This window comes from Chelonia mydas, chromosome 7, assembly GCF_015237465.2.
Source record: "Chelonia mydas isolate rCheMyd1 chromosome 7, rCheMyd1.pri.v2, whole genome shotgun sequence".
NCBI lineage: Eukaryota > Metazoa > Chordata > Testudines > Cheloniidae > Chelonia > Chelonia mydas.
In genome coordinates this window covers 94058172-94268465 of record NC_057853.1, presented here as the reverse complement: position 1 = coordinate 94268465, position 210294 = coordinate 94058172, and the positions used below count along the sequence as shown (strand labels likewise).

General features: G+C 42.2%; 1 protein-coding gene across 3 annotated transcripts; it reads left to right on the top strand.

Annotated features, from left to right (window-relative positions):
* Window positions 1-55843: 55843 nt before the first annotated feature.
* Window positions 55844-180223, top strand: KNDC1 (kinase non-catalytic C-lobe domain containing 1). 3 transcript variants are annotated; one of them, XM_037905471.2, is made up of 30 exons: window positions 55844-56128; window positions 60075-60273; window positions 67466-67524; window positions 94479-94625; window positions 97189-97306; window positions 97737-98749; window positions 107815-107929; window positions 114299-114370; window positions 114470-114531; window positions 126478-126636; window positions 126981-127058; window positions 130209-130302; window positions 130500-130662; window positions 130755-131632; window positions 131719-131863; window positions 134520-134611; window positions 137234-137628; window positions 159816-159909; window positions 160021-160118; window positions 160423-160634; window positions 163475-163588; window positions 164312-164459; window positions 164740-164919; window positions 172224-172436; window positions 172740-172822; window positions 173984-174134; window positions 176391-176513; window positions 176634-176693; window positions 178219-178376; window positions 178592-180223. In XM_037905471.2, the coding sequence occupies exons 1-30, from the start codon at window positions 56030-56032 to the stop codon at window positions 178821-178823; spliced, it is 5754 nt and encodes a 1917-aa protein (XP_037761399.1). In that variant the 5' UTR covers window positions 55844-56029; the 3' UTR covers window positions 178824-180223. The 3 variants fall into 3 exon arrangements, with proteins under 3 accessions (XP_037761399.1, XP_043407566.1, XP_043407565.1); XM_043551630.1 differs by lacking the exon at window positions 55844-56128 and adding an exon at window positions 56198-56597; XM_043551631.1 differs by lacking the exon at window positions 178219-178376 and having other exon boundaries at window positions 55854-56128; window positions 178592-178837.
* Window positions 180224-210294: the final 30071 nt, after the last annotated feature.

Here is a 210294-nt window from a genome sequence, read left to right as displayed (position 1 = left end):
AAAAACATTGATTTGATTTCTGTTAAAATGAATCTATTCTCACAATGTTAAGTTAAGAATTTCATTTTAGTCATTTTGTACAGTAATATTTGGTATATAATAGCAACAGCAATACCCTTCAGGCAAGAGTGAGGAATTGGCTTTCAGATGACTTATTTCAGAGAGAGACAATGAGATTACTAAATTGAGGTGTAGCTGATATCAGCGCCCAAAGCCACTCCTAAGCTGCTTTGCAGTCTATGTGATGAAAGGTCTACTTGCTTCATTTTTGTTTTGTTTTGTTTTTGTAAATGATGGAAAAACAGAGGCAAAATTCAATAGTGTAATAGACCTCATAAAAGTATCTGTCAATGAGACATTTTGATGCCAGTCCGTTATTAAAGAGGTCTTTAGAACATATTCTATCTAATTTTCCATTCAATGCTAATGAATATGGTACACATTGTCTGGACATGTGATTTTTCTACAGATTAGAGCTAAATATGAGACTCAATAATACAATAAAAACATCCATGTGAATGCTGAACTTAAAAACATTACAGAAATAAAAGTGGTCAGAGTAGTTCTAAATGCAGAGATTATACTGGTGTGGTTGAGTTGGCATAGCTATTTTCTGTCAGTGTAGTTAAGTTGGTGGAAGCCCTCTTCTGTCGATGAAGAGAGGGAAGAGCATCTTCACAAGCAGACTGGCTAACCTAGTGAGAAGGGCTTTAAACTAGGTTCACCAGGGGAAGGAGACCAAAGCCCTGAGGTAAGTGGGGAAGTGGGATACCGGGAGGAGGCACGAGCAGGAGCGTGTGAGAGGGGAGGGCTCCTGCCTCATACTGAGAAAGAGGGGAGATCAGCAGGTTACCTCAAGTGCCTATATACAAATGCACGAAGCCCGGGAAACAAGCAGGGAGAACTGGAAGTCCTGGCACAGTCAAGGAATTATGATGTGATTGGAATAACAGAGACTTAGTGGGATAACTCACATGACTGGATTACTGTCATGGATGGATATAAGCTGTTCAGGAAGGACAGGAAGGGCAGAAAAGGTGGGGGAGTTGCACTGTATGTAAGAGAGCAGTATGACTGCTCAGAGCTCAAGTATGAAACTGCAGAAAAACCTGAGAGTCTCTGGATTAAGTTTAGAAGTGTGAGCAACAAGGGTGATGTCGTGGTGGGAGTCTACTATAGACCACCAGACTAGGGGGATGAGGTGGACGAGGCTTTCTTCCGGCAACTCGCAGAAGTTACTAGATTGCATGCCCTGGTTCTCATGGGAGACTTCAATCACCCTGATATCTGCTGGAAGAGCAATACAGCAGTGCACAGGCAATCCAGGAAGTTTTTGGAAAATGTAGGGGACAATTTCCTGGTGCAAGTGCTGGAGGAACCAACTAGGGGCAGAGCTCTTCTTGACCTGCTGCTCACAAACCGGGAAGAATTAGTAGGGGAAGCAAAAGTGGATGGGAACCTGGGAGGCAGTGACCATGAAATGGTCGAGTTCAGGATCCTAACACAAGGAAGAATGGAGAGCAGCAGAATACAGACCCTGGACTTCAGAAAAGCAGACTTTGACTCCCTCAGGGAACTGATGGGCAAGATTCCCTGGGAGAATAACATGAGGGGGAAAGGAGTCCAGGAGAGCTGGCTGTATTTTAAAGAATCCTTATTGAGGTTACAGGGACAAACCATCCCGATGTGTAGAAAGAATAATAAATATGGCAGGCGACCAGCTTGGCTTAACGGTGAAATCCTCGCTGCTGTTAAATACAAAAAAGAAGCTTACAAGAAGTGGAAGATTGCACAAATGACCAGGGATGAGTATAAAAATATTGCTCGGGCTTGCAGGAGTGAAATCAGGAAAGCCAAACCACACCTGGAGTTGCAGCTAGCAAGAGATGTTAAGAGTAACAAGAAGGGTTTCTTCAGGTACGTTAGCAACAAGAAGAAAGTCAAGGAAAGTGTGGGCCCCTTACTGAATGAGGGAGGCAACCTAGTGACAGAGGATGTGGAAAAAACTAATGTACTCAATGCTTTTTTTGCCTCTGTCTTCACGAACAAGGTCAGCTCCCAGACTACTGCACTGGGCAACACAGCATGGGGAGAAGGTGACCAGCCCTCTGTGGAGAAAGAAGTGGTTCGGGACTATTTAGAAAAGCTGGACGAGCACAAGTCCACGGGGCCGGATGCGTTGCATCCAAGAGTGCTAAAGGAGTTGGCGGATGTGATTGCAGAGCCATTGGCCATTATCTTTGAAAACTCATGTGGCGATCGGGGGAGGTCCCAGATGACTGGAAAAGGCTAATGTAGTGCCCATCTTTAAAAAAGGGAAGAAGGAGGATCCTGGGAACTACAGGCGAGTCAGCCTCACCTCAGTCCCTGGAAAAATCATGGAGCAGGTCCTCAAGGAATCAATTCTGAAGTACTTAGAGGAGAGGAAAGTGATCAGGAACAGTCAGCATGGATTCACCAAGGGCAAGTCATGCCTGACTAATCTAATTGCCTTCTATGACAAAATAACTGGCTCTGTGGATGAAGGGAAAGCAGTGGATGTGTTGTTCCTTGACTTTAGCAAAGCTTTTGACACGGTCTCCCACGGTATTCTTGCCAGCAAGTTAGAGAACTATGGGCTGGATGAATGGACTATAAGGTGGATAGAAAGCTGACTAGATTGTCGGGCTCAACGGGTAGTGATCAATGGCTCCATGTCTAGTTGGCAGCCGGTATCAAGTGGAGCGCCCCAGGGGTCGGTCCTGGGGCCAGTTTTGTTCAATATCTTCATAAATGATCTGGAGGATGGTGTGGATTGCACCCTCAGCAAGTTTGCAGATGACACTAAACTGGGAAGAGTGGTAGATATGCTGGAGGGTAGGGATAGGATACAGAGGGACCTAGACAAATTGGAGGATTGGGCCAGAAGAAATCTGATGAGGTTCAACAAGGACAAGTGCAGAGTCCTGCACTTAGGACGGAAGAATCCAATGCACCGCTACAGACTAGGGACCGAATGGCTCGGCAGCAGTTCTGCAGAAAAGGACCTAGGGGTTACAGTGGACGAGAAGTTGGATATGAGTCAACAGTGTGCCCTTGTTGCCAAGAAGGCCAAAGGCATTTTGGGATGTATAAGTAGGGGCATTGCCAGCAGATCGAGGGACGTGATCGTTCCCCTCTATTCGACATTGGTGAGGCCTCATCTGGAGTACTGTGTCCAGTTTTGGGCCTCACACTACAAGAAGGATGTGGAAAAATTGAAGAGAGTCCAGCAGAGGGCAACAAAAATGATTAGGGGACTGGAACACATGACTTATGAGGAGAGGCTGAGGGAACTGGAGATGTTTAGTCTTCAGAAGAGAAGAATGAGGGGGGATTTGATAGCTGCTTTCAACTACCTGAAAGGGGGTTCCAAAGAGGATGGCTCTAGACTGTTCTCAGTGGTAGCAGATGACAGAACAAGGTCAAGTTGCAGTGCGGGAGATTTAGGTTGGATATTAGGAAAAACTTTTTCACTAGAAGGGTGGTGAAACACTGGAATGCGTTACCTAGTGAGGTGGTGGAATCTCCTTCCTTAGAAGTTTTTAAGGTCAGGCTTGACACAGCCCTGGCTGGGATGATTTAGTCGGGGATCGGTCCTGCTTTGAGCAGGGGGTTGGACTAGATGACTTCCTGAGGTCCCTTCCAACCCTGATATTCTGTGATTCTATGATTCTATGATGTAGCTGTGTCTACACTTGGGGTGATATAACTACATTGGTCAGGGGTATATTTTTTTCGCACCTTTGACCAATGTAGCTCAGCCAATAGAACTTTTCAGTGGAAACCAGGCCCCAGTCTACTGGGTGAGCAGCTTGAGAAAGAAAAATAACTTCTATGCTCAGCTCTGAAGTGAGCTGCAGCTCACGAAAGCTTATGCTCAAATAAATTTGTTAGTTTCTAAAGTGCCACAAGTACTCCTTTTCTTTTATCAGAGTACTGTTATCCTAGGAAAGTTAGCAAGTGCATTCAGCATTATCCCAATTACCAGGCAATGTCTAAGCATTCTACTCAATAAGAAATTATTTATTAAAGTGAGTCTTTTCAGACTCATTTAAACAAAACTCTGTATTTAAGAGATTATATTCTACCTCACTGTTTGAAATTACAGAAACTATCATATGAATGGGGCTCATTTGGTCCTTTTGGTACAAATGTGAGTTCTTTGTAACTGAGAATTGCTGAAATTAATGTAAAGGGGACTCATTTATTAGAAGATTTCTTCATCGCCATCATCAATTTCTATTTCTAGGGATTGTTGAAAATTGATTGGTATTCACTGCTGTCAGCTGAAAGGTGCATTTAATGGAATTTTCCAGGGCTCTCAGCTAGGAAGAAGAATGGATTGCTTTATTTCTCTGGAACAACAGAGACTTTAGAAATCTAATAATATAATTCCTAAAATTTCAGTAATTGTACCACAATATCCCTCCCCCGCTTCCCCCCCACACACACACACCAGTCCTGCAGTAGGTACAGTTGGACTACAGTTTCCTGTTACACAATGAGCACCAGTTAGTGGTTGAAATGCAGCAAAATCTGGTAAGTAATTTCTGAAACAAGAACTAGACTCTATTAGACTTGTTTTGTTAGTGCCTTGGGGAACTCAGAGAGGGTTCTCAAAATCCAGTTCTGAAGAAAATACTGGCTGCTGGCTTTCTCAGTAAAGGCAAATAATGGCAGGCCAAGGTACCTGCCCCACATAAAACAAAGGCATGGACATCACTTCCTGCCTTTCTCTTAGACTTAGACTCCAGCGGGCACACGTGCGGCCTGGTAAGTAATTTTTGTTTTTACCACTGCCTTGTGCAAGGCTGTGTTACCATGAGCTTGCCCCGTACTCCAAGCCCTTCCTGAATGGGCTGACAGAGAAGCCGGTGACGGTGAAGCTGAAGTGGGGGATGGAGTACAAGGGCTATCTGGTGTCTGTTGACAGCTACATGAATATGCAGCTTGCAAACACAGAAGAATACATAGATGGTGCATTGTCAGGACACCTTGGTGAAGTTTTGATAAGATGTAACAACGTCCTGTACATTAGAGGAGTAGGAGAAGAAGACGGAGAAATGAGAGAATAAGTATGTATATTTCTAGAAAATAAAGATTTGTTTTTCACAACTTCAAAAAATAAAAATAAAAAAGGACAGCAGCTCATTGAATTCAATGGGAGCTGACGTTGCGTTGCACCTCACAGGAAGTGTTCAGACCTTTGCAGAACGAGTACCTATGTTTTGACAGAATAAATCCAACAGAGCCCAAGGTCAAGTCTGAGAAGAAAGGGTGCTGTCATGCTGCCTGGAGTTGCTTTCCCTCTTCCAGCATTCAAACTGATGGGACAAGGCCTTCTGCATATTTTCCCCATGGGTGGATAGTGCAATTAACAAAGCTGTTGTCCTATGATGGCCCACTTAATTTTGATAAGTGACCAGATAGCAAATGTGACCAGATGGGTGACCAGATAGCAAATGTGAAAAATCGGGACAGGGTAGGGGGTAATAGGTGCCTATATAAGAAAAAGTCCCATATATCGGGATTGTCCCTATAAAATCAGGACATCTGGTCACCCTACCTCCCAGGTAGGCAAGGGGGAGCCACCCTTCCTGTCTGAGTTCACAAGTTCAGAGCAGGCATTTTTACAATTATAAAACAAACTCATATTTTACCGTGTAGCATGTAATACAGACATTACATGAGGTTAATGCATGCAGCAACTTACAAGCATTTTATAGAGTCTAAGTATTAAACACATCCTTACAAATCTAACACCTATTTTGAACAATGTTAGCATATAGGTGAGCTGGTCTGGTTTCCAGCTATGAATTTGTCAGCTCAGCTGATGCCTACAGGCTTGGCAAGGCCTGGCACCTGATTTACCAGAGTCAAAAGTACATAACTCTAACTGCTTGGCAATATTGTGCACCTTCAAATGGAGCTAAAATGAAAGGAAGCCCTTCCCCTGTGCAAAGAGGGGTAAATTCTAAAATAGATCTAAACTATGCTAAAGTCAAAGGTAAAACAGTACCAATGAGGTTTCCCTGACTCTTCTTTTTCTGTCATGACTAGAAGTAAGTCAACATAGCAGATTTTAATCATTAAGAACCAAAGCCAGATCTGTCTGTTGAACAAAATATTGCCAGCCATAACAGTATCTCTCTCTTTTTAATCCCATAAGCCCAGTTCAGGAATACACTGAACAGGTTCTTAAATCCATCCCCTATTCAGGAAAGCACTTAAAACCCCTTCAAATGCCACAAAAGTAACTTCAGTTAGATTTCAGCGCATGCTTAAAGTTAAACATTAAGCAGCGCATGCTTAAGTACTTTCCTGACTATGAATACTGTCTTGAATCAGACCTTAATTTTGAAAAGCTAGTAACATGACGCATTTTTCCTAAGGTTGCCAATGATTAAGGCATGGCAGGGAGATGGGCTGTGGATTGGGAAGGTTATTTTTGAGTTATGTTCTGTGTGTTATTATGAGTGTGTACTTTGATCATTCAGAGATGAGTCAGCAAGTCATCATCACTGAGAGTCTAGATGTAAGGTGGGTATGATATCCAGCCCCTTGCTAGTCACGACTCTGAAGCTAAAGTCCTTTATCAGAGTAGTGAGAAAACACATTCAGCTTAGGAATCAGATTTGGGCTCTAAGGCAATCAAACGAGCAGCTCAGCCAAGGCTCTGGGGAAGGAAAGTAAATGCTGGCCTGAAAAATTATGAAATATAAATAACAAAAACACTTCATGTTGGATAAACATCCCATATGAGCATATGCTGAATGGCATGTGAAAAATACACCCTATAAAAGCAAAAGGATATATTTCCCTAAGGCAAAGCCATTTATGACTGTTTGAGACCTATCTTGTCTTTCACAAGACTCTGAAATACTTGTAAATGCTATCTTTGCTGACAAACATTCATTGCATTAGTGCTGTCAGGACAGAGGGACATGGTTGTCCAGCCTATTTGTTTAGTCGGCAACCTTTAGTTTTATTTTTCAGTAAATATCAACCTACATTACCATCACTAGGGATGATAGTAATGCAAATTTTATAACTGAACTGAGATATCAGCTAAAGACTGACTTGTTTACAGTTCTTCTAGGTTCTGCAGAGCCATCATTTCACTGTAAAGGAGCTTTCCACAGCAATCTGCGGACTTTGCAAACATACCCTGCAAGATGTTTTGTGGGGGAAATCATGTTTTAGCTGCTGGGATCGTAAGGGAATCCCTGCAGTGTTACCTAACCTACAATCATTGGTCCGGTTAATATTTCAGAGGCAGAAGTTTTTTCTCAGTGAAAACAATAGGATTGTGACAAACTGTCATGAGTGCCATGACTGAGGCATTGCAGAGAAGAACAGGAGTACTTGTGGCACCTTAGAGACTAACAAAATTTATTTGAGCATAAGCTTTCATGAGCTACAGCTCACTTCATCGGATGCTGTAGCTCACGAAAGCTTATGCTCAAACAAATTTGTTAGTCTCTAAGGTACCACAAGTACTCCTTTTCTTTTTGTGAATACAGACTAACACGGCTGCTACTCTGAAACATTGCAGAGAAGGAATCCCACTGAAGCCAGAGCAGCTGTAGCTGAGTAAGGATTACAAGACTATAGGATATTATACACAGAGTGAAAATATTGTATTTTACGAAAACCAGAAGAATACTTTTAAATACTGTAAACTTGAAAGGGGTCCAGTTATAGAAATTATAAATTTACAGATAGTTTTATTTTAATTATATTCGAGGGGTGTGAGGAAGACTTCTGTGACTGATATGAGATATTGTACATGGAAAACCTACAAATCTCATTTGCTTACAAAAGGTCTGACACTGCAAGAAAAACTCCCATGGACTTCTCTGTCTGTGAAAAGTCCTCCAGGTTGACTTCAGTGAGAGACTTGCCTGTATGAAGATTCCAGGAGCTGCATCTTGAAATTTTTAGGTTGTATATATGCATATACAGATGACCTTTTTGCAAGATTGGGATCCTATTCTGTATTATTTAAATGTGTAAAAGGTACCTTCACTCTGATTACAGCATATTAAAACAAATGGCAGTATGGTAAAACAGTGTTGAGGGTCTGATGCAAATCTTCACACCCGTGGAAAGTCACAGTTAAGGATAAAATCTGTGCTGATGCTCAATCCTTAACCCTGGCCAAGACAGTACATGAGATAGTATTTAAACAAAATAAATCAGTTTGAGTAAATGACAGTGTCCCATGAATTTTTCTGGTTTCTTTGTCAAGGTAGTTGGAGTAACACCAAGCACAAACAGCCACAAATGTACATGCACAATTATTGGGATCCAAGCAGCAGTAATGATCATTCTTTCAACACAGCATAAATCTGCCAAGTCAAAATCTAAATAAATCTAAAAAGTAAGCATGGATTTTTAAACAAATATTTGACTGTTTTTGCTTTGGGAAGTAGTGGGAGATTATAAATATTACTTTAGCCTAATTTTTATTTGGTTTAATGTGCTTTGTTCCATGAGGTTCTTTAAAAATTTCTGTTTATGCAGGAAAAAAATGGAAAATTGGTTTTACAACTACATGACAGTTGATAATAACTGATTTGGAATTTCTAAAGCATAGATTATTTACTCTGTAGTATAAATCAAACAATTCTGATTCTCATGCATAGTAAATATATAATAATAGCCATTTTAATTAATAGTTTCTTAGGGCTAGATCTTGGTCCTTGCTAAGGCTGCTTTGTTCCACTCCAGTGGCACAGAGTAGCCTTAGTACTTATTCTAATTCTAGCCCTGGCAAAACTCTCTGAATAAGAAGCAGAGAAGCCTGAATAAGGATGGTCAGATTTGGCCAATTCATTCTCTACCAAAACAGCATTTCTTGTTTCCCTGTCTGCACAGGGAAATCCTCCCAGGGTTATTCTCACCATCATTTACAGCTTCACTTTACTTGACTTCCAATTCTTCTCTTTTGCCTGTTTAATTAAACAAAATAAAATAAAAATTCTACTCCCATGTCAATCTTCCAGTTCTCCTATGCACAATTATCAACCTAGCAACTTGTCTTCAGCACAGCACTTAATGCCTACTCTTTCTCCCATTGATATCATAAAGAGGTTTGTCATTGACTTCTGTCAGATCAAGAGGAACTCCCTGACCCTAGCACACCTTCAGGGCATATATAGATGTATCTCACAACCTACTTGTAGTACATAGAAATCTAGAAGCTGTGTATGAAAAAGACCTGTTTACTCATCTAGCCCAGCACCCTGCCACTGCAGGATTGTGTCCTAAGGCCAAAGAGCTGGGTCCTAAAGTGGCACATTAGACCTAAATTATGAGGTAGGGACCCTGGAACTATATAGTATTATCCTTCCTCAACCCTCCCACTTCCTTCCCTACCTTCAGTTCTATCCAGTACAATCAGAACACTATCCCTTGAGTTAATTCATTTGCTATTAAATTCAGTTTATTTTACTCTTTCCCCAAATGATCAGTGCGCCACAAACAGTTGTACAACACTACATAAGTGCAGTATAGAAGCTGTTGAAGGAAAGCTGTAGGTTTTGGCAGCTGGGATAGCTGATATTTAAGGCTTTTGGCATCCAGGAAGCATGGGATGGTAATGAAAGCTGCGATTCTGGAGCACAGTTATCTGGTAATTTCCAAAAAATGGGGAATTAAGTATGTATGTAGCCACATAACTGCATTTTAGACGTTATTGAGTGCAGATGCCAGTGATCCTTGAGGCACTAAAGTGTCCTAGGATTCATTAGTATAAACAATGCAATACAAAAAATAACTTCTACTATGTTATATGGCAAGGGCTATAAATGGTGATAAACCTTTAATGGCCTGTACCTGGATTAGCTCTGCTATTAGAGTCTGTCAGGTTAGTGGTAGAGATGGGCAAACCAATTTAAGCAAAATAATAATCTAACCACTCTTTCCATGTACAAGCTTGGTACTTATTTATCCCAGTGCAAGTTCTTTGGTATGCAACCTGGTGACCTTATAACCTCCTTTCTTGAAAAATCATGTAGGTATAGGAAAGGTTTCTGGTTTCCTCCACCCCTTTTCGCAGGTCTTCCCCAATCCAGGATCGGGACCCATAACCCTTCTGCCATGGCTTCATTCACTCTCTCTGCACCATTGGGGTTTTCCAGTATTTATACCACGAGAGTGCACCACACTTCTCAAACCCCAGAGCTAACTGTGCCAGCTCCCAACTGGGCTGCCCTGCTTTGAGAGCCCACCTTCATCTTCCAAAAGCCAGGCATTCAGAATTCATTGGGAAAGTTTCAAAACTAAGAAATTGATGGCCGGAGAGAAAAGTTATATTTCTTGGACACCCACCAGTAAATCATCAGCGAAAGCTGCCCTCCGCCAACAGAACCTACTGTGCTGTGTTTTGGAAGATTGTTTTCTGCTATGCACATAAAGTAGATTCAGTATTTGTGACCTTAAGGGATCATCTATTACAGCATATGCAGTACGGGCTCTGCATTGCTGTGGCATGCTACACGGAAGACAAAATATTTTTTTCAAATTTGGGGATCTTACTCTGTCATTTCGTAGGGATTTATTTGCCAAGAAATTCTAATCCAGGTTGTGTTGATAGCGAAACTAAAAAGAGATGCCTTTTCTAAATTGCCCCAGCTGAATAGTAAGATATAATTTAATATGCAGAAACATCTGTTTCATGAAACTACAGGGAGGGTTGTATGTGTGCTTTTATTGATGCCTTAGTAGTGATGTGATCAATGGTATTTTGTTAAGTGCAAAGTGGTAGAGAATAATTAACATTATGTGTTCAACTTCTCTCTCTCTCTCCCCTCTCCTTCCCACTTTAAATCTAATTTAATAGTCTGGCTACTAAAGGAAAAAAGAGAGATCCCTTTTCTGGTGCCCTGGATGTGCAGATTTTTTTTTCTTTGTTTCCTGGATGTGAATTTGGATGTGCAGAAACAATGTTTTGGCAGAACCATTTTCAATCTTTGGTTTAAACTACAAACACCAGAAGGGGAATGTAATAACAACATGCCTCACAAGACTGCAGCTGAGAGGCAATGGAACTTTATGTCCTGGTTTCAGTTACCTGATCTGGGTCAGGATTACTAAGGCCAATGGCCCTGTAATATGACAGAGGTCCGTATCCACTAGCACCACTGGTTACTGTTACAGGGAATAATGCACGAGGGTGTGGAGTGTGATAAGTAAAATACCTAACAACATTGTATATTAATTTGTTCCTACTTAATCATTTTGTAAAATGGCTGGCATTGGCCAATTTTTGGCTGTCTTTCATCTACTAGGATCGTCTCTGTAAGTCACCCAAACCCTATCTTGCTGCTTGTCTACACAAGTACTCAGGGGGATTTTTCACACCCCTGACTGATGTAGTTAAACCAATCTTATTTTCTAGTGTAGACCAAGCCTCAGTAAGAAAAATCCAGGAAGTGGTTAATAATAAAGGAGACCAGTGCTGCAACGCTAATGCAGGCAAAACTACGATTGTCTGCAATAGGGACGTGTCTTTGCAAGGATTGAAGTATTGGGTTCATTGGTGAAAAGTTAACCCTATCATAAATGATCTGGAAAAAGGGTAAACAGTGAGGTGGCAAAATTTGCAGATGATACAAAACTACTCAAGATAGTTAAGTCCCAGGCAGACTGCAAAGAGCTACAAAAGGATCTCTCAAAACTGGGTGACTGGGCAACAAAATGGCAGATGAAATTCACTGTTGATAAATGCAAAGTGATGCACATTGGAAAACATAATCCCAACTATACAGGTAAAACGATAGGGTCTAAATTAGCTGTTACCACTCAAGAAAGAGATCTTGGAGTCATTGTGGATAGTTGTCTGAAAACATCCACTCAATGTGCAGCGGCAGTCAAAAAAGTGAACAGAATGTTGGGAATCATTAAGAAAGAGATACATAATAAGACAGAAAATATTATATTGTCTCTATATAAATCCATGGTACGCCCATATCTTGAGTACTGCGTGCAGATGTGGTCGCCCCATCTCAAAAACAATATGTTGGAATTGGAAAAGGTTCAGAAAAGGGCAACAAAAATAACTGGGGTATGGAACAGCTGCCATATGAGGAGAGATTAATAAGACTTGGACTTTTCAGCTTGGAAAAGAGACGACTAAGGGGGCATATGATAGAGATCTATAAAATTATCACTGGTGTAGAGAAAGTAAATAAGGACATGTTATTTACTCCTTCTCATAACACAAGAACTAAGGGTCACCAAATGAAATTAATAGGCAGCAGGTTTAAAACAAAGAAAAGGAAGTATTTTTTCACACAATGCACAGTTAACCTGTGTAACTTCTTGCCAGAGGATGTTGTGAAGGTGAAGACTATAATGGGGTTCAAAAAAGAACTAGATAAATTCATGGAGGATAGATCCATCAATGACTATTAGCCAGGATGGGCAGGGATGGTGGCCCTAGCCTGTTTGCCAGAAGCTGGGAATGAGCAACAAGGAATGGATTACATGATTACATGTTCTGTTCATTCCCTCTGGGGCACCTGGCATTGGCCACTATTGGAAGACAAGATACTGGGCTAGATGGACCTTAGATCTGACCCAGTATGGCCATTCTTATGTTCTGCAGTAGAGAGATGAAGGACTATTAGTCATTTGTAACACATTGGAAGCTCACATCCATGGCAATGCACAAAAAGTTCAAACTTTTGAAAGGAGGCTTCAGAACATGGTGGGCAGAGTTTAGAAAAAAAGTGGCTTTCTGGGGTTGGCTGAAAGGTTCTAGTGTAGCAGCCAGGAGGCTGGATCATTTAGAAAGTGGAGTGAATTTCAAGAAGGACACTGCGCTGCTGGCTCACAGAGACTTGGTTACATGTGTGGAAGATCTTGTTCCTAAAGCTGCTATAGTTACCCCAAGTTCCTCTTGCACTTATCTTTTCTAGATCTCAGTTTAGAGAAACAGGGTGAACAAGTTTGATTCAAATGAGACAGTTATGTAACTAATGTCTGGGACCTCCCATATTAAGGACTCTATGTAAGAAAAAAGAGAGAATTTTCTTATGACAATAGCAGATATTTCTCCCACTTTCCCCAACATGCTCACACCTGACAACTCAGAGGCAAAAACAGGATGAAGAAAGTTTTTGGAAGGACAGGCTAATGATTTGCATATTTCAGCCAAAAGAAGACTTTAAGTAATGGCACAACTTTAATCCTTCAGCACTGTAAATAATTTCCCCAAGAATGTCAAGTGAGATAAATTGTACAGGGAATCAGATACAATATGGACAGAAATATGGACACCAGAAGGAGAGATATTTTCTAACTTGTTTACACTTTAAACTTGATCCATACCATTAAGTGGGAGATTTATTCTGTAGTTTTCCTACTGATATAATAAATAGAGCTGGTCAAAACTTTTCATAAAAAAAATTCTGAATAAAAAGTAATTTTTTGACAAAATGGAAATTTTTGCCCCAAAAAGGGGAATGTGTTTTGGTACTAAGGTTTTCAATGAAAACTCAATGAGTTTAGAAGAAAAAATTTCATTTTCACTGAAATTTTTCACAGAAAAAATATCATTTCCATGCAGCTCTACTTCTGAAAGATATGGGGCACTCCTCTCCCACTGAAGTTTGTAATTATTGTAAGATCATTTTTCTAGAGCATAAAAGAGGTTTTGCATCAAGAAAGACATTGTTCTATGAATAATTAAATCTCTGGTTGATTGAAGGTAAATGTGGGCCACTGTGTCGGTACAATGGTGCCCCCTTTTAGCCAGGCAGAACGTAGCACCTGAGTCCACTCAGTCTGGTGGGCCTGTCCATCAATTCCTGATGCCAAGGGAGATCTGAAATCCCCCTCTGTTCTTAAGTCCCTCAGTGGGTTGGTAGGCAAAGCCAGGTCCACCCACTCCACTGAGTTCCAGTTCAGTTCATTATTGTTCCTCATATTTTCAAAGATCCTAGGAAGGCCCTAAATTTAGCTTATTATGGGCCTAATATTCAGAGATTCTGAGCAAAACCAACTCCAGATGAAGTCAATAGGCATTGTATCTGCTGAACCCTTCTGAAAATCAAGCCCTCTGTTTTCCAGCATTAAAAGAGGCCTCCATTCTGTTGGTCCATGTTTCTTAAAGGTGGGCAGAATCCTTGCTGGAGTGGCACATAATATAAATGCTATGGTCCAATTATCTTGACTGACATAGAAAGGTACAAATTGTCCTTATTGCTTCCTTAAATTACAAACCCAGGATGTTTTTTTAATCAGAGGAGCAAAAGAAATAATGTAAAACAAATTTTGGAAATCAAATATAGAAACTTTCACTAAATGGCACCTGCCCCCCCCCAAAAGCGTAACCACGTTCTGCTTACTCTTCGTTTAACACTATATGTGCTGTACAATTAAAAAATAGTCATCAGGCTTTTCCAAATATCTTGTGGATAACAGCATTTACTCTGAGGCTCAGAGCATTTTATGATCAATCTTAGCAAACTGTGAACTACTTGTACAGACCAATTGTTACTTCCTGAGAACAAAAATTTATAATGGCATGTGATCTCATTGCAATCTAAATCCCAGTTTCTCCATCGTCCAAACAATCAAATGGCTTGATAAAGACTTGATTTGTAGAACTTCCAGACAGTTTCTTTTAGGCATTTCGGCTGTTTTGGGCAGTTCTGTCAACTCTAGTTGCAGAATACAAAACCAGGACATCTGTTATAATTTGAACACACAGTCTGAAAGAACATATTTCTTGGGGAGCAAATTACAGCTTGGATTTTCTTACTTGCAATTTGTCTTCATTTTTCAATGAGATAGGGAGACGCTTTTGATACTAGGGTGGGGACTCAGAAAAAGACTGATGGTGGATAAACAGCTGAACATAAGCTCCCAATGCAATGCTGTGGCCCAAAAGGCTAATAAGATCTTTGGCTGTATAAACAGGGATATATCAAATAGGAAAGAGAGGGAGGGCTATTGTTGCTTCCTTTTGCCCAAGAGGCTAGTCCAGGGGTGACCAATCTATGGCTCTGGAGCCACATGCGGTTCTTCAGAAGTTAATATGTGGCTCCTTGTATAGGCACCAACTCCAGGGCTGGAGCTATAGGTGCCAACTTTCCAGTGTGCCAGAGGGTGCTCACTGCTCAACCCCTGGCTCTGCTACAGGCCCTGCCCCCACTCCACCCCTTCCCGCGCCCTCCCCTGAGCCTGCTGTGCCCTCGCTCCTCCTCCTGCCCCCCCCCCCCCCGAGCCTCCTGCACACCATGAAAAAGCTGATCGGGAGGTGTGGGGAGGCAGGAGGAGGCGCTGATCATTAGGGCTGCCGGTGTGGGGAGGCGCTGGGAGCTGATGGGGGGCTGCTGACGTATTACTGTGACTCTTTGACAATGTACATTGGTAAATTCTGGCTCCTTCTCAGGCTCAGGTTGGCCACCCCTGGGCTAGTCAAAGTTCGAGGGCCTGGGATGTGCCAGTTGCAAGTAGAGATGGATAGCGTCTGGGTTTTTTTAATGCAGTTTTGTTTATTTACAAAGAAAGTACGAAGTCCTGCTCCTTCGAAAGCAGAAGGAACCAAGGATAAAAGGAACAGTTTCCTAGGGTACAATACTAGAGCAGCACAACTGCAGTGCTGCAGCTGTGCTGCTGTAGCACTTCTATGTAGATACTCACTATAGCGACAGGAAGGGCTCTCCCATCACTGTCGTTAATCCACCCCTGTGAGAGGTGGTAGCTTCGTCAACGGAAGAATTCTTCCATCAAACTAGCACAGTCTACACTGGGGGTTAGGTTGGCATGGCTTCGTCTCTCAGGCATGTGGATTTTTCGTATGCCCGAGACACACAGTTTTGCCGAGGTACATTCCCAGTGTAGACCACCCCTTAGCTTACACACCCAAGCCTCTTTAGTCTACGGAACAAAAGCTTTCTCTCAAACTTTTTCCAGGGTAACACTGGGCTCACTGCCTACCACCATCTTTCTTGCTTTTTGCCTCTGCCTCTGTTCTGGCGACACACACACACACACCCCTATCCAAAACAATTCTCAGCAAAAACTCTTGAATGGCATAACAGAGCTCCCTTCTCCACTCTTTGAACTCCACAAACAGGTTGAATGCTTCTGAATTTATAAACACCAGTGTGTTATTTATGGGGCTCCCCCCCCAGTTCAGCAGTACAGCCTTGTGCAGTCATATACAATTGGAGGTAAACTTCCCCCTGAGCCTATTCTCTGGGAAGGCAGAGGGCAAGCTCTCTTTGTGATATTGCACTGCATATGATTTTATGAAAATATGCTAATGAGTGTGAATATAATGTAACTGGAATATGCTTCATGCAAAAGGTCTCTTGTAAGGTATCATTACAAAGCTTATAATCTACTGAGTGTGATCATCCTATTTGTATATGTGTATCATTCTTGTATTTGAAACTAGAAATATGAAATATAGCTCTGAGGTCCTATTGTAATTATGCAAAGTGTGGGCCATTAATGGTGGTTTGGAATCTTGATGACTCCAATCAACTAGGACAATTGCTTGTAAATGGCTCTGTTTACTTGGAAGCCTTCCTGTGAGTCAGGCCAGGAAGAATGAAGGCTTGGGGTGTCACAGGACATGTGACCATGTCACCTGGAACTGGAATCCATCTTAAACCTGGTGCTTTTCCATGTAGAAGGAGGGGTGGGGACCCAGAGAGACAAAAGATTCCCGCCTTGTGCCAAAGCTATATAAGGGGGTGGAACAGAACAAAAGATGTTCCAGTCATGAGAAATCCCCTACTTGCCACCTGAGCTGGAGCGAACAAGAACTGTACCAGGCGAAAGAATTGGAGCCAGACTAGGAAGGAGCCCAGTTTGTAAAAGAAGCTTACCATCTCTGAGGGTGAGATTTTATCTGTAATCAGTTTCTTAATTTATTAGTCTTAGAGTTGCTTGTTTTGTTTTATTTTGCTTGGTAACTTACTTTGTTCTGTCTGTTATTACTTGGAACCACTTAAATCCTACCTTTTATACTTAATAAAATTACTTTTGTTTATTAATTAACCCAGAGTAAGTAATTAATACCTGGGGGAGCAAACAGCTGTGCATATCTCTCTATCAGTGTTATAGAGGGTGGACAATTTATGAGTTTACCCTGTATAAGCTTTATACATAATAAAACAGATTCATTTGTGGTTTGGATCCCACTGGGAGCTGGGTGTCTGGGTGCTGGAGACAGGAGCACTTCTTAAGCTGTTTTCAGTTAAGTTTGCAGCTTTGGGGCACGTGGTTCAGATCCTGGGTCTGTGCTGGAGCAAACTGGCATGTCTGGCTCTACAAGGCGGGGTTCTGAAGACCCAAACTGGCAGAAAAAATGGGCTCAGAGGTAGTCTCAGCAAATCAGGTGATGGTCCCAAGGGGGTTTCTGTGATCGAACCCGTCACACTCTTCATCTTGAGACTCCGTATCCCCTGGTCCCTGCTAGCCTCCCCTGTGTATCTCCTTCCTGTCCTTTAACTGTTCCCAGAAGATGGATTGATTGCTTTCATTAGCTCATCAGCCTGCTGCCTAATTAAGGCATTAAGAACCATCCCCCAGTTATGTCCACTCTAGGGTGGAAATAGTTTAGTACGTTATTGACCATGACCTCAGTACTGGGTGAGCTCTAGGCTCCTAGCACTCTGTCACAGATGGGATCACTTACTCTTTTTTCACTTAGATGGGGGCTTATCTTTAAAATTATGTTCATTAAGGTGAGTTCACATGGCTCAGTCTCAATGAGGTTTTACCATAATCCATAACAAGGTTTCACCTAGCTCATCGCACTATATTACCTCTGCATTTGGTATTTGAATACCTGTATCCAGTTCTGGTGTCCACAATTCAAAATGGATGTTGACAAATTGGAGAGGGTTCTGAGAATAGCCAAAAAAATGATTAGAGGATTGTAAAACATGCCTCATAGTGAAAAATTCAAAGAACTCAATCTATTTCGCTTATCAAAGAAAAGGTGACGGGGTGACTTGATCACAATCTATAAAGATCTACATGGAAAACAGGTATTTGATAAATAGAGGGCTCTTCAATCTAGCAGACAATGCTGTAACAAGATCCAAGGATTGGAAGTTGAAGCTAAACAATTTAGAATAGAAATTAGATATTATTTTTTAACAGTGAGGGTAAATAACCATTGGAACAACTTACCAAGTATTGAGGTTGATTCTTCATCAGTGGAAATTTTTAAATCTAGACTGGATGTTTTTCTAAAATATATGTTCTTGTTCAAACAGGAATTAATTCAGGGAAATCTTATGGCCTCTGTTATACTGGAGATCAGACTTGATGATCACAGTGGTCTTTTCTGGCTTTTTAATCTATGCACCTTCTCCTTTCCTCCCCTTTTGAGTAAAGGTGGAGATAACGTCACATTTGGAGGGGAGTGGGGTTGAATTCTTCATTCCATACCCTTATTATAACTCAGATCAACTAGCTACCCCATTGCACCTCACCCCTATATCTGCCCCATGAAACAACAGTATATGGGCATATTCAAATGATACTTCTGCTAAAATTATTACTAGTGAAATGGTTAACGATGCTAATATTTGCATTTCATTTTCATGTTTCACAGTTAACACTCCATTTCAATGAATTGGAGCAAGTCACTCCTCTCTCAGAGCTGTTTTTCCAATCTGCCTGCATGCTCAGCAGCTATAAGTGCATCAGTTATGTTTTGGATCAATTCCATTTGCAAGGTTATCTTCACAACAATAAAGACTTGAGACTTTTTTAAATGAAAGCTTAGATACCGGAGCGTAATTAAGCAGCAGTTTCCAAATATCAGGAATTACATTGACGATTATATGGCCATATAATTATGTCGCATAAGGCCATGATGATTTATTACTACTTGTTACATAGAATTATATTTCTAAATGTTAAATATACAAAGACACTAGTGGCCAGATTTTCAGAAGGGCAGATTCTCAGAGTCCTGTACAAAAACGAGGGTGCATTTCTGTGCCCAATTTGCGCACTCCAGTCATTCCGTGTGCAGACTGGATACTTCAGTATGCAAGTGGGCATGCAGACACCTAACTGGGCACTTGCATGCATTAAATGCATGCATTAAATACTTGTATTGTATGCACAGTTGTTATCCCTGAACAAATTAGACACTTATTTTACATGAGGCCCAGATCCTCTCTTCTTTTTAAAATCTGGACCTTCAAAAGTTATTGTATATATGGCAATAATTAACACTAATAACACTTGCACATGCTTGAATATTGAGCATTTTTCTTTTTCATACACATTACATCCCTCCCCACTATATCTTTATATATAGATACACACATTCACTGTATTTTTTTTAAAAAATAAACATTCTGAGCTCCACTGTGTCAAGTATTTTTGCTCTTATATCTATTTCTGACCTTCATGGTAGTCAATGGGATTGGTTTTTTTTTTTTTGCTAATTTTATGGTGTTCAGAGAAAAGAAAAAAAATCTAAATTATTGCACTTCATACTTTTCAAAGGCAAAAATTCTGTCCTCGGTTAAAGCCTTTGGCTCTTGGTGTATTTTGTCAACATAATTGCCTTTTAACTTTTACTCTTTTCAGAGGGGATCTGGAACAAATACATGCTGATACACATTTGAAATTCTTCTAATCAAAATAAACACATCTAATATTTGATCTTGAACTTCAGACATTACATTTTTTAAGTTTGCAAACTTATTTTGCCGAAATTAAATGTTTCAGCCTATTAGGTGCTCACTTCAGTTTGACCCACCTTTAACTGGATTGAAAATTATGCTAATGAGCTGGATGGGAAATGGCCTTCAGTAGAATGAGCAATTTGATGATCTCCACTAATTTACTATCGGACAATGGACACATTAGGGAGATTTATTTATTTTGCCTGAGAAAAGACTCGAGGCTAGCTGGTAATCATTTTTTTTAAAATGGAACTGACTGTTGTTCCTACTTGAGATCTTTCATCCAACTATGTTGCTAAAACATGTGAGGGAAGTTCTTCATGGGCACAAAGGTTACTCACCATATTGATTTATATCACATACACATATCTCTGATCTCTCGGTCTCCAGCTTTCTAGCTACTTATTGCTGTAGGACAGAGGTGGGCAAACTTTTTGGCCTGAGGGCCACATCTGGGAATAGAAATTGTATGGCACGCCATGAATGCTCACAAAATTGGGGTTGGGGTGAGGGCTCTGGTTGGAGGTGCGGGCTCCAAGGTGGGGCCAGAAATGAGGAGTTCAGAGTGTGGGAGGAGGCTCTGGGCTGGGGCGGGGGAGTACGGTGTGTGGGCAGGTGAGGGCTCCGTCTGGGGATGCAGGCTCTGGGAAGGGGCTGGGGATGAGAGGTTTGGGGTGCTGGGATTGACGGATTCTGAGGGAGGGAGGGGGATCAGGGCTGGGGCAGGGAGTTGGGGCACGGGGAAAGGCTCAGGGGTGCAAACTCTGGGCAGTGCTTACCCTAAGCAGCTACGGAAAGTAGTGGCCATGTCCCCACTCCGATGCCCACTTGGAGCTGCGGCCAGGTGGCTCTGTGCGCTGCCCCCTCTGCAGGCGCCGCCCCTGCAGCTCCTGGCCAATTGGAGCTGAGGGGGCAATGCTTGGCACAGGGGCAGCATGCAGACTGGAGCCCCCTGGCTGCCCCTACACATAGGAGCCAGAGTGGGACCATGCCAATGCTTCCGGGAGCAGCGTAAAGTGGCCCCGACCCTGGTCCCTGGCTGGAGCACCGGAGCGCTGGAGCAGGGCAAGTGCCAGACCCTGCCCCGTAGCGGGAGCTTGAGGGCCAGCTTAAAACAGTTGATGGGTTGGATCCGGCCTGTGGGCCACAGTTTGCCCACCCCTGCCATAGGACAACCTGCACATTAGATTTTCATTTCAAAATCTCCTTTGGAAAATTAAATTTTAGAACCATCTCTCTAATATTCTGACCCTGCCAGAGCTGCATATGTGTCTGTGCAACAACAGTACTTGGCCAGGAACGCTCCGGCTGCCTCACAGTAGTATAGGCTCCTTAGGCTTCCAGCCTGCTCGTGATCCAGTTCTTCCCCAAACCTTGTTCCAGCCTTGCCTGAGCCCTACTCTGACCATGCTCCAGCCCAGCACTCGCTTCCTGACACCCCAGAGCCTTGGACTGACTCCCACCAACTTTGACCTGCATCTGGACTCCAGCTATGATCCTGATTTGGCTTGTCTATGAACACAGACCCACAGCTTGTCACCGACCTCAGTTTGTGCTGCCCTTGGCCTGGTCCTGACTCTACAGCCAGCTTTGACCCTTGTACCTGTTTTTGACTATGGCTCAAACCACCAGGCCTTACATCAACTGTCACAAAGCAGAACTAGACAGCACAGTGATTAAAATGCTGCTGCCCTAGGCAGCTCCCCTATCACTGATGAAGCCACACCAGTTGATAGCAACAGTAGGAAATGTTAGGAGGAAAGTCTAGTGTGGACAATGCTCCAAGTGACTTTACCCCAAAATACTCCCAACAGGCTCCTAGTAACAATCATAGAATCATAGAATATCAGGGTTGGAAGGGACCTCAGGAGGTCATCTAATCCAACCCCCTGCTCAAAGCAGGACCAATCCCCAACTAAATCATCCCAGCCAGGGCTTTGTCAAGCCTGACCTTAAAAACTTCTAGGGAAGGAGATTCCACCACCTCCCTAGGTAACGCATTCCAGTGTTTCACCACCCTCCTAGTGAAAAAGTTTTTCCTAATATCCAACCTAAACCTCCCCCACTGCAACTTGAGACCATCACTCCTTGTTCTGTCATCAGCTACCTCTAAGAACAGCCTAGATCCATCCTCTTTGGAACCCCCTTTCAGGTAGTTGAAAGCAGCTATCAAATCCCCCCTCATTCTTCTCTTCCACAGACTAAACAATCCCAGTTCCCTCAGCCTCTCCTCATAAGTCATGTGTTCCAGTCCCCTAATCATTTTTGTTGCCCTCCGCTGGACTCTTTCCAATTTTTCCACATCCTTCTTGTAGTGTGGGGCCCAAAACTGGACACAGTACTCCAGATGAGGCCTCACCAATGTCGAATAGAGGGGAACGATCACGTCCCCCAATCTGCTGGTAATGCCTCTACGTATACATCCCAAAATGCCATTGGCCTTCTTGACAATAAGGTCACACTGTTGACTCATCCAGCTTCTCGTCCACTGTAACCCCTAGGTCCTTTTCTGCAGAACTGCTGCCTAGCAATTCAGTCCCTAACAAACAGATTTTCAGTAACACCCTCCCTACACAGAAAGCTCCTAGTAACTGAATACGCCTCCCTGTCCCTGTCCTCCACTAACATGCTCAGCACAACTCCCCATGACACTCAAAGACCCCTTACATTTGGGATTTATTTGTGGAGATTAGCATCAATGTCAGCAAGATTGCTCCTGAATTAAAGTGTAATGCATCTGAAGGCATCCCTTGATGGAATGCTTTGCAATTCTGGACCCATAAGCGTTCTAGTCATTGGCATTCATACCCAGCAGAGTGTCTGACATTGCCATCAACAAATAATTGGGGATGATGGGGAGTGGAGGAAAGGGACTCTTGAGAGGGGCACTACTACACTTACCCAGATTCATCTGGACCATTACAAAAAGTTTGGTTCAGCTTAGATCAGGGTTGAACTGATAGGGAAGAAAGGGGAATGCAGTTCTACTTAAATAAAATCAATACATTAGTGTAATCTGGTGATAGGATAGAAGATATGGGATATTCCCCTTATTTGAGCACTGGGATTGAGCAGGTGCCTGAACTGGTTCTTATCTGGTTCATGCTGCCATTGCTTGTAGTTATAAGATTATGGAATAATCTTCTAAGAAAAGTGGTAGAAGCCCCATCCCTGGAGATATTTGTAAAGGAGAATGGATAAAGCATTCAAAAATGTTTGATAGGGACAATCCTGCACTGGCAAGGTGATGGACTAGAGGACCCCATAACAGGTCTTTTCCTCCATCTCTAATGTCTATGAGTCTATATAAACCAAGAACTTTTGAAATCTTTATTGTTAAATTGTCTTTATTTGTTTTTTTCTTAACTACATTTCACATGTGAATCACAATGTAGTGCTTTGGTGAATGCAACCAGAGCAATTAGGGCTAATTTGTCCCTCTCATATGGGCTCATAAATCCACACATAAATAGGATTCATGAATTGGTGAAGGAAAATCAAGTCACTCCTTATTGTGTCTTGGTTAACTTAACAATTCAAGAATCTAACAACACATTTCTAACTTGCCTATAGCCTAGTTTTATAGGCACAGTATCACTTTTTTCAGGAATGAACTCTTCTTTTTCTAATTTAGATTTTTTAAAAAATTCTGGAATGTTTGGGGGTCAGATTTTCATTTTTGAAAAATTGAAGCTCTAGCTGCTGATATTTTGGTAGAAAATATTTCAAATGAACTTTAAAAAAATAACCAAGTGGAAGTTACAAAATATCTGAGCACATTTTCCTTAGATTCCATATTTTTATTCAGCAAACCATAAATGTGACTAGGATATTTTTTAATCACAGTTGCTTTCACTCTTCCTAATTCCAGCTGATGTTTAGACCAGTGTTTCTTCATTCTCAGGACCACATCACACCAAAGAGATCCTCCCACAGACATACCTTCTACCATTTTATAGAAACAACAGTTGTAAACTTCTGTGGCTTTTCCTCTGAGCCATGTTGTCCCACAATGCTGCCTTAGAGATTTAATTGTGAAAGTGCATTTCTTTTCTGGGTGCTCTACTCTCACTGTGACACTGCTGTATTCAGGAGGCAGCCGTGTTGCAGCTTTCTATGTTATGTAGCATTTCAAGTTACACAGCTGTTCGATATTTAGCAAAGCACTTGAGTGGAGTCAGATTGGTTGGAGAGAAGGCCCTCCACTTGATTAATGGCATGACTACCAGGAGCAATCTTACTCTGCTCAAGCTTCGAGAAATGTCTAATTTACAGAAGATAATGCTCAGAGGCATGATGCAGGTATTAGCATAGTTATCGCCACAGAAACATGCCATTATTTGCATTGCCACTTCCATGCTAATGGTAACATTATACCCATCTTTACGACAAGTAAATCAGCATTGTCACCACTAGCATGAGCCTTTGTTTTAAAACATCAGACAATTGATTTATATCACTGATATATCATTAACTAGACTAATGGACATACTGTATTTGAACTCTATTTCCCTAATTGGCTTACCCATTTTTAAAATGTTTTCCTCATCATTCTCAGTAATGATGTTGATTCCTATTTGTGACTAAAAAGGTCACTTTTAGAATTCCCTGTGCTGTTAACCAAAGTCTTTTAGCCTATTGGATGCCATGTTTGTCTTATATTTCAAAGCCATTTTCTTATCCCTTTGGAGCTGTGCTTGGAGTTGACATTTAAGCTTTGCAAAGTCCCAGAGGTTGCACATTGGAACTGCCAGGAATGGGATCACCTCTTAGCTCTTCTCCCTATTTCAATAAGAAATTGAGGTTGCACATGTTTAAACTGGAGCTCATGGTCTTCCTCATCTGTTCTATTTATTTATTGTTGCACTGCTGCACTAACACCTATGGGACGGGCTCCATTTGTTGTGTGTTTTCTGGCATTTTTGTGGAGCGGCTTTCCTCTCTCACAGATGCTAATGTAAATTTTCTGCATTACCGGTAAAGTATTTAGACACACAGTTCTTCATAGCTTTTTTCCCCCTCTCTGCCAACTGCATCATAATATTTCAACAACAGCTTGTTTGCTCCTGTAAACAGTTTTAGTTAGTCTGTGTCTTTGTCAAAGCAACTGTTGCCACTGAGCAGTTTGGATCAAATGAGAGCTTTTTGGGTGCCTAATTTCAACTTTATAATGTCTCATCACTTTTGCTCATGTTGTGTCTTCATTTTAAAAAGTTCTGTTAACTTTTTCCCCTCATTGTTGCTGTTATCGATTATCACTTTTCTGGGGCAAAAGCAAATCTCTGATTTTTTTTTTTAAATTCAAGTATAAAAGTCATGACCCCTAATGCTTCCCTCTCCTGGTGTTAGCTGAGCTGCAAATGATGGGAATGGGGAAGACAAAAGAGGGAATGGTGCTTCCATACCATGCTTACCACTTCCCAAACCCCATGGAACTTCTCCTGTGGGTGCTCCCCGGTGGGTGCAGCAGGTGTGAAAGGTACGGGGAGGAGCAGGCTGGCAGATGTCCACTGTGCTCTTTCCTCCTCTCAAGCCTGCAAGGATATATGCACTGCTTCCCCTTCCATGTCATGAACTTCAGTCCATGGGTTCCTATAGTAGCTATATTAGGGAATCCTGGCACTGTGGCTCTGTGATGGGGTATACAAACTCCACCCTGGAAAGGAAGGGCCCTACTCCGGGCCCTAGTGGTCTCGTCCCACTGCACCAGAAAAGCCTGCACAAGCTGGAGGAGAGTCTTAAAAATGGGACCAGAGTAGCTCAGTGGAAGGCAGACAGTGGAGGTGAGCTGACCTACACTCTAAGCTCCTGAGGAGGAACGCAACAGTAGCTCTTGATGCCTGAAGCCTGGCTACAGTGACCTGACCAAGCCTAACCTATGACTTTCTGAAGGTTAGAGACTTTACCTTATGTTTTAGTTGTTTATTTCACCAGGTGGGAGGAGAGGGGATTGGTATGAAGTGATCCAGGGAAGCAGCTGTATAGTACCCCAGGATGCAGGACACTGGGCCCTGGACTGGACCTAGTGGAGTGGCGGGGACAGGCTTCCTTATCAACCCCTAAACATGGACAGCTATAGAGGCCTATCCCTGATGCAGAGAATGTAGTTGAGGAGAGAAGATAAAAAGGTCTGGGCTGTGAGATCTTGACCCAAAGGGAGAGTGGTGCCCTGTAGCCTCCTGCTTAATCCCAAAGGCTCCCCCATTTGTTGAACTCTTGATACATCCCCTGAAAGGGATAGACTTGAACATGTGACCTGGCTGGAGGGCAGAAGCATTGGAAAGACAGACCATTGTAAGGCAGAGTGACAGTAAGAAAAGGGTGATGCTTCAGAAGACAACCTGCCACACCCTCACTGCCACTAGGTGGTGCCAGTGGTGAGCATCGCCCTTCACAGGCTCCTATAGCAGTTGTGCTGTCAACAGGCTGCAGGGAGGGAAGTGGCCAGGGAGCATCTGTGAAGGATGGGCAGGGTGTTGGACCTCGCACCCGGTTGGAAGAATCAGAAGGGAACTCTGCGAGTTGATATTTGCACTACACCATCTCTTCCTCCCATGTTTGGCAGTTGGGAGAGCTTGCATGGTAAGTTTCACCTTTTTGTGATGTCACCCTCACGATCTCCCAAAGACCATGCCAGGGACTCTGAGAAAAGGGGTGGGGAAAGGTGAAAAACCTGCAGCCCTCTTACTACGTCTTGTAGAAGCATGGAAGGGTGAAAACAATGTTTTTGCTTTCCATTTCACCTTTAATGCAATGTGTGAGTGATGTGGTACCTAGATTAGCTCCAAAGTGAACATCATAGAGCCTGCATTGATGACAATGGGGTAATGGCCAATATGGGAGCATGTCCTGCTGAGTATCTCCCCTTCAGCCTGGACCCTGGCATTCAACACATGCCCTTTTCCTGGTGTCCACAATGTAGACCGAACAGGGGTTGAACAAATCATATAGCACCTTGAATTGCTCTTGTTCCACTGGATGGCCACTGGACTGCCAGAAGCAGTGAGCAAGGAATCTGTTGCTGGGAACTTGCATATGGTACCACTGCATATACCAGATGAGGCCTTAAGGGACAGTGATCATTTTCCCTTAGTAAATGGGTTCAGAGAATCCACATGTTTGGATCAAGGCCCAGCCCTTAAGTACTATGTGAAATAAAGTATTTTAACTTTGCTTAAGAAATCAATGTCAGAACATCATGATACTTGTGTGGTCATCTAGTTTATCTTTATCTTCCCTACACTACACTGACCAGTGAATGCCTTGTATAGTCTATCTGAAATGCTCAGGAAATGTTTGGAGAGAATTCTGAATGGAGAGTTTCGACAGGAGAAGACCTCTTAGGGTAGGAGGGAAAGAAATGGAGACTGAAGTATCACACAGGAGTATGTATGCTTCCTATGTCTGCATAAAATGACATAGATTCAGGTAGAGAGACCCAAAATGTGTTTGTCTGTTTCTATGTATTTGAGGTGGCAGGCAATGTTAAAGGGAGCATAGCTGATCTCTGGGTACGACTGTGAAAAAGCTAAGTACTATATATTTCTGCATCCTCTGTCTTGCAAGATTTCCTGCCTTAGGTTTTAGACCAAATTGAATATAATAGTGTGTGTTAAACATTCTTTACTTTATTGAAATATTTCTCTTTGCATCTTATTGCTGTGGTTCTTTGACAATCTTTGTAAATGTTCAAATATTGCATTTGAAAAGCTAGTTCATGATTTTGACCATGTGCTCCAAATTGAGACCTGACCCCTTATTCACCTCTAAAGAGCTAGACACAAATGTCCAAGGGCTAAGAGTTAGCATTTCACTCTTCCATGAAATAAAAGACATTTTGAATTCTGGTACTTGAAAGTTAAGAAACTAGAGTGTGAAGGGACACACCCTCATTCTGGTGGAGAGACTAACAAGCTCTTCTGGGCCTGTTCACCTCTAACATGGCACACGTAGCTTGTTCTGTTGGGATGGGGGAGGAGCTTAAAAGGGGAAAATCTGCCACAGGAATGTGTGGTAAACAGGAGAGTTACTCCACCTCAGAGGCTGCTGCCAACAGATGGGTCAGCTGAGAAGGACACAATTGCAGGCCTCACTGCCAGTGCTTAATTTGTAATGAGAGGTGTGCTGGGGATCGAGCAATTTTTTTACTTTCATAACTGATGTGATAAGACCAGAGGTGCTGGGGCCATAAACTGCCAAGCTTAAAAGTTCCAGTGCTCAGCCTCGGCAAATCCTGGCACAAATTAAACACTGCTCCCAAGCTGCATGGCCCATCAGCAAAGAGCTATTTCTCCAAGAGGAGGGTAGACCCCACTCAGGGGCAATAGACCTTGATTGACCAAGCTCAAAGAACTGAATGCAGAAAGAGTTCCTGAGAGACAAGCCACCTTTGCCTTTCTTTGTTTTCATTCAGATTCCCCTCTCATAAAAAAAGAAAGGTTCTCTCCGCTCTCTTGGAGAACCCCTCATGTGCTAAGAACTGGGGGAAAGGACAGTATAAAGGACTAGCAGTGAGGTCTGGAGGGGGTTTGAGGGAGCCCCTGTCCCCCACAAAGTGTGAAATTCATCCTTGTGCAGTGGGCTAGCTCAAGGCACAACTTAAATCTACTTACACACTATTCTGAAGTTTTAGGTAAGACTTAAGTGCTGCATAGATCTTGAGCTGGATTTTCCCCTCAGAGAGGAATTCTATATTCAGAGAGGAGAGTAGTGGGTTGCTTATTTATTTAAAATAAAGCTTGAGTGAGAAATATTTTCCTTTATATTTTGTGACTTGAACCACCTATAATGCAATCAGAAACAGGGTAGATTGATTTAAATCGATTTAATCATCATTTAAATTGGCAAGCAGGAAATCTTGATTTAAATCATTGTGGGTTTTTTTTCCTAAAAAAAGATTGATTCTCATTGGTTTGGTAACTATTGAAACATGTTGAGTTGCATCTAAATATAGCCTTTGTGCTAAATTGGTGCCTCTTTTTTTCCAACCGGAAGGATATATGAGATCTTTAAACTTATTTAAGCAATTATATAGCTTAACTTACATTTATTCTTATTCTTAATTTTCATATTTTTATGTTAGAAAATGGTGATTGATGCATTTCTTTTTTAATAGATGATTAATTTTTTACTTGTAACTTATCTCAAGCTCCATTTAGATGTATATTAAGTTAAGAAGGTAGAAACAACATTTCAAAGAAATTAAATAAAACTATGTTAGATGTGCTGGACACATAAGGGGAAAAGAAATCAAAATGTGCATATAAAACTAACTGATTTATTGAACAAAGGAAGTATTATCTGTAGGCATAGGCGGTGAGTCCTATGGGCCCATGGTGCCGGGGCACCAGGAATATTCCTGGCCCGGGACCTGGCTCCAGCAATGTTTGGGGCTGGATCTCCCCCTCAGCCCCACCTTCCGCTCCCGGGCCCCACGTGTCCCCCAGGCCATTTAAAACAGCCCAGGGCCCCCACTCACCACTGGCAGCGGAGCTGAGCGACTTCCTCCCTGCTCACTCCACATGGCTGCTGCCCCCTCCCTGCAGCCCCTGGGCTGGGTGGGTCTGTGTCCCTCCCCAAGTGCCCCTGCAGCCAATGGGAAGCTGGGGGGGGGGCAGTGCCTGGGGGGTAGCAGCACATGGAGACTCCCAGCCTGCCCTGCCTAGGAGCCCCAGGTAAGCGCTGCACCCCCCCTTTGGACCCAAACTCCCTCCCAGAGCCTGCACCCCCTCCCTCTGCCCCCCTCTGACCCCCAAACTCCTTCCTAGAGCCTGCACCCCCACCCTCAGCCTGCACCCAAACTCAATCCCAGCACCTGCACTCCTTATTCCATCTTGCACCCCAGGCCCTGTCCCAGCCCGGAGCCTGCACACAGCACACAAACTCCATCCCAGAGCCTGCATCCCCATCCCCTTCCCACACATCCCCTTCTGCCCCCAAACTCCCTCCCAGAGCCTGCACCCCTCACTCTCTCCTACACACCCACCCCTTGCCCAAGCCTAGAGCCTACACCCTAACTCCCTCCCAGAACCTGCACCCCCACCCCCAGCCCAGAGCCGGCACCCAAACTCTGTCCCAGAGCCTGCACCCCTCACCCCCTCCTGCACACCCACCCCCTGCCCTAGCCAGGAGCCTACGCCCAGCATCCAAACTCCATCCCAGAGCCTGCCTCCCAACCCCCTTCCCACACATCCTCTCCTGCCCTCAAACTCCCTCCCAGAGCCTACACCCCACCTCTCCACACTCCCTCCCAGAGTCTGCACCCCCATCCCCAGCTCAGAGCCAGCGCCCAAACTCTATCCCAGAGCCTGCACCCCTCACCCCCTCCTACACCCTTGCCCAAGCCCAGAGCCTACACCCAAACTCCATCCCAGAGCCTGCACCCCTCCCTCCTCCCCAGAGTCCATATACTCCCTCCCAGAGTCCAACCTCTCCTGCATCCTGCACCCCAATCCCCTGCCCCAGCCCAGGGCCTGCACTCCAGACCTCCTTCCCTGATCCAAACTCCCTCCCAGAGCCTTAGGTGGGGGGAGGGCAAGTTTGGGAGGGGTGAGTTTGAGGGGGGGCGGGTTCTGGGCAGCACCAACATTTCTACAAACCTGCCACCCCTGTCTGTAAGTGGTGGATTGAACTGGTTGTTTCCAGTTGCCATGTCTTTCCAGATTTTAGAGCTAGTAGACTTCATCCTCAGTTACCTAGTTTTTATTCATAGATTAGAAGAACACAAGCTTTCCTGCTTTTCAGCTCCCAATAGGCATACTTAACTTTGAATAAACTAGCCATCGAAGTGAACTAGCTGAATAAAGTGAAATGAAGAAACTACTACATCAAAAGCTGGTTTAACACTTCAACAAATTCTGGGTCCAGGTGCTTAGCCAGTGATTTCCACCAGTTCAGTGGTCTGATTACAGTTAAAATTTGGCAGCAAACACGTACTGCTTAATGTTATTTTTATATTTAATTTTAAAGATTTTTATAGACTATATCAAGTTTAGGCCTTAATGTAGATTGTCAATTTCAAAATTAATTTTAAATACATTTTTAAAAATAAATCTGAATTAAATTAAATTTTTTTTAAAAATCAGACTTTTTAAAAATCAGCTTTTTAAGTTTTCTTTTTAAACTTTTTTCTCCACCTGATCAGAAACCACAGTCAGTAATTGAGGGTGCCATCTCCACTCCTGCGGATGAAGGTAATGCTCTGTGACACTAATGCATCTGCTTTTTTAGACAATCACTCTCCAAAGTTGTTCCTTTCAGAATTCATTCATTTTGTATGTTTATACTTTTCATGGAAAATATATAGATATTCTAACTTGTTTCTCTAGGATAACATCAAGGAAAGTATATATTTTCATTTACAAACAAGCTTAGATTCATTTTTTAATAACGATCAATGAGGTCAAAGCATTATATCCAAATGGAGATGTTTTAGTTTTGCAGAATAATTTTTAAGGAGACTTTTGCACATTATAAGTTATTCCTGATATATACAAATCCTTTTTTTCTCTTTTTTTAAGGTATTACATTATTCAATATGTTTTTCTGGTAACATTTTGACAAGAGGTTAGAAAGTGCTCAATGTTCCTATTTCTGGGAATTTCATAATGAAGTAAAAGAGCAGGATGGGCTGACAAAGATAATCAAAGCAGTCTCTTTTTTTTTTTTTTAGGTCTGGAATATTGACATCTGAACTGTAACCTAATGTTGAAAGAGCTATTCTGATAAGAGCCCATGTAGTTGGAGAGGACTAAAGAGTTATTCACGGAGCTGTTGACTTTTCAGTTATACAACATTAGAACGCCTAAGTTTTGTGTCACCTGCCAATTGTCTTTTGAAACAAAAACAAGCACCAAGTCCTTTTTAAATGTATTAACATAATCTTATATTAGCAGGGGCCATGGAAGATTGCTTTCTTCCTCCACCTGTTCCTGACAGGAAGAGTGTGCAGTCTTTTCTCACCAAGGCGGGTCTTGCCAGTTATCCTTTTGTCACATGAGGTTATGCTAATGTAAAGTGCTCCACGTGATGCTATGCATTGAAACCACTCCGAAACTGAAGCCAGTGCAGAATGCTGCAGCCCTGTGTAAGTGGATTTTCATGTTGGAACTCTATTAAGATAGTTATTATGAATAGTAAATTATGTAGGTGCTCCCAGAACATTGGTGCAGGCACTTATTTATGAATCTCAATGAATAAATAACTACTGGAACATCTAGTAACTGTTTATACATCTGCACATATGTTTAATCTATGCCACTGCAACACTGAGCCTTGGGAAATGTCCTGTGTACAGATCTGAATGTATCCGAGGGAATGCATTTTGCATGGTAAAGTTTAAGAAAGACACCAGAGGAGCTACTGTGTAATGTAAACAGACAGAGCAAAAAGGCTACATGATAGTCCAGGGAGAGAGATTTCAGAGTAGCAGCCATGTTAGTCTGTATCCGCAAAAAGAAAAGGCGTACTTATGCTCAAATAAATTTGTTAGTCTCTAAGGTTCCACAAGTACTCCTTTTCTTTTTTCAGGGGGAGAGAGAGAAAGAGAGACCTGTCAGACAAGATGTAAAGGTGGAGCAGTCACAGAATTTTGGATTGTTTAACTCTATTGGTGCCATAGCCGGTGAAGCTCGAGGGCTTACACCTGGTTTACTGCAGTGTGCAACCACGGTTATGATATTATACTAACTTTTGTTAATAAAAGTACTGCTCACAGGACCACAGAGGTAGCCTTTCTAGGAGTATATACTTTATATACATATGCAATCGGCATTAAAGTAGAGAGACAAAAAAAAAACTATGGAGAGGGAGGAAATAGGATGTGTATTGTGTCTTTATATCAACCATCTTTTCCAGAAGACAGAGATTAAAAATTCATTAAAAGGGTGTGTTATAAATTGCACTCTGTTTCTGTGCTGGCCTCTATTTCACAAGCTACATTTAAAGCTTTTCCTGCTGAGAAATACTCATGAAGAGGGCATGTTAATGAAATATGTTTTGGAATTCTTGATCTCGTGTGTAGCTAACACCCTTGCTGATCTTTATCAAACTATGATAGGAAACTGGCAAGTGGACTGCCCAAAGGGAGATGAAAAAGCACTACAGAGATTGCAGAGTATGGTAGCTGCAATCTAAACCCAGCCACAATTATATTGTTGTTTAATTATTATTTGTTACACGCTGAGGTGTGCCTAGCACTTTGCAAGACAAAACAGAAGATACTATCTGTATCCTGAATGCATTTTGCTATGAAGCACACACACACTGCAGCTGTGCCTTTTGGAAAAACAGAAAGAGGCTGTCTCTTGTTTCTGTGTTCCAGAATTGCAGGGATGTTACCTGGAAGACAGATGATTTACTTTCTAGGGCTGGGTGAAGATTTTCTGTCAGTACTGTTTGACAGAGAACTGGATTTTCAATAAAACAATTTTTTGCAAAAAGTGTCTGCTTTCCATGGAAAATTTCGACTTGTTGTAGCAGGGGCTATGGGTGAGCGTGCTTCCCCCAGTGCTCTGGAGATTAATTTCTGCTGCTGCTCTATGCAACTAGAGACTACCTCAGCTCTAGCGCTGCATTTTTTCTTCCTCTTCTTCACTATCTGTAATTCCTGGAGCCATAATTAGCGCCCTACCAAATTCACAGTCCATTGTGGTCAATTTCACAGTCATGAGATTTTAAAAAATCGTAAACTTCATGATTCCACCGATTGGAATCTGAAATTTCACGGTGTTGTAATTTTAGGGGTCCTGACCAATAAAGGGGTGTGTGTATGGGGGGGTTGGGTTTGCAAGATTATTGTAGGGGGGATTGCGGTACTGCTACCCTTACTTCTGTGTTGCTGCTGGCAGTGGCACTGTCTTCAGAGCTGGGCAGCTGGAGAGCAGTGTCTGCTGGCCGGGAGCCCAGCTCTGAAGGCAGAGCCATCTCCAGCAACAGTGCAGAAGCAAGGATGGCATGGTATGGTATTGCCACCCTTACTTCTGCGCTGCTGCCTGCAGAACTGGGCTCTCAGTCAGCAGCTGCCACTTTCCAGCCGCCCAGCTCTGAAGTCAGCAGTGCAGAAGTAAGGGTGGCATGGTATGGTGTTGCCACCCTTACTTCTGCGCTGTTGCAAGGAGGGTGCTGCCTTCAGAGCTGGGTGCCCAACCAACAGCCACCACTCTCTAGCCACTGAACTCTGAAGGCAGCGGAGAAGTAAAGGTGGCAATACCATGACCCCCTTAAAATAACCTTGTGACCCCTGTGCAACTCCTTTTTGGGTCCGGCCCCTCAATTTGAGAAATGCTAGTCTCCCCTGTGAAATCTATATGGTATAGGGTAAAAGCACACAAAAGACCAGATTTTAGGGGGGAAGACCAGATTTTATGATCCGTGACGCATTTTTCATGGCTGTAAATTTGGTAGGGTCCTAGCCATGACAGAGTTTTTAAAGTCCTGATTTTCACCCTCTATCCAGACTTGTTTTATTTAAGTAACCTTCCCACTAATTAACAAAGATGGGCCAAATAGAGTAGGCCTTAAAAGAAGGACATTTTATTACTCTGATGCCAGGAACAGGTCCTAAATGGAGAGCACTTTATGACTCTAAAGAGTACCAGACTCTAATCCAGGGTATTTTATGGCCCTCTGTTGTGCCTGCCCTATCTGATGAGTGACTATTTTTCAAAAGCTGCGATTACTCCACAGTCCAGGTGAGAGTATATTAGTATTTATTTAGTATGCAAACAGGGCTCTGGTGAATCAGCTGTTCACAAAACGATTATAACACTGGACTCAGGAGTGCCAGAAGCTCCATAGAGGTGGGGGGGAGGGCGCATTGGTGCTCAAATCATGGCCCTGCCCTCTCTCTGCCCTTTCCATGAGGCCCCGCCCTCTCTCCATCCCTTCCCCCACCTACCACTCGCACCTCTCCTCCCCCTTCCCCCAATTGCTCACCCTTAAGGCAGGTAAAAAGTGATGGGGCCATGGCCCCGCAGACCTCCTTGTTCTGGTGCCCCTGACTGGACTCTTCCTAAATACTGAAATACCTCCATACACCATCTTTCTGCTAGAATAGAAATCAATAGAATCATATTGATTCCCCTCTGTTTTGAGGTTTTGCACAAATTAAGGTACTGGAGTAATAAGAAAGCTATATGATATATGCCATCTTAAATTCTCCTCTGACATGTCTCAATAGAATATTTACATTAATACAGTACTTTTAGTATTAGTAATCCATTTACAGGGCTAATTGATAAAAGCTGATAAGCTCATCAGCCTAACAGTTTCTCCAGTCAAGTGCCTCATTCATATGTCCCACTGGTTATTTCCCAACTGGAACTACTCTTGTACTCGATTGTCTTGTTTCTGTTTCTTCTTGAAATTAAGCCAGGCTGAAATGCTACATATCTCTCCAGAACTTTAAACTTTCTTTCAGAATGGAATTATTAGGAACAGTATCCTGCTCAAGGATACTCAGAATACTGACATCCATCTGAACTTGTCCCGATATTTGTTCCTAAATGGAATTTCACCTTGAGAACATGCTTTAGTTTTGCTTTACAGTCAAGGAAACACTTGACGTTGTGGGGCCTGGCTGCTAAATCTCTCTGTGATGAGGTGTATTAGCCCCACACTGGAAATGAAGGGGTTAAGGAGCAACTCTGAACCCAGATGACCCCACCCATCCTGACCTCCAGAGCATGTTCCTGCTGGAGATGGTGCTTAAAAAGGAGCCAGAAGCTCCGAAGGGGCCTGGCCAGGCAATGAAAGAGACCCATTCTGAGAGCTCCTGAAGAAGAGTGTTGTAGAAGCCTTTCCTAGGGGAGAAAGAGCCTGGTAGCTGAGTCCAGAGGGGCTGAAAGTTCAGTTACTTTTTTTTTCTTTAATACCTTGTGTCAATCTGTGAAACTTTGGATGGGTAGGAAGTGGCCCAGGGAGAAAGCCTTAAGGCACTCCTGGGTCCTGGACATTGTTGCCTCTTACAGGGCCCTGGGCTGGAGCATAGTGGAGTGGGAGAAGTCAGACACCCCTACTAAGCACCCTTGTTATGAAGAGCATGAAAATCCTCATTCCCCCCCCCCCCCCCCCCCCCACACACACACACACCCTTTGCAGAAGCAATGTGAGGGTAGACTTTGGAAACTCTGTGCCAGGGATTAGACACCCTCAGCATTGATAGATGGATGGAGGGCCCCCCAAATCATGACAGTGGGGGACCCAATATCTTCCTTGAGCCTCTGTTACCCCAGAGAGGGATAAGGCTAATTGATGACTTAACCGGAAGGTTGAGTTAACACCTACCAAAAGGCAGACCACCATGGTTGGTAGGGCAGTAACCCAGGAGACATTGGAGGTGGGATGATTGGAGACCTAGGGTCCTAACCACTAGCTGATACCACTAGTAAACATCACACTTTCCAAGGGGATGAAAGAAGACCAATCTGTATTATTTCCTAAATTACATATATCTTTCCTTTTGATGTTTCTAAATACTTGGAAAAATGCTTTCTGGAGTACAACAAAAGTGTGTGGACAAAAATACTCACAATTTCACCAACTTGTGTAGGCTGACACTAAAAATTCTCTTTGAAGTGAACAGATGTTTCATAAAGGGTATGTGTATGCAGAAGGAACCTGAGAACTATTCATAATCCACCCACCGTCAACTGATAATTTCAGCACAGGAAATCACATAAAGCCAGTAAGATTAACAGTGAGGTATGAATAATGGCCTGGAATTAATCTTCTGTTAGCCCTTGAAAATGCTTTTGGGACAAGTCTGCTTCCTTTTTCATTTAAAGGAATTATGAACCTTTCACCCCTTTCATGAAAATTGCATTTTTTTCCCCATCACTGCTACTTATTTTTGCTTTGTACATCACTCACCAGACTTCTGGGTTAGCTGCAGCCTTTCTCTAAAGTTTGCAAACAAATCCTTGTCAGATCACACCACCAATCAAATTTTCCCCATACTTCCTTATTTAGCTATGCCACAGACATTGCTCATTGTTCTGAAAACCCCAACTGCCTTGAAAACAGGTTGTGTTGCTGAACCTAATCCTGGGTGTAAACCAGGTCCAATTAAAATAAATGGAAAGATTTCCATTTATGACTTCAGTTGGAGTTGGCCTGGGATATCTTACGGATCCAGAGCTCAACAGACTAGCTAACTGACGAGCACTTTACCCCTCATAGCTTCATTGATTTCAACGTGAGTGACAGTGTCATGTTAGGACCCTGCACAAATTATGTACATTCAAAGGGTTAATAAGAGGATGGTGCCCTGATAGGTATGAGAACCAAAGTGTTCTTTAAAACATCATCTTTCTCCCAAGAACATCTTACTGAGTCTTTAAAACATCCAGTGATGGAAAATCCACCACAACCCTTGGTAAATTGTTCCAGTGGTTAATTACCCTTGCTGTTAAAAATGTGCTCCTTATTTCTAGTCTGAATTTGTCTAGGTAACTTCTTTTGGAGCAAAATTAATCTGAATTGCAATAAAATGACAAAATAAGTCACCTAAAGTGAGATAAATTTACTTACATTGTAATCTTTTCAGTTCAGGATTGTCTTTTTGTTGCTTTTACAGTACCTTGCACAATGAAACCCTGATTCTTGGCTGGGGCCCTACCTGCTACTGCAATACAAATAAATAAGGTAACTTATGGCAGTGACACTTATTAATGGTTTTTGAGTGATGAAATAAAATCATGAGCCACACAGGCTATGATTAATGTGCCTTTGAAACCCATTAACATTAAATATCACATGAAAAGCAAAATGGACCCTGTTGAGAAAACACTTAAGTAGGTAAATTAGTAAGTAGGCCCAGGCAGGGAAGGAAGCACCAGACACAGCGAAAGAAGCACCTGTAGCATGACCCTCAGAGGGAACCTAAAGTGTGCGTTTTGGGGCACAGAGTTGGCTGAAAGAGGCTTGGAACTGTGAACAAAGAAAATGCTTCCTGCTTGATTCTTACTGTATTCAGGAAAACATGATTTTGTTTATTTTTTGTAAATAAACAGTATTACAGCAAAGAAATACCTGAATCCATCATCAATTTTTTTATCCTTTTGGAAACAACCCACAAGACCCCAAAATATTGGCTAACTGCTTGGGTCAAAAAGGAGTGACAAGGCATTAAGACAAGTGAAAAATTTGAAAGGAAACTTAGTGAGTAGTGAACCTTGAAAAAAGCCTTCATGAGTTTTTTCAAAGATCATTTTTAAGTGATGGCTAAACCTCTCACTTAGAGGCAGACTGACTAATGGTATGTATTTATATTAACGCCTCAGATGAGACTATTGCTATGATTCCCCAATCCTGCTGTTACATGCTAATATTTGGGATTGTTCAAAGAAAGGCTCTGTTAAATAGATGCACTAAGTTAAGCACTGAACAGCTAGCATCACATTGTTAAATGATCTATCTTTATAAATATGTCTTTTAAGATAGATGTGAGGATTTAAAGTTTTGTTGATATTAAGAGTCATCAGATTACATTCTAGGGAATCACAGCCAAACAGCTTGTATTCCGCATATCCAGATAAGAATTAGCTGAATCCTGAGGTTTAGTGGGAAGAAATGAAAGAGTGGCAACTTATTTATCTTCCCAGGTTCCAGTTATGATATTTGAACCATCACTTTCTCTCAGAGCGAGATATCTTTAACTTGCAGCCGTGACTCCATAGCAGATTTGCTGGTGGAGGGTGCCGACTGGATGTGCTGAGTCATTGCATCCCAAGGAGCCCTGGCCAGGACCTCTTCTTGGCAAGTACTACCCCTCCTCACTTTTTTTAATTGCAATGGGGGGAAATGCACCCAAAGGCCTTTCTTGATTCAGTTTTACCCTGCTCCACCTCCTTCATCAAGATGGTTTCAGTGATAGTAAAACCTGACATAAAGATAATACTTTCTTGTTCCTATTTGCGAAGATGAGCCTCTTATCATTATTAATGTTGCTTGTTTGTCTCTTTCATAAAGATAAGAGGGGTTGTTAATCTTAGAGATTGTATGCAGTAAACAGTGTACTTTGGAGACACCACCGTGTTCATTCCACTCTTTAAAAAACATTTGAAGGCTAATTCATAAGGTCCAATTTGGCCCTCAGTTACACCAGTGTAAATAAAAAGAAGCCAATAGTTTAGGTTTTCACCTGGTATAAATCAGCTTAGTTTCACTGGTTTCAGTGGAGCTACAAGAAGTTACAAGAACTGAAGATCTGGCCCATGAAAATGAGTTAATTTTGGTGTTAATGAGAGCAGAGGTTGTCCATCAGACATGGTGTAGGCAGGCACCATAGAGATGTCCTGACCTGCAATGTTCTAGTCCACTCCTGGATCCCTTCTGTGCAGACTGATAATCATGTAGTGATTTTGTGACATATGAAAGGGGATGAGAATGAGACCTCCAAACTTATTTATAATGCAGCTTGGTACTTTGATGGCTTTTCTATATTTGCAGACCTTAAGGTGCTATAAAGAAGGTAGGTAAACATTATTCGTTTTACAGATGGGGTAACTGATAATCATGGTCTTTTGACTACCAGCTCCATGCTTGATGCACTACATCCTAGCTGCCTAATGTGCACTGGGGACTTAGGATCTGGTCCTACTCCCATTGAAATCAATGACAAAACTCCTATTGACTTCAGTAGGGCAGGATCAAGCCCATAGTGAACATGTAAAATCAAGTTTCTAGAAAAGAATGTGGTTGCTCTGCTCCACTATTTATGTGAATTTTGCCAGGAGACTGCTAGACAACCACTCTGAAATTGAGACTGCTGTACCGTATGCCTTCTTGTTCTAGTCTTCTGGATCTTATCTGATTCTACTTATGCTTAAATTTTCTCTTCTGTATCTCAGTTTTTATTGATTGTTGCTTATGATTGCCCAAGTCATAATTTGGCTCTCAGAAAATTTGTTGATATATTAGGATACTGACCTTTTCTATGTGTTAAATGTGGCTTGTCTGGATTTTTGATATTCACGAGAATTTAATGTTATACTGAGAGGTACTAGTGACCGCATCAATCACAAGACTCTTTGAGATTGGCTATGAACACACATTTCAATTAACATAACTGTCTGGATAAGTTAATCACAAGCCCCTCACTTATGACAAAAGGGGTTGTGAACTGACCCAAGAGTTTTGGACTGAATGAGTGGAGGGTGGGTTTTGCTGCTGGGTGGGGTGTAGAGGCGCAGAACACACAGAACAAAGGAGACTCAGGACCGGAGTGAGAGAGCCAAGCCACAACCTGTACACATGGTGTGACCCCAGATAAGCCTAGAGAGAGGTGAGTCAGGAGTGCAGTCTGAACAAAGCTTGGGGCTGTAAACTAAGAAACTGCACTTTTTGGTTTTGGTCCCTCCTGCATTCAGAGGAACAGGACTGTGGTGTGGCGGTGCCCCACCCCCCGAGAAGGGCTGAACCAGGCCAGAGAGGCTATGCAGACCTGCAGCATCCAATCAGAGAAGGCCTGGGGAGAGCCAATTGGGGCTGGCCTACACCCTATATAAAGGCTCCCTGGTGGTCAAGGGAGGAGGAATGGGTCCTGAGCTGAAAGGTAGCACCTTGGACAGAGCAGTGCTGGGGAAGGGCAAAAGGAGATGGGGAGCTCCGGCCAAGGAAAACCCCAGGCTGCTGGCCTAGCTACCAAGGGCTGGGCAGGTGCATAGGGCTGAAGGGGAAGTGGCCCAGGGACAATAACAGGGCAAGGGGAGAGAATGAGGGCAGAGAGGCTGCCGCTAGAGGGTCCCTGGGTCAGGACCCAGAGTAGCAGGTGGGCCTGGGTCCCCTTCCCCCTTGTACTACACCTGGCTGAAGAGCAGTGTGGTCTGGTCCAGGCTGTGGCTGGCCCCTGTGACGAAGGGGCTAGACTCTGAGGCTACAGCTGGCCACTACAGCAGGTGCAGATGGTGAACTGCTGATAACACCAAACCCCCGAAAGGGGGCTAGACCGGAGCAGAGGGCAGCGTCCTGAAGAGGACACTGCCGAGCGAGGAGCAACGAGGGTCCAGATGCCAGCAGGGCGAGAGATGGATGGGACACCACTAGCAGAGGGCGCCCTGCAGAGGACAGAGCTAATTCCCAGATGTGCCAGCGGGAGGCGCTGCAGTGGTGAGTCCCAACCCTGTCACAAGGACCTTGTATATTCCTTATAAATAAAGAAGGTTGCAGGGAGGTATAGCTTATTTTGCAATAGCTGTTCAGGTCAATTTGCCCTTGTAGACAAGCCAAGGTTTACAGGAATTTTTGCCCTACATTAATATTCTTATTTCAGTAAGAAGTTATTTTCCCTCACACTTCTCAAGCAATGTTTTTTTGCATAGAACCCTGCTGTATGGCTTTGATTATATGTCAAGGGCCTTTGCTCCTTTTTTAAAGAGAAAATTTGTACTAAGTGCTGTAGTTTATGAATAAAAATTATTTCACAGTCTCTGAAACAACTGATGTAAACTCTGTAACTTTTTGAAGAGCAGAAAGAAAGTAATAGAATACACATGTATTAAGGCTGATGTGGCAAATTTATAACTAGATAAAATGTAGTTTTGTAAGTAATAAAACACACATTTTTCATAACCTTGAAGATGCCAGAAGGTTTTTAGAAGCAAATTTATCACCATATCAAGCAGCAGCCAGTACAGAAGAGGACAGCCTATTAGGTGATAAAGCAAAAAAAGAACTCCATTATATGAGATGTCTAAAATCTTTGCAAAAGATTTGACATGGCGGGGAGTCTGATTGGAATTTCTGATTAATATTTTTTTCTTATTTTAAGCTTTAAAACTTTAAATACAAAAAGAACATTTGATTAAATTCATGGAAAGTTGCCAACTCCCTATTTCATATTCCACATCAGTGAATAAAATTATTGATGGATAATATATAATTTGTTGGTATATATCAAGAAACTCATGCATGTTTTCTCTACTTATATACATGATTCATTGAATAAATTAATTTTCTTTATTTAATAATGCAATGAAGAGGAAAAATGGAGGACTGAATACAAATAGACAAAAAGGAGCTATAGTATTTGCAGGGTAATATTTATATTTTCTAGCTTTTGAACAGCAGTGATTGATGTAATTATGTAAAATTGATATAAAAATGTGATAGAAGACTACAATGAAACAAGAGAGCATGCTAACTGATTCAAAATAACTTCTCCAGAATAGAAGGATGATGAATAATGTGTCCAAAACATAAGCATGGAATACCTTAGAGGTTACTGAAATCAATTTGCAAATAAAGAACAACTCATCCATCTTTTCACCTTAGTAAGAAGAAACAGAATGTACACTGTACCTTTATTAGATGCTATAGAGCAGTTTTAGAAGTAACAAACTTTAAGAAAAGTTTTGTGTCTCAAATCAATTCTAAATTACCAGCACTGCAGTCTGTACTGTAAACATTATGGTTTGGGAGGCTGTATTAACAATAATTTTTCACTGGGCATTTTGGTTGTTCACTATTGCAGTAATCAACTTTAATTTACTTTGATTAAAACATAAACTGGAGAGAATGACCTTAAACTAAGATAACACCTAAACTATTAAGTATCCTTGCAATTCCTATTCTATATAAACGTCTGTGGATAATATATTTCAAACCTCAATAATTGTAAGTTGTAGCTGAGATACTTCAGGCAGCTCTAAGCTGCTTTTCATAGAACATATTTTTCTTATTGGTGATGCCAAGGTTTCATGGGTAATGGGTGATGCTTTGACTCAGCTGAATGTATAACAAACGAGTTGGAGCTGAGCTGTTAAGTTTGAAATTGTTCAGATTCAAGGGTTTGGTTCTGAAGAGGGGGGACTGCTGTAAAGTTTGGATGCCAGGCTGAATCCAGTTCCAACATCTCCAAAGTTTGGGGTTGGTAAAAATCTGAGGGTTTAGCTCATATTTTTAAAAATACAATATTCTAACAAGTGAGAAGGTGACGCATTATGCTATCAGCCCATCCTAAAAAAAAACCCCACAATAATAACATATAATCCATAATGATACTTTGCCTTGCTTTAGCATATTTACAGCCATAGATCTTTAGTGCTGTGAAAAGATTGGAGCATTTTCATACCATTTTACAACTGAGGCACAGAGTGCATGACTTGCCCAAGATTACATCGCAATTCAAAGATACAGTCCCTAATAGAATCACTCTGGTCAGTTCACAAGACAACAATGAGGGGTAGGGTGACCATACATCCCATTTTGGCCAGGACAGTCCCTTTTTTAAGCCCCGTCCCGGCCATCCCAACTGTTTTTGCAAAAGCGGGCATTTGTCCCATTTGCTTTTGCCAACCGAATCAGTTGGCAAGAGCAAATGGGTCAAATATCCACTTTTACCAAAAAAGTGGTGTGCAGTGCAGAGGAACGCTGTGGAGTGCGGGGGCCGGCATGGTTCGAGCGACAGCCTCGAGTAGAGGGCTTGCAGGGCTTGGGCGGGCGGCTGGGGCCAGCCCTGCTGGGTGTGGGGGATGACTGCAGGTGGCTGGAAGGAGGGGCTTGGGCCAGCCCCACGCGGTGTCCTGTTTTTCCTTTGGGAAATATGGTCACCCTAAAAGGGGGTCTTTTGTAACCACACTTAAAAGTGAGACAGGTGAAGTGAGACCCAATAAAACTAGGTGGGAAATGGCTTTTCCCTCCCACAAACATTTAAAAAATTCTGTTCCACAACAGGATGAAACTGATGTGCTCTTTTTTGGATGGAAGAGGGAGAGAGGGGGTTGGATGAAAGTGTCCACCTCAAAATAGTCAATAGCCTGCTGGTGAGGGTACTCACCTGGGCAGTAGAAGATCCAGGTTCAAGTCCCTGTTCTAGCTGAATCAGGTCTTCTGTATCCCAGGTTACTACCCTCATCACCAGACTATTCTGGGGTAGGAGTCTCTCTCTCTGGTTTGGTGGGTTTTTTAACCAGAAATTCCATCCTGGACATGAGAAACATTCTTATTTGAAACTGACCCTTTTCTGGGGGGGGGGGGGGGGGGGGAAAGTCAGTTTCAATCACCACTTTTTGATTTAAAAAGAATGTGTGGGGGGGAACCTTTGTCAACAAATTCTTGACTCTTTCTAATCCTCAGCCTACTCCACACAGTAGTAAAGATAAAATAATGTTCTGCACTGAATAGCAACGTTCACAGGAGGTATATTGAGAATCCACCCTTTCCACCAAGCCACAAGACTATTTTAAGCCAGGGTTGCAGTTGTGGAAACTGCCATCCCAAAAGTTCATCACAGATATGGGGGTAAAGTGAGTTGTGGCCTACGCTATCTGAAAAATGCCCAAGACCAGGTACCAACCTTTCTGTTGCAGTCCTGCACCTACTCCTGCCCTTCAAGGGGTTTACACAGATATAATTTAAATTTGATTGGAACTGAGTAAACAACTCGGTCAATGATACATAAGGAATAGAATCCAGCTCTTTCCCTCATAATTTATTTGGCTCTGCAGAACTAAAAGGAGTAAAAAGCAGTAAACCTATTTTAATTACCAAAATAAGCATAAATGGTTCATTATTAGATAACCACTCTTCAGGGCTGATCAATGCTTTTTGAAAGCCTAATGGGGAAAAAAACAAATGACAAAGGATTCCTTTTAAAAACCCTGGACATTCTAGTGGCAGCCTTTTCAGCTGTTCTTGTGTCTTAGTATCTTGTGTGACTCTGTGCTGCAATAACCTAAAATTGCATCACTGAAAGCACAGACTCATTTCATATGCAGATGCAGATGTAGACTAGGCAGAGTGTATCATTACTGAAGTACAGGTTAGGGCCCTATGACTCCAGTCACTGCAGATCCAATGTCTCTTGGGATACTGTCCCACCTCATGGTAGTCTGCCATTTGGTAGGTGTTGACTCAACCTTCCGGTTAGGTCACCAATTAGCCTTGTACCTCTCAGCAGAGTTTTAAGGAAGATATTGGGTTCCCCACCCACAGATTGTGTGGGACCTGCCATCCATCCATCAACCCTGAGGGTGTCTAATCCCAGCCGCAGAGTTTCCAAAATCTATCCTCATGTTGCTTGCCCACGGGGGGGTTGAAATGAGGGTTTTCATGCACTTCATAACAAGGGTGCGTGATAGGGGAGTCTGGGCTCTCCCACTGTTGTTTTGTAATATACAAAGCAATAAATGGCTACTGAGAATGATTAATAGCCAAAGCAAAGCTAAGACATTTCATTGATTGCAAAAGCCATTTGTTGCAAGTATATGAAAGCAATAGAGATTATTGCTATTGTAAAACAAATGAGAAAACAAGAAAAAGGCATCTTTTACTTCTCTTTGGAGGGTGGCAAAGTGCTTTGTACTCTTTCTTAGACTTCCCAGTGACATACACCTTGGAGGTGTAACTAGGATCAATGACTCATCAGACGCAGCTTTAAATACTGATTAAGTGATGAAAGGCAGATACTAGTCAATGGTGAGACTTTAAGGTGAATTGCTGGTGTGGAATAGGAGTGATATGACTGGACAATGACTGTTTCATGTGCTGATACAGTTTAATTTTCCTGGCTGAAATTCTTTGCTTGTTGCATACTCCATATTGATTAAGTGAATTTATTTGCTATGTCTATGTCTGCAGCTCAGATACGCTTGGCAGAGCTGAGGAGGATTAGGATACCAAGCTGGCTTGAGGCATCAATACCCCAGTCCTAGACCAGTCTGCTCCGCGGGCCAAGTTAATGGGCTTCTCCAACTGTGGCCACTGCCCAAATTATTGCAGCCAGGGATCACTAGGGAACAGAGATGCCTCTGCCATACTTTCTTACCCACTATGTTTGCCCCAGGAAGGGATGATTTAGGCATCACTAAGTGGCTCTGTGACACCTGAAGTTCTCCTTATACCAGGGGAATCCTCCCAGTGGGCAGCCTTGCATTGATAGAGCCCCCTAGAAGTTACTCCCATCTGACAAAGGCTACTCCAGCAGTCAGGAGTTAGGAGCATGTAGCAGTTCCTTGGTTGTGCCCCCTTTTTTTCCCCCCTTCGGCTGCCCTCCTACACAAAGGGGGCATATGTATAGGACCCACTTCACTGACCCTGTGCCACTCAGATTCTCTCATGTCAGGGGAATCCCCAGGTAAGCTGGTGTAATAGCACTACAGGAGCAACACAACACAGAACTAATGGCCCAGTGAATGTGGTCATATATTTTTGGATCTTCATGTGGCTGGCCTTACATGGATGCGAAAGGGGAAGAAATGGTAAAAGGAGCCTTCCCCCGTCATGTGAAAATAGTGATTTCCTATGATTAATGCTTTGGTGAACTACATGGGAGGTATCTGTATTAAATTTATGGCTGTTATAGAGATGAAACCCACAGAGAGAGGCTGTGGGTTTGATTGTTGTGTTGCTGGCTAAGATTAGCTAAGGGTTAAATCAGTTAAATTAGACTTGGTTAGCCATGTATCTGCAGGAACCAAAGTCAATGGCTGTAGGCCTCTCCAATGGCCAGTATTAAAACAGACAATGTATGTGTGTGGAATCAGAAGTCTGGTTGATCCCATCAGGGCTGGGGACAAATCTGAGTTTGAAACTTCGGGGGCCTTTAGGCAGGAAATCTTAGAGCTTGAAAGTGGTTAAAAGCTAACCATCTGTGACACAAGACACAGTCTGCAAAAAGTAGCAGGCTGTAAGGTCCCCAGGAATACAGGGTAGGGGCTATTGAAATAAGTTGGGCATACCTAAAGTTGTGTGGGGAGTGCTAGCTTAAGTAAGACAATATACATATAGACTCTTGTTTTAACTTTTTTTCTTTGCTATGCTCCTTTGTATAAATAACATTTTGTTTTGATGGAGCTGTGCTGAGTCACTGCATTTACCTATTGGCACTGTAGCCTGGGGATCCTGCCTGAAAGTGGGGTGAATCTCTGGATTCCACTCTTAGAGAAGTGCAGATGTGGGCTTGTTACCTGAAGAAGGTGCCCCCGGAGAAACTGCTTGAGGGGGTCAAAGGCACAGCTCACCCTAGAACCATGACCACTTCCTTCAAATGCTAAACAAGGAACTGAATTAGACTGAGGAAAGCATGGTTTGGTGTTCCTAAGTTTATTTTGGCTTTTTCTTTCTATGTAGGCTCCTGCCTAGGACATTCCCCAGTCCTCATTTTTCCCACCTGCCTGCTACAGATTTAAAGAAACAATATATCTTTTCTCCCTTTTTTTCCATGATATAAAACAAACTTAGCAAGAATTAATATTTAACACCACATTATAGGTCCAGATGAGTCCCTGGCTTCTACAGATCTGGGCAACTTCTAGCTTTAAGGAGGCTTTTATTCAGCTGACTCATTTGGATTATCAAATTCCTAAGGCACAGGCTGTGATTCAGTAGGTTTTATGGGGTCTGGAATGGCTGTAGTTTTATCCAAGAGATAATTTTGCCATTGCCTAATTAATGACCTATCTGAAACACAATGTCTCTTCTGTGCAGTTGATAACCTCCCCTGCCAGAAGGGAGAACTGCACATTTCCCTCCTGCTGCACGGATAAGAGTTTAGTCTCTTCTCTGTATTTGCTTGTTTTATTTATATGGTGTACATGGCTAAATTCTCTTCTTTGCTTTTTTCCCTGTGATGTGTCACTCTAGCAGCACAGTGGGGTCAGCACTGATCTCATCTCCTCGCTGGAGGGGAGTCCCCAGTGGCATAGAGCATAGGCATATAACTGATGCATCCATTACCAAATTATCAGTGTGTCAATACAAAATGAAGTCTTGCATTCAGTTTATAAAAGACCCTACTCTTCACCACTTGCAAGGCCGACTGATTTTTTTGGGGGGGGGAGGAAGGCCGGGGGACGGGACTGTTGACCCTCTGTCGCTTCTTTGTTGACTAAAGGTCTCTGCAGAAAGGTCGTTTTGGTATCATACCCTGAAAATGATCAGACTCATTCTAATCAACTCTGGAAAAGAGTCCCACAGTCTAGGATCTTCTACTGAGAACATTCTGACACCTGCTTCTGAGAATTTCTCACTGGGCTTCAGCAGCCATTGAGCTTTCACTGATAGCAGCGGCATTGACAGAGCACAGATGGAGAACCAATCTCTGAAATAGCCATGTACTTATGGGGCCTTAAAGATTAGAGCCAGGCATTGCATTGTTATCAGTAACAAATGGAGAGGCAATGGAATGTGGAGAGCACCCATTTGGCATGAACTCGACATTTTTTCCTTACTTAAGAGGTGAGCTGTTGCATATTACACAAGCTGGAATTTCTCTACACCTTTCGGCTTTAGTTTCAGATAGGGGGAGTTACATGAAGCACAGTAGGTAAGTTCTCCCTGGAAAGAAATGAGGAAGCTGAAGGTGTGAGACAAGATACGTGCTACCTGTCTCCTAGTTGCCTATCTCCAGGTTTCACTAGGCATAGTTTTCTAGTCGTCATCTTAACATATGCACATTAGCTTCCCCAGCCCGGGCCAGGTACTGGTGAGGAGTGCGATGTGAATGCTGATGCCCCCCAGTTTGCTAATGAACTATGGACATCTGTGCTCTTGAGAAGGGGATTAGAAGAGGGTGTGGGGATTTATATCAATTGTGGAGGACACCAGATTATTGCATAGTTCCACCAGACTATCTATTCCTTGGCCTTGTAGCAGAAGGGCATTCTAGCAGATCACCAACTTCGTGAGCCTTAGATAAACCAATGTGATTGGTTTCATTCTCACATGGGTGGGGGAAGCCTTTGGTTTACCAGTCTTTATGTGATTGTACTCTAATTGTAGTGACACCATAAATCTCCATAGAAAGTATTTTAAGGAAATAGTTAAATGTGTGAGATATATAAGTGTTTTCAAAATAACTACTGTGCCTGCACATCAGTTACTTTTGCTTTTTAAAATTGAGCTTTAAGATGCAGAACAATTACTGTGAGATGCCATTTTGACAGCAGGCAGCTTCTGAGGCAGCACCGATGTCAAGAGGGATTTTGCCTTCAATTTTAATGGTTACTTGATCAGATCCATGCTGCTGTACTACTTCACTGTAGAGTCTTCAACACCTCGCCCCCCAGGTGGGGGCATGTTTGTGGAATAGTCTTCTTCATACTGTGTGGGGAAGGTAATCATGAACAGAATTTTCCAATGCTTTTCAGAAAAGCCCAGTCCATTGAGGCTTGCACAGCCTCAGTTCACCAACCCTTTCAGACCAACAAATAGATGGTTCTATACAATTAGTAACCATAATGGGGTAGATTTAAAAATTCTAGTGTCCTTAACTCTAATGCTAATGTACAGCAACACACTATTTACCTTTTTCTATAATGCATTTTCATTGCTGCCATAAAGGCAGCTGCAGTCAGCTATTAGCAGAATGCTTTCCCTTGTCTTAAAGGCTATAATTGCTATAAAGGAGCAGTAGTTTCATCAACAGCAACTGTATTGGAGCACATGGAATTAGAAAAAGCTCTGTTTAATAAAAGCAAACAGTGTGAATAGGGTATAAATAGTACAAACACATGCAATGGCTAGTTGTTTACACTGACCCCCCCACCCTTGGATCCTGTGGTATCACCCAAACTAAATTAAAATGAGAACTTTCAGACAAACTGCCAGTAAACAAAGCTTTTAAAAATAGAATGCATCATCTAATGCTGTAACAAATGTGTGCTTTTATCTACTATGCTGATGCTCCTAAATTTTAATACAGTCAATTATAATTATGTAATCTATAAAGAATAACAACCAAACAGCTGTAATGAAAAGAAAAAAGTTAGTAATTTACATGAAATACATAACTAGTGACACAATGTGCCATAAAAGTGATATATCAGATTTCCCCCCTCCAGCTATTTGTGTTCAGATTATATTTTGGAGATAATTTGTCGGCTTCCACCAGTGCATTCTGAATGGCTAGGGCATAGTCTCTTAACTTTTGACAGTGCTCTGCAAGTCCAGGCATTTGAAAGGATGAAGATGTGAGCCCCATGATGACTAAATCAAAAAGGCTTAATGAAGTAATGGTAAACAGAATGGCTTCTTTTTGAATTTGCAGATCATTAAGAACACCCGTGGGGGGGGTGGGGGGAGGAGTTTGAAAATCAGTTTCTCCATTTATGACTAGCTTAGTTCATGGTCCTGGTGGGGTTTTGGGGGATTTTTTGGGGGGCAAGAAAGTATGGGGTTCCCTACACTACTTAATGGTGCAATCACTAATGCCTAAAACACTGCAGAGGATTCCTGTGTCAGCATGGAGGGGTATACAACACATGTGGCTTTATGGTTCTTCTTTTGATCCTACTTGCTACTAAGGGCTATTTTCCCCTGGGAAAACATGATGTGCTCTTAACCCATTTAGCTAACTCTAGGTAAAATCCTCATGAAGACAAGGCATTTTGTAGTTTTCACAGGAGTTGGCAGGTTGAGTTAAAGACTGTGGAGGAGCCAAGCTTACTCTTTAACCTGGACTATATGAGATAACTCCCTCAAGGGAGTTCTCTCTATAAAAACACACTACAACCTGCCTTGTCTTCACTAGGATTTCACCTTCAGTGGGTTAATTCAAATTGAGAATGCACCTTTTTTCCTAGGGAAGACACACCCTAAGGGCCATATGACACACTTTCACAGGTGAAACGGTGGGAGGTGCCAAAAATCCCCCTCCCCCCCACCAAAAAAAGTGCAACTAATACGTGTGGTAACTTGTGCTGCAGCATGTCACCAAACCAGTTTGTTGCAGATTGAAGTATGTGTGTGTGTCATTTTCTAAGACCAAAATCAAGATAATCTGCATCAGTGACATGCATCCAAGGAAGCATGTCTTAAAGACTTTGGTCCAGTTCCTTAGCTTTGGAGCAGAGCAAAGGAGACTTAAAGTTGCCTCAAGCAAGGAATGGGGCGTGGAAGACCAAGACATAAAGCTGCATATCTGGGGCTTTGTCACCCACTCCCCACCTAGGACATAAAGCCCAGAAGCTGCAGGGTAGGGATAGTAGGGCCATCTTCCCAGTTCCCCATTCTCAGCTGCACATGTCTGTGTACCTACTGAGTTCCTGCAGGGGGTGGAAGCCCACAAACATCTAATGGCCACTCCCCCAGCCTAAGGGGAGGAGCCACTGAGCCCAGGGCTCAAATAAGGTTGGGGGACAACTAATAAAAAACAGACAGGAGTGAGGTCATAGGGTTAAAATCAAGGCGCTAAAGGGGGACGCTGAGCAGAGAATGCCAAACAGCACCCATTGTTCCTCAAAGGCATCCAGGGAGCCAGTGGACACATCCCAGAGGAACTCTACCCGGATATGTAACCTGAGGGAGGAGCGGAAATAGGCCCCACAGTCACAGAGCTCCTCCCCCTCCAGCATCCTCCTCCTGGTATGACGGATGGCTGCCTTAGCCAACATCAGGATGCGGTGACTGTAGATCAGGAGGTGCAGGGAAAAATGCAGCCAGAACCTAAGGAGAAGGTTCTGGAGAAGCTGGAAAAGGGGCTGCAACCTGGTGCACTCAATGTAAATTTGCACCAGAGTCTCCCTCATGCTGCAAAAGGGGTGAGTGTTGGGGGAGGGAGGGTGAACTGCTCTAGGTACATGCCCGTGCTCATGGGTCCATGAAGGAGCCACCAACTAAGATCCTTGGAGGGCCATTGGAGTAGGGTAGAATACAGACTGGCCCAGCAGGGTGCAAATTGTGTAGCTGAGGAGGCAGCCCACCATCTAAAGAGAGCATTTAGAATTTTCCGGTGACAGGGTGGTTTGTTCTTTTAAGGGAAGTAGGGCCTTTGGGGCATCCCACCCCCTGTCCAGTGGTGTCCCTTTTAAGATTTGGTAACCCAGCAGTCTAGAAAAATGAAAGGAAGATATTAGAAGAGAGGAAACAGTCCTGGAAGAATAGTCTGTGCTCTCCTCGCCATTACCTCTGTTTGGTGTAGCGCTCTCTCTCTCTCTTCTGACTGGGATAGCTTCAGCCTGAACAGTTCCCTGCCTTCACTGTGTTATTCCCAGCAAAGGACGGGGTCCCTAAGCAAGCTTCTCTTCAGAACTTCAAAATAGAATAATTGCCCACCATTATAAGGTACAACACAGCACTTCCTATGCAAGCCTATTTTATTATTAAAGTAAAAGTGCTACAGAGAAAACATTAAAAACAATAGAAGAAGCTACATGTATGCTAATAAGCTTACCAGAGATCAACCCACCCCTAACATGGGCTCTGGCAGGTGCAGTCCTTCAAAACCCCTCCTGGAGTTTCCTTGTGGTTTCAAATTCATCACTGCTTCAGCTCAGACCAAGAACACAGTCTTATGGGGCCTCAGTAAGCCAAGTCCTTCTAACCCTTCCCTAAGGGTGGGGGCCCTCCATGGACCAGAGGTCCTGTCCATTTGCTGGATCAGGAGGAAGGCAAGGAACTGTTCAGCCTGGTGATGCTCAGCTCAGAAGGGAGAGAGATGTGGGTCTCCACCCCAGAGAGATGGCAACCAGGGGAAGACAGAGAGTGGGTGCCCTTGCTGTATCATAGAGGGACAGTACAGATACAGTTGCCCTGAACTGTGACATGAGTCTTCAATCGATGTGTCTCATTAAAGTACCGAGCTACTCTAAAAAGAGACTAACAATGACACCTTGACTCCCAATTACTTTGGAACAGAGTGAGCATGTGGAATAAATATTTCCACTTCATGAGGTTGAATGCTTTCTCAGCAGTTGAAGATAGTGTCACTACTGGATTATGTTATCCATTTGACATGTAAGTAATATTATGTTGGCAGTATCAGTACCAAACTGGTTCTTAATAAATCCAGCCCAGTGCTCAGACCCTACATACAGAAGAACTAACTTATTCCCTACATACAGAACAACTAACTTATTCCAAATGGACAGCCAGAACCTTTGGCAAGCCTTCTGAGGCAGCATTGGTCAGTGAAATTAAAATTTGTTGAACTGGTCTGAGCCTGGATTTTCTAATGAACCTATCCAAAGAAATTGTATCTACTTTCATCAGAGCTGAAATTGGATATTAAATTTAGTGGGACTACTCCCAGGATTAAGGGCTGCAGGATCAGATTTCTGTGTCTTGACTTTTCCCCCCTTTTCTGTAAAATGAGGATAACAACACTTCATGGAAGTGTGAGGATTCATTAGTTAATATTAGAACAGCACTTTACAAAATGTAAACTGTCCACCTTTACCTGTAAGGGTAGTTAAACATTGAAATAATCCTAATTATCTGTGATTTTCTAACTGTTCCAAATTGAATGAGGGAAATTTGTGTAAGTTTTTAAATCATCGAATTCAAATAAATCACAAATGATTTGTGTCGGGAGTGTAAAAACTGCCTTAATATTGATCCAAAGTGAGGAATTCTTCCTCCAAATGAGAACTGGTACAACTTACAATTGGTTGGGTTATTTGCTTAGCAATCACTTTAGACAATCGAAATAATGTAAGTGGAGGATTCCACACATATAAGAAACTTGTTGCATGACAACAGGAGTAACCTATTTTGGAATGCGATCTTCTATGCTCCTGACTTTCTCACGGTTCCTGATTTTTATCTTACTGCTGCACTCCACTAGCTGCTTGTTTGGATTGTCCAACACTTCTCTTCTTTGGCTCTGTTTTTTCAACCTGTGCAAGTCCAAGCAAGGGAATCAAGAGGCAGCACAGGCAAACAAAGGCGCCTGCCCTTCCACACAGCAACTTTAAGTCAGGAAGATTTCCCCAGTCCTTACTGTAGTACTGAGGGTGTAGAACTGTAGTAGTGTGGTGAGGAGAGGAGTGAAATCACAGCAGAAAGCCGGCTTCCAATAATCATGTGAAGGGGAAGTGAGAGAAAACACAGAACCCCTAAGAAAGCATCCTTCTTTCCACCTTTTAAAGCTTAAATGGACACTATGAGGTCAATGTATATGTTATGTAGAAAGATTTACTAACATTTCTATGATTCCCCATTACCGCTGTCTTAGGGCACTTCTACATAAGCACTTACTGCCCACCAAAGTGGGGTGTAAACCCAAGTGCTTGTGTAGACATGCCCAAAGCTATTGAGGTAGCCACCATTACTATAGTACTGTGATGCTTCCTGGGTTGTGAGGCACCTTGCAGTGCCCGCCCTTAGTGTGAGGAAGCCTTGTCCTGTCTGCCATGAATCAGCTCCCTCCCTCCACAGGCAACATAAGCACTCCCCTCTCAACCTACCTGGGTCTGACATCCCTCTGCACGCTAGCAATAGGCACACTCCCACCACTAAGGCCCCCAAAGCATCCCTCTCAAGTGTCCATCCCCTGCCCTGTTCCACTGAACACTCTCTCACTATTCACAGATTCACTGCTCCCAAAGGGATAATACACCCCAGCTTATCAGTTACACCTCAGATCACTGCTCCTCATAACATGCAGCACTTAGAGATAAATGTATAGTGGTAAAAAAGTAAAAGTTTTTTTAACAGAGTTTCAAGTGATGGCACCTAAAATATTGGAAACAAATGGTTATTTATAAAATCATAACATGCATTCTGGAGCCTAGACTTGTTAGTTACTGTCATGCCTTATAGGACAAAGCTCACCCCAAATCCTTCCAGCATATTACAGTCAGTCTTGGCTGTGATCTTCCATTCATGAGACAAGCCATGCTAGCAGCTTGCCTCTTCAGTGGCAAAAATTCAGGGTGTTTCCCTGCACCCCTATTTATACTCCCCAAATCTATTGTCTTTACCATAAACAGGAGCCCCTGGCTGCTTGTTTTTTTCCTATGTACTTTCTTGTCAATTTCACAATCTCTTGATTAGTATTTGGCACAGTCTGTACAGTGGCCTCCATTGTGAAGAAGACACTTCACAATAAACCCATGACCACACAGATGGAGAAAAGCATCTCTTCCCTCTTGCTTGCCAGGAGCATGTTTATCACATTCTGCTGACCTGCCATAACTCACATACTTTCAGAACACAATTTTCAGTTCAGATACATAATTCCTTAAACATTATCCAAACATACATTTCACAATTATCATGGTAAGTGGGATGTTGACTCTTGGGAGAGATCTCACAAGCTACCCTTTAATGAATTATTATGCACATATCTGTCCCAAGGGATCCCTCTAAGCACCCAATCTGCCAGTTGGCATCAAGAGGTCCCTGGGTCATAAGTACCTGGACACCACAATCTGTAATGTATTTAGCCTCACAACACCTGTGAGGTTGGGCACTTCTCTTATGCCTATTTTACAGCCCGGGAACTGAGGCACAAAGAGGCTAAGTCACACAGGAAGTCTGTAGCAAAACAGGGACTTGAACCCAGCTGTCCTAACTTGTAGTCCAGTGTCCCAGCCACTTTCTCTCAAGGTGAGGGGTCCCTGGTGGTAGATCAAATTGCAGCAGAGTGTGTGCATTTGGGGGGATGGGACAAAATTAAACTAAGTTTAATTTAATGTCCAAGGGGAGTGAAAGCAAACAGAAAATGTTATCACTGGTAAGGCCGTGATCCCGCAATCCTTTCCCAGATTCAGATCCCTGCACTTGCCTGGAGCCCCACTGAAGTCACTAGTGCTCCAGGGTCCACTTCCATGAAGCCCACTGCAGGACTGGAGCGTGAGGTTTGAGGATTGATAACATTCAGTTTCCAACATCAATATCTGGGCTGACGGTTTTGGAAAGCCCTGGCAAAGGGCCAGTCTGCCAGTGCATGCCGCAGGCTTCGCTCTCCGAGCCCGGCAGACCAGACACAAACCACCCCGCGAGCATCAATCAGCCTGCGCGCTGACAACCACCCCGAGCTCCGGCGGGCGCAGAGGGAGCACTGCGGCAGCGGCGCGGCCGGCGGGGTCCAGCAGGGGCGGCAAGTTGCTGCCTGAAGTTTGCTCCGCGTTAGTTCGGAGTGGAAGGGGGCTGGGAACGGGGGATTAAAAGGGGGGGAGGGGCGGTGATTCTCAGGGCAGGCACCTGGCTGCACCGGGAGGGCGCAAGGGCGCAGTAACCCAGGCCGGAGCCAGCGGGCCGAGGCCCCCTGCCGCGGAGGAGCTGGGGAAGGAGGCGGCTGCTGCTGCCTGGGGGAGCTGCAGTCCGGCCCGCGTTGCTCAGGCAAGGCGCGGCGGCGGCCGTGCCCGTTACTATGGGATCGCTGCCTTAGCGAAGCGGCGGGGGGCGGAGGCACGGCGTGCCCCGGGCGGGGATCGCAGGGCGCGGCACTCCGGGGAGAGGGAGCGGGAAGCGAGCGGCGTGGGTGGGGCGGAGGGCTCGAGGTGCCTGTGTGCCGCGCTGCGGGCCAAGGGCAGGGCTACAGCCCGGGGCCGCCCCGCGGGGCACGAGCAGGCGCTGGGAATGAGCCGCAGAGGGCTGGGCTTGGAGCCCGCAGCCAGGCTGCTGGGGTGAAGACTTCGCCTGCCACTTCCTCCCCAGGCGGCATGGAGGCTGTGGAAGCCGCAGTGGCTGGGTTTCCGGAGGAGGAGGAGGAGGTGGGTTGCTATGACTTCGAGCCGCTGCCGACGCTGCTGGAGGATGAGGTGAGTGTGCCAAAGTGCAGCCTCCCACCCCCCTTGGCAAGAGCACGCCCTCGTCCCTGAAGAGCTCTGGCTACTGCGCGCACCTGTGGGCGAGACCGACCCTTCCCAGCAGCAAACTGTGGCCCCAGCGCTGCACTTGCTGGAGTAGCTTCTCGGGATGAACTTGTTTGTGTCAGCAACTCCGCTGCTAGTTCTCCGGTCGCGGTGCTGCTGGCCTGCGCTTCCCGGCCTGCCCTTCCCTGCCGTCGGTTGTTTACAGCGGGGCGCTGCGCTGTGCGAGCTAGGCGAGAGCGGAAAGTGTGGACTTAATGGGGGAGCTAACCCTGTGGTAAACGCGGACTGGCCAGTCAAAGGGATATAAACCAGCTTCCACAGGGACCCGATCATCTTAGCTCAGTTGTAGGGAAAGAGCCGGATTCTCCTACCTTTTAAAAGTTGCGAGGGCAAATTGCTTTTACTCTTCAAAGCAGTAAGTTATAAAGGAAATGTTCTGAACTATCTTTTTTCTGCAAAACTGTAGCATGCAAACATCTCTGGGCAAGGATTTATGATTAGCAGTTATCAAAAGTCTGGGAAGTCTTATTACATAGGAACTAGAGAAATATATTTAGGGGCCATACAAAGAGACATGTTTCATGTCAATAAGATTATCTTGCTCCCCTCTTCCTAATAATCCCAGAAACCTGTGTTCCTAATGGATTTACTCCCTCACACCCTGCTTCTTGATACCCCATATTGGTCAATATGATTTAACTGTTGTATCATAATTATTGTCAAGTCTGCAGACTAATGTCACAAATGTTGGACTATGACTTCATTGTAGCATTTAATAACAATGACTCTTAATCAGACAAAATCACATAAATCCCCTTCAGTAAGCAGCAAACCATTTTTTCTTCTGTGAAAGCTTCACTGTTGCCATGTTAACGGCCTTTAACAGGCAGTCGGAAAGGCTGCTAAGTCTGTTTATACTGTTGTGCTAAACAAACATGTAAAGATGGAAGTGACTCTAGTTCTGAGTTGTTGTGTCATACATAGTTCTACTCCTTCATAACTCAAGGAATGATTTGGAGAGTGTTGCTTGCCTGATTGGCTAGCATTTGGATAACATGGACCAGAAATAGTTTAACTAGTAGTTTAGTGATGGATACATTTCGCGCATTGGGTTCAGTTGTTAAATAGCACTTTTCTCTTTCTTCTTACATCTCTGTCAATTTCAAGGGTAGAATCCATCAAGTGGTAACTGTGAAGAGGGAGTAGCCTAAACCATAGAGAAAGCTCTTAGCAATGCAAATAATAAATAATTTGGAGGAGGGACTGGCTGCAGTTCTTTTCACAAACTCAAGTAGGATCAGGTAGTCCATTTTTGGACATTGTCCGGTGACTTCTGTTTCCTTGAGCCTGTCACATGGTGGAGAAGATTTAGGACAATCGTTTTTGCTCTCAAGAGAGTTGAGTGTGAATCCACATCCTTTAGCAAATTGGAAACGAATCAGGGATACCTTTTTATTCCTCAGACTGAACAAGATTATTGTCTTCTGCAGGTGTATAAGTCATGATTCAATAAGTTTTCCATGACTACCCTTTGGAAGATCTCCCAGACTGCTCTCAGGATATTAAGGGTGCTCACTAACACAATTATTGCATTCTTAGGAATATTCAAGAAGAGTGATTAAAAGTTGAAGACCTAAAAGTGTGGGTAGTGGAGGGGAAAACAACTTCTTAATCTCTTAAAGCTCTATAGAAGAGTTAGGCATTTATTAAATGGAGCTTGACTGCCATTCCTGGCAAGCTCTTAAAAGTCCCCATTTGAATAGATACTCTATATTCTTGTTTTGAGAAATGTCTTTTTTGCTGTCTGGTTTGTCTAGGAATATTCTATTAATTCTTCTCTGCTCACTCTGTCAGATGACTCTTTATATTTAAAATGTTGTCTTTCACATTTAAGTATGTCTTATGGCATAGTTTACTGGTGGCAAACATCCAGGTTGCCTCTGGACCACAAAGCATGTGCAGAATCTGCAGAATCTAAGCTTTCATTTGTCTCCCTCAAAGGGTTTCTAACCTCATGATAAAGATCTTCCAAATATGATCTGTGTGATAACACAAGCTATGAGTCTACAGATGACTATAAGAAATGGCTCTAAGAGTCTGGGCTCTCCTTGACCCTTTTATTTCATTGAGATGTTAACTTGAAAGCCTGATGAGCCTTGAACTTGAAAGAAACATTTTTCAAAAATGCCTAAGAGATCTAGGAACCCAAATCCCACTAAAATCAATGTGCTCCTAAATCCCTTAAACGTTTAGAAAATCTCCTCAAGATTTAGCATTATTTATTTTATTTCTGATCCTTTTAAGAGAAGGGAGTGTGGGGGTGGAAGAGGAGCCCAATAATATGGAATTGGGAGGTGTTACAGAGAGGGAGATGCTGAAGGAGGAAGTGGAAGAGACAGACTGGGAAAGAGAAGAGAAAGGAGAATCAGAAGACCAAAATGGTGGTGCTTCTAACGTTGGGAATACTTTTCCCTTTAAGTGATGCTGAATGCAATGATACGGAAGTAACAAATATTAATGACTACGTTAATAAATTTGCCTTTACTCCATCCCAAAAGAAAAACAAACAAAAATCAATTGTTAGATATTTGTAAAATATATATTCTGTAACCCGAAACCCTTCACTAACTTCTTATATCTAAATTCAGTTCTAAATATCTGGAATTTTGGAGGTCTGAGAAATGTCAACTACTTATTAGAGCTTTGAGAAAATTGCTACTATGGTCTTTTCCTGACTAAATTGTAATGAGTATGTATCTAGCTTGAAATTTTGCCCAAATTGTTTCATTTTTTTAAAGTTGCTTGGGAAAGGCAAATACGTTTCTGTGGTTACTGCCCTTATCTTGGGGTCCTTATGTTGTGTAGGATTGTCGGTTTTGATTGGACATATTCCTGGAGGTTTCATCACATGACACAATCTTTAATAAAAAAAAAATCTTTAATTCCTGGAGATTCCAGGACGATCCTGGGGGGTTGGCAATAGTAATTGTTGTGTGATAATACAGCTATTAGGCATGGCACTTCTAGCCATAAGCTTTTTATCCAAGCAGCTTCCTAAAGCATACAGTCATAGAAGTTAAAAATTGAAAGAGCCTGTCAGATCTTCCAGTGCATCGTCCTGCCAATGTAAAGTTATTCTCTACTCTAAACTAGACTGAACAAAGCAATACAAACTTCTAAATGTCTCCAACAGAGCTTTCGCCACGTTTCTTGGAATTCCCACACACAGCCTAATAAATAGCACAGCTGTGAAGACCGCCTTATATGTTACCTTGACCATTAGGTAGCGCTGGATAAACAAAAACCTGGGGCAACCATCAGGCACCTGGAAGCTGTTTATTTAAAATTTTGACTTACGCCCATCCCACAAAAAATATCCAACCCAAAACATGTGTTGCACTACCTGAGGCTCACAAAAGAATTACAAACACTAATTAAACCTTGCAATGGCCCCATTCAGGAGACAGGTGGGGGAAACTCAGGGAAAAAGAGCTTGAAGTGACTCCCCCAAGGTCACACAGGAAACTTGTGGCAGAGTTGGAAAATTAATCCAAATCTCCTATGACCCTGTGCCTTTACCTCAAGACTATCCTTTCATTTTAGTGTGGTGCAGGAGTGTCTCAATTTAAATATATTGCAAAAATACCTGGTTTCTGAAGTTAATGTGAGATCTTCGCACAGGTTGACTGTTTCCCCAAGACACTTTTTGTGCTGAATATGCTTTATATTAAATACTTGGGGGGTAGGAGTGGGAGGTTAAATTCTTTGTCCTAGGAAGTCTGAGAACTTGCTAGAATCACATCAGGTTGTGTACTGTAGATGACATTTGACACAATTGGCTACAAGTAATGTCATCAAATGCAGAGTAATTTCTGAATTCATGTCTTGGCAGGAGAATGTGTCCCTTGCTGATATTCTGTCACTGCGGGATAGCTGTCTTACCGAGCAAGATATCTGGGCAATTTGCCTGGAGTGTAGCCATTCTATGAAGAGCATCTCCCATTCAGCAATCTTCCAGACACTTTGCATTACTCCTGACACTTTGGCTTTTAACACCAATGGCAATGTGTGCTTCATGGAACAGCTCAGTGGTAAGTATTTATGCCTCTAGCCAATTTGTTAAAAAATATGCAAAGTCATGCTGAGAGCATGTAATAAAACATTATACACTTCAAACTTTTATGTAGAATTAATTAGACTGCAAAGCAGAATTTCTTGATAAATGGATGAATGGCGGTCCATATAAGCACTCTACATTTACTAGTTATGCTAATATTGAATAAAGGTTTCTGATTGAATTTAGTAAGATCTTGGATCCACTTGTTTTCACAGATTTTTTTTTTTCCCACATGAATTTATTGCACTTACATTTTAAACATAGTAAATTATGGACTTGTGCAGACATAAGTTTGCATGTCTGAAAGTATGGGCAAAGCATAATCGGGGTGCTGCTTCTCTCACCACTTAAAATATGTCCATGAAATTACAAGTATGGCTAAACAAGGTGGGTATTTGGCTGTAGATCTAGCAGTAGAATAGATGTGACCTGATAAAGCTTTCACAGAATGGAGGATTGAGTGGTGTCTGCATGTGGCGGAATGTAAGATCTTTATGTGTCATTGGAAACATGAGGATGCTGCCATTCAGAAAAGGACTTATGATTTCATTGTGAATGAAAGTCTATTATTGGATAAGATGAAATCAGCAAAAATCTCAAGAGCCTTAGTCTCTCGCATTGCAAGAAATACTTGTGGCACCTTAGAGACTAACAGATTTATTCAAGCATAAGCTTCCATGGGCTAAAACCCACTTGATCGGATGCATGCAGTGGAAAATACAGTAGGAAGATATATATATATAATACACACAGAGAACATGAAAAATGGGTGTTGCCATACCCACTATAACAGTGATCAGTTAAGGTGAGCTATTATCAGCCGGGGGGGAACCAACTCCCCCCCCACCTTTTGTAGTGATAATCAGGATGGACCATTTTCAACATTTGACAAGAAGGTGTGAGTAATAGTGTGTGTGGGGGGGAATAAACATGGGGAAATAGTAGGTAGATCGTGCCAAACCAACCTGATCTCCTTCTTTGAGAAAGTAACAGATTTTTTAGATAAAGGAAACACAGTGGATCTAATTTACCTAGATTTCAGTAAGGCGTTTGATACCGTGCCACATGGGGAATTATTAGTTAAATTGGAAAAGATGGGGATCAATATGAAAATTGAAAGGTGGATAAGGAATTGGTTAACAGGGACACTACAGCGGGGCCTACTGAAAGATGAATTGTCAGGCTGGAGGGAGGTTACCAGTGGACTTCCTCAAGGATCAGTTTTGGGACCAATGTTATTTAATCTTTTTATTACTGACCTCGGCACAAAAAGTGGGAGTGTGCTAATGAAGTCTGCGGATGATACAAAGCTGGGAGGTATTGCCAATTTAGAGAAGGAACGGGATATCATACAGGAGGATCTGGATGACCTTGTAAACTGGAGTAATAGTAATAGGATGAAATTTAATAGTGAGAAGTGTACGGTTATGCATTTAGGGATTAACAACAAGAATTTCAGTTATAAGCTGGGGACGCATCAATTAGAAGTAACAGAGGAGGAGAAGGACCTCAGAGTATTGGTTGATCATAGGATGACTATGAGCCGCCAATCTGATATGGCTGTGAAAAAAGCTAATGCGGTCTTCGGATGCGTCAGGAGAGGTATTTCCAGTAGAAATAAGAAGGTTTTAGTACTGTTATACAAGGCACTGGTGAGACCTCACCTGGAATACTGTGTGCAGTTCTGGTTTCCCATGTTTAAGAAGGATGAATTCAAACTGGAACGGGTACAGAGAAGGGCTACTAGGATGATCCGAGGAATGGAAAACCTGTCTTATGAAAGGAGATTCATAGATACTAAGGTCAGAAGGGACCATTATGATCATCTAGTCTGACTCCTGCACAACGCAGGCCACAGAATCTCACCCACCCACTCCTGTGAAAAACCTCTCACCGATGTCTGAGCTATTGAAGTCCTCAAATCATGGTTTAGAGACTTCAAGGAGCAGAGAATCCTCCAGCAAGTGACCCATGCCCCATGCTACAGAGGAAGGCGAAAAACCTCCAGGGCTTCTTCCAATCTGCCCTGGAGGAAAATTCCTTCCCGACCCCAAATATGGCGATCAGCTAAACCCTGAGCATGTGGGCAAGATTCACCAGCCAGATACCCAGGAAAGAATTTTCTGTAGTAACTCAGATCGCACCCCATCTAACATCCCATCACAGGCCATTAGGCCTATTTACCATGAATATTTAAAGATCAGTTAATTACCAAAATCATGTTATCCCATCATACCATCTCCTCCATGAATTTATCGAGTTTAATCTTAAAGCCAGATAGATCTTTTGCCCCCACTGCTTCCCTTGGAAGGCTATTCCAAAACTTCACTCCTCTGATAGTTAGAAACCTTGCTCTAATTTCAAGTCTAAACTTCCTGATGGCCACTTTATATCTATGTGTTCTTGTGTCCACATTGGTACTGAGATTAAATAATTCCTCTCCCTCTCCAGTATTTATCCCTCTGATGTATTTATAGAGAGCAATCATATCTCCCCTCAACCTTCTTTTAGTTAGGCTAAATAAGCCAAGCTCCTTGAGTCTCCTTTCATAAGACAAGTTTTCCATTCCTTGGATCATCTTAGTAGCCCTTCTCTGTACCCGTTCCAGTTTGAATTCATCCTTCTTAAACATGGGAAACCAGAACTGCACACAGTATTCCAGGTGAGGTCTCACCAGTGCCTTGTATAACAGTACTAAAACCTTCTTATCTCTACTGGAAATACCTCTCCTGACGCATCCGAAGACCGCATTAGCTTTTTTCACAGCCATATCAGATTGGCGGCTCATAGTCATCCTATGATCAACCAATACTCTGAGGTCCTTCTCCTCCTCTGTTACTTCTAACTGATGCGTCCCCAGTTTATAACTAAAATTCTTGTTGTTAATCCCTAAATGCATAACCGTACACTTCTCACTATTAAATTTCATCCTATTACTCCAGTTTATAAGGTCATCTAGATCCTCCTGTATGATATCCCGTTCCTTCTCTAAATTGGCAATAACTCCCAGCTTTGTATCATCTGCAAACTTTATTAGCACACTCCCACTTTTTGTGCCGAGGTCAGTAATAAAAAGATTGGTCCCAAAACCGATCCCTGAGGAACTCCACTGGTAACCTCCCTCCAGCCTGACAGTTCACCTTTCAATATGACCCGCTGTAATCTTCCCTTTAACCAATTCCTCTTCCACCTTTCCATGTTCATATTGATCCCCATCTTTTCCAATTTAACTAATACCCCATGTGGCACGGTATCAAATGCCTTACTGAAATCTAGGTAAATTAGATCCACTGTGTTTCCTTTATCTAAAAAATCTGTTACTTTCTCGAAGGAGATCAGGTTGGTTTGGCACAATCTACCTTTTATAAAACCATGTTGTATTTTATTCCATTCACTATTGACCTCAATGTCCTTAACTACTTTCTCCTTCAACATTTTTTCCAAGACCTTGCATACTACAGATGTCAAACTAACAGGCCTGTAGTTACCTGGATCACTTTTCCCCCCTTTCTTAAAAATAGGAACTATGTTAGAAATTCTCCAGTCATATGGTACAACTCCTGAGTTTACAGATTCATTAAAAATTCTTGCTAATGGGCTTGCAATCTTATGTGCCAATTCCTTTAATATTCTTGGATGAAGATTATCTGGGCCCCCTGATTTAGTCCCATTAAACTGTTCGAGTTTCGCTTCTACCTCAGATATGATAATCTCTACCTCCATATCCTCATTCCCATTTGTCATGCTACCATTATCCCTAAACTCCTCATTAGCCTCATTAAAGACTGAGGCAAAGTATTTGTTTAGATATTGGGCCATGCCTAGATTATCCTTGACCTCCACGCCATCCTCAATGTTTAGCGGTCCTACTTCTTCTTCGTTCTTTGTTGTCTTCTTATTTAATGGCTTTAGAACCTTTTTACTGTTGGTTTTAATTCCCTTTGCAAGGTCCAACTCTACTTGACTTTTAGCCTTTCTCACTTTATCCCTACATTTTCTGACTTCGATAATCATAGAATCATAGAATATCAGGGTTGGAAGGGACCCCAGAAGGTCATCTAGTCCAACCCCCTGCTCGAAGCAGGACCAAGTCCCAGTTAAATCATCCCAGCCAGGGCTTTGTCAAGCCTGACCTTAAAAACCTCTAAGGAAGGAGATTCTACCACCTCCCTAGGTAACGCATTCCAGTGTTTCACCACCCTCTTAGTGAAAAAGTTTTTCCTAATATCCAATCTAAACCTCCCCCATTGCAACTTGAGACCATTACTCCTCGTTCTGTCATCTGCTACCATTGAGAACAGTCTAGAGCCATCCTCTTTGGAACCCCCTTTCAGGTAGTTGAAAGCAGCTATCAAATCCCCCCTCGTTCTTCTCTTCTGCAGACTAAACAATCCCAGCTCCCTCAGCCTCTCCTCATAAGTCATGTGCTCTAGACCCCTAATCATTTTTGTTGCCCTTCGCTGGACTCTCTCCAATTTATCCACATCCTTCTTGTAGTGTGGGGCCCAAAACTGGACACAGTACTCCAGATGAGGCCTCACCAGTGTCGAATAGAGGGGAACGATCACGTCCCTCGATCTGCTCGCTATGCCCCTACTTATACATCCCAAAATGCCATTGGCCTTCTTGGCAACAAGGGCACACTGCTGACTCATATCCAGCTTCTCGTCCACTGTCACCCCTAGGTCCTTTTCCGCAGAACTGCTGCCTAGCCATTCGGTCCCTAGTCTGTAGCGGTGCATTGGATTCTTCCATCCTAAGTGCAGGACCCTGCACTTATCCTTATTGAACCTCATCAGATTTCTTTTGGCCCAAACCTCCAATTTGTCTAGGTCCTTCTGTATCCTATCCCTCCCCTCCAGCGTATCTACCACTCCTCCCAGTTTAGTATCATCCGCAAATTTGCTGAGAGTGCAATCCACACCATCCTCCAGATCATTTATGAAGATATTGAACAAAACCGGCCGCAGGACCGACCCCTGGGGCACTCCACTTGACACCGGCTGCCAACTAGACATGGAGCCGTTGATCACTACCCGTTGAGCCCGACAATCTAGCCAGCTTTCTACCCACCCTACCCAGGAAAGGTAGCTTTCCTTCATGATCTTCACTGATGAATACAGTACAGCTACTAGATGCATATTAATTTTCTGGTGCAATTAAAGGTGATGGTTGCTGTGTTCCCCAGCAGCTTAGATCAGCTGAGGTGCCCAGGTTATCACCTAGATCTAAACAGCTGGAGGCAGGAAGAGCTCTTAAAATTCTTAGGCTCTGGAATTTGTTTTCCCCTGCCTCCCACTGCTCTGATAGAACTTCAGCTTGACATATTGGACTCCTGTTCACCCAGACTTTTACCTGAAAGGACGGGTTGGAGAAAGATCTTTGGGGTGAGGATTTGTAGCTTTTAACATCTGTCTGATTTGGAGCCTTCCTTTGACATTGAGTCTTGGGTGATAAATTTGTTATACATGTGATCAATTCTAAGAGCATTTTGTAAGTCTAAAAATTAACATTTCTCCCCTTCTGAGGGAAATAACCCAGCCTTTGGAGCCAAATCCCTCAGGCAAATGGGGCAACACCACCATAGTTATACCCCCAATGACTGAGTTGCCAAATAGGCATTAATGCAGCATCATTGCTGCAATAATCTACTTACAAGCTGTGGTCCAGGCCCAACTCCTCTAATGAAGAGCTTCGCTCCTGGTCTTTCTGTATGGATTTGGCTTGGAAAGTGAAGTGAGCAGCTATGTCGGCGTGCTGGCTGGAGAGGCCCACAAGGGCATCAGTCATATTTGTGGCGTGAGGAGGTCAGCAATCAACTGGGTTGCGTACTTTGAGATGGAGATTTGGTTCTTCCTCATCTCAGAAGATGTTAGTTACAGGTGATGGCTGGGAAGACTTATCTACATATGCTTGTTCTGTAACTTCTAAGAAGTAACAGACAGAAGGCAAACTCCTATAAGCTTTTATTAGCTGGCCTTGGGAAATCTTTCTCCTTTGGTTACTGGCTTGGATTTTTGATTCAGAGATTCCAAGGCCAGAAGGGACCGTTGTGATCATGTAGTCTGACCTCCTGTATAACACGAGCCATGGAACTTCCTCAAAATAATTCCTAGAGCACATCTTTTAGAAAAATATCCAATCTTGATTTTAAAATTGTTGGTGTTTGGAGAAACCCCACTACAACCCTTGGCAAATTGTTCTAATGGTTGTATCCTCGCTGTCAAAAATTTGCACCTTATTGTCCGTTTGAATTTGTCTAACTTCAGCTTCCAGCCATAGGTTTGTGTTGCACCTTCAGTCTAGCAGAGAAAGGTATATTATTAAATATTTGTTTCCCATGCAGGTACTTAGTGTCGTCAAGTTATTTCTTATCTTTCTCCTTTATTAAGCTAAATAGATTGCGCTCTTTGAGTCTTTCACTATAAGGCAGTGGTCTCCAAACTGTGAGGCGCCCCCCGCTAGTGGGGCATGGAGGAATCTTTGGGGGAATGCAGCGGGGCCCGGGTCAGCCCCCATTGCAGTGGGGAGGGAGCGCCGCCCTGCCCCACCCCACCGCCAACCACACTCCATCACTGCCTCCAACCACAGCTTTTGGCCTTGGTTCCTGGCCCTGGCCCCAGCTCCTGACTCTGCTCCCTGCTCCACTTCTAGCCACAGCCCTCGGTGCAGCCCCATTCCCAGCCACAACCCCAGCCTTGTCCTCCGGCTCTGTTCCTGGCCCCAGCTGCAGCCCTAACGTCCGTTCCCGACCCCAGCTGCAGCCGCGGTCTGAGAATTTTCAGGTTCCCAGAAAGAAGGGGATTAAAAATATTAAGTTGGTAGTTTGGTGTCTCAAATAGTGGTTATCTCTTTCTCTGATTTTAATCTTTTTGCTCCTTAGTGGGGAGAGTGATAGTTTGCTGCTTCAGGATGGTTAGAAATAAGGTACAGAAAGGCATACTTCCCTATGTAATCATTAAAGGGTCCTTTTGGTTAGAATTAATAATTCCCCTACAGCACTGGAACCATCAGCTCTGTACAGAGTTGTGTTTGTAGCTTGGAGGTGTGAGAACCAACAGGCTTGTCAATTATGTAGATGTTTCATTTTGTGACATCAAACTGTCAAGATGTGCTATATGCATATATCATTGTCAATTTCTTAATCTGGTGTTCTTTTTTTATAGATGATCCAGAAGGTGCCTTTGTCCCACCAGAATTTGATATCACTGGTAACACGTTTGAGGCAAGTAACAGATAAAGATATAGATCTTGTTGGTATTCTTGGTATTTTTACAATACTGAATGCTTATAGTTTTTCTTCAACATACGGTTTTAATGTTTGTATTTAATGCTCATGAATGGGTATACTATTTTGGGAACGCAGACTATGTATATGTGTATTAAATGGAAATTTCTAGGGAAGTAAAATGGTATGTTAAACAATTCTATATTAAACAATTTTTCACTAACTGAAAATATGAAAATCCTTTTTTGCAAGAACAGTATATTGGTCTGCCTTAAACCACAGCTGGTCTGAATTGTTTTATTTATCCTTCATTGGTTACATTTGTTTGTTCAGAGACTAGCCATGAATTTTTATGACTAAATATAACATTTGTTTGCTATCTTCTTCAATAAAATAATTCATGGTGGGGCAATCAACAATTTTATCTTTGGCTTAATGAAGAAACAAATGGATGTCTGTTGCCTTGCAATCCACAAATGCTCTACATTGTTAAATTAAATTAGTGTTAAATTGTTTACACTAATTCATTAGTCTCCCAAATCAGCCATCCCATTGCAGTATTACAAGAATGTTTGTTTTTGTTACTTTCTATTGAAATTCCTGGATATACTATTTAATGTTTTTTGGCTTGTATTTTAGATAATACCTAAATTGGTTTAATGAGCAGCATGTTTTGTTGTCAGTCAAGATACAAGTAAATCTATTTTGTTTCCACATAATCTAATACTAATAACTTTATTTTGATGCTTGCCTATCTTTTGTATAATTAGGTTTATAATTCTCTCTTGCTCAGCAAATGTGGGTTTTTTTTTTTTTTTTTTTTTTTAAATGTGTCTGCCAATTAAGCTCTACAAATATGAGGATGAAAGAGAAATAGAAAAATTATAGACTATGGTATAATACAGTTCTGGAAGCTTTAGAGACATGAGTTCCTCTTCATCTCTACCCACTACCATGAACACTTGGCCATCATTACAATTACATAGGCAATCAGAGCTCAAATTGCTTGACAGTCTGTACTTCCAGGTTTTTGCACACTGGATGTTCTTTATATTCTGACTTGTTTTGGGAGAGAAAGATATAGTTGGTGGCTATTTCTTCCTGAGAGGCACTGAAACTTGTAGTTTTCTCTTTTAGATTGATGTCCCTGCGGCTCCTTCAGGTCAGGAGGGATAAATATTTTCTCTACTCCTTATGCCCAGATAGGCCTCCTACATCTGATCAAGTCTTGCTCAAGTCTCATTCCAGCTCGTTGAGGTCTTTTTTTTCCTGTGCAAGCCTGTCTTCTCTCTGAGTCCAAAGGCCTTTACCTCTGAGCTTGGTCTTGTGTGCCATGTGTAAGCCTCTGGCTGGCCAGTAGTTTGGATGTCAAAGATTTTGAGCTTTTCTGACCCAGCAGCGCTCCAGAATGCATTGCTCCTTCCCTGCTGCCAACTCTAGGAAGTCACTGAACCCTTGAGATGTGAGACTCATCGCAGCTAGAGGTATTGGGAGAGTTTCTAAGTTCTGAAACTCAAATGTTGGAGGCAACTTTGGGATTTGAGAATTGGAGGAGGAGTACTTGTCTTAAAAGTCCTCAATTCTTAGTTTGTTTTAGATGAGGTACAAGCCATTTTTTTTTCCAGATCAGTTTATCCATGTCTACTAAAAATCCCATAATGTCTGTTGTGGCAGTGCTTAGATATTTCTGTTATATTGAACCCACTGGAGGGAAGGAGAGGGAGAACAGTTAAATGTACAAGACGTCTCTTTCTTTGTTACAAAGTTAGAAACTTAAGCAGAGCTCTTATCATCCTGAGCCTGCAGAGGGACAAACTGATGCTCAGTTCTCTGTACTGTACATTCAGAATCATGTTGCTTTTAGTGAAACTGAACACTTTCACTCTGTATATGTACCTCGTGTATATACAGCTGTATACTATAGATGCTCTCTTTCAAGGGTCATCACTGCGGTGCAATGGTATTTGAGAGAACCCCATTTTCCCCAGGGTACTTGGATTAGGAGAGGGATCTGTATTTAATTTATGCAAATGTTGACTTCTTAATTGTTTTGGCTATATCTGACATCAATAAATAAATTATGGATATTTAACAGGTACCCCAGGCCTAAAGACCTACCCCCAAAACGTCGAACCTATTTTACAAGGACACTGCTCTGGTTCCAGTGGACAGTGGCATTTCTAGAAAACAAAGTATCAAATGCACACTATTATAAAAGAGGCTGAGAAATAAACTAATTTTAAGGCACTTATTGCTTATAAGTATTGTTTATATTCCTGATCTGGTCTTTTGCTGTCTTTCAATATTTGCTTGCTTTTATATTAAAAAAATGAAGGTTTACTCAGCACAGTAACAAAGACCGTTTAGATTCTATATGAACTAATATTGAGACACATTTCTCTTCTCTAAATCAAAAGTTTGACCAACTGTACATTTTCCCAGCTCCCTCTCTTTCCCGCCTCCCCCCCTTCCCTTGTATCACAGTTTGCTAGCATGGTGATCAGTGAATTTTGACCGATAAGAGAGGCACAACAGAAATAGTTGTGTTACTGAGAGTTCTTCAATAGATTTGTTTCCATCACCAACTCAGTACAGTAGGAGTTTGCCTTGGGTTAAAAGTGTTGCTAGTTTCAAACGAGTGTCAAATGGCTGTTTGTCCATATCACAAAACTACCCTTCAGTCTGGGACAGTGGGTCGCTGAAGCACAGCCCCACGGTTCTAGAATGTGATCTTGCATTTAGATGCAAGACTTAGATGTCTGCCATCTGTGAATGTGGTTTATAAAATTTTTTAATAGCACAGCTGTTCATTTCACCTATGTTCCAACTAACTGATCTGTTTAATCCAAATCTGCATGTGCATTCAGCACTTCTTGATTTTTTTTTTTTCTGCCTATAGCAAGTTTAACATTTAGCACAAGTATTGATGATAACTCCGTGATCTCTTCCTTTTTAAGAGATGGAAACAAAGTGTAGTAGTTTTTTTTTTTTATTTATATATATATTTTTTACCCTATCACACTTCTTTTAACTATAGTGAAGTCTTGAGAATAAAATCCCCAATAGGGTATGAGGGCACAGTGTAATGGCAGGGGTAGGGAAGTGTGTAGCGGGGGAGTTCAGGGTCTCTGTGATGGGTCTGCCAGTGTGGTCTCAGGCAATATCCTGATGATGCTGTAACTTCTACCAGGCTGCTCTCCCTAGACCTTGCTTGAGGCTCTAGCTTTTGTGTCAGCCTGACTGTAGGTGTGTGTCTAAATTTGAAATTCCACACTGTGGCACTTTGGGGTTTAACCCAGACCAGTAAGGGGTTGCATCACCACCTTCCCTGCAACTCTGAGTGCCTTAAATGCTATGATGCTGTGGCTCACAGCCTTGACACCTACATCCAGAATACAAGCATGCAAGTCACACCCTGGCTTTCACTGCCCACTTACTTTTTGCAAGGTGATCCCAACACCTCCTCTGTCCTAAAATTTCCCCAAAACTATCTGCTCTGTAGTGTTCAGCTCACTTGCTGAAGTTAAGTTTGCTACTCCTTTAAAGAGACAGTATTAACTTAACTGGCATTGACAAACCCTCCACTTCAGTCAGAGCACTTGGCTTATGATAAAAATATAACAAGTTTATTAACAAAAGGATATAGGTTTAAGTGATGCGAAGTATAAGGAATAAGGATAGAAATAACTACAAACAAATAAAAGTAAAATATGCTTCTAAGACTAAAACTTAATTTAGCAAGCTAGAGTCTTTTGTTCAAAGACGTTTTTCTCACCTATATTCAGTTTTCCAGAGACTTTCAACCCCCTTGGTTGAAAGGTTCCATTTTTCTCAGGTATAAAAGAGCCCTGGCCTCTTGAATCTGCCCTGTAATGGATGCCAAAATGGCTTTCTGTCCTTGCTTATATCTTCCAAAGTTCAATGACCTTGCTTCAGGAGGCAGGAAGGTTTTCGGCAGCTGTGACTTCCATCCCCTGCCAAGAGTGTTCAGTGGCCATCCTCCATTCTAGTTTGCCTGATGGCTTAGTCTGCCTTACATGTAACTGGACCTTCATTGTCTCTGCCTGACAACTAGGCAGGTCAGATAAGCAAATACATACTCCTTTGTCTAGGGCAGATTGGGCTTATACATTGCTTGCCAAATGCATTTTAAGAACAGAATTCTAGCACATATTTGCAACTCATCGTATACACCCTGTATATACACCATGCAATGATTTTTGGAACCAGAGTGTTTCCAGTTTGCATATGATACAGATTATGACAACAGTGAGTTGGGTGTAGTGAGTATGTCAGGCCTGACAAAAGTTGCTGATGAAGTAATGAACCATCAGTGGGCCACTGTCACATCCACCCTCCAACCCCTATAACTGTTGAAAGTGTGAAGAAGCTTTGTCTTGTTACTTTCCTGTCCTCTCCAAAGCCACCTCCTGGGGTCTGCTGTGAAATGGAGGATATCTGTTTTCTCCTAAGCTGTGTGTGCATGGTGGGGGCACTGGGAGGAAGAGGGAGAAATTACTTTGCTCGTTCTGTGGAACACTTTTTCTGATAGGATACTTTTCTGATACTCTACCCTCCTACCGTTCCTTGTGGTTCCTCTTCCACAGTGGTTAAATGCAGTATGCTTCCTGGTGAGGCTCCTCCAGCAGTAACAGGAAATTCACATGATCCTTGGTAGTTGACTGCTGACAAGAAAATCTTGAATAATATAAGTGAAACTGATCAGTCTTGTTAAATTGATTCTGCTGCTTGGCAAAGAGGTATTGTAGCTGTCTGTCTCCATTCTCCACAGTTCAGTTTCCTGTATTTTATTCAGAGTTGTGTCTGCTTCCCTCCGTGACAAAAATAACTTGCAACTTTTATTTTGGTTCATTATAATGACTCTGCAATGCTATGGAAGAGGGAGTTAGATTCTGTTCAAGCATAAGATTATTAACAAAGTTCCAGTAACCAACTCTTCTTACTAACATATTCTGTCACTGTTTTGTATTGGTTTTTCACAGATGTACCTGAGGTCAGAATACAAGGCCAGCAAAATAACAGATTTGTAATAAAGTACATCTTGGTCTTTCAGTTCCCAAATTCAGATTGTATGGCTGAATTTGGATTTTCAAACTGGCCTTTTAAGCATATTACATAGTAGTTTAGTGTATATGTCTAAATGTGAGATTTGGCTGTTAAGTGACTCATGTTCAAATATTAGGCTATTCACGTTGATCAGTCTGTATCTTTTTTTCTTTTTGCAAAGAAATGCCATCAAAAGGCAGAAAACTGCATGATCAGATTTTCATAATCCTTTTTGACAGCCTCTTAATCTATTGGGAGAGCTCTTTCTGTGCAGAAGTAGTTCTGTTTGTGCAGAGAGGTCTAGAAGAAATTAAGTATCAGAGGGGTAGCCGTGTTAGTCTGGATCTGTAAAAGTGGCAAAGAATCCTGTGGCACCTTATAGACTAACAGACGTATTGGAGCATAAGCTTTCATGGGTGAATACCCACTTCGTCGGATGCATGTAGTGGAAATTTTCTCTTGAGAAAATTAGTTTCTCTTGGTTCTCTATTGACTGGAAGAGACTGAGCCTTGTCCTGGGTCTGAGAAGTCCTCAAACTCTGTTCTAATGGGCAACTTCCATCTGTGTGCTGAACCATATATGAGGGTAACACCTTAGTGCTTGAGTCGGTGGACATGTTAGGAAATGTAGTTGGAGCTTTAAAATAAAATTTTCATAGAAAAGGACAAATATATTATGTATCTGGGATGAGAGACATTGTATTGCTATCTTTCTCTTCATATCCAATGATGAAATGTAAGGTTGCAAACCTTGATGCTGGATTTTAGCTACTGGGATCCCTTAAAAATGCACTATTTAATACTATGGCTAGGTCAAATTTGAAACCTTTATTTTCCTTAAGATTCAGAAAATCTCTCTTCACATTCCCCCCCACATTATAAATAAAACCCTGAAGTAAGAGATATATAATGTCTATATATGTTAGAACATACACAGACTATCTATATCTTACTTCAGGGTTTTATTTATAGTGTGGAGGGGAATGTGAGGGGATAGGTGGGGAGGATTTATTAATACACTTGCTTAATATAGAACACTAATCTTAATGTAGCGTTCCACAAAGAAACTTGTCCATATTAATCATTTTTCTTTTATCATTTTAGTGGTGTGTGTGTGTTCTACCCAAAAGAATTCAGGTTTTATTAAATCAAGCTTGAAATAGGCAACTTGTCAGCACAGATAAATTTAACCTTTCCCTGTTTCAGGGTTGTCTTTGCACCACATGGACCTTGGTGGGATTTTTTTTTTATTGATAAATATGTGTGTTGTGTTTTGGGTTTTCTTAGTTTTGTTTTTTTTTTTTGTAAATAGCTCTAATTTTAACTTTTTCCTTGCACAACAAAAAATCTAATTCAGGTATGAATTTGAGAGGTAACATAAATATTCTCTGCTCAACAGCTGTATAACTACTTTCTAGGTCCCATTCCTACTATGTCGATTGGGAACAAATTGTGTTAGTTAATTAAGAGATAAGAGTTTCACACTATAAGAGTCACCTTGAAAGTAGAGAGGAAGTATTCTGGGTAATTATTGGTATATCTAAAGAAGTAGATGTGAAACTCACAATTTCAGAATGAGTTTAAAATTTTAATGTAAGAAGCTTCTAAAATTAGTTTTCTATTTTTTTCCTGTCTGGTCTTTCAGGCATCCAGATGTTTTATTGTAATGCTATTCCCAGCAGTGTCTTAATTACTTCTTGGATTACTCTTTCAAATCCTTAGCAGAGAAATCAATGGGGACCTTATTCATCAAAATTTGAGGTATATGCACAATTCTTGCTGTCTAGAAGGGTACTATCAGAATGGTGGCATAGGTAGCTTTTTCTACACTTTGGCCCCAAATGTGCAAATACATGAGTGAGTAACTTTACATATCTCACAAAGAAAAGGAGTACTTGTGGCACCTTAGAGACTAACCAATTGGGTGCCACAAGTACTCCTTTTTCTTTTTGCGAATACAGACTAACACGGCTGTTACTCTGAAACCTTACATATCTCAGTAGTCCCATTAAGTCAGTGCATCTAGTTAGTAGCATATGTAAAGTTATTCAAGCTTAAGTATTTGCAGGCTGAGGACCTCTTTTGTGTGTGTGTGTATACCCTTCACAAGAGGGTTTTTAAGTGAAGTGAATGCCTTGGAAAGTGACTAATAGGAGTGCCCTGAGCCTGTGGGGAGCTATGCACAAATTTTGACCTGTAACAGTTGGGGGGGGTTTCACTCCTCTGTCTCTCCTAAGCAAAAACTGTCAAACACACTGAATTGTGTGGTGGCTTTTATGTGCGCTAATGGCAATTGTAGAATGGCATCAAACTAATATTCATTTTGACTTGAGGTAGGATTAGAACTCTAGTTACTGGAGATAAAAGGCTGGCAGATTTACCTTAAACTAAGCTAAGACTGTTTAGTGGATATGCCCCTCCAGTAAACCAAAATACATGAGTTATACTTTTTGTGTGTGTGTGAGTAGTAAGACATGTCCGTCTCCCAATAAATGAAAAAAGTGAACTGACCTTTATGGGTTTTACCTTTCAGCCAGCTGTCAATGTGGCTTCCATTTTTATGGGTGCAGTTTTGAGCCCATAGTAGCTGTTTTACTAATTCACTACTGGCACTATATTAGTGGTTAGTTTGGGCCTGAAGTAGACTATGAAGAGATCCATGTGGTATGTAGCGTTATAACTTTTAGTGACATTTTTAGTGTACCACACCTTTTAGTCTTTAGGAGTTTGCCCATCAGTGAGGTCAGCTGCCATTTTGTGAGGCAGAGTTGATTCAGTACATTAGAGGAGACACACACTGTGCTCTGAAATGGAGGTTTATTTTTGTTCTTTGTTTTATTTCCATAATGTAAAGTAAATCGCTAAAATTGAAGATACATAGTGGCTCTTTGTGCCTGGAAAGCATAAGTCTGTCTATTAATATTTTTTGTCAAGAATTCATTGAGTGCACCAAAATGCAAGTACAATTACTGCTGGTTTTTTAAAAAAAAAAAAGTACATCTCTGAAAATCTGGCAGTAGTTCTCAAAATAACTCCTGTGTGCCCTCAGTGGGAGGAAGAGGTCAGGGAGACCAGGGGACCCAGTGGTGACAGTTCCAACATCCTTGGTCTGTCCATGATCCTCTTCCCTCCCTCTTCCCCCACTCCATGTTCTGCTATGTGGGGTGCTCCCTGTGAAGCTTCAGTCCATACTGCAGGTGAACGAGCTATAAAGAGGTCCTTCTTGAAATATTTATTGCCTTTCTCCCTCATTGATTCTGCTACCAAGAGGTCCTTTGTACCCCATTTGCCCCTGAGAGAATGTGGCAGTCTGTGTGATTATTGTAGGAACTTAGTGGGATAATGATGGGCACCCACAGTTGTTCATGTTTGCAAAACTTTTTTTCTTTTTAAATCCTATTGCTATTGTTCATGCGTGACTCCTAATGTTAATGGGGAAAGATCTGCCTCACTGAACAGAGTAGCCTTCTGAAATGTAACAACCATTTTGTATAACTGAGTTGGCTTAAAATGAAAGTGTGTATAGACTAGCCTGGATCTTTATAAATCAAGACACAAATGTCTACCAGTTTATTGTACTCCAGGTGGAAAAATCTGAATAAGGTGTCTTGGAAAAGAGTTGGCACACTGAAATATCTTAGTTTTCAATTGTAGATACCACTGTCTGTCCTTCCATATCAATCTACCCACTGCATCCAATCTTGTTCTTCTTCCCCTGCCCAGGGTTGCCAACTTTGTCATATTTAAAAACCAGACACTCCAGCAGTGCTGCCTCTGAGGTCCCTGAACCCTGTTTGCTCCTTTTCCCCTCCTTTCTCCCCCCAGGTCTGGAGGGACTCATCTGTGGAGCCAGGGCTTTGAGCCTCAGCTGCCTGACGCAGGTAGGAGGTGGCCCTGGCTGAGTAGGGGCTGGTGCAGGTGATGACCCGGCGCCTCCACCACTTGCAGTAACCAGACTTTGGGCGTCTGATCAGTACATCTGACTGGACGCAGTGAGGTCAGACTTTTCAACCAGACTTTTCAGCTGAAAACCGGGTACCTGGCCACCCTGCCCCTGCCTCCAGACTTATTCAGATTTTTTTGTTTTTCTCTTGGCTTTCAGATAAAGCTACTGAAATTAGAGAAATCTTTAAAAATAGAAAGCTTTGTAAATGCATGTGACAATAGAAGTATTAATAGTGAAAAGTGTCAGAACCTTTTATAAGGCCTTAAAACCAAAGGAGCTTGACTCATCAGCTGTGATATTAAGTGAATAAGTAGGGACTACTTAGTTTAGGGGCAATTGAAACACAATAGTATTGTGTGCCTAGAGATCATGGTACGCGCTATGTAATTCAGAAATATATGCAATATGTATTCTATAACTTGTTAGTTAAACAACGTTGTCTCATTTCTCCTTATTTTGTTCCAGCTTGGTTTTTAGACTGCAATGTCTGCAAAGAGTTACTAATGTTGTGCAATGCAAATTGATTGCTTGACATTTCACACAAGAACAAGTTAAGACTTGCAAGCTTTCATTTAGATGTTAGGCCAATAAAAAAGTCAATCTGAGTAGTGAAATAAATTGCCTGTAAATTTCAACCACAAGTGGATTATTTGATTACTCCTGGGTCGTAATTCCTTTCTTTTCCCCTACAGAAATATTTTTTTAGTAAATAGCTTTCAAATACTTTTTGGGCACCTCTTCAGCTTTTTGCAAACAAATTACATCTGAATGATTACCAGAGTAAGTTTTTTTTTTTTTTTTTTTTTTTAAAACAACAAACAAACCAAACACAACCCTGAATATAGGTATACAATTATCCTACAGTTTGTTTCAGCAATTCAATAACTAGAAAGTAGTTTGAGTATTCTACTGTTTAGCATTTTTATTTGCAGACTAATTTTCTATCACATCTAAGGTGCAAAATATATGCATTTTTTATTCATAATACAATATTTCAAAGTAATTACATTTTGCTCATGCAGGAAACTATTTGTTCTCTCTGTTATGAAACAAGACTTAAAAATAATGGGCCTATTACATTATGTATGATGCTGAGGGACTCTCCTGCAAGAAAATATGCTGGGGCATTATGCCTTCCATACTAGTTCTGGGTTTTATTTCTGATCTCAGTTACACCAGTAAATTTCCCAAATGGATGGAATTTGTCTGGATTATGCTGGCACAATTGAGAATAGTATCTGAAATCTGACCTTCTGTATGTTTAACTGTTGCATAATCCTTCAATAGTCCATAATCTAGTTCCATTGCAATAATATTGGGAGGAAGTGTGGTTTTGTGATTAGAGGAAGGGAGTGGTATCAGGACTCTGGAGTTCTTGATGCAAGTTATTGGGTTCAATAAAGGGGAAACTTGGTTAATTCTAAGGCCTATGCTTATACAAAAGGTCAGACTAGGTGATCTAATGGTCTCTGTTGGCATTAAAAATCTATGAATTTTTTTCTGAGCATGATCACAGGTATTTCAGCTTTATTTTAGAAAGCCTTGTAAGTCACATGACAGATGAAATGTGCATAGAGTTCTTTGGGTATTCATTGCCATCTTACCTTGGTTTGCATAAAGATCCTACGTTTATAACTAAGGCTACGTTTTAGTCACAGGTATTTTTAGTAAAAGTCATGAACAGGTCATGGGCAGCAAACAAAAATTCACGGCCCGTGATCTGTCCATGACTTTTACTATATACCCCTGACTAAAACTTGGTGGGGGCTGCCCAGGGCGTGGTGGGGGCATGCGGCCTGGGAGGACCCCCATTGGTGCTGGGGGGGCCTGATGGTGTGCAGCCCGGGAGGACCGCCGCTGGTGCTGGGGGGTGTTGACAGGGCTGGCAGGCTCCCTACCTGGCTCTGTGCCTCCCCCTTCCCTCCAGCAGCAGAGGATGGATGTGTGTGTGTGTGTGTGTGTGTGTGTTTGGGGGGGGGGGGGAGGGTTGGGGCATAGGATGGGGTGAGGCAGGCTCTGGGCAGTGCTTATCTAGGGGCTTCCCGAAGCGGTGACATCCCCCTCGCTCAGCTGCTAGACGGAGGCATGGCCAGGCAACTCTGCTCTCTGCCTCTGCCTGGAGGCACTGCTCCCGCAGCTTCCATTGACCGCAGTTGCCGGCCAACAGGATCTGTGAAGCCAGTGCTCTGGGCGGAGGCAGCGCATGGAGCTTCCTGGCTACGCCTCCACCTAGCAGCTGAGTCAGGGGGATGTTGACACTTCTGGGGAGCCCCTCAGGTAAGCGCCGCCCAGAGCCCGCCTCACCCCGTCATGTGCCCCAAACCCCTGTCATACCCAAATTCCGCTACTGTGTGGGGAGGGGAGGGCAAGACTGCCCCACCAGCGGCCAGTGCTACTGGCACAGCGGCTGTCTGAACTGCCCTCGGGCCAGGTGCTTCGTCCTCTGCAGAAGTCAAGGAGGTAACGGATTCTGTGACAAACTCGCAGCCTTCTTTATAACCTGTTTTTTCAATTTGTTGGACTGGTGTGTGGGTGTGTATATATATATATATTGAACATCTCTCCTAATCCTTTCATTTCAAGCATTAGTTTGCTGGATTTATTTAGAAGGATAATAACCATGTTCAGGCCCTCGTTCACAGAATTTAAATGCTTTGCACCATGAAAGTACGGAAATCTCTATGAAACACCAAGCTACTTCAATAATGTAAGGGAACCAGAGAGAGCCAAAATAAGGTTGGATGCAAGTTCCAAAACAAAACAACTTCTGATCCACTTCCTGTATCTTATTATTCATGGCTAGCCGAAAACCTTTGCTTATGCACTGTTAATTTCTATATGGCCCATTCTTTAAATTTGGTGTCTGAAACACAGTTGAACTTCATTCTGTACTGAGATTTCATTGTAAATAGCTAATTCATAATTGGAATACTTGAATAAAGATACTGAATGCTTCTGCCGTCACCATCCAGAGCTTCCTTGTTGGCTTTTCCCATATTGTCTCTTAAATCTGCAAATAAGAGTGTCTACAGAAGCCTATTTATTTATCTCTGTAAAGGAGTAACACAACAGATTCTTTGTCATGCTCTGTATTTACACATAGTAACTCCAAGGATTGCTTCCTCTCTTGCTCTTCAATTCATACGTTCTAAGCCCAGAAGGGACTATTATGATCCTCTGGTCTAACTCCCTACATAACACAGGCCATAGAATTTCAGCCACTAATTCCTGAATCAAAGGCAGTAACTTGTGGTTGAACAGGGGCATATCTTTGGGTGTATTTCTAAATCTTGATATGAAGACTTGAAATGATGGCGAATCAACCAGGTCTTTTGGTGAGTTGTTCCAATAGTTAATTACCCTAACAGTTAAAAAAAATTGCACCTTATTTGACATTTGAATTTTTCTAAATTCAATTTCCAGCCTTTGGATCTTGTCATGCTGTTTTTCTATTTGTCTTCTAGTATCCAAAATCTTCTCGTTAGGTGGCTACTTAGATTATGATTGTCACCTCATAAACTTTTTGCTGATAAGCTAAGTAGATTGAACCCATTAAGTCTCTCACTATAAGGCATGTTTTCCAGACCCAAATCATTTTATGTCCTCTCCTCTGAACATGCTCCAATTTCTTCTTATTTATTTATTTATTTATTTTTTTAATAAAAAGGGGATACCAGAACAGGATGCGGTACAGTATTTCGATAATGGTCTTAACAGTGTTGTGCTCAGAAGTAATATCACCTCCGTTTTCGAATTTCCCTTGTTTATACATCTGCCTGAGGCTCATGTTAGCCCTTCTAGTCAGAGCATTGCATTGGGAGCTGATGTTCATTTAGTTATCTACTGTGGCCCTAAGTTCTTCTCAAGTTTGCTTGTTTCCAGAATACAGTCTACCATCGTGTAGGTATGGCCTGTGCTCTTTGTTCCTAGGTGTGCAAACTTGTCTTTGGCTGTATTATACCACATTTGATTTGTGCCTAGCTTGCTAAAGGATCCAGATCACTCAATATATGTGAATTGCCCTCTTCATTTTTCTCCTCCTCCAGGCTGTTTTATTTTTAAAATAAGATGTCTGCCCCAAGCTCTGGGTACCATAACACAATTAATTGATACAACATAATGAAGTTTCAGAAGAATTAAAATCGTTCCACCATGAATTCAGACAGATACGCACCTACAGATACTTCATTCCATGCCTTCGCTGTTATGGGACTTTCAGCTCTCTCCAAAAACCCTGTTGAATGGATCTTTTTTGTGTGCCCAGAAAATCACCAGGCTATTGGGACTCAAGGTCTCAGAGGCCCTGCAGAGAACTTCCTATCAGCTGCCCCTTCCTTTTACAGTGAGGGGGATGCATATCGGGCACCCCTTCTGGGTGCAGCTGTGGCAGGGAAAAAACATGGTCCTTTAGGAAGGCTGGTTGAAGGCCACGTAGAGCTTTATAGGTCATGACCAACATCTTAAACTCCAGCTGGAGACCAACAGGCAGCCAATGCAGATCCCAGAGCACTGGTGTCACATGCCCCCCTCAATAATCAAGCTGCTACTTTCTGCCCCAGGCTCAGTGTCTGATTTTTAAAGTACAGCCCCATGGAGAGTGAATTGCAGTAGTCAAATATTAGTAGTGATAAATACCTGTCAGACTGCAGCTGCAGATCTAAAATAACCCCTAAATTGTAAACCATAGTAACTAATGGCAGATGTACTTCCACAGTTGAAGGGACTGATACTACCTCCATCCTCTCCTCGGGCAGCTTCCCTCAAGCCACCATTGTCACCTCAGTCTCGACTCAGTTGACCTTCAGCTAGCTCTCTCATCCATCCCTCAGTCTCAACTAGTTGAGGCTCTCAACTGTATTGTCCAAGTCAGAGACCTACAGATGAGTGTCATTAGCATACTGATAACACTGTACTCCTCCTTTTATCACTTGCAAATGTGACAGGGTCAGGCCAGATGGCTACAGGAGAGTGATAGATGGCAGATATATTAGCTCCAGGTTAAGTAGGTCCCTTTTCCCTGGGTAAGGTAACAGGGAAGGTTCCAGAACAATCAGGAACTTTCTGGAAACAATTAAGGCAGACGGGCTGATTAGAATGGCTGCAGGCAATCAGGAAGCTGCTAGAATCAATAACACAGGCAGGCTAATCAGGGCACCTGGGTTTTAAAAAGGAGCTCACTTCAGTTTGTGGTGTGCATGCAAGGAGCTGGGAGCAAGAGGCGCAAGAAGCTGAGAGTGAGAAGGCATACTTTTGGAAGACTGAGAAGTACAAGCATTATCAGACATCAGGAGGAAGGTCCTGTGGTGAGAATAAAGAAGGTGTTGGGAGGAGGCCATGGGGAAGTAGCCCACGGAGTTGTAGCTGTCCCGCAGCTGTTACAGGAGCCACTGTAGACAGCTGCAATCCACAGGGCCCTGGGCTGGAACCCGGAGTTGAGGGTGCGCCTGGGTTCCGCCCATCCCTTCATCCCCCGCCCGCCCCCCCAACTCCTCACTTGATACTGGAGGAGTTGAACTGGACTGTGGATTCCACCAGAGGGGAAGGTCTCTGGCCTGTAACCCCGATCCACTAGGTGGATCAGCAGAGACTGCGGGGAATTGTTCTTCCTCCTTTTCCACATGATGGCCAGTGATGAGGCTAACTGGGTGAATGGCAGATTTGAGCCATGAAAGTGGCCAAACTGTGGGCTGCCGTGAACCTCTGAGGTGAGCAAATCCACCAATAAGTGCAGGACCCACCAAGGCAGAGGAGGAACTTTGTCACACAAAATTTATCAGAAATAATTTAAATTTCTTGCAGATCACTGATAAAATATTGGGCTGAGAATAGATTCTCACTAGAATCCCTCCACAAACCTTCCCCTCTCTCCTCTGCATCTTCCCTTCCACACACATGGTCAGTGGCATGGTACTATAAGCCATTTTGTCTTTCATTATGATGATCGAAATATTTTTTTCTAAGCTAAGGTTAAACCTGAAACTGTCCCCACCTCGGGATTTCCTAGTTAGTCCCATCTTCTGTGTATCTTATTTGCCTTTTAAGAATAAAATTGTCTGGGTCAGAGGCTGTCTTTTTTTTTGTCTGTACAGCCCATTGTACACCATATTGAAGGCATAAATATCCTTTAATATTCTGTGTAGGTTTATTTCCATATATCAATGTGACACAGAGCTGAGAATGAAGAGTGGAGAGAGACGACATGGAGATAAATGAGCCATCTAACTTCCCTCGTGTGGTTGCCTGGGGGTGGAAATAATTTGCTGTGTTTTACCTAACTGATTACTTGACAGTGATTGTCTAGTGTTGGACCAAATTTCCCACCATCGAAAGCCTTATATCCCATGGAGGAGAGCTTGTCACAGCTTCTTTAAAGAGTCCATCAGTACTTCTCTGTATATCTAAGGTAGGGTAGCTATAGGGACACCAGCTTCAAGGCAGCTTCTGTTGACATAAATACGGTGTGATACTTTTCCAGCAAGTATATTTTCAGTCTTGAGTACACCTCATTCCCTAGAGGAAAAACTTTAAAGGGTGAAAACTTGCTTCTAGGTTTACATGCTGTTCGAACTCCCTGTATTTTCTCAAACTGTGACGAGGCTTGCATTTGGCCAGGCTTTTATCTCAATCACTTTAAAATGGAACTACCAGTATTTCACAGATGTTGGACACTGTGAAGTCTTGAAGAGGAAAAACCTAAGCGTGGCACTGACGATTCAGAGTGGGGTTGGGGAGAGAGATGTCTTCATTTAGAGAAGGGAGGGCTTGTTTTTTTTTGACAGTGCACTTAGAATGTTTCTTTTTACGGCACTGTGAATACCTACCCCACACCAGTTGAGGAGGGGGTTAACCAAAATCTGTGGGCTGAGGAAGCCAGCCCCCAACTCCTCTGCTGGGCGTGCTCCAACTGGGACCAGAATATAAAAGGGAGTAACTCAGCACAAGAGCAGACATGTGTTGCAGGCTTCCATCAGGAGAATGCCAGAGCTCCAGGACACAGCAGCCAGCTGAGTTGAGACTCCAGCAGCCCGCTGACAGAGGAAAGACAGTGGAGGCCACAAGACCACCATCGCTGGAAGGAAGAGTAGGAAGCAGTGACCACCAGGGTGACCAAGACTGATTATAGAAGCACCAGAAGTGATGGGTTCAGCCCAAGAGACCCCCTTGGGACTGTCCCCTGATGTGCTGAAGTTACCTCTGAGCCCGTTTTCCCTGCCGCTTGGGCCTCCAGAACCTTGCTTTGTTGAGCCACACATGTTAGTCTGCTGCAACAAAGACCCAGGTCTAGTCCACGCCCCTAAAGCTGCAGCCTTTAACCAAAAACTGCTCAGCAGGTCACCTGTCTCCTATGCCCAGACACCCAGTTCCCAATGGGATCCAAACCCCAAATAAATCAGTTTTCCTCTGTATAAAGCTTGTACAGGGTAAACTCTCATAAATTGTCTGCCCTCTATAACACTGATCGAGAGAGATGCACAGCTGTTTGCTCCACCAGGTATTAATCACTTATTCTGGGTTTACTAATAAAAGTGATTTTATTAAGTATAAAAAGTAGGATTTAAGTGGTTTTAAGTAATAACAGACAGAACAAAGTAAGTCACCAAGCAAAATAAAGCGAAAACACGCAAGTCTAAGCCTAATACATTAAGAAACTGATTACTGGTAAAATCTCACTCTCAGATGTTCCAATAAACTTCTTTCACAGACTAGACTCCTTCCTAGTCTGGGCCCAATCCTTTCCCCTGGTACAGTCCTTGTTAGTTCCAGCAGGCATATCAGGTGAAAAGCAGGGGCTTTCTCATGACTGGGACCCCACTTTGTTCTGTTTCACTCCCTTTTATAGCTTTGGCACAAGGCGGGAATCTTTTGTTTCTCTGGGTCCCCACTCCTTCTCCTAAATGGAAAAGCACCAGGTTTAAGATGATTCCAGTTCAGGTGACATGATCACATGTCACTGTAAGACCTCCTTCATTACCTAGGAGCTGGCCAACACCTACACAGGAAGGCTTGCAGGTAAACAAACCCATTCACAGTTCGTTGATTCTGAAACACCCTCAATGGCTTCCACTTAATGTGTTTACATCAGTAATACAAGTTTGTCTTATTCTCCTAACTCCAGACAAAGAAATGATACATGCAAACAAATAGGATGAATACACTCAGTAGATTATAACCTTTGTACTGGTTTCAGAGTAACAGCCGTGTTAGTCTGTATTCGTAAAAAGAAAAGGAGTACTTGTGGCACCTTAGAGACTAACCAGTTTATTTGAGCATGAGCTTTCGTGAGCTACAGCTCACTTCATCGGATGCATAGCATATCGTGGAAACTGCAGAAGACATTATATACGCACAGAGACCATGAAACAAAACTTCCTCCCACCCCACTCCCCCGCTGGCAACAGCTTATCTAAAGTGATCATCAAGTAGAGCCATTTCCAGCACAAATCCAGGTTTTCTCACCCTTCCCCCCCCCCCCCCCACACACATACAAACTCACTCTCCTGCTGGCAACAGCCCATCCCCCTTTGAAACCCCTCTTTATAATGCGCATGATAATCAAGGTGGGTCACCTCCAGCAGTAATCCAGGTTTTCTCACCCCCCCCACACACCCCCCTCCAAAAACCACACACACAAACTCATTCTCCTGCTGGCAACAGCTCATCTTACAATGTGCACAGCAATAATCCAAGTTTAACCTTTGTACTGATACCTTACAAGAGCCCTTTAGTGTAAAACCTATTCCAGTTACATTATATTCACACTCATATTAGCATATTTCCATAAAACATATGGAATACGGTGTCACATCAGGACCCTAGGGCCCTGGACTGGGACCTAGTGGAGAAGGGTGGACCTGGTTCCCCCTACCCTGGCTGCCCCACCACTGGGACAGCTGATGCCTGGAGGGGAGAAGTTAGCAGTTACGTGGACTTGGGCAATGCTGTGCTGCCCGGAACCACAGGACAGCCCCACTGATGCTGGCCGTTGGACCATACTGCCCTGAGCTGCAGGGCTACCACCTAGATCCAGTCACTTGGGCCACCAAATAGCCATTTTGATAACCTCCACAATCCAACACCCTGTATCGGGTTGTACCTACCCTGTGACATCCACTAGTGTATGGAGATTCCATTGAGTCTGATTAGATTGTACTCAAGGTTGGAGGCCATTGGTAAGATGGTGCACTGTAGGCTTTAGCTCCCTAAATATCTGTGCAGTTTGCATTTCTTCTCTTCTAAATTTGTTGTGGGTGACCATATTTCTAAGTTCCTTTTCTTGTAGAATTTGTTGCAGTTCTAAGGAAAGTATGTATGCGGGAAGGAGCAGGGTGGTGGAGACAACTGATGGAGCAACGAGCAGGACCTCCTAAAAGTGACCCAATAAGGCAGGCTAACTGGCAAAACAGACCCCCTGCCCGATAGATGTGGAGATGTAGATGATTTTGAAATGGCTGTTGGAGAGCCAGCAACACTAGACCCAGCTGCTATAACAGGTCGTCTCACAGTTTCAGCTCCAGATGGCGTAACAGCAGGAGCAGCCGCAGCAAATGGTATGGGAACTGGCCACCTAAACTGATGCGCAGCAAAAGCAGTTGGTCCAGTAGATGGCGGCACTGCTGCGGCCAACTCCATTGCCTTTCCTCACCCTGACGGGGCCAGAGGTGGGGAACATTTTGGCAGGGCTCCTCATGTGTCTCACTAAGATGAGACCCAGTGACAATCCTGAAGAGTTCCTTATGACATTCGAATGGGTTGCCATGGCTGCCCAGTGGCTGCCAGACACTGGGCTACCCTCTTGGCACCATATTTAACTGCTTGGTCCAGACCATCTACCGGAATCATGAGGAATTGGAATACAGCAATGTGAAGGCTAGCATTCTGGACCAGGCTGGCATCAGTCATCTGCTGTGAACAGTACCTGCCCTGGGCTAGGCCAGCGTCTCTGGGACTACTGCTGGCGATGGCTGGAACCTAAAAAGCTGTCCAGGATCCAAGTGGTGGAGATGGTGGCATAGGAGCAGTCTACCCAGATCCTACCTGGTGTGGGAAAAGAATGGATGCAAGCCGTGCATCCCTGAGCAGAAGAATAGCCTTACTGACTCTGGCCAGTGCCCTGAGCTGCAAGCAGCCACCTAAATCCAGGCCACCTGGGCCACCAAATAATCATTTTGATAACCCCCACAGTCCGATAACCTGTGATAGTGTACCTACCCCATGACATGCATTAATATACAGCTATTCCATTGAGTCTGATTAGATGGTACTCATGGTTGGAGGCGATACATAAGATGGTGCCCCATAGGCTTTAGCTCCCTAAATATCACCATGCAGTTTGCATTTCTTCTCTTCTAAATTTGTTGTGGGTGGCCATGTTTCTAAGCTCCCTTTCTTGTAGAATTTGTTGCGGTTCTAAGGAAAGTATGTATGCGAGGAGGGGCAAGGTAGACTTTTGTTGTTGTTCACAGCTGGTGTGGAAACAGTGTTCATATATTGGGCATTTTTAATGCTGTCTCATATCCTTCCTTTTCCCTTATTCCCACCCTATTTATTTATTTGTATTTCAATAGTGCATAAAGCCCCAATAGTGATTTGGGGCCCTATTGTATTAGATGCCACACAAACACATAGTAAAAGATGGTCCCTGTCTTAAAGAGCTTACACACAAACTTCAGACAAGCTGCAACAACATGCAAAAGGATCTAATAGGTCTCTTCCAACTCTAGGTTTCATGAATCCTATTACAGAAATTTTCTTTTTGAGACTGGGATTTTTTTTCTCACCTTCCTAGAAGAGCTGAAGTGTCTGAGTGAGTGGCTTCTAATCTGTTTTCGGTACCAAGAGTCATTGTTCAAAGCTGAAGCAGTGACCGAAGTGTGGTATGCCTAATTGCCATTCCTTAGTGATTATACTGTACCATGTTGCCACCGCTGGCTGAGCACAATTTAATACAGGGTTTTGAGACTTGCAATGAAACTTGCAAAGCAATTCCTATTGCAGGCAGTCTATATTGAGGTTTTTGTTAAAATAATGAATGCATGATGACTAGTAGATTAAGATTTCTCAGTGTCCTATGATGAAGGATATGTGATCAATGTTTCACATACCTATGGTGATGTGAATCTGATGTCACTTCGCTTACTTGCATTCACAAATATTTTTTCATGAACAGCTTCAAAAAGCTGTTGAATGGTAATTTTTCAAGAAATGTGTCACAGAAGAGCTGAAACTCCATGGATCAACTGGAATTTGATTTAATTTGATTAAAAGTTTGCTGGACATCTCATTAAACTCAAAGTCCACATCCTGACTATTTTAATCTTCTAGAACTATGCCATTGGATAATATGTAGCGTGCGTAGTCCATATAAGTCTATATTTCCAAATGACATGTTGCACACCTACTTTGTTTTTGTTTGTTAATTCAACCTCAAATGTAATCTCTCCCTAAGACAACAGGCTGTCTTTCACCATGTGTAACTGAACAGGATTACGTTATGTCCCGAAAAGGAAACAGTGCACAGATTTTTGGTTATCATGACAATGCTGTTATGGTACTCCTCATTTCATGTCATCTTAAGCAGGTAGTGAGTTTACTAAATGCTAATGTCCATACTTATTCTGGGTAGAAGTTACTGACATACCCTTTTGTATGTATTTTAATCTCTGAACCAAATAGCTAGTCTTCAGGAAAGAGTAAGAAATGTACCGTATTCATATCCTATAATAATTGTTTCAGTGTTCATAAATCGGTCTCTGCATTTACCTATACAATTTTTGTTAAGAAAAATCTTCAGTGAAAGTTCTTAAAGCCAGTAAACTCCCGAAGTATAAACTAGGGGCCTAAATTTGCCCAAAAAGCACCAAATCTGCTGTCCATATCCTTTATAAGAGTGGTTCTTATAAACTTGGAGAAAACGCCATCAAGTGGATGGTTGCAAAAATGCATTCTATTACCATTTTACCCCAGATCTATTTCCAGAAAGAAGTGGTACACTTAATATGTGTAAGTGGCAGACTGCCATATGTAGTCTAACAAAGTAGACACTAGGTTTTAGATCCTTCCTTTGCAAACCAAGTAGGATCTTTAAAGATATTTTATAAATACAAATGGAACATACCAAAATTTCAGAGAGCTACTAATATCTCAGACTTATGAAAAAAACTTTACAATGGTGTTCTGTGAAAGGGGGTGTGATGCACAATACATATAATTCATTTAAACTAAATACCAAATGTCAGTAAAACCGTAATACTACACTACTCTGTATCTGGAACAATGGATGCCTTGTTAAGGATCCAGCAACCCCCTACTCTTCAATTAAAGTTCACAATAAACATTTGAAGTCCCCAGTAATGCCTTCACCAAAATCAGGGAAAACCAAACTTGATGCTTCTAAGGTGAAACATGAGATTGTTTATAAAGAATTAAGGAGGGTAGGAGGACAGTTCTAATTGGTGGATTTTTAAATCCTATGCAGATCACCTCTTAAACCTGCAGCTTAGTGCTTGAGTGATGATTGCTTACTCCAACCTGTGGCCCAGGGTAACTTATTTCTGGGGGCAGAGGGGAAAGGGTGGTCTCGCACTTGTGGGTCAACACTTTTGTGGATAAAAACAATGAGGAGTCCGGTGGCACCTTAAAGACTAACAGATTTATTTGGGCATAAGCTTTTGTGGGTAAAAAACCCACTTCTTCAGATGCATGGAAGCAGGGGGCTTTTTTACCCATAAAAGCTTATGCCCAAATAAATCTGTTAGTCTTTAAGGTGCCACCGGACTCCTCATTGTTTTTGTGGATACAGACTAACACGGCTACCCCTCTGATACTTTTGTGGATGGTTGTTCTTAAACCAATCTCAGTCCTGGAGTATGGGCAGAGTACAGGTGATATGGCTGAAGATGCAAGGTAAGTTGCACTTAATTCCTGGATGATATCACTTCTACAGGTGTGGTACAATACATGTGTTTACTTCTGCTGCAATTTTCTTATGAAGGTCATTTTTATAGACTGTATATTAAGTATTCGTCAGATATAACTGCCTATTCCTTGTTCGGTGTTCGAATTCTATGAATGCAGACACATAGACACAGCAGGATGGGTTAAATGTAGTGTCTGCAACTTCATTTAACTAACTAGTAACTTAATTTACAGTGTCAGCACTCCAGTGCATAACCGCCTAGCTGGACGCTTCCAGTATAAATTTCAAACAGAGGTATCAAGAAACCCAAATTTGGAGAAAGGTCTTATTCCCTCCTTATCATCTTTACCTCTGTATAGCTAAAGTGTCTGCTCTGTGTGAGATAGGAATTTTAAGATGAGAAGAGCCTCAAACTGCACAAGAGAGAGAGTGGCACCCACACAGTTCTAAATTAATGCCCAAACAAATGTTTTTGAAAAATCCCTACCTGGAGTTAAATGCCCCAGATTGACTCATGTTAACTTACAATTGGCGCAGGAAACTCACCACAATTTGCAACAATTAAAACGGATGTTTTGAAAACCAGACTCCTGGGGGTGCGAGGGGAGCAGCACAGCTGTGCCAATTGTAATATGGGGGGGTGGAATCCCTTTCTGACCCCCTGAAAGGGTGATTGGCCCAGCCCTGCCACTAGAGGACACCTATCTAAAGGGAGGAAGAGGGAAAACCGTATAAAGGGATGGAGCCAAAAGGGTGCCAAACACTGGCCATCCACATCCAGAAGGTGCCCTATCTGCCCTTTAAAGCGGACAGGGGAAGCCAATGGATCTCCTCTGTGAACCCAGCAATGATGAGTTGGTGGAGGTGAGGCTGATGGCCTACCCCTACACACACCTTATGCTTCCCCATCTTTCCCATTCCCACCACAACCCCACCAGAAACAGGGGAGGTTCAGGTGGGGAAAAAAAGCCATAAGAATATCTTCTCTTTGTACCTACTACAGCATACTTGAAAGGAAACACTGTAATTGAAAAGTAATGTCCTTGACCAGTTTTTTTTAGTGTTCAGTTTACTACTGAAAATATTTGCTTTATTAAGGGCAGATCTTTTACACAGTCAATCTCTTCCTCATTCTTGATCCTAAAATGGAATCTTGTGAATATGTCAGTCTGCTTCTATGGACACTGTTATGGTATAACACTTGTGGTTTTTTTGTTTTTTTTTTACTTGAATGTAACGTGTGCATTCATTTCTCTACAAAAGACATGCTTGATCACTCCCCCAAGGACTTTATGTTCTAAATTAGACAGACAATCTAGTGCATTGTGCATTTAAATTTCATTAATAGGGAATGATCTAGGCTCCTCTCCATGGCCAAGTAACTTGGTTGCTGTGCTGAAAGTCACTGTAGTTTAAATGTTGGGGGAGCGGGTTCTCGGAGCTTTCCGAGACGGCTTTGCTTATGTGTTTATTGTGCTGAACAGCTAATCCAAAGAAGCAAACCTTTCGGGCAGTGTGGGTTGAGGACTTGTAGTAAATAATTTGTCCTTCCATAGTTGTAGCTCTGAAATAAGCTTTTTTTAAAGAACATACTAAGTGCTACAGATTCAGGTAACTTTCAGAATATTGTTATTCTTGTATCTTATTCATTATTTACAGGATGAGTAAGTAGGTGCCCAAGTTATTCCCACAAGTGCTCTCCATATCAAGCTTTTCCCTAACCACTGCTGTATTACTGAGCCTTAAAACTTTATTATATAAATTGTTAGAACCGTACTAAATTAATTCCATTCCAGAATCTCTTGAAATGTGTTGAGCAAAATATGTTGTCTTGTTAAAATTGATGTACACCAGGTAGAGGAAGTAAAAATGCCATTTGGGGTTTTTGTTTTAAATCTTGCTTCATAGAATTTTTTCATTGCTTCCTGAATGATAGGGCTTCCTGCCCCGCACACACTGGTATAAAGTTTCTCTAATATTCTGACACTGTCACTCTAAAGTGAGTGTAACTTGCTTTTATTGAGATTCAGTAATTACACAATTAAATATGGTTTCAGAGTAGCAGCCGTGTTAGTCTGTATTCGCAAAAAGAAAAGGAGTACTTGTGGCACCTTAGAGACTAACCAATTTATTTGAGCATAAGCTTTCGTGAGCTCACTTCATCGGATGCATAAAGTGGAAAACCAATTTATTTGAGCATAAGCTTTCGTGAGCTACAGCTCACTTCATCGGATGCATAAAGTGGAAAATACAGTATTTTCCACTTTATGCATCCGATGAAGTGAGCTGTAGCTCACGAAAGCTTATGCTCAAATAAATTGGTTAGTCTCTAAGGTGCCACAAGTACTCCTTTTCTTTTTACAATTAAATATATTGTCAAAGTCTATTGAATGTAAATACGCTTATGTTAAAGACTTTCCAAATTTTAGAGCATAACTAAGCTGTTCTTGTAAAAATGCTAATTTTGAGGAGGGCCATACTGAGACATGCTTTATTGAACATAATGGTGCAGTGTGTTACCAATTATTTGGTATTCGTGCATACAGAAATGTATAGAATTACTTTTTTATACTTGTGATTATTTACTGGGTATTAATCTGCCATTTTATATTGAATGTTCAGCATAGCCCCAAACCCCAGTCTATTGCTATGTTCCAAACATAACAATATAAAAAGGGTGAAGGATTTGCCTCCGTATTTTCTTGTTCCTTTTTGGTGGTGGTTGTTCAGTTTCAGGTGTTCTGTTTTCCAAAGAGAAACATAAAATCATTTTTTTACTTTCAGAAATGAAGTATCCAACCTCAAAGTAAAGGAATAAGTTTTGATAAATCTTATGCTTGATATAACTTATGCTGGTCACTGGTTTGTAATTCAGTCTACAAAACTGGCTATAAAACTAAATTCTAGGCTAGTAGGAAAAAAACTTTCTTCAGTGTAAAAACATGTGCTTTACAGCTGAAAGTTCTAGTACACAAACAACAAGTACATGGCTACAAGTTCAGCAGAGTTAGTGACCTAGACTGTGCTTCAGAAGACTGTTGTTCCTTGTTTCTTTTACAGCTATTTTGCCTTCTAAGAATGCTACTATCAGCCTGATCCTATAAACATTTACTAAAGGGCATAGCACTTATACCGGGGGTAGTCCAATCAGTGTTAGTGTGGGCTTCATCCCCCTGTTTGGAAGTGTAGTAGTGGTATGGCTAGGAGACTAGTGAGAGTTCAGAAATGATTGCTTCCATCATCTTGCTATTCATGTTTTAGGCACCCAGACTCCTTGTTTGTGTAGCTTTTTACCAGTGATGTCAGCGTTTCTCATCTTGTCACAGGGATTCTACCAGACTATCAATGATCCTTAGTATACATTGTGCATTTTCTTAGTTACCGAGCACTAACCTTAGTCTGTGCCAACTTTAGTTAAGTGTCTGAAGGAGAGTGAATAGAGCCAGTCCTTTGTGTTTAGCTGCAGTTTCTCCCTCCATGCAAAACTGTAAATATTTTTGAATATTCTTATCTAGACTTATGTCTGAGACTTTCAAAACATGTTGTTTTAGGATGACATTCTCATCCACTTAATAGTGCAGTGCTGGATTCAGAAAAAAAAGTGTACTGTTTCTAGGTGTGATGGAAAAGATAGCTAATTGAGACAATCTTCTGCAAAACAGTTGAGTAAATTCTAAGGAATGTTCAGTTCTCTTAGATCAGATCACATGCAATTCACTGACCTAACTTTGTCACAACTATGATGTTTGCTTACTAAAAGGGATGGTACCTCTCAGTTAAGCAAACAGGTCAAGCCCTGTCTATGTAAGTCTGCAGCCCTTATGCAAAGTCAGGCAAGCAGTCCTCTGGCTTGTACGTCCATGAGTGTGGCTGGAGGAACCTTTCCTAGCTGAACTAGAGGTTCAGGTTTGACTCAGCCTCCTGTTAGAGTAGCTCCTTCCTCCCTTGCCTAAAATCAAGGCAATTCTGCCATTTAGAAAGAGCAGAAAAATGGCTTGGCCTAGAGGACTGGATGAATTATAAAACATGGCGAACTCAGTCAAAACAAGGCAGTTAGACTGACAAGCTCCTATCTATAGCTTCACTGTGTAGTGTACAATTGGTCATGCTTTTTAATCCATGAGGGCATATTCACATATTCAGCACCAGCAAATGCCTGTCTACATAACTTCCTCCTCCAAAGTTACACTCACATTCAATTGTATACTTGGTTAGAAATGTTACTATATGATAATAGTGTGCTCTAAACAGAATTTGAAAATACAGTCTAAACCAAATCTGAAAGTGCTGGCTTACTGTTTTGGTTCTTTTTATTTTTTTCTTTTTTTTTTTTTTTGCCCCATTTTAACTAGAAAAATTAAAATGTTTCTCTTATCTGGATTATATGACAAATTTAATACTTTCAAGTCAGATTTTCAAAAGTACTCAGCATTGGCCTAACTCTACTGTTACTGAAATCAGTGGGATTTTACCATTGACTGAAGTAGGAGCAGAGTTAGGCCAACACTGAGCACGTTTCAAAATTCTACTCTAAAATTCTCATGAGACCATAAAATGAGGCTATCACATGGATGTTGTATGGCCTGTGTCCGTTTATCTGAGGTGAATTACACCTTTTACCACATTACCAAGGTCTGTGTCAGAAATCAGACTTGGGCACCATAAAATCTTCCCATAGTCTTCTGTCTTGCTAGGTTTCATACACCTAGGAGGGTAGAAAGCTTTTGTATGCAAAATGTATCTGATATAAACTTGAATCAACCATCAGAGGTCATAAAAGAAAAGCTTATAAGCATGCAACCTGGTATTTCTTTTTATTTATGTTATAAACATGCTCTTCCATAAAATTGTTAAAAATAGTTCAACTTTTGGACACTGTAAAAATAACACTAAAGTATGTTTTTCACTTTCAGCTTCTGCTAGGATAAAAGTTATCCGTGTAAAATAAATAGGGATATGGCTTGTTTTCTTTATGGTGAATTGATAAGATATTAAATAACTTTTACTTTAAACTTCATGCAGGCACATATCTATTCTTTGGGTGCGACACTGAAAGCAGCAATTGAATATGTGACAGAGTCTGAGATGGAATCAGAGTTTGGGCAGGATCTACAGACTCTGCTGGAACAAATGCAAGAAGAGAATCCTGAAGATAGGCCAGATATTGAGGTAAAGTATCTAGCTATGATTTTTTTTTTAAACTTTAGTAAGCTAACATTTTCCTTACATGTGTATAAGACATAGAAGATATTTTTAAATTTCATATATCCAGGTTGTATAATTGACCTGAAGCATCTTCCGAGTTAGAAGAATTCTTTCATTTCCTTCATCTCCAAAGTCTTGGATATAAATGTAGAGAAGAGAGGAGAAATTCCTTGATGGTAATTGTAGTTCCCAGAAGGTTGTGTAAGATGTGGATCCAAAGTCTCCCATATGCACTATAGCTTGAGACTTATGATTAGTTTCTTGAGAGATCTACTTCTGAAAACTTTAGAAATAAGTAAGAAAAGAGGATATTATACTACAAAGGAAGCCATGTTGTGGCTCTCAAATGTTACTTTGAGTGAAAACAAGAGTAGGGATCAGAGAATCAGGCTTATGGTCATTCTACTTCTGGGCATTTCTGGAACATTCTTTACTGATAGGTACTATACCTGTGTTTTATTACTGATGAGTTTTTCTGTAATTGTACAGCTGTTTTGGCAAACTGTCTCTGATTAGATGCCTTTTTAACATTCTAAATGTTTGTTTTACCATATTTATTCTTATTTTATCTGTTTCTAATTGTTTACCAAAGCAATTCATAGATGTGGCTCTCAACCTTTCCAGACAACTGTACTTTCAGGAGTCTGATTTGTCTTGTGTAGCCCCAAGTTTCACCTCACTTAAAAACTACTTGCTTACAAAATCAGACATAAAAATACAAAAGTGTCACAGCACACTATTATTGAAAAATTGCTTACTTTCTCATTTATACCATATAATTATAAAATAAATCACTTGGAATATAAATATTGTACTTACATTTCAGTGTATAGTTTATAGAGCAGTATAAACAAGTCACTGTCTGTCTGTAATTTTAGTTTGTACTGACTTTTTTCTAGCACTTTTTATGTATGCTGTTGTAAAACTACAGAAATATCTAGATGAGCAGATGTACCTCCTGGAAGACCTCTGTTTACCTCTAGGGGTAAATGTACCCCTGGTGTATAGGATTTTGCAAAGTTATGTATTCAAAGAATGTGTATATTAAGTATTGGTTCCCTTACCCTTTACTATTTGACTTTCATGCATAGTTTTGCTTTAAGAAAAGGAGTACTTGTGGCACCTTAGAGACTAACCAATTTATTTGAGCATGAGCTTTCGTGAGCTACAGCTCACTTCATCGGATGCACACAGTATGCATCCGATGAAGTGAGCTGTAGCTCACAAAAGCTCATGCTCAAATAAATTGGTTAGTCTCTAAGGTGCCACAAGTACTCCTTTTCTTTTTGCGAATACAGACTAACACGGCTGTTACTCTGAAATCTGTCAGTTTTGCTTTAATTTGTGTTTACATTAATTTTCCATTATATAGTCCAAGAATACTAGGAGGTTTTTAACTTGATTTTTCTTTGTCAGTGGGTTTCAGTTTGTTCAGTATGAAAAGGCTTTACCTTTTCCACCTGCGGTCAAGAGACTGCTATCAGTCCTTTGGACAGATTCTTTCTCTCATTCTGCTCCCTTTATTATGTTCACTTGCCATGAAGATAGTGGAAAGCACCTGCAATTCCCCTGCTGGGGATTATCCAGTCATGGGACAGTCCCCATGGGCAAAAAACTGGCATGGCCAGCTCCTACATCTTTTTCCCCATACCTCCAATGCAGGCAGGGAAGTGATGGGAGCATATATTGTGCTCACAGCTATCCCCAGATGACATATGGCCCCTAGGAGACTGTTGTCAACTGGTATAACATAGACCATTCCCCATACTGCTCAATGATGGACTGGTGCAGAGAATCAAAGAGCTGTTACTGATTGGTTGTTCTCAGTTTCTCCTCTTTCTGTCCTCTCTTCTGGGCTGTTCTGAATGGCTCTGTGGGGTATGGAATCCAGTCCTTTGCAGGTACTCCCCTAGGTTCAGGCTATCCGGTTGAAGCCTTAGCTACTTGTCCTGTCCAGTCTGGCATATAAGCAAACAATGGGTCAACCAGAGCCACTTTCCGTAACGCAGCAGGTGATCAGAAGGCGCATCAAAGCAGCTGCTCAAAGCCCTCCTGGCACACATCATCACTGTTCCTGGGACTGAGCAGTGGGATGCAGTTGGGAAGGTAGTGCTCCCCACCTCCTCCCCTTAGTGACAGCCAATTTGTAATTAAATAAAAAACTTTCATATGAACATAGGCCACAGTTTAGAGCCATTATACTTATTTTCATTTTGAGCATGCAGAGTAAATTATTTATAGAAAATAAATTTTAAAATAGTTATCTTTACCAGTCATTTCTAATATTTCCTATATCTAAAACTGTGATATGTGACATTAAGTAATGCTGTAGTAGCCCATGCTAGAAATAAATTAATGTATAGTTAATAATGTAATGCACATACAATATATTGCAAAATGTAGGTCCTATATACTAGTATCTTGTTAGAAAATTACAATGTGCTATGTATGATAACATGATCATATTAAGCCGAAAATTTATTTACCTTAAATAACCAGTAAATGTTTTAACTTTAATTGTCTACAGAGTATCATATCATTATGTGAAGAAAAACTGAAGTTTGCTTCCTCAAGTAATATTTGTCGAAGTCTATCTGCTGTTGGAAGAAGGGTGCTTTCAATAGAATCATTTGGTACTTTTCAAGGTAAACTTAATGTATTTCAGATTAAAATAATATATTTCAGGAAGTCCAACAAGTGAATAGTGAAATCAAAGAACGTTATCTGGAAGTGTTATGTTCTGTCGCTGTACTCATTTTCTGTTGTTTAGAAAGAAAATATAACCTATTTAATAACACTTGGATCAAAATATATGTGGATTCTCTTTTATTAGGAAAAAGCCAAACATTCAGTGACAATAATAAACTTACACTGAACAACTTTCCATTCTGACTTGTGATGACTCTCTCTAAAATTTTGTCCTTTCTGATAAAAATGACATGCTCAGAGAATTTTGTTTTTATAATGTATTTTAAAATGTGCTATGGGGGCAAAAAAGCTGAAAAGCATAAAAGAAAAGTCTTAGATGAAAGGTTTAAACACGTTTTTAATGTGAACATCTGTTTTTGCATCTAGACAGCTGTGATAACATATGGAAAGGAAAAGTGTGTCAGAAAAGTGCAGGATTTAAATTATACACAAATGAAAAAAACAACATAGAAGGTGATTCCTCTACAGTGGAAGACATGACAGCAAGCTATCACAGAGACTCTTCTGTAGCCAATGTGGCCTTGAATGCAATAGAATGTGGTTTAAAGGAAATGCGAATTGATCTGGATAATGAAAGATCTCAACATTCACAACTTGCAACTGAAGTTAGAAAGAGGAAAGAAGAGGACAAGCATGTAATATATAATGAACAATGTGCTAACGTTGTTTTGGAGACCAAGTCATTTACTAATGACATAGAGAGAGATATTTTTAAGAAAAGTTTGAGAAAAATGAAAACTTTTCCAAAGCTACCACTTGAAGTTACAGACACAAATAATGTTTTCACATCTCTAACAAACAGTGGACTACTGGCTCATAAAAAACTATCACTAACACATGAATCAGTACCTCTAGACAATAATCAGGTTGCTGCTTCAGAGGGAAAACTTAGTCCATTCAATGTTAATAATCCACCAAGAATAAAACCAAAGATTTACCAGGTCTCTGATCTTCATTTAGATGCATCTTGTATGTGTACGCAGGTCTCTGGCATGTATCCAGAGGAATATATGCCACCCTTTAATGGTAAAAAGAAAGCTTCTCTTTCATGTAATCATATAGAAGAATGTTCCCATGCTACCTCCAAAACTCGACATATCACTAATACATTAAAAACCCAAGATCAGTCAGCTGCTGGAGCAGAAGTGGTAAACAACTATATGGCACTGGAGGACTGTATTGAAACTTCTCAAGGATCAAATGAAAATTGTTTATCACAGTTTAATAAGATGGCTTCAGTGTTATCAACAAAAAACAATAAGAATGGATATGGGTCAAGCCTAATTAGTTCTCCAGAATTACTCACTGGTGTGATGAGTACAAACAATAACGAAAATCACTGTGGAAGCAGAGAATCAGAAGTCAAAAGTAATGAGCAGGTAGTAAAAACAAAATCTTCATTATATAGTTGCTGTAGTCATTTATGTGGAGAGGAAATGACTTGAATACCATGTGTTATCCACGTCTTTCCCCAAATTAACATAGCTATATAGAGTAGAACCTCACTAATCTGCATGTTTTACAATTCACATCATGAATTTGGTCTGTCCCCTTTTCTCACCAAAGATTTTTAAGTAAGGCCTGAAGTAAGGTGTCCTGATTGCTAAGCCTTCCTCATTTTAACATGTTTCCAGGCTGTACTTGTGTATGCTCACTAGTACATTACAAAGTGTCAGCATATAATTTAAATTAAACTCCATTTGTCGGGATAAAGCACAAAGTGTATTTTGAAGAATTATCTTTGGGTGTTTGTTTTGGAGGGGAGGGTCTTTTTGTTTTTTAGGGGGTGCATATGTTTTGCTGACTCACAAAATTCACTAAGTTGTAGTGGACCTTCCAGGCATTAATGAGAATTAGAGTACTTGGGTGAGCTCCTGGCTTTATTGAAATCTCTGACAAACATGCCAATGTCTTCAGTAAGGCCAACATTTCACTCTTTTTTTGTCTTTTAAAGCCACATACATATTTAAGTTTATTTCAGAAATGTATAAAAATATTCATCTTCCATTCTAAAAGGCCCTTCTTTATATGTGCTACATTACATTTCATAATATGCATGTATTGTATGTGTACATAATTGCATTCTGATACATTGACCAAAAATGTTTTGCTTCTATGAACAGCCAAATAAAGGGGGTGTGTGGGGGGAAGAGTTGATTCCATCAATGTACTCTATTAGACAGTTGAGGCAACATTGCCTCCTCCCCCTCAAAGTTCTCAGGGTGGACAAGTTTGGTCTCTGACTAGATGGTTTTCTCTTGTGTCACACTTAAACAGTCATGAGCAATCAATGGAATAGGAGAATTTGTGAATACCTACTCCGGTTGTTTAAGCTTCTCAAGTTATGCTGTGACTTGTACAGAGTGAGCATCATGAATGTTCAGTTCTCATGCTTGATTTGCATAATTTTGCCTAGGCTCGGGGGGGTGTGTGTATTTTAAAAATAAATAAATAAAATTCTTCTCTAAAGGAAAGATTGATCAACCTGCCTTCCGTAACAGAGTGTCTGCCGCAAATCAGGTCTCAACTCTGAGGTATCTACCCCCTCAGCCTGAATAATAGCAAATAACTAACAGATATCTAACTGAAGAGCTTGTGATGCAGGTAGGCTCCTGAATTATCAAAAAGGAACTCCATCTTGGAGATTTTATACCCTCACTCCCACCCCTACCCCCACATTGTTACTGCCTATCAGGATCACAGTGCAAGCTCCATAGGGTTCAGTTTGCAGGGAATTCTGACTATAAACACGGTGTCCCCTGTGTTCTATTCCCCCAATGGATTTTCATTTTCTTGGACTCTTGGATAAGATCTGTTTGTTGCAGGTAACTATTTCAGTTTCTTCTGATTTTCTGTTATCACCCATTTAATCTACACACTTTTTGGGGGATGGAGAAAGTCGGATCGAAAATCAATCTTGTATCTTTTTTCCATGATGAAGTGATTATCAGTTCCTCTGAGTTCCCATGTGCCTACTTTATTTCATAGTCGTGTGTGTGAATATACAGCGTGCTCATTCTGGACACACATTTAATAAGTGTTCATTACTTTTTACCTCCTCTCTTCTGGGTGATGAGTAGAATCCTTCCCCCCTTGAATTCAGTGACAAAACTCTCATTAACTCTCATGGGGTAAGGATTTCACCTGGATGTTACTCCCGTTATTCTAATTCTCAAAGGAATAGTAAATATGATCTGATCAGACATGACAGACATCAAGCTTGTGACAAAGAAGGCCACAGATCATAGACATGTACTGTCAGTAGAAGGAAGGGTTTTACTGATTCAGGTTCTCAACTTCCTGTCTCAGTGAACAGTTCTACGTAAAACTTCAGGCTCTGACACACAAACACTTAATGCTCAAGAGACCCTGTTAAAATCCAGAAGCTCTCCTAGGTCTTTGCCTAACATAGGGTCTAGAAGAAATCCTACTATTTAAGGAGAGGGCCATTTAAACCTACCAAATTATCTCTCTGCAAGTTTTTTACAAACAAGATATTGACAAAGACCTTGCCATCTGTTCTGTAAGGCACTGTGGCACTGCTCTGGTGACCCTTAAAGGGAATCATTGAGAACAACCTGTGTCCAAACAGTTCCTTAAAGTTCTATAATTAAGCTGTCTTCTTAAGCAGATGTTTTCCCACCTACAGACTAAACACCGAGTTGAGGGCTCTTTGTAAATCCTCCTTTTGAAGGAAGTTATTTTGAAGCTTCTAGCAACTGTCTCTTTGTTTTTAGTAGCAAATGATTTTTCTCCTCTGGTTTCTGGCACATGGTAGTCTTTGCCTACAGGCGCTCCTCCCCATTTTTAAAAAACTCTATTCTTACAGAGTTGACCGAAGTTCTGTGACATCCTTTGTGCACAAGTGCCACACCCAATTTCCCCAGTGTCAGAATTCTTATGTCCTTTTTCCAGTGGGGCCAAAAAAAACTTCCAGATTTTTTATATAACATTTTTTTTTCTTGGCAATGAACACAAAATTTGAGTCTGAAAGTTTTTTCATTTACTGCAAGGGAACAAAGAGAGGGTATGACTCCAATAAGAATGTACTTTGCCACCTTTTCTCCTGAATGGGTAATGCTTATGTGAACAGATCTGAAATGCTACTGTGTACCAGGCATTATATAATAGATATGCATATGTCTTCAAGTGCAATTTTCAACAGAACTGTTCTAGCATCTTCAAGTATTCTCTAATTAGAAAAAATGCTATATAAGTCCCATCTAGTTAGTGATTAACCTTGTCCACTCTGGAGAATAGACAGGATTTTTTTTTCTTATCTGTCAATAGTATTTCTCCAGAGGACAACATCTGTCTGTCTAATATCCTAACCCTGCTTCCTATGTGCTTTACGGCCAATTGGCAGTACTAAAAATGCTTACTTGGTATTGTCCTGTTTCTCCAATGTATCTTGTCAGGGCACTTAGTGATAGCTTGCCGTTCCATAAATAAACATTTATTACTTCAAGCTTGAGTGGGGATCCTTTATTTCTCTAACCAATTTCATTCCAATCAGGTGTGTCTCGTATCTGTAAAAAAAAATATTTAAAAGCATAAATATGGCTTTCACACCAGAAAGCCACTAACAGGAACCTGGAGGTAGATTATTTTGGTGCTCAAACATTTGTGTTTTCTTGGTCATTCATATCTAGTCAAGTGTGACAGAAGTGAAAACCCACCTAGGTAGAGAATGACATTGACTATTGGTGAAATATCATTTAAAGGTAAGAAAATTGTATATTCCCAGAATGGTGCTCCCTAAGAGAGGGCTAATGTGTTACTTATTGCCTCATTATGGCTGTTTATAAGATGCCAGCATATGTTTGCATAATATACTACTATTCTTGGCATAAAAGACAAGCATAGTTCAGATATGTATTATTCCCAGATGTTTGGGTGTGTAAAACTGGTATCAACAGTGAATTATAAGAATATCACTAAACAATTTTACTTTAGTTCTTTACCAACATCATTCTCATTAGTAGCCAGACGGGGCATACAATACATATTAACGAATTTTCACGTTAAAGTGAAAAGTCATTAATGCCTACAATATATATTAATCTATAATATACAGTAATATACAGATAAAATGTTTTATCTGGCACATCACCAACCGGAAAGCTCTATAAACTGGCATTTCTGATCTTCATTGAAATGCTGATTTATAGTCTGGTTGGCACAGGTCCAGCAGGGAGTTGGGGCGCGGAAGTGAGTGTGGACCGCGGGCTCTGGAAGGGAGTTTGTGTGCAGAAAGGGGCTTGGGGTGCAGGAGGGCATGCTGGATCTGGGGGCCACTCACCTTGGGCAGCTCACCGCAAGTGGTGACCTGTCCCGGCTGCTCCTAGGCAGAGGCATGGCAGGCGGCTCGGCATGCTCTCCCTCCCCACCCCTGCCCCGAGTGCTGGCTGCGCAGGTCCCATTGGCTGGGAGCTGTGGCCAATGGGAGTTGTGAGGGCTGCGCCTGTGTACAGAACTGCCTGCTGTGCCTCCGCCTGGGAGCAGCTGGGACAGGTCGCCACTTGCAGGGAGCCACCGGAAGTAAGCGCCCCCTTGATCCGGCACCCTATACCCCATCTCACACCCCAGCCCGCTGCCCCGAGCCCCCTCTCACACCCAAAATCTCTCCCAGAACCCATGTTTTGCACCTGCTCCTGAGCCCCAGCTCTGCCCCCCCTCTGCCCCTACACCCAAACTCCCTACCTCTTAGTTAACTGGCATTTTTTACTTAGTGGCACCCTCCCTTCCCCCAACATGCCAGATAAAACAACTTCTACTGTACCTTCATATTTCTCATCAAAGCTACTCTGATTAAGAAAATGTTTTCTTAAAAACTGGGCTTGTAAACCATTTCTAATATGAAAAGGATACATTTCCAAAAAATTGATACAATTTGAGAATTTCAGAAATAAGTAGAGAAAATAAGGATTTTGCACAGACTTATGCATATAAGAATATTGCTAATGGTGTAGTACTAAAGAAGTGGGGATGTTGGATGAAGTTGATATCAACAGCCTAGAGGATTCATAGAATCATAGAATATCAGGGTTGGAAGGGACCTCAGGAGGTCATCTAGTCCAACCCCCTGCTCAAAGCAGGACCGATCCCCAATTAAATCTTCCCAGCCAGGGCTTTGTCAAGCCTGACCTTAAAAACTTCTAAAGAAGGAGATTCCACCACCTCCCTAGGTAACGCATTCCAGTGTTTCACCACCCTCCTAGTGAAAAAGTTTTTCCTAATATCCAACCTAAATCTCCCCCACTGCAACTTGCGACCATTACTCCTTGTTCTGTCATCTGCTACCACTGAGAACAGTCTAGAGCCATCCTCTTTGGAACCCCCTTTCAGGTGGTTGAAAGCAGCTATCAAATCCCCCCTCATTCTTCTCTTCCGTAGACTAAACATCCCCAGTTCCCTCAGCCTCTCCTCATAAGTCATGTGTTCCAGTCCCCTAATCATTTTTGTTGCCCTCTGCTGGACTCTCTTCAATTTTTCCACATCCTTCTTGTAGTGTGGGGCCCAAAGCTGGACACAGTACTCCAGATGAGGCCTCACCAATGTCAAATAGAGGGGAACGATCACGTCCCTCGATCTGCTGGCAATGCCCCTACTTATACATCCCAAAAACGCCACTGGTCTTCTTGGCAACAAGGGCACACTGTTGACTCATATCCAGCTTCTCGTCCACTGTAAGCCCTAGGTCCTTTTCTGCAGAACTGCTGCCTAGCCATTCGGTCCCTAGTCTGTAGCGGTGCATTGGATTCTTCTGTCCTAAGTGCAGGACTCTGCACTTGTCCTTGTTGAACCTCATCAGATTTCCTTTGGCCCAATCCTCCAATTTGTCTAGGTCCCTCTGTATCCTATCCCTACCCTCCAGCGTATCTACCTCTCCTCCCAGTTTAGTGTCATCTGCAAACTTGCTGAGGGTGCAATCCATACCATCCTCCAGATCATTTATGAAGATATTGAACAAAATTGGCCCCAGGACCGACCCTTGGGGCACTCCACTTGATACCGGCTGCTAACTAGACATGGAGCCATTGATCACTACCCGTTGAGCCCGACAATCTAGCCAGCTTTCTATCCACCTTATAGTCCATTTGTCCAGCCCATACTTCTTTAACTTGCTGTCAAGAATACTGTGGGAGACAGTGTCAAAAGCTTTGCTAAAGTCAAGGAAGAACACGTCCACTGCTTTCCCTTCATCCACAGAACCAGATTCAATGGTCTGCATTCTCTGAATACAGCCTTCTGAAACTTGCATTGCTGGAAGTCTCTAGTGCTATTTCTGAGAAGCTTAAATAAGCTTTTAAACTTTTTTTAAAATGTCCCACTGCATTCAATGGAACATAAGCATGAGTGTAAACTTAAACACATGCTTAAATTATTTGGGGAATTGGGGCTTTAAGTAAAAAAAGTTGCCTCACAGCCATAAATAAGGAAAGCAACACTGCTTACCAAGTAAACTTTATTTCATTGGATTCGGTGCAATTATTTTGCTCAAACAAGAGTATTGAGTATTTTCTGATAATATACATAGTGCTCAGACTTCATAATTTGCACAAGGAGTAGGGAGAATAAAGCCCTTATAGTGGACTCTAGAAGGGCCTTCCTTTTCTTTCCTGTTTCCCCTCTCTCCATAATGACAACATTTAGGCATTGCATACCATCTGGAATAAAAGTAATCTTTGCCTAGGAGTATCTGGATAACAACCACCCAGAAGAAGTAATAGCAATATAGGTAGAAACCAAGATAACCTCATTATGGAACTACAGGATCCTCTATAGCCAGTAAAACTCATACTTCTAAATAACTACAGTACTTATTTCATCCCCCTCTCCAAAACTGAGATCTAGGACACTTGCCAGGGAAGTGTCACTCAAAAGAATACCAATTAAATAAAATTAAGTAACCTGTAACTTGCCTGCATCTTTTCTTGTCTTTCCCCATCCCTCCCACTTCTGTTTTTTTCTTCTTCTCCCCCTGTGCTTATCTGATTCACTCAGTCACAGATAATTGTGGTATTTCTCTTGTCTGGTATTTACTTTGTTACATCCTTTTCTTTGCTGCTTTTCTCTGAAACAGCATTTCCATTCCTATGATTCTTGTCACCTCTTCATCCATTCTGTTGCCCCCATTGCTTGCGCTCTCTCTCCTGTGGTAAGCCTTTCCCCTTTGCTACCCTTCTTAAATTCTCTCAACTTTCCTGCTCCAGTCAATGTTCTTTCTTTCCTTCCTCCCTCTCCTTCTCCCTGCAAGTAATGAGAAAGTACAGGATGTCTTTCTGCTCCCCTACTAACTTTTATGTTTCATATTTACTCTCCACGTCACTGGAGCCTTAAGGGTGGATGCTATTGCTGAAGATGAATATGGGGGACTGGGCCATCTTCTTCCTTCCCTTGCCAGCTATTCATTAGCTCCTCGCTGTGGTCAGAACCACTTGATATATGGAGCAGAGGAAGCAGTCAGATGAACAAAAGGAGGAGAGGTAGCATCAGCTTTCTGTGCAGCAACTTCGAGTTCCTTTAGGGGCAGCAGACTGCAAGTATCAGTGAGGAAGGTTTCCTTTCTGCCCTAGCAGCTGCTCTGATGTAGAACAGAGTAGCACGGCCTCAGAGGGAAATGTGGGGAAGTTGGCATCACAGTATTTGTCAACTTGAAAGACACTCTGAGACCAAGCAGCACTCCCAGACTGTCTGAGAGTTTCTCCAATTCTGGCAGCTTTATCCCATGACTGAATTTGAAATGTTAACACCTGTGTTAGTTTTAAAGCCTCTCTCCAGGAAGAGGTCATAAGCACAGCTCAAAGACATGTCAGAAGTATCATTGTATGGAGAGAGGAACAAAAATGGTAGCCGTTAGGGACATCAAAAATCCTTCATATCAAATGTTGACCACTTTTCAAATGAGGGTCCTACAGCTCAGTTAGTGTCTTGTTTTTGCTATCTGGCGAACTTGGAGAAGTTGGCTCTTTTTAAATTAGTTTTAGAGAGTGATGTTTTTATGCAGCTGACTCCTCTTAACTATTTAAATAGCTTTCATCAGCTTTTTTTTTTTTTTTTTAAACAAGATCAAGAAACAGAATTGTGGATGAGCTGTGGATGAGTTTTGTATGTGTCAGGCTCAAGAATACTGGTGATGGCAAAATTTGAAAATGAAACTTAACCTGATCAGGTTGGATCACATTGACCTGTAGTGAAGTTAGCTATGCTTTTTTTGCGCAATGTGCTACATGTGGTGTTTGGTAGAGAGAATCTAACACATGAAAATGCATGTTAAGAGCAAACTACAAAAACATAGCACTTTAAAAAGTTATTGTTGACTGTACATCTTAACAGTTAATACAAAGTTTATACAGTTCACTTTTTAAAGGGATGTTTAAAAGGTATTAGGCCAAAGTATTTACCTACCTTGATGGCTGCCTCATGGTGAAAGTCAGTATACCTGCAGAATTCCAGGTATGAATATAATGTGGCTCCTTCCCCCAAGGCTACTGATCTTTGGTCTGATGAGAATGTTTGTTTGTTTTTAGCATGTGTGAATTGCATCAAACGGTTGGGACTGCAGGTAGTAAACCTCTGTTATAGTCATGAAACTCCAAAGTAAATATTCATAAATTATAACCTAGGAAGTACCAGCCCCTATGAAGAACAGTAAATATTCTCTTGCATTTGTACAATAACATTTCTTTATACTAGGGTGATGGTCAAGTATAAACATCTAGCTTGATAAACAAGCTACAGCTTTTACTGATACAACATGCCACTGGTGTAAATTAAATTGTCAACAAGTATTAAAAACAAAATAATGTTTTTACTTCAGAATAATTCTGACATTTCTGTTGTCAATGTTGTGTAACTTGTTTCACAGAAGTACAAGAAACTTTGATGAAAACTTTAAGGTAAGACCTATAATGCTAGTGTCAAGATAGATCAGGATTTCTGCTCTTTGTAAGCTAGGCAGTAGAGCCCTGCACGGAACTATTCTTTAATCCCGCTCCTGCTATTATGCCAGCAGGCCTGTGGGACCCACAGGATCCCAGTCGTGCTGCAGGGCTCTACACTAGTCTCATGCAGGGCTCTACTAGGCAGTGTCCCTTTCATTATTTCTGTCATGCTGCAAAGAATCTTTGTATTGTGATAAGCAAGAAGATTTCAAACAGATATACTCCAGATATACTTTTTTCCCCTTCCTGTGAAAGCTAATTTGAACTACGATTTTTTCGGTGTATTTCAGAAGTTTAGAATCCATTCATCTTGTTGTTGTGCAAAGATTTTTCTATGGGGAGTTACCAGTGAACACTAGCTGGAATAAAATGCCTAAGCCCAATGCCTTTAAAATGTGTGCATTTAGTTTAAGGTACTTTTTATCAAAACATCAGTAGACACTTTATTTTTAGAAATGTATTGTCTCATAACTTTTTTTCTCTGATTTTATTTTCAGTGGGTCTCTCTGAAACTTCTTTTGTCTCGGTATGGTAAGCCATTGAAAGACTATGAACTCTGGGCATTATGTCATGAATGCTTATTTACTCTACAGACTTACATGGATTATCCAGGTAGTGCCTTTGGGGCCTCTAAATACTCTATATGTATATTCATTTGCATAGATTATTGTTGAATATATATCAGTATTTTTCACTGTCTATACCTATTTAAATGTTTCTTCTGCAACTCAAATGAAACCTGAAATTTTAAAATACCATGGTTGACTTCAGTTATAGAGGCTGTGATTTTAAATTTTTAGTATACTTGGAGTTAAGTTTCATGCATTTCATGGGAAGAATATCTCTCTTTTTTACTGAACTTTTGGTATGTCTGAGGAAATGTATAAAGTAAAGAGATTAATTTCCCTGGGTGAGTCTCTGTGCTGTACCTTTAACAAGCCCATGAGGACCTCTAAGTTCCAGCAGCCTCCTGGGATTTCATAGTGTTCAGAATCTCCACAGTACTGTGTGCTGAGGAAATTTTCCCTACCACCACCACCAGGTACCCTGGGATCTGACACTGGGGAAATCTTCCCACAGCGGAAACATGAGCATTTAAGGCCCATTTTTACTGCTGTGCCCTTTGGCATAAAGAGGCTCCAGTGGGGGGTGAGGATTTCATGTGTGTCCTGAATATTAGTAGGAATCTTGAACATGTTTGGTCCATCTTACACTAATGATAAACCTGAAGAAGCTCTAATATAAAGAGAGTTTGTTTTTTTGCTTTGCTTTCTGTTTGTTTTAAAAATTTTGCCTAAGAATATTTGTTAAATCAGTAGCGAATGAATATAAACAAATCACTAGTAAAATAAAAGAATTCATAGCATTTTTTAGGATTGCGTTGATTCAGTCATCTTTATCTTTTTTATAGTATAAAAATATTACAAGGAAAATTAGCTGTAAAAGTAGATTTTTGTGCACTTTAAGCTATGCAGCTCTTAAACTTTAGCTATGCTTCTCCTGGTATTTCAGCACCATGGTGCATGCCCCTGGTGTTTGGAAAGACTCCAAATGACTGCATATAATAGGCCAGATTCTAATTTAATATGCCTAGCAAACCTCTGCTACTTCACATATACATTTATCTGGAGCAGCTGAGTTTCAACATACTGATACAATCTGAGATCTGAACTTTGTCTAGCATTTGAAAATTAAAAACTGTTTAAATAAATATTAAAGTTGTGACACAAACCAATAAATGGGAGGGTATCCTTTCTAGCATCATCATTTTTGGGTCTTCTGCCATTCAGTGTAAAACTTTTGAGCTGAATATTATTGTTCAATTTAGAATCGTTCGGATAAGGGGGTGTGTATGTATGAGAGTGTGAGAGAGAGAGAGAGAGAGAGAGAGCGCGTGCGTATATATGACAGGTTTCAGAGTAGCAGCCATGTTAGTCTGTATTCGCAAAAAGAAAAGGACTTGTGGCACCTTAAAGACTAACAAATTTATCTGAGCATAAGCTTTCGTGAGCTACAGCTCACTTCATCGGATGCATCCACTGATCCTCAGATAAATTTGTTAGTCTTTAAGGTGCCACAAGTCCTCCTTTTCTTTTTAGGGTATATATGTACACTCATTATAGAACCGCTTTAGGTTTCATTTGCTACTTAATGAAAAACTCTTAATCTTATTGATTTTTTTTGAATACCCCCTTCCCAGCACAATCTTAAGAATGATTCATTGTACCCATTCTTGAGTCTTTTTTAAATGTGTATTTTTTAACCTACTTTGTCTTAATTATGGCAGTGAAAGACTGATAAAATGAGGAATGATGACTGTTTAAATGGCAATAGGAATCTGTCTGGCTTGATTAACTGTTCATTTCCAGACTTTAAAAAATAGGTTTCTGTAATTAAATTCATTTTAACCAAAGCTTTTATTTTCCTTTTCAAATTTGGGAATGATTTTTAAGTACAGGATCTCATTTCAAATTAAGCTTATCCGATATATGCCAGACAGTACATGAAATCATTATGTGAAATCCTATAGAGTAAATAGTACTTGCACAGTGTACTCCAGTTTGGTACTAGTATGTTGAATGAGGGCGTTGGGTATATTAGATTTCTATACATATTATGTGCCCCCTCCTCAAGTTATCTATTTTGATGTTAACCTGCCTGACTGCCAGAAGTTCAAAAGAGGCTGTTGAGGGAGAAACAGAAGGAAATGAAAAAATAACACAGATAAGAGCTCTTTGATGAAACAATGGATGGGCTTTCAATGGGGATGAAACTACCTGACTTGCTCCTTCCAGGCTAGAATGGTTTACTGTTCCCAAGGGTAAAACCTGGGATGAAAGACAGTGTATCTAAGGCCATGTCTACACTACCACTTAGGTTGCTCAGGGGTGTGAAAAAAACACTCCCTTGAGCAACCTAAGTATTGCACAGCACTATGTTGGTGGGAGAGAGCTCCCACCGACATAGCTACCACCTCTCGTTGGGGGTGGTTTAATTATGTCGATGGTCAGCATAGAGCAACTACGCGAGAGATCTTACTGTGGTGTAGCTGCATCAGTCCAGCTGTGCTGTTCTAAGGTCTCTCGTGTAGACATACCCTAAATCTCGAAGACCCTAGAAAAGGGAGGTGTTTTGGATAGCTAGGGGAGACACCCAGGGTGTCAGTGAAAGCTGACACACACACATGCTGAGAGCAAGCCAGGTTGTTTTCTCCCTGCCAGGAATGGAGTTAGCTGGGCTGAGGGGAACTTACAATGGCCTCTTGTTTTTATTCTTTTCTCTATATATTTTGTACCTTTGGTGAGAGAATAAATAAAGCTTAGTTTTGAAGATGCTGTTTGTGTCACTGCACACAAGTCACAGGCTTTTGAAGGGAAACTCTTACAGCTGCCAAAACAGAGTTGGGGCTGTGTCAACACAGTGGAGAACTAGCGGGGCAGCAGCCCAGAGATCCAGTCTGAGTGGTTGGTCTGTGTAGTTCCATCCAAAGTGAGGTGCTGGAAGCCAGACCTGTCATCTAAGGTATGCACTCAAGAGGCACAGTTTGCCGTGTAGCCATGACAGTTACGTAGAAGAAGAATAAACTTTTGTTGGCATGTGCGGGCCCACCTAAATTTGCAGCTTAGTGCTTAACTGACTTAGTCTTGAAGTGCAGTGGAAGAAAGCTGTGCTGCTGATTGAAAGTAAATGCTAGGTCATGGGTGTTCACAATTATTAAAATACTTACCTTAGAACTTAACATGTAAATAGCTTATGGCCATGATCCCACAAGCTACTTCACATTTGTAGACCCCCATTGACTGCAGTTGAGACTTGCCATGGGGATGGGGTTGCCCACACAGCAGCTTGCAGGATTGGGGCCCAAGTTAATAAAGAGATGTACGTCTGGACCACTGTGACAAAATAAATAGCATATGTATAAAGGACCGTATGTGATTGTGACACTGAAGTATTAGAGTCTCTGTTGTAATTCAGACAAGGAAAGAGTGAATTTGCATATGCAGCTGGAAAAGGACATTGCCAACCTGAAAATAACTTTTCCATATGAAAATGTTGAACCAGTAATCCATAAGGCTATAACTATAACTGAAATAAATTACAAGAAAAAGTTAGTGTGTTTTTCCCCGTAGCTTCAATTTGTTTACTTTGACAGCACATTCAGTATAATAGAGTACACTGGTTTGTTGGTCAGTTTCCTTCTTGTCTCTTGCATGAGAGTGATGACATCACTTACATACTGCTCCAGGGCAGCTGGTATGGCTCTTCCTGTAGTCCTGCAACAGGGTGTTTAGCACCAGAGCAGAACTGAATCTGAAACAAAAGAGACTGCAGGCAGGTGTGTTCATAGGGAGAGAGAGCAATAGTGAACTGAGTTTGTTTGATAGGGACCTTCTTGAGTTTAACCAAAAGACTGTTCTAAACACACATGATTCTGCTGTCTTACTAATATAGTAAAAGTTGTGTTTTCTGGCACTTTATAAACCAGAAAACTCTAGAAACTGGCATTTCGGGGTACCAGATCTGGGCGGCGCTCACCTTGGCGGCTCCCCACAAGCAGCGACATGTCCCTGCCACTCCTAGGCAGAGGCATGGCCAGGTGGCTTTGTGTACTGCCTCTGCCCGCAGGCACCGCACCTGCAGCTCCCATAAGCCATGGTCCCCGGTCCATGGGAGCTGCAGAGCCAGCAGGCAGGGTAGGGCAGTACGCAGAGCTGCCTGGCTGTCCCTCTGCCTAGAAGCAACAGGGACATGTTGCTGCTTGCAGGGAGCTGCCTGGCACCCCAAAACCCTTCCTGCACCCCAACCTCCTGCCCCAAGCCCCCTCCCGCACCCAAACTCCCTCCTAGAGCCCGTGCCCTGCATCCTCTCCCATGCCCCAGCCCTGAACCCCCTTAGTTATTTGGAATTTTTGCCTAACTGGCAACCCCCATTCCCCGAACATGCTGGATAACTTGTCTTTTACTGTACTTAAAAACAAAAACAAAACAAAAAAAAAAACCTTAATGACAAACTGTATACAGGATACTCTTGTTATAAAATTGATTTTTTAATTTTTTTTTTCAAAAATCAGTATCCCTTTTCATTTTAATGCTTCGTGCCTTTCCCAATGCTGTCCTATGTGTAGGCTGCCCTTCTTGAGTATATCGATAAGGCCGTCTTTTCCTCCTTCAGATTCCTTCTCAAATCCACTTTCCAAATAATTAGCTAACTAAGAATGATTGAGGTAGCTCAAGTGCATTTAAAACACCCTCTAAATTTATGTATTTCGAACCTGACCCTACACTAGGATCTGGTACTATGGATCCCTGTATGCACATTGAGTCCTTTATTGGGACTTCAATTATTTCCTTTCCTCTTATCCTTTATATGTTGCTTCTGGGCTTTGGCCCAGATCTTATGATTGGATACATGCAGGAAGATCTTTCCACTCTTGCAGAGCCCTCCTGACTTCAGTGAGGCTCCAGGGTTGCCCTGCATGGATCCAATTGAAGGTTCAGGGCCTTAAAATCTAAACTCGTTGGGGCAAGGACAACATCTTGTTGTGTTTCTAAATCACCTAACACAATGAGGTCCTAGTCCTGATGGTGCTCCTGGGCGCTGCCTCAGTTGATATAATAAGTAATGGCCCTCCACTCCAGGAAAGCATCCCTCTTCAGGATAGTACCAAAGGATTTGATTTATATCCTATTGAAGACAATGGGACTTAAGCATGTACTTACAGTTAAGCACAGTTTAAGTGCTCTCCTGAATTGAAGCCAATAATCTTTAATTTCCTCATTGTACTGTCTTAACCTGCTCTTCATGGATTTCTTGTTAACTAAAGAAGGACTTTTTCACATTTTTCTCAGAACATATTCAAACTTCTCTCTTTTTTTCCCCCCGAATTTATATCATGTAAATTTATTACCCTAATACTTTTTTTCATTGGAAAAGAGTTTATTTGATGCTTGCCACTGAGACAGAACCACATTAATCAGATGGCTTATCATATCAAAGCACATTAAGTCAGTCTGTGCTTTAAAGATATCTAATGGAGAGAGAGTTTTACTCATCTGTTTTGCATGGTTGAGTTTTTATAAAATGATCTTACATTCTTAATGTTAAATACAGGAAAATTAATTTCTTGAGATTTCACCTCAGTTAAAATATTTATACAACTCAAGTATTTTTTTAAACAGAGTAGGGCTGAGGGTCTGGGCCAGCAAATGCTTATGCAAGTGAGAATCTTCTTCAATTAGCCTACTTAGGTAAGTAAAGCTACTTGTGCACAAGTGTTTTCAGGATTGGGCTCTATATCTTAAAATTCCCAGAGGAGTCCTGGATCTGGCTTGCTGCCAAACATGCCTTCAATTCCTTTCCAGATAATGGCCCTTCTAGCTCTGTGTTCAATCTCCTTGACAATATTGCCTCTGCAATTATTGTCAGCAGTCCCAGTTAATTTCACTTTAGAGGGACTTTAGTTGAGCATTTGTTACATTTAATCTCCACTGTATTGTCACTTCAAGGTTTTTGGGGGGAAAAATTCTCGTAGGTTAGTAATTTCATACCTTCATGTTTACCTTGTGAGGAGACTAAGGCAGATCCAGCCAGAGCTGCTGCTTTTGTTCTTGTCTGACATCACTCTTCTGCACTACATGAAAAGAAAAGTTACATACAGTATTGTTATGTTGTTACGAAATTCTTTCTAGTCCTAAAGTCCAACTTTGTCTTGCTTTCTTGTTTTTATTCTGCAGTAATAGGACATCTTTACCTGCAGGTCTGGGTAATTTAATCTTCTTACTTTTTATTAGCCAGTTTGTGTCTCAACTTTAGTTTTTATTTAACTATATCACACACAAACTTAATCTGTTACATCATTCATGAGACTGTTAATATTAAATATTTTTCAAACAAATTCAGTCATAATTATCTGTGATAGAATTCATTCTGCAAAGGATGCACTTTGGTATAGCTATGATTCTCTTGTGACCTATTTTGCAGTGTTTTTATGTTTGGACTGCGTGCTGATTGACTGCCATGGAAATGTTCTCTTTGCTGCTCCAAAAGATGAAGGTAAAATAGTAATAAAAGCAATTTTTCCTTCTTGTTATGAAAGAGAGGAAAGCAAATACGTGACCTCTTTGGTTTTGGTTTCTCTTCTCTTTTTTTTAGGATGTTATGATACATTTTATCTGGCTCCTGAAATTGAAGAAGTGGATTTTGTTACTGAAAAGGTAATGTCATATGATCTGAGGCACGTATGTGAGTCTCTTACATGTGAGTAAAAAGAAGAGGAGGACTTGTGGCACCTTAGAGACTAACAAATTTATTTGAACATAAGATTTCGTGAGCTACAGCTCACTTCATTGGATGCATCTGATGAAGTGAGCTGTAGCTCACGAAAGCTTATGCTCAAATAAATTTGTTAGTATTTCCCAAGTATTGAAGTGTGAACCCCAAAAACCAATTTTCAAATGCACTTCCACAAAGCTTGATTGCTTTTAATCCACTTACAATGGAAATGGCACTGGAGGCTACAGCTTTCTAAATTATTCATTTGATGCAGAAAGAAGCACTTCAAAGCTTGGGCTTCAGCCTAGAGTCTCTATGTGAGTACTCTACTGGCAGAACTGTGCTGGTATAATTATACTGCTATCGGTATACTGGTAGAACTCCGTGTGTGGACATTTACGCCAAAATAAGTGTCCAGGTGTGGAGTTATATCAGTACAATGAGAGTAGTATAATTATACCAGCATAGTTCTGCTGATAAATTTCTCCATGTAAAGAAGTCCTAAGGAACTCTCAACCCAAAGATGATGATAGTAATGAAGAGCACTATGAGTGCTACTTATTATCTTCATAACAGTTGCAAACAAGTAAGTACTGTATTTTCTGTGAGATTTGTCACCATCTTGTGTCCTTCCACCACAATCATAGGTTCACCCAGTGTTGAGCACAAGATATGGCTTGGTCTGTAGCCCTGGCGAGATCTTTACTGGTGTGTGGCTACACCCCCATGTTCATCCTTATAAAATGATTCTGTGGTATCCAATGCAAAGAATCTGTTGGACTCTCTAGTGAGTCACCCCCCTTCCTTTGGCAAGTTTGGGACTGCAATGAGGTAATGCTCACCTGACTCTGAAGTGCGGGGTGGGGGAGCCAAGAGGGAAGAAAGAACATGATAAAAGGGAGAGACATTTGCCATGCTCTCTCTCTCTTACACCCACATCTACAGACACCATCACCCCAACCATCTGAAGTACTGATCAAAGGGGAGAGCCTGGCTGAAGAGCAGCCAGCCAGCCTGTGGTGAGAAGCATCTAAGTTTGTAAGGGCATTGAAAGTGTTAAGATCAGCTTAAAATGCGTTTTGCTTTTATTTCATTTGACCAAATCAGGCTTCTTATGCTTTGACTTATAATCACTTAAAATCTATCTTTATAGTTAATCAATTTGTTTGTTCACTCTCCCTGAAGCAGTGTGTTTGGTTTGAAGTGTGTCAGAGACTTCTTGGGATAACAAACCTGGTACATATCAATTTCTTTGTTAAATTGATGAACTCATATAAGCTTGCTGCGTCCAGCAGGTATAACTGGACGCTGCAAAATGGCAATTGGTTCTTGTTGTGATAAACTGAGAACCTGGACAGCACCAATATTAATGTAGCTTCGATCTGGGCCAGATCCTTGGCCTGGGGAGCAATGCGTAAGTCGTTGGCATAGATAAAACTTCTTGTGCTGTGATGGATTGGTTGATCGTTCATGTAGATGTTGAAAAGTATTGGAGAGAGTACACTCCCTTGTGATATGGCATTTTTTTGTTGCCACCATTGGCTCCGCTTCCCACATAGTTCAACATACAATCTGTACTAAAGACAACATTTTTATCAGTCATAATGAGGTGGTAATCTTTCTTCATGCTGTACACTTTAGTGAGGAGCCTACAGTGATTCACTGAGTCATATGCTGCTGATAGGTCGACAACAGTGGTGTTGGAACTATTTTTATAGTGTGGGTGCTGAAAGTCATTGAACAAAACTGTAAACCTGTATATCTTGGAAACCACTTCAAGTTAGTGTGTGCTACCACACTCCCAGCATGCCTAGTTCCAATACGGCCCTGTTACCATACCATTTTCAAAGCCGTCTTTAATATTTTGAGTGATGTTCAGCACTTGATTGGTGCATGACTTGCCTGGGTGGAATTTGCTTCGCTCTGGAATTAGGTGCTTTTCAACAGGTCATGATAGATGGTTTACAATTAGATGCTCATATGGTTTGTAGAAATGACATTGTAGTGATACAGGCCTGAAGTTCTTCAGCTCCATTGCATACTTTCAGAAGTGCCACAATACGTGCTTGTCAACAGGTCTTGGGGACTTAATATGAAGCTGAGTATGTGCTAAACAACTTGATTAACTAGTTCTTTGTTGCTGGTCTGAAGTGTTTGATTTGTTCAGTACAGATGTCACCTAGACTGGTGGCTTTGCCATTCTTGAGGGCGTTAATTCTGGAGGTTAATTTCAGTCTTGTGCCCTAAAATTATAATTATAATTTTATTATCACCTTGTTGTCTTGCCACTCAAACCACATCTTGGGTTGTTTGTTTGGTGACCTGCCATTCTCTAGGAGTTGGTGGGTGACCTGGTCTGCAATAACATTGTAGTGCTGCTCTGCTTCCTTCGATCATTAGTTATTCATACTTTCTTGCTGCTTTGGGTCATGTTCACACTGTCTATGAGACTCTGCCATGACTTCTGCTTTTTCTCCTTTAGTACAGAGACCAGTTCTTTGCTGGCTGTGACGGTATCCTCAGCAAATAGGTCCACTTCAAACTTCTGTTTGTATTTTGCATACCGATCCAATAACTCAGATGTTAATCCTGGCATATAATTTGTATTGCAGTCTTGTGGAATATGTTTCCTTGCGACAGTGTGCACCACAGTGACAGACTGATAATAATTTTCTGGTATTGGTTCTATCTTTTTTACAGTGGCATTGAGGTCGTTGGTGAAGCCCTTCCATTCAGCTTTCTTAAAGTTAAAGCTATGCTGGAATGGTACTGAGTTAGGTGTTATAGGTGCATTGACCTGGATGGCGATAGGCTGGTGCTGCGAATGTGGAACCAGACCCATATTAAGTTTGTTACACGAGCCAGCTATGTTGTTGCATGACAAATACCAGATCAGGGAGGTAGCCCCTTTTCCATCAGCTACTGTTGAAAGAACTGGAAGGCTTGGGGTCATGAATTAAGTTCAAGTTGAGTGCATCTGCCCACAGTTCAATTAATTTACCATTTTTATCAGTTACACTATAGCCCTGTTTGACTCTGTGACTGTTAATCACTGATGATCACCCATGTTTTGTCATGTTTGAGGTTATGTGGGCTAGCAACCGTGAATTGTTTGCATGGCAGTTTGTAACCAGACATAATGAAAATGCCATCAATGTCTACAGTCAGGACTTCAATGTCATTGGTGAGATAGGTACATAAATAGCACTGTGGTATTCCTCTGTGAGGTAAGTAAGCAAATGGGGGTAGGTGTAAGAAACAGACACATAAAAAGTCAGTGGCAAGAAACTCAAGTGTTCATAGGCCATTCCCAGTCCCAGGCACTTATCAGATTATGACCTATTGTTTTAAAGTGCAGGTCTGCTGTGAAAAGTGATGGTAAAAATAGCTCAGTGGATTTGTTTTATTGTTTTCAATAATATCTGTAATCCGTGAGCTCAGATAACAAGTAAGATGTGCATTTCTGATTGTAATACTGCACACTCTTACCTGGCTCTGAGAATCAAAATTAGTTCCTTCCATATTATGCATCAACAGTAATAAAAGGTGATGCAGTTCAAATTATGCTTTCACTGACACCTATGCAAACCCATTGCCTTCAATTCTGAGGTGCAAGATGGCATAGAATCTGCAGTTCATACTGTTTTGTCTCCACCATTCTAACAGACAGCTGCAGCGGCACAGGAGCCAGCAAACAGAGCTGTAAACAGGGGAGTTTGAGTGGGAGTTCTGCTGGAGGAGAAGGTAGGCTGGTAGGGGCAGTGTGCTGGGAGAGAAGCTGAGCCCTGATTAGAGGGTGGGGCTTCTCTGAGTAGGGGTCCTATAAAGGTAGCTAGCCAGCCAGTCAAGCAGCGGCATAGACAGCTGCAGCCTGCACAGAAGCCAGCAAACAGAGCTGTAAACAGGGGAGCTTGAGGGGAAGATTGAGAGCCAGGCAGAGGAAAAGACGATCTAGTGAAGGAGAAATAGAGCTCAGGAACAGGATTGTGGAGCTGGAAAATGAAGAAGGGGCACAGCAGGTGGTCACTGAAGGTGAGAGGGCAAGGAAGAAGAGAAGAGCAGCTCATTCTATAGGAAGAGGGGAAAAGTCAATGGAGATGATAACACCAAATATGAGCTCCAGGAGGATTCGGGATGGGTTGCAGAGAATTGCAAGGGACAATAGGAATTGAGAGGACTTGCTGCCAGAGGGAACAGGGAATAGACTGAGAGAATCGCACCATCACCAGGAAAAGGCAAGTCTACGTGATTGGGGACTCCTTACTGAGAAGAATAGACAGGCCTGAACCAGAGCTGATCCAGAGAATGGAAGGGTGTGCTGTCTGCCGGGTGCTTATATATGGGATATGGACCTGAGGCTGAAGAGGATCCTAACGGGAGCGGGAAAGAATCCACTGATTGTCCTTCATGTGGGAACAAATGATATGGCTAGATTCTTGCTGGAACGTATCAAGGGAGACTATGCGAGACTGGGGAAGACGCTTAAGGAAATCGAGGCTCAGGTGATCTTCAGTGGGATTCTGCCTCTTCCTAGTGAAGGGCAATAAAAGTGTGATAGGATTATGATGATCAACAGATGGCTCAGGCAGTGGTGCTATAAAGAGGGCTTTGGGATGTATTTGGGAAGCATTGATGGACAGAGGACTTGTTCTCTCGGGATGGACTTCACCTGAGTAGGGAGGGAAATAGACTTCTAGGATGGAGGCTGGCACAACTGATTAAGAGAGCTTTAAACTAGGAATTTGGGGGAGATGGTTGGGAGATGTCCAGGTAATCTCCATACTGGATTTTAACATTGAGAGGGAAGAAAACTAAGTAAGAGAGGATACAGCCGTGGGTAGGAGAATGGACATAAGGAGGAAGGGTAGTGTAGATACCAGTCTAATAGGTGATACTGGCAGTAGAATGTCTGTGCTAATTGGGTGAAGAAGGTGCGTGAGGCCAAACAGCAAAAATTAAGATGTTTGTACGCCAATGTGAGGAACCTCAGTAACAAAATGGAGGAGCCAGAGTTACTGGTGCAGGAAGTGAAACCAGATATTATAAGGATAACAGAAACATGGTGGAATAGTAGTCATGACTGGAGCACGGGTATTGAAGGGTATGTGCTGTTTAGGAATGACAGAAATTAAGGCAAAGGTGTTGGAGTAGCATTTTATATCAATGATGAGGTAGACTGTAAAGAAATAAGAAGTGATGGAATGGATAAGACAGAGTCTGTCTGGGCAAAAATCACATTGGAGAAGAAAGCTACTAGAGCCTCCCGTGGGACTGTGCTTGGGGTGTGCTATAGACCTCCGGGATCCGATTTGGATATGGATAGAGACCTCTTTAGTGTTTTTAATGAAGTAAATACTAATGGGAATTGTGTGATCATGGTAGACTTTAACTTCCCAGATATAGACTGGAGGACAAGTGCTAGTAATAATAATAGGGTTCAGATTTTTCTGGATGCGATAGCTGATGCCTTCGTTCACCAAGTAGTTGCTGAACCAACAAGAGGGGATGCCATTTTAGATTTGGTTTTGGTGAGTAGTGAAGACCTCATAGAAGAAATGGTTTTGGGGGACGACCTTGGTTCGAGTAATCATGAGCTAATTCAGTTCAAACTAAATGGAAGGATAAACAAAAATAGATCTGTGACTAGGGTTTTTGATTTCAAAAGGGCTAACTTTAAAAAATGAAGGAAATTAGTGAGGGAAGTGGATTGGACTGAAGAACTTGTGGATCTAAAGGCAGAGAAGGCCTGGAATTACTTCAAGTCAAGGTTGCAGAAACTATCAGAAGCCTGCATCCCAAGAAAGGTGAAAAAACTCATAGGCAGGAGTTGTAGACCAAGCTGGATGAGCAAGAATCTCAGAGAGGTGATTAAGAAAAAGCAGAAAGAAAGCCTACAAGGAGTAGAAGATGGGAGGAATCAGCAAGGAAAGCTACCTTATTGAGGTCAGAACATGTAGGGATAAAGTGAGAAAGGCTAAAAGTCAAGTAGAGTTGGACCTTGCAAAGGGAATTAAAACCAACAGTAAAAGGTTCTAGAGCCATATAAATAAGAAGACGACAAAGAACGAAGAAGAAGTAGGACCGCTAAACATTGAGGATGGCGTGGAGGTCAAGGATAATCTAGGCATGGCCCAATATCTAAACAAATACTTTGCCTCAGTCTCTAATGAGGCTAATGAGGAGTTTAGGGATAATGGTAGGATGACAAATGGGAATGAGGATATGGAGGTAGACATTACCACATCCGAGGTAGAAGCCAAACTTGAACAGCTTAATGGGACTAAATCAGGGGGCCCAGATAATCTTCATCCAAAAATATTAAAAAACTGGCACATGCAATTGCAAGCCCATTAGCAAGAATTTTTAATGAATCTGTAAACTCAGGGGTTGTACCGTATGATTGGAGAATTGCTAACATAGTTCCTATTTTTAAGAAAGGAAAAAAAAGTGATCCGGGTAACTACAGGCCTATTAGTTCGACATCTGTAGTATGCAAGGTCTTGCAAAAAATTTTGAAGGAGAAAGTAAAGGACATTGAGGTCAATGGTATTTGGGATAAAATACAACATGGTCTTACAAAAGGTAGATCGTGCCAAACCAACCTGATCTCCTTCTTTGAGAAGGTAACAGATTTTTTAGACAAAAGAAATGCAGTGGATCTAATTTACCTTGATTTCAGTCAGGCATTTGATACGGTTTCACATGGGGAATTATTAGCTAAATTGGAAAAGATGGGGATCAATATGAAAATTGAAAGGTGGATAAGGAACTGGTTAAAGGGGAGACTACAATGGGTCATACTGAAAGGTGAACAGTCAGGCTGGAGGAAGGTTACCAGTGGAGGTGCTCAGGGGTCGGTTTGGGGACCAAGCTTATTTAATCTTTTTATTACTGACCTTGGCACAAAAAGCGGGAATGTGCTAATAAAGTTTGCGGATGACACAAAGCTGGGAGGTATTGCCAATACAGAGAGGGACCGGAATATCATACAGGAAGATATGGATGACCTTGTAAACTGGAGTAATAGTAATAGGATGAAATTTAATAGTGAAAAGTGCAAGGTCATGCATTTAGGGATTAATAAGAAGTTTTGTTATAAACGGGCGACATATCACTTGAAAGTAACAAAGGAGGAGAAGGACTTCGGAGTATTGGTTGATCACAGGATGACTATGAGCCCCCAATGTGATATGGCTGTGGAAAAAGCTAATGCGGTCTTGGGATGCATCGGGGAGGTATTTCCAGTAGAGATAAGGAGGTGTTAGTACCGTTATACAAGGCACTGGTGAGACCTCACCTGGAATACTGTGTGCCGTTCTGGTCTCCCATGTTTAAGAAGGACGAATTCAAACTGGAACAGATACAGAGAAGGGCTACTAGGATGATTCAAGGAATGGAAAACCTGTCTTATGAAAGGAGACTCAAAGAGCATGGCTTGTTTAGCATAACCTAAAGAAGGCTGAGGGGAGATATGATTGCTCTCTATAAATATATCAGAGGGATAAATATCAGGGAGGGAGAGGAATTTTTTAAGCTCAGTACCAATGTGGACACAAGAACAAATGGATATAAACTGGCCATCAGGAAGTTTAGACTTGAAATTAGACCAAGGTTTCTAACCATCAGAGGAATGAAGTTCTGGAATAGCCTTCCAAGGGGAGCAGTGGAGGTAAGACATATCTAGCTTCAAGACTAAACTTGATAAATTTATGGAGGGTATGATGGGATAGCCTAATTTTGGCAATTAATTGATCTTTGACTATTAGCGGTAAATAAGCCCAATGGCCTGTGATGGGACACTAGATAGGGTGGGATCTGAGTTACTACAGAGAGTTCTTTCCTGGGTGTCTGGCTGGTGAGTCTTGCCCACATGCTCAGGGTTTAGCTGATCGCCATATTTGGGGTCAGGAAGGAATTTTCCTCCAGGGCAGATTGCAAAAGGCGCTGGAGGTTTTTTACCCTTCCTCTGCAGCGTGGGGCATGGGTCACTTGCTGGTGGATTCTCTACACCTTGAAGTCTTTAAACCACGAGTTGAGGACTTCAGTAGCTCAGACATAGGCAGGGGTTTGTTACAGGAGTGTGTGGGAGAGATCCTGTGGCCTGAGTTGTGTAGGGGGTCAGACTAGATGAACATAATGGTCCCTTCTGACCTTAAAGTCTATGGGAAGTAAAATATATAATTTTATCATTAGTCAGTATATATGACTGATACCCAGCAAATCTGTACTGTGTGTATAAGAAAATGCTATGTTTACACTGGCACTTTTCAGAATAGACCCGCACTCTGAGGATGAAAAATTGATGCCTTGCAATCTAAAGGAAAAACTGGTTTTCAATTCTACTTCAACCCAGTTTTGACTTGCTGTGGATTTGGCTGTGAATAGAAAAGCTTTTTGTGTGTGTCTGTCACTGGTTCCTCTTAAATTCATCGATTCATAGACACTAAGGTCAGAAGGGACCATTATGATCATCTAGTCTGACCTCCTGCACGACGCAGGCCACAGAATCTCACCCACCCACTCCTGTGAAAAACCTCTCACCGATGTCTGAGTTATTGATGTCCTCAAATTGTGGTTTAAAGACTTCAAGGAACAGAGAATCCTCCAGCAAGTGACCCGTTCCCCATGCTACAGAGGAAGGCGAAAAACCTCCAGGGCCTCTTCCAATCTGCCCTGGAGGAAAATTCCTTCCTGACCCCAAATATGGCGATTGGCTAAACCCTGTGCATATGGGCAAGATTCACCAGCCAGATATCCAGGAAAGAATTTTCTGTAGTAACTCAGATCCCACCCCATCTAACATCCCATCACAGGCCATTAGGCCTATTTACCTTGAATATTTAAAGATCAATTAATTATCAAAATCATGTTGTCCCATCATACCATCTCCTCCATAAACTTATTGAGTTTAATCTTAAAGCCAGATAGATCTTTTGCCCCCACTGCGTCCCTTGGAAGGCTATTCCAAAACTTCACTCTTCTGATGGTTAGAAACCTTCGTCTAATTTCAATTTCCAATGACCAGTTTGTATCCATTTGTTCTTGTGCCCACACTGGTACTGAGCTTAAATAATTCCTCTCCCTCTCCGGTATCTATCCCTCTGATATATTTATAGAGATCACTCATATCTCCCCTCAACCTTCTTTTAGTTAGGCTGAACAAGCCAAGTTCCTTGAGTCTCCTTTCATAAGTTTTCCATTCCTTGGATCATCCTAGTAGCCCTTCTCTGTACCTATTCTAGTTTGAGTAGCATTCGCCCAAGACACAGACTTCTTCACAGGCCTCAGAGCTGATGCTGTGGTTTGAACTGAACAGGAAAATGAAAGTTTTAGCATAAACTGGAAATTTTTAAGCATCCCAAGCCATGCAATCTTTTTATTGGTTTTTAGATTGTTTGAAATTAACTATGTCATATGTATAAAAGTTTTAAAAATTGGAGAGAGACTAGCATGTCTAACAAACTCCAGATTGTGGTGGTGTTTTCTCAGTATTCACACAGCTATTTCACTGATAGAAATTTAGGGCTCATTATCGTTTCCCACCTTGTTTGATGATCACAGAATCAGGGCCATCCTTAGGCATACGCAGCTGCGTAGGGCACCATGAAATTTGGGGCACCAAACTGCCCCAAATTTAATGGTGCCCGGGCAACTGCATGCTGCAAACGCAGCAGCACCAGCCCCAGTGACCCGCCCTATCCCTTGGCCGCGCCTCCCCCACCCCCATGGGCTGCACCCACTGCAAGAGGCAGGGCCGTCCCTAAGGGGGTGTGGGGCCCCGGACAACTCCCTCTGCCCCACCTCTTACCCTTCCCCGCTGCTCTGCCCACCCCCAGTCCACCTCTTCCCCCAGTGACCCCGCACTCACCGGCAGCGGCAGGAAGTGGAGCAACCCGGCCCCAGCCCGCTCCACTCCGCCAGCTCCCAGCCGCGGTGCTCCGCTTCCCGCCACCGGTGAGTGCGAGGACTGACCCTTTCCCCAATCTCCCCGCACTTAAAGGCTCTCCCTCCCGCAAGTGACACGGCTGGGGCCGGGGCAAGGGAAGCGGAGCGGGCTGCTCCCGGCCCCCCGCTAATCCCCCGGGCCACTCTGGGCCTGTGGGGCCCCCAAAAGTGCCCCCCCCAGCTCCTGCCTTCCAGACCTGGGGGGGTGGGAGTCCTGGGGCCCCACACAGGCCCCCCACGGGGGGGCTGCGTAGTGCACTCAAATGGCTAGGGACGGCCCTGCACAGAATACCTCTTTTTAGGAACATGGAAAACGCAACTCTTGCAATCTCGAATGCAGAGGGGCTTTGTTTGAACTAGTGGGGGGAAAAAGGATAGTGACTCCTTTATAGGTTCTCCTTTTCCTCAGGCGCTGGAGGCAAAGGGTACAGCCAGGGGTGAGGGAGGCATCACCTGAGCAGGAGGGAGAACCAGTGGGTCCTGTGCATGCATGAGAGGGAATATAAACTCTGTCCCTCCACCCTGAGCCCTCTTTCATGAGTGATATGGAGGATGTCTATCAGCTTTGGCATGTGTATGTAACATAACAGATGTTTATCACCTTGATATCCGTGTATCTATGTGCCTAGCCTTATTGTAAGTGTCGCTTCTTGACATGTTCCCTTGAGGATACTGATTTTCCCCCATTCAGTACATTTCCTTATTTCAGCAGCTAGCTTAAAAAAAGGACAATGTTTCATCCATGAATCCTTGGTATAACTGTGTATTTTTTAAATAATCTATACTACTTTTGTAACTTGCTTCCTTTTTTAGACCATTTCCAGTATTTCCAAGAACTTCTGCTCTAAAGAGAAGGCTTGTTGTTTTCCTTTAGATCCAGTATCCCTGAATCTTAAGGATGTTGATTTTTCTCTGTACTTATAGTTAAGTCATCCTGGAAGCAGATAAACTCTTATTAGAACAGTTCAGGACAAAATGGAAAAATTTTCCCACTTCCCTGAGATGCCAGGAAATGTTGACTCTAACTGCAAAACTTAGGTCTTGCCCAGGTAGAACTTACCTAGCTTGTACTTCTTGTTGTGTATTTAACAGTTGTGACTATAGTTTGAGAATGTGGGCAGTCTAGCACAATTACTTTGACTGGCATTAGTCGGTGTCCAGTAAAAAAACCTTTGAAAGTCTGTCCTGGGTTGAATAGTCATTTTAGTAAATACATGAACTCTTAGGGTGCAATCCTGGTCCTGTTGAAATCCATGGCAAAATATTAACGGTTAGGTTAAGGAATAAAATTCTGCTGCTTTAGTATTGTCAGCGTTCCAGCAACACTGGCAAGGTAGGTATATTCTGCTAAGTGAGCAGAATTTGGCTCTCTGTTTTAAAATATTAACATACTTGGAAATCATTTTATGTCTTTTTAAGGTTCCTCACTGTGGCAACTTCAAGTGGTCTAACTGCAGTTAGCACAATTCCTAGAACAAATTTTCAGTAGTTAGTTTTTCTAATTAAATTTATCAACTCTGTAAAGGTAGGATTCATAATGGAAGGCTGTAACAGTTTCTGACAATCAGCTATGCTGAATTATAGTGGCCTCTTCTTAAGTAAGTTGCCCCTGGCAGTGTTTTGGGGCAGGATCCCAAAGCTGCAATTAATTTATAATTATGTTTATATGAAAGACCTGCTACAAAATAGGGAGAACATGTTGGTTCCCCCCCCCCACCTGAATTCTCTTGCATAATTTAAGAGGAAAGTAAGGCAACTAATGAGTGTTGACCCTAGCTTGGAAAACCAGCTGCTATTCTTACGCATTACAGCTACAGTACTTCCTGCAATATGCTGGGGTGTACAACAGCATATTTGAGGGCAGGATGGAGTCAGTTCTTTGGAAGTTCGCGTTTCTTTACAGCTGTCATTGCCCCTGCATTATATATTTGCTTTTTCAACAGGTCTGTATTTACTGTGTTGCTGCAATTTTGTGGACAGCAGCCAAATACAATTATCCACCTGATCACAAACTAGTGTTGCCAAGGAAACTAAAGACTCTTCTTCTGGATATGGCAAAAAGAAACTCTGAAGAAAGGCCTTCTTTAGCTGATGCAATTAAGGTGACTTGATGAAGCAGTTTTATAATATTAGGTGTTCAGTCATAGCTAGAAACCTATTTAATAATGAATTTGAATATCAAAATATTCATTTTTGGTTATGGCTTGATAGCTCATTAAATGGTAACTGTCACTTTTCTGGTTTTGTGCTTTAATGGTGCCCTTTAGGGTTAATGGATGTGTTTTAATCAATATTGAAGTTGTCAACCAGAGAGTTGGAACAAGTTAATAAGACCTCCTGAAATGGATTTTAAAAAATTTGAATCCTTTATCTTGACAGTGCTCCTCTATTAAGTATTTTAATTGAGTGGAAATTTGTTTTAATTTAAAATGTTTAATATTTTTAGATATGCAGTAGTTATCTACTTGAACGAAGTATAAACAGCAAAAAGATTCTGGCATTTTTGAGTAAATCTGCCTTCAAGGTAAGAGTAATTTTTTGTCAGTGTATTACATCTTTTCCAATTATCTCCATACAGCGTGTTCCAGTAAGATTTTTTTTGTGCTGGTTGTGTAATTCTTTTGTTCTTTCAATTTTGTAAATTCGTGTAAATGATTAGGTGGTTACTCCTGTGGGGACATCATTAATATAAAAGTGTTTGGGTATTGCTGAGAGTGAATATTTTTCATGCCATGTAGGAATATAAAATAGATATGAAAATTGTATTCAGTTTTTAGAAAGCTTTGCTGATTTCTAATGCCTGCTTGTAGCTATATATTCTACCAGCTACATTTAAGTTCACTGTATGTGAATAATTGACTTCCAGATTCTCTAAGTCTTCAAAGCAGTGTTGTTAAAATCAGTTCTAAATAGGGCACAGCTTGCCAAGAGGTTGGGTATTCTAATTTAAGGCTAGGACATTGGAGGAGTCTAATGTAGAATCCCTAGAACCCAGTTTAGGAGAGAGCAATTTTTTATGCTTTTGTTGTAGCTGTTGCAATGGAGCAATGAATTTGAATGAAGAACAAATATTTTGAGCCAGTGAAATACAGCAGTGTGTCAGACTTCAGCAAGAATTATATAAAGCTAAGAATTCAAGGAAAAGAGAGAATGGTGAATCAAATATAAAGTTTCTCTTCTCTTTTTGGGTGCCTTTCTGCAGAATTAAGTTCTCCCCTCTTCCTGTGCATATCAGTACAAGAAACATTTGATTTGAGTACTAAAAATATTGGAATCCCAAAGCATTTTTAGATGCTTTAAAACTAGTCTAGGATCTCCGTGTCATACGTGTTGTAATTGTGCTCACACTCTAATATGATAACCCCCTGTTAAATAGAGAAATCTGGTTACTGTATTCTTGTAAATATCTCTGTGAATGAAAACTCACTATTGTAATGATTGTTTTGTTTCAGATATTTACATGGCAAGTATTTGTAAACCTCTTAGTACTTCCTAAAGAGGTACTTCCTAAAAACACAAAACAAACACACACACAACTCCGTGCAAAATATGTAGTTAGGACCTCAAAATATGGTGATCTACATCAGTCTTCATCTTCAGAATTGTGTCTTAGTGAAAGAATAGTAGTTCTCTGTAGTTCTCTGTTTGATTATACAGCTTTAGATCAATTTAACTTACAGCTTTATTTTTGCATTCTATTTAACTCAAATATTCTGAAGTGCCCTCTTAAATATAGATTTTTAACATAAAAAGATAATGAAATATAATCATTAAAATATTGCTTACATGAATGTTGTAACAAAAAAGCTTATGCTAAAATATTAAATGTTTAATATTTGCATATAAATATACCAATTAACAGATTGCAATTTTCAGTGATCCCATAGCTATTATCAGGAGTGCTAGCATTTTGTACCTAATAATCTTTCTCTGCAAGACTTGACATAGCTCTAAAGCTGCTTCTTATCACTGTAAAGAATTGTAGTGTAACAAAATTACTTAACCATTGCTAAAGGTCCTACCCACTTTAAGATATCAGCAGCCTTCCAAGTCATGCATGATATGGAAGGCTGTAAACCTGCACCTGTATTCCCCTTCTGTGATCCAACAAGGGCACCCACACTCAGCCTTCCAGCTCCCCAGCTGTCACTTCTTGGACAGAGACATGCATCTTTCTCCCTCCTGTCCAGGGTATTTCCACGCTGCACAGTTCCCTGCCTAAACTGTGAATTCCCCAGTAGTGCCAACTGCCTCAGCGGGCCTGCTCTGTTTTTATCCTCAGAGGCTATAAACCTCTTAATTACCCACATTACGTTTCCACGCAGTTCTTTCCAAGCAAGTACATTTATTCTTAGGGTGCAATCATTACAGAGAAAACATTTTAAAAACAATAAAAGAACCTACACAAATGCTAATAAGAAAAGGAGTACTTGTGGCACCTTAGAGACTAACCAATTTATTTGAGTCTCTAAGGTGCCACAAGTACTCCTTTTCTTTTTGGGAATACAGACTAACACGGCTGTTACTCTGAAACCTGTCAAAATGCTAATAAGTTTACCAGAGATCACCCCCACCATCAGCACAAGGGTTCTGGTCAGTGTCAGTCCTTTCAACCCTTCGCTAAGGACTGGGGTCTCCCCTGTGAAGGAAGATCCTGTCTGTTTGCTGGATAAGAATGAAGGCCCTGAATCAGATCAAACTCAGATTATTTATCCAAGAGTCCTTTCTTTGTCTGCTGATCTCTAGAGAATCCAGTTTGAACCAGTATATGCAAGTCTGTCCAGGTGATGGTGCCTCTCTGAGAGGTATTACAACCTGAGTGAATTTGTCTAATCACTCCCCGCTGTTCTTAGTTCCTGGAGGGCTGTGTCCCCCTCCCTCATGGAATTACATACCGTTCCTGGCCTTCAGTGATACATTTGGTACAATACACATTAACTAGGATATTGTAGCAAATTGCCATATGTGTCATACTGGACCATGCAATAGCCCTGGCCACCAGGCAATTTTCTAAAACAAAGCAGGATCTGTCCCATTCTTTCTGGTCAGCACTGAGCATGTATATGCCCGATACTCTTATCTTGTGTGCAAATTACAAGAAAAATCATTTTTAAATCTAAGCCCCATCTAGAGTACTCCATTAACCTACTCTTTCTAGCAGTGGTGTCTCAAGCAATGCCTGGCTTCCATGGCCCAGAAAAGAAAAGATTTAGAATGTCCTAAAATTCCTAAATCCTAATAGCCTGCCTCCACAATCTACTGCCATCATTGCCCAGAAACTCAATGGGCTATTGACTTTTTAGATTTTCCTTCTTTATTTCACTTATACTCATCCTTTCAGGAAACAGAAAACAATACTAACATGACTGTCACAGGGCATGAGTGTGGAATACTGACAATAAATAGAATTTTCAAACATTCCGTAGTCTTGAATTTGTTTAAATAAAGTGCTCAGTTTGTATGAGCTTGGTACAAATAGTTTTACCAATCACAGAAGTTCTGCAGCCCCTCCACCTTTACCCCCACACAGTTAAATCATCCTTTGGAGATTACAGGTATACAAAGCAATGAAACACTATATTAAAGATAATTTTAGTAATAACTTTCTGAGGACTGTTGGAATAAAGTACTTGCATTATTTGTTCAAACTGTGGAACTCACTTTTTACTCTTAGGCTTTCAATGAAGAAATAAACTCTTCTCAAGATAATGTTCCTTTTGAGTTTAAACATAAAAGAAACAAAATGGATGCTTCAGTTTCTAGTCTAGGTAAGTAATCCAGTTGTTACATGGTTATTCCTTTGTTCCAGAGTCAGAATTTTCGTTATTGTATTAGGCTTGCCAAGTAAAGTGCAACACAACTGTGGAAAAAATATCATGTTCCTTTATTTAAACAGATTATTTACTTTGTCTTTGTATTTTACAGGTATTGCTAGTCTTTGACCTAATCCTATTTGTCTTTCCAGGGTTTGTGCCTATTACTAGTGAAAGTAAGCTTATAGCAGTTAAAGGACCAGTGCCTTGTCAGACTTCTTTAAACAATGAGACATGTACATTGCCTGTTGCATTCACCTCTTCTGCAACTCACTTTAAGCCTATTATACTGCAGCAAAACACAGAGCTAACAAAGTATGTATGTCCTAATACAGTGTAAGTTAAAATTGAAACTTCATACTTAAATCTAACATAGGTATCCTTACAAAATGCTTTGCTTTTTTCAGAGGGACACACGCATCCACTCCTGAGCAACTTGATAGATATGTACAAAACGAAATCCATATGGATGGTAACAACAAATCAGTATTTGTAGATGATATTGAAAACCATGCTGCTGAAGAAGTTGTAGCTGCACCTGAGATACCCAAGCGTGATTTAGACATACAAAACCATTCATCCCAAATACCTTCAAATGAGCAAAATCCAAGCAATATGGTTACATCCACAGTTGAATTGCCATCACCATCTGATTCCTTATGCAATTTACAAGAAAAGAACACTTTATCTGCAATTTCTTCAAGCTCCTCAGCTTGTTCTACACCACAGAGGCCGCCTCTTATAAATAACTCCCTTCTCAAACAGGACCCAGAGACAAGAGTGTTAACACTTGTACCAGTACAGCTAGCTGTATCAGAGCAAATACCAAATAAACCTCTTGAGTCAAAAATTGCTTATGATTGCTATAATCATTTGCCTGTACTCCTTTCAAGTACAATAGCAAATTATAACACTGATATAAATCTACAAAATAATTCCTTCCTTTGCCAACTACAGAATTATGAGCCCACTAAGGTACAGACCAAACATGATAAAATGAAAGCCAAAATCTTTAATTTGTCATTGCCTTCAACTAATCAAATTATTCAAACCAGCTATCTAGAAAACAAAGAATGTAATACTGAAGTAGGCAGTAGTTCATCTTTACCAGGACCCACATCACATTCATCAGTGAATCAAAATGCATCTTCTTCCTTCAGTGTAGAAATTTTATCCCAGCTGAGTGGGACAAATGACATTTTATTACAGAAAGCAGTGCATCTTATACAAGAAGAGTTTGCATTTGATGGCTATCTGGAAAATGGAGTTGAAGTTCTTGCTATGGGTATGTATACATTTATCTTAATATATAAATATATTCTTACATACAAAAAACAATCCTAAATAATCATATTTTATTTTTTTAACAAGGTAACTATATTTTCACCTTAAAGGAGCTTAAGTTTGACACTTTCTGTGATGCAGTCTCTGAAAAGTTTTGTGACCTTTATTGGGATGAAAAATTACTGGAGAATCTTTACAAGGTAGTAAGTGGGAAAACGACTCCACAAATAGGGTAAGTGTATACTTCCATTCCTCATGCTTGAGGTCTCATTTAATGCTTTTTCTGGGTCCAAAGTGCATCAGCTTGCCTCACAGTCTGTAGCTAAAAGTGGGAAAGAATACATCCTCTCTCCACTTGTACTTTTTCTTGTTTCTTGCCCTTTGCACTATATAATCTTCTCCCATTTTAGAAGACTCTTCATGGCTCTCCCCACATCAGACACATCAACCATCTGTCAGAACAGGGGGAGCTCTTGACTTCCCTTCCAGCTCTACATTTTTATGACTCTGTAAATGCTCTGATGCATAGTGGTAGACTTAAGCAGATCCTTGAAGTTAAGCATGTGCTTAAGTGTTTTGCTGAAATGTTTCTAACTTAAGCTGTCCTTCATCTCTGCTGTTACATAGCTGCAGAATTTCTGTATAATGCATTGTCGCCTAAATACTTTTCCCTGTTTGCATAAATTGACTTGAATGGCCTGTGGAATACTCAGTGCTTCTGTTTGAAAGATGCTGTACAGTCAAAATTCAATTGTATTATTCCCACAGTGCAACTTGCACATTTTAGTTTAGTTGTTCGCATTTTAATGTGCAAGCTCAAACTTTCATTAAGTACAGGGGAAAAAATTGCATGGCTTCTCCTTCTTGTTTTAGGCACCAGAAATCAATGCAACATGGTTTAGTTTCCTCGGCACAACCTTCTGTAGTTTACAGGAGACTGGAAACTGAGAAAACACAATATTGATATATACCCTTATGTCGTATTTCATCTCTGATATTATCTGTCTTGTACACAATTAAGCCATTCGTGTTTGTTGCAGCTTGTAGAAGAGACATGTTTGTAAAAAATCTTTATTGAGGATCACTGCAGGCAGCATTTAATGCATTCACATCAATAATGTTTTTTCCTCGTGGTCGGGTTTTGGCGTTCCATGCCTATGGACTGGATGTTTGATCAGGAAGTTTACATACCTTTATAGTTGGACTCTAGAACCTTGTATCCTTGAAAGACTTTAGTTCTGACAGTCCTTGGCTGAGAGAGAGAGAGAGAGAGGATTTGAAGGCATCCAGAGTTGAGGTCTATAAGATCTGCTGGTCTGATTGTCCACGTGGGTTAGGATTTTCAAAGGCACCTAACGTAGCTATTACACCCAGAAACCATTGAAAACCAGTAGGAATTGCTTTCCAAATTCTCATGGTATCTTTGAAAATCCCAGCCTTGAATGTTGTGGAGGCAGCATACTCATCCATTGTGAGTGGATTCTTGAGGTATCTGAATCAGTCACCTTCAGCATGAAGTGTTGATGTGATGTGTAGGGCCTTTGAAAGAGAAAGGAGAACAGAACAAGCATCATCCCCTTCACCCAATAGAAAAAGATAAGCTCAAATTTTGGACCCCAGTGAAGAACTGCCTACAACCTCTTCCTAAGATACTGCATTGCCAATAAAAAACCTTCAGCTGCAGAGCATGGCAATTCCAAATTAATGGTTTAGGCACTCCTGTGAGTGATATTACCTTTTCCAATACATTTTATCAGATTTCATAATTGAAATTTATGGTAAGATCCTCCCTTGTGGATAGGGTGATGACATGTCCTCGCTTACTGGAGTTTTTCCTATTTCATATAACCATTCTGATATCCTAGTTTTCAATATATTCCACAGATGATCTCATTTCTGTGCCTCCTATAACTGCTAGGCAGTTGGTCCAACCATTCATTGGCCATGACTTAGCAGTTCAACAGGAAGCAAAACTGAAATTCTTTTCTAGCTGAATTGCTGAAAGGCATGCAGATGATCCCACCAATGTATTAAGTTGCTGTAGAAGACAAACTGGAGCGGGGAAGAGAGTGGGAAGGCAGACGAATAGAGGAAGGCAGACGAATAGAGGAAGGCAGGAGAGCAGATAAAAGTGGACCTGCCAAGCCTGTCTTTCAAACCTTGTTGGGTGAAACAGAAAGGTGCAGTTTGGAAAAGGAGAGTGAGTAGTAGTGGTACAGTGAGGGGGGGGGAAAAACAGTAAGCAAAAGATAAGAACCCTGAGAGGGGGTAGAGAATACGCATAGAAGGAAGAAGAAAAATGTGGTAAGAACTGAAGGCGCGTGTGTGTTGGAGGTTAAAATTAATAAAAACAGCCACACCTTCAGGGTATAAGGTAGAAAATACACTGGAAGATGGGAGACAGAATGTGTTGTTTGGTTTGGTTTGTTTAACAAAACCATGTTTAGTTCATCTCAGAATCATGGTTATCCTAAATAGGAATGGCTTGGAGTGAGACTGCTGCCCAAAGCATGACACTATGATGCTGATTGAATCCTGAGTGGAGGACTGCATTGAGACAGTTTGCCATTTAGTGTAGTACTTTGTTTAAACACAATCTGATGTTCTTGGGATTCTGTTAACCATTGTGCAGCACAATTGGTACTAAGATAATCACTGCACCTTACCCAGTGTATTTTAATGTTCGTAAAGCCTTTTAAGGTCTTCTTTATAAAATAAAACCTAAAAAATACATAGATATATATATTATGCAGCAGATACATGTGACAAAGTTCTAGCACACACAGTGGTTTGATCTGTAAGATCTCATTTTTATATTTAAGCTTTTCCTGATATCAGTATTTAAGAATATGAAATGTTAATTGCTCCCTGTCCCATTTTATTTTCAGCGTAACTGAAACAGATGGTTCACAACGTGGCAGCATGTTCCACAGTTTGAAGACACCTGACAGTTTTTTGGTCAGCAACAAACAGACAAAGGGTGAGAGAATAACTTGTGTTAGACGTTCGTGTGAGTTGGGACCCCACCAAGGACTACAGCCTGTAGGGACGGATCTTTATAGAGTGCCTGTAGGACAGCACTTGCCTCTGAACTTGAGACAAAGCAAACTACAAAGTATCTGAAAACGTGTTACTATATGGTGACACCCTGCAGGGCTCTTGTCTACAATATCTAGCCTACATCACAGCAAATGTCATTTAGCGGGTTACCAAATTTAATTTAATTACTTACTGAAGCATGTTATGAATGCTGAAAAACTCTCAGAGTCCCAATTACTGTATGTGCTTATATGCTTGTTCTTTTAATAGGTGTTCTGGTGGTGTGCTTTGATGGGGGAGGGAATCTGTTACTATGAGTTAGAACAGTTTCACTGAATCAGTTCAACTCAGTGTGTCAAGTTTAGTTCCAAGGAGAGCTGAGAGCCTTAGTAAATGCTTGTAATTCCTTACAGACTACTGCAGCAATTGAGGGTTAACTGAGAGGTGAACTAATGCTGATTCTTCTCTGAAGTCTCTGATCCTGTTATTGCCTTGTCTGCTCAGCATGGCTTATCAGAATTTAAACGTGTTGTACTGAATAGTAAAATAAGTGGCCTAGCAAAGAACCTTTCAGTTTAAAAACACACACACAAAAAAACCCAACCTTTTTACAAGGCAATGTAGGTTTTTTTATGCATAATTTATCACCAGTGCTACGTAATACATCAGACTTAAAATGACCATTTTTTACACTTTTGGTAAAAGACCACATTCATGAAAATACCAATTAGAAAGCAAATGTGTAAATTAGAGAGGAGCTACAGATGTTGATGATTACATACACTATGTGTGTGTGTGTATCACGTGCCTTCTTTTGTGGGGTGACTCACAGAGTCTGCCTCCTTGGGCTGTGGAGCACCATTTAAAGTATGTGTGGGGGCATAGATTTGCCCCACACCTGACCCTCCTCTTCCCCTTCTCAGGTGTCCCCATCAGCAGCCTGACCACAGTCCCCAATCCCATGAGTCCCTATACCCAGTGGCTCCAGATTTGAGTTAGTGGCATTGTGACTTGGCACCCAGGACCACAGTGGCAGGTCTGAGTGGCACTGTGACACCCTTCCCCCTCCATCATGACAGAGGAGCAGGTGTGCTAAATTTGAGTCAGTGGTGTTGTGACCTGGTATATGGGGTTGTAACGCCACTCAGGATTGGCCCAGCCAAAGTATGGTCAAGCTGTGGCCTGGGTGCACCAGAGCCTATGGGCCTATTACTAGTGTTAGCTAAGGGAGGTGTCCTCAACTCAGGTGGTTATGAAACTATTTTCTGGAGTCCGACATCCATTTCTGCAGGTCAGGTGACTGTCTTCAGTGAATCCATGTGCTGAATTGACTTTTTGAGAGAAAGTTGGCCTGCTGCAGAAGCCACAGCCTCACTCCCACAAACTCCATTCTTCATGGTCTCAAGTTGGGAAACCTCCGAGGCTTCAGTACTCCTAAATGTCTGTTCTTCCAAACATGGTGTGCAACTTCACACTGTGATTGCAAAGCACCCACAAACTAATCCATTTGCAAACTGGAGTGATTTTCCTGTGTGGCCAAAGGTTGGTTGGGTATGATTAACATAGTGTTTTAAACTCTGCTTTCAGTCGTCTTTAATGACAAAGTTCACACTTGCATGGTGTCATAAATATGTTAACCCTTCATACTGCTCAGAATGAATATGTGCGCTGGGCCAGGTTTTCATACGTGCCATTTGGCTCTAAAACTGGCACACCTGGACCCTGGAGAATTATTCGGGCATATGTGGGCCCAGGAGACCCTCTGGTGGGCATAGTGCTGACATAACGGCTCTTATCCCACGTCTCTTCTATGCTGCCCTGTAATAGGGAAGAGGAGTGTGACCAGTCATTGACTGTCATTTCAGTCTCTTGGGGCTGTTAACAGCTGTTGTAAGATAGAAAAGGTCCAACACAGTTTAGGAGATTGGTCCTGTGTCCAATATCAGTAAGACATGCTGAGTGCCAAAGTAAGTTTGGTACCCCAAAGTCCCCTTTGTTAACTTGCTCTGTGTGCAGTTTGGCTCTAGTGAGGACCTGGCCTGCTATGTATGGCCTCTGTGTTCTTTGTAAAGAGCTTTGAGACTTATAGATTATAAAAGCTAAGCACTTATTTACTAGTGAGTGCATATGTTTATGACCCACATTTATTTTTGTGTGCAGCCTCTGTCCCAACCTATATATTTTAGAGCTGCTGTACATGTTCAGCCTGCATCTTTATTGCATTTTACAGAAACTGTTGAAGAGAGGTTTAATAGTTCCACACTTTGACAATATTTTTGACCTTGGGCATTTGAAAGTGTAGTTACATAATATTAGTCTTATGCCCTTTAAACTTATGGGTCACCTGTTTTTTGTCACTCTATTTGCCAGCAAAGTGCTAGTATCCTTGGATTACTCTGATATCTAGCGGTGGTTGCCATGACAACTGACAGTGCCACAGTTACAGGGCATAGGTGGCTTGACAACTGCTTTTCATATGCCTAGCATTTAAATCTAAAAAAATAAACAGAAATTTAGATATGCTTCTATGTATGACTGTTTGTTTCTTTGTTCTCTTTAAAAGGGAAAGAGAGCCAGGTGGCCTCTGACACTAAGGCATTGCCCACTACAGATATATCATTGGCTGAAATGGACTTGAATGAGCTTCCACTAGATAATTTTGAAAAAGAATTGAGGCTGCAGAAGGTTATATTAAGAACAGAAAAGGGTGGAAGTTGTTTACAAAGTAATGATTGTCTCGGTCCTGACTTTGTAGAAGAGAATAGAGAACAAGAAGAGGAGACTTCTGAAAATAATTACCCTGTCTCCCCCAGCTCATCTGACTTTCAAAGTTGTAGTCCTGGTTGGAGCAGTGCATTCAACGGGGGTGAATGCTTTAGTTCAGAAGTTTACAATTATGTGAAAAAACTTGGAAAGCAGGAAGTAAATCAATCACAAAATATAGATTCAAAAAGAGTGGTAAGTACTTTGATTTATGAAAATTCAAGATGTATTGTAATGCTTATTGATAAAAGTAGGATATTTAACAATAAAAACCAGGAAGTGATGTCCTCTTTTCCCTCAAAATGTTAAATTAACATACAATCCTTTATCCAAGTAAGCTTGGTGCATACAACATAATATTAAAGCATTTTACAGCATAAGATTAAATTAAATTGATAATCAGATGTGGTAGTTCATTACTTTTCTGGAGAAATGGTATATTTTGGTTTCAAAATAAAATCTTATATAAACTGACAAATGTGGCTTGATATAACTATATGCCAAGTAAAAGAAAGGTAGACAAATCACTTTATTCTTCTCTCTTCCTCACCATTAACATGAGTGGTCTCTTTGTTCCAACTTTTAAAAATTTCTTAAGGAAAAGCTGAATAATTTTGTGTTGATGAAATCTGATATGGCTAATATATTTAAAATACACTTGTTTGAACCTATGATATGCAGATTATTAATTACTTGCATGTTTATAAATTTGCATATAACAAACTTCAGCATGTAATTGGCACATCCTGCCCAAAGCAGTGGTAGGGGTAGGACATGGAGTGGTAGAAACCTTTGGCAACAGTGGCTGGCGGGGAATAGCTTGATGTCTGTCTAGGGCTAGCTTGATGAATGGCTGATGGGGAAAGCTGGGTGGGTGCTGAGGTGCCTGGAGTTGCTGGGGGGTAGTTACCTGTGCCTGGGATTGGCTGCTTGGGTGTGGGTGGGTGAGATTGGTGGTGATGGTGGGACTACTGCTGGCGGTTAGGTGGCTGGTGGGATGGCTGGGGAGTGGGTGGTGCTGCCAAGCAAGTACAAGCAACGCTCCTTTATACTTTGTCATTTCTTACCCATTTACATAACATGTTTGTCACTGTTTTTTGCGGGGGGTAGGGGTTGGCCTTGAGACTTCCTAGGGAATTTCACCTGCTTACAGCAGGTCTGAATTGGGCCTAAGTGTCTTGAGTCATTAATATCCAATCACTGGTAACCCCTGCATCTCCATCTGGTTATACAAGAATCTACTGTTCTCTTTGAGACAAGGAAAAAGAAATTGTAAAGGTTTATAGGTCTCAGGTATAAGTTGTAATATAGTGTGGCTCTCCACCCTTGCCATATGAGGTTATGAACATAATGAAATTGCATTGGCCCATTGAAGTCTTTGCCACTTGTTGATTCTTATCTCATAATCCAAAATGCTGAATTATTATACAAAATAGCTTGGTAGTTGAAAGGGAGTTGTACAGGAGAGGAGGGACGTAAATTAGATGCCACACTGAAAGTTCTGACCCTCAAAGCAGGGATACCTTTAATATGGAATGGGTTACATGGTCTTTCTGTTAGCACAGACTTCCCTAGATGGCTTGCAACCTAGTTTTAGGAGTAGCATCCCTGACACCAAGAGATTCAGGGCTTGTCTTCACTGTAAAGTTAACTCAAGTTTTAACTTGAGTTTTTGGCCTTAACCCAAGTTCCTTCCATACCAAAAGATCTTAATTCAAGTTTCATGGTGCTTTTAACTCGAGTTGGCTGGCCCCTCCGAGGTATAGGCTAAAGTTTGAGTCAGTGTAACTCATCAGCTGCTGACACAACCATTCTGTAGTGTGGCTGCAAGCTAGCTCAGTTTGAATCCTGCTGCTCCTTCATTGCTTTCCCACAATGCCTTCATGTGCCCCAAAAGGACCAGACTAGTTCTCCCACACACAATTCACTGGGAAAGAATTCACAGAGAAACTCCGCTTACTGCAGCACAAAACCATGGGATATGCCCCCAGAAGTCTTAGCAACACAGAGGATGATTGAGGTACCATTGTGGATAGAGCAGCTTGAGTGTTTTTTTGCTGTGTGGCCACTCTCGCTTAAGAGGAGTAATTCGAATATAGACAATTCTAGTAAACTCGTCAGTGAAGACATACTCTGTGGTCTTAAAATGGGTCTTCCTGTCTAGAAAGTGCTATTAATCCTGCTGTCTGATTTATCTTTGTTCCTGGCCACTGTGAACAATCTATTGGATTTGTCAATATATTTCTAAATAAATATAATGAAGTGCAACTAAGTAATCAGAAATAACAGCTATAGACCCATTTGCTTCCAAGTAATTAATTGAAATACCACTTGGTCCACTCTCATTGATGGTTTGGTGTATGTGAAACAAAAATAATAACCTCATTTTAGTTCATTGCAATTAACGCCTTTGTTTGCAGTCTCGGGAGGGAGGTTAAGGATTGGATGAGTGTGGAGGTTCAATTGTCCTCCTTTCCCTTCATGTCAAGGTGCGGGTACATTGGTGAAGCAGCATGAGAAATTTGACCTACGATTGTTGTGTGTTGAAAAAGAGAACAGACTTCTTCAGGACGTCAATCTAGCAATTTGGGCATATAATTCTATAGGGGTATAGAATTCTAGATGGTCAGTTAAATACTGTTTGGGTATATCAGGTACAAAAAGAAGAAGAAAAGGATTACATAATCTCCATTGCTCAAAGGACTACTTCCTGACTGCAAAATTGTAAGGAGTTTTCTTGAGTATCTCAAGTGATTTTTTTCCCCCGCCCCACCGTACCCCAACATCTGCTTTTTCTTTTTTTTTCCCCCATGGGATTTTATAGTTTATTAAGTGATTTAGTTTGATCCAAAAAGATATGATCTCTGCTCTTCTGATTTTTTTTTCCCATATAACTTGCTGGAGTACAATATAAATGAAGCAAGGTTTAAAGTAATTTTGAGTGTGTCCCTTTTAATTTTACTTGGAAAATTAGTGCATATTAGTGTTGCTGCTGATTGCACTATCTGCATAACTGGTAGATTTACCCAAACACCTTCTAACTTGCATTTTCTTTATAATCTATGTGGTAACATTTATGGTGAGTTAGAAAAGAATATGGGAGGAAGAAGTTAATTTTGTGAGGAATCCTTACAGAGAGTGATACTTTGGTGTCCTCATGTGCCAGCAGTGCCCTTCTGCCACGTACATTGGCCAAACCAGACAGTCTCTAAGCAAAAGAATAAATGGACACAAATCTGACATCAGGAATCATAACATTCAAAAACCAGTAGGAGAACACTTCAATCTCTCTGGTCACTCAATAACAGACCTCAAAGTGGCAATTCTTCAACAAAAAACTTCAAAACCAGACTCCAATGTGAAGCTGCAGAACTGGAATTAATTTGCAAACTAGATACCATCAGATTAGGCCTCAATAAAGACTGGGAGTGGTTGGGTCATTACAAAATTTACACTTAATTTCCCCAATCTAATTTCTCCCTACTGTTACTCACACCTTCTTGTCAACTGTCTGTAACGGGCCACTCTCTTACCACTTCAAAAGTTATTTCTCCTCCCTTGGTATCCTGCTGTTAATTGATTTATCTCGTTAGACTGACCTAACACTTGGTAAGGCAATCCACATCCTTTCATGTATTTATACCTGCTCCTGTATTTTTTACTTCATACATCTGATGAAGTGGATTCTAGCCCACGAAAGCTTATGCCCGAATAAATTTGTTAGTCTGTACGGTGCCGCAAGGAATCCTTGGGGTTTTTTGGTGTCTAAGACATTCTTACTTTAACTCTGTTATACTCCATGTATATTGTGAAAAGTATAACAAACATAATGTACTGAGTGTAGGTACAGTTGAAAGTTGAGCAAATGCATCAGGAATAAACATGAGGATCTGTGCATTATATTAATACTTATATTAATTACAAGTAGCTTCAAAAGTATATGGACAGAAGTGAGCTGGATTCCGATCTTGCTTTGTTGACTCAGTGGAGTTATGTGGATGTCCAGCTGGTGCAAATTAGATAGGAATTGGGAACTATTGTGTGTCTGGGCCACATTTACACTACCAACTTTGCTTGATAGAAGTTACATTGGCGTAAAGTTTGTATATTGTGCACATGCATGCTTGGTGGCTTGCGTCGGTGCTTTGTGTAATTACCAAGTGTGCATGTGCCAGTCCAGAGTGCAGTGTCCCATGGGTAGGTATCCCAGCGTGCCAGGCGCCACCCTCTGTCGCAATGAATTTTGCAATGTTTACAGGGTAGAAATGAGCTGTGCAGGGAACTCTGGGAGCTCAGTGTCAAGTTCCCATCAAGCAACTTTCTCTATCCCATAGTGCCATCCCTATCCCATAATTTTCACACCTTTTTAAAAATCTGCAAACTACATGGCTTTTCTACACTAACTTTGTAGTGTACACTAGATCTAAATGTATAAGCAGGGGTAAGATAATGAATTACAGATAATAGAAACACTCAGTATATTATAATGAAAGTCCTGTATAATATCTAGTCAATTTGTAAATAATTTTTTAAAAATTAAACTCAATGTGGACTTTTCCAAATAAGGAATAATGTAATGTGATGTGTTGTGATAGACACAGGGTCAAATTCAGTTCTAGTGTATGTTCTATTAACTTCTTGTACAGTATAAATACCCTTTGAATGCACTGCAAAAGAAAAATCCATTTTCTATGTAATGCATATATATTTTAAGACAATATATCCTGTCAGATAATACATATGTACAGAAGATCTCTAATATGTTTTTAAAGGCACAGAATCTTAGATTAATTATTAAAAAGACTCCATTTGAATCTTTGATGTCTTGCAACTTTTTCTATTTTTTAAAAGTTTTGTTATTAATACACAACAGGATATTGGATTAAAGCCTCAAGCAGCTTTCAGTCTAGTGCCTTTTTTCCCTTAATGCCATGCTGTAGTGTGCCAGCAGAATGATTGATTGTTGCTGTTGCATTGACTTTCTGTAAAGCCTGGCATCTTTCAAAGGTTGCAAAATAAGGACCTAAAAAGTTGGCTCTAAATAGAAAATTATTAATTTAAATCTTTAAAATTTGCTACAGTATAGAGAGGGCTCTTTCCTAAAATGCTGACTTTCCATGTACTCCCTGAGAAACATCAATGTCAGAAAATTAACCATTAGAGTCCTTGTAGATAAAGTTTCTGAAAATGCTACAGAGTTTTAGTTTTATGTATGTAAAATATTAAATTAGACTTCCTCTGTTTCTTTTTACATTTTTTGTGAGTTATATTTGTATTCTGGAGAGTGTGATATTTAGCTCTGAATCAGTCAATAGCAAATCTGTAAAGCTATCCACCACTTACATCTCCCATCCTTTACCTTTTATTAACAGACAGGAGACAGATAATATAACAAAAGCAATTGTGTAATAACGTAGCACAATTTTAATTTCAGTACCAGCTACTGACAAGGCAGCCAGTCTTTCCCTGTTGTGGTCAGTGTGGATTTTGCTGTTAATTTAAAATCCAGAGGTTTGTGCCCTGTTTTTTAACAGTCTGCCCTGTTAGGAGCAGGATTGGGGTTAAATTCTTCATTTTAATTCTATCTATAGCATAGGCACCAATTTCTCCTGGCGCTGGTAGGTGCTCAACACCGCCCGGCTGTGCACCGACTCCACCCCTGCCCCTCCCCCATTTCAACCTCTTCCCCAAAGTCCCCACCCCAACTCCGCCCCTTCCCTGCCCCATTGGACTCCTTCCCCAAATCCCTGCCCCAGCCCCTCCTCTTCCCCGCCTCCTCCCCTGAGGACACCGCGTTCCTGCTCCTCCCCCCTCCCTCCCACAGCTTGTTACACCGTGAAACAGCCATTTTGCCACAGCAAGGACTAGGAGGAGTATCAGGGATGCAGCGTGCTCAGGGGAGGAGGTGGAGGTGAGTGCGGGGGGGAGCTTGGCTGCTGGTGGGTGCAGAGCACTCACCAATTTTTCCCCCCGGGTGCTCCAGCCCCGGAGCACCCACGGACTCGGCGCCTATGATCTATAGTATCATTTTATTTCAGCACAGCAAAAAACTATTTGTATCATCTGAAAACTTTAGGGCCAGATCCTTTGATTTAAACATTGGTGTAAATTACACATGTTGGGCACGTGTTTTGTTTAGGCAAAAGGTGTAAGTGGGGGAAATGTAGTGCAATTTAGCATTAAGCATGTGTGGAAAATGGGTGTAAGTTACTAGTGATGAGCTAAAATGCTGGAAGTGTGGTGTTCCCTTCCCATCCCCTGTGGGGACTTGCCTCAGCCCCGCTGCATGCCCCGAACATTCCTATGTGCCCCCGAGAGGAGTGCGCCTCACAATTTTGAGAACCATTGTGTTACCATGAGTTAACTATTTATGCTAAATAATCTGTTCCACCTTGTATTGTGCTGCAACACTTTTTGAATCCCTTTCCTAGACCTGAAGAAGAGCTCTGTGTACTTTGAAAGCTTGTCTTTTTCATCAACAGAAGTTGATCCAATAAAAGATATTACCTTGCCCACCTTGTCTCTCTAGAAATCTAAATACTAAGATGAGTGAACTCATGTGTCTAGTATTAAATGAGGATATTGATATAATAGGCATCACACAAACTTGGTGGATGATTGATAATGGGACACTGTAATACCAGGATACAAAATATATGGGAATGACAGAGTAGGTCGTGCTGGTCGGGGAGTGGCACTATATGTGAAAGAAAACCTAGAGTGAAATATAGTAAAAATCTTAAATGAATCAAACTGTACCATAGACTCTCCATGGATAGAAATTTGATGCTTGAATAATAAGAGTATAGCAGTAGGAGTATACTACTGAGTAGTTGACCAGGATGGTGACTGTGAAAGTCTCAAGGAGATAAGAGAGGCAACAGAAATAGAAAACCCAGTGATGATGGGGAATTTCAGCTGTCCCCCTATTGACTGGGTAGGTGTCCCCTCAGGATGGGATTCAGAGAGGAAATTTCTAGACACTATTAATTACTGCCTCTTGGAACAGCTAGTCCTGGAACCCACAAGGGGAGAGGCAATTCTTGATTTACTCCTAAATGGAGCACAGGATCTGGTCCAAGAGGTGTGAGTATGGCTGAACCACTCAGTAACAGCAAACCTAAAGTAATTAAATTTAACATCCTGGTGAGGGGGAAATATCAAAGAAACCCACCACAGTAGCATTTAACTTGAAAAGGAGAACTAGACAAAAGTGAAGACACTTGTTAAAGGGAAACTAAAAGGAATAATGTCATGAGTGAAATGTCTGCGAGCTGCATGGAAACTGTCTTAAAAACACCATAATATTTGCTCAAACTAAATCTGTATCCCAAATTTAAAAAGAAATCAGTAAGAGGACCAAAAAAATGCCACTGTGACTAAACAGAGTAAAAGAGGTGGTTAGAGGTACAAACAGGGTCTGAATGAGCTCTCCCCTGATATCTAGTGATGAGCTGTGGGAAAAGACTTCAAGCGCAGACTATATTTGCATAAACCAACCTACCGTGCCTTGGTGCACAGCAGAGGGACCTGCTCTGCCGGAATGATCAATTTGGCTGGTATTAGTTTACCAACCACTCTAGTATTTGAAAGCAGGAGTAATGGAATGTTGTTATTCTTATTGTACAAGTAAAAGGCTGCAGAACTGATTAAGGGGGTCACCCTCAACTGAACCTCACTCGCTAAGTGGGGTAGGGATGCCAAATGCTGGAGGGAGGGAGAGTAGGGACAGGTGTTTGTAACGGGTGGTGAGGGCTCTGCCTAAAGATTCCTAGGCCTTGGCTAGACTTACAGATGTACAGCGCTGGAGTTAAACCCGCCTTCGTACAGCTGTGTAGGGAAAGCGTTGCAGTCTGTCAACACTGACAGCTGATAGCGCACTGTCATGGCCGCAGCTGCATTGGGAGTGGCACATTATGGGCAGCTATCCCAGCATTCAAGTGGCTGCAACGTGCTTTTCAAATGGGGGGGTGGGTGGAGTGTGACAGGGAGCGTGGGGGAAGAGAGAATGGGTTTTTGGGGGGCTGAGAGTGTGTCAGCGAGCTGTCTTGTAAGTACAGACCCCCCCCCCCCCCGTGAGAGGCCTCTCTCACTCACTGAAAGCAAACGGCAGCTGTTTCTTTTTTTCCTCATAGATGAGATAAGCAGCCGCTCACCAAAACGGACCCCAACCCCCCTCCCGCACCTCCTCTCTCTTCAAGCAAACATTAGCTGTCCGGTGCTCCAAACGGAGCCCCCCTGCCTGCCTCTCACTCATTCAAAGCAAACAGTAGCTGTGTTTGTCTTTTTGATAAGCAGCCCCTGAAACGGAGCTTTGAAACGGCACTTCCACGTCCGGAATTCACAACAAAACAAGAGAGGACGCTTCAGTTAAAAGGATTATGGGCAGTTTCCGGAGGTCAATCAGTGTTTAATAACGTTATTCCCCGTTTACGCTGGAGCGTCAGCCAATGCGCAACAGCTGTTAATCCTCTCGGGGAGGTGGAGTACCAGGAGCGCTCCAGCCAGGGAGTTAAAGCACTCTACATGCCTTGCCAGTGTGGACGGAGAGTAAGGTAGAGCTCTCTGGGAGGCTTTATTGTGGTATAACGTGCAAGTGTAGCCAACATCCTAGAAGCCATTTGACTCTCTCCTTCTCCACTGTTTAAAGATAGAGCTGACTAGACTCAATTGAGAGTCTTTGTTCTGCTAAGTAATCACTAGAGCTGAAATCACTGATAACCAGGTCTAGCTGCTGTATGTGGGACGGTGCTGCAGTGAAAGAGACTGCCCACTACCAGCTGATATCACTGAGAGCTGGTTTGAGTGGTGGAACCTCAGAATGTGACATCTGAGTGAATGGAGGCATAGCAGCACCAGAGTGAATGGCACCAGGCGCAGTGGCACCAAAGTGAACAGTGGCGACCGTGAGTCAGATGCAGAGGCGATAGCAGAGCTCAGTGACTCACTTCCCTCCAACCCCTGCTTCTCCTCCCCTCCCCCCCCCCCCCGCAGGGTGGTGAACTCACCTCTGGACCTTCGCTGACCAAGTCCAGCAACTGTGAGTGGGGTGCAGTGGAGGGAAAATGCAATGGCAGGTTGAAGGAATATTTATTGGACTTTCATACTGCAAAGTGAGAAAGTGAGGCAAAGGACATTGCCCAGCATACTCTGGGGTGGGTGTTTGCTTATAGTAACATGCTTTTGAATCATGGTGGTGGTGTTTTCCCAAAAAAATGCCATGTTCCTTTTTCCTTTTTATTAAGTTTTCTTTTGTTATACAGAGACTCATTGCTTGCGAGTGGGGAAGTATTGCCTCTTAGAGGTGCCATGCAGTGGTGGTTTAAATTTTCCCAGATTACTGGGTACGGGCTTGAGCCGACTCTGTTTTGTACTGTTCAGAGGAACCCCTAGATATTGAATCTGGTCCTTGTTGCTGCTGACTCCACCCGGCAGAAGAGTTACGGAGGGGAAAAAGACATTCTTTGAAAACTGGAAGTCAAATCCTTATGAGGAAAATAGAAAGGAGCATAAACATGGGCAAGTCAAGTGTAAAAGTATACGTAGGCAGGCCAAAAAAAAATCTGAAGAGGAACTAGCAAAAGACTCAAACTAATAGCAAAAGTTTTACACACAAACGAGTTGCTGCCAAACAGTCGGGCCACTGGATGTCAAGACGCTAAAGAGCACTCAAGGAGGACAGGGCCACTGCAAAGGAAGTCTGTGCATCGGTCTTCTCTGCAGAAGATATGTGGAAGATTCCTCCACCTGAGCCATTCTTTTCAGGAGACAAATCTGAATAACTGTCCCAGAGTGAGGTGCCAATAGAAGAGATTTTTGAACAAATTGATAGATTAAACAGTAATAAGTCACCAGGACCAAATGGTATTCACCCAAGAGTTTTGAAGGAACTCAAATATAAAATTGCAGAACTACTAACTGTTGGTTACCTATCACTTTATCAGCCTCTAGTGTAATGCCATTTTTTTTAAAGGCTGCAGAGGTGATCCTGGCAGTTACAGGCTGATAAACCTAACCACATTGCTTGAAACTATAGTAACAAACAGAATTATCAGACACATAAATGAACACGATATGATGGGGAAGAGTCAACACTGCTTTTCTGAAGGGAAATCACGCCTGGCCAATCTATTAGAATTCTTTGGGGGAGTCAACAAGTATGTGGATAACTATATCCAGTTGATATAGTGTACTTGAACTTTCAAAAAACCTTTGACAGGGTCCCACACCAGTGGATCTTGAGCAAAGTACGGAATCATGGTATATGAGGGAAGGTTATCTCATGGATCAGTAACTGGTTAAAGGAAGCAAAGGATAGGAATAAATGGCCAGTTTTCACAATGGAGAGAAGCAAATAGCGGGGTCCCCCAAGTTTTTGTAGTTGGGCCTGTGCTATTCAACATATTCAGAAATTATCTGGGAAAGGTTATGAAGAATGAGGTAGTAAAATTAATTGATGGTACAGAATTACTCAAGATAGCTAAGTCCAAAGCTGACTGAAGTGCTACAACGGGATCTCACAAAACAGCATGAACGGGCAACAAAATGGCATTCAGTGTTGATAAATTGAAAGTAATGCACATTAGAAAACCTAGTCGTCTTCGAGTGATTGCTCATGTGTATTCCACAATAGGTGTGTGTGCTCTCCATGTGTACCAGTGCCGGAAGTTTTTCCCCTAGCAGTAACCATAGTCGGGGAACACCCCCTGCCTGGCGCAGTATAAGGGGAGATGCGCGCTCCCCCCCACCCTCATTTCCTTCTTGCCACCAGTGAAGTTGCGTCGGAACTGCTCTGCCCCAGCTTTGCTGTAGCTCGTCCCCAGAACTGTTCATTCATTCAGTGTTAGTACCTGTAGTTTACTTAGTCAGTGAACCTGGGCCAGGGCATGCCCCTTGCCCCAGGGTTTAAGTCGTGTGGCTCTTGTAGGCGTTCTATGCCAAGAAGTGACCCGCACGCAGACTGTTTGCGCTGTTTGGGAGAAACCCATATCAGCAAAAGGTACAAGATTTGCAAGTCGTTTAAGCCTCGGACCGAAAGAGAAAGGGACATTAGGCTCCGGGCCATCCTGATGGAGTCGGCGCTGACTCCGACTCTGGCATGCTGCTCTGAACAGGTACCCGGCACTGCGGGGTCAGTACACAGCGACCCTCCGATGCCAGCGACCAGTCGGCACCTCTCCCCGTCCATGAGGGCCAGGAAGACTCCCTCTTTGCAGCGGCACCATGGGAAGTCTGGGACAGAGGCTAGGCCCATGTCGGGCAGTCCTCGATCCCCACTGGGTCCCAGGTCTCTGACTCACATTGAGCAGAGTAGCCCAGCCCCTTCAGAACAGGCCTCTCTGGATGTCCAGATGCCATCCACGCCTGAAGCCCTCCAGGAGGCCCAGGATGTTATGTCCCTGCCAGTGCCCAGAGCACTGCCAATGTCGGCCCCACACTCCAGAGGCAAGCCGCCATTGGGATCTCCGCAGTTGCCTCAGCCCAGTACCGATCTTGGTCAAGGGAATGTTCCCAATGCCATTTACCGCCCAGCGACTGCTCGGGGCAGAGTCCACGTGGATCGCCCTCAACGCCAACCAGACGGGCTGGCTGGGTTCTGGCGGCCGGGACTCTCGGCACCGCTCGTCCTCAAGGAGCGAATATCGACGGGACCACGGCAGGCGTCACCAACGGTCCTCATCTCGGAGAGGGTACCGCAGTCAGTCACGGCATGGTCATCGATCGCCGCCGTCTCACTGTCGTGGGTCCGCCCATCGAGGCTGTTCGCAGAGCAGCTGTTACCATCAGTACCGGTCCTCCATGTTGAGATTGCCATCCCTTGGCCATCATAGATCCTGGCACCACCGCTCCTCCCGGTCCAGAGACAGCAGCAGATCTTACACCAGCACAATCTCCATTCGTAGCCATCCTTCGCTGGGCCAGGCCAGTCAACCCGAACAGCCGGCCCCGCCGGTGCCACAGCAGGAGCAGTGGCACAGAGCATCGTGGCTGGCCCAATGTTACCAGTGGGCACCGTGGCCTCAGGCGCAGCCCCCGGTGGGAGCTCACTCAGTGGCCAGAGCTTCGGAAGCACCGTCTGCCTCCCATTCCAGACCCCTGAGAAAGGAGTCAGTGGGATGTACGTCCTCGGCACCGTGCCCTGAGTCCAACCAAGTGATGGACCCTCCAGTGCTGGCCAACACCCAGAGCACTGCACTGGCCTCCTCGCCCAGCCCGGAGGAGGCGATTGTGGCCCCCCCCCCCTCCGCCCCGCAGGAGGACTTAGGGCCCACCAAGAACTCTTAAAGAGGGTGGCAGCAAGCCTCCACCTCCAAGCAGAGGAGATGGAGGAGCCCTCAGACTCCCTGTTTAACGTGTTGTCCCCATTAGCACCTGGTAGGGTGGCCTTGCCTCTGTATGAAGTGGTGGCTAAGATTTCAAATACCCTGTGGCAAAAACCGGCCTCGTTGGTCCCCATCTCTAAAAAGGCAGAACGCAAGTAGTTTGTACCCAATAAAGGGCATGAGTACCTGTATACCACCCGGCGCCCAACTCCCTGCTGGTTGAGTCGGTCAATCACAGGGAATGGCAGGGTCAGCCAGCCCCGACCCCAAAGAACAAAGACTCTCGGAGACTGGACTCTTTCAGAAGGAAAATTTATTAGTCTTCGAGTTTCCAGTTACGAGTGGCAAACCATCAGGCTCTGTGGGCCGGTACGAATTCAATCTGTGGGGCTCCCTGCCCAAGTTTGAGGACTCCCTCCAGGAGCGCTATAGGAAGGAGTTCAGGGCGCTAGTTGAGGAAGGAGCAGCAGCCACTAGGGTGTTCCTGCAGGCAGCCTCGGATGCTGCAGACACGGCCACACGATCAATGGCTTCTGTGGTGTCCATGAGATGGGCATCATGGCTCCTGCTCTCTGGGCTGTCCAGCAAGGTGCAGTCTTCCATGCAGGATCTCACGTTCAATGGGAAGGCTCTGTTTGCAGAGGAAACAGATACAAGGCTGCATGAAATGAAAGTCTCCCACACAACCCCTCCCACGAAGCTCTGCTCAAGCAGGAGGTGGGGTGGCTCCTAGGACTAGGAACGATAGAGGCAGTGCCCAAGGAGTTCATTGGCAAGGGGTATTACTCCCATTATTTCCTTATCCCAAAGGCTAAAGTGGGGCTCAGGCCCATCCTGGACCTGCGAGGTCTGAACCAGTACATGGTGAAACTCAAGTTCTGCATGGTCTCCCTGGCCTCCGTCATTCCCTCCCTGGATCCCGGGGACTGGTATACTGCCCTCGATCTACAGGACACATACTTCCACATCCACATATTCGAGAGGCACAGGCGCTTCCTCCATTTTCGTGGTGGGACAGAGTCACTACCAATTCACAGTCCTCCCGTTTGGTCTGTCCACTGCTCACAGGGTGTTTGCAAAATGCATGTCGGTGGTAGCAGCCTACCTCAGACAGCAGGGGGTCCAGATATTACCCTATCTGGACAATTGGCTTGTCAAGGGCACCTCCCGGTCGCAGGTGAGGGATCACGTGGCGCTCCTCCTGTCCACGTGCACCGCCTTGGGCCTGCTGGTAAACAACACCAAGTCCACGTTAGTCCCGGTCCCACACGTAGAGTTTATTGGGGTGCTCCTGGACGCAGTGTCAGCCAGGGCCTCTCTCCCGCCAGACAGATTTGAGACCCTGAAAGGTCTCATCAACTCGGTCACAAGGTTCCCAGTGACAACAGCCAGGGTTTGCCTGCAACTCTTTGGTCACATGTTAGCGTACATGTATGTGGTCTGTCACGCCAGACTCAGGATGAGGTCCCTCCAGCTCTGGTTGGCCTCAAAGTTCTCCCAGGCCACGGACAGGATGAACAAGGTCCTCGCTGTGCCGGACTCTGTGATCACCTCCCTATGGTGGTGGTCCGCCCCAAACAACATGCTCCAAGGGGTCCCATTCAGGGACAGGGACGTTGGAGCTGATGTCCGATGCTTTGGACCTAGGTTGGGGGGACCATGTGGGGAACTTTCAGACTCAAGGCCTGTGGTCAGCTCAAGATCTGACCCTACATATAAATGTCAAGGAGCTCAGGGCGGTGTGGCTGGCGTGCCTGGCCTTCCGCTCGCACCTGGAGGGCAAGGTAGTCAGGGTCCTCATGGACAACATGGCCTCAATGTTCTATATCAACAGACAAGGTGGGGCCCCATCCTCTTCCCTCTGCCACGAAGCCCTCAGGCTGTGGGACTTCTGTATAGCCCACGACATCCACCTGAAACCCTTCCACCTACTGGGTGCCCGGAATGAGAGGGCGGATCGCTTGAGCAGGGACTTTTCCTCACAACACGAGTGGTCCCTCCACCCAGAAGTGGCCCAGCGGCTCTTCCGAAGGTGGGGAACGCCCCAGGTGGACCTATTCGTGACTCGGCGGAACTGGTGATGCCCCTGGTTCTGCTCCAGGGAGGCCTGGGGTGGGGCGCTATCTCCAGTGCCTTTCTCCTGTCCTGGTCAGGCCAGCTTCTCTACACCTTTCCCCCATTCCCTCTAATCAGCAGGGTCCTGGAGAAGATAAAGACAGGCAGGGCCCGGGTCCTCCTGATTGCCCCGGCGTGGCCCAGGCAGCATTGGTACAGGACCCTCATGGGCCTGGCGGTAGCTCCCCCGTGGCCGTTGCCGCTCCGCCCGGACCTGCTCTCTCAGGAGCAGGGCTGCCTCTTCCATCCCAACCTAGCGGCGCTTCACCTCACAGTGTGGCTGCTCAGTGGTTAGGCGGAGAGGAAAGGATGTGCTCAGAACGGGTTCAGCGCGTCCTCCTTGAAAGTAGACAGTCCTCCACTCACCGCGCTTATTTGGTGAAGTGGTTCCAGTTCTCTAGGTGGGTGGTGGACCAGGGTGTTTCCCCGGTGGCTGCCCCAATCCAGCTTATCCTTGATGATCTCCTCCACCTGAGGGCCCAGGGCCTGGCACCCTTGTCAGTCAAGACACACCTGGTAGCCATATTGGCCTTCCATCCACCGGTGCAAGGGCACACGGTATTTTCCCATGCTATGACTGGCCAGTTCCTTAAGGGTTTGGACCATCTTTTTCTGTATTCTAGACCCCCTCAGCGGGACCTAAACCTGGTGTTGGCTCGTCTCACAGGGCCCCCATTTGAACCACTGGCCATGTGCTCCTGGTTTCTCCTCTCGTGGAAGGTGGCCTTCCTGGTTGCAATCATGTCAGCCAGACAAGTCTCGGAGCTCAGGGCCCTGAGCTCTGAGCCACCGTACATGGTCTTTCATAAGAACAAGGTCCAGCTCCGCCCACACCCCGCGTTCCTCCCAAAGGTGGTCTCCGCCTACCACATGGGTCAGGACATTTTTCTACCTGTCCTCTGCCCCAAGCCTCATGCATCTAGTGAGGAGCGCCGTCTCCACATGCTCAATGTGCAGCAGGCTCTGGCTTTTTACCTCGAGCAGATCAAGCCGTTCAGAAAATCCTCGCAACTGTTCGTCACCTCGGCTGAGCGCGCAAGGGGCCAGCCGATCTCCACTCAGCGGCTTTCCAATTGGGTCACTTCGTGCATCCGGTCCTGCTATGAGCTGGCAGGTGTCCCCCCGCCACCCATTGCGAGGGCACACTCGACTCAGATGCAGGCCTCTTCGGCTGCTTTCGTGGCCCACGTCCCCATCCAGGGCAATTGTAAGGCCGCCACGTGGTCTTTGGTTCACACATTCACCTCGCACTATGTGATCGTCCCCCAAACCAGGGATGAAGCCGGGTTCAGTAGGGCTGTCCTCCGTCCTGGGAACTTGTGAACTCCTACCCACCTCCAACAGATATAGCTTAGAATCACCTATTGTGGAATACACATGAGCAATCACTCAAAGAAGAAAAGACAGTTACCTTTTCCATAACTGGTGTTCTTCGAGATGTGTTGCTCATTTCTATTCCACATCCCGCCCTCCTTCCCCTCTGTCAGAGTTGTCTGGCAAGAAGGAACTGAGGGTGGGGGGAGCGCGCAGCTCCCCTTATACCGTGCCAGGCAGGCGCCACTCCAGTGGTCGCGGGGGGCACTCCCCCCCTACGGGTACTGCTAGGGAAAAAACTTTCGTCACCAGTGCACATGGCGAGCACGCACACCTATTGTGGAATAGACATGAGCAACACATCTCGAAGAACACCAGTTACGGAAAAGGTAACTCTCTTTTCCCAGCTATACTTACAAAATAATGGGGTATGAATTAGCTGTTACTGCTCAAGAAAGAGATCTTGGAATCATCATGGATAATTCTCTGAAAACATCTGCTGAAGGCGCAACAGCGGTCAAAAAAGTTAATATTATGAACCATTAGGAAAAGGCTAGATTAGACAAAATATCATAATACCACTTTATAAATCTGTGGTATGCCCACCCCTTGAATAGTGAATGCAGTTTTGGTTGCCCCCTCTCAAAAAAGATTCATTAAAATTAGAAAAGGTACAGAGAAGGACAACAAAAATGTTTTAGGGGTCTGAAACAGCTTCCATATGAGAAGAGATTAAAAGGATTGAGACTGTTCATCTTGGAAAAGAGACTGCTAAAAGGGAATATGATAGAGGTCTATAAAATCATGAATGATGTGGATAAAATGAATAAGGAAGTGTTATTTACCCCTTCAAATACCACAAGAATCAAGGGTTACCCAATGTAATTAATAGGCAGCAGGTTTAAAATAAACATAAGGAAGTCAACCTGTGGAACTCATTGCCTGGGGATCTTTTGAAGGCCAAAAGTATAACCGGATTCAAAAAAGAATTAGATAAGTTCATGGAGGACAGGTCCATCAATGGCTATTAGCCAAGATGGTCAGGATGCAACCCCCATGATCTGGGTATCCCTAGCCTCTGACTGCCAGGGGCTGGGACTGGAGAACAGGGGCTGGGTCACTTGGTAAGTGCCCTGTTCTGTTCATTTCCTTTGAAGCTTCTGGCACTGGCCACTGTTGGAAGACAGGATATTGGGCTAGTTGGACCATTAGTCTGTCCCAGTATAGCTGTTCTAAAAAGGTCCTGATGAAAAATAGGTGTAAACGTGGTTTCTCCATGCAAGAACTGAACAGGTTCTTTATCTCAATTTTTACTTATATACTAGACCCGACTGGATAAAATGTTAGTGTCAGCTAAAATAGTGGCAGTGTCATTATCTGTTGTTCATCTGCTTCATTTGAACTGATGGCTATTTATCCTTGTATGTGTTCAAGATCAGAAGTCTTCTTAAATTATCCAATAGTTTCCAAAGATCAAAAGTGAATTTTTCTTTTTCTGACAGTGATTGTGTATTGGTCATCAACTTTCTTTCACTTAGGCACTTGCATTTTTTTATTTAATCAGGTAATTTTCAAATTCATAAATTAGCTAGAGACTTATTTTCCCATTTGTCCATCACTCTGAATCTGATGAATATGTAGTTATAAATCTTCAGCTAAGTGCACAGTGATTTAGTTGTGTGACTCCTATTAATGCTAATGAGCTAAACCTTTGTACACCTGTCAAAAATATGCCCTTAGTGGTAAGATTTTTTGCTCAAACTCAACTTCTAGTAAATCTTTCCCATTAAAAGTGAATCTATTTACCAATCACTTGTTTGATATATTAGCTGTGAATGATGTGTTTGCTGATCCTGCTTGCTCTGCTCATGGGAGTTCTGTCTAATGCTTTCAGTGAACTTGTCCCATTTAAAATGTTTTCTACTTCATATAACTGGGTCACCAATGATTAGCTTTGGACCCAAGTGCAAAAGCTGCCACTTTGAAAAACTGTGGCACACTTCATGCTTTAACATCCTTATTTCCTAATGAATGTCTCGGCAGATCTCCTTTTGTGATTCTCTTTGGTTTGGAAGTTTTAATTTTATGTATCTGATAGTAATTACTGTTTTTCTTTCTGCGATGAATTACTTTTCTCTAGTCTACTAATTGCACTTGTACTGTTCCCGTTTTGATCATTAAATGTAAAAATGTGCTCTAACTTTAATATTCTTGTACTTTTCTTATTCTGTGGCTTGTTTAGCTGTACCATGCTGCTTTGGGGAAGAGTACTCTCTAACCACAGCATATATAACATATTTTTGAAGTGTCATGCCACATTTTTAATTTCTTATATGGCCCATAACTGTGATATATGAATATCTTATGGAAAAATCCTGTGGTATTTAATAGGAAATGGTCACTTTTCTATAGGTGTGTTTGGACTCTATTGAACTCTGTTGGTTTAATCCTTATAAAATTCTATAAGACTTTCCCATAAGCATTCTTGACAGACCACTTCTTTTTCAAACAGTCACCTTAATGGGCCAGGCCACCCATTCAGTCTTCCCTCTTGGTCTGTAACTCATCTCGGGATGATACCTCTCTTTTTCTTAGGTACTGTTGCCCCATTTGCCTTCATTTTTATGGTGGGTAAGGTTGGAGGTCAGACTTCACCTTGAGGAGCAGGTATTTGAATGTATGCATACACCACGAAATTAGATTCCCTTCACGATCCAAGTAATGGTCAATAGAATATAGCCACGTTAAGCATCTTTCACACAAATAGCATGTAAAAAAATAATTGTAAATAAGAAAGGCTGCACTCATCATATTCTAACATAATAAAAAGTAAATGTTAAGAATCTGAAGAGCTTCTCCTGTCACCTTACTTAATCCACCTCTGTGAGAGGCAGTAGCTATGTCTATGGGAAAAGCCCTTCCATCAACAAAGCTCTGTCTACGCTGGGGGTACGTCGGTATAACTTGATCACTCAGGGATGTGGATTTTTCAGACCCCTGAGTGACGTAGTTATACCAATGCAAGTTTACAGTGTAGACCTGGCCTTAATAGCAGATAATATTTTTTTTAATTTGCAGAGTGCAAAGCCCAACAAAATCTATATAACTCTTCAGGGATTTCAGTTAACCTGTATGTATTTTAAATAATGGCTAATAAAGCCCCTGATTCGACTACTTTTCCTCTTACTGTTTTGAAGTTCTTCTCAAATACTAGAAAAGGATCATTGCACACAATGAAAGATAGGATTGCAAAAGAGTCCTTTTTTTTTTTTTTTTTTTTGAAGAAACATGAACGTTTTTATACTTGGATGTATAAAAATTAAATACCACCTTTTTTTTCCATTTACAAAACTGTTCTAGACAGTATGGAAAATGTATCGTGTTCTTCATCATCTTATTCTAAAGTGCTTGCTAGTGTTTCATTACCCCCTGGTAGCATGAAGAATTTTGGATATCCTTGTAGCTATGCCCTGACAATGTAAGTACAGTTTCAGTAGTTTGATCCCTCTAAGTCAAACTAACATTCTCTTCCTGAAGCATATAATGCCCTATTAGGGGAGGTCAAGTGGTTAATAATGCAGTCCTCTGGGGCACATCTTGGCTTCAAAACCTTTTTGCTTCTGATTTTGAATGGCTTCTGAATTATGTGCTTAAATTCAAATGCATCGTCTCAAGAACAGCAGGATTAATGCACTTGCAACTTAGTGTCATTATCAGAAATATGAAAAATAATAGCTTGAAGGGGTCTCTTGCTTCAAGAAGGACTAGTAAGATTAAAGTAAGGACCATATTATTTTGTCTATCCGGCACTTTTGTTGAATTAAACTATAGTTTTGATTTTTTTTTCACCCAAGAAGAATACAAGTTATTGTATTCTTAGAAATGCTGTATCTTACCTATATGTTGTTTCTATTCAGTATTTAAATTAATTTATGTACTTATCATAGCATTTCCTCTAATTATACCATTTTGGAAATGTAAGGCAGTGTCTCAAAGAAAAACCCAGTGTCTTAATTATTTTAGGTTTAACAAGTTACAGTATTTCCTATTCACCTTTTTAAAAGTAAACACTCTCTCTCTCTCTCTCTCTCTCTCTCTCTCTGAAAAAAGTGCTTCTTTCAATTGTGCTCTTTCACATCACTTCTTAGGAGAATTCAAAGCTATCATGTTTTATTAGTAATCTGAGATAGTCCTACTGGTATAATAGGTGAATGTGGTGTTTTTCCAGGAGCCCCCTTTAATGTCTCTGTTCGGTCTTTATCAGTCTAGGACTCTTAATACCGTTGCTGTAATTTGGGCCTGATCCAAAGCCCAGTGAATCCCAAGGAAAGATTTCCACTGACTTCAGAAGGGTTTGGATCCAGGCCTATATTATGGTGAAGTCAGTGAGTGTCTTTCCATTTACTTAACTGGGATTGGATTGGGTGTTATCTGAGCAGTTTACAAATTTAAAACAAAAAGCATGCAAATACATGGGTCCCACTTCTTGGTTGGCAAAGCTGAGGTGTGGTGCAGAGCCTGTGGGTGGTGCCACTTTTGCACTTTGCCCAATCCTGCTACCATTTGGCTTAACTTGGAGGAGCCTTACAGATGCTTTATGACAGCTGGTAATCATCCAAAAAGAGCCATTATACCAGCAAGGGAATAGCTGGAGCACAGCAGTGATTGAGTTATGTTCCCTTCTCTCTGACATGCTCATTACATGGGGCAGGGTGGAAGTTGGAGTGGTGAGTGTCTTAGAGACAGCTACCCTGCTCAGGAAGGAATCACTGTGTAGCCAATTACTCTGGCTTTAAAGGTCTGGCCCATGTTCCTAATTACTGGGAACATTTTGCATAAAATGTATAGGAAAAAAAGCCATAGTGAAATTAACCACTTGTCCATAGAAATGAAGATCATAAATATATCTAGCATGGGGGTGGGCAAACTTTTGGCCCGAGGGCCACATCTGGGTATGGAAATTGTATGGTGGGCCATGAATGCTCACAAAATTGGGGATTGGGGTGCAGGAGGGGGTGAGGGCTCTGGCTGGGGGTGCGGGCTCTTTTTTGCGGTGGGGCTAGAACTGAGGAGTCCAGGGTGCAGAAGAGGGCTCCGGGCTGGGGCAGGTGGTTGGGGTGCGGGCTCCGGCTGGGGGTGCAGGCTCTGGGGGGCAGGAGGGTGCTCCAGGCTAGGACCAAGAGGTTTGGAGGGTGGGACAGGAATAAGGGCGGGGGCAGGGGGTTGGGGCACAGGAGGGGATCAGGGGTGCAGGCTCCAGGTGGTGCTTACCTCAAGCAGCTCCTGGAAGCAGCGGCATGTCCCACCTCCAGCTCCTACGCAGAGGCACCGCCCCGTCCACAGGCACCGCCCCTGCGGCTCCCATTTGTCACGGTTGCTGGCCAATGGGAGCTGTGGGGGTGGCGTGGGGAGTGCCCTGACTGCCCCTCCATGTAGAAGCTACAAGGGGGACATGCTGCTGCTTCCGGGAGCCGCAACGTGCACGGAGCGGGGCAAGCCCCAGACCCCGCTCCCCAGCAGGAGCTTGAGGGCCAGATTAAAACATCTGAAGGGCCAGATGCAGCCCCCGGGCCGTAGTTTGCCCACCCCTGATCTAGCATTACAGCATTTGGATAGTTTTGCTCAGGTTGAGCTATATATCTTGTTCCATTGACCTTCACGGAATTGTGGTAGACTATGGGTGTTCACAATATACCAGTGCGTAAGAAATTAATTTAAAGGATAGCATGTTTGTTGTTTGTACACGAGGAAGAATGCAACATCACAAATCATTAGGCAAAAAAATGTGCAGAAGTAGAAACCCTGCACACCTCTCTGTAAATACCACTGGGGTGCAGCATCTGACCACTGTAAAATCTTATATATTGATTTTAAGTGAACCACAAATTGAACTTTAGTGTCAGATCAAAAACACCTGGGGACTTTTCAGTGGTATTACGTAAGTCCACTATTTTAAAGAATTTACATGATGTATACAGGTTAATAGATGGAATGATGTCTTTGTTTTAAAAAATATTCTAAACAACTTGAACAAAACTTACACCTGCCATAAATGGATTCAATCTTCCACTGATTTTTAATGAGCATTATTTCTACATATTCTAAGGCTGAATGCAGCCATCTAATTTTTTTTTATTCTTCTTAATATTATTTTATTTACTATTTGTGTTGCTTTAGGGCCCAAGAACCCTAGTCAGGGACTAAGACCCCTGTACAAAACAGAGTGCTGTTTAAAACAATAAAACAGTCCCTGCTCCAAAAAGCTTACAATCTAAGTATGCAGCGAGAGACAACAAATGGATACAGACAGACCAGAGAGTGCAAGTAAACAATGAGACCGTATTGGTCAGCATGATAAGCAGTGGTCTTTGTTGATTATGAATATTGAGTTTTAATTTTACATCAGCCCTCTTTGTACAAAAGTACAAAAGAGGCTTGGTGTAACATTCTCTTCTAGCAAAGATATGCATTACTGTTTTTCTTGGTGAATTTCCAGTTCCTATCTGTTGGATGTTCTTGCTTTTGTGTTATGTGAACCAACCTTTTTATTTAATATAATCAAACTGCTTATCAGAACTGCCTAGTAGTATAATTTAACATTCAAATAAGAATGTTTTCCTTTTTTGATAGGAACTTGAACAAATACTAATGATTGAGACAAAAAATTATAGGAAAACTATAAAATTCTACCAGAAGCTGTTGCAGAAAGAGAGAAGAAACAAAGGTAAAATTACAACTGGTATGCTAATACAGGGATTTGCCTTAAGTCATTTTATGAGAGTATCACAACTGCATCAAAATGTGCTTTTGTGCTAAATGTATTTTACATCTTAAGGTTCTGAGGTTAAAAGTATGTTGCCCAAATTGAGGGGACAGCTACAAGAAATGAAATCCAAGGTGCAATTTCTTGAATTGGTGAAGAAGTATCTACAGGCAAGTCAACATTGAATTCACTTGATTTTTATTTGTTTGTTATACAGGTAGCAATAATAGTGTAACTGGATGCCCAAGTCAGTATAAGAAATTTAAAAAGTTTAAAATAAAAGTCATAATTTTATAAAGAACTTTGAAGAATGATTGACTGAAATTCAAGTAACTGTTAACTAGTCTTATTAAAAAGAATGACTTTAAATGTGATTGTGGCTTTAAGTTGAAATGACTTAATTTCCTCCAATTTTTCATTTTAATCATTTTTCAATGATTTCCTTTTGCATTGCTTTGACTCTTCTTCACACAGATCATGTATGCAGAGCAGTGGGGAATGGAATCATGTGCACTTCCTGCAGTAGTTAACATTACAAGAACTGACATGTTGGACGTCAGCCCTCTGGATGAGTTGTCATTGCTGATTTTCTGTAATACGAAGAAGCAGCAATATAATAATCAAAACAGGTCCAGGATTCTACAAGCTGGGACACCACTTGGGTTAATGGCATATCTATACTCCAGGTATGCTGTATTCTATAAGTCCCTAATTTACAGGGCAGAAAAAACATAACAATTCAGTTTAAAAATACAGAATTCATACAAATCTAGCTTCCATAAATAATATTTGTCAGCATTATATAACTGCTCCTTTGCTTGTGTTAACGGTATGCAGAAATAGTATTTAATTGCTGTCATCAGCATCCAAATGGCAAAAAGGAAGCCAGATAATAATGGGACTTATTGTAGGCCTGAGACCTGATCCAGCCCCTCCCCACCATATTAAACCAGCCTTGGGTGATTAGATGGGGCCAACATGGTTCCTCCCCTCACACTCTTCCCTGGCACTCTGCCCAGGTTCTTGAACTAGGCGCTAGATTTGGGTCTGAGGCCTAGTATGCACCTAAAAATTAGATCAACCAAGCTATATGACTCAGGGCTGTGAAAAATTTGCATCCTGTATGCCGTAGTTAGGTCGACCTGACCCCCACTGTAGATGCAGCTAGATTGAATAGCTGCTACATCTTCAGAGGTGGATTAATTACATTGACAGAAATACCCCCTCCACTGATGTAAGAAGCATCTATGCTACAGCAGGATAACTGTACCACTTTCGCTGCTGTAATATTTGAACAGATGGACTGTCATGATGGTATGCAAACTCATGTCTTGGCCGCTGAAAACTATCAGAGGCATCGTAGTCTAGTGGATATGGCACTGGATTGGGACTTGAGAAACCTGGGTTTCATTCCCAGCTCTATCAATGACTTGTTTAGGACTCCTTTTCCACATCTGTAAAATGAGGATAATAATGCAGATCTCCTTTTGTGAAGTGCTTTTGCTATTTATCGGTGAAAAATGCTACATAAGAGGTAGGAACTATCATCATCTTCCTCTCCAGTACTGGATGAACTTATTAGTCAGTATGAATATCAATATACTTGTGCGTTTCATCAGCTTCTCTCACAGAGTTTACTCCTGGGGGAATTCTGCGCCACTGCGGAATGCAGAATTTTTCAGAATTTTCCACTGAATGCATCCGATGAAGTGAGCTGTAGCTCACGAAAGCTTATGCTCAAATAAATTTGTTATTATCTAAGGTGCCACAAGTACTCCTTTTCTTTTTTCAGAATTCCCTGTTTTCCTGCAGAATTTCTGGCTTCCACTAGGGCCGCTGGATTCCGCAGAGCCCAGCTCACAGTCACTGGCTGGGCTGGAGGCTGCATGCTTTTTGATCCTCATTCTCCCAGGGAAGGGCATAGGAGACCCAGCCAGCTCTGGCAAAGGATGAGGAAGGGCAGAGCTGCACCATACCATGTCTCCCAGTGGGACAATAAAGAAGTTGTGGGGAGTAAAGGCTCTGGAGGTGCTGGTGTCTGGGCTGGGAGCTACCTTGTGGCTGGGCTCTGTGGGGTGTGGGAGCTGGTGTCTTGGCTGGAGGCTGCCACGTGTCGAGCTCTGTGGGGAGCGGGGGCTGGTGTCTGGGCTGGGCTCTGGGGGGATGGTGTCGGGGATGAGGGCTGCCCTGTGGTTGGGCTCTGTGTGGGGGGCAGGGGGTTGGTCCAGGGGTGGCCTCGGGGCTGGGCTCTGTGGAGAGTGGGGGGCTGGTGTCTGGGCTGGCAGCTGCCCTGTGGATTGGCTCTGTGTGGAGGAGGGGGCTGGTGTCTGGGCTGGCGGCTGCCCAAGGCTGGACTGGGGTGGCGGGAGCTGGTGTCTGGGCTGGGGATGGCCTTGTGGCTGGGCTCTGGGGTGTGGAGGGTTGGTGTTTGGGCCAGGGTCTGCCCCCGTGGCTGGGCTTTGGGGGGAAGAGGGTGTGAGTGTCCGGGCCAGGGGGTGCAGCTCAGCTCTGGAGGGATGGGAGTGCAGGTGTCTGGGCTCTGGGAGACAACCTCTCTCACAACCCCCTCCAATACCCCCCAAACTGGAACTAGGTTGTTATAGGTCTTTCTTTAACGCTACTCCTGGAGGAATCTATTTTACTGTTGTCTGTATTGACATACTTGTTGACAGGTATTTTGAAATAAATTACCAAAATAATTGAAACTGGAGTGATTATATTGTGTTGTATTGACAAATAAAATATGCAGAATTTTAAAATATTTTGCACAGAATTTTTAATTTTTTTAGTGAAGAATTCTACCAGGAGTAAAAGTTTTAGCTGATCTCAGTAGCATTATCCAGCATATTGTTTCTAGTGTTTGTTTCTAACCATGGCACATGTAATATTTTAAGGATAAAAGAACTAAAGTTTTTAATAAAGAAATTGGAAGTTCAGGAATTGAAGTTACTGGTTCTTAACAAATAAAAATATGAAGAATAAGAATATTTCAGTTGTAACTTGATCACTTTCCAGAAGAACAGTTCCATATCAAACTGTTGTTTTGATAGTGGTGAAATGTTCCACAGGAAATTAAAATGTTGACGAGCCCCATGCAGAATTCCAGTGGAAACCAGTCTGGTTTCTTGCCAGCTCCCCTGCCTGCCTCTCTATCATCCTGACTGCACCAGACAAAAAAGATCAGTACTTTGAACAAGAAAATAAGATCTCTCAAGCAGTACTAATTAGAATAGCAGCTGTTTTTAATCATTCTAAAACCACAGAATATAGCATATAAAAAATTAAATAGGAATGCGGAAATTTTTCTAATTTTGAAAAGTCATATAGTTTAATGTTTAGAATTCCCATTTCATGGGAAATTCCAAATTTTCTTTTTTTATTCCAAAATGGAACTTTTTTTTTAACTTCAGAATTTTCCGTGGAATGGGAATTCAGACTTTCAACATGCTCTGCTTTTTGTTGCTCTGCTTTAATACAAGAATAACTATATTATTGTTTGTCTGAAGTTTTTTCTTGTATCACACAGAAATGCATTTTTAGAAGGTTATGTACAGCAGTTCCTCTACACGTTTCGTTATTTCTGCACACAAGAAGAATTGTTGAAGTTTCTTCTTGATAGAATCAGCAGCACTTTATCCAGGTACAGTAACTTTCTGTGACCAAAACTGTCAAAGTACTAGAGACTTTTCTCCCCACTGTGAAAGAAGTATTTCTAAAAAGAAGCACCTAATTGAGTTGAATTTTGTTTCTTTTTTTAAAAAAAGATTTTCTTGTGAGTAAAGGAATGTCTGCACTACAAGCACTGCAGAGGCACAGCAACTATGCTACTGTAGTGTACACAGTTTCTGCATCAACAGAAGGGGTTTTCCCATCACTATAGTAAATCCACCACTTCCAGAGATGGTAGCTAAGTCGATGGAAAAAATCTTCCATCAACCAAGTTGCGTCTGCAGTGGGGGTTAGTTCAACCTAACTACATTGCACAGGGCACAACATTTTTCACAGCTTTGAGTGAGGTAGGTAAGACGACTTAAGTGTTAGGTGTAGACCAAGCATAAGAGTGGAACACAGTGAAAATAGAGTAAGTTCTGTACTGGACAGTATGCTGTCTTCCTATTTCACTCTGAACTGTGACTTCAGTAGGAGTTTTACCCCAGTAAGTAGCTGGGTATTGGGACATTTTTATAAATGAAAATTTTGTTCCTCTAGAGGTGTAGATGTCAGAGAAAGGGCGACTTTGGTTTTTTGTTTGTTTTAAGTAATACACCTGGCAGCAAATACTTGCACTTCTCTCTCAACCTCTTGTTAAGATTAGACTAAAATGACAATTTCAGTGCACTCACTACCTTTCTCATATTACTAGTGCAAATGAGGATCCCACCTCTCTGCTTAGCAAAATATACAACCGGAGTTTCTACATTCTGCAGGCTTGGATTGAAGACTGTTATAGTGTAGACTTTGCAATAAGATCTGATCTTTTGTGCATGCTACAAGACTTTATTTCTTCCAAGGTAACTTATTGTTATAACGTGTTGTTATTTTGATGAAATCTTTAAGTAAAATGTCAGTTAGATCAAATGTGGTTATGGTATATAAGCAAATGCCATTATTAGGACCCTGGTCTTGCTGAGTAAAATTAGTGTGAAAAAATTATGCCTACTGACACTTTTTTGTTGTATGGCTGTAATAAAATATGTGAATTTTCTTATAAATATAAATGCTCTTTACTTCATTATTAATCTTTTGATGAAAAATCCATAAATTGCCTACTAAAACCTACTTTCCATTTAGATTGCTCCATTAAACGGCTTTGGTGAATGTTTGCTGGCAGTGCTTGAAAATGCTACTGGCGGGAAACGTGGCAGTGTTTTCCAGTGCTATAACTGGGATGAGTGGAAGGAGGAGGAAGAGGATGATACAAAATCTTTACACTCATTGTGCAAAAAGCTCTCTGAAGATGTCTCCCAAAAGGCATGTAGTTTCTTTAGCTTACTTTATATAGAGAGCTGTCTTGTATATTTCTCTTGCAAAAATAAAGGAATATTGAATTTAACACTTTAGGTCCCAATTCAGCAGAGTTCTTATATATGTGCTTAAGCCCCATTGACTTAAAGCTTAGCATGTGCTGAAGTGATTTTCTGATTCAGTAATGATTTGCTATAGTCATACTAATTTTAGAGGCTGTAAAATGTTTACTTCTGTTCCATTTTGTGTCTCATAATTGCTGAAAAAATATTTTTCCTTAAGAAATTTGCTACTATTGTAAATAACCTATTGTGACACTCAGTACTTCGTGGGAACACCCTGCACCCCCATGTTCATCCTTATAATATGATTGTGTGCTGTCCAATGCAAAGTTTGTCATGTTGGGTGTGTTCGGAAGGTTCATGATGCACGGAGCATTGTTGTTAAAGTAATGTTATAGGTTGTAATCTCATGTATATAGTTATGAGGCTGAATATGTGTTCTCATGGCTTAAAACAAGCCCAGGCAAAACTCTCCAGGACCAGAGGGGCACTTCACGCCTCATCAGGGCATGTATGGGACAAACCCAGCCCAGCCTCACAGGAACAAAGGACACTGGCCTAGGCAGCAATAAAGTATCTGTTGAACTCTCAAGTTAGTCACTCCCCTCCCCCTTCCCTTGGTCAGTTTGGGCTTACTATGAGGTAATGCTCACCTGACTCTGAAGGGGCGGCAGGGCAGAGCCAAGAGGGAAGAAAGAACATGATAAAAGGGAGAGATGTTTGCCATGCTTGCTCTCTCTTCCACCTCCATCTACAGACACCACCACCAGGTGACTGAAGCACCAATCAAAGGGGAGAGCCTGGCTGAAGGGCAGGCAGCCAACCTGTGGTGAGAAGTATCTAAGTTTGTAAGGGCACTGAAAGTGTTAAGATCAGTTTAGAATGTGTTTTGCTTTTATTTCTTTCACCAAATCTGACTTCTTTTACTTTGACTTATAATCACTTAAAATCTGTCTTTTGTAGTTAATAAATTTGTTTGTTTATTCTACTTGAAGCATGTCAGAGACTCCCCTTGGGATAACAAGCCTGGTACATATCAATTTTTTTGTTAAATTGATGAACTCATATAAGCTTGCAGCATCCAGTGGGCATAACTGGATACTACAAAACGGAGGTTCCTAGGGTTGTGTCTGGGACTGGAGATATCGGCTAGTGTCATTCGGTTGCGCAATTCAAGCAGTGGCTGGCCAAAAGTGCTCACTCACGTAACTGGGAGCAGCTTACATGCTAGATGCTGTGCGTGAACAGCCCCCGGGAGTGGGGGTTCTCACAGCAAAGCCGGGTAAGGCTCCCAGAGTCGAGGACTGGCGTGACCTAGCAGATCACTGGTCCATGTAACACCAAGGGAACGTCACACCTATGTTAAAAAAAGTTTAAAATGAACAGGAGAAAAAGTGCTTTTTGTCTACGGAATTTCAAAACTTTACTGCACCTTCCTCTTACTCTACTAACTCTCATAAATCAGAATTAGAAGACATCAGCTGGTACAAAGTAACTTCAGAGTCCTGAGAATCCAATAGACTGAAAAAAAGCATCCTCACAAGAAAGAGTCCAAAGTGCTTCACAGATCAAATGTGCTAGATGAATGGCAGGATCCCTCTCCCAATGAGCTTACAGAATGTTATTACCTCTATGCAAAAATCCTATATAATTTAATGGGGGTTAAATCAACAGAGTTCTATGGAAATGACTCTAGATAGTCTATAGCAAAGATGGGGCATGAAGAACAGAGGAAGGGAGACTTGAATAAAGTAGCAGGAAAAGAAGTGGATTTTTTTGATGTACTCGGAGGAGGAAAAGAAATGGAAATGTACAAGGCTACAGAGCAGACAGTTATAGTAATCAAGTCATTACGTAACTAGAGGCTGAACTAATATCACAGTAATGAAGTTCATGAAGAAGTGACAATAACTCAAGATACCGAAGGGAGGAAAAGGAAAAGTATGCATGAAACACAAAGAAGGGGGGGGGGGAGGAAAGCAGGAGTCTAGAATGAGGGCAAGGATGGGAACTCGGGAACAAGAAAGATAGTGTTGACAGTGACGTGGAGAAGGTTTAACGATGCAGTGCATTTTGAACATAGAGGACATACAGTAGGTCTAAATGTCCAAAACTGTAAGTGAGTACAGCTCCCTGAAGGTCATTGGAGATGCACCCTGTGACACAAGGCCTGATTTGGACCATTCTGAGGTGGACATGTCAGAGGCAGAAATTCACAACTAGTTAGTGAGAAGTCTGCGTGCAGGCATAATTTGTAAGTTATCCATGTAGAGAAGAGAACTCAACCTGTGAGAATGTATAGAGGGAGAAAAGGAGGAGGTGAAAGACTAAGTCCTAGTGGTGCCACCAACTGTGTGGGAGAGAAAGAAATGAGAGTTCCCAAGAGCAAGGCAGAAGCTGAATCCATCATAGAACAAAATAAACCTCCATCTGTATTTTATAAAATAATAAAAACTATGTCTCTATATATTTTATGGCTACCTAGAAATAAAATGGCTGCATTTATTGGTTTAGTTTTCTTGTTTTTATACGTACGTCATCAAAGCTGTGTACATGCACACTAACAAATTAGGTGTGTTTACATTACTGGTTGTTAAATGTTAGAGCAAGCCTAACATAAATTGGGTTTTCTCTCCACTCAATAGTTTGTCAGCCTGGACAGCATGGGGCAAGGGACAGAGATTATTATAAAAAAATTGAAGTCTAGGGAATGTATTCTTCTTCATCAGTTCTTACAGTGTTATGGTAGCCTAAATCTGGGGCCTTAAATTCATTCAGTTTCTCCTTCAGTGAATTAAGTTCAAGAGAAGAATTCTATCGTCTGAAGAGACAAGAATGATTCTATAATACAAATTACAGCTAATTTTAAAATTACATCATATTAACTTATCACTGGCAACTGTAGCTCTGTATAAGTTGGTCAATCATATGATGCATTTCTTGAAATGTCTAATTTTTATATCCTCAGGCACTGAAGTGGTAGGGTAGCAAAGATATTTTAGTGAACAAATAGCATGAACATTTCATAGCAGTAATTCAGTGTGAAACTTTTATGGACAAAATGATGTGCTTTATTATGTCTAGCAATTGCTGTATTGGATACACTAGGAATTTTCTATTAAACAACTGTAAGTCTTAGAATGATGCAGCAGCATTCCTCTTTAGATTTTATTTTCTGGGTAAGACTTGCAATGAATTGCCCAATCCAGGGAAACTAGTAAGAAAGATAAATATAAACTATTGAACTGTTGAGAGCACTAAGACATTTTAATGAAATTGACCTTAAGAATGAGCTAGTTTAAATAATACTCTGATATTTTTTTAAAAATACAGCTTCATTGAATTCTAGCAGCTTTGTACATAAGCCTGATTGGCTGGACATGTTATATTAGCCAACCAAAGCAATATGAAGAAACCAATTTAGTATATCTTTTATGGGACTAATCTTGACGACCAATTACAAAAGCTTTTGGGCTCAAAAAAGGGCTCTTATATAACTCAGGCCTGGCCTACGCTACAAAGCTTGGTCAATGTGAGCTATCTGGTGTTGACCTAGTTGTGCATGTGCTTACCCTTAAATTTGTCTCTCACCGATGTAAGCACCCCCTTACAGCAATGCGGTAACGCTATCTCCCAGAGCGACAATGAGCCATGGTACAAATTTTTGAAATGCCTTTTCCTGATTGCCCAGTTTGGCAAGCACACCTAGCAGCTCTCCATTTTTGTGTGCAGCTGCCAAGACGACCATGCCAGATATGCTCCAGCCTGGAGCAGACAGGAGATACTGGATCTTCTGGGACTGCGGGGACAAGAGGCTCTGGAGGCACAGCTTTAGACCAGCCATGGAAATGTGGACATCTGTGAGCAGATTGCACAGGGGATGCAGAAAAAGGGGTATGACACAGATCAGCAACAGTGCTGCATGAAAGTGAAGGAACTTCAGCAGGCATATCAGAAGGCCAGGGAGGCCACCAATCTGGTACTAAACTGCAAACCTACTGCTTTTACGAAGAACTAGATACCACGCTTGGCGGAGTCCCCACCACCACCCCGCATGCCACTGTAGATACCTCCAGTCCTTGCTGTGAATAGTGAGGACGAGGAGGATGAAGGACTTGTGATTGGGCGGTCCAGCTTTACTGCAAGCCAGGACCTGTTTGAGACTCCATCACAGTCCAGTCAGCCCCGGCAGTCTAGCCCGAGTGAACTCAATGCAGAGGAAGGAATCTTGGGTAAGTGAGTAAATGTATTTCCTATTGCAGTGATGTGCTGATTGTGCCACCACTTTAGCAGGACACAGCTATCAATTTTTCATGAATTTACTCATATTAGAAGAGGTAGCGACACAACAGCAAGAGGTAGTTATCTGCTTTTCGTTCCCCTGAACAGTTAGGTGGAGGGAGCTATCCAGAGCAGGTTAAAGGAATGTCCCTGGAATCTTCCTGAGAGATCTCAATAAAACATTTTCATAGACACGCTCTGTAATACTCTCCCGAAGGTTTCCAGGGATGGTAGCATAGGCAGCGTGCAACTCGTTTGTTTGGGGAGGCTTGGCATGAATGCCGGAAGCTCCCTAGAAATGGGAGGGGCCACCAGTGCCCTGCTCTGCCCCGAGGCCCCACCCCCACTTAGCCTCTTCCCCCAAGGCCTCGCCAGCTCCTCTCTGCCCTTCCCCGAGGTGCCCCCCTCCATCGCTTACTCCTTTCTTCCCCCTTCTGCCTTAAGGGCAAACAACGGGGGAAGGATACAGGGAGGAGCTAGCAGTGGGTGGGAGACCTCAGGGGAAGAGGGTGACCAAGGGCGGGAAGAGGCTGAGCAGGGGCGGGGCCCAGGGAGAAGAGGCTGAGTGAGGGCGTGGCCTCAGGGCAGAGCACAACTGGGACCACAGTTTCGGCGCTGGTGGCCCCCTCACTTCTCAGGAACTTCCGCCAGTGGCACTCCAAAGGCAGCAGGCCAGCGGGCCTCCAAAGGGAGGTGCACAGCATCTGGCATTTCTTGCCCTATCTGGGGAGGTTTAGCCTCCCCAAGTCTCTTATTCCCACCGCAATAACTTCCCGTCAGCAATAACTTCATCAGGCACCGCTGCAGTAAGCAGGCTAGTGGCATATGGGCCCAGGCAGTTTCCAGATGCAAGACACAGCAGCTGAGCTCTCTGTTTTTGTCACCCGCAGGAGTGATATCTCAGCTAAAATCACCACTATCTGTGGAAAATGGTGCCAGCATTCCATGCCAATGCCCTTTACTAATGCAACTCATTGTTTCATGCAACCAAGCAATTCCTCCTAATTTCCCTCACTCCTGGAGGGCCATTACTCACCATGGCTGGAGTTGAGTGGCATTGTGCACAAGCACTCCCAAGCAGAAGTGTCAATAAGCAAGTCTTGTTTAAAACTTATGGGGAGCAAGGGAAAGAAGTTCTGTATCTTCACTTTGGCTTTCTGTTGCTACTATACTGACAGTGTGTTTATCTGTAGCTGCTGCTATTGCAGCTTTGAGGGGTACCCCTTCCGCACCCGCAGAATGCCTGAGCCAGGTAACTAGGTGAAAGAAGGGGACTCTGCATGACATGTTCAGCAAGATCCTGCAAGCCAGGGCTGCATCAGACCATGAGCAGAGGGCCTGGAGGGTGAATATTACAGACTGTATGAAGAAGGAAAGAGCGGACAGGAGAAAGTCCTAGCAGGAAAAGGAGTGGGAGATGCACCAGAATGTAATGGGGCTTCTCCCGCAGCAAACGGGTGCTGCAGGTTCAACAATCACAGGCTCACCTCCCTTTGTAGTCCATGGCTAACTCCATTAGAGCACCTCCCTACAGCCCCTCTCAACGTTCCATGAGGCATCAGGGGCTGGATCCCTACCCCTACTGCTCCACATCAGGGGACATTAAGGACAACCAAAGCTTCACATACATTGACCTGTGACAGCCGAGTTTGCTCTATGTATAGCTAAAATGAATATGAATGTTCTTTCTGCTGCTTAAGCTCTGTTACATTAAAAACTTAATAAATTTATGGATCTGCTTTTAACTTGCACAGATTGATTTGATTGATTGATTGATTTGCAGTGTTTTCATTACTTAATAAAATTCTGTTGTTTTGGAAAATAATGCATCTTTTTTAGTTCCCAGCATGTGCTGCAGAATGCCTAGCAGTACTGAAAGCACCCATTTACTTGTTGTTGCACAATGTGATACAACTCATAAGATCAGTGACTATCAGTGTAATAACCATAAATGTACAGCAAGTATCACAAAATTAACAAGTGCTTTATTTATAGATGTATACCAAGCACCACACAATTCCTAATAGGCCCCAAAACAGAGCCCAAGTAGAGCACAGCATACCACAACACATTACTGTGGCTCACTGTTAAAGTGTTCCTTCAAAGCCTCCTTGAGCCATATAACTCCACACTGATCTCTTTAATAACCCTTGTGTCTGGCTGTTCGAACTCGGCAGACAGCCCTTCTACCCTGGCTGCAACTTTCCCCCCTTTGCCTCACAGATATTATGGAGGGCACAGCAGGCAGCTTGGATTTATTTTTTTTCACTGAGATCCAATCTTGTGAATAAGCAAGGCCAGCGTCCCTTTAGTTTACCAAAAGCACATCCAACTATCATTCTGCAGCTAGTAGTTGAATCTTTCCTTGGTGCCATCAAGATGGCCAGCATACAGCTTCATGAGCAAGGGGTAGGTTGGGTCCCCCAGAATTGCTACTGGCATTTCAATATCACTAATAGTAATCCACCAGTCAGGAAATAAAGTCCCTGCTTGTGGCTTTCTGAACAGTCAATAAACTTAAAGACGCAAGCGTCATGCACCTTCCTTGACCAGCCAACACTGATGTTGAAGTGTCCATGGTGATCCACCAATGCTTGCATAACCAAAGAAAGGTAGCCCTTTCTGTTGATTTATTCTCTGGCATGGTGGTCTGGTGTCAAAATAGGGAACCCCGTTGCTTCAAATCCATCCACTATGTCCTGCACGCTTGCATGACAATAGTTCTCAAAGTGGATTGTCCAACTCCAAAATGATTTCCCACTGACTGGTAGCAATCCAGCATTGCAAGTTGCAAGACAGTGCAATTGCCACTTGCTTCTCCACTGTCAGTGCAGCTCTCAGTCTGGTGTCCCTGTGCTTGAGGGTTGGGGCGAGTTCAGCACATCGATCCAGGATTGTGGCTTTTGCACATCTGAAAGTTCTGCTGCAAAAGTTATGCCTATAATAAGCTACTTTTTTCTTGTATAGAGCTTTAACTGGAAACTCTCCAAAGGAAATGGCCCTATTGCACATCATCAGAAAGAAAGACCATACACAGTTGGGTCAGCTTTACCGAAGCCATGCTATTACAGTTCTACAGAAGAATTCTCTGGCTCTTATGCTAAAGCAAATGAAGGAGGATCTCTCTTAACTGAATATAGTGCACAAGAGCTTTGCTGTCAACTGACACTGTTACAACAGGTAAAAAGACTGGATTCTATTGAGAGTGAGAACAAATCAGTGTAAATGTTTGTGTAGTCACCCTTCTTCCTTCCTCCCTCACCTACCCGCCATGTGTAGGTTCACAACACCTATGGAAAAATAGGCTAGTTTCCTCCCCAAGTCCCTGCAATGTCTGGAGTCACTAGGATCAGGAGTTCTGGTAATGGTTTCTCCTGAGAACCTTAGGGAAGAGAACATAGACGAAGAAAAAGTATTTCTTGTGATACCTAAAATAATTGCCAGGCCTAATAATCACTATGATTTAAATTTTTGTCTGTGTAGGAAATGTTCCATAAATGCCATCCAGTACACTTCCTAAATTCAAGAGCACTTGGTGTCAAAGATAAATGCACCACTATACAAAAGTAAGTGAGTTACTTTTCCTATCCCCACTTCCCTGCTGATGCATTGTTGATTTTTGTATTACACTTTGTGTATATATGGAAAGTGGAAAATGGAGAATCTACAGTGTCTTTCCGTTATTCCTCACTGTGAATTTTTCTTTTTACATTGAATTTTTTCCTTCAGATGACTTGTAAAATGAAGTTCAGCAGACCAAAAATTTTTCTTTAGGCCATATTGTCAAGGTGACTTGAAATCCAGAGTAGAGCAGGTCAAAAAATATTTGCTAAATACATTTTTGAAAAATATTGTGATATTTTTCAAGTATATTATGTGGTAATTATATCCATATAGATAGACAGAATTTGATTATTTTTCCATCTTGTAGCACTGATTGAATAATTCATATGTGTGTGTGTGTGTGTGTGTGTGTGTGTGTATATATTTGTAAACATATGGAAATTTTATTGCAGTTTTTAAAGAAAAGTGATTCATACTTTTATTACTTGCGCAGCTCTAATCCAGAATAAATATTAACCTTATCACCAGTACACACACAATCTTCATTATCCTTGTTTTTGTTTTAATTCATCTTAATTGTTATGTGGATTCAGCTAGTTTCTATCTAGTAATTGTTAATTGTGACATCTAGACTCGATTCAAGGAGTCTCAAAGAAAGGAGACACAAGCTGGATCTTTTGCCCTACCATTTAAAATCCAATAAAAATGCCATCTAGCTCCTACTGTGTTGTAGCGCAGATAGGGCTCTCTCTTTTTAATATCTCACTTTTTTATGTTCATGTTCATATTCCACAAAATAAAACCTGGACTAACTTTTTGGTGAGTACGGCCCTTTGACCGCTGTTTATGATGTGAGAAATGCTTTGTTATTGTTAGTCAAACTAAAGAAATTGCTCAAGTTGCGAAACTTGTGATTTTTTTTTTTAAGTAATCCCATCTGCAGATGTGTACAATGTATGTTGGTACTGGAATTATAAAGTCTACACAGAGAAGAGAAATTAATATACGATAGAATCCCAGCACATGCCCTTTGAAAATGTATTAATCAAGATTGTAACTAAACAACATATTATTCATTTTAAAAATGATTAGAATGTTAACATCTTTTCCTTCATGTTTTGTAGCTGTAATGTCTAAATTCCCTATATGTTTGTGTTTCACAGAGCTGTTCCCACTGAATCACTGTCACTTAAAGTCTGTAACCTCTTTCTGCCAAATTGCATACAAGACAAGTACCTCTTACAGCTTTTAAGAAATGCAGACAATATCAGCACCTGGGTTGCTGCTGAAATTGTTACAAGTCATACTTCCAAGGTTTGCTATCATTTTTATTTGGTTATTAAATTAGGCAGTAGTTAGTTATTTGCTATTGTTTACTGCTTCTATATAGCAAACCTACACAAAAAGCCTGAAATGTGCCTGCCAGTGTGTTGGCAACAGTTTATTGCATTGTTGTTGGCAGATCCACTTAGTGTTTGGGATCTGTTCTGGTGGTGGGGTTAAAGACTTTAATAGAAGATAAGAATTCATATACCATGAGACAGCAGATGTTTGACTTTCTGCTATTGAAATGGCCTTCTTATCACTGAAAGACTTTCTAACTAGAACTTTGAGAGGCAGGGTGCTGCAGTTCTGCTGCTATTTTAGCTCAAGTAACAAATCCTAAACCAAAATGTACCTTTTTTTTTCCCTCTTCTAATTTCATTTTCTCACATTTCTAGTCTACTTTTAAGGTCGATTGAACTAATACTTTCCTCAAGAAAAAAAATAAAGCTTGATGTTCATTAAACATGAAGACAGGTTTCAGAGTAGCAGCCGTGTTAGTCTGTATTCGCAAAAAGAAAAGGAGTACTTGTGGCACCTTAGCGACTAACCAATTTATTTGAGCATAAGCTTTCGTGAGCTACAGCTCACTTCATCCGATGAAGTGAACTGTAGCCAACGAAAGCTTATGCTCAAATAAATTGGTTAGTCTCTAAGGTGCCACAAGTACTCCTTTTCTTTTTATTAAACATGAAGTCATTTTTTGCATTGGTATTTACGTTCTGAATGTCTTCATCAGAAATCTCTCTATTAACTTATTAATACAACATTTTCTAAATTAATCATGATAAAGTCAACAGAAACCAGTGGTCCCATAACAACTCGTGGTGGGTGTTGGTAACAACTTTTGTATAAAAATTAGTGGTGACAACAGAGTTCAAGTTCCCAAAGCCTACGTTTTTATCTGCCAAGCAAATAGCATCACCACTGGCAGTACAAGAAGTACTTAGGCTGCTCTTGATGCTTTAATGGTCAATTCCTTTCTGACCATGATAGTAGACCTGGAACTGAATCTGCCCACACAGATTAAACCAGTCTAATCCAAATCCAAGTGGTAACCATACATTTAGTGAACATCACTGTGTGCACAATTTCTTTTCTTTTTATATTGGAGACTTCCCTGGAGCATAAGTCGCCATAAGTGAGAATCATTAAGATAATATCTTCGGGGAAGAGCCAGTTGCTCATTTGTTGGTTTTCTGAAGCTATCGTCTCAATTACCCCTCACCCTCTTACTTCTGAACAGAATATTTCTGTTCTGTCTTTCAATTGGCTATCATGGGAGTATTTTTACTTCTCATGTGAAGAGAGATGAGCACTAATACCTCAGTAGGGGTAGTGTGTAATGTGTCTTAGAATGGTAAATTATGGGAGCTCCATCCAGGTCTGCAAATCCACCCCAAAGTGGTAATCCATAAAAATGGGTACCTTCAAAGAACAACAATTACAGGTGAGTAATTACCTCATATTCCTCTGTGTTCAGTCAGAATATTTGTGCAATAAAAAACTCTAGTATAATAACTTTATCATGGACTTTTGATAGCTTCATTAACTTTAAGAGAGTATAAGAGGTTTGTCACCAAACCCCCAAATTGGAATTACATTATAACTGTTACTGTTGTTTTTGTTTGTTTTACTTGTTTGTCTATGGCACTTCTCAGAAACCTACAAATTGGAGAGCAACTTCTGCTACTTTTGAAAACAAAGCCTGAGATGGGGTATTTTATCAGAATATGGCAGCCATAACATACAGTTCTCTAATCCTCTGTCAATTTTGAGTATAGTATTATTTAGTTGTTGTAATTTAGCCAATCAGAATGTAACAAAGTCAGTTTATTTTTGCCAACTTTTAAAATGCCAGTTTATACAATTGGTACTACACTTGAACACATTTAGATGAGTGATTTTCATTTAATCACTCACTTGTTCCCAATTGTTTCTGTCCTTTCGCCTCCTTAGAATTAATTATGTCTTCCCAACCAGTTAAGAGTTTTAGGATGAAGAGTTTTACTGGCAGTAGAGTTGCAAGTTGGCCTTCGGACTATGTCCTCAAATGGAAATAAAATGGTATCCAGCTTAAGTTTCTTCATAGCAATTGGCTTCATGTGATGACTCCCAAACATAATATTTGTGTTAGCTCCAGCAAATTACTATTCATTATTATTTGTATTACCATAATACCTAAAAGCCCTTGTCATGGCCCAGTGTGATGTACTAGATTTTAATATATAACTTTATTTTTTCCAGTTGCAGGTGAACTTACTATCAAAATTTCTCCTTCTAGCAAAATCTTGCTATGAACAAAGAAATTTTGCTACCGCAATGCAAATCTTAAGAGGGCTGGAAAATCTTATAGTACGACAGCTACCAGTAAGTGAGGACTTTTGGACTTTTTTCCCCTGTGTAGACATTTTTTTCTAGCAAAAGTAAGTGTTCCATTACCAAGATTAATCTGAAAAGATATCAAAGCATTTTATTTACTTTTTTAAGGCTTGGAAAACTTTACCATCAAAAGTGTCTGAAATAATGGAAGAACTCAAGGCTGTTGAGGTACAGTATGAGTCTCTCGTGTGAAATACTTATGTGACACTTCGTTGGTTCTCTTTGCAGGATTGAAGCCAAAACACAGTTTATACTGTATAAAAAATTGTTCCTTGTTTAATTACTTCCACATAAACTTGATTATTTTACAGTTGACTTTTGGGTTTTTCCACCTGCCAAGACCAAAATGCCAACCTGGGCTCTGAAAGTCAAGTTGCATTTTTTTCTGGGTTGCATCTAATTGCCAGAAATTAATATTGTGCAACTAGCACTTAATTAACAATTCTCTTGATGATAGTCAGGGCAGAACAGTTCACTCTCCCACAGGTATGTTGATGCTACAGAGGTAACAGAAGTAAAAATTACTAACAATAAGAGCTGGTTAGAATTTTATAATGAAATTTTGTCTAAATTTGGCCTATTGGAAAACTGTTGGGATTTTTTTCTGTGAAAAGACTTCAGTTTTCTTCAATTTCCTTTTTTCAATAAAAAGGAAAATTAGACCATAACATAAACATCACAGGTTTGCTGTTCCCAGCCAATGGGAGCTGCAGGAAACAGCAGCCAGGCCCATGCTGCTTTCCGCAGCTCCCTTTAGCCGGGAACGATGAACCACGGCCACTGGGAGCTGCGGGCGGCCATGCAAATAAACAAACGGTATGGCGACCCGCCAGTGGCTTGCCCTGATGGGCCGCAGGTTGCCCACCACTGCTCTAAGTTCAAGCTCTAGCTGACTTCTAAGGGAGAAAAATGCAAAGGCAGGGATGCTCAAGTCAGAATCTTACCAAATAGCACCTGGGACTATTTAGCCCAAAACAAAGGCCAGTCTACTTACCCACCAACGGACTCAGTAATACCTCAGTTGTCAGCAGTACCCCAGACTGCTGGTAGTGCTAATAAAATCATCTTGGACATCTTATCTTGCTCCATTATTTAGGCTTTTGATGCAAGGCCTAACCCATTGCCACTTTTTAAAGATGACACATACCAAAAGTTAAATGTTAACACTTTCACTCTAGTATTTTGTAAAACACTGTTTTGAATGACTGAAAACAATGGTGGAGATTTTCAGAGCCAGCTAGGAGATTGACACCCAGCTCCTATTAATTTCACAGGGAATTATATGGCTGTATCCCCTAGAGACCTTAGAAAATCTCAACCAACATCTCTCAGTAACTGTCATAACATTTCATCACTAACGTTTTTATATACTTGTGAAATTGAGTTTGCTTAGCCCTAAGGTGCATTCTGTGATTCCACTTATAACGTTGGTTGAAAATTAGAAATGTTGATTAAGAACTCCATATGGGCTATCTTCTAATTAAAGTAACTTTTGTTCCATGCTCTACCTTAATTGAGCTGCCACCAGGTTGATCAAATGCATTATCTCCTTCATCTCTATTTTAATTTCTATACTGTACATGAAAAAATTACTGTAAAACAAAAATGTTTGTTAGAGACATAAAACTGAGGACTACTTTATGAAGCCTGCTCTGACATTTATCACGGGCTTTCCTTGTGTAAATTATACCAGGTGTTTTTAAAAAGTGACAGTTTGTGTTTGATGGAAGGAGAGAGATTCAAAACGCTCCCTACAATTCCATCAGCCCATGTTCTGGCCATGCATGTCCAACAGCTTGAAACTGGAGGATTTACTATGACAAATGGAGCTCATAAGTGGACTAAACTTAGGTAATTATTTTAATTATACATATGTCACCTATATTGTCCAGTGAGTCGTAAGAATGTCAGTGCACTTTTGGCAGTTTAAAACACTTCAGTCATTTTGACAACTTATTAAAGAGACAAATACTGTACAAATGGATGCCATGTGCCTTTGAATTTCCTTTTAATGTTTTATTATCAGCACTACAGCAGACTAATGTTTTTCTCTATTTTCTTTAAAGAAACATTGCAAAAGTTGTGAGCCAGGTTCATGCATTTCAAGAAAATCCCTATACCTTTACTACAGATTTCAAGCTCCAGTCTTACCTCAAACAAAGAATAGCTCATTTTAATGATGCAGACATTTCTGCTTTAGCGGCTGACAACTGTGCCAACTTCCATCAGATACCAGCTGAAAAACATTCCCGAAAAATTCAGGACGCATTGCGCAGAATGAAGGCAACATTTCAATAATTGTTTTCATTTTACCTGCATGTTTAATTCTAACTCCGGAGTATAAAACTGGATGAAAATGGCTTTGGCTCCTGTATCAATTCCCAAGCAAACACTCGAGTGAAAGTAGTTTTAAAACATTAGCTCTATCTTAAATGGATATATTTCTTATCACAGAATCATAAAATGCTAGCTAATGAAAAATCTTAGACCTAAGCAATGGGAAAAAAGGATGACTTAGTCTCTAGTATGAAAGAATAGTCCATAGATGATGTCAGAAGAGAAGTAATGTGTAAAGAATCGAATGTTTCAACTTTCAGTGCTGTTTTGGCTTAAAAGAATTCAAATTATAATTTACAAAACATAGATTATTTTTTTTTATGTAAGCACTGTACATTTGTATCCTGTTGCTACGTATTTGATCTTATGGATATAGATCCTCTGCTAGCCTTACATTTTTGATGGGTTTTGCTTTTGTCTTAGTTTTACATTATGAATGTCAAAACTAAACTCTTGATTTTGAGTGATGGAGAATCTTCCCATTGGACATCGAGACAGAATAAGTAAAAAGGGAAACACTGCACTGTGTATTTTTAATGCCCTTGAGCCAGCCTATCTCCATATAAAACTCAGATCTGAATCAACATTTTACCACTGTGCTGACCTGCTTCTGCCTTCATAGCCTAATGAAGAGAGTAATTTTTAAGGTTTGCTTGCTTCGTCTCCAGTTGTGATAAGTAATAGTTGTAAAATTTGTATGTGAATTTACATGAACATCATTATGCCTTGTGCTGAGGTTACTTTCCTAGTATTGTAATGTTCAAAAGTATGATAATACAAAATAACTTTGCATCAAGTTTGTAACTGCATCATGCCAAAAGTTGGTATTTATAATATTTTTGCAGTGAGCTGTGCTTATAAAATACTCTGGCAATGAAATGTGGTGCTATAGCTAGAAAGTTCATTGAGGTACCCCAGGCTTATGGAAAATATCTAAAACGTTAGCTTTATCAACAAGATACAGACAAGTATTTCTGTATTGTTTTCAGAGGGGTGGGGTCTTAATGTTACCAAAAAAACCAGCTAAAATATACAAGTAAAATGCATTTCTCAGATGATAAAGTGGTGGTGTCAGAATGGAGAAAGGCTTTAAAAGAAAGGAGAAACATCCTGTTGAATTCCCTGGAAATATTCTTGTAATTGGGGTGTTCTCCTGGTCATGTTGACTGTAATGACATTTATTCTGTATTTTTTAGAAAGACTTAAGATCTTTAGCTACAGAAGAAAATGGCTTACTACTAAGAAATTGGGAGATGCACACTTGTCGTATTTTGTAAATTGTAACACCCTGTTGCTGCTGAATTTGTAAATATTCAACAGAAAATGCATGTGCATGTGTTAAGTTGTGGTCTGTGTCCAATGTTTAAGAGAAAAAGATCCCAATCTGATGGCAATATATGATCACCAACTTCCTGCTCCCTTTTTCCCCAGTCAGACACAGGTGTGCTAATTCTTTCCATTAACTACTACAATTATTTCTTCACACTGTGATGTATTTTCAACGCAAGGCCAAATTTGTGCTCTGTTACTGGTGTAACTGAGAACACCTCTGTCTGTGATCAGGGAGTTTTTGCATAAATCTTTGTCATTAAGAAGCAATTCTGTGAATCCTGAATCACAGCTAAAGAAGTAAAATTTGTTGCTATCTTTTGATTGTGTTCATATAATATATTTGCAACATATGAAGTACTCTAGTTTGAAGTATTCTTACATTACTACAGTATATGAAGAAAGATGGCAATGACAGATGCAGAATTGCCAGACAAATCTTTTTAAAATATATTATCTATCTTATTTTAATCTGTTCTTAATTATCTTTAGTTGTTGGCTTTTTCTCAATCAAAAAGCTGCCATCCACTTAGAAGCTACATCTTGCCAAAGCAAAACAGCAGTCCATAAAGTGATTGAAGCTCCATCAGTGTGAAGGGCTCAGATGGTTTAGTTGATGCATTTTTATACAACCAGAAGTTTGCTATGGTCAGTCAGATTATTGTAAACTATTTTGTATTTATTTAGCAACTATATTTTTAAAAGACGAAGTGTGCTCTGCACCTGTGTGAGCAAGTTAATATTTCAGTTAAAACCTTTACCTGTACTTATATTGACTACTATGCCAAGGAAATATTGTGTTTGTTCCTTGAAAATGACTGATACTATTCAAGCATCTAAAACTCATTTCATACCTTCTACATATTGCTTCAATATATGACACTTTGTATTGCTATAAATGTATAGAATTACTCTTGCAGTACTTTTATATGGTAGAAAGTTATGTTCTTGCCAATCAGATATTAAACTTTTAGATTTTGTATTTAATAAAGATATCATCATCCCAAAATCAGAAATAAAATATTTAATGTAAATAAAAATTGCTGAAAATCATTGTTTCACAGGGAAACTGCTCTTTGGACATTACTATAAGCAAATTGCCTATATGTTGCATGACAGTTTTTCAAATAAAACTGTTTCTAGCCAGGTTTCATTTAGTTGTACTGCTTGTTGTTGACATAAATACATGACTGATTTGTAGGCTGGAATGAGCCAAAGTTTTCTCTCTTACGTGGTACAGTTCCCACTCACGTGAACTCTGACTTCAATAGAAATTGCACCTGTGTAACTGAAAGCAGAATTTGAACGTCCTGTCCAAGGAATAATTTCTACGCTCCTTACTTAGGCAAAACTCTCATATAAATCAATGAGAAATTTGCCTAAGGACAATAGGATCTGGTCCTACATTCCCTTCCCAATCCTTGCGAAGTTACACGTGTCTGTCCCCACCAAGTGAGATTAAATAAAGCCAAAGCCTTTAAAATTGCAGATTGTCAACTCATTAAAATTCTCTACCATACTTTACATGCTAAGAGAAAGCAATAAATATACTCCTAAAGTTCACAACATAAAACTAATTAGTTAATGGCTCTATTACCAAAATATATAGGACCAAATCTTCCAGTGTTACACAGTTGCTTTGTGCTGTGCTACTGGCAGAATCTGGCCCTAAAGCTAAGTTAACTGACGGGCTCCACAAGCTGAAGAGTGATAGTTCCATGATGTAGAGCCAGTGTAGAGGCTTTTACACCACTCCCCCAAGCCTGCTGGTCACATAAAATGGACAAGAAGGTGTGGCCAGAGGAAAGTGAGAGAGGTCAGGACCTCCCTGCACTATGATGATCCCCAGTTGTGTTTTCAGCCCTTTGTGGCTGTTACATAGGGAATGTCTACATTGCAGAAATGCCCATGGCTGGCCTTTGTCAGCTGATTCTGGACTGTGGGGCTACAGAGCTGTTGAATTACAGTGTAGATGGTCCAGCTGGAGCCCAGGCTCTGGGACTCCATGAGTGGGGAGAGTCCCAGAGCCCAGGCTCCAGCCTGAGCCCGACCATCTACTCCACAATTACAGAGCCCCAGAGCCCGATCAGCCACAGGTGTTTAATTGCACTGTAGACTTACGCATACGTTACAGCAGTCTTCACGCTAGCTGTGTGCTGGTGTAATTCCCTTGATTTCCGGGTAGTTACTCCAGACTTACTCCAGTGTAAGTCAGAGGTAGATTAAGCCCCAGAAACCCAGGAACACACTGCATTTGTGCAATAAAAACTCAAAAATAGGACACATTAAATATTGAACCCAAAGTCTGTGTGACCTGAAGCTGTTTAATAAAAATACTAGAAAAATCATTTGAAATCTATGCCTGGGAATTTTGTGTGTGTGTGTGTGTGTAGAGGCACAAATTGCAGGTAGTCTCCTGCAGGATTTTGTGATTCTTAAATGGAGCAAATTCTTTATATAACCTGACTGAGATCTTTGCTTTTCTGTTTTTTCTACTTTGTTCCTCCTGTTTTTAATTGGTTTCAGGGGTTCTATTTTGGCTCCTGTTTTTGGTTTTTTATATAATACACAGGCTTAATGCAATATGGAACCCATTTCTGAATGTCACGTTGAAAAATCTACAATTATTTGAGGAAAACAAATAGTAATTTTGCAGTGCTGAATATGCACTTTAAACATACAATGGATATATGCATTGACTATAACGGTAGTGGGATCAGGGTGAAGGTATTCTTCCTACGCTTGCGTGATTGTAGCAATTTGTAATGTGTGGAATGCTCAAACATCTAAGGAACTTTTCCATCACATCTTTTTTTCTTTCAATTGAAGGGATTAGTTCAGATCTTGTGTTCCTGTGATTAAAATAATAACAAAACACTTTTAAAGGCCAATTTGTACTTTAAAGGACTCTCCAGGCTTTTGGAAATGAAGTTAATGACAGAAATCTATCAGTCTTGGGATTAATAGGGCACTAATATCCAAGCACAAGTTGTCTCCCCTTCCCCTTTTGCAGGGGTTAGGAAGCATAACTTTAAAAAACGAATTATCAAAAATGTAACTTTTGTAAAGGAAAAGTCCCTTCAGCATTCAAAGGAAGTAATTTCATTGTATTGCATTTAATGCTGTGAACTGGTATCTCTCTACCACTAGTAGGAGGCTGTGTTGGATATCTTGGTATGGAGTTTGGTTCAGGACTAGCAGAGTGGTAGGTTTAAGAGCTCTGTGTGTGTGTGTGATACATATTTCTCCATGCAAATGACTTTGTTTTTTCATGGTCAAGAATGCAAATGTAAAAAACTGAAGAAATTCTCAATTAGTTATCTACTTAAAGTTATCTACACTCTACTTAAAGACTACTGTAATGCAGATGTTGGTGTGAGAATTCTTTACATGATGACACAACATATACACAGTGATACACAAATCTGTTTTACTGGATTTTATTGTATTGCTTGCTAAATAAATGTCACTTTACCCAGTGCTAAGTGATCTTGTTATGAAAGCCCATATAAGTACTAATGGGTGAACTTCTTCTATTAAGCATGGGAGGCTTCATTTAGTTTTGAAGTGATTTCACATTCAGATTTAATTCACTCTTGTGGACTGGGTCTTTTGTGGTTCAACCTAGTCAACCTCCTGTTGAGAGGCCCTAAATCAGAGGGGTTGAAGAGCTTGTCTGCTTTGGCCTGGCTGCATTTATTCTGGCAACCTCCACCTCATTAGACCGTGACATCTGTCATCTCCAGGAGTTTTCTAGAGAGAGAAAAGTCAGTAAGGTAATATCTTTTATTGGACCAACTTCTCACCCACCTTGTTTCTGATATCCTGGGACCAACACGGCTACAATGAAACTGCGTATAACAATGGAGTTTTCTTGAGGCAGGGTCTTTAGCTGCTCATGCAGTTGTTTTTGGAAAAGGCTATATGCTTTCCAACTGCTGTTGGATGACCATCCTCTTTTATAAGCTGCAGTGAGCACTCACCCTGCTGCTGCCCAGTTATGAATCTGGTATAATTTGTGTGACATCCTTGGACTGATAAACAAGCACATATGGTAAGTGGGAAAGCCTAGAAACATAGGAATTGCATGCTGTTCCAGGCCAGTAGTATATCTAATGTAGTTCATTGTCTAACTGCTGCACCAGTCCCCCTGCCCAAAAAACAAAAAAAGAAACGTAGATAAGGCCTTAGTAATTTGTCCCCCAAGCATTATAGCGAAACAGGGAATTGAACCCTGTTGTCGAAATCTGTCCAGTGCCCTATGCACATGTCTATCCTTTTATCTAATTTTCCTCTTTCATGTTTTAATGTTGGTCTTCACTAGTGGGAGGGAACCTTTGTGTAAGCTGACTTGATTCTTCACAGCTTAGTACCAACACAATAAAATGTAGTAAGGAAGCATAGATTGCAATTCTTGAGCAGGGACAAGGAGGGACTGGGAGCCTGAACGTTGTAATGTCTGGAAAATGTGTGTTCTTTCATGGCTTGCCTACACTTAAAATGCTACATGTGCCTCTGCAGAGCTTCAGTGTAGACACAATTTACTCCAGCGGGAAGGATTCGTCTGTCAGCATAGATAATCCACCTCATGATAGGCCATAGCTAGGCCAATAGAAGAACTCTTCCATTGACCTAGTGCTGTCTACTTGGGGATTTAGGTTGTCTACCCAGCTCAGGGGTATGGATTTTTCACACCCTTGAGCAACTTTGTTATGCCTACCTAATTTTCTAGTGTAGACCAGACCTTAAAGTCCCTTGCTTCACAGAATAAATCAAGGTAAACTCTTGCAAATAGCATTATCATCAAAGATGTAAAGTCCACCTCTGATGCACATGGTCTCCATAACAATGAGAACAGGAATCCTTGCTTTGTCCATCCTATTCAGCTTGATTAGGAGTAAATTTAAAAGTATAGTTGGACTATTTGTATGCTAATAGTAAACACAGCCAATCTAAGGTCCCATCCACAAATAAACACTCCTGCCCGGACTTCAGTTACAATATAGTAAAAGAATAGCATTGTTTTTGCAGTGGTCTTGGTATCAGACCTTATGTTAATTCCTTACCTCAGTAATGCTATGGCTCTAGAAAGTCCATCATGTTTAACAGTGCTCTCGGCGGGTTCCCTGATAGCATATTCTCTACAGTGTAGATGGGACCCAAGAAGCATTCAGCTGCATTCATGAATTTTTTGTAATTTCGTTTTCTTCTAACCTTTTCAATTTCAAGGAGGGCTTTTGCTTTGCAGTTTTTTCATTGTTGCCTAGAATTGAGTCAAAATAATTAAAATGTCAGAATAGAAGAGCTGGGGTTGGATTTTTGGGTCCATGGATATTTTGCCCATGCAATGGATGGGATATGAGGGTCCATGACCTGTAATCTAAAAACAACAATTTCCTGTGGATAAAGCATTTGAGCAGAGAGACAGTAGAAAAAAGGGCACACGCATGCAGACAGGATGCTGGAATCGGGTGAGGCCCATGAAAGGAAAAGGGTGACTGAATTTAGGATCTCTGGAGAGAAAATGCTGAATTCCTTATACCTCCTACAACTTGTCAACCCAGGGTTAATGACAAACTTAACCCAGTTGTCGAATGCCTTTGTTCAATATTTAGTTCCTCCCCCTATGCTTACAGTTTTTTCTTATTATGAATTTCCTTCTAAATATTCTGTTATACAAGCAGTTGGAAAAGCTGAAATTTTTTGAAGTTCCCTATTCTTGCAGTAGGTACTGAAGAACTGAATATATTTACGAGCCAATTTCACAACGGCTACAGCAGCAGCACCTTCTCCCCCCAAATCCTGCTCTGTGTGGCAATATTTTCTGTATGTGAGCATGTGTTCTAGTCAGAAGGTGTCACTAGAGAGCCTTGCCTTATAGCTTTTTCAAAACTGTTAAAATGCAACATAGGACTACCCTATAACCAGTACGGAACAAAAAGTGTCTGACCTTCCCAGTGTCAGGCTAAAATCCCTCAATTAAAAAAGAAAACCTGCTGCTGTCTAATTTTGTTAATTTCCATTTTAAAATGAAATATTAAATACAATTCTAATCATGAACACTTTAATGTTTATAGGGCTATGCCACATAATTGCATAGTTAAAAGTGTGCAAATTACCCCCCTGCCTATTGCTTTTTTAAAGCACTTATTGCCGTATATCAATAATGAGACTAGTCAAAATAAGGAGGCAATGGCAACTTTTGGGGGAACACTGGAACAAGATGGCAAATTATAGGTATAGCATATAGTGATGCTCATAGTTAAGTCACTTCTGTCTCCCCATTATAACTTTTTCTCTTAGTTTGGCTGTACCTTTCTCAGGACATGTCTATGGCACACGCTTCTGCCAGCAGACCTATGTCAGGATCCCTGACTGACTTAGCTATGCTGGCAAAATTCTTGGTGTAGGTACAGTTATATCAGCAACGGCCTCAACCCTCCATTGTGCAATGCATGCGTAACACTGTGTCTTCACCCATGATTGTCCCTGAGGCTCCCCCACAGGCGCAGCAATTAGGGTTACCAACCCTCCAGAATTATCCTGGAGTCTCCAGGAATTAAAGGTTAATCTTATTTAAAGATTAATGCCACGTGATAAAATCTCCAGGAATATCTCCAACCAAAATTGGCAACCCTAGGAGCAATCTACCCATACACTAATAAAATGCAGGAATGGGGCCTTGAGGTGTACTGGCTTGTGCTGAAATGTGACATGTCAGGGGGTTGGATTTGTCTGACAAAAAGGGTCATTCTTTTTCCAGAGTTACTTGATTGTAAAATAGCGGGGTGTTTCCCTGTAAAAAAAAAAAAAAAAAAAAAAAAAAGAACACACATGCAACACCACGTGTGCACGTGCACATGCTGTGGAAGTGTCTGTTTTGTGGAAGTGTCCACAAAAGGCTGGCTCCATTACTCATATTACATGTTTTTCACATTCTTTACCAGCTTCTGCAAGCAAATGCTGCCACTTGCCTGCTGCTGTAAATTAACTTTTGCTGCCTTCAAAATAAAATATTCAAAGTGTTTGCAGATAACAGCAGTAAATTTATACCTATTATTAGCAATTCCCTAACACATACTGTAATGCAAAGCAAACATTGTTGGTTGGTGCTTTTTGTGCATCTGTCTTGAAAGAAAATATATATAGTCTGTTTGTTCTTTCCTTTCTCTTCCCACCCTTCACTTCTTTTTTCTTTCCCTCTTTTAGATCTCTTTTTTTTCCCCCCTTTTCCCTCACTGGCTGCAGTGGTTTGGTGATTGTTGTTGCATGCTTTTGTTGCTCTCTCTAACACTGAATTCAGTTTACATAATTATTGGTCTCCCTCTCTATTCCCTGCTCCCAGACACCCCTTCTTCCCTCATTAAGTATTTTTTCTCTTCACTACAGAAGCCTAGGAGCTCCATGTGTGGTTCCTCTTCAACCATCACTGAACTGCAGGTATTCATGCCTTTCCTTCTCCTGAACCCAAGGTGCCTCTTATGTTCTCTTCAGCCCCTATAACCTAATCTCACTATAGGAGGGAGTGTCTCTTCAGACCTAGAGATGTTGTGGGTCTGAAACCCCCATGCATACCAGACTTTTCTCAGCAGGCGGGACTATAGGGCTGCAGGAGCAGACTGCCAAAGCTTCAGGTTTTCTATAGCTCCTGGGGGATGAGTATAGAGTGACCAGGAGGGTCAATAATAGTGAGAAACTTCTGAAAAATGTCCCTAGTGCAGACAAGGCAGATGAGCAGGGTTGTAGCAACAAACAGGAGTGTTTAACAAGGTTGAAGGTGACCCAAAAAAGTAAAATAAAGTCAGGCTTGTATTCCTTTATACTATATCAAAAAGAGGGGAAGAGCAGTGGCTGAAAGGTTTTCTATTCCCCCCCCCAGAAAAAGAGAAAGAGGGCAGAGATGTTTTAAAATGTGTCCACTAGAGTCTCGGGTCTTGAAGACCTTGACACACTATACTGCAGACTGTAGAAGTAGTTAAATGTATGGCATTGCAAGAGACAAATCCTGAGCACAGTGGGGTTTTGTCAGTCTGTTTATAATATATGGGGGGCTCAGAGGGGGGTTAACGCCTATTTAATTCAAACGCCTAAAGAACACTTGGATGAAAAGATATCTGTGATAAAGTTCCAACACTTCTGCTTATTCATTTCAGGTGTGGATGGTTGCCAGAAATGCCCTTGAGTTCCCCCCCGCCCCCCCGCAATTCAAGTATGGGTAGTTTAGACATTGCTCAAGAGAGTGAATGAGTGGGAGGAGATAATTGGAAGAGGAAATAGAAACAGAATATGGTAAGAAAGAGAAAAGAATGGGTGGGAGGTGGGGAACCAGAAGAAAAAAATGGAGTGAAGACAAGTGAAAGCAAGAAAGATGAGAAAAATGAACTAGAAAGATAAAAGGAAGGTAAAAACGTATTTTCATTTCATATGGCTATATGCTAGCCTATGATTTAGGGGCAGCTCAAGGATAAGATTTATCACTGGGGAAAGAAGAGAAGAGTCAATAAAATGTTTTAATCTATAGGACCAATGCAATTTAAAACAGCACTGGCTGGTATAGACCAACATGGGCACAGGGAGTGATAAATGACCTAAAGAGTGCCAGATCTGGTTGCATGCTCTATTGCTGACTTCCTGTTGCTCAAATGCGAGTTTTAAAATCAAGAAAAATAAAAATTAATATTTTTTTTTAGTAGCTGAAAGAGGAAAGTTACTTTCAGGGGTGACAAATGTGTTACTAACTGCACAGCTATATTTTTGTGTAATAATCTTTTTTTAAAAGGCAGTAGGGTGAGTAACTAAAGAGTATCTTTAATGTTATTCAAGCCACCAGGAGGATCTATCTTAAGGTACTTTGCTAAATGTAATTTTAGAAGAATTTGTCATGGAAACTTTGATCCTTCAGCAAAGACTGGCAAAACAAAGCAACCAACCACCACCTTGATTTAACATATTAGCTGAAGGAAGACTCTTCTTGTTATCCCTTATAAAAGATGTCAGAGGATGAAAGTGAAATGTGTGGTGTCTCATTCAAATTCCTAGTCCATGTCCTCTGAATTGGTGCTAGACCAGGTGGGATTTTTGTGTGTAAGTTTCCTTTTGTAGATACATCTGATGTTACCATTTGGAAACCATTCTAGGTAGAACCCAGTTCCTAATGCATGGATGTGCACACAGCAATTAAGCCTTGTGTATATTAGGAAATGGATCCATTTCTGACAATTGTTTTCTTGCTGACTGGTTTCCCCTGAGTCAGCACTGAAATTGTTTAATTGGTAGTCTAGACACACAGAAACTAACTCCATGATTTTGACACTATGTGGAAAACAGATTTGTCCTGGCTATGTGCTAGCATAGAAACTCTGTCTGCTCCTGTCTCCCCACCCCCAACTACACAACAATAACAGTGTTTAAATACTGTGTTAGCCCAAGCATGTTATAGCTTTTCTTTTTTCTTTGCAGTTTAAACAAAAAAATGCTTGCTACTTTAAAGGAAGTGGTGGATTCTCTGTCTTCTGATGTATTCAAATCAAGACTGGATATCTTTCTGGAAGATAGGCTTTAGCTAAACCCAAGTTTCTGGGTTCAGTGCAGGAGCCACTGAGTAAAATTTAATGGCCTATGATATACACAAGGTCAGACTAGATCAGTGGTTCTCAACCAGGAGTACGTGTACTCCTAGGGGTACTTAGAGGTCTTCCAGGAGGTACATCAACTCATCTAGTTATTTGCCTAGTTTTACAACAGGCTGGATAAAAAGCACTAGCAAAGTCAGTACAAACTAAAATTTCATAGACAATTTGTTTATACTGCTCTATATACTATACACTGATTTATTTTATAATTATATGGTATAAATTAGAAAGTAAGCAATAATGTGTTGTGACACTTGTATTTTTATGACTGATTTTGTAACTTTTTAAGTGAGGTAAAACAGAGTACACAAGACAAATCAGACTCTTGAAAGTGGTACAGTAATCTAGAAAGGTTGAGAGCCACTGGACTAGATGATCTAATGGTCCCTTCTGGCCTTCAACTTTATGTAAAATCATGTTTGAATCAGGGGACAGCACCACCATGTTGCATGATGGACACTTGGCAAAATTACCAGACTTAATGATGGACAGTGGGGGTGGGGCAGGAGGAGGCTCCAGGCTGCGGCGGGGGTAGGCACATGGGAAGGGGTATGGGCTATGGGCTGGGGGTGTGGGTTCTGGGGTGGGGCCAGAAATGAGGGGTTCGGGGTGCGGGAGGGGGCTCTGGGCTGGAGCAGGAGGTTGGGGGTGTGAGGGCTCCAGCTGGGGCTGCAGGCTCTGGGGTGGAGCTGGGGATGAGGAGTTTGGGGTGCAGTCGGGTGCTCCAGGCTGGGATTGAGGGGTTTGGAGGGTGGCAGGGGAATCAGGGCTGGGGCAGAGGGTTGGGGCATGGGACAGGATCAGGGGTGCATGCTCTGGGTGGCGCTTACCTTAAGCAGCTCTTGTAAACAGTGACATATCCCCACTCCAGCTCCTTCCCAGAAGCGCAGCCAGGTGGCTCTGTGCACTGCCCCATCCCTGCAGCTCCCATTGGCCGCAGTTCCCAGCCAAGGGGCTGGGAGCCGCAGAGTCAGCACTTGGGGAAGGTGCCTACAGAGCCTCCTGGCCTCACCTCCACCGGCAACAGCAGGTACGGGGAGCCGCCCGAGGTTGAGTGCCCCCACAACCTCAACCGTTTTACCATGGACACTTGTGTCTGTGTAGGGACACGTTGCTGACCCCTGCTTTGCATCCTGGTAAATTCCTAGGCCCAAACGCACTCCCCTGTTGGTTGTTATATTTACAGCATCCCTGCAGGAAATTAGCAACACCAAGAACCTTACAAGAGAGAGGCCATTGGGGCTGATGACATTTTAAGTATGGTTTTGATTTAGATCAGTTACAGGCACAGTGAGACATTTTAATTGTCATCTCTACATTGCCATTTGGTTTATTTCCAGAGTTTCCTGGTGTTTCCCTCAGCATTTGGTCTGTCTAATGCCCTATGGAGAACTAGCGCTCTTTCTGTTCAAGGGGAGAGAGATCAGACCAGTGACTGGTGAAGGGGAGGTCAGTTCAAGGGCACCTTGTAGCCTTTAGTGAGATTTAAATCTTTTCACCATATTTATTTCCTATGGGCTAGTCCTCAGAACTAACTGGGGCTGGAGAATGATTCTAGGTCAGAAGCCTCAGCGATTTATGAGCGACCTTCACCCTGCAGTCAGGCTGCAGAAGGGAGCAGCGATTTTTCCACCCGCTGCCCGCCATGCTGGGCTCGTACGCCGTGTGCATGGACAACGCCCGTGGGCTTGCAGGGGAGAGGCACAAAAGAAGACGAACGTCTTCGCATTTGGCCTGAACGTGCCCTTTTATTTGCGTCACTGCAGCTCTGAGGCAAATCGCTGAACCCCTCTGCAGCCTGACTGCATGGGAAACCTGGCACAGCCGAGCTGGTCCCGCCCCGGCCCCTTTGCAAGGGGAAGTCCTGGGGCTGCTCGTGGTAAGGGACAAGGGAAGATTTCCCCAGCTCCCGATCGCGCTGGCGTAGCGCTCTGCAGCTCCAAGGAGGAGGCGGTTTCACCCTCCCCCACTCCAGTCCTGGCTGCGGCTGGGGGGAGCGGCTCCTTCAAAGCTGCAACCCCAGCCGAGATCAAAGAGGTCAGCCTGGCACCTCAGCGGAGCCGGGGGCAGCCCGTGAAGTGGCCTGAGCGGGGCGGGGGCCTGTGGGCTGGGAGATGGGGTGCCCATTAGCTAACAAAGGCCGAGGCTGTTGTCCTTGGGCCCACCACATTATCAGCCGATTAGTAGGAGTCCAGGGGGAATAGCCACTGCTAGGGAGCCTCAGGGTAATGGCGTTGGAAGACAAAGGGGGGGCTCCAGGTGCCCTGTGCTTAGACTGGGGCGGTGTTACAGCAGTGTAACAGCTGCTATCCTCTCAGCAACCCTGCAGCAAGCGCCCCCAAGAGGGGGATCTCCCCTGTAACTGTCCGCCTCTAGCGCAGCCGCTGCTTCCAGTCCAGGATCCCACCGCCCTCTGAGGCCAGAGAATGGGGCACCCAGGTCCTAGGTAGTAAGTTATAGGCCGCCCATTTAGCCCCAGACAAAAGGGCCCGTGGTTTGGCTTTGCATTGTGGATCCCAGTCAGTGCCTTTGATCTGCAGGGCTAAAAGGAAGTTGGCTGTTAATATTTTTCAGCAGCGGCGGCGCCGACGTCCCGGAGAGAGCTATGGGCTATTTCGTGGCCATCTGCATAAAATATTGGAATCGTCGCCATGAACATGAGTGGCGCTTTCGTTCCTGCACGCTGCGGAGAATGACCGCGCAGCTCGGAGATGGGCATAAAGGAGGGACCCAGTCCTGCCCTCCTTCGAAGACCTGGCAGAACTCCGATTAACGCCCAGGGGAGCAGCATCAAGCCCCAAGAAGGATTCTGAGCATAAAGATAAGTCAACTGATGGAAACCATCTTGTGTCGCGTCCTAAAAGCCACCAGTTAAATATTCAAAACAGGTTGCAGTGGAATGTTGCCACCTGGTACACACACAAAAAGAGCCAAACATCTGCCGAATAGGAAATAAAAATAGAACCACGGTGACTTTTAAAAAATAACACGGTATAAGCAACAAGTTCAGCAGGTGGCTGTTAACTGTTGTAATATTCATTATACCTGGAAGTCATCCAAACTATAAATAGGATAAGTAAGCACACTTCCTGTAGGATGTGCATTACAATGTATTTAATATTATACTTTTCTTCCAACTGACTAGTTTGTGTCCCTTTGCACACTGCATTTGACACACAATCTTTTGGCTGAAACAATTCCTTTAATAGATTTAAACTGCATTTATAAATATAACTGGTGTTTAAATTTGTAAACAAAACAAACCAGATACATCAGTGGATGCTAAAAGTCTGACAGCTGTAACTTTTAATTCCATATAATATACAATACATTGTGTGCTCTCCAACAACTTACCATTGTAATTATTATTTGACAATGGGCAGGTTAAAAAGAAAAAGGCTTGCATATAAAACACATGCAGAGTCTGGAAAATGGAAATATTTCTCTTACTGGGCCATGGATTAAATAGCTTCATGTCCTAACTTGCCCCATTTGTGATGCACAATAAGGGTGAATCACTCAAAAGGAGAGAGAGAGAGAGATTTAAAATGAAGAGTAATGCCAGAAAAAAAATACAACACTTTTCTTTTTAATTTTCAGGTTAATGTAGTCCTAGTGAAAGAAGGTGTCCTACTGAGACTCTCAAAGAAAACTAATTATCCCCATGACAGGTACACAATAGACAGTAACAGTCCACACTTTCCCAACCCTCACTTCCAGAGGCCACCTCTGGTCCACAACTTAATGAAGGGACCCAATGTCAATACTATAATTTGTAGCTCAGTTGACATCTCATATTCTTGTCTGTACTCGCCTCCACCTCCCCTTAACAGTTCCCTACATTCATGTTCTGAGCAGATTTATGTAATACCATGGTTAAATGTTGACACTAGAACTGACAGAAAAATAAGTATGTTTTGTGAAAAATGTTAGAGAGACAAGGTGGGTGAGGTAATAGCTTCTATCGGGCCACCTTCTGTGGGTGAGAGAGAAGGAACAGTTGGTACAACACAAGATCCATCACTCATCCACCTAGGCTCTCTTAACATTCTGGGACCAACATGGCTGCAACAACACCATACAACAGTGAAAAATGACATTTTCTGATTTTTTGGATTGAAAAAATCTCTCAAAACTTTTTTGTTTTTGCTTTTCCCCACTGAGAAGGGGGATGGAAAGGAAAAAAAGGGGATAGTGAGACCTGAAATGTGAGGGAGGAAGGAGGGAAAGGAGGCAAAAAGAGGGAGGGGGCTGGAAACCAAAAATTTACATATAAGGGTGTTTTTTTCTTTTAAAGAATTTTAAATAATAGTTATGTGAAGATACTTGGTTTGTGAAAAAGGCAATTTCTCATTGAACTGGGTTTCAAAGAATTTTGGCCAGCTGTAGCTGGCACCCATTCTCACATCCTGAAACTTGGCCTGTTACTCTGACACACCTGCTGGATTTCTCATCATTCACTTCAGTTTAACATCTCCTGGCCTCTCATTTCTGTCACTGTTGAGAATGCCACCATCTCCATCAATCAGATCTGTAAGGGAAGGGTTCATCTTACTGAGAAATCTGGGTCTGGGGAAAACTAATGTAGACACATGCTAAAGCCCTGTCTACAACAGAAATGTTCGTAAACATCTTTAGTGTGTATGTGATAGCAGTGCTGTTTTTACCTATGTTTGAAGCTGTAATGTAGTCTGGGTTTAAGCATTTTAATACTGTTCCAGTTAGCCTTTCTTAGGAGGCAGATTCAGTCTAGCTAGTTTTAAATATGAGTTGAGTGGAGATTATGGAAGATGGCAAATGATGCTTACGTAGATCCCTACCTAAGCTAGAACACAGGCCACAGCAATACTAGGCTGTTGTTTGCCCTGAAGGTTTTGTGGAAAACCTCCCACTTATTTTTTTCTATTTCTTTTTTCAGTCACTTTCACAATAATTTACATTTGCCATTATGCACATCATGTATCCATTTAATCAAGAAAAAAGCTAATTAATTCAACCTTCAATAGAATAATTGCTATAAAAATGCCCTTGCTATGGTCCGGTATCCACTCCTCCTTATGTTTGATACACCTAGCCAAGCAAGTTTTGTGTTCCCATCTTTGTTGTAGCACTGGTAAATTTTAAAGTGAGAGATGGGGTAAATATTATCCAGGCTGTAAAAAGATGGGGAATCCAAGAGTTGAGGGCTAGATTGCAGCACTTTGCCACAGAAGCCACAATGAAAATCTTGCCCCAATGCACTAGAAGATGATCTAAAAACATGTACAAAGACACAGTTCCTGCTCCAGTGAGTTTACAGTTTAAGGAGATAAGTGAGGTAGGGATAATGATGCAATCAAATAGAGAAAGCATTTTAAATGTCAAATATATATGTAAATTATATATATAACATATTAGATAAAATGTCAACGATCCCCATCTAGCCAGCACTGATTGGTACAACTGACATCGGCAAGAGGTGAGCCTTGAGGAGTTATTTGAAGGAGAGTATAGAAGCCTTAATGAGTGGTGCAGGATAGGAATTTCTTGCATAAGGAGCAGTGTGGAAGAAAACACAGAGATTTGTGTGAAATGCTGACAAACCAGCAGAGCAGAGTAGGACAGTTTTCAGAGTAGTAGGACAGTGTGAACAAGTAGGGAGGGGCAGAGCTGTGAAGGGTCTTAAAAGTCAAGTTTGAACTTCATGCAGTGAGTTAAGTGGAGGGATTCAAAAAGGAAGGTGATGAGCCAGGAGTACTGGGAAAGGAGACTGCTTCTAGCAACTGTTTTGAATGGACTGGAGGGTGTGCTGTAGATTTCAGGGAGGTTGCAGTAAATAAGATACAAGATGATGAGGGTCTGGGCAGGAATTATTGAAGATGAACCCTTCCCTTACAGATTTGATTGATGGAGATGGTGGCATTCTCAACAGTGACAGAAATGAGAGGCCAGGAGATGTTAAACTGAAGTGAATGATGAGAAATCCAGCAGGTGTGTCAGAGTAACAGGCCAAGTTTCAGGATTTAATGTAGAAATTGGAAGTGGAAAGATATGTTGGAGTGAGGATGGCTATTGAAATTGAGCGACCAGAGGAGATCCCACAGAAGGAGGGTATAGAAAGAAAAGAGCAAGAAGACAAGGACAGTGGGAGAGGGGAAGTACAGAGATCCTGCCCAAGGAGTGTCTGAAGGGAGAGATAAGAATAGAAGGAGGAGAGAACAATTTTGAAAGACAAAGGAGGATAAGGTGTCAAGAAGCTGCATGTAATCAACAATGGGAAAGCATGAGAGAGGTCAAGGCAGATGAGGATGGAATAGAAAGCCTGAGATTTAGCCAGGACACGTATTGTCCTTTCATAGTTATATAGTACATATATAAATCTAAAATCAATCATATTACATTAATATGATATGAAAATGAACAAACAGAATAAATCCATAATTACATAAAATATATACATTATCTGTATAATAGAAAATGGGAATCAAGAAGAAACTGGCCTACTTAAACACTCCAGTTTCACACCCTTCCCTTCCTCATGTCTCTTCCTGAGTCTAGACATTCAAGATGGGTGAGGTAATATCTTTTGCTAGAGCACAGTTGGCCCAGTAAAAGATTATCTCACCCAGCTTGTTTCTCTAATATCCTGGGATCACCAGCTACACCATCTCTTCCTACATCTGTAATGTATAGTCTGACTGATGCTGCTGCAAGTGGTAATCCCAGTGATGTCAAAAGGAGTCCTGTGCATGAAGAGTGTGTCAAATTGGATTTCATCCCACAGCTAAATACTAATGGCTGTTGTAGCAAGCAAGCACTATGCCCAGCAATAAGATGTGTGTACTGGGCCCACCCCAAAGCCCCAGTCCTGCAATTTGTTTTGTGTGTGGGCAGATCCCATATTGAAATCAATAGGGCTCTGTGAGAGTGCAGCAGTCTGACTGCACAGAGTCAAATCCAGGATCAAGGCTTTAGATTGCCAGCCCTTTGGGGCAGGGACTTTTTCGTATATATCCATAAAGCAGCATGTTCCGCTCCACCCTGTCAAAACAGTCCAAGTAAAACAATGGCTCATAATTAGCTGTTAAAAACATATACATATAAAATGTAACAAACCTAATTTCTGGACTTGTAAAATCTCAAATTTAAATTAGACCTGTGGACATCTTAATTCGCACTCCGTTGTCTGCAGAAAGTAGAAATTACCAATTCACTCAAGTATAGTATTCTTAAAATATGAATTGAATAAAGTACATTTCTAAACACCCGATCCTTTTAGAGAAAAGCTCTTTAAATTCCCGATTGTCTTTTGAAGCTTCTGTGAGTTCAAGCAATAAGTGCCATTTACATAGGGATAGGATGTAACAAGTATTGTAAATCACTTACAACAGAGTTCACTAATCTATTGGCAGACATTGTGGAGCCAACCCTAACCGAGCTTTGGAAAATGTGTGAACAACATCTTTTGTGGGGGAGACCTGATGGCAATTAGACGATACTTATCTGGGCCTTTGATGTTTGTTTACATACACAACATTTTCCTTGGGGCTCCCTTTATAAAAGAAGCAACCCAGAGAGAGGCATTCTCTGATTCTGCTGCTCAAAAATCCATCCTCCCCTAGTTTGTGTTGAAAGAGAAGACCGTCAGGATGACTAAGGCCCCTTTCTCTGTAGAGTGGCTTTCCCAGAGCAGTCAGGGCACCTATGAACCACAGCAAAGGCCCAGCAGCTACGCAGAAGGTACTCAGAGCAGGACTTTTGCATCACATGGATTGCTCACCCAACTCGGAAATCCAGTCTGCAACTCCAGAACAAACCCACAACCGCACCAAACCGCAAGCCAAACAGGGAAGAAGGGTGAAGGTATAAAGACTCTGGACACCTCTTCTAAGAAGGACCCCAGGAGTGAGAAGCTTTTGGATTCTTCCTCCTCTATAGGTGATTATAATTGCATGTACTATTGTACTTTAAAGACCATCCCAATGAATGCTTGCCCTTGTTATCTCTTCGGTATTTGTAACAGTGAGTGGAGGGAGGAGAATTATGCATTATTCTTTGCTAAGCGTATTGGGACACAAAGGGTGAAATCCTGGCCCCACTGAAGCCCGTGCGGGTTTTGCCGCTGACTTCAGTAGAGTTGGGATTGGACCCTGGGGATGGTCTAGGTGGCTGGGCATAGGACGGGGGTCGGGACTCTTGAGTTCAATTTCCCCGTTTACCACTGGTTCCAGATCTGACACTGGGCAAGTCATCTGATCTCCCTATACCAGCCTCCAAGAGGAGTCCTTTGGTTTCACCTTGGTAACACGCTTGGAGCGCCTATGGGGCCAAGGGCTATGTGGGGGCCAGGCACTAGCTGAGCCGCAGCTTTGAGAGGGTTGGGTGCCTCCCTTCCATTTAGGAGATAATAATCACCCCCCCTGAAAACTGCTGATTTGCGTGCCAGGAAAAGCCTAAGTCATCTGCCCGCCGCTGAGTCCTTTAGTGGTGTATAATGGCCGAGGAAGCGTGAGCCCTGAAGCCCCCTCTAGGTCTCCAACCCACTGGAGTGCTCTGAGCGGGGCTGACCTGGTTCCCCTCTGTGCCCAGCTGCAGCACCCGCCGCAGCCAAGCGGGCGTGGAGCGCCGCGGAGTCCGGTTCCGACTGGGAGAGCGGCCGGTCGGAGTGCCAGTCCCCCGAGGAGCCCGGCGCCAGGGGCAGTCGCCGCTTGCGCACCGCCTTCAGCGTGGAGCAGATCAGCACCCTGGAGAGCTCCTTCAAGCGCCACAAGTACCTGGGCTCGGCCGAGCGGCGCAAGCTGGCCGCCAAGATGCAGCTGTCCGAAGTGCAGGTGAGCGGGCCTGGCGGCTGGCTGGAGGCTGGGCCGGGCTCTCTGGGGGCTCCTGGGTGACTGTGTTTCTCCTCCCCGCAGATCAAGACCTGGTTCCAGAACCGGCGCATGAAGCTGAAGCGGCAGCTGCAGGAGCTGAGGCCGGAGCCCTTCTACAGCCCCGTCCCCTTCGCAGCCCGAGGCGGGACTCTGCCCCTGCACTATGTCTACCCGGCTCAGCAGCAGCTCCTGGCTCACCTCCCCAGGCAGGAAGCCGTACCCGCCAGCTTCGCCTTCCCAGCACTGCCAGCCTCTGCCCTGAGCCCCGCCAGCACCTACGCGGGGGAGCCAGGCTTTTGGCAGGCGCCCTGCTTTGTGGGCTACAGAGACTCCAGGGCTTTCTTGCTGCCCATTTGAACTCGCTGGGCTGGGCTGTGACTCAGAGAAGGATTTGCACTAACGCTGGCTCCGCGAGGTCGCCTAGGCTTGTAACTGCCTGGTGTGTTTATGATGCGATCCCCTCTTACATAGCGACAGTATTTTATACGGACACTTACATGTGGATAATGGGGCCGAGTATTAACATGATGCGGTACGGTCCAATAAAACCAAACACCTACCAGCTTTCACTCTGCTTCCTTGCACAAGACCTCGGGAGCCCTTACTTGCCATAACCGTGAACACAGCCTCTTTCTTTCCTTCCTTCCTCCCTCCCTCCCTGCCTCCTAAATTCAGGATGTCAACTAATCTGCAAGACCCTGACTCAAACCTTTCCCTTCCATGGGCCCTGGAATAGGCTCCTATATAGATTTTCAGTCTGGGCTGGTTTAATAGTCTCGGCTTGGAGAGCACCTTTTTAGGGAAGTGAGTTGAGAGTTCAAGATTCCTAATCGGGAGAAACTCAGTACCCTGCCAAACCACCCAGCAGCCAACAAAGTGTTGAACCTTGCAGTGTGCACACAATGGGTGAAATCCTGTGCTCAGAGCAAAATTCCCATTGACTTCAATGGACTTGATTGCCGCCAGGATTTCACACTGTGTTGCATTTTAGTGCTGCTGCCTGACCCTTGTTACAGAAGCTCCTGTACTTGCCCTGCTCTGGTTAAAACTGTTACTACTGTAGACGCTCCAGCATGATCCAGTTTAAATGACTAGGAGTGAAATCCTGGCTCCACTGAAGTCAATGGCAAAACGCCTACTGAGTGACTTCAGTGGGGCCAGGATTTCACCATAGGAAGTTTGCTACTGGCACAAACAGGAACAAGATTGTGCCCTGTGTCTTCAACTACTTCCTGGGTGGGTCTGCTTCTATTTTATTTAATCTGACAGCACTAATATATACTGACCATAGGATTCATTTTCAGATTTATTCATGCATCTAAAATAAGGTGTTAATATTTGGGAAATCAGCTTCCTACATTTAAGCATACAATGGTCATTCTAAGAGATGGTCCAAAATAGGGCCTGCAGCTCTTATTCACATGAAAAACAAATAGCTACATCAGTAGGATTACTCTTGTAACCTTGAGCAAGGGCTTTCAGGATCAGGCCAATCACAGTAGTGACTGACCTGGAGGAACTACTATGTTTTGCAAAATTAGAAAGGAATGGAAGACAGATTTACATGAGAGGCCCTGATAGTCTGTGGTGGAACAAGTATGACATGGACAAAACTACATATGTGTGTGCATAGCAGACTGGCTAGTGCACTTTACTTTTTAATATTTATACACTAGTGCTACATTTTAAATGTATTTTTGTGCTAGCCAGCCAATTATTGGGGGATACCTTTTAAAAGACCCAAAGTGTATAGACAAATTAGATTGGCAATTTTTAAAAAAAGTATAACATTTTAACTCCCCACTCTGAAACACACCACCCCATCCTTTGAGATTTCTTTAATACCAAGTACCATGAAAGGGTAGGGTGTTTCCCTTTTTGCTTGTTTGTTTTTTGTTTTAACAAATTAACATGCAAAAATAAATAATCCCTAGCTCAACCAAGTGTGGTTAAATGACAATGTTAAAAATATAGATGTTCCTGGAAATGTGCTTCTGGGAAGCCTTCTGCAAAATAACACCATACTCATCTGAACTCATCCCACCCAGACTAATCCATATGTACTTTTCTATTTACTATTATCATTGATCCAGCCTTGCAAAGTCTTTGTTATCTTAGACTCCTGTCAGTCTGGGGTCCCATCATAATGATATTTGGAAACTCCATAGCATCAATCAGGTGTAAAGTTGCCTACAATAAAATCCAAAGATAAAGTATTGGTTAGTCTGGCTCATTTATATTTTGCTCTGAGATGCACTGTTGGTTTTTTGTATTTTATTTAAATACTACTACTACTTTAAATAAGAAATTCACAATCAGCAAGGGCCCATTGGCAGCCCATGGAAATCAATGGAAATGCGGGACAAGGGGGAAATAAGCTGGAAAGGATTGTTCTAGTTTCATTGACTTCAACTGAGCTATAAAAAGTTACATCAACTGAGGATCTACCCCAAGGTATTTTGAAAGACTTCCATTGGTTTCAGATCTGGTATCCTACACTGCATCCCTTTAAGCTGTTCTGACCCCCTGGCCCATGCATATGGCCTTGTTTTGCTTTCTCCCTCGTGCACTCCTGAATAGGCTGGCCTGGTGCTGAGCTAGAATGCATACAGCAAGAGACTGTAAACTTGGTCTTCTGAACAGGGTCCCTAGTATGGAAGCTAAATCCATATTTTGAGATTTTTTTAACATGGCTCTTACTGCTGTTAACATTCTCTATAATGTTCAATTCAGGGAACATATCAACATTTCTGGTTTAAAACTACATCTTAATATTTGCTTGGATGGGGGTCAAAATAGGTGCCCAGGAAAAATAGAGGTTTGTGGAGTAAAATGTTCTTCTGGGCTATAAGAAATAAACCAAGGGTTTGCCTGCTATTTGTGTGACCTTTTTAGAAACCAAAAGCAAAATGAGTGGATTTGATTGAGGAAAGAGTTTTGAATGCAACCTAAATTAGTTGTAGATTTAAACGTTATTTCTGAAATGCAGACTTTGTCCTCATGTGAAGCAGCTACATTGATCAACAGAAGAAAGCCAACCTTCTAGGATTATGAATTGTACCTCTTCAATGTATTAATGTATTAAGATATCTCCAAGGAAGCTTTCATAGGGTAGGTTTCAGAGTATGCTTGTGCTTAAATAAATTTGTTGGTCTCTAAGGTGCCACAAGTACTCCTCTTCATATGGTAGATACCTTATCAGGTCTAAAGCAGTCAAATTTTAAAGAGGGTCAATCAGTCAATGTCTATCAATATGTGTTTACATGAAAGCCTCTAAATGTATCTGCTTTATTGTGTCTGTTATATACTTCATGGGATTATTGTTATACAGGCAAAGATTAGAGTAACTCACTAAAACCGATGAAGTGAGCTGTAGCTCACGAAAGCTTATGCTCAAATAAATTGGTTAGTCTCTAAGGTGCCACAAGTACTCCTTTTCTTTTTGAATACAGACTAACACGGCTGTTACTCTGAAACCTGTCACTAAAATCCATACACTATAAAGTGGGGCATGGAACTCAGCTTCAAAATGCCTTGGATGGGGGTGGGCGGATTCTGCTTTTCCTGCCTGGAAAAAAGTGAAGTTTGAAGGTATTAGTGAATGGCATAATTAGCCTGCCCCCAAGACCCACCCATCCAGTAATTATTTCCCCACTCTCATCTGAAGGATGGGAAGCCTCCTGGCTGTTAGCCTGACTGGCAGGGAGGAGATAAATCATGGCTGAAAGAAGGGGGAAAGGGGAGACAACTGAAAGAAGGAAAAAAAACAGGAGAGGAGAAGGTGATGAAGCAAATATGAGTCAGAAAACCCGAAGGGAGAGGGAGAGCGCGCAGGTAGTGGTGCTATGGGAGAGGGAAGGGAAGACAAGACATGGGAATAGTAATCAGGAAACTCCATCACCAGGGCCCATAACACAAGTTTACAAGGCCCTGGGGAAGAGGGGACTGCGAGGGTCTCAGATTTCTTATTTTATGAAAATGCCCCCAGGCTGTCTGGCTTTCACAAAACATTTTATGAAGAATCAGGGCTCACGGAAGCTCCCCTAGAAATTCAAACCTGGAGCAAATCCTCCTTCCCATAGCATCTTCTCCCCCTCCACCCCATCCCTTCTCTTTCCTCCACTCTAATTTCACTCAGAAATAGCTGCCCTGCTCACAGCTCCTCCTCAGGTACTTTGTCCCTGGGAGTCCATTTCTGGGGTTTGGGAAGGCACCTCAGGAACCGGGCGAGACGCAAAGGAGGAGCCTGCATTGCCTCTATCACTTCTTTCTATTTGGGCTTCTGTTTAAAATTCTTTATTTCAATAACTGGGCTGAGGACTTTCCATTTCCAAGACAACTGCGCAGTTAGCCATTGCAGTAGCTACTCGTTGCACGGACCCCGAAATGACAATGGCTTCTGAAGGGCAATAAAATAATTGCAAGGGTCTGAGCTATGCAGTAGCTGTGGAATCTGACTGCCTATGAGGTATTACGCTTTGCATGTTATCTTCCTCATCTCCAGCACTTCACATACAGGGCAGTAAAGCTACTTCTTCAAACAGCTCCTAGTTAGCTGCCCCTACAGCGCCTGAGGCCAGAGGTGCTGGAACAATTTCTGAGGTGGGGGTGCTGAGAGCCATTGAACCAAACTGTAAATCCTGCCTATGATGGAAACCACTTGAAGTCAGGGGGTAGGGAGCACCCCTAGTGTCAGCACCTATGCTTAAGGTCTCCTTTTATGGTCTAATGGGCCTTCTCTTCATAGGAGGGCCCCTTTAGAAGTAGGCTTGAGTTAGAAAAGCAAGAGAATTTGATCATAGTGCAAATAATCACATACAACCATATCTGGTTTTATAATGAATGCACAGTTCTTCACAAACTAATTAGTAGCAACTGCTCATTCCCAGTTTCTCGCCCCTACCAGGATTTAAGACTATATCATGCTGTAATGTAACCCCAAGCGTATTGCCTTGCTATGGGGTGCATACATGCAATCGCATTCCCAGCGTTCTCCCTTCAACAACAAAATCATAAGGTTGGGATAACGCCACATTGGTCTCGATTTCGTGTGTGTTGCATGCACACACATTGTTTGCACCTGTGGAAATTACATCCAGACAGCTGGAAATATTCCTATTTGACAGATACATTTCAAAGTTTAGCTATAAGGGTTAGGCCTGGGTGCGTGAAAACGATGCAGCATATCACTGTGCATTGCAATGATTCCTGAACGGGAGTCCTTTTGTCTTTGGCTTTGGGCGCTGGGAGAAAACTACTGCGGGAAAAAAAGGACAGGGCAGAAACACCTTGTCACCACTTAAGAAGGTGCTAATGAGCACTTTGCATAATGACTATTCAACCACCGCCTGAAATCTTCTAGCATTTGGCAACATTAACTAGAAACTGTGTGGCCCGATTTATGCCAAAATCTGCCTGTATGACTGTGAGATAGTTTTACTGGGTTAAACTTCCAAGTGTAATATAGCAACTCTGGCATCCACCTGACAAATACCAGTTGTATCTGGCAACAACTAAAAGAAGGAGGAGTACTTGTGGCACCTTAGAGACTAACAAATTTATTTGAGCATAAGCCCATGTTCTCTGTGTGTATATGTATCTTCCTATTGTGTTTTCCACTGCATGCATCCAAGAAGTGGGTTTTGGCCCAGGGGGGCTTATGCTCAAATAAATTGGTCTCTAAGGTGCCACAAGTACTCATTGTTCTTTTTGCTGATACAGACTAACAGGGCTACCACTCTGAAACCTGTTTTAACTAAACATCTCTAGAATAATGATTGAGTTTAAGTGAAACAGAACTGTGCAAATACATTTTTGCCAGCAGTCCATTCCACTTTATTAAGCATGATTATATTATATATGTTGCAAAAATACCGCTCTGTTTTGTTTTTGCAAGTTTGTTTTTCCAGACATAGTGTTTAATTTTTACTTGTGAACAGACGGCTGAAGTTTTATAGCAACACGTATAATGTGTAGTATACACTGTAGCGAATTCCATCCCCAAAGAACCCACATCGCTTAGTAATTCCGCATAAGCTTGGGTTGGGACACTAAAGTGCAACTACTTCGGGGTTAGAGGGAGACGGTCAATTGCTATGCAGCACACTGGACACCAAGTAGACAGAGGAATAAGAGCTGCTGACCCAGTGGCAAGCCCTGTCTCCGCAGCAAACTTTGGGTCCTCACTTCCAAACGGCCAGAGAGATAGAGAAACTGAGATCACGCTTTAATACACAAAAGCATGGACTGATAGCAACTAAAATGTGTGTGAATTACCCTGCAGAGGAGGGTTGGGTGGGTTTTTCCACCAGCAGATTTGAGCAAGTCCCTTATTTTGGGCAAGACATCCCCTTTTGTCTCTTTAATCGCATTTGGGGGTCAGGTACAATAAGCGATCAGTACTGGAATGTTCTCACTGAGGACAGCGTGATGCTAGTGAGTAAAGTTTCCCCTTTGTACCGTAGAAAGTAAGGTATTTGGGGAGTGAAAGCGAGTTCCTTGTGCCTTTGAAAAAGCAGCGCAGTGAAACTGCTATTATTGTTCTACCATCGGCTTTCTTACGACACATCTGATGGGTCGCGGGACCTGCGATGGAGAGATTCGCTCCTAGGGAGGAAAAAGCTAGAATGCAAAATCGCTCCAGCAGCGACTTCAAAGTTCCGCTGCCAATCATTTCTGCCCCTGCAGCGTGGGGAACATGATTTCATTAGCAAGGCAATAATGCCAGAGATGTCTGCAGCCTGCGCTTGCTTAACCGCCTTTATCCAATTTGGCCAGAGTAGTTTGCCAGGATACTAGAGGGTTGGCCAGAATATTTGGACCCCTGCTGCTCGCAGACTCGGTGGAGCCACTCAAGGGACCGGGTTTCAAACCAGGTGAAGCAATTCCGTGCTGTGTGCTAATCGGGAGAGAGCTCACACTGCAGGGCCATTAGATCTAATTGCTGTCCATTATCTCTTTCTTTGATAGGTAATTAGATGACAATTAACTTGGAAAAGCCCAGAGGGCTTGGAGTCGAGAAGGGGGAGGAGAGACCTTCAGATTTCAGTACATGCTCTGTGCAAAGCCTAACTTTTCCTTTCAGCTGCCTACAAACAAACCTAGTGCAGAAAAGGATTTCTTCTCCTCTCACAGAAAAAAATTCTGTGCTATGATTTTAATGGACCCAAAAGTAAAATAATTCTGTAATCAAAAAGACAAGTTTCCTCCTTTCCACAAAGATCTATTTCTAACCCAGGTAACTTCTTATTTATTATCTGGAGTAACTGTGTTTTCACATTTGAAAAATATACTGTAAAGGTGTCGGGGTTCTTTGGACGTCCCTCAGCTGTTTTGAGGTGTTGAGTGAAGGATTGACCTTAGGTTAATTACACGTGCCTTACTTTATTTGGTCATCTTGTGGTCGTTTAATTTTCGAAGAGCTAAATGAGATTTTCAAAATCCGGTTTTAAAATGATCACTCCCACAATTGTGATGTAATTGCCCAAATAGGGAAATCGACGTATTGCAACATGCGATCAAATTTTAAAATTGTATTTCAAAAAAGGGCGGCATTATAAAGGGGGATATTTTAAAACGACTCCGCAACATCCCCATAATTGTTACCAGTATTCTGCCTCCAGCTGTAACGAAGGGAGTGAGGGGGCAATGGCCAGGTTAGTGTTCACGGGTACTTCAAATAAAAAGGCATTTACTCTTAAACAAGTAATCTCGTTGATGCCTAATTGACTATCTAATAGCATGTATCAGTGCATCAAAGCCTCGCTGAATAAACTTGTTAGCATTTCTAAGGGGGGCAGTGAGCGTTACAAACAGTGATCAATTTTCTTATCAGCCATACTTAGAAGGAAGCTGCCCCTCTGAGCAGATAACGATGTGTGTGCCTAAGTGAAGTACTGGGATTCATTGTCTCCCATGGAAAGTCTGAGAACAATCAAAGCTGAAGGGGCTGAGGACAGTGAGAGTTTCCCCAGTTCGGGTCCCTTTGATCAGCAAACCCGGCCACGTGAGATGCTCCTAGACTTCTGGCGCCTTTCAGTGGGGTGGGTATGGTTTGTGCCCCATTATGTGCCTGGGGAAAGGTCTATGGGTGGAAATATAACTCTTCTCTCTCAATAAAACTCTTATGCCCTTTCATCGATAGAGTGAATCTTGGTGTGCATTTAAATAACATATATGGATCTCATCCAAAATATATACCCTCCTTTTGGGTATATCTCATTTAATCAATCCCCTGTAATTTCAGTGGCCTTGGGTATAGGTGCACCTTAGTCCTTCCTGTTCTCTGCCTGTTGCACACAATAATTTAATTGCCTCAGGGCTGTAATACTGTGGCTTAGTTCTGGTTGTTGGTTAGGTGTTGGGGTGGCTGAGTGGCAGTTAGTGGCCTGTGATATATGGGAGGACAGACTATATGAGCTGCTGGGCTCTTCCAGCCATGTTTCTAATGAACCCAACAGCAAAGCACCCCTGAGAGCAGCAAGGGGCCCAGTTTCTACTGGGCTGACTCAGCCCTTCCACACTTAAAAAGGAAGTATCACAGAGTATGCTATGAGTGACTTTTCCATAGGATAGCCTTGCTGTGTGAACAGTAAGGGCTTTCTTGTGACTTTGGCTTCCAAGGTCACACAGGGTGGGGAGGGTATATGGAGGTCAGCTGCAGTAGCAGCTCCTAGACATATTCTGGTTGCCTTAGATGCTGCTACCCAGGGTTCAATGCACCACACATCAGCTGTGATCAGACAACTGATGCACAGAAAAGGAACCAAACAGAGGAACACTTGGTTTATTTCTTTCATTGCATGGGTCCACCATATAATGTCCTTCTGGGGGATCTTACTGGTACCAAGGCCCCCAAACTAGGAGTTTGCACCAAAGGTCTTGGTCAAAATTTCCCCTCCTGTTATTGCACTATTTGCCTCTTGGCTAGTGTCCTTCACCCCAGATATGACTGATTTTCTGTAGTGTTGTATGTCTCTAACTGGGGACATCATTATGGAATCCTAGGAGCTGAAACCTGTTTTATATTTGTAAGGTATTACACTTTACAAGAGGGAGAGCAGAACCTCCGAAGCTGAACTTGGAGGAATTAAGTCATTGCATCATAAATATTGATAACATGGAAAAATGGTAGGGAAATATTTTGTCAATAACTTATTTGCATTTTATGTGTATGCAGAGGTTATATGAAAGTTAGGGATTCTCTTTTTCAAAACCAAGAATAGTCAAATTTGCATAGTTTACCATTTTTATTCATAAATATAAAATAAAGTGACAACAAAAATCATGGAATTCAGAAGATAGGTACATCCCATCCCATCCTATTGGCTTTAGTTACAAGCAGAGACAATTCTAAGCATAAGGGGTCTAAACAATTGCTTAGGGCCCCAAGCTGCTCAAGAGGGTCCCCTATTAATTGTTAGTATGTGTTGAGGGTGGGAGGGGAATATTCCTGCTTAGAGTCCACAATGGGGGAGCACTGGCACTGGTCTGGTTATAAATTTGATCCCTTGTATGTATTATAAACTCCTCAGGACTGATATCTCGCTCCTATTACACATGTGAACTATTCGTAGTAATGGGACAGGTGGGTGTAGGCCCTCCTCAGCTAAAGTGGTAGAAGCACTGAACCCAAGCTACTATTGAATTCTGGGAACAACAAACAAACAAACAAAAAAAAAAACAGGAGAGGGAATGCAGTCAAAGGTTAATAACAAGGGATCTGGGAGGACACCAAGCAGAGAACCCAAGGCAATGCCCAACGCTCCTCAAAGGCATCTAAGGTGTCAGTGGACACTGCCCACAGGAACTCTGTCCAGAGGCATGAACATATAAGGAGCCAGAAGTCCAGAGTATCCCCCATCAAGCTTCTTCCTCCTGGTATGATAAATGGCTGACTTGGCCATCCCTAGGAGGAGGTTGATGAGGAGGTCTTGTGACTTTGAGGCCATGGATAGGGTGTACATAGAGCAGGACATGTTAGGAAAAGTGCAGCCAGAACCTCATTAAGAGGTTCTGGAGGACCCACAAGAGTAGCTGTAGCCTGACACGCTCTATATATTTGTGTGTGAGGATCTTCCTCTGGCTGCAGAAAACACAGGTGTTGGGAGTTCAAGAACCATGGCAGGAATATGCCTGTGCTCACAGCTCCATGAAGGAGCCACCAGCTAATATCCCTGGTGGGCCCTGGGACCAGAGTCGAGTAACAACTAGCCAAACAGAGTTCCTCATCTTCCTTAGATAGCAACATGTCCTGCCTCTGGGTGTCAAGGTAGGACATGTGGGTGAGGAAGTGGATGGTATGAAGCATGAGCATGGACAAGCATTTCCTGGGTATGGTTTGGAGTCAGTTTGGATAGATGGTGTTCAGTTAGGGTTACCATATGTCTGGGTTTTCCCAGGCATTGCCTCTTTTTTTTGATCCTACACCTTCTATCTGCGCAGATTTTTTTCAAATAACAGGCAATGTCTGGGATTTTTGCGGAACAGTCATTGCAGCTCAGAAAGAGCCCTGAGTGGTCTGCTTCCTGATTGATCCCTCCCTGCATCTGCAGGTGATTGGTCCATTCACCTGCAGTCACAGCTGCGAGATCCCACCCACCCAGGCCCCGGGTCCCAGACTTAGGGTGGGGGGTCCCAGAGGGAGGCACTGACTGATGGCTGGCACTGCGTCCTGGGCTTGCGCCAGCCACTCTGCCATCATGACAGGGAGTGACACTGCCCCCCACCTCCAGTGAGTATCCCTTTCACAGGTATCCCTTCTAGCACTCCCCAAATGCCCCTCCCAGGATGCACATATCCCTCCAGTATCCCCTCCTGCACCCCCAGGGTATCCTTCCCCCCAGTATACACGCGCACACCTCCAGCACCCCCATCTGCACCTCCCTCCCAAGCCCTCTCCTTCCCTCCAGCACCCCTCTCACTCTAGCAGTGACCTCTTTTTGGAACCTGAAATATGGTAACCCTGTGTTCAGCCAACTGAAGTTGCATGTCGGAGGTGGCCGAGGAGGGTTGTGGAGCAGAGGCCTGATGACGAGTTCTGGTGGTCCAGGGGGTAAGAGGCAGAGGGTGACCAGATGTCCTGATTTTATAGGGACAGTCCCAATATTTGTCCTATATAGGTGCCTATTCCCCTGCCACTCCTCTTTCCACACTTTCCTCCCCCCCCGCCCCCATTCTCATTTTTCACACTTGCTATCTGGTCACCCTAGAGAGGCTGGCAGGGAACACCCTCCCACAGGACCACCTGGAGGAAAGCAAGAGAAGCAGGAGACAAGGTTGCCTTCACCTACTGGAGCACATGACAGGGGACATGCAGGGTGGACAGCCCCATTCACTGGCTATGTGCCACAGCATCCACCCAATCCTTCTGATCATAGTCCAGGAGGTCTCCAACTCTAGTGGTACTAGCCAGGACCAACCTCCAGTGCACCAAGGGGCACTCTGTCACCTGCACACCAAGGTGTGGATTGTGTAGTGGGGGCTCTGTGAGGAGGTCCTTCCCCTCAGCTGCCACTGTGGACCCCGTCTCTGAAAGTAGCTTCCAGGGCGTGGTAGAAGACTGACTGCTCAGAACTGTCTTGGGGGAGACCCCTCAGCTCAAAGTAAAATTGCTGCCGGTTG

Excerpts from the sequence above, each read along its gene's own strand:
- KNDC1 (XM_037905471.2), top strand. The coding sequence starts at position 56,030 with ATGGAGGCTGTGGAAGCCGCAGTGGCTGGGTTTCCGGAGGAGGAGGAG. Across the intron at positions 126,637-126,980 it reads CTTTAGCTGATGCAATTAAG|ATATGCAGTAGTTATCTACT; the intron begins GTGACTTGATGA and ends TAATATTTTTAG. Across the intron at positions 164,460-164,739 it reads AAGACTTTATTTCTTCCAAG|ATTGCTCCATTAAACGGCTT; the intron begins GTAACTTATTGT and ends CTTTCCATTTAG.